The 288,358-nt window shown below is 41.0% G+C and overlaps 1 protein-coding gene across 5 annotated transcripts; it reads left to right on the top strand.

The window, feature by feature from the left end:
• The first annotated feature begins 144,818 nt into the window (after positions 1-144,818).
• On the top strand, positions 144,819-279,981 carry LOC148019374 (FMN binding protein). Of its 5 annotated transcripts, none has more exons than XM_087661017.1 (13): positions 144,821-145,086; positions 200,704-200,757; positions 215,575-215,661; positions 216,368-216,466; positions 229,625-229,720; positions 266,204-266,269; positions 266,391-266,481; positions 274,494-274,561; positions 274,674-274,739; positions 275,197-275,247; positions 278,920-278,984; positions 279,248-279,369; positions 279,573-279,977. In XM_087661017.1, exons 1-12 carry the CDS (start codon positions 144,901-144,903, stop codon positions 279,318-279,320), a joined length of 1,002 nt encoding a protein of 333 aa, XP_087517143.1. In that variant the 5' UTR covers positions 144,821-144,900; the 3' UTR covers positions 279,321-279,369; positions 279,573-279,977. The 5 variants fall into 5 exon arrangements, with proteins under 5 accessions (XP_087517145.1, XP_087517146.1, XP_087517143.1 ...); XM_087661018.1 differs by having other exon boundaries at positions 279,635-279,976; XM_087661016.1 differs by having other exon boundaries at positions 279,248-279,977.
• The last annotated feature ends 8,377 nt before the right edge of the window (positions 279,982-288,358 follow it).

Here is a 288,358-nt window from a genome sequence, read left to right as displayed (position 1 = left end):
GGGGCACACACATACACATATGATTGGAACGAAGATAGTACAAATCGCAACATGACAAGTCATTAACTACAACTTTAGTAGCCCAACAATGCCATGGCACTTGCCAAGGATCTAAAACCTATCAAGTAACTTCAAAAGGTCGTAATGCCCAATAAAAAGCTACAATATTCACTTTTGTGCCCATCAAAAGTCTATTAACTCCTACTCAATATGCTCTTATTTACTTTTGTGTCCACCAAAAATCTATTAGCTCTTACTAAAGATGCTTCATAAATTCTAGTTTTTATCACCCATCCTACCATGGAAGTTCATGGTAGAAGAGACTTGATGACATCTTTTAGGCTTGACACCTTTGAGGACAAGGACTATTAACACTTGCTAAACCTCTCAGCCAAACTGCCTCTTTGCAAGGCATAAAATCTCTCTCTCTCTCTCTCTCTCTCTCTCTCTCTCTCTCTCTCTCTCTCTCTCTCTCTCTCTCTTCAACACTCGATGATTGAAGTGAATGCATTATTGCATTTCAAAAAGCATATTGTCTATTATAGTATATAAGTGTATACGACTAATTACATGCATCTATTAATGATCTCAACAAACAATCTATTCACATTCGTGAGATTTTACACATTTGGTGTGAAGTGCCGCATTCATTGCCTATGAAGCATGCTGTTTTTAATTCTTTTTTTAGCAAAGGGCATGACCTCTTCCCTTTTCTCATAAAAGCACAAAGCAAACAAGTCAAAGCCTCGGGAGCTTTGCAAGTCCTCCAATTGTGCAATGTTAGTGAGTCTATCCAACACTAGCTAGTAACAATTATAGGGCATCATGCTTACGATTGTGCCATACAAATATGCTATACAAGTACTAGGTATTCCATAATTACTTAGAAAGCCTCAATAGTACCCAACTTCAAAAGAAGTGAAGGAAAAAAGAAATGAGATCAAAGGGATGTCTTTGCTCAAAGTTTCACTCTCCTTTATGATAAAGAATGCACCTTCATATTAGGGATGACTTTAACATCCTCTCACATGTTGAACTTATTAATTTTGTGGCAAATTTTTACAAACTTGAGACATAACCTAGAGAAGATATATACCCTAAAGGATATGCATACAGCTTGACCATGGGACTATAGAATATTCATGGAATCTATGGCAAATAGTGTTGGCAAATCTTCTTTTTAGATTTTTCTATCAAGCTTAGTCAATTTTCAAATACTAATTCTTGCTTTTGGAGAACAATTTCCCATGGGCAAGTATTAGCCACTCAAATTATCCTCACTTCACATTCATAAAAAGATTGATGCCATTTCTCTAATGAGATTGCTCACACACTAGGCTAAATTCCTAGTAGTGATTCTTCATGATATATAACATAGATAACAAAGATTGTAGCACCAAAATCTATACAATACATTTGATTGTGACATATTTTTACAAAAACTTAAGAGACCTTAAATATATCAAAACAATTGCATATAGTATGGACTTACCATGTGAAAGATCTATACATTGGCACTTCTCATGGAGGTTAGTCAAGTTAAATGCCCAAACAACAAAGATTGAATAGTAATGACAATTATTGTCTAGAAGTGGAATAGAATCAATAAATTTCTTATGCATTTACATGGAAATAGAATAGGGAATTACATAAAACCTCTTCATATGTTGCAATAGTTCTCATAAATTTAGGCCCATGTAATGCTCATCAAGAGGATGAGTAGGAAAGTATGATGTATCTTAATCATATGTGTGTGTGGAACAAACCTCGACCAATTTTCAATTTTTGACTTCGAAACACCATCCAAACACGTGTTATCCACCGACTTGGTGTTAGGTGGATGGAAACATGTCAACAAAGACTTTGTAGGTTTGAGATGGAAATTTTCAAAATTGCAAATCTAAAGGACGAGGCCAATAACGGATGTGGTCCAACATGTATTACAAGGGGCCATTCGTGTGACTTGAAAACATAGCAAATGGGGTCAATACTTAAACTCATATCAATATGGAGGATAAGGGAGGTGTTGTGTTGTCAATTTCAATGATGGTGACACAATATGACACGATTATCTCATCCAAGTTATGCTAACACTCTTCAAGTATAATCCTATTGCCCTTGTACGTACCCAAAAGGACACTTGTTCTTTACACCTTTTGAAGTAAGAACACTTAAGGGTATACTAAGAAAGCAACTCAAAGGATTAGCTCAAAAAAAGTTCCTAGGACTAGAATAACTTGGTCTCCTCCTCTGAGCTTTTGCCTATAACCACATGGGACCATGTCACACATGATAAAGGCACCAATTTTACAATATGTGCAAGTGTCACAATGTTGGAAACAAAAGGTTTGGTTATAGAAGTGAATAGAGATGTAAATTTTCACTTGAAGTTTCTCGTTTTATGAACGATGTGAGGCAAGGTTCTAGGGTATTGGTCAAAAGGGGGGATAAAGCTCTTGGCAACCATGTAGTCTACTTCATTGGGGAAGAAGAGCAAGGGTCATGCCATACGCGAGTTGTAACTAGACTCTTCTAAACTCTGCAAGTAAAGTAATCCCGTTAGGAGGGTTAAGAAAAGGTGCCACATGCAACTTACACTAGTAGTGTTACTTCCAACCGTGGCTACATTCAACGAAGTTTAATAATTAAATATATAAGCAGCAAAACGGAATTAGGGGGGTCCTTCGAAGTTCCAATTATATGGTGATATTAATGGAGAGGTCAATCAACGTCATTGGCAGGCAGATTTGATGTTAGTACGTTAATGTGATGAAAGCTGGATGTGGGCTCTCCCTCTCTCTCTCTCTCTCTCTCTCTCTCTCTCTCTCTCCCCCAAACGCAGCAGCCAAGCGAGGGGTCAAAAAAGGCGATTGTGCAGCTGGCGAGTCATTTCTTTTATCTTCTCGTTTGGTCTTTTATGCAAAGCTGCGCTTTGTCTTCTTGTAGCCTACATGGCTACCTATATGAATATCATCATCTATAATATATCATATATGTATATGTGTATAGTCCTTTTTGATTTAATCCTTGATGTGGAATCCATTATACACTAATAAAGTTAGGAACCTCAAAAGTGGTAAGTGGTGGCCCCCTACCCCTAGACTTTTTCAGCACTTGGGAACAACTCCTACCTCGAGGTAGCCATGGCCCACACTTGTCAAATATACTGCACTCTCAAGGTCCTATCAAGCGTGCATATCCAATGTTCCCATGCCCGCCCTCCCCCCCGCGCCCCCCTCCCAAAAAAAAAAGGAAAAAAAAAACAACCATTTAAGCACTTTGCTTGGCATATGCACCCCACCCTCCAAAAACATTCCATTGATATTAGCACTTTGCACTAACCCACATTACTACATCCAAAGGAGTTTTGATTATGTTGATATTTCTCTACGATTTTTTTGTTTGTTTGGTGTAGATGGCCCAAGACTGAAATGCATACAAAGAGATTTACAAAACATATCTGTGTGACCACTTTGCTACGTCCAATTCTCTCTACGTGTTCTATGCTCTCTTAATTTCTTCCTATTCCATCTTTTTACTCTAACCCCTCTTTTTATACTCTACAAATTCTCACTTCCCATCTTTATATCTCACTCTATATTTGTATACCCTATGTGAATGCTCTCTTCTTTAGGGGTAAAGGGGATATCTTATGGAGCTCAAAGAAAAAACATTTGGGCAATTCGATATTTTTATTAAGTACCCCTAGTTATCAATGAAGAGTTCATCAAAGAGTGACAGTGAGGGGCCAATAGAGTGACACTCAAGGGATGCATTGCTTTAAGGCTTTACAAAATCCAAAATATAAAATTTTTTACATGGCTCAATTGTTTGACTCACACTAAACTTATTTGTAATTGAAACGAATTTATATCATAATGTTAAGTAGTTAAAAAATCTGTATTTTTTGCAAATTTATAACTCAGTTGGGGTGGGGTGCATTTTCATTTTGACCCTAGTAACTCTCTTATCATGTGAAGATGTAGTGAAGTGGCATAGCATTCCACACTAGTCTTTATGTCTCATTTTGTACCTCTACATCCTTTGTGGACACTCTCTTCTTTAGTAACTTTCCTATAAGAATATCAAATCAAAATTAAAATTAAGTAGTGGACATTGTTACATGCCATCAAGTAAAACAACTTCGAAAGTATGTTTGCATGTAGAAAAGACTAAAGATCCCAAAGCTCATGTTGTGTTGATGCCCAACTTGTGGCACACAAGACAACCAAATAGAGGCAAATGCATTTGTATATATTTAATCATACCCCTTGGCACCCTTGCACATTGAGAAAGATGACAAGTCTTCTCATCCATTCAATATACTAGTTTACCTTGACTAGTGATGCTAGGTCTAAAAGGCTCATTATTGTATAACTCCCTAAAAGAACCTCTTCTTGCATATTCTTTCCTATAATTGTAATGGCATCATCTATCTCATTAACTTTTTGTCCCTTTTAGTTTGGCACGTTACCTTAAAACTTATATGTACGAAAGTCTACAAATATATGAACCTCATCTCTTAAGGTGAGGTGTGGAGACTACATGAGGATGTGTTCACTCATATGTCTCATATGTGTTGGTGTGATTGTGTTGGTTTTTCTTTCTTTGTATGCATGCATGCATGTGTGTGTGTGTGTGTGTGTGTGTGTGTGTGTGTGTGTGTGTGTGTGTGTGTGTGTGTGTGTGTGTTAATGGAGAGCATTTAAAAAATAACTGAAGGTTTTAAAAAAAAAATTGTGCAATAACAAATTTCAGAAGTTCATTACATTTTTTATTATGTAATTGAAGGCATCAAAGTACAATTTACACGAGGAACATATCCATAACATTGGAATCTAAACAAAAGTAATTTGTAAGAGAAGGAATTGCGTGTGTGTGTGTGTGTGTGTGTATGTGTGGTTTGGTATGGGTGTGGTTTTGTATTTGTGTTTATTTGATTTAAAATGTACATGGGGTTTGTTTTGATACGAGAGTGTTTTTGTATTTGCGCACGTGCATGTGCTTCTATGAGTTGAATGTTTACATATTTGAATGTGCACTAGTGTATGGGTGTGTGTATTGCAAGACTTTTCAATAGGGCACACTTGGCTCTTCCTACGCACTAATATAAAATAAACAAATATAGTCCAAGATTGGTTATGGAATGAGCAATATTTTTTATTTACTCTTGTGCTCCACTAAAATGTGATATCCATGACACTGATATGTAGCTCAGATTGGTTGCACCCATGCAAAATGCAACCTCCCAACCCACCATATGTTGCCCATCTACAATAGCTATTTGTTGGTGCAGTGATAACCATAAACTTCATTATCCCATCTACTTTAGTTTAGTACTTTGCAGTAGTGGCGATATAAGTACAAACTTCATTATCTTATCTATTTCCACTTGTGGATACATGATCTACATCACAATACCTTATGAAAGTAAATGTGTAGTATAATCTTGATGCCTAGGAATGAAGAGTGAGCTAAAATGTGATGAAAACCCAATGGATGGGAAAATATTATATGAAAATTAGCCATGCAAATACCCAAAGCTATAGTAGAAACTAAATCTTACTACTATATTATTTTAGCTATTTTAAAATATTTAATTAAAGAAAAGTTTAATCTAATTGAGAGAGAGAGAGAGAGAGAGAGAAACTTTTTATTTAAAAAGAAATTTTATTTAATTAAAGGAGAGAGAGAGAGAGAGAGAGAGAGAGAGAGAGAAAGAGAGAGAACCTAGGCCCCAAACATGAGAGAGAGGGGGGGAGGGGGGAAGAATTTAATTAAAAAGGGGATAGGGCAAAGAAAGAGAGATTATAAGTGAGAGAGAGGGGAGGGGGTTTTAATTTAAAAAGGAGGGGGGGGGGAGGGGGGGGAAGAAGGCTTTAATGAAAAAAAGCAAGGGGGAAGAGAAAATGAGATATTGCACGTGAGAAAGAGAGGAGGGGAGGGGGTTTTGATTTCGAAAAAGGAAGGTTTGGAAAAGGAGGTAGGTTCGGGAAGCCCTCTAGAGGTTCGAGGCTTTCCATTTTTAATTTAAATTTTTTCGAACATAGTTTTTCACATACTTTGAGAAGGAGATAGAATAAAAGAGAAAGAGAGAGAGAGAGAAGAAGAAGAACAAGAATGATAAAAAGAAGAAGATGAAGAGAGATTGGGGAGAAAGAGGAAATAGAATAGTTTTTTTAATTAAACATTTTTCTTCTCCCCTCCCCCCTCTCTCTCATGCGTAGGGCCTAGGTTCTGTGTGTGTGTGTGTGTGTGTGTGTGTTAGATTAAACTTTTTAATGTAAATGTTTTGTTTAATTAAAATAAGGAGAGAGAGAGAGAGAGAGAGAGAGAGAGAAAGAGAGAGCAAAAAAAAGAAGAAGAGAGGGAGGGAGGGAGGGAGAGGGGGAATCGAGAGAAAGAGAATTATAGAGAGAGGAAATATAAAATTTAAGAGAGAGAGAGAGAGAGGAAAAGAAAAAAGGAAAATAGAGGAGAAAGGGGGAGAGAGACAGAGAGAAAAAAATGAGAAAGAAAATAAGAAGAAGAAGAGAAAGAATTTGAACACAGTAAGAGAATTATAAAGAGAGGAAAGATAAAATTTAAAAGAAAGAAAAAAAATTATAGAGAGAGGAAATATAAAATTTAAGAGAGGGAAAGAAGAAAAGAAAAAAGGAAAAGAGAGGAGAGAGGGAGGGAAAGAGACAAAGAGAAGAAAATGAGAGAGAGAAATGATGACTGGCAAATCAGTGCAAATAAAGGCATCAAAATGTGCTAAACATGGAAACATCCTTTGCAAACTAACACTTTGCTTTTGTACCCCTTTGTAAAATTTCAAATATGAAGCAATGTAAAATGTATAGTCCAAAAGGCTCACATTAAAAAAAATGTTGAAAGAAAAAGGAAAGGTCAACACCTTTTGTCACATTCCAAAAATTGAAAGGTCCTTAGACCTTAGTCAATGTATGCAAATTTGAATTTTATAATTCAAGAAAGGAAAAGGAGGTGGTTGCAGCCATGGGATTTGGGGAGGTGGGAGGTTGAGGTGGCTACACCCTCTCTCTTCCTTTATCTTCTCCTCTCACTGTTCATTTCTCCCTCTCTCATTTTGGCACAACACTTGCCTTCTTGTTCTTGCTTTCCTCTTTTGTGCTTTATGCTCATTTTTATGGAGAGTGAGGAAGAGGAAGAGGGTGAGGATGGAAGAATTGTCCAATTTCTTGTGTGCCTTCCTCTTGTGTGTTTTGAGGATATGGATTCTTGGTGAGAATAAGAGTTTTCTTGCAGGTTTTCATGGCTTGCAATGTATTTGCAGCCTCTACCTAGCCGGTTCGTGGTTCATATTGTGCCGTGGCAGGGTACTCTTCAGAAAATAAGAAGAAAAATTATAGAGAGAATTACAGAGAAAGAATTTGAACATAGAGAGAGAATTATAGAGAAAGGAAAGATAAAATTTAAAAGAAAGAGAAAAGAAAAAGAAAAGAAAAAAAGAGAAACTTTCTTTTTAATTAAAATGAGAGAGAGAGAGAGAGAGAGAGAGAGAGAGAGATGCAAAGAGCAAAAAAGAAAGAAGAGGAGAGGGAGGGAGAGAGAGGGGGAACATAGAGAAACAGAAATTATAGAGAGAGGAAGTATAAAATTTAAGAGAGAGAGAGAGGAAAAGAAAGGAGAGAGGGGGGATAGAGACAGAGAGAAGAACATGAGAGAGAAAATAAGAAGAAGTGAGAGAATTTGAACACAGAGAGATGAAAGATAAAATTTAAAAGCAGGAGAAAACAATTAAAGAGAGAAGAAAAAAGGAAAAAAGAGGAGAGGAAGGAAAGGAGAAAGAGAGAGAGAGAGAGAGAGAGAGAGAGATGAAGAAGAATAAGAAGAAGAAAGAGGAAAAGAGGAAGAGAGATGGGAAAAAAGAGAAAAGAGAAACTTTCTTTTTAATTAAAATAAGGAGATATATATATATATATATATATATATATATATATATATATATATATATATATATATATATATATACAAAGAGAAAAAAAGAAAGAAGAGGAGAGGGAGGGAGAGAGAGGGGAACATAGAGAAAGAGAATTATAGAGAGAGAAAATATAAAATTTAAGAGAGAGAGAGAAAGAAAAAGGAAAAGAGAGGAGAAAGGGGGGACAGAGACAGAGAGTAGAAAATGAGAAAGAGAAAATAAGAAGAAGAGAGAGAATTTGAACACAGAGAATTATAGAGAGAGGAAAGATAAAATTTAAAAGAAAGAGAAAAAAATTAAAGAGAGAAGAAAAAAAGTAAAAAAGAGGAGAGAGAAGGAAAGGAGAGGAGAGAGGGAGAGAGAGAGAGAGAAGAAAAATAAGAAGAAAGAGGAAAAGAGGAAGAGAGATGGGAAAAAAGAGAAAAGAGAAAAAAAAATTTAAAATTTAAATATTTTTTGAGAGAGAGAAAGGGAGAGAGAAGGAGAGAGAGAGAGAGAGAGAGAGAGAGAAGATAAAATTTAAAAGAGAGAGAAGGAGAGAAGAAAAAGATAAAATTTATAAGAGAGAGAGTGAGAGAAGAAAAAAAGGAAAACTAGGAGAAAGGGGAGAAGAAGAAAAGGGGGCAAAGAGAGAGAACATGTAGAGAGAATTATAGAGAGAGAAAAGATAAAATTTAAAAAGAGAGAAAATAAAAAATAGAGGAGGAAGAGAGAAGGAAAAGAGAGGATAGAGAGAGAGAGAGAGAGAGAGAGAGAGAGAGAGAGAGAGAAGTGCAAATAGAAGAAAAGGAGAGAGACAGAGAGACAGAGAGAGAAAAGAAAAATTTAAAAAGATAATGGAGAGAGAGAGAGAGAGAGAGAGAAAGAAGAAAAAAAGGAAAAAAGAGGAGAGGGAGAGATAAGGAAAAGAGAGGAGAGAGGGGGGAGAATAAAAGGAGAGAGAGAGAGAGAGAAAAGAAAAGCAGGGGGAGAGAGAGAGAGAGAGAGAGAGAGAACCAGGAGAGAAGAAAAAATAAACTAAAATAGAAGGCAAAGAAAGAGAGAGAAAATTAGACATAAGGAATTTGGAGGAGAGAGAGAGAGAAAAAAGAGGAGAGAGAAAGATGAGAAATGGATTGTTGAGCGAAGTTGCCGTGCAATAGCTTCGAGGCAGCAAAGTGGCCTAGCATTCTGTGCACGTTAAGCGCGCGCGGAACGCTAGTGGAAGATTATGAGACCAAGATAGCCATGGAACACATGGTGGTAACGTATTGAGAAATCAAAATAAGGCCTCAAGTAGGATGACCCTTTACTTTAAGGTCGTTTTAAGGAGCAATAATATAGTAGAGTGTGCATCATTTGCACTCAAGGGCATAGACATCCATGGAAAGGACTTGCATTGTAGCCACACGTGTCCTCTTTGTTCATCTCTAAGAACATCAAAGTATTATCTACCGATCCTCACTTCGATAACACCCTATATTGGACTCAAGAATCCTTTATACACCCATATACATACTTATGGATTATCAATTTAATTCACATATTGGATACACCAATAGTGCACTATCCAAACCTAATTACATAAATTCATTTATCAATCTCAAAACACATGGGGTGTGTGGGTGTGTGTGTGTGTGTGTGTGTGTGTGTGTGTGTGTGTGTGTTGGATTTGGAGTGTATAGTTCAAAAGAAGGAGGCAATGATGGTTTTTGCAAGGCTAATGAGGTAGTACAAGTTGAGGAAAACTTAAGTATTTGTCTTATAAAAGGGGGTGAGTTGGATAATATGTGCATCGTATGCTATCACTATCAAGGAATTGCCCATACTTCTATCAAAAAGATAGTGGATTGAGTGATGCATCTATCTTAGGGTAGCCACTACTAAGAAACTACCCATATCACATAGGATTAAGCCATTATATACAACCCTTGTACCTTTTCTCACCATGCACAACCAATGTGTATATGTATGTTAGACCCATTGAATTTCTTCCTTACAATGTGATATGCTATAATAATGATGATGCTTCATGTGTTTGTGAGATCTACAGCTTGCAATGCTTAGCATTTGAAGATAAAGTTATCCTAGAGATGACTTTTGATAGGATCAAATTGTTGAAAAAAACTTTTCTTCTTTGAATGCCAATTGTTATAGGAATGAAGATTGAGGGTCAAATCTAATGAGTATACTACCTTTGTATTATCTTTTGGGATTCCATTTGTTTTTAAATATGTGGTAGATATTTTAGATTATTATTGGGAAATCCCAATCTCATTCACCCAATGGGCAAAGAATATCCCAAAAGATAAGATTTTGTATAGCACCCTCATTGTGGGTGCCATTGACCTCAATTAACTCACATAATCTCCCAACCAAATACCCTACTAGTTATTGCAATAATTTCAATCTTGTACAAAGTGCTTTCAGTACTTTTTTTGGTTTTGAAGAGCATGGAAATTTGATTAGTAAATATGTACTAGAGTGATTGCCATACTTTCTTGGTGTGCTACCTATAAGCATTCATAATAAGAAGAGGGAAGTCAATCTTGGAGTAGGAAATAGGCACATGTTGCAAAAAGCTAATATTTGCAATCTATTATGCCAAGTATAAAGATTATATGAGATAATAACACATTGAAGCATGCATGAAGTTGCTTCCTTACTCTTTTTGTCACTAATAGCAAGGTTCTTTTTGTGGTACTTTTATAGTCTTGTATAAATCTCTCTTGTGCAGAGATTGCTCCATTCCCGTAAGAAGAAACATGAATATGATTCATGATGGCACTCAATTTTAATGTGATGCACCTACAAGCAATGATGCTTATGAGTGCAATAGACAAGATTGATCCCCAACATGTTTTTTCTCCCATCTTTAACATTCTCAAGATTCAAGAGAGTAAATTTTGGATCATTTTACATGTCACCAATGTTCAAAAAATGACTAGTTCTTAATAGGTAGAAACAACTTTAAATTGGAATATTGGAAGATTTTGAATTAAAATACATATAATTGTGTTTTGATAGCTTCAAGTTCTGAAGTGAAGGAATTTATTGAGATTATAAAGCTCATTTAACACCAAACCTTGGTTTCCATGAACATATGCTACTATATTGTGGTGGTGGCAGTGGTATATTAAAATGTTGAAACTTTCAATAGACATGTGATGCATGCTACAACATATTGAAATATTAATGCTTTTCCAATAAAGAAAATTTAGGACAACTCATAAAAATTCACAAATTCATGGTGGATATATGCATGATAAAGTAGCACATTAGCTACCAAAAACTTTGAATGGGAGTAGCTTCACTTACTAATGCATTTCCAAGAAATGGGGGGCAATTTTTTGCATGTGAAAACATCATTTAATGCTTTTCTATTGGGATATTTCTTCCCTTATCACATGACATGGGAAGCTATGCCCTAGCACTAGCAACATCATGGAGACTCAAAAGAGGAGAAGCCTCTCAAATAGTGCAAGTGAGTCTTCTAAGGCACAACAACATAGGCAAGAGAGGTCAATAGGGAAGCAATGCAAATGCAAAGACATCCTAGAAAATATAGAAACAAGGCTACAATCTCCAATCTCACTACAAGGGTATGGCAGCATAGCAATGGACTTTAGTGACATTTTCTTTCAATGTCACTATAAATGTCAGTATGTGTGTCAATATACATGTCATTATATAGTAATGCATATATGGACACTTATAGCAACTCATATACTAGCATATATTGTGATGCTTTTAGCGATGCATTACTATGAAAAAAAGGTGTGGAAACTAGTTTGTGGCACGACATTTTGCAACAAGCTGTGTGTGTGTGTGTGTGTGTGCGCGCGCGCGCGCGTGCGTGCATGCGTGCGTGTGTGTGTGTGTGATATTGGGAAAGGAGGGTGAAGGAGGAGAAAGACTCTGAAGGAGAAAAAGAGGAAGAAGACATGCTTCTTTGGCCATTGAGATAAGCCCTTTCTATTCTACTTTCTTCATTTTTCTTTATGTAGTATGCTTAGGAGAGAGAGAGGGGAAAGGAGATGAAGATAGAGAGAGAAATAGGGTTATGGAAGTGATGAAAGAGGGAGATAGAGAGGTAAGCCATTTCTTTTCTTCTTTCCGTACTTTTCTATGTGCATTGTGCGAGAGAGAGAGAGAGAGAGAGAGAGAGAGAGAGAGAGAGAGAGAGAGAGAGAGAGAGAGAGAGAGAGAGAGAGAGAGAGAGAGAGAGAGAGAGAGAGAGAGAGAGAGAGAGAGAGAGAGAGAGAAGGAAGGGGAGAGGGTGAGAGAAGAGAGGGAGAAAGGAGGAGAATGAAAGGTGGAAGGGATAGACATAGATGGAGAGAGATATTAATTTAATATGAAAAGAGAGGGAGATGTGGAGAGGTTTAGGAAAAAAATTTAAAATATTGAAAACAAGAGAGAGGGAGAGTAGAGATGAAGAGGGGAAAGAGATAGAGATTAAATATGGAAAAAGAGAGAGACGGCCAAGAGATTTAGAAGAAAATGAAATGGAGAAAGAGAGTAGAGATTAAAGATGGGAAAAGAGAGAGAGGGGACGAGAGGTTTAGAAAAATTTAAAAAATAATAGATAGAAGAGGGAGGGAGAGTAGAGATGAAGAGGGGAAATAGAAGGATAAAGAGGGATATAAAAATCATAGGGAAAGAGAGAGAGAGGGGTAGAGAGGCTTAGAAAAAAATGAAAGAATATTGGAAACAAGAGAGGGCGAGAGTAGACATAAGGAGGGGAAAGAGAGTACAGATAAAGATAGGGAAAGAGGGAGAGGGAGAGAGGAATAGAAAAGAATCAAGAATATTGGAAAATAAAGAGGGAGAGGGGAGTTAGATAGGGGAAGAGAGAGAAAAAGAAAGATTCAAGGAATATAGGACAATTGCTTAATATGTTTTACTCCCCTAATTCTAAAAACAATCAATAGTTGTGGCTAATAATTGTATCTAAACATAGACACACTACATTTGATAGCAAACTTAATATGAGTATCATGTAAAACCAATCTATAACACTATCACTATAAATATGTATAATGGTCTGCATTGGATTTATAAGGGTGTTGAGTGTCTAGATGGATAGTATCAGTAACGATTTGCTAGATGCAATATCCTAGATACATTATTGCACTCTTTTTCTATTAGAGTATAAAGCGAATCTCTATGGGTTTAAATGAGAGTACAATGTGATAATGTGTTGTTGTTGGGGTAAAAGGCCCTTGGGCCTGCCCGTGTACAGTGACCGCCCATATTCTTTATTCATATATATATGAAAGTGCAATAAGGTTGTCATAACATTGTTGACAACACCTACATTGTGTGTGCTCTTCTCTCCTGCGTCTCCTGCATCCCTTTCAACTAGTATCAGAGCCACTCCTTCGTGAGCTCTACCCGGCATCTACACGAGGTATGAGAGCTTGCTTCTCACTTAGTTCTCAGCCATTCTTTGACATGAACAACAGGGTTTCATGAAGAGGCAGCCATAGCTTCCATCATTGAAGCTTGTTCTCTTCACCTCTTGCTTGGACTTGTCCTAGGCTTGTGTAGGCCTATTGTAGGCCTTCATTGGGCTCTTGATTATCCCCTACCCACCCTGATTTGGCCCCTCAAGTATAGTAGCATGCTCACGTTTTATTTGCGCCTGTTTGCAAAAATGGCTCAAAAAACACTCTTTTTATCATATCTCGAGCATTCGGAACCTGATTCAGGCAAGATAAGAGTCTAAGTTAGGATTTTGGCATGCTCTGGACGCGATGGTGATGTCGAATTTGCCAAATTCTGATGACAAAATATTCTGCAATAGATTTCAGGTCTGAGACAGCGTGTATTTGTATGCCTATGGCTTATGTGATACTTCTACTGATGTCTATTGATACTGGATCACTTGTGGATGTTATGCCTCTTATGTGAGATGCATTTGGAGCTGATTTAGCTCAACCATTGACTATTTTGAACAGTCCCAGATTTGTCCAAAAGAGGGCAGCCACCTATTACTTCAATTTTATGCTTACAGGTATTGGCATTTGATGCCCGATTATGCCCGGTTGGTGCCTACATGTCTGGGAATGTATGCCTATGAGTTCGCACTTGATTTGAGCTTGGTTTGAGAATTATTTTACTTATTTTTGGACTGTTATTTGCTGTTGGGAACTTCAGGGCTGAAGCTATTTATGCTACAGTTGGGTTATGTCTATTGGTCATGGAGTGCTCCCGGCTACTCGGTATGATGTCATGATGTATTTGTTGAGAGATCGAGCTCCACTCGTGATATGCCAGGGTGACCGTTGTGCATTTATGTCACCGACTTGTCAGTTGTAGATGTGGTTGGTACACTGCCCATGAATAATAGCTACATGACAGCTATCCTTATCTACTCTAGTTCGTGGCTCAGTTAGTATGCCACCTTAGTTAGTTGAGTTTGGTTTGAGACCCATATATAGGGTTCTTCTATTTCTTTGTATGAGAGTTCTTTTGGCTTACACAACTAAGAAGAGAAAAGCTGTTTTCAGCCTCCACCCTTGTGTGTATTCCCCCATTGTGTAAGCAAGAAAGCTACAAGTGAGACTCCTTCCTTCTCTCCCACAATCTTGACATGGTATCAGAGCCTTGTTCGTGGTAAGGAGCTCAAGAAAGCAAGCCAAGCTCGCGGTGTCCTGGTAAGAGGAGCAGTGTTGCTTTCATTTTCTGTTTTGGGAGCAAATCTCTGCAGGTAGCACAGCCGGAAATTGCAAGAGTGCATTGTCTCAGGTTGAGACGCCCTTCGTGGTGAAGCAAGAGGGCAGTATATGCCGCGGGATAGGGCTTTAGCCCTAGGCGACCCTATTTTTTTTATTTGAGGCCATTTCGGGGTCTGTTTTGGAGGCGGAAGTTTTCTGCACGCACTCAAGAAAAGGCCCAGTTTTATGCTGTGCGACCACTGTTCTACAGGTCGGTGAAAAGTTACTGTAGAAATTGTATCGTATGCCTATGCGCAAAGACATTGGGAGTTACAGAATCATCCTTGTTGCTTGTTGATGCAAAATCGTCACTAGGAAGTGACTGTGTGGTTAAATACCACTTTCGTCAGTTTTGCAGATTTGCCCTTGTGAGGCTGAAGCTGTGTTCTTTGCAGTGACAGAATTTTTTACAGTGTTCTGTAATGGCATCTGATTCTCTTTCACAGATGTCACTGAAAAGCTTGACAAGAACAACTTCCAAGCATGGAAGTTTAGAATGACGAATTTCCTTATGGGAAAAGGATATTGGGAATTTGTTGCAGGAAATGAAGAAGAACCAGTTCTTCCTTATGTTCCCAATCAACAGCAAATGCAGGCATTTAAAGCATGGCATGAGAGAGCCAGGAAAGTTATGTATTGGCTGTCTATCAGCATTTCAGACTCTATGATTGTGCATATTCAGGATGCAAGTACGCCAAAGGAGGCATGGGATACTTTGTCAAAAATGTATAGCACAAATACGCAAGCCAGGAAAATGCAGCTCAAGCAAGAGTTGCATAATGTGCAAAGAGAAAGTATGAGCATCAATGACTACCACATGAAGGTGAAGAAGATTGCAGATGCACTTGCTTCCATTGGGTCGCCAGTGGAAGATGATGATTTAGTTTCTGTGACCTTGAATGGTCTAGAAAAGGATTATGCACAGTTTCGGACATCCATTTCAGTTCGTGAAAGATTTCCTGATTTTGAGGAGTTGATTGCTCTTCTAATTTCTGAGGAGCAAAGAAATGGTGGTGCATCTTCTTCAGGAGGAACTTCAAAAGAAGCTGTCTTCTACTCAAATGCTCGAAGAGGTAGAGACAGAGGTAGAGGAGGCCGATTTGGAGGCCGTGGTAGAAATCAGAATATGCAGCAGACTCAAGAAAACCAGTCCTATGGAGGAGGACGTGGTAACTCTAGAGGCAGGGGGAGCCAAAGAGGTCGTGGTGGATGGCAAAGAGGCCAAAATGCAAACAGTAATGTTGAATGCTACTACTGTGGTAAAATGGGTCATATGGCTAAAGACTGCTATAAAAAGCAGAATGACATCATGAATGGAAAACTGTAACAAGAAAATTATGCATCTTCTAGTAGACAGGGTGATGATAGAAATGAGCATTTGTTTATGGTGCAGCACATGAACAATTCTGTGACAAGTGCAGAAGAAAGCAACGATGTGTGGTATGTTGACTCAGGTGCATCTAATCACATGACAGGTCATGCAGAATGGATGGAGGATGCAAGGAAAATGGAAAAACCAGGATTTGTGGAGACTGGTGATGATGCTGCACATCCTATTGTGCAGATTGGAAAAATTCCTTTGTCTATGCAGGATGGGAAAAAGAAATACTTGTCCGATGTATTTCATGTCCCAAATATCACCAAGAATCTGGTTTCTGTTGGTCAAATGGTTGAGCAGGGCTTGCAGGTCAGATTTAATCCTCATGGATGCTTTGTTGAGGATATGAAAAATAAAGGTCGCTTGATAGCAAAAGGAAAGAAGAAGGGCAGAATGCTTACATTGGATGCAGACATGCCTGAATTGAGTGCAGCAATGTTTGCACATGGGACCGGTGTAGTTGCAGATATTGATATCTGGCATAAACGCATTGGTCATGTTAATGTACAGCGACTTAAATCAATGCAGGCCCAAAATATTGTTGCAGGATTGCCTAAATTCAAGGTTGCAGAAATGCATAAGGTATGTGAAGCCTGTCAGTTTGGAAAACAGGCAAGGAAACCATTTCCTAGACATGTTCAAGAGAGTAAGAAGCCATTGGAATCAATCCACTCTGATGTGTGGACTACTAAAGCTGCATCTCTTGGAGGCTGTCATTATTTTGTCACGTTTATTGATGACTATAGCAAAAAAGTTTGGGTGTATTTTATGAAAAAGAAAAGTAAAGTTTTTGGGCATTTCAAAACTCTTAAAGCTATGGTTGAAAAAGAAACAGGCCTCCAAATAAAATGCCTAAGGTCAGATGGAGGGGGAGAGTACCTCTCAAATGAGTTTGCAAGGTTCCTGCAGGAGCATGGCATAAAGCAGCAATATTCATGCAGTCATACCCCACAACAAAATGGAATTGCAGAAAGAAAAAACAGGCATATTGGAGAGGTATCTCGTGCCATGCTCAACGAAAAAGACTTGCCAGATTTTTACTGGGCTGAAGCAGTTGCTACAGCAGTCTATATAATGAACAGGACTCCCACTGCAGCAATACATGGGATGACTCCAGAGGAGAGGTATACTGATAGGAAACCAGATATTTCTCATTTGAAGATTTTTTGTTGCATTGCCTATGTACATGTGCCAGATGAGTTGAGATCCAAGTTGGATCCAAAAGCTGAGAAGTGCATCTTTATTGGTTACTCTCTGCAGCAAAAAGGGTATAGATGCTATAACCCTTCTACTCGTAAGTTTACAGTGAGCAGAGATGTTATTTTTGATGAGATGAGTAGCTGGTATAAACCAGTAAATGTGATTGATGATGTAGATGCACAAAATGGTAATGCTGCACAGAATTCACAGCAGCAGTCACAAAATATTAGTGGACCTGGAGTGTCCTCTAGCAGTGGTTCATATTCTTCGCTATGGACAGGCAGATTGAGATCAGGAGAATCTCCTCAAAACAATGCAGATAGTGGTATGCAGGTATCACGAAAAGGAAAAGAGAAGGTAGATCAGCCCATGTTTGATGTGAATGCAGGTCACTCTTATGTGGATGGTGAATCCAGTGGCTCAGAACAAAGCATTGATGATGAGTTGGGTATTCCTTCTATTGTTACACCTGGAGTAAGGAAGACCAAGGATGTTTTGAGAGCACCTGGGAGTGAACCTACTTTGCGCAAGTCTACCAGAGCTAGATATCCTGTGGATAGGCTGAAATATGATGGATTTACAGCCATTCACTATGCATATATGGTCAAAGTGATACAGGAACCAGAACCCACTTCTTTTGAGCAAGCCATGGGAAAAGAAAAATGGGAGAAAGCCATGGATGAAGAAATGGATGCCTTGGAAGCAAATGCTACATGGGAATTGGTACCTTTGCCTAAAGGTAAGAATGCAATTGGCTGTAAGTGGGCTTATAAGGTGAAGCACAATGCAGATGGTTCTGTGAACAGATACAAGGCAAGATTAGTAGTCAAGGGGTATGCACAAACATATGGCATTGACTATGAAGAAACATTCAGTCCGGTTGCAAGGATGGCAACTGTAAGAGCAGTCATTGCTATGGCTGCATCAAAGGAATGGTGTTTACATCAGATGGATGTAAAGAATGCCTTCTTGCATGGTGATTTGCAAGAAGAGGTCTATATGGAGCAGCCACCAGGCTATGTGCATGCTGTTCATCCTGAGTTTGTTTGCATGTTGAAGAAAGCCTTGTATGGCTTGAAGCAAGCACCTAGAGCATGGTCTGACAAGATAGGACAATATCTTGTCACTATTGGCTTTCAGATTTCCAAGGCAGATTTCTCACTTTATGTGAGAAAAACAGAGAAATGTATTATGCTACTTGTCATTTATGTTGATGATTTGATTATGACAGGTGACAGTGATGAAGATATCCTTCATGTGAAAATGCTATTGAAGCAGAAGTTTGAGATGAAGGATTTAGGAGAGCTGCGTTATTTCTTGGGCATTGAGGTGATTAGATCACCAAGTGGGATACAGCTCTTGCAGAGGCAGTATGGATTGGACATGCTGTCCAAATATGGGATGACAGGCTGTAAGCCTATTTCAGTTCCTTTGGAGCAGAATGTGAAGCTGAGCGCAGATGCAGGTGAGCTTCTAGAAGACCCTACTATGTATAGACGCATAGTAGGAAGCTTGATTTATATGACTATTACCAGGCCAGATTTGAGCTATGCTGTTGGATTGGTAAGTCAGTTTATGCAGGCTCCAAGGAAACCGCATTTGGATGCGGCTAGACGCATACTCAGGTATGTGAAGTCCACATTACAGTATGGACTATTTTGTGAGATTGGGGTTCAGATACAGTTGCATGGATACACTGATGCTGATTGGGCTGGTAGTATTTCTGATAGAAGATCTACCAGTGGATATGTGTTCTCTTTTGGGAGTGCTGCAGTCACTTGGAGCAGCAAGAAACAGCCTACAGTTGCCTTATCCAGCACAGAGGCTGAGTACAGGGGCGCAGCAATGGCTGCATGTGAGGTAGCTTGGTTGCATAAGCTACTTTATGATATGCATCAGCCTACAGATGGGCCAGTTGTCATTTATTGTGACAACATGAGTAGTATACACTTGGCAAATAACCCAGTCTATCATGCTAGAACAAAGCACATTGAGGTGCATTATCACTATGTGCGGGAGAGGGTTTTACTAGGTCTTATTGATCTAGTTTATGTCAGCACAGAGGATCAGGTAGCTGACATATTCACGAAGGCATTGGGCGCAGAGAAGTTGCGCAAGTTCAGAGACCTGCTTGGTGTGCAGGAATTGGGATTGAGCTCAAGGGGGAGTGTTGAGATATCGAGCTCTACTCGTGATATGCCAGGGTGACCGTTGTGCATTTATGTCACCGACTTGTCAGTTGTAGATGCGGTTAGTACACCGCCCATGAATAATAGCTACATGACAGCTATCCTTATCTACTCTAGTTCGTGGCTCAGTTAGTATGCCACCTTAGTTAGTTGAGTTTGGTTTGAGACCCATATATAGGGTTCTTCTATTTCTTTGTATGAGAGTTCTTTTGGCTTACACAACTAAGAAGAGGAAAACTATTTTCAGCCTCCACCCTTGTGTGTATTCCCCCATTGTGCAAGCAAGAAAGCTACAAGTGAGACTCCTTCCTTCTCTCCCACAATCTTGACAGTATTTGGACTATGCCACATGTCTTGTTTATGCTCTGGAATGCTTTTGAGCTGAGATTAGAGCTCGATTTGGGTTTGACTGTCACTTCTTTGCAGCTAGCATTTCATCTATGACATGGTTTATGCCTAGGCTACCCAGTACAGGTTATGATGTCTTGGTGAATGCTTTATGCTTTGGTTGTGGATGGTGGTTGCTTGAGCTCGTCTCGACATTCATTTGAGTATTCCCTTGAGCAGTTGGACATTGACTTGGATTTTTCCATTATGACTTGGCTTTTTCCATTATGACTTTGGATGCTATATGGGATTTGATGCTCTGATTATGGATCTTGGCTATTACTTGGGATGCGTTTATAGGTATTGAGCAGTGAACTGGTCCCTTGTTTTGGCAGTTGCCTATTGAGTTGTGATTGCTCATTTGCATTTGATATGCGGGATACTTACTGATCAGTGGACTTGGATAGTGCTTGGGATTTATAGTTATGGCCATCCTGCTTCTCTATCGTATGGCATCTATGCTATTTGGGCTGCTATTGCCCGTGTATGTTAGGGAGCAGTTGATCTTTATGGCCACCCGTGTATGCACATGGTCTGCTGCTATGTATTTTACAGAGCCTCTTACCTGGATGCTTTTACATAGATATTTGCGCTTTTATTGGATCTTGATTCTTACAGGTTTATTTGCCACCTGTTGTTCTTGGCTGGACATGTATGTTAGTAGATGGTATGAGACATTGCAAAGTTATGTATACTACTATGTTTCGGGGATGCTTATGCATTTATGGCTCCGAGACATGCTTATGCTTTTATGGCTGTGAGCTACAGTGGTTGGATATGTCATGCTTTTGTCTGCTAGGCTTGTCCGTGTGGGAGCTTTTGCATCCGTGGTTGATACCTTTGTGTTCTCCCCTTCTGGTTTGGATGAGTCCCCTTTGCAGTATGCTATGACGACTTCCAGCTCTTCTAGTCATGCAGACAGTCCTCTTGATGAGCCTGATAAGAGTTCCCCTGATTCTTTGAGCTCCTTGGATGTATTGGACAGCCCTACTCATGCTATTACAGAGCAGTTGTCCTCTTCTACAGGTCTTACAGGTTTTGTTTGCTTTCATTGTGGAAAGACAAGGCATGTGAAGCATAAATGCTTCAAGTGGATTAGAGAGCAGAAAAGATTGTGCCACACTAGACATGAAAGCAGAGTCAGTGATACAGTAGGTGAGACCATTGTTGATAGTGGTATGGTGCATGTAGTTACCCATGATAATGCAACTGAGCCTAGACTCCTGGCATCGTGTTACCCTGCAGATTACTTGCTTAGTGATATGGCCTATAACTTTGATTGGCTTTTAGGTAGTATGGCATCTTGTCATGTTACTCCGCATAGAGCTTGGTTCTCTTCTTACAGGGAGGTTGGTGGATGTATGTCTTTGGGCCTTCAGCAGGATTGTCATGTTATTGGTACAGGGGATATACACTTGGCTTTGCCAAATGGGTCTTCTGTTATGCTCGGTGATGTCTTGCATATACCTATGCTCAGTAAGAGCCTGATCTCTGTCAACAGTCAGTTGCATGGTGCAAGATATTATGTCTCTCTTGGGGATACTTCATGGAAAATCTATCGTGGTTGCTTGGTATTACCCAGAGGTGCTAGATATGGTAGTGATTTGGCTCTCTTATCCTAAGGTACATGCATAGACATACACTAGTGATGTAGTAAAAGAGGCTATAAGAGAGTACGACACACTGAGATGGATGCTTTATGTGATATGGGCTTATTTCCTACTCTTCCCCATGTTGCAGTATATGGACCTATGCCTTTCCAGTCACTTGGTGGAGCATCGTATTTTGTGACCTTCATGGATTATGCTACCCACCGTGTTTGGGCTTACCCTTTGGTACGGATTGAGGATGCTGTTACTATGCTTGACAGGTTTATGGATTCTGCTGTTGATAGCAGGCCTAGATGCTTGTAGATGGATTATGAGAGTCATGCTATCTCTCCCAGCTTACAGATCTCTTGTCAGTAATATGGCATTGATTTCTTATGTCCACGGTATTATGGGATTGCTCATGGCATGTGCCTGACCTTACAAGCGAAGGTTGCTGCTATGCTTACCACAGCTGGAGTGTCTTATGGCTTTTGGGCTGAGACCTTATGATGACAGTCTACTTGGTTAACAAGATGCCAGCTTGACTTTGGACGGTATTACACCGCATGAGGCATGGAGTGGTATGAGACCCTCCTATGATCACTTGAGGATATTTGGCTGGGAGGCCACTGTCAGTATGCCACATGAGCCTATGTCATGCAAATGTCTTCTCCTTGGTTATGGAGATGGTGACTTTACGGCTTATAGGTTTTGGGATTTGGATGCCCAGAAGGTTCTACACAGTCGTCATGCTGTCTTTTATGAGACACAGACACCTCTTAGGCCTCTTGATGCGCGTTCAGTGTACTTTATGGCCGATTCTATAGCCGTATGTCAATCTTCCGCTTCGTTGAGGCTGCATACTGTCTTGAGACCCTGTCTAACTTGTGTCTGAGATGCTGGCCCTCTTTCAATGATTGACTCTGGAGAGTTTGGATGCTCTCTGCTATCTTGTATGCGCCACGCTGATGCTATGCGCTACTCTGATGATGATGATGTACAGCCTTGCACTCATGAGTTGTGCTGGATTGCTCCGTTGTATGGAGCTATGGGATCACTTGCCTCCTGGATGACTTGGACTCGGAGATTCCCGACACTTATTGCACAGCTCGCTTTCTGATTGGGCGTTGGGTGAGATGTCATGATTCCTCACCTTGTCTCTTTTCTTTTCTTTTGTTTTTCCCTGGCCCATTGGCCTTTTAGTGGGAGGTTGTTGGGGTAAAAGGCCCTTGGGGCTGCCTGTATACAGTGACCGCCCATATTCTTTATTCATATATATATGAAAGTGCAATAAGGCTGTCACAACATTGTTGATAGCACCTACATTGTGTGTGCTCTTCTCTCCCGCATCCCTTTCAATTGCCTGTACTATAGTAAAAATGACCAATAATGACAACCACTAAGCTAAAGATCAAGAGGCATATCTCAATCAGCATGTCCCATATCCTTGCACTCAGTGCAAGTTTGCAATTTGTTGAAAATGTCATTTATCCATAGACCATGTGCAATGTTATGTTGAGTTTTAGATAGAAATCATTGATCAAGCGATCTTGGAGTACAAGTTAACAATGAGCAAAGTGTGCACTAATTGTGCTATATAGCCAAGCTGTAATTGAAATATTCCTCAATGATATTGTTCATCTATGACAATCTTCATAGGGGGATGCCAATACATTAGAACCAATGGATGTTTTGTGTCCAACAAGAAGAGTTCGTAGACAGACCATGTACGAAGCACCTAAACATATAAATATTCTAGAATGTGCTTCGTCTAGTGCACACCATTGCAAAAAAGATTGGAGACCAATTAGACCTCCCTTAGATATTAGAACCTGAGATGGAAGCAATGATTAAGGCACTACTACCCATGGATATTGAGTCATCTAATCCATTGAAAGAGGGGGTTGCCCACACCATTATATGATGGGTGCTATGTATCTCTCTTAAAGATGCTTCTTGCACTCTTGAATATACAAGCAAAGTACAGATGGAGGGAGCAATACTAGTGTGACCAAGTTGTTCAGATACATATTACACCCATTTTTACATTGTATGAAAATGTGTTCTAATTTCTTCAATATTTTGCATTAGTTAATGATATGAAGCACAACTTCAAGGAATCTTGTTTACAACACTTTGGGGATGGAAGGGTGAGCAAAATCAATGGCATTAAAAGCCCATGTATGTAGTGTTGATGTGGAAGGTCCACAAATTAGCCCACTAATTTGTCTACATGATTGCTACATTCCATATCTTAAAAGTGTACAAAATTGGGCCTTATAAACATCCAATATTTTGTTCATGGTGGGCTCATACTACCAATGCTAATGCTAGGAAATTAAAGCGAAGCCTTAAACTTTAGCTTAGACTGTAGCATGATGCTTTTGCTAAAAGATGAGCCTTACCTCACTGATAATGTCAACTAGAAATTCTAGAATCTTTATCAAGTTTCTTTTCACAAAATTAATGGCAACCATAGGGAGATCGTGATGAGGATGCCCATTTATTAGTAGCATTTTGATATTAAAGCTAGTGGCTTAAAGCCTTTAGGAAAAGCTAGGAATCAAACTTTTTAATAAAAACTAGGGGGGTCAGGATACCTCTCTTTGATCATCAGATGTGGAGTGAAGTGGTGAGAAGGGGAGGATTATAACTAAGGAATAGGTGTGAAGAGTCAAAGAGGAGGAGTGACAACATTGAAGTGCAATGTGAAGGAGGAGAGGCATTGACAAATGGAGCCTAAGAGATAAAGAAAATTTGAAGAAGAAGCTAAGAATAAGGAGGTGAGAGTAGAAGTTATAGCCAGAGTAATTAACATGTGCTCTTGGTTGTTGGAGTGGGTTAAGGAAAGGTCATATAAGTCAAAGACTTAGGAGGGAGGGAGATTTGTTCAACAAGACCTTAGTCCTTGAAGTTATATTTTGTCTATTTTGATATTGATGCTTGTTATTTGTGAATCTTAGGTTGATTAAATGGATGTCTTTGGTCTTTGATTATGTGTGAGTATTGTGCTAGGTGAAAATCCAACAACACTTTCTCTTCGTTGTCATAAAGTTTTAATCTTGCCTAAACTTTATCCAAAAGGGGTGATTAATATGAGTTTCTAGAAAAATTCCCATTGTACATGAGAGCTGCATGCCCTTTTATATTATGGTTTAGGATCTCTTTTGTGTTGCTAGCAACACTTTAGTTCAATATTTTAATTCAACTATGCTAAAGATAGGACTATTTTCAAGTTGTAAGAATTGTTGCTTCAAAATATTATCAAGCAAACAATGAAGATACAATCGTCAAGTCTGGTAATGCATGTATAAACTACTTTTAAGCCCAAATTGGACATTTTTGAGTGTGTTGAAGGCAAAACATGTTAGGAGATACTAGTTGGAATATTCCACAACTTGTAGATAATGTCGTAAGTTAGAGGATTTTTTTTTAGCAAATACATTCACCTCATTTATGCACTTAGAGATTTCCCCATAAGTAAGATGAGGAGTTGTTAAAATAAAAAGGGCCAGGTTGTTGGATAATGCCTTTGAATATTGAGGGCTCTTCACTTTCCCTCACTTCTAATAGAAGTGACATGATATGGCTCCACCCTACAACTTTAGCATCCAATGTACATATTTTTGTAGTCTACCTTCCTTACTTATCAAAGATACTAACTATCTCTTATAATTATTTGTAGACTAAATATCATGCAGTATTCAACTTCAAAATTGGCTAGCCTTCTTCTTACAAATGAACTGCTTTGATACAATGGTTGTTTCTACATTTATCTTTACAATACTTGGCAAGCTTCGATGTGCCTTTCATGGACATTGTCCTCTTCAAACATATAAATAAGTCATGTTGTTTTTTTATCCAATGACCCAACATCAATTCGTAACCACATATTCAAGAATTTGGGAATTTTCATAAATTTTGGGAATTCCTAATGTGATCAATATTTAGACACGTGCTCAAATATTATCCCCTTACTTGAGGGTGAAATTTTCCCTAGATAATATATAAGCAATCCCCCCAAGTGCCACTCTTAAATATGGGGTTACGATTTAGCCACTTGGTTAAATATTACTCCTTATTTGAAAGTGGAACTTGGGAGGTTCCCCAATTCTCTAATATGGTATTCAGTGGTAGTATTTCAAAAATACCAATTTTACTATCATATTCTGCTTCTGTCAAAGGCAAATTCCCACAAGCGATTTATATACAATGGCATTGATTGGTTCAACGATAGTCATATTTGCCATCATTCATGCAATCCGAATGTCTCTCCAAAATTCTTGAAGTATTCTTTTTCTTATACCTCAATAGCACAAAGACCAAACTGTTCCAACTAAGGTCATCAAGGTACCCCATGACTTCACTAATAAACATATGACCTTCCTTTAAACCTAGAGCCTTCAAAAACATTTTGTTTTGTTCAAACATACATACTTTGTCACAATGCAATGTGTCCTAGCAAGAATATGATGTTGAAGAATAAACTCTGTGCCCCAACCATACATATGATTTGAAGAAGACATGCAAAGTCAAATCCATGCTATGCAATCATACAAGCAATGTTCCACATGTAAAAATGGATGCATTGGAAAAATAGTGCCTAGCATATCTACACGTATACGTGCATCATTGAAAATGAAAATACAATTCCTTGATTATATTAAATCCTTTATCTCACCTCTCATCACTCAACAAGTATTGTACTCCTATCCACCCTCCCAAAATCTCACAACCACTCAAGAACATATTGGTCCTTCATGATGTTGACCAAGAAAACAACCCATCTTACAACTGGCAATGTCCTTCATGACCCTCAAAACTCACCCAACCACCTTTCCCACTCAACCATAGGTTCCTAATTGAGTGATGAATATCCCAACTCTTGTGTGTGCAAGAAACTATGTGTGCACAATGAAAGGTGCTCTCTCAGGTGCACGTGCAACTAAGATTTACTGCATATAGCTGCAGTAGGCATCATGCCATGCTAGTGCTCAATGATGATGCAAATCATGCATCAACCCAACCCAATGCATGGAAGTAATTGATAAAATTAGGAGATGACCCTCGAGCGCAGTGCATATTAGACAAGTGCAACGTGAAGTGCTCATGAGCCCATATTCCTTTTGTGATGTGCAAGACTATCAACAAGAAAATATACTAGTTTCAATATGTTCAGTAGCTTCCAACAAACTCCAACTCCAATTTTTACAAGAAAAATCTAATCTTAACCAAGGCTATCAAGTTTCCACACTCAAAAGCCCAAACTAAATAACTAAAACAATTCCTAAGCTAGGCAAACACAAAAAATTCAACTACAAAATAATAAATCAAACAATCAAACAAACAACTAAGCTGTAAAAATCCTACCCAACTAATGTTTTTCTAGGGGTTTTTCAGTTTACATGAAAACACTTGACATGTTTAGCCCTCCCCCTAGTCTACAAGCATTCATGCATAGCAATTGCTTTCATAAAGTGATGCTACATCTATCATTCATTCCGTTTTCTCATTCTTTTTTTCTAACTATTTCTGTTCTGACCACTCATCTATTTGAATTCTCATGAACCTTTGAGACATACTTCTTTAATCTATATCCACCATTAATTCTTTGTTCATGTGCCTTTCCATCCATATCTTCTAATGCATAAGTCCCATTTTTATAAGTTTTTGTGACTCTAAATGCTCCTTCTCATTTTGTTTGAAATTTCTTTTGAAAAGTATGATCCAATTTGTTGTTATATTTCAGAACTAGATCCCATTATATATATATATATATATATTTGTTGAATATTTCTTTCTAGGCTTCTTTAATAATGATCACACACCTCTTGCCTGTTCAATTATGCTTATTATAATTGTAACAATCTCTATGTGAAATAATTTTTTTCCTCACCCTCACTCAATCTTTTAAACATCATCAAAGCCGGTATTCCCACTTCTATAGGTAACAAGGCTTCCATTTCATAAACCATTTTAAAGGGAGAAAAACATGTGCTCTCTTTCCTATCTAAACGATAAGCCCACAAAGCACTTGGCAACTCAATGTCCCATGTCTAAGGACAATCTTTTGTCATTTTTGACAACATTCTTATCAACTCACCATTGAATCACTCATTTAGACCATTACACTAGGAATAATATGGTGAACCAAATCTCTTTGTTATCTTCATTTTCTCAATAAGATAATCAATTAGTTCTCCTTTAAAACCTGGTCCCCTATCAAATAGAATCTCTAAAGGTGTCCCAAATTTACACCATATGTCCTCATAAATGAATTTTTCCACATCTATGGCTTTGATATTTTTAACTTTAGCTTCCACCCAACGAGAAAGATAATCAACTTCAATCAAAATATATATATTTCCTCTTGAAGTATGTGGTAATCGACCAATTGTATCTATTTCCCATTTTTCAAAAATATCATAAGCAAGAATTTTTTTTCTGGTTTCTAGTCTAAATATTTTCTTACTCATTCTCTAACATTCATGACAAGATTTACACCAATGATTGACATCCTTATGAACACTTGGCCACATATATCTTTCAGTTAAAATTTTCTAAAGAGTTATTTTGTAGGAATAATGTCCTCTACAAGTTCCCTCATGATTTGTTTCAAGAATATGATATATTTCCTCCTTTCAAGGTACTCTTCTCAAGATTAAATCCACTCCTTTGGCATAAAAAACATCTTTCACTAACTTCTATCTTCCAACTCTTCTCAAAAACCCATATTTCTTGTCTTTCGAGATAGTGAACTATACTTTCCCAATTTAGAGAAATTATTCTTCCAATTTAAGAGTTTCTCTTCCGCTATGCAAAGTAAAATTTTCTTTCATAACAAAAACTTAACGAATTGCTTCTTGAGCTACATCATGGGCTTCCTGATTCTCTTTCTTAGATATATGTTTCAGAATCCAAACCTCAAACTGATTTAAATCTCTTTGATTTCTATTATACATTCTCTTTAGTTTGGGATTCTTGATCTCCCAAACTCCAAAGATTTGCTTTACTAATAGTATTGCATCACCTCTAATCCTCAATCTTCGAATTCCCATTCTTTGACAAAGTAAGATAGCTACTTGTAAGGTTGCATATTCAGCTTCATTATTACTAGTTGCCTTAAGTTTAACAGTTTCTTTCCTTATCAATTTCCCATGTGGATCATAAACTACAATCCCTCTTAATGATGCTTGATGTGCTTTTCAATATGATCCATAAAAATGCATCAAAAATGAGTTTTCAATTTCTAGTTTTACTTCTTCTTTATCTCCAAATTTTCCTCTTAGCAAGAATGAACTTCCTTAATAAGTCAAAAGATCTACTGTTGTGGCTCGAGTTGAATCCTCAACCTGAAACTTATATTGATATTCTTCAAGTTCAAAAATCCATTTCATAACTCTCCTCAAAAGATTTGAGTTATTCACTAACTATGGCAATAGTGTATAGCTTATCAAAATTGTAAAGGGTTTTGGTAGTAAATACCTCCTAAACTGTCTGCAAGCAAATATTACACTAATCATTACCAATTCAATTTTAGTATATGTCATTTCCATCTGCAACTTCACTCGACTTGCAAAATAGATAGGTCTCATGTATCGAGAAATCTTTTCTTGTTGCATAAGGATTCCTCCAATAGCATCTTCTCCTACTAATGGATTCACAAAAAATTCCCTTTCCCAATCATGTGCCTGGACCAATGATGCATGACCTACAGTTTCTTTAACTTGTTGAAACACTTCCTCAGCCTCTCTTGTCCACTCTAAAGGATCTTTCTTGGCTTCTATCTGCAACGGACTGAGATGCCAAAGGTATGAATCTTGATAGATATCTTACCTTATGATTTTTTTTAGGATCATGCTCAATTCCATTTTTTGAAACCACATGACACCAAGAAGTTTCACTTTTAGTTTAGTTATCTTGCATTTTTTTGGATTTAATTGACAATCATAATTGTCCAATCGTTCAAACAATTTGTTAAGTTTTTCACAATGTTCAAGTCTTGTACTATGTACACAAACATCATCAATGAAATCTCTCAAAAACTTCCCTAGGAAAGGAACTAACACTTTGTTTACCCTACCAAGCTAGTCCATTACTAAGTCCAAAAGGTAAAACTCTATAACAAAAACAACCCCACGGTGTTATAAAAGTCATTTTCCTCTTATCTTCAAGAGCAATGAGTAATTGAAAGTACCCTGAATAACCATCACAAACACTATAACTTTCATGTCTTTCAAAACTAAATCCAAATTTTCATCTATGAAAGGAAGTGGATAATGGTCTCTCTTAGTGACTGCATTTAGAGGTTTATAGTTTACACAAATCCTCCAACCTCATGTTTTCTTTGGTGCTATAACTATTGTACTTACCCATTCTGAATGTTCAACAAAAAAAAAACCTACTTGCAACAACTTATCAACCTCTTCTAAATAGACATTTGTTCTAAAGTTAAGGGTTTTAGTTTTTGAAAAATTAGCTTGGCAACTTCCTTAAGTTCAATTTTTAGCCCTTCCTCTTTCATACCTCTGATTTCTGTGTAAGAAGTTACAAAGAGATTTGGATATTTATTTATAACTATTTGATATTGTTTTCTCTCTACTTCTATTGGGTCTTAACTCAACATTTTCTCAAGAAACTCTCTTTGTTTTTATGAAACTTGAGGTCATTCCATCAATCTTTCTAATTCATCTAGTTTCCCTTCTTCATCTTCTCCAATCATTTCACTCTCCTGATTTTCTTCTATTTTAATATTCACAATTTGAACCTTATTTATATCTTCCTTTAAAGTTTCTTCTTCAAATGATAATTCTTCATCCTTAAGCAAAAACAAATGTTCTTTTTCTTTAGATGAAGGATGAAAGCTATGTTTTTTAAAATTATTGGATACTCTTGAAACTATTGAATGTATGACATGTGTTCTTGATTTCTCCTTGATGTCTAAGGATGTTTTCTTTTTTTCCTTCTTTTTCTCTATTATTATTAATGAAAACTTTGGATCTGAGTTACTTTTTAAACTTTCATCCTCACTTTCTTCTTCCTCAGAACTATCACTCTCCTCCTCCTTCTCTTCTTCTTCACTATCATCCTTATTCACTAGTTCCTTTCTTGAGGCCATATCAAACTTCTTTGCTATTCCTCTACGGTCATAAATTGTTATGATTCCTCTTCCCCAATCATGTATTGCTCCTGCCTTTCTAAGCCAAGGTCTACCTAGGATAAGTGGAAAAGCATGCAAACCTACTAGCATAACATGATAAGTTATTTTCACAACTACTCTATACACCTTGACTTCTAGATTTTGAATTATTCCTATGTATTTCACTTTAGCATGATTTGCAAGCCTGATCCAAACCCACATCCTACAATTATTCGAAGTCTGAATTGTTCAACACATGCTTGTGTAATCACATTGACTTTTGCTCCTCCATCAATGTGTGTCTCTCTTATATTCTGATTTATTATGATTTTTATACCAGGATTCAACTACAAGACAAATATCAAGTAACTCCTTTGCACTCAAAAATCTTACATTTCCTTTTTTTTTTGTCTCTTTCTTTTGGATTTACTAATTTCTTTTTTTCTCACATTTTTTCTCCCTAAGACACAACTCCATTAGCCGAGTGAATGTTATATCTTCTTTCTACCCATCAAATCCTTTCTCAATTCATAAACACTTTCCCCTTCCCCTAAAGGAATATCTGAAGTATGATAATATTTTTTATGTTTTCTTTTTTTCTCACATTTTTCCTTTTCTCCTTTTTTTTATCTTTCTCTCTCTTTCCTCTCCAACCATACTAGTCTCAAGTTCATCTCTTTCTACATTTCTTCTCCTTTTCATTGCTCGCATTACATCTATAGTTTTCTTTTCCTCACCCTTTTTTCAATAAGAATACAATTTATAGTGGTCTTATCGTTCTCTTCTTCCATAGGTTTTGATGTTTGAGAAGACGTTTGATATCTTATTACTATTCCATAATTGTTTTGTCTATTGGGAAGATTTTGATGTAAATGATACATGTCCCCTCCTAGTCTTGGTAAATATGGACAATTTTTGCTTATGTGACCTATCTTCCCACATGAATAACACATCACCATTGGTCTTCGAAAATATCCTCTCCCATTTCCTCCTCTTCCTCCTCTCATATTTTCTTGATTAGTTTCTCCCATCAGTCCCCCATTACCTCTACCCAAAGGCCTATCTCTCAAAACTCCTAGACTCATGTTTTGCATTTGTCTTGAGAGTTGATCCTCAACCTCTAGAGCTAATTAAGTATTTTGTCTCACTAAAATCTAATAATTTTTTTCCATCACCTTGCCAGTTTTTCCTTCAGTTTCATTATTAGTTATTTTATATGGCTCTCTTCTTTTTATTTTCTCAGTTTCTTTTTCTTTTTCTATGGCAATCATTACAGCTTCCTTAAAGGTGCTCAATTTTTTTATTTCTAATTTTGTTCTCACCTCTCCCTGTAATTTTTCCACAAAATGTTTTATTTTCAACATTTCAGTTGCTTTCTCTCCTAGGCCTAAGGATGTGTTCCAAGGATCCCAAAGTCGGGTATATTCTAAGGCAAAAAATTCTATGGTCTCATCTTCTTTTTTGCCAAGTTTCTATTTTTCATCAAAGATCCAAAAGTTTTGTTTTCTTTAAATCAGTCAAGAAACACCTGATTTATAGCTTCATATTCCATAGGAACATGAAGATTTCTCAATCTGAGAGTTTTTTCATAATTCTCAAACCAATTTTGACCTTCATTCAACAATTGAAATTTTAGAATTTGGAGTTTCAAGGTTGAGTCACTTATTTGTTGGATGATGCATCCAAGCTCCAATTTTTTCAGGAATTGCTGAGGATCCTCTCATTTTGTGCTCTGAAATTTCAAAAAATAATTGGTCATCAAAAAATAGTCTCAAAATTCAACAAATCTTCACAAAATCAATTTTTTTCGGCACTCCTCATTAGCGGGGGCACCAAAAAAGAAAATGTTTAGCAAGTGACAATCAATGACAAACATCTTACACAACCCCTAAACGTATGACAAAGAGTGTTGGTTATGGAATTGACCTTGTCAAAGTACAACTCACAATGGAAATGTTCGACTCTTTATAACCACAACACAAACAACACACCATCACAAATGAACAAGCTATGCCTCTTGTAGGTTTTAAAACATTGAAATTACGTACCAGGTAGAGTATTTGACACAAACTTTGAGAGAAAACAATTGCCAAAAGTCCTCATACCTGGTTGAAAATTTTTTTTATAACTCTTCGAAGCCTCAACATCCAAGTTTTTTCAAACACTTTGACCAACATGATAAGACTTCACTCTTTTGTGTGCACCCCTTGTCTCACCTCACATAGAGAATAAATTTTACATCAAGGGAAAGGGACCCCTTAGCCTTCACTCTCACCCCTTATATAGATTTCTCCTCTCCTCAAGCACATTGAATTGTGCTTTTCATGGCCTTAAAGCTTTCAACTTTCCAAAAGGAATGAGTTTTAAAAGCCTAAGGCATTTTAAAAACACGTTTTATCTTGTGAGAAACATTTCTTCATTTCCTCATTATTCAAAAAGCCTAAAAGCTTTTCATCACTGCTAGCTTTCAAAGTGATTGTGTGTCATGTTCATAGGAGAGCTTCTTGGTCACTGATTGCTTGGTGGCATTTAGCAACTCGACTTGTCGCCTCATTTCTGAGTCTAAACTCCACCAACCATTTTAAAGGTGGAAATGCAATGCTGTAGGTGTTTGCTTGTGTCGAAAGTAAATAAAAAACTTAAGAGCGTTTGAATCAAAGAATGCAGAGGCAGCCTACCTCCATTAGGTCAAATCATGCCAACAGGATGATCTCAGAGAATTTCCCTAGTTGTAGTCCCATTTTCCTCTTGCCCCTAGGGATTGAGTAAGCTCCACAACTTTTTCATTGGTCATAACTACTTTCTAGACATTTGGATCAAGGGTTAAAGACTTGACATTTTTTCAACAGATACAAACATACTGCTAATGATATCAATTACATTACCCAACAGCTGCACCAATTGACACAATCACATATCTCGGAAGTGATTTTAGGCAATAAATTATCCTCATTTATGCCCTTAGATATTTCCCCATAAGTAAGGTGAGGAGTTGTTAATATAAAAGGGCCAGGCTACTCAATGATGCCTTTGAATATTGAGGGCCCTTCACATTCCCTCACTTCCAACAGAACTAACATGATCTGGCTCCACCCTACAGCTTAAGCATCCAATGTACATCTTTTTTGTAGCCTACCTTCCTTACTTATTAGAGATACTGACCATCTCTTATAATTATTTGTAGACTAAATCTTATGCAGTATCTAGCTTTAGAATTGGCTGGCCTTTTTCTTAGAAATGAGCTACTTTGAAACCATGGTTGTTTCTACATTTGCCAATTTTACTATCATGGTCTTCTTCTATCAATGGACTACCCACAAGTGATTCATATGCAATGAAATTGATTGGTTCAATGATAGTCATATTTGCCATCATTCATGCAATCTGAATGTCTCTCCAATTTTCTTGAAGTGTTATTTTTCTTGTACCTCAATAGCATAGAGGCCAAAATGTTCCAACTAAGGTAATCAAGGTAACCCATGACTTCACTAAGAAACATATGAACTTCCTTTAATCCTTGAGCCTTCAAGAACATTTTGTTTTCTTCAGACATATATACTTTGTCACAATGCAATGTGACCTAGAGCAAGAATATGCTATTGAACAATAAACTCCGTGCCCAACCATACATATGATTTGAATAAGACATGCAAAGTCAAATCCATGCTATGCAATCATACAAGCAATGTTCCACATGTAAAAAATGGATTCACTAGAAAAATAGTGCCTAGCTTATCTACACGTACACATGCATAATTGAAAATGCAAACACAATTCCTTGATTAGATCAAATCCTTTATCTTACCTCTCATCACTGAACAAGGAAATATTGTACTCCGCTCCATCCTCCGAAAATCTCACAATCACTCAAGAACATAATGGTCCTCATGATGTTGACCAAGAAAACAACCCATCTCACAAGTGATGATGTCCTTCAGACCCTCAAAACTCACCCAACCACCTTTTCTACTCAACCATAGGTTCCTAATTGAGTTATGAGTATCCCAACTCTTGTGTGTGCAAGAAACTATGCATATACAATGAAAGGTGCTCTCTCAAGTGTGTGTGTGTGTGTGTGTGTGTGTGTGTGTGTGTGTGTGTGTGTGTGTGTGTGTGTGTGTGTGTGTGTGTGTGTGTGTGTGTGTGTGTGTGTGTGTGTGTGTGTGTGTGTGTGTGTGTGTGTGTGTGTGTGTGTGTGTGTGTGTGTGTGTGTGTGTGTGTGTGTGCAACTAATATTTATTGCATATAGATGCAATGGCATCATTCCGCCATGCTAGTGCTCAATGATGGTGCAAATCGTGCATCAACCCAATCCAATGCATGGAAGTAATTGATAAAATTAGGAGATGACCCCCGAGCGTAGTGCATTGGACAAGTGCAATGTGAAGTGCTCGTGAACCCATAATCCTTATGATGTGCAAGACTATCAACAAGAAAATATAATTGTTTCAAGATGTTCAGCAACTTCCAACAAACTCCAACTCCAATTTGTCCAAGAAAAATCCAATCTCGACCAAGGCAATCAAGTTTCCACACTCAAAAATCCAAATTAAATGACTAAAACAATTCCTAAGCTAGACAAACACAAAAAATTCAACTAGAAAACAACAAATTAGACAATCACACAAACAACCAAGCTGCAAAAATCCTATCCAACTAATGTTTTTCTAGGGGTTCTTTAGCTTACATGAAAATGCTTGACAACATGTGAGATTGTATGGTTGAGAAGAATACTCGAAAATATTGTTATACCAATTGAAGGACCAACTAAATTCTTCTGTAATAATTTCTTAAGTATTCATCTTGCAAATAGTCCTAACTTGTAGCACATGAACAATACCTATTTAGATACCTTTGGGCAGAATAAGTACTTCTAGATAGAACATATAGAAAAGAATCACAATTTACAAATGTGTAAATAAAATCATCGAAGGATGACATGGTATAAAGATATTCCATCTTGGATTTAGCATGTTAAATTTGTATGGTCAAGAGCTCCAATATTCTAGGCCTAACTTTTTTCAACAACTTGACTATCTAGTTTTCCTACATTTTAGGCTACAAGATACACGTAACTTCCAAGGTAGATCTGGAATAATCGAGGCACTTGATTAAGTTGATCTCTTTTGAGAAGTTTTTTTCCTATACTCATGATCTACATCCTTACCATTTGGGTTCACCAGATTTTTCTCCACCTAATATAGAATCTACATTTACTAATCTACAAGTTTCTAACAATAAAGCAATCAATGGCATCCACTCCTATATAATGAGTTAGTCTCAACAATCATAGTGAGTGGGACTAAAGAAGGATTATGGGAGCACTATATGACAATGAGGGAGTATGAATAGACTAGATTGTGCTCATTGTAGTACATGTCTTATTTTCCAATGCATTTTTTACCATATCCTTGCAAAGGACTTTAGCAATAGTGTCATTCTCTGGATGAGGAAACATATTTCTTATTGTAGCAAATTGAGCATATATCTAGCTAGATATTGTCCACTTCCTTTGGCTAGTTGGTGAATTGATTTAATTAATTGGATGCACTGGCGTGCTTATTTGGTTTTTAAAGTGGGCCAAATCTCCAAAATTTTATGAGCTTCCTCTTTAAGTTTCTATTCTCCTTCTCCAACTCCATAATTTTAGAGTGTAGCTCAATATTCTATACACGTTAGCATACATAATATCTTCAATGACAGACATTGCTTGTTGTAGGCTCTGATTCTCCCTATTCTTCTCAGTCATCAATCTATATTTTTCCATCAAAGATTGCACACACCCTTGTAATATTGTCTACGTATTTGTTAAGGCTTGATGAACCCCTATTGATGCTTCTGTCACAAGTCTACATGTGTATACATACAATCCTTCATTGCCTTCACAAAACAAACTTTACAAGTGATATAAGCCCATTAAATCAATATTATCTTCTTTAGTGTGTCTAATGATTTATATTGTAGATTCTTTGCTTCCACTATAGTCTACTTGATTGTGAGCTCATTCTAATCAATTTTTTGGGTTATCTTCTTACCTTCAACTTTCAAATGAGTTAATGAAGTGTTCAGAACCTCATTATCAAAATCTTATGATGAACCCCTTGATGTAATGATGTGGAATTCGAGTTGGTTAATGGGCAATGTTGGGCAATTTTCTCATCTTTTGTTTTTTAAACTAATGGGCACATCTTCGACATGCAAGACATTGACTAGGTCTTATTGTCTATTTTCCATTCTTCCAATCAAGGTGCACTAGAGTTGATGTTTTGAATATGAGGATAAAAACTTTAATTGCTTTTTAGGCTAGCCAAGGTAAATTTCGACCTTTGAGGAACCTCATAATACATTCTAGATAATGGTATACACCTCCCAGATGGGGGTGGAATGTGATCTATGTGGCCATGAAATTGTGGAGGTATGCGGATGTGCTAGAGGTGACTTATAAGTAATATGTATTAAATAACTTGTATGAAAAAGCCCGGTGAGGTGATTTTTCAGTCAAAATGATTCCAATCAAGGTGATGATTATCTTGAGTGATTTGAGTTAGTCAAAGTAAACAAAAGTTATGGTTCATGATCACTCTTAGTGAATATAGCTCATTCAAGATTATGGAGTGTATTAGAGGTGAAGAGTTTCAATAAGGCTAAAGATCATCTTGAGTGGGCTTTGAGTTAGTGAAGGTGATGATCATCTTGATCAACATGATGGTCAACCAATGTGATGGTCACTCAAGGTGAAGACCATCCTAAACAAAAGTGATGGATGGTATGAAGGATCACCTTGAATGCATATTGGTTTCATTCAAGTTGATGGATCACCTTGATCAAGGTGGATTTCAACTTCAATGGTTTTCTTTTTAATGTGGATTTTTGTGTCAATCAAGTTGAAGAATCATCTTGGGTGGATGTACTACAATTAGCTAAGGTGATAGGACTTGAATCCTATTGTAAAGCCATATCCAAATCCATACATATCTAGCACTTGCAAATAAAATCCCAATTGCTTTTATCATGCACTTTATCTAGATCCATGGTAACTAAAAGTAAGTCTCCATCAAAAGGCTAAATCATAGACAATAGCAAAAGGCATGCATATTTCTCAAATGTATAAAACCATATTGTTGTCATTCAAGACCTTGAGAAAAATGAACTTGATTTGCAAAGCAAGATCCTTCAACCTTATCTTGTGAGGAACATTTAGCACTACTAAAGGTCTTGAGTGGCTCCACATCTTCTCCTCTTCACAACCTTAGGGACCAACTTCATTATTCCTCGATTAAAAGAAGTAGCCATAGCTACACTTCTAACAAAATTCAACATTCTACAAATATCATTCAAAAAACACTCTAAATAGAAAAAATATATCAACCCAAAATCCATTAAGGCCTAAAGATATATATATCCATCATTTTAATCATATATTCTAGCTCCTCCCAAGAAGTGGCTCTCCCCTATAAGAGGACCACATGAACATCAATGCATTTCTCAATAGGTTCTAGGAACATATCCCCTTTCCCAATGCTCCTTTCCAAGCATACATTCAATGCCCACAATTGAGGACAACTATAATTATATAATAGAAGCAATGACATAATCACAAAACCATCATTATTCTCACCCAACACTTGAGGACCTATTAACCCTCAAACGAACAAAGGTGAAAAATCCGAAAAAGCTGGAAAGTCTGGAAAAGCTGAAGCAGAAGACAAGGCCAAGGCAAAAGTGAAATAGAAGACGAAGGTGCGCCAAGAAAAATCTAGAAACACAAGAAGCACAGAAAAGTCCTAAATAACTGGCTCTCACCTGTGCAATTTGTAAATGTAGACGGGCGGTGGAAAGGAAGCTAGGAAGATAGAAGGAAAATGGGGAAAAGGGCCTAGGCCATGTAAAAAATGGGATAAGGGGATGACCGCCCAAAAGGGATTTAGGGTTTTGTATATAAAGTTGAAAAGTGAATGAGAAGCTCATTCTTGTGTGTGGCCAAAAGTGGCTCTCCTCTTCTTCTTCTTCTTCTTGTTCTTGCTTGCTTGAGCTTGTGCTTGAGAGGAGAAGCTCTCCATCTTCTCCTTTCTTCTTCTCTTCTCTTCTCTTCTCTTTTCTTCTGTTCTCTTCTCTTGCTCGCAGTGATGGAGCTTGGAGCGTGGAGCTTGAGGATTGAGCTTGCTTGAAGCTTGCACTTGAATCGTGGAGCCACCGGAGTGCGGGGGAGAGGAGGCAACTCGATCGGCATGGAGGTAAGCTCACTACACCCGTAGATATGGATGGCGCGTCAGGCTATGTGAGAGGTAGCCATTAGTGCTCGGCTTGGAACACTTGAACAATAAGCGGTCCGTGGGTCTTGGCGATTGAGCGAAAGCTCCCATATTTTGGTTCCGTTGTATCGAGACCAACGGATTCAAGCCTTGAGCGATTGTGCGCTTCAAATCGAGCATTGAAGTAGGGTTTTCCCCGAACCGGTGCTTGAGGTAGATAGGTAGGAAGCGAGGGAGTCTGAAGAGGTATTCGATCTCCTTAGCAAGTAGGTTTTTGTTGTTTTGGACTTGGGAAAGCATGATGGAGTAGTGTAGGTATTTTTCTTATAATTTTTTCTTGCATTTAGGAAGGATAGGAGCAAAATAATGGAGCAAACAGTAAGGTTTTCTGTTGCTGTATAACAGGCTGAAACAGGGAAATAGGGGCACAGATTCAAATTTCTGGCTGGAAGAGTATGAGGGACTAACTTCTGAGGTCACAGCAGGCTGGGATGGGGCAATAAGAGGCCCAAGGAACCAGGAAAGACCCCATTTGACATCCTGCCTTCTGAGAAGAGAGTGAGCTTGAGAGCCAGGGAGAGAGTGAGAGAGAGAGAGCTACAGGGAGATCGTTGAAGTGCTGATCGATTCGAACGCCACATTGATTCCAGGTATGCCTAGCAGTTCCTTCTATTGGTTTGCACCTATTTGGAAGGCACGGGACGAGATTCCGTGGAGTAGGTGTTGACCTTGAGGCATCGTGCGCAACACGCGGGCCGTCGTCCATGCCGTCGGACCAGTCCATCCGATTCCCAGAATCGGACCATTCAATTTCGGGAGTCGAACCGTCCCACTACTAGAATCGGGCCACCCTATCCGATCCGATTCCCAGAATCGGACCACTGCCAGAATCGGATCCTGTCTCAAAATCGGACACTCGGACCCTAAAAATCGGACACTCGGACCCTGGAAATTGGACACAAGGAATCGGATGGCTCAAAATCGAATGCCTGTCAAAATCGGACGTCCGATTCCAGAAATCGGACGTGACCGAAATCGGACCACTGAGCCGATCAGACCAACCCAAAATTGGACGTCCAATTCTGATAATCGGACTCCTAAAAATCGGACATCTGAGAATCAGACAGAAAACTATCAAAATCGGATAGGTATCTAGAACACAAATTTTGACACATCTAAACACTGAAATTGACCCCAAAGGCTATGTAGAGCTAAAGGCACATCACAGATCCATCACTGGGCTAAAACTTAGAGTAAGTAGTTCAAAATTTGGCTATAAACGGTCCTCCAAATTGTGCATGGCATTTACCGTAACGGCCCTGCGGGCCAGGGGGACTGCCCCTTCGAACCCCCACAAAGGGGGCTCTACCCCCTCCGCACCTCCCCCAATTATGTTGGAGAGAAAATGCGCATTGTGATAGGTCCTCTAAATTAGACCCTAGTGTAGTAATGGCTCTACATGAGCATGGATTCTCACCTGCAAAAGCGCAACCAAAGGCCCATACCCGAACAGAGATAAACAGAGACCTTAGAACCTCAAGGGGCCAATCTAGCCAACAAGGGCAAAAAGGCCACACTACAAAAACACATACACGTTGCATTCAGACTGCATCTAGTCAAAGAGGAAGCAACAACATCAAGCTACAACAGTGATAATGACTAGATATGATAGTCCTGACGATAGATGCTCCTTGAATAGCACTGCACTGATGATCCAAGTCATCAGTGGAGAATTCACATCTAGTCATGCAGTTGGGGACTCAAGGGCATTTGTCAGAAGGCTTAAATTTACAAGCCAAGACCTGGAAGACGAAGACATAGTACCACCTGCTTATCTTAGGGTCAAATTCACCGCAAAAAGAGAGCACACTATCGATGCTTTGATTGATGAAGGATCAGATTTTAATATCTTGACCTATGAAGCATGGACCCTACTAGGACAACCAAAGCTTACACCGATTAATGCAACTCTTAGCCCTTACGGGGGACACCCACAAGCGCTCATAGGGAAGTGCAAAATCCTTGCGACAATTGAAACTGAAAGCTTGCCTATCCTATTTCATGTTCCTCCAAATAGTGCTAATTACGAGAAGGAAACCCTCCTAGAAACACCCTTCAAAAGGGCAACCAAGTGTGAGGCTGACTATGTAGCACAGAGAATACACCTGACACTACTAGGTGTGAGGATAGTCACAACCTTTAGCAAGGGTGACCTCATCAAACATCGAGGGAAAGGCAAAGAGGGTGCTGACATAACAGTCAAGCCTGCTAACGAGAGCAAGGACTTGTTGGAAGAGTTGATACAAGCACATGTCGAACAACGAGAACCAGTGTAGTGGCTGAAACAAGAAGGTCAAGAGATAATGCCAAGGATGGGCTTTGGACTTACAAATATCGTAGAAGACCCCAGAAGAAGCCCAAGCCTTATAGACGAAGGCATCGGTGGAGGGTCAGCACAATGCCACGATGGATATCCAAAGCATTGCTACATGCTCAAGGGTATTACATAGGTAACAGATGGATTTGGGTACCAAAACCCCTTGCTAAACCTCCCTTGTCGACTGAAGGCCAGATCGTATCAAGAGCAAAGAAGCGTAGGAGGAGATCTAAACGAAAAACCAAGTATCGAGTCAACAACAGTGGAGTGACCGAGCCCCTCATGGTCGAAATCAAGAAACCAAACGGGACCAATCGGAGGGTAGATCCTCAGCCTAGCGTGCTTGACAAGCAGATATCAAATGTAATCATTGAGGATATGCAAAAGCCACTAGTGCCCAAGGAGCCTTTGATTCCCCAAGAGGATAGCAGGCATCATAGGCTCAACATTGCTCATGGCAAGGTTAAATGCTCAACAAAGCAAATAGCAAAATCATCTAACAGCCACGAGAAAAATCATCTAATAGCAAAATCATCTAACAGCCACTTAGGAGTCCCAAGTCTCCTACACCCTCTTCCCCTAAACGGACACAGGAAGCACAACAGTCGTCAAGTGTGGCTACTCAATCCCAATCTCTACCTACATCAGAGCTTCCAAATGTCCAAGAGTCAGGACATGACACCACCCTTAACCCTCAACCTAAGGATATGCCTGTGCAATCCACCGTGGCTAGCTCAACTGATACTCGATCTACGCAAGTGAATTCTCTAAGGGCAGCAAAAGACAAGACCACTTCCAATTGACCTAAGGACTTGACACCGCAGTCCACCAATAGTAGCAAGTCCACTGAACTAGCTGCTACTACCTCCAATCAGGGATCATAGCAGTCATAGCCCTTGGCCGTGACAATGCCCCTTATGGAACGTGTCCTTAGTAGTTCACCTATGGAGGAGGTGTCGCAACCAACTTCATTGACAACTCCAGCACTTCCAAAGCGCCTAAAGTCTAGGCTAGAGGAGTTAAACAGAAGGGAAGAGCTAGACTCTCCAAAAAGGGAGGCAGTTGTACCCTCACAACCTAGCGATGCTATTCAACAGGCCACGGTTATGTCCCATAAGGATGCACTAGAGAAAGAGAATACTGAGGCCCAACCAAGCACATCAACGGTTGACCTAGTCTAGGGTCCTCAGTCATTGAGAGATGCACCTTCACTGACCAAGAAAAAGAGGAGAAAACAGCAAAAACAACAGCAGTTACAGGTGGTTGTAGACCCCAAGAACATTGACACCAAGAGCGCTGGAGAGCTGAGGAATAAAGCATCGAGTCCATCCACCAATGACCCCATTGATGCCTCTCCTAATAGCGGTGAAACCTCAGACACATCTGTGTGCTTTGAAAAATCAAAGCAGTCGTTACCATGAACGGTTGCTTGCAACACTCAATCCACCGACAACAGAACTTGCATTGACCAATCAAGAGTGGATACAACGTTGTCACAACAGGGTGACAAATTTATACCAATCACATCCAACGAGAACCATGACCCAATAACAAAGCCTCAGGAGAAAGATGGAAACCCCAAGAGCATAAGAAATCCTAGCATTGACCAATCTTGCTCGTCTAGGCCTGAGCCCCCAGCTATGTTAAAGCCTAGGCAAACTCCTAGAACCTTGCATGAGATAGAAACCGAGAAAGCCCTCGTTGAACATAGAAGTCTTGCAGAATGCTTAATCGAGTTGGATGCTAAGCTCAAAGTGTTTGCACGTGTCTATGTCGTCCTAGCAGACATGGGCACATTCCCTAAAGAGCAGCTTGAAGAATACTTGCCATTTTCCTTATCCTAGGAAGAGCAAGAACATCTTGACGAGCACTATATCAGGCTCCTATATGAACGCATGCGACTCATCTCTGACAAGGAAGCCGATGAACTACGCTTAATTATAACATTCAATGATGTGCTCTGCCAATCAAACCTCTTAGAGATAGAGCAACTAAAGTGACAATCAGAGGGTCGAAGTCAATTCGAACAACGTTGGTGTGAAAACCACATTGCAATGGCCGAGCTAGGAGCCCAGATCATGATAGTCTCAGAGGAGCGATTGGCCAAATGGTGGTCTCAAAGAGACCCAACCTATGTGGCACCAACTTTCTTTCGAGTGTTGACTGCCATTCGGGGTACGGACTTAGCTGAAACTAGCCAAGAGAACTCTCTGTCTGATAAGGTTCTCACTGAGGAGGAGTTACACGTTGCCAGTAGACTCGGACAAGGTTCCATGCTACTCGATGTTGCAAAATATCTATCGGTATTGAGTAAGCTACCACGAGTACTAGATGTGTGTGCCACACTCCAGTACAATCCGGAGTTCTATAATTGGCTTTTATCCTCGAGAAGTGACATGGATTCATAAATATGTACAAAAATTACCAATGAATTTTGTGACCCTGTATAGACAATGTCAACACACACAAGCAATGATAGTCAAGCACAGGGAGAAGAGTTGGGTTCAACAGGCTAAGCTCCTCAGGTCCTCCTCTAACGACACATTTCAAAGTTGTGTGACCATTCTCGCCTCCAGGTGGAGGGCATGCAACCCTCATCACCACCATAGGAAGTTCTGACCAACATCTCTGAGGGTGTAGGCAGGGTACCATCCCTTTCTATACACCTTTTCCCCTTTCCGGTCTATCCTTCCAAGGATGAGCCCTACCCCACTCCATGACAACCAGTCCATGCAACTTAGCATGAGCCAAGATCTGCTAATGGCTGGAGGCCAAATGAACATCATCATGGGGGCCATCCCTCTACAACAAACACTGCATGCCTCACCTCTCCCCTTCTTGTCATGTGCACTTGATAACCCACTGTATAATCCCTTCCATGTGAACAGTTTTATCCTACCTCAAGGCCTAATCCTCGGTTCGCATATTGCAGGTCCCCCTACGATAGCCGATATGGAGCACCCAATGCAGCTGGCTTGCAAGGATGCTATTCACTGTCGAAGGGAGCATGCAGCACAAGCGCCCCCACCAAAATGCTACATGCCTACTCTTAAGAGGTACGCGCCGAAAAGAGGCCCTAAACGACACCGCCCATGACGCAGGCCAAAACCCCCCAAGCCAAGAGGACGAGGGCTCAAGGGAGCACACGAGGTGTGGCAAGACCAGCTGTACAAGCTCCCACCAGATGCTCAGGCACCAGGTGCTCGAAGAGGAGAGGGCAGCTCGGGACAAGCAGGAATTTGACGCATTGTTTAAAAGCATCTTGGAAACAGTTGCGGCCAGGGACTATACCATCCGGGTCCCAATCGACATTTTCCCTGCCGAGCCTCATAGGAGCCCCTCACCAGCACAGCCTCAGTCGCGCGACCACCCAGACTCGCCCCGACTCGTACAAATAGAGTAGCCCCATGTTGTATAAAGGGCTTATCAAAGGCTACCTGGCCATGACTTTTTGTCTTTAAATGGTTAAGTGCTGACATGTTCCCCGATTGTATAAACTTTTCATATTTGCGTTTAATATATTTCACATCTTTAGCAAAAGAAAAAAAGCTAATCAAGCGCAGGTTATAAGTATCTAAGCCAACACTATGGAATTCAGATAAGTGATGTCTCCTTGCGTTGCACTGGTTTATTTTAGTTGCCGCATATGCCGTGCATGTACTCTCATGAAGTGACAAGTGGATGCAAGATGACACAAGTCTTTGTGCGAAAGTGTTCAATGCCCAAGTCATCGCAAGACCACTGACCCCACAAAGAGCCGCAACAAAACCACGCTGCCGAAAGGAAAAAATCACCTGTGCGAGTGCCCACATCGCATGGGCCAAAGCATGATCTTAACCACTTCCTCTTTCTAGGTTACACTCTACATCGGGCACTCATAGCAGCTGTTACCCCAATTGTACCAACGCCACACGTTCCAAAGAGGGTTGCAATATCTCAAGTGTATCTCCCCATCTCAACGACTACTTCTCTAACAACGAGGCTAGGGCACAATCATCACTGTAATATCCATTTCCCGAGCCTTCGAAGCTTGACATTTCCCAACCCATTGAAAGGCTGGTAGCCTCAACATATTGCAATAGTTGTACTTAGGCAAGTCCCAAAAAAAAAAGAGAAAAAAGAAAGAAAGAAAGAAAGAGAAAAGCACAAGAAAAAGAAAACAGAAAAGGAAAAAAAAAAGAGAAAAGAAAAGAAGGAAAATATACGAAGCACCCACGATCACAGCACAGCACCTAGGGGTCCTCAAATTAGGTACGACCAATGACCTTGGTCGGTTAGCTCTGTCCCTAGTCCCCTAGCCCTTTAGCATCACCCACAATTGTTCAGGGCACATCAAGGGCAAGACATACATAGGGAGCTTGTCTCGCCTATGGTTAGACCTGTCACCCTGACCCATTCACACAATTCCCTCTTTCACTCTGCCTTAATACCATTGCAATCAATTGTGGTAAGCACCGCACGAATGGCCATGAAAAGTACACCGTCCTCATCAAGCAAGTCCAATAGCTCCCAACTATTGAAAGAGCAGTGTCCTTGTGTTCAATTAGGCTACGCCGTGCAGATACAATGCAAAGGATGTCTCATACACCTTCACGTGTACTTCTTCTCAACATGGAAAACTTTGCTTCATCCACACATTGTTATGAGAAACCATCCCATAGTCTTCTAACTACGTAATATCTAAGTATGCACAAGCACTCACATACTATCTGCACCGAAGTATATACATAGTTTGGGTCCTCAAGTGCATAACAATACTCTCAGCTTGCTTAGAGTTCGACCTATCTCCCAAACTAATTGAACTATGTCTTGTGCACGATAGAGAAGACTAGCACTACCCCTAGGGAGAGACCACCTATGAGAGGTTTTCAGTTGTAGGTATTGAAGACTCCAATAAAAGTGTCGTTCGCTCTTCATCGACACCCAACTCTGAACTCTTATCCTTTATCATCCTGCCAGTCCACCAAGAATCGTCATGTGCAGAATCCCCAACAAATCAACACTTGTGCTGGCCATCAGTGCAATCCCCAACAAAGAACAGCCCTACCACCAACTCCAACAACCCTATCACTAGCCACCTAGGCTACCAACATGCCCCCAACGACCTTCCTCCACACCACCACCAACACTTCTCCATGGCAACCATCGATATCCCTTTCACCCATGTCTTCAGTGCATGCCAAAGCCTGCTACCTATGACAGTGAGTGCCATGGGACTGGAAATCATCTAGAAGGGGGGTAATGTTAACCCTCAAATGAACAAAGGTGGAAATTTTGAAAAAGTTGAAGCAGAAGACAAGGCCAAGGTAAAAGTGAAATGGAAGACAAAGGCACGCCAAGAAAAATCTAGAAACACAAGAAGCACAGAAAAGTCCTAAATAAGGGAAAAATGCGTACAAGGAAAAGCGCAAGTCAATACTTTTGTAAAAGAGCGCAAGCGCATCATGATTTAATTTAAGGAGCGCCGAGCTCTCACCCGTGCAATTTGTAAATGTAGACGGGCGGTGGAAAGGAAGCTAGGAAGATAGAAGGACAATGGGGAAAAGGGCCTAGGCCATGGCCCTAGGCCACGGCCCTAGGCCACGGCCCTAGGCCACGGCCCTAGGCCACGGCCCTAGGCCACGGCCCTAGGCCACGGCCCTAGGCCACGGCCCTAGGCCACGGCCCTAGGCCACGGCCCTAGGCCACGGCCCTAGGCCACGGCCCTAGGCCACGGCCGGCCATGTAAAAAAAGGGGATAAGGGGATGACTGCCCAAAAGGGATTTAGGGTTTTGTATATAAAGTTGAAAAGTGAATGAGAAGCTCATTCTTGTGTGTGGCCAAAAGTGGCTCTCTTCTTCTTCTTCTTCTTCTTCTTCTTCTTCTTCTTCTTCTTGCTTGCTTGAGCTTGTGCTTGAGAGAGGGAGTGTGAGAGTGTGAGGGAGTGAGTGTGTGAGGGTGAGGGACCGGGGAGGAGAAGCTCTCCATCTTCTTCTCTTCTCTTCTCTTCTCTTCTCTTCTCTTCTCTTGCTCGCGGTGATGGAGCTTGGAGCGTGGAGCTTGAGGATTGAGCTTGCTTGAAGCTTGCACTTGAATCATGGAGCCACCGGAGTGCACAGGAGAGGAGGTAACGCGATCGGACCTGTATATGGATGGCGCGTCGGCTATGTGAGAGGTAGCCATTAGTGCTCGGCTTGGAACGCTTGAACAATAAGCAGTCAGTGGGTCTTAGCGGTTGAGCAAAAGCTCCCACAGGACCTCTCTTCTATTTAACTTTCAACATATTAAGAAAGACTTGATTTCGAGCTTGAGCATGGGTGAGAGACCTTGCCCTCTATTCCTCCCCACCTTTAATGAAGCCTTGAAGGTTTCTCATGAGATGAAGTAGAAACACACCACCATGAAAGAAAAGAAGAGCATTACGAATTTCTAAATTTGAAAGCACTATAAAAAGGTTTTCTACCAAAATATTGTGTGTGATCCAAATTTTTGCAAGGCGTTAGAGCTTAGATCCATGGTGTGGGAGCCTTCACAATGCAAAGAGAACCTTCTTCTTGAAAGAACCAAGGTGTAGGGTATCTATTTGTGTTTTGTGGTTGAACTTGTAAGTGTCACTAGAAACATGAGTTCTTGAATGTTTTGTGGTTTACATGTGGCAACATCCCCAATCATAAATGTGCTAGCCAACTACATATATGTAACAAAATTTACTTCAAACTTTGTTAATGGAAGCCATAGTCATTTAAATCTTACTGTACTAGTAGATTAGACTATCTCCCATGTGTGTTATACCCTATCACAATCCTATAATCATAGTTGTGGCAATCATCCATTGGAAGTCCAAACCTTGGCAATATATCTATTACATCTACACTATCCATGGCAATATTAACATTCCTTTAGCCATATGCAAAAGTCTAGTGCAAACATGGCAATAGTTGCAATCATAAAGCTACTAGCCCCCTTGTAGCTCTACTTCCTCATTGTGGTTTACACATATTCTATTGCTACTTCTGTGGGATTCTCATATCATGATAATGAACAATGGATACATAGGTCATACTAAAAAATATGAAATATGAATGAGTGTTTATGTTTGTTACAAACATCCTAAGTACTTTAAGTTGAGGATGTCAACTCTAGGAGATTAACTTCATATCTAATAGTTCAACTATTCATTAGAACCTTTTCCTTTGTTATGATAAATGGTGAATTTCTATCCCATTCTTATTTCTCTTTCTTCACAAAAATTTTCAAAGTTTCTCAAATTATATAAATTCACACAAGTACTATATCCATGATTAAAACCTTGAGCTTTTAAGATCAAGAAATTCTCTAAATAAATTTATCACTCCTAAAGCCAAGGATTTAACATCATACACAATTGTTTGTGCATTTACTAAGTGTAGAGACTCTAGAATCTCTCAGTCCTCAAGGCGAATGATTTAATATTAAACACAATTGTTTGTGCATCTATAAAGTGTAGAGACTCTAGAACCTCTAGTGAAGATAAGTATAAATAAATGATGGTGTACAACCATTACACATCTCACAAGACATGAAACTTAGACGAATAATATTATTATTGGCTATGTTGAAGAAGCCATTGGCCCCATGATATTGAGAGCTAGCTTTGAGATCTTCAAACCTTACCCACACTTGCTTAACATTTTCCTAAAAATTAGAGATTGATCAACCTATAGACCATACTAGTTATCTAAGCACATTGCGTCATATTTTCTTTTGTCCCTTCTACCCATATTACTAGCATAGTGAGACATCATTGAATGCCCTTCATAATCAACTCTTTACTTTATTTGTCTCTCAAATAATTGACTACTAACATTCCACGTATGCTCTCTCTCTCTCTATTAGATTAAAATTTTTAATTTAAAATGTCCTTTTAATTAGATATTTTTAAAAGTTTTTTGGACAGTATTTCACACACTTTGAGAGAGAGAGAGAGAGAACCTAGACCCTATAATGAGAGAGAGAAGAGGGAGGAGGGCTTTAATTAAAAAGAGGAGGGGGAAGAGAAAAGAAGAGACTACCACAGAGAGAGAGAGAGAGAGAGAGAGAGAGAGAGAGAGAGAGAGAGAGAGAGAGAGAGAGAGAGAGAGAGAGAGAGAGAGAAGAGGGGAGGGGGTTTTACTTTTAAAAGGAAAGGTTTGCAAAGGGGGGTAGGTTTGGGAAGCCCTCTTGAGGTTTGGAGCTTCTTGAACCTACAACCAAAATAATATAGTAGTAAGATAAGGTACTTAAATAGTTCTAACAATAACACTCTAGCAAATGAGATTGTCCTTTAAAAGAGTGTGAGCACTCAGAATGTCAAATACATGCAGTCCAAACTTGTGTGAGCACTTCATTACTACTTTCAATTAGTAGATGGAAAAACAATATATTTTTCACTATCCAAGGAAAATTTCACACCTCATCGTATATTATCTAAGGAATGATTATTAGGGTAATCCAACAATGTCTTATTATGTGTAACCTGCCCACCCAAGTTTCTTCCTTGGTGGTACATTCTTAGTAGCCCATCAAGAGATATCTGAGAAAACATCATTCGGGATTTTGATGAAAACCCTAGGAGCTTGCTCACTAGGCTCCCTTGAGTCTACCCCGCAGTGGAAGTTTCAGTTGTTCCCACGAGGATCGACCTCATTCGAGTTTCCATCCCTTATAAAAATTGCTCACTAAAATGGGCTTACATTATGCTAGGTTCAAAGAGAAAGGGAGACAAAGGGGAGTATGGCACTTTGATCATTTCTGCCCATGGTTCTAAAGTGATGTAAGTTAGGCCTTCTAATCTCTAGCGGTCTATCAAAAATGCAATTTTTATTCCTTCTTAGGAAAGCTCTCGGCTTACCGAGACTACCCAACCATAGGTCTAGATCCATTGGGGGTCGATCCTCCCGCTTCCCTCGAGAGAATATTTGTAATTATCTAATTACCTACAACTTTAGCTTCAACATATAAAAATATCTTCTTTGAATTACCTCATGATACAAATTCATCACACATCTTTAATTCACGACATAAAAATAGAGTAAAGAAATCCCTTCTCAATAGTTTCTTTAAGAAAAATAACTTTTTACAATGTTTTTTATTCTAACTAGAATGATGTCAACCTGAAGGTATTATTCTTTCCAAGTTCAATTCCTCAACTGATACTGAAACTTCCAAGGTACTGTCTGGAATTCAAAGGGTAGTTGGCAGTTTGTAAGAGCCTAAGGATTTTATGACCAGAGCCCCTTGGTATCCGCACCTCCTCCTGTGTCAACTAGAGTTTCTTATTACAAGACCTTTCGCGTCATGATTGGTCTATACTCACTAACACGAAGCAAAAAAGAAAACACCTTGGAGTAGGTTTTATTCATGCTAGCCTTGGGGAGGTCTAGCACCATCAAGAACACTGCCTCAATCCGCATTCTGTGCTCATCAGAATACTACCTCAATCGATGATCTGTACCCAATCATCCATCTTTTAGCCTGATGATTTTTAGGAAAGATTAGTACCTAACTTACAATCACGAACATCTTATTTTGAATACATAAACTTTTAACAAATTTATTTCCAAGACGAATCTTTTCTTTCCAAAACTAATAATATCAAGGTAAAGACTTAGCGTACGTAGAAATACCTTCCAATAGTCTTCTCAGATTTTCCCTTCCTTTGGACCTAGTTTGGACTAAATCTAAACAAGAATTCTATTTTTGAGAATAACTCCTTTGGTGGACTTTTACCAATGGAATTTCGTGGATCCTTGCCCATGATAAAAACAGATCTTGATTAGTTTTATTATGAAAAGTATTATTTTGACAATTCCATCTCAAGGTCTTTTGTGTACCGAGAATTAGCTTTCATTTTTATCTATCACAGGTTTCGTTAGATCAAAATATTAAGTCTTTAGGGACACAGTGAAAGGTGAGAAGGATTGAAGCTTGCACGCAAGAGCTATGGCGAGAGAGCAAGAGCAAGAAAGAGAGAGACAAGAAATGGGAACTCCAACAACTAGACGCGGGAGAGAAGAGCACACACAATGTAGGTGCTGTCAACAATGTTATGACAGCCTTATTGCACTTTCATATAAATATGAATAAAGAATATGGGCGATCACTGTACACGGGCGGCCTGGCCCAAGGGCCTTTTCCCCCAACAACCTCCCACTAAAAGGCCAATGGGCCAGGGAGTGAAAAAACAAAACAAAAGAAAAGAGGCAGGGTGAGGAATCATGACATCTCACCCAACGCCCAATCGAAAAGCGAGCTATGCAATAAGTGTCGGGAATCTTCGAGTCCAAGACATCCAAGAGTCAAGTGATCCCGCAACTCCATGCAATGGAGCAATCCAACACAACTCATCAATGCAAGGTTGTACATCATCATCACCAGAGTAGCACATAGCATCAGCGTGGCATATACAAAACAGCAGAGAGCATCGAAACTCTCCAGAGTCAATCACTGAAAGAGGGCCAGCATCCCGGACACAAGTCAGATAGGGTCTTAAGAGAGTATGCAGCCTCAGCAGAGTGGAAGACTGACATATGGCTGTAGAATTAGCCATAAAGCACACTGAATGCACATCAAGAGAGTCTTAAGAGAGTATGTAGCCTCGGCAAAGCGGAAGACTGACATATGGCTGTAGAATCAGCCATAAAGCACACTGAACGCACATCAAGAGGCCTGAGAGGTGTCTGCATCTCATCAAAGACAACATGACAGCTGCGTAGAACCTGCTGGGCATCAAAATCCCAAAACCTATAAGCCGTAAAGTCACCATCTCCATAACCAAGGAGAAGACATCTGCTTGACATAGGCTCATGTAGCATACTGGCAGTGGCCTGGCAGCCAAATATCCTCAAGTGATCATAGGAGGGTCTCATACCACTCCATGCCTCATGCGGTGTAATACTGTCCAAAGTCAAGCATGACTTCTTGTTAACCAAGTAGACTGTTGTCATAAGGGCCTCAGCCCAAAAGCCATAAGAGAATCCAGCTGTGGTAAGCATAGCACCAACCTTTGCCTGTAAGGTCAGGCACATAACATGAGCAATCTCATAATACCAAGGGCATAATAAATCAATGCCATACTGCTAACAAGAGATCTGTAAGCTGGGAGAGATAGCATAGCTCTCATAATCCATCTGCAAGCACCTAGGCTTGCAACCAACAGAATCCATAAACCTGTCAAGAATAGCAACAACATCCTCAATCCATACCAAAGGGTAAGCCCAAACACAGTGGGTAGCATGATCCATGAAGGTCACAAAATACGACGCTCCACCAAGTGACTGGGAACGCATAGATCCATATACTGCAACATGGACAAGATCTAGAGGAGCATGCCTCACATGATCGCCATAAGCCAGAGAGGCTCTACAAGGACCAAGAGTACAAGAAGGGCAAGCATCAAGATCTATAAGTGACATAGGAGGTAGCAATGAGTCTGAATGAGACAAGATCTCCATCTCTCTATGGTGCATATGGCCTAGGCGATAATGCCATAACAATGCATGTGGTATTCGGATAACTGCAACCATAGAATCTCCCACATGAGAGACATGCACTGGGTAATAAGAACCAACTCTAGAACCTCTGGCCAAAACCAAGCAACCACGACAGATCTTTCATGACCTATCCTGAAGAGAAATAGTATATCCTGCAATATGTAGCTGACTGACAAAAATCAAGCTCTTATACTGAGCATGGGAACATATCAAACATCCCTAAGCATAAGAGAAGTCCCATTAGGCAAAGCTAGGTGTATGTCCCCTATACCAAGAATAGCATAAGTCTTCTCAAGGCCCAAAGAAATATGTCCATAAAACTCCTTGTAAGTAGATAACCATGCTCTATGTGGAGTAACATGACAAGATGCCATAGAATCCAATAGCCAATCTGAGGCATAGGCCATATCACTGAGCAAGAAAGTTGTAGGAAAACTAGATGACTGGAGTACATGCTCAACTGCATCATCATGGGTAACATGTACCTCACCACTAGTAAGAGTGGTAACACCTGCTACATCTGTTGTATCTCTGACGCTCTGCTCATGTCGAGTCCGTCTCTATCTCTGCTGCTCTCTAATCCGTCTAAAGCATTTTCTTTAAACATGCCCAAGCTTCCCACAATGGAAGCAAATAACATTTGAAGTAGAAGAACCTGGAGAAGACGACAAGGAATCCAAGTCATCATGAATAGAGCTATCCATAGCATCCATGGAGCTCAAGCAGTCGAGGGTTGTCCCAACATAGGGAACTTGCTCATAAAGACAATCATATGCTAGTACATCAATGGTAGAAGCATGCTGCAAATGCTCATGAAACCTCAATGGATGGGAGGACATAAAGGCATCAATCAAGGATGCAAAAGCTCCCACATGAAGAAGAGTCGTAGCGAACTACATGACATAACCAACCACAGTACGGTAAAGCATAAGACATCTATCATAAGAGCATATGATATTCAGCTATGAAATCAGCCCATAACCATATGCATACGCATAGCTCTGCAGTACATCATGCCACCAAGGAACATGCAAGTCAAGTAAAGACCGACAAGTGGCAAAGCATCCTGCAAGAGTCAAGCTCTAGGTGAAGCCCAAACATCTATACAACAACATCCAAATAAGTGGCTCTGTAAGATATACAACAATAGACCATGTGCATAGACGAGTAAGCATACATAGCGTCTGCTCTCTGACATGGATGGGCAATAGTAGCCCAACTAGCATAGAAGCTAGACAACAAAGGAGTAGGAAAGCCATAACTGTTTGCTAATCCCAAGCACTGTAAAGTCCACTGATCAACCAAGTATCCTGCATATCAAATGCAAACGAGCAATCACAACTCAATAGGCAACTACCAAAACAAGGGAGTAGCTCACTGCTCAATACATGTAAGTGCATCCAAGTAATAGCCAAGATCCATAATCAGAGCATCAAATCCCATATAGCATCCAACGTTGTAACGAAAAAATCCAAGTCAATGTCTAACTGCTCAAGGGAATACTCAAATGAATGTCAAGACGAGCTCAAACAACTACCATCCACAGTCAAAGCATAAAGCATTTACCAAGACATCATAACCCGTACTGGGTAGCCTAGGCATAAACCATGTCATAGATGAAATGTTAGCTACAAAGAAGTGACAATCAAATCCAAATCGAGCTCTAATCTCAGCTCAAAAGCATTCCAAATCATAAACAAGACATGTGGCATACTCCAAATATATCATGACATCATACCGAGTAGCCAGGAGCACCCCGTGACCAATAGACATAACCCAACTATAGCATAAATAGCTTCAGTCCTGAAGTTTCCAGCAGCAAATAACAGTCCAAAACTGAGTAAAATAATGCTCAAATCAAGCTCAAATCAAGTGTGAACTCATAGGCATACATTCCCAGACATGTAGACACCAATCGAGCATAATCGGGCATCAAATGCCAAGACATGTAAGCATAAAATTGAAGTAATAGGTGGCTGCCTTGTTTTGGACAGATCTGGGACTATTCAAAATAGTCAATTTCTGAGCTAAATTAGCTCCAAATACGTCTCACATAAGAGGCATAACATCCACAAGTGATCCGGTATCAATAGACATCAGTAGAAGCATCACATAAGCCATAGGCATACAAATACACGCTGTCTCAGACCTGAAATTTATTGCAGAATATTTTGTCATCAGAATTCGGCAAATCCGACATCACCATCGCATCTAGAGCATGCCAAAACCCCAAGTTAGACTCTTACCTTGCCTGAATCGGGTTCTGAATGCCCGAGATATGACAAAAAGAGTGATTTTTGAGCCATTTTTGCAAATATGCGCAAATGAAACGTGAGCATACTGCTGTACTTGAGGGGCCAAATCAGGGTGGGTAGGGGATAAGCAAGAGCCCAATGAAGACCTACAATAGGCCTACACAAGCCTAGGACAAGTCCAAGCAAGAGATGAAGAGAACAAGCTTCAATTATGGAAGCTATGGCTGCCTCTTCATGAAACTCTGCTATTCATGTCAAAGAATGGCTTAGAACTGAGTGAGAAGCAAGCTCTCATAACTCGTGTAGATGCCGGGGAAAGCCGGGAAGCACTCGCGAAAGAACCTACTCTGATACCAGTTAAAAGAGATGCAGGGGAGACGCAGGAGAGAAGAGCACACACAATGTAGGTGCTATCAACAATGTTATGACAGCCGTATTACACTTTCATATATATATGAATGAAGAATATGGGTGATTATTGTACATGGATAGGCCCAAGGGCATTCTACCCCAACACACATTGCCTTCCTTGTACTCTCTTTTGTACATCTTGTACAAAGCCAAATTATCCCTTGGAATTTTCCATTAAGAATTTGTTTAGAAGATTATATGCAAAAAATAAATAAATTTCTATTTTATGAATGTAGCTTTTTTGTTGCCAATTCATGGGATGATGGCCCGTGTGCTACTTTTATTATCAAAATATAGTACCTAGGGATCCATGATGAGTACTTGGTTGATGGTATTCGCAGCTCCATTTGTAATCACAGTACGCGTCATTCTGTTTGTAGTGATTATGTTTGCAACGTTATTGGTAGCTCCTGCCTCCGCAACCTTCATAACTTTCTTCTTCAGGGCCATGGTCTTTAATTGTGAGATTGTAGAGGGGATTTTTTGCAAGAGAGCTTGGGGTCATCGCAATTGGATTGATGGGAATTTGATTGATAAGGGATGGTGATAACTAAGAATTCAGAAAAATCAAGAAGAGTCTTGATTCCATGGGAAAGTGGGGCAGAAGGGATGGAGGATTCGATTCCAAGAGCTCGCAGAGTATCCTCCCTCTCTTCATGACATGAATTTCCATCCTTGTGCTTCACTTGTCCCACTCCCTCTTGCTCTATACTCTTGAGAAGAGCCTCTTCTCTCTTGTTCAGGCTTCCCTCCAATGGCTCCTCATGCCTTGTATGTATAATTAGATTGAAGAAGAAGGGTTGTGGCCAAGAAGATGAGCTCTTTAAGGAGAGTATCTTGGCAAATCAACAATCTGGAAGCTTTCAAGATGCAATCTGATGCTGGCAATTTGATCTTTGAGGTCTAAAGAGGCTGTCAGAGATGCCATGACTAATTGATGTGGCTCTTGGATGATATTGCTTCAATCTAAGCCTCTCGTCGAGCTGAGAAGAGGGGGAGATTGCAGGAGTTATCTGTTGTGATGCAGAAGGAGAATTCTGGTTTTTCCTCGTACAATCAAGATCTCCAAATTTAGGAGAATTGGTGCACCATTTTTTTTAACCAAAAAAAGGAGGGGGGAGGGGGGCATGTTCTCTCGTCATCATCTTCTTCTTCTTCTTCTTTTCTTAAGCTCTTAAGCTTGAAAGCTTAAAGCTTTTAAACTTGCCTTGCTTTGCTAAGTTTTAAATGGGTTTGGTCAATTATGACTTATGGCCCATGACTTGCACTCGTGTGGTGACTTCTGCGAAGCATGGCTACAGTCCTATGGCTATAATCCTTATCAACCTGGGAAAGTGTTAGGTTACGAACTTCAGACTATTTTTGTTCGAGACTTCCTCTATTTAATGGTCTAGAATTCTTCAAATCTAATGGCGAAAAGTTGAGAAGATTGAAAATAAAGTTAGAATATCACATCCTCTTCCCCTTAGAGAAATCAAGATGTCCTCATTTTGAATGAAACTGGGGATATTGGTTACATAGTGATTTTTTGTCAACCCAAGTGGCATCCTCTTTAGGGTAGTCTTTCCACAAGACGATATACTCTCTATGAGTTTTGCTTCTTAGAGTCTTCTCTTGCATGTTAAGTATTCTTTATGGTTGACGTTTGAGGACTCCTTGACTTGGCATCACAATTTGTTGGTCATAAGTACATGGTCTAGGTTAGGAACATACGCTTTCAATAGATTGGCGTGAAATACATTATATACTTTCAAGTTATTAGGGAATTGCAGCTTGTAGGCATTTGGTCCTAGACACTCTAGCACCTTATATGGCCCAAAATACCTAGGACTTAGCTTCTTGAATTCCCCCAAGGATAAGGAACTTTTCTTTGGACTATATGAAAACCATATCACCTTCTTCGAAAATGTGTTCTTGCCTTCGTTGATTGACATATGCATTTTGTCAATCCTCAACGACTTGAATATCTTGCCTTATATTCTTCACTTGCTGATCCATTTCTTCTAGCATTTGCCTAGATACTTTTACTCGTAGGGTAGGATCGGAAAAATTTAATGGTGTAAGGCAATCTTGCTTATATAGTGCCTGAAAAGGATGCATTGTAGGCAAATTCAACTAAGGGTAGGTATGGGATTCAGCATTTGGGCTCCCTATCACAATAAGCTTTTAGTATGTCTTCAATAACTTGGTTGACCTACTCTATTTGACCATCGATTTGGAGATGGTAAGCAATACTATAAAGCTTCGAACAAACTCTTCCAAAAGTTTGATGTGAAGAGAGAACCACGGTCGCTAATGATTCTCTGTGGCAATCCATGTAACCTGAAAATTTCCTTAATGAAAAGCCTGGTGATATATCAAAAGCCTTGTAATTGGTTTTTACAAGAATAAGGTGTGTAACTTTTGTTAGCATATCAATGGCTACCATTATGGAGTTATATCCTCCTTGTACCGGGGGTAATCCAACTATGAAGTCTGTATATTGGTATACTCCCACTTCATTTGAGGGATGTCAAGTGGCTGGAGCTTTCCTAGCACTTGACACGTTCGGCCTTAATTCATTGGCAGATTAGAGACTTCGAATTCTTTACTTAGGCTAGGTAGCCTTAAGATAGGGGCAATTACCAAACTCTATTTAAGCTTCTCAAAGCTAGATTGTTTGGTGGATGTCATATACATATAATGGAGACCTGCTTTTTTAGAAGGTCTGTGAGAGGTGCAACGATTGAGGCATAGTCTTTATTAATGAAGACTCTATGCCAACCCTTTAGCCCTAGAAACCTTCACACTTTCTTGGCCATTGTTGGGGGTGGCCAATCTTGTACATCATGGACCTTGGCACGATCCACTCAAATGCTGTCTTCTGATACTATGAATCCTAAATATTCAATCTACTTCTTGAAGAAGGTACATTTCTTTTTTTTAGCTGAAATGGGTGGAAAAAATAATTATTTACATCAATAGGAAGATAATATATTATTCGAGTAATTCGGGCGCTCATATTATTCTTGGAAAAAGTTTTTCTACCACAATCTGGGAATGGCACTGCGATACATCCATTGCATAGTAATTAGGATTCTGAAAATGGATATCCAAAATCTATATTTTAGGGGAAGATCAGGTAATCCATCTTTCTTGTAGTTGTGGCACAACGTGAGTGTCCTACAACCATGACTCGATCAACTTGTATAACCTTTATAACCTCCTCATAGATGTACCGATTTAATTTGACTTGTCGTCCTCTAGTGAACATGTTTGCTGGCCTCATAGAAGAGATAAATATTGGCAACCTTAAGGGTTTCCATCCACCTTAGCCTCTTTAAATTATTCTAGAGGTAAGCAAGATGGTTTGCGTCAATGTAATAATACCCTTCACTTAACGTCCATCATCTTTCGTAATACAAGGGTGAAGGATTATATATCTGATCTAATATTTGCATCATCTGGTTTCTCCAGCTAAAACTAGAGGAGTGCATTGATGATATAAACATAACTTGAAAGATCAAGAATCATTCCGAAGGTTTGTCTATTTGCCAGAAATCAAATACAAATATTAACGAGAGAAGATTCTCACCACTTAAGGGAAATATTTTCATGATGTAATTATAACTAGTTTTATTTGCTTGCGTTGAGTCCTATATTAACATGTGCTCTAATACCAAGTGTAACATGCCCACTTGAGCTACTTCCTTGGCGGCATGTTCTTAGTAGCCCATGAAGAGATGCCCTAGAAAATGTTGTCCGAGATTTTGATAAAAACCCTTGGAGTTTGCTAACTAGGCTCGCTTGAGTCTACCCCACAATGGAAGCTCCAGCTGTTCCCATGAGGATCGACTTCAGTCTTTTTTGTTAAATCAACTATTAATGGTTGATTAGTGTCAGTGGTTTAAGTTTCCATCCGTTATAAAAATTGCTCACCGAAATGGTCTTACGTTATGCTAGGTTCAAAGAGAAGGGGAGACAAAGGGGAGTGTGGCACTTTGATCTCTTCTGCCCATGGTTCTAAAGTGATGCAAGTCAGGCCTTCTAATCTCTAGTGGTCCATCAAAAATGTGATTTTTATTCCTTCTTAGGAAAGCTCTTAACTTATCGCACCCAACCATAGGTCATCCTCCCATTTTCCTCGAGACCACCCAACCATAAGTCATCCTCCCATTTCCCTCGAGAGAATATTTTTAATTATCTAATTACCTACCTCCTTAGGTTCAACATATAAAAACATTTTCTTTGAATTTTCTCCTGATACAAATTCGTTACACACCTTTAATTCACGACACAAAAACAAAGTAAAGCAATCCCTTCTCAATAGTTTCTTTAAGAAAAATAACTTTTTACAATGTTTTCTATTCTAACTAGAATGATGTCAACCCAAAGGTATTATTCTTTACAAGTTCAGTTCCTCAACTGGTATTGGAACTTCCGAGGTATTGTCTGGAATTCAAAGGGTAGTTGGCAGTTCGTAAGAGCCTTAGGATTTTATGCCCAAAGTCCCCCTGGTATCCTCACCTCCTCCTGCCAACTAGAGTTTCCTATGACAAGACCTTTCACATCATGACTGGTCCATACTCACTAACGTGAAGCAAAAAAGAAAACCCCTTGGAGTAGGTTTTATTCATGCTGGCCTTGGGGAGGTCTAGCACCATCAAGAACACTGCCTCAGTCCGCATTGTGTGCTCATCGGAATACTACCTCAGTCGACGATATGTACTTGATCATCCATCTTTTAGCCTGATGACTTTTAGGAAAGATTAGTACCTAACTTACAATCACGAACATCTTATTTTGAATGCATTATACATAAACTTTTAATAAATTTATTTCCATGACAAATCTTTTCTTTCCAAAAATAATAATATCAAGGTAAAGACTTAGCATAAGTGGCACCTTTCAATAGTCTTCTCGGATTTTCCCTTCCTTTTCGGACCTAGTTTTTGGACTAAATCTAAACAAGAACTCTATTTTTGAGAATAACTCCCTTGGTGGACTTTTCTTAATGGAGTTTCATGGGTCCATGCCCATGATAAAAAAAATATCTTTGTTAGTTTTATTACCAAAAGTATTCTTTTGACAATTCCATCTCAAGGTCTTTTGTGTACCGAGAATTAGCTTTCGTGTTTATCCATCACAGGTTTCGTTAGATCAAAATATTAAGTCTTTAGGGATACAGTACCTTCCTTGTACTCTCCTTGTACATCTTGTACAAAGCCAAATTATCCCTTGGAATTTATGGTTAAGAATTCGTTTAGAAGATTATATGTAGGAAATAAATAAAATCCTATTTTACGAATGTAGTTTTTTTGTTGCCAATTCATGGGATGATGCCCTGCGTGCTGCTTTTATTATCAAAATATAGTACCTAGGGATCCATGATGAGTGCTTGGTTGATGGTATTCGCAGCTTCATTTGTAATCACAGTACGCGTCATACCATTTGTAGTAATTATGTTTGCAGCGTTATATGGTAGCTCCTGCCTCCGCGACCTTCATAACTTTCTTCTTCAAGGCCATGGTCTTTAATTGTGAGATCGTAGAGGGGATTTTTGGCAAGAGAGCTTGGGATCATCGCAATTGGATTGATGGGAATTTGATTGATAGGGGATGGTGATCACTAGGAATTTAGAAAAAACAAGAAGACTCTTGATTCCATGGAGAAGTGGAGCAGAAGGGATGGAGGAATCAATTCCAAGAGCCCACAGAGTATCCTCCTTGTCTTTGTGACAAGAATTCCTATCCTTGCACTTCACTTGTCCCAGTCCCTCTTGCTCTATACTCTTGAGAAGAACCTCTTCTCTCTTGTTCAGGCTTCCCTCCAACGGCTCCTCATGCCTTGTATGTATAATTAAATTGAAGAATAAGGGTTGTGGCCAAGAAGAGGAGCTCTTTAAGGAGAGTATCTTGGCAAATCAGCAATCTAGAAGCTTTCAAGATGCAATCTGATGATGGCAATTTGATCTTTGAGGTCTAAAGAGGTTGCCAGAGATGCCATGACTGATTCGCCTGGCTCTCGGATGATCTTGCTTCAATCTAAGCCTCTCCTCGAACTAAGGAGAGGGTGAGATTGCTAGAGTTATATGTTGTGATGCAGGAGGAGAATTCTGGTTTTTTCTCGTGCAATCAAGATCCCTAAATTTAGGAGAATTGGTGCACCGTTTTTTTACCAAAAAAAGGAGGGGGGCCTATTCGTTGTCGTCATCATCATCATCTTCTTCTTTTCTTAAGCTCTTAAGATTTAAAGCTTAAAGCTTTTAAACTTGCCTTGCTTTGCTAAGTTTAAATAGGTTTGGTCAATTATGACTTATGGCTCATGGCTTGCATTCGTGTGGTGACTTCTGTTGTCGTGCAGAATTCACGCGGGGGTTTTGTGAAGTCGCTTGCCACAAGAACACTTAACAAGATGGGAGTCAAGATAAGTACTTGTAAAAAAAAAAGTGGTTAAGTTTAATGAATCGAATCACAAGAGATCTACAAAGTTTGGTCACAAAAGACCATGATATGTCATGGATTTACATGAAAGAGAAGCGAATTGAAAGTAAAGTGTCAATAATGATAAGGTTCAAGATTGAGAATGACATATTTCTAATGACCTCTTTCTAAAGACATATTGATTACATTTCTTAGCATTCCCATCAACATTTCTTTAGAACATCTTCCTCAGAGACAAGATGATGTTGTCACCACCATGCATTGGCACATGTAGAGCTAATCTTCTTTAATCCAATTACATACAAGTCAAGGACTATTGTTTCACGTCTAGCCCTTTTTCCTTGATTTCCCCACAGCCACAGAATTATTAGTCATTGCCATGCTGAAGGGGTGGTAGTGATTAATGGTAATTCGGGGTGGCTTTCAAGTTTTCACAGTCAGACGAGTTTGTCGTCATGGGAAGGGTCATCTAGATGGTGAAGAGGATGAGTAAGGGTGAGGGTCTGTTTCCCCGTCAGGTCAAGGAATGATGAGGCTGTTTTGAATGAGGCGTTAGCACAGGGGTGGTCATTTCTTCTCCTACAGCTTCTTCTTCTGCAGCTTTGTCGTCACTTTCTTCTTCTTCCGTAGGTTCTCTGCACCACAGTGATCATAAAATTTACTTTCTCCACCATAGCCACCATGGAAGCTGCACGACAGCTGTCATGACAAGTTGTAGGCTTCACGTTCGTCACCTTTGGATTTCATCATCACCCATCTACCATCGGCTTCTCTTTTATCACTTTGCAAAGTTTCTAATGTAGCTCGAATAAGCTCCGGATGTTGTGAGATCGAGAGAAAAAACAAGCATAGATCATGGATAAGTTGGAATTCACTGTTCAAAGACTCTTTTAGCTCTTTACTCTTTGTGTGTGTTAACTCTCCACGTGAAAAATCAAACAGCTCCTCACTCAAAAGCTTTAGAATAACCATGCAGAATTTGCCCTTGCTTCCAGCTTTCTTTGATGCTATGTCATGTCGTTGACTTCGTCGTTGACTTCGTTGACTTTGACTCTCTTTTTCAATCCTCGCCATTCCTCCGTTTGAACTACGTCTTCTCAGCTCACCTGGTTGTTGTCATCGTTGTAGTGTTCTGTAGGCTTCGTTGACTTGCCTTTTTCGTCCCTTTTACTGGCCATGCATGTTCGTTGATGCCCTCGACTCATTTTTCTCACCCCCATTTGCAAAGCTTGCCGATGTCTTTTATAATTGTCCACCACCTTTAAAAAGCTTCAGAAAACCAATTGATGGAAGCGCCATTGTTAATATTGGCACCAAGCTTTGAAAAAAGCTCTCTTAATATTGTCTCTAGTTAACATTAGCACTTACATTGTTGAGCTTTTTCTCCTCTTTACATGTTCCTAGTTGCATCTTTTATGCGCTGAATATCTTTCTCATGTATGGTCTCTGGTCAGAATAAAAGTGCTATGCCCATGCCTCCACTTTATGAAAAAGGATTTTGGGCATCCCATGTTCACATCAATAGCGGCCACATCATGACACACAATTTGAGAAGTAAATAAAGCTCTTGTTGCATCTGCTATTCCAATCTGATAGACAACTCGATGCTTCTCCACTTCCAAAGTTCTGAAAACACCTTTTTTTTAATGTCTTTTTCACAAAATCAATAGTTCCAAGCACACCATTTTCTTGACGGATATATTTGATCAATTTATGGTCCACGATCTCTTCACCATATGTTATATCAACACCAAAATCAGTTGTTTGCCAACAATCAAAATGGAAGGGTTGAGTAGCAATGAATCCACTTGGCTACACAATGGCACCAAAAGAGCTGACAAGAACTCTGTTTGCTTATTCTCTGGCAGATCCTCCATTCCAAGGAGTAAACCAATTGCCTCAAATGCATGACTTCCATCTTCAAAGCTTGTTGTTTGTGTTCTTCTAGAAAGTATTTCCCCATTGGTGAAGCCAGTCAAAATATCTTGCAAGCTCTTTGAGCACCAAGAGTTTAGCCTCTCCAAAGCATTGTTGCATGAACAAAGTCCAAAACCAATATGGTATTTTCCTTGGATCCTTGAGCCTTCAAAAGAGTTACTTGTTTTTCCATGCAATGTGCCCTATCAAGAATATGTTTTGAAAAGAAATTCGTGCCCAATTACTCATCCAGTTTTCAAATTAGAATCCATGCTATACAATCAATCAAGTGATGCTTACAAAAAAAAATTATGAATGCATTGAAGAAATCGTGCCTAGCCTAACTACAAGTACTTTGTGCATCATGCAAATGCAAACACAAAAGATACACACAATGGAAAATAAATCCCTAATGACGGTGACTAATGTTTTCAAATTCTTGGCAAAAAACTCTGCCCTGAGATTTGTAGTGGTGGACATGCAACATCATGACATCTGCCCCCCTCCAAACCTCCAGATCCTCTGGATGGGCCACAACTACCCATCATCGTCACAGCCAAGCTCAACGATCATTGCAATCTCTTCCTCTTCTGTAAAAGCATCTACAATGTCCACATCTTCATCTTCATCATCTCTTGGCTCCATCACATCATCCAACTCCTCAACTACATAGGCTGCATCATCTCTTCTCTTGAATAGTTTGATTCTCTTCCCTGCAATCAAAATCTGCAAGGCCATACCATCAAGCTCTACTAAGGAATATGTAGCATTGTCATGGACATGCTACATTAAATAGGGCCCAAACCATCATCTGGAAACCTTGCGGATAGCACTATACTGGTTGTCTAGACTGATGTCATAGACCAACACCCAATCTCCCTCTTTAATTTCCTTTGGCCTTATTCTATGTATGCTATCAAAGTGGTCTTTATTGCAAATCCTGGCCTCTCTGATCTTTTAAATTGCTCTTTCAATATCTTCAGGTCTTCTTTTCAACTGATAAATACGAAGAGCCAAAAGATCTTCTCTAGTCATCTCTTCTTGCTGCCACAATAAAGCACTCCAAGTAAGTGTGCAAGTCTCTGTAGACATGATTGGCTATTGTCCATACATCAACTCAGTTGGCATATAACTTGTAGTCACATTGTGAGTAGTGCGATCAGCCCATAAGGCATAACGCAACAACCTAGGCCACTCCCGAACCCATCCACCACATGCTTTGTCCGAGGCTTTCATAATCGGCAGATGGCCTCTTTCACTCTTCCCGTTGCCTTCTGGATTATATGTCGAAGTCAAAGCAAGTTTAATGCCAAGGTGAGAGAAAAACTCCCTAGCCTCATCAACATCCAACTCACTCTATCTGCAGTAACTTTTCCAATACATCCATACCTACAAATAACATCCTCCAAAACAGAAACTTACAAACCATTGAAGTAGATTTTGTTTGTAATGCTCTTCCTTCCACTTGATTTGTGAGATCTTCTCATGCCAAAACAATGTAGCGCATCTACCATAAGCCAACATGCATAGTAATCAAATCAAGAACCCACTTGTAATGAATACATAGCGGGTAGGTAGGATAAAGCTCATCTCTATGCCTCACTGAAGAGAACAACTGATAATCAGGGCATGTTTCAACAAACTGTGAGATATCTTTGTACATGCCTCTCCACCAATAGCGCTCTTTGATCTTCTCATAGATCTCCCAAACAGCTCGATGCCCCACCCAAAGACTTTCATGGAATTCTTTCATGATCTGCACCTATGAAGCTCTATCACAAACAACTCTCAATGGCTGTCCTCCTCGCTTTCATGGATGCTTCCAAAGTAGCCCACTTTGCAAGAAGAAACCATAAGCTTTCCTTCTAATCTTCTTGAAGTCTGCATCAATCCATCCATCCTATCTAGACACAATGCTCAAATAACGTCCAATTTGTAAATACTCTCTTGTATACAAAGTTTCATCAAAGCTTTCCAAAGTAGACACATGACAAATATGATCAGCGTGCATAGCTAAAAGATCAGCCCCATCATCAACATCATCAATACAAGAAATATCCATATCATCATATCTTGCTCGTCAAAGCATATCGGCTACTGGATTGTCTTTACCTACTATGTGCCAAAACTTAGGATTCATGGATTTGATGTATCCAATCCACCTAAGCATGACAATATCTGGAGTATAACAACTCGTGACCATACTTAGAAGAGGCAAACAATCAATCTCGACCACCACAACAGCTCTAATGAAGTATTCTCTGTCATTCTTGGAGCCATGACAACTCCCAAGAGCTCTCTCTTAACCTGTGAATACCTTTGTTGTCACTCGTTTAGGACTTTCGCCCCAAACCCAATAGCATAACTATTTCCATATACATCATCTTGGCCAATAGCCCATCCAGTGCCGATGGGACTAGTATCAACAATAAGAACAATAGGTCTCCCACACTTATAATCTGCCTTTCGAAGAGTCGGAGTAGCTCTTAATAATTTCTTCAGTTTCTGCATGGCTTTAGTATGTTTTATCTCCCAAGAAAAGCGTTGCCCTTTCCTCAAGTGCTGGTAGAGATAATCTACAATATGAGCAAAATGAGGAATCCAAATAAGATAAATCACACAAGCTCCAAGAAACCTGCGAACCTCCGAAGTAGAAGAACAAGTCTCTGAAATCTTCTCTATGGCATCAACCTTCGCAGGAGAAGGCTTCCTACAATAATATCCACACATATGTCCAACAATCAAAACTTCTCTTGCTCCAAAAATAGACTTCAACCCTGACAAGGTCAAATTCACTTCCTCCAGTCTGCAAAGAATCCTCTCAACATCTCTAATATGTGAAGCCACAAAGGATCTGCATCCATGGTCATCTCAAGAATCATCTTTTCCTTCTTCCAAGCAACCCTTGATAGGTAAATCATCAATGAAAGGCATAGTAACCTTAGGAATAAAATATCGTAGAACCTTGTTCATCCCATTCATCATATGGGCAACTAAATTAGTAGCTCCTTGCGCAAGCGTACACATTCAGACAAGGCCTAAGGGTGTCTTCATTGTAGTCAAATCTCTGCTCTCAAGGGCAAGCTGAAATTGATCATATCTGGAATAAAGATCACCAAGTGAATAGATAGCTCGTCCAGCCAAAGTTTTAGCAAACTCATCCATAATAGGTCTTGCACTTGCTTTGCCGTAGTATGGATAATAAATATTCAATTACGAAACTAAAGTATTTTTTGGCTTTGCTTTTTCCTTTAGACGGAACATTATAATATGCTTTTACTTAATTACGTAGCCTCTATTTTCTAATACCTATCAATATTTTGTGCGGTAAGAAAAACACTTTTGTAGGAATGAACCGTTTTGTTATGAGATGGTTGTTTTCCATAAACCATAAAGATATAGGATTTCTAATAGTAACCTTGTTTACTGGTTGTAGGTCCTATATGAATCTAAGTGTCCCATTCTTCTTAGGAACTGTGAACCATTTGTTGGATATATGGAGTTGAAGATGGCTCTACAATCCCCAGCCTAATCCGCTCATTCAAAAGCTCTACCAATTTGGGCAAGTGAGCCCTCGACATAGGAATAGGCCATAGATTCCAAGGGACATGCGGAATGGTAAAAATAGAATGGTAAAAATAACCATAGGCATCACAACCCTAGGATCAATGCATCCAATCTCATGTGGAAAGAAAGCAAAAGCTTTTTCATGTCTACATAACATCTCTTCAAAACATCTTACCTCTTTAGGAAGCAGAAAATCTTCAGTCCCAATCTTCATCTCTTTTAATGTCTCAACTGAAAACTTATGTCCGATACGTGCAGGATCTCGTAAAGGAGGTTGCATAGCAACTCTCCTAATCATCTCATCACTGTCCAAAGGTAACAGTCGTGCAATTGATCTAACCTTCCTGTCAACTATCTTATATTTTGTCTGAACTCTGGCTTCATTGCTACAACCTGCAAATTTCAACCCTCGATGAAAATACCCTGGCAAACACAATTTTTTATGTGTATAAACAGCAACACCCAAATCTTTTTGCTAAAATATGCTAGCAAGGAATACTTTTTGCTGAGAATCCTCAGCATCCAAATTCTTTTGAAGCATGAAATCAACAATTTCACAATACATCGCCAAAGAATGGACCTGTAAGACATATGACAACTCTTGATTTTTAGCATTTAGCAATAACGAAAGTTCTTCCATGGTATCTGAGCATGAAAGGCCATCATAGAGACCATCTATCCAGTCTTCTTCTTGTAAAACACTTGCAATCATCAATTCTTTTTCTTTTCTTTTTACATACTGCCTGGCAGCTCTAGGCATATCAAAAATATGCTGAAAACACAAAGTACTTTTAGTGAGTACACCATAAACACATCACAAAAAACTACCACTTGCAGGAGGCGAGAGCTTTCCCTAACTCATACCACCATCGTCTTGCAAGACAGTGGTACTTGTGACAAAAATCTAACTCTCCTGCTGGAAGAGGGGAATCCCTCAAGGAATCCTTATTTCGTTGATGGTTGATACATACAGTCATGAACTAGATAGCTCTCTTTCCATCCTTGCTTCGGATCCAGACCCATCATCCAGAACCTTAGTCTCCATCCGAGACTTAGCAATAAATGGCTGCTCCAAAATAATAGGATAAGAACAAGATTTTTGTACAAAGAAATGATAAGACTCACCCACATCTCCAATAGAAATCTTCAAGTTTGGACAAGCAGCATACAAATCTCCTGTAGTGTTGTTGGCCGCACGCATGCGCCAACCATGATCCATATCAATTGGTCATCTACCAGTATCATATAAACCTCGCACTACGACATTAATCTCGAAGCCATAATCTAAAAGAGCAACACAAGGAGTCTCAATCTCACCAAGCTTGACGACAGTTTCTATAGTTGCACGAGCCCAACGACTTCGAGAAAAATGGCTACAAAGCACTAATCTAGGCACATCTTCACTCTCATCATACTGTACTGGCTAAAGCAAAGGATGAAGAGACTTTTTGGATTGCATACATAGAGCTCCATCTATAGACTCCTCAATAATCTCCTCATTAGAATCAATCTCCTCAATCTGCAACCCATAGAGAATAGCCTCGGCAACAGCTAAAGCCTCTTGATAGATCATATCTTGCATTGGCTCTTCAATAATTTGTCATTTTCTTTTTATGATGTCAATAATAACATCATGAAATTCTCTTTTAGCAATCCCCAAGACTTCAAGTGTAAATTCAATTTTGTAATTAAGAATTTGATCCTCAAGTACCTTTTTCAAGTCCATGGTCATTTCGATGTCAGATACCAGCTTGAATCCAGGTTGCTTTTTCGGCTTTGGATCCTTTGTCTTTGGGGCTTTCTCATCTTCTTGTACTTTTGGTTTCTCTACATCAGCAATACTCTACTCCGGTCCTAAAGAAGAAGGCTGAAGAACTAGTTCACTCCTCCTAGTCTCCTTCTTCGATCCTTCAGGTTGATCATTATCTCTTTTCCGCTTTTCTTCAACAAGTGCTTCAAATCCTTGAGATTTTGCAATGTAAGCATAGATATAAAAGACATCTACACGATCATTACATCCATTCCCTTTTCTAATTGCATCTCCTATGGTTGAAAGTTTGGATGAGGAAGCTTTACCTTTCTTTTCTACATGCAGTGCATAAGACCATAAAGGAGACTTATCCTTTGGCAACTGCTCCAATAATTGAAGACCATAGGCAACAACTTCTCTTTTTGCCTCTTGCTTCACATAAGAAGAACGTAAAAGAGATTCCTCCAATAATTTCTTCATGCCTCCTTTGCCGAAATTTGTTTTAAGCGGTTGCTCTATATCTCCAAAACATATCATTGTGTCCTTCCAGACCACCAACTTCAGTCTTTTTGCCTCCTCAAAGTCTTGACAGACCTTCCGCTCATGGTCTGGACTATCGCACCATATGCAACGGTGAACATGATCATTTCTAGAAGAATTCATAGGAGTAGAATAGATTGGGGTAGAAGTTGGATTTGTGTTAAGTGGTTGTTGTTCTCTTCTAGTCATCTTAATTTGAATATCTTTCAAGTTCTTTGAAATTTTCTCCACCATGTCTTCAACAATCAATTTGGCAGATGGTTTGACAACCGTAGTAGGAATAGGCGTAGGCATAGGCATAGAAGTAGGCATAGACACAAGATGAGAAGTAAAAGAAGAAGTGGAAGGAGCAATAGGAGAAGTAGGAGAAGTCAAGGTAGGAGAAGACATCACTAAAGGTGTTTGCATGTCGTTCTGCAAGTGAGCCTTCCATCTCCGCCTCTTTATCAATGTGGAAACGCATCAACAATATATTGCCAATCTGTTTTCAATCCCATAGGCTACATACGGTCTTCAAGAAGCTCTCCCAACTCATCCTGAAGTGCAGGATCAGCCGCATGCAAGAATAACTCCATTCTCAAGTGCATGCAACTGGTTGTAATGTTCTTCAAACTCCCACAACAACTCAGAAAATAAGTCCTTTGTTGGGCTGATAGACCCACTCTCGGAATGTCTTTTGCGTAGCAATACCATAATCCTCCAAAAAATATTCATCTTTAAGTGCCTTCTTGAAAACATTCCAGTTTTAATCTTGCACAAATAAATCAATCACTCTAACCTGCAAAGCAAGCATGACAAGCCATAGAAAATAGTTGCTCCAATTGGACGGAACTCCAAAGAAGCACATCTAGCTTTCAAAAGTTTTAAGATAAGCTGAGATATTCCAGCCATCAAATAATTTGCACTCACTTACCATGGCCTCAATCACCTTGGTTGCTCCATGCGTATGCTCTTGTTCTTGATGCAGCATTCATTGTTGATCCAATTGTTGCTGATGTAACTACTGCTCCTACTGCAGGGATAACTGCATCTGCTGATTTTGCATCATAATGGCTGAAGAAAGAGTTTGCAATAAATTCTTCATCTCATCAATCAAAAAGGAAGAAGCACTTAATGATGAAGTGGGTGGAGTATTCGAAGGGTCTCCCATCTCGACAATCAGAAGAGCCACTTTCACATCAGGTTCACTAGGTGTTGCATGGAATTCGCGCGAGGGTTTCGTGAAGTCGCTTACCGCAGGGAAACTTAACAAGATGGGAGTCAAGATAAGTATTTGTGAAAAAAAAAAGAATGGTTAAGTTTAATGAATCAAATCAAGAGATCTACAAAGTTTGGTCACAAGAGGCCATCATATGTCATGGATTTACATGAAAGAGAAGTGAATTGAAAGTAAAGTGTCAATGATGATAAGGTTCAAGGTTGAGAATGACCTCTTTCTAAAGACATATTGATCACATTTCTTAGCATTCCCATCAACATTTCTTTAGAACATCTTCCTCAGAGACAAGCTGATGTTGTCACCACCATGCATTGGCGCATGTAGAGCTAATCTTCCTTAATCCAATTACATACAAGTCAAGGACTATTGTTTCACATCTAGCCCTTTTTCCTTGATTTTCCCACAATCGCGGACTTATTAGTCGTTGCCATGCTAAAGGGGTGGTAGTGAGTAATGGTAATTCAGGGTGGCTTTTAGGTTCGCACAATCAGAGGAGTTTGTCGTCGTGGGAAGGGTCGTCTAGATGGTGAAGAGGATGATTAAGCGTGAGGATTTGTTTCCCCATCAAGTCGGGAATGATGAGGCCATTTCGAATGAGGCGCTAGCACAGGGGGGTGGTCATTTCTTCTCCTACAGTTTCTTCTTCTGCAGCTTTGTCGTCACTTTCTTCTTCTTCTGTAGGTCCTCTGCACCACAGTGATCATAAAATTTACTTTATTTGCCCAATATGTAGACCACAACCGCGAAGCCGCATGACTACTGTCATGACAAGTTGCAGGCTTCACATTCGTTACCTTTGGATTTCATCATCACTCATCTACTGTTGGCTTCTCTTTCGTCACTTTGCAGAGTTCCTAATGTGGCTCACTCCGGACGTTGTGAGATCGAGAGAAAAAACAAGCACAGATCATGGATAAGTTGGAATTCACTGTTCAAAGACTCTTTTACCTCTTTACTCTTTGTGTGTGTTAACTCTCCACGTGAAAAATCAAACAACTCCTCACTCAAAAGCTTTAGAATAACCATGTAGAGTTTTCCCTTGCTTCGATGCTTCATCCTCTCTTCTGCTCCGTCATCGACTTCGTCTTCAACACCTTCGTCAACTTTAGCTCTCTTTTTCAATCCTCGTCATTCCTCCGTTTAAACTACGTCTTCTCAGCTCACCTGGTTGTTGTCATCGTTGCAGTCTTCTGTAGGCTTCGTTGACTTGCCTTCTTCATCCCTTTTACTGGCCATGCATGTTCGTTGATGCCCTCAACTCGTTTTTCTCACCCCCATCTAAAAATCTTGCCGATGTCTTTTATAATTGTCCACCACCTTGAAAAAGCTTTAGAAAACCAATCGATGGAAGCGTTGTTGTTAATATTGGCACCAAGCTTTGAAAAAAGCTCTCTTAAAATTGTCTATGGTTTACATTAGCACTTACATTGCTGAGCTTTTCCTCCTCTTTACAGGTTCCTAGTTGCATCTTTGAGGTGCTGAAAATATTTCTCATGTATGGTCTCTGGTCAGAATAAAAGTGCTATTCCCATGCCTCCACTTTATGAAAAAGGATTTTGGGCATCCCATGTTCACATCAATAGTGGCCACATCATGACACACAATTTGAGAAGTAAATAAAGCTCTTGTTGCATCTACTATTCCAATCTGATAGAAAACTCGATGCTTCTCCACTTCCGAAGTTCTGAAAACAACCTTTTTTTTAATGTCTTTTTCACAAAATCAATAGTTCCAAGCACACCGTTTTCTTGACGGTTACATTTGATCAATTAATGGTCCACAATCTCTTCACCATATGTTATATCAGCACCAAAATCAGTTGTTTGCCAACAATCAAAATGGAAGGGTTGAGTAGCAATGAATCCACTTGGCTACACAATGGCACCAAAAGAGCTGACAAGAACTCTGTTTGCTTATTCTCTGGCAGATCCTCCATTCCAAGGAGTAAACCAATTGCCTCAAATGCATGACTTCCATCTTCAAAGCTTGTTGTTTGTGTTCTTCTAAAAAGTATTTCCCCATTGGTGAAGCCAGTCAAAATATCTTGCAAGCTCTTTGAGCACCATGAGTTCAGTCTCTCCAAAGCATTGTTGCATGAGCAAAGTCCAAAACCAAGATGGTCTTTTCCTTGGATCCTTGAGCCTTCAAAAGAGTTACTTGTTTTTCCATGCAATGTGCCCTATCAAGAATATGTTTTGAAAAGAAATTTGTGTCCAATCACTCATGAAGTTTTCAAATTAGAAACCATGCTATGCAATCAATCGAGCGATGCTTACAAAAAAAAATCATGAATGCATTGAAGAAATCGTGCCTAGCCTAACTACAAGTACTTTGTGCATCATGGAAATGCAAACACAAAAGATACACACAACATAAAATAAATCCCTAATGACGCTAACTAATGTTTTCAAATTCTTGGCAAAAAACTCTGCCCTTAGATTTGCAGTGGTGGATGCGCAACGTCATGACATTGTGAAGGATGGCTATAGTCCCTATCAACCTCTGAAAGTGTTGGGTTACGAAATTCAGACTATTTTTGTTCGATACTTCCTCTATTTAATGGTCTAGAATTCTTCAAATCTAATTGCAAGAAGTCGGGAAGATTGAAAATAAAGTTAAAATATCACATTATGCTAGTAGTAGACCCATATCTCAATAGCAAAAGTAGATTGAGAGGCTTGAGTCATGATGACTCAAAGTCCTTGAGCCTTCATGATTTTTTTGAGAGATTGAGATTGTATCTCTTGATTGGACTTAACCTACATCTAGTAGTACTCATGGAAGCAAGTGAAGAAGGATTTGATATAAGATATTTGCAACCACCAACACAAATATGTGCAACAAATCAAAATTCCAAATGGAACTCCATGGATCATCACACTTTGGATCTAGAGAATGGGCATCATGGGGATGCAAATCTCTTATGTCACATGCTTCTTTGATTCCTTCCATGTGCAATATATTGAACAATAAAGACTCACAAATTTTTAGTCATCATGAGTCAACTCAAGTCTCTATATGTAATTATTTCTAAATAGTATATGCTATTTTATAGAATGTGTACTATTTTTCTCTTAGAAAATATATGTGATATTTTGCATTAATCTTCATGTATACTTACAATTGGTTGTTCTTTTAAAAATTCTTGAATCATAATTATGAAAAATAGTATTTTCAGTCTTTCTAAACACTTTAAGCTTCACAAGTTTTCTAGCTAACTACCCTATCTCGAAATCCTTCCATAGATCCTCAACCTTGTCTATCAAGGACCTTGAATAAGGCAAAGCCTGTTGGTGCCTCAAACAAGACCAATATCTCTATAGTTTCATCTCCCAACATGTGCTTATGTTGCTAAAGTCAAGGCTAGAGGAGTTATTAGTAAAGGGGTATGAACCCCCTATGCGATGTTCTAAACCTCTCCCTCTCTATGCAATATCATGAGAAAACGGTAACATTAACAGTGGTGACAATAGCAATTGATTTAGAACATCGCATAGGATATCAACCCTATGCTATGTTCTAAAACTCTCCCTCTTTGCAGCAGCATGCAACAATGGCAACGTTGATGGTGATGATAGCAATGAGACTAGTAGAAGTGGCAATGTTACACGAGCGATGATCAAGCACAAGTCTCACTCACAACCCAATAACAAGACATTAAGGAGTGCCAGTTAGAATAATTGACTTTGTTGCATGAGAAACACAACACGAAAAAATTTTAAAATTTTCACAAACACCACACAAGCCACACTTGAAACCACACAACGCCTCTCATAGCTCAAACAACAAAAAACTCAAATCCAAGTAGAGCATCACACACACCTTACAATGTTCAAAAATACACCTGCATTTCGAAACAATTGTCATCAAATCGTCACCATTACTGCCTTTTGGAAATAGCCTCCATCTCTACCCAAATGAACATTGCCATCCCAAAATATATGAACTCATGACAAACTGTCACCTGAAATATGCTCTTAAGTTGGCGACCCTTAGAACTTGACAATTGTATCTAATTTGCAATCATGGATGACTCTTCCATATCATATGTTGGCAATATCCATGAGCAATGTTGCCAACAATTGGACATTCACATTTCCAAGACACATCATAAGAATCTTCTACATAACACATAACAAAGTGCCTCAAGGAACCAACTCGCCAACCAGGAGAAGCTACTGTCAAAACCCCTAAAGCAAGACGTAACTTAGTGCCTCAATAAACTTGCACAACTCTTCTTTAAGACTCCCGCTATGTCAGCCTTCCTCTCAACTGCTATTTCCAACAAGTGCCTTCTATGATATGGGCACATCATTTGATCCTCTTGACATGAGAATAGTCAATGTCCATATTGGGATCACCTCCATTAGCTTGTCATTGATACTTCCTTCAACTTTTCTCCTTCATAGCACATGTTAATGCTCTTTTGATAATAATCTCCATTTATCCTCCTGCTATGCAATGTGACCTAGTAGAAATATGTTATTGAAGATATACATCGGCTCAATCATTCATGTTTCGAAAAAAAATGCAATGTCGAATCTATGTTGTGCAACCAATCAAGTGATATTCCACATGAAGGAAATAGATGGACTAGAAAAATTGTGCCTAGCCTATCTACATGTGCTCGTGTGTCATACAAAATGCAAACATAGTTCTTTAATTAGAATTTATCTCCAAACTCACCTCTCAATACTCAGCAAGAAGAAATATCGTACTCCGCTCCACCCACCCAAATCTCACTATTGCTCAAAACAATGATGGTCCTCAAGATGTCGACCTAATAAATATAACCCATCTCACAAATTGATAGCATTCTCTTCATGACCCTCAAACTCATCCAACCACCTTTCCCACTCAACCAAAGGTTTCTAACTCGGTGGTGAATATCCCAAATATGTGTGTGCAAGAAACACTGTGTGCTCAATGAAGGTGCTCTCTCATGTGCACATGCATCTAAAATTGACAGCATATGGCTATAGCGGGCCTCATGCCGTGCTAGTGCTCAACGATGGTGCAAAATGTGCTTCAATCCAACCCATTGCATGGAAGTACGTGATAAGAACTGGAGACAACCCCCGAGTGCAGTGTATTCGACAAGTGTAAGGTGAAGTGCTCATGAACCCATTATCCCTGTGATGTGCAAGAGTCTCGGCAAGAAAACATACTTGTTCCACAATGTTCGATAGCTAACTAGCAAACTTTAGCTCCAACCTATCCAAAAAAATGCCAAAATTTTGACCAAGGCCATCAAGTTTCCATACTCAAAATTTTAAACAAAATGACAAAAACAAATCCTAAACAAGACAAACACAAAAAATCCAACTACGAAATAACAGAATAAACATTCATGTAAACAATTAAGCTAACAAAAACCAAACCTGGCGACAGTTTTTCTAGGGGTATTTAGTTTTTGAAAAAATGCTTGATAGCAAAACGATGGTGGCACAAACATAGATCCACACACACACACAGAATCTAGATAAAGAAAAAGAGAGAGAATTAAACTTTATATATATATATATGTAGAGAGAGAGAGAGAGAGAGAGAGAAGGGGGCAATTTAGAGAGAGGGAAAGGGGGGAGAGAGAGAGAGGAGATCTAGAGAGAGATAGGAGAGAGAATGAGTAAAGTAAAGAAAAATCTACAGAGAGAAAATAAAAATTGAGAGATAGGAAATGGAGAGAGAGAGAGAGAGAGAGAGAGAGAGAGAGAGCAAGTGAGGGGAATGGAGAGATAGAGAGAGAGATTTGGGAAGACAAGAGGAAAAATTGAAAGAGATAGAAAGAGAGAAATTTAGAGAGAGAACAAAATTACATATAGAGGGGGGAAGAGAAAAGAAATCGTTTAGAGAGAGAATGGAGAGAAAGAGAGAGAAGAAATTTAGTGAGAGAATGGAGAGAGACAGAGAGAGAAAGAAAGAGAAGAAATAATTTAGAGAGAGAGAGAGAGAGGAAAATTTTAGAATGGAAAGAGAGAGAAAAGAGAGAATAAAAATAAGAAATCATTTAGAGAGAGAATGAAGAGAGAGAAAAAGAAGAAAATTTTAGAGAGAGAAGAAAATAATATCTAGAGAGAGAGAGAGGAAGAGATGAAAATTTGAGATAAAAAGAGGAAACAAATTGAGAGGCAAAGAGTGAAGTTGGGGGGAAAGAGTGAGAGGTGTGTGTGTGTGTGTGTGTGTGTGTGTGTGTGTGTGTGTGTGTGTGTGTGTGTGTGTGTGTGTGTGTGTGTGTGTGTGTGTGTGTGTGCGCGCGCGCGCGTGCGCGCGTGTGTGCGTGTGTGTGATAGAGAAGTTGAGAGAAATACAAGAGGAAGATGAGAAAGCAAGATGTAATGTGTGGGTAAGAGGTGAGGGGTAGTTTAGCTTATTTGAAATTCCCAACTTTAAGATGTTTAAAGGTGTATAACTTTTCACTTTTTACCATTATTTTAAATTGAAATTGTTTGCTAGGAGGCAAGCTAAAGGTACGCTGACCCTAAATTGTTATCCTCTATGTTTTTCACTTTTTGGAAGTTATTTTAAATTAGAATTGTTGCTCGGAGCTATTAGCTAAGGTATGATGACATTAAATTGTTATCCTCTATGCATTGAGGCACATTCTCAAGGGCATGATGGCCTTAGATACTTCTCTGTTGAGTGAAAAGTTGACAAAGTCATTTGTCCTTTTCGAGCATGACACTTGATCTATTACACTTAGATAATTCTATTAGCAAAGTGATTCTATAATATCTACATTATCCTCTATTAGTGTTTATGTGTTTAAAGAGTTCTTGGTAGTTGGGTACCCTTAGAGACACCCTTGACTATGTATTTTTGTGACAACTATTGTTAAACAATTTATGTTTGCATTGTTGATAGAAAACGATTTATTATTATTGATTCTCACACTAATTCTATTTGTGTTAGACTTAGTGAATGCAAAGAGACAGGCAGTAGATACATTCGTGGTCTTGGGCAAAGTATTGAACCTACATTGGATTGTCTTATATTTTGGATTATCCCATTTATTGACGCTATTGGTATTAGATGATAGGCATAATCACCTATCATTGATTAGATGCCTTAGTATTGGGCTATTATTTTTATTATTGTCTAGCCTTAGAACACAAGTATTCATTTGATATATGAAGGATATTAAACATTGGTCAAATGGATAAGGAGAATTAGCAACACCTTGTTCTATTTTAGTAAAGGACTAATTTTGGAAAAAGCTATTGTAATGCATCTAATACATGCATTGAGGAGAGCCCTCTCAAAGCATTCGGGAGATTGTACCCAATCATTGTCACTCTCTCTTTCTTTATTTTCGTTTTGTTGACTCGTATTAATTACCTAATTAAAGAGTTAAGCTATGGTGAGAGTGGTCAGCAAGAATGCACATCCACACATGCACATGCATATATAGAACCCCATTGTATGTGAAAAATGATTGCCATGGAATGACCATGGAGGTCATTACTCGTGCTTGCCACTCACTTGTAATCAATTAAATAAGATGACAAACATTGACTATCTCTTGCACTTTAATAATGGCGTATGTAAACTTCTATAGTTGCAATCATAGTGGTGTGTAAATGGGCCCATAAAAGGTGTTGGCCTTTAAAGATCTAGAAAATTTTTATGGTTGCTTCTCAAGAAAGTCTAAGTTTGATCCAAATATTTTTGGGTGGATAATTGTTAAGAAAGGACATGATTGGATGTAAGTATTTGTCCAATCCAATGAGAATAGTAAGTAGGCTTTCAAAATATATTTGTCATGTATAAGTCTAGAAAAGTTGGACAATTGCTTCTAAAGAGAGTTGTGAAAGCAAGCATTCTCACATATGTTTACCAATTTTTCCAAAAAAATGTGAGTGTAATATTATATTCAAAAAGAGGTAAATATTTACATCACGATTCACCACTAAGAGATCCAAGCCCACACTATTGTAAATGTATTTACTCAATCTGTACTTTTTTTCCCCATTTAGAAAAGTGTGGTTTGGATTCAATTTGAAGGAAAAAAGTAAGTACAAACTACTTGAATACACTTAGAAACATGTGGTTTGGATCTCTTCACATGGCATAAAAACCATATGGAATAATAACTTAGATACATCATCATCACTAGTGTATAATTTCCTCTACCACATGAAGGGATCAAATGGTTTTAGATCAAAGATATCTATCCTTACATAATGACAATACACATTTAAACTTGAAAGGGCTATCCATTGATGTTCTCCTATCATTAAACACCATTTGGCTTTTTATTTTTAGGTGAATGGTCACATTTCTAAAGACATGATCCTCTCCTTTTGGGTAGATGGTCTTATTCTAAAGGTCCCATCTATAATGGCTGAAGAAATAATTCATTCTAGATGCCTCAAGTTTGTTGGAAACTATATGATTAGATCATCATTTTTATTGGGATCATCATTTTTGAAATGTTATGAACGTTGATCTCCTAAGTTTCTTTTTCAAGTATGTCCAATTTCTAGAGTAGGCAAATTGCCTTTATTGACGCGATGCTATAACTAACTAATGACCAACATTTCCTAACTGTATGAGTGTGACTCAAGAAAAGGAAAGGAAATCATTGTTGCTAAGCATGAAGAATTTGGCATTGTCAAACCATATGAAACCCAAGAATAGCATGAAATTTTCTTGTTTCTAAGCATCAAGGGGATTTTGAGAATTACTTAAAATTTTATGAGGCCCTCAAGGCCTTAGCACAATATGTCCAACCATACACGCTTTTGATAGTGCACTTTACAAAGTTTTAGTAACAACCAATTACATTTCAAGTGCAAAACATTTCAATTAACATTATCAATTTTATTTTTGAAGATCATTCTTTTCATTAATGTATGAGACATAGTTGCATATTAACCACTTTTTTTTTTTAAGTTGGAGCATAACATCAAGTATTAGTGCTATGAATAGAAGCAATTACTAATAATGTCAATTATCGTCTATTAGAAAGAATATCTTAATGCGTTTGGATTTAGTTGTAACTACTCTCTTTATGATTGTTTTGTTGTTAAGTACCATCATAGTTTCTAATTGTGCACATGCAATGGGATATGGGTGACAAAATGTGGTCTCTATATTTAAAAATAGTATGTTGAGTTGGACACTTCAATACAAAAAGGATTATATATATTCTATTTGAAAATATTAACTATTTTGAATTAAGAAATGTTCCTAAAGTACTTACATGCTCATATTCAAACATAATAGGTTGAATCTATAAGTTTGTCTCGTATAAATGAGTTTTAAAAAATATATACATTGTATAGTTTCATATAGGCAAGAAAAAGATGAGTTTTCAACTTATCATTTCTATACATATACTTGATGCGAAGAATATATATACATTAGGACAAAAATGGATGTATTTAGCTTATATTTTCAAGAGGTTAAAAATAAGTGGAGAAAAGCATGGATGTACTCCACTTATAGAGATAATAGAAATGTGCATCCATCTCTTTTTTACAAAAACCTTGTAGAAACAAGCACACAATCTTAATAGGTTGAAGGGCTATCTTGTTACATTATGAGCTACCCTCCTATTTCAATGCAAAAGTGTGATATATTATCTAGTAAATGATTCACATCTTCCCATATGTAGTACATGGAAAGAAGCTAAAACTTCAACCCCAAAAAAAGAGCTTTACAAATGGTTTAAGGCCATCATTAGACTTAGCCATCTTCTTAAGCATGTGGACAGCATCAAAAAGGATGCTATTACAAAGGCTTACTGGGACTACATAAGAAAACTCGTGACAACCAAAGGCAATGCTATTTTTGAGTCTCCATATATTCAACATGGCAATACCTTGAGAACATGCCACACCCTCTCAAGGACCTCATTCAAATTCCCACAATCCCCTAGTAGCATATGCTTCCACCCCACAACATGATGTAAATTCATCTTTTTCATTGTTACCTTGAGTTTTCTCCACAACATCTAGGTCTCCTAACAATCCCAGAAGAGATGCTTGAATGATTCATGCTTTCTTCTACAAAGGGGACACAAAGGAGATATCTACCTAAATTTGGCAACCCTATCCTTGGTAGCCAATTGATTGGCAGCTATTCTCCACAAGAGCACATTGATTTTGAAAGGATGGGTAGCTTTCCATATCTTCTTGAGACATTTCTTCCATTTCCTAAAGTTCCCATGTGGGTCGTCTTTTCACCAACCTTCCAATGTTTTGAGCTACCCATGATCATTAGGTTCCGTGAAATTAGCCCACACTTTTGCTACGAAAAGAGGCTTATCATGAAGATTTCTTAAGCACTTAAGTAGTGTGCTACTATTTATGATGTACAAGGTAGGCCAATCATCTTTAGTTCTCTAAATTACCTCCTAGATTACCTCATGCATCCATTCTACTTCCCACTTATTTAGGGTCTACAATGTTTCTAGAGGGAGAAGGGAGAAGGGAGCTATCATAAGCTTTCTCCATATCCATGTTAAGCAACAAAAAGTCATTGTTAAGAGATAAAGCATAATCAATACCAAAAATAATGTTGAGAATGGCATCTTGCATATGCCTGCAATGAATGAAGCCATATATATCCTGCTTGCTAGGGCTTTAGCCATCACTTTATAGGGAACATTGAGCATCGTGAGAGGCCTCTAATGACTCTGCTTCATCCTCTCTACATATTTTGGTATGAGCTTGATAATCCCTTCATTGGTAGTCCTAAACAAGAAGCTAGAGTATCTAAATTGACTCAATGTTTTACATAGATCATTTGCACAAATATCCCAGATACCAAGATAAAATTCTACAGGAAAGCCATCTGGGTCAAGGGCACGCGGCCCTTTTTCATAGATGTAATCTTCTTTAGTGAAAGGCCTAGATATGGATAAAGCAACATCAGACTCAACATATCTCTCCATGTCTTGGAGGAAGTTCTCCATCCTCCTTCCCCAATCAAGAGATGGCTTGAAAGGGTAACCAACCATGGATAACATATATCTCCTAAAGACCTCAAAAATCAATGCTTCTTCATAATGCTTATTATTATTTTCATCCTCTATCATTGTGATGGTTTCTCTCCTTGGTTTGTGTTTCAATGCATTAAGATAAACTAAGGTAAGAGCCTCCTGTAATAGCAAGGCATTTGTCCTCGGTTGAATCCTTAGGCTAGCCACTTTGTGTGCCTCACTATTTAGTATGAAACCTTCAACTTCATGGAGCAATCCATCATCTCTGATCATTTGGATGCTTCATTAAAATTTGCAGTATAGCTCCTCTAAACCCTTTAGCTAAAGCAAGCTGATTTCTCCTCCTACCATTGTCATGTCATTATGTAGACAACATAGTGTGAAAAACTCTAGAATGCATTGTCATTCGGCTTTCTTATTGATCTAGAGAGCCAATGCCATATTATTCATTAATGTCAATGGCCATAGTGTGGATGGTCCAAAAATACTAGATTTTTGGACAAGTTTAGTCAATGTTTGATATTTTAGATAATATATCTTGTAAAAATCCAAAAACTATAGATAACTTCTAGAATAAGATGACATGTAAAAGAAAGCATGTAGGTTTCAGTCATTTTGTGGAGGATTTTATGTAAAAAGAAGGATTAGTGAAATCATGTGATGCGTGATCATACTTTTCAGGCAATGAACAACACTCCGATCTAGGAGATGAAGAAGGACTGATCTGGCAGAATTATGGCTAGGTGTCCTGGTATTTTACCTCCCTTTCAGAGCTAATGGAAGCATCAAATTGGCTATCTGAGTAGCATAGAGGAAGGTATTGTTTTATGCACGTTTTTGTCTACAATAGATTTATCTTTTCATAATATAGAAATAAATTGACAAGCTTCTCTTTTGTGAATTTTCTTCTACATCTTCTATTTCTTTAAGCCCCTTCTCTGCCATCTACTCCTCTCCATGAATCTCCCTTTACCCTTTTGTCTTTTACCCCCGTGGTAGATTTTCAACCCCAAACGCTCCGACACTGTCTTGCTACATGATGCCATATCCTTTGCAATATCTTGTGATGCTAGTGATCCCAATCTTCAGCTGGGGAAAGAGTAGAGGTATCTTCCTTAGTCTAGATCCTCTTCACATTTTGTATGGACTTGTTTGAGAGAAAGTTGACATTAAATCGAAAGGGGGGAGGACCTTCATTTAGGGTGCTAATGCATATCATCTTGAGAGCAAGAATGATGGGGGCATGATCTGAATCCAGTTGCTTTGCTAGGACTTGGTATCTCAAATCTGGCAAGGCCCACTCGGCATATGAGATAGATAGAAGTGATCTAACCAAGCTCCTCTACATGTTTTGTCCATGTGTCTATTATGTCAAGTCACACATATACATTGCTTTCCCAATGCCAAATAAGCAATATCCATTATGCTAGCAGAGGTTATTAGGTCACTCCATGTAGTATTTTCTTCTTCAATCATATTACTATGCCCATGTGAATTATCTTCAGACCTAGCAATCATATTCTAGTCTCTGAAAAGGATGGAGCACCCACCTTGCAACTGCAATTCAATCCACTTCCAAGTGCTAGCTCTCAATCTAGAGACATTGGAGGCATACACCAATATGTAGTCTAGCTCCTCCCTCAAGACTAAAATGGAGATCCCCAAAACATTACCGTGAGCATCATCAAAAAATAATCTAGCCTGCAAAGATTGCTTGATGAACATTAATAAACCTCCCTTCCCTCTCTCACAACCATTAGGGAAACAAATATCACCTAGAATGTTGGTCAAAGGGGCATCTTGTGCATCAAGTTTCACCTCTTGAATCCCAGCAACATTTGATTTTCAGAGATAGAGCAACGCTCCAAGCACCTTTTGCCTTTCCATGGAGAGCATAACCCATGAGCACTTATGTCAACTAGGTGTGCATACACAATTCATGAATTTCTGCCTTCCCCTAGCAACTTGCTTGATTGAGACTCTTGAGCCTTTGTGCTAAAATTTAGTAAACTTGTTTGGATTTTGATTCTACTTACCTCCATTCTTTTTATACTCGTTTGACCTCTCCCTATTGGAGTCGAGGGGTTGGAGAACCCTATTTGCCATGCATTCCATCCCTATTTTGGCTTGAGCAGCCTCATCAAGAGTGGGCTAACCCTTGCTTTCCTTACCAATGGAACCAACAGAAGTAGGCTTCATGACCTCAACTTTCTTGCCCATCTCCTTGATAGCTTACTGTGAATGGTTATCCATGTCTCATTTTTCCACAATCTTTTGCCAAGCCTCTTGCATTAGGAAAGTGGGAGAAGCACACTTCACAAATGACATCTAGGCCCCTCTTGTCATGTATTTCCAAAAATTCAAAGGGTTCCAACCTACGATCCCATAAGATGCAAGCTCTTCATTCTGCTTTGGGATTTGCAAGGAGAGGGGGCATGTACTGCACTTTGTCAAGAGCAAAACCAATAGCTCTAACATTGCTCTCAAAAATAGCATGAATATTGGGGAATGACACCCACACCAGACACTCAGAAAGAAGTACATCATCAAGGGCAAATGTTGCTAACCAAGGAAGGCAATGGACGATATTGCCTCAATATCCTACACATCAAGCAAGCACCTAGTTTCTCTCAGCGTGAGAACCCAGCTGCTCCTAGAAGAAGCCCTTCCCAATAAACTTAAAATATACTATATTACAATGAGCTTTATAGGTGCCAACAAACCACTTGGAGAACTCACACCATTTGTGGGGTCCCTTTTCATGAAATACAAGAACAAACCAGTAGAAGAGAAGTTGTAATACCTCTGATATAGATTCTCCAAAGGAAGCTCCATATCCACCTTGAATATCCTCTTTGTGCCACGAGTGAGTGTCTATTTCCCAATGGTGTTGACCTTCACCATGTCATTAGTGAAGGCTTGAGTGACAACTTGTATGTCATGTCCTTTGCCCCTATTGTAAGCTGCTTAGGACTCTATCTCCATACCATCCTTTCTCATTTTCAGGACCTTCACAAATTTATTTGCATGATCAGGCTCCGCAACACACTTAGCTTGCATGCAAGCCCCCTTAGTACAATGCCAATTCGATAGATACGACAACCCACACATAGTTCTCTCTCTTGAATGCTCTCTTGCTCCCAGTTCAAACTCACCCTAGTCTTACTTCTTCTTCAACAAGGAATTTGGAAGCATGAGCTACCCTCTTATTTGAATAAACTTAGAAAGGGATGTTAGAGTGATCTTAATAGACTATGTCTTTGGTTAAGCATTTATGTATCTATGTCTATGTGTTTGCATGGGAGTGTGAATGTGTGTGTGTGCACACACACACATGCATGCATGCATGTGTGTATCATGTGTCTATGTGTGAGTGTGAATGTGTGTGTGCACACACACACACACACATGCATGCATGCATGTGTGTATCATGTGTGTGTGCATGTGCACACGCACACACATGCATGCTTACATGTACATGTACACATGTGAATGCATTCCTATGTGAGTCACATGTGCACATGCCTATGTCCATGCACATACTATGTGCACTAAAGCTAAACCATAAATAAGAATAGTCAAGATATATACATCCCTATACAAAAATATACATAGATTCATACATATGTTTATACATACAATAAAAATCTACATATACATATGTAGGTATATATATACTACAAAAGAATCAAACTAGAGATGCCATTTCTAAACAAATTTTATCAGTTCATTTTGAAGACTCGTCCATAAGCACATGGTGCATAAACAGATTTAAATAATGTTCACATAAATGCATAAATATACACTATAGAATTGGTTGTTCTTCCAAGCATGTAATGACTCTTTTATACACACTAATGTTTAAAGCACAGCCATGCTATTTTTTTCTTTGTATTGGTAATTTAAAAAACTTAAGATAAATAAATAAACAAAAGCATGAAAAAATACACATGCATACATAGAGCTAGATGTGAAAGCCCTTAAAGTTATTGTATTATATAGAGCACTCAGAGAAGAAGAAGAAGCCACTTGTTTACACCTCAAAGGTATGGAGTTTCTTTACTTTGCTGTTGTAATGTACTTGCCCTTAGCTCTCAAGCTGCCAAGGGAGAGAACATTTTGTAGTCACTCAAATGCCTTTCTTGAGGAGTAGAGTCCATACCATTTTAGGATTCATGGACTTAGCGAGTGAGTGAGTTTTAAGTTTATCTTGTAATAGAATGCTCAGTAGGATTGACTTAGGGACCTATGGCCTATTAGTCTCTATAATCATTCTAGTGCCTAGCCAAGAAAAATCACTTTGCAATTTAATCAAAGATAAGTAGTGTCTAGCCCCAAGAAGAATTTCTTTGCAACCAATCAAGACCGAGAGCAGAGTATCATCACACTTGGTTCAAAGAGAGTGAGGATTGAAGGGGAGCTAAGATCAACCCCTCTATCCATAAGAGTGGACTAACACCTTCATGCCTACATGTAAATTCCTTACCATTACAAGATTCATGTCTTTAGACAATCAACACCCCTATGCAAGGATGAGGTAGATTTCAAAAAAGCATTACATTTTTCCCATCTCAACTACCTCTAGTGATAGCATTCCATGACATTTATCTTCGAAATAGTAAATCTATGCTCTCATAAGATTCCATTGCATGATTCCTACCTTAATCAATATTACAACCATGCAAACATAGAATATCAGTGCATAATGCCTATCTTCAATAACATTTCATCCCTTTAAGCACAACATAAAATCCTAGAATATTATCACATTTATAGCTATCCCAACAATGCTACCATAGCATGATCCCTATCTTTAATAACATATACATGCACACTCCAAGGTGACACATTCAAAGAATCAAGAGACTAGAAAGATATCCAATTGTTAAAGGGAGTTAAGCTTTCTTATTAGAATATAAAAAGGAAGTGTACAAAGACATGTTGTTACCAAAAAAGAGGAGAGAGCAAAGGCTATAAAGCACTAAAACATTATATAAAAATGGTAGTATTAAAATTTTGAAAAGTTTTGTAGTGAAGAAGATGTCTCTTCAATGTTCATAAGGTGCAATGATCTATTTCATATCCCAAATTGTATTAAAAAATCTTAGTTGTCAAGTATATAACAAAATCTTAGTTGTCAAGTTCATAAGGCCAAGAAATCCTTGCACCTTTCCATTTGGATTCTGCATTCTTTGTGGAGTTTGAATTTCCTCAAGGAGACACATTCCTCTTCCTCTTGTTCCTTGCTCATCCATGTTGTCAAATCCTGAGCTATCTCTTCTTAAGGCACTCTTGTAAAGATGGATTTCGTCATGTTAGTCAAAATTTTGGCCACCTCCTTGATTTTAAGCTCCAAGATGGCTAAAGTCAAAAAAATTCATCTCTCTTTGTAATATATTATCTTCCTTGATAATTAGTTAAAAATATTTAAATATTGAAGAATATGGATACATGAAGGACAATAAAAGTTAATATTAAATCTTTTGTACATGAATATGAATTACATTAACGAATACGTAAAGCACACATTACCTTTTACTTGATAAAAGTAGTTATATGGATATATAATATAAATGGACTTATAGCCTACATCACATGTGGGTTTTAAACTCTCTTGAAGGAAAAAGGAAGAAAATTTGGATTTATTTGTCTTGCTACTTTTCTTATCCCTCAAGTCGTGTTGGAAGACTCTAATTGCCTAAGTTTACACTTTAGAGATTACACTTGATTAAAATATCAAGAGAACAAGCCTAATTGCAATATAATCAATGATTTAGAATGTTGTATATATAAATGAAGTGGGAATCTAGAGATGTCGATAATGATGAAGATTTGGAAGCTCTCTATCTATGAAAATATGTGTAAATGAATTGTATTATCTAAATTGGAGACTAACTTGTTAAAGCTTACAATTGTACAAATTGGAAAAAACAAATCAATAAAGAAACACTCATAGACTAATACTCTTATCTATATGAGATCCTAGAATTAGGAATTTAAAGCTCAATCAAGCTATCACACTATAAGATATAGGCCATATACTGACTTTTAAAGTGATGCAAATATTTTTCCAAAAATTGCTCCCATCATTGCTAAAAGCATCAATATAGGCATATTTACAAATTTCACTAATAGCATCACTATCTGCGTTAATATTTGTGTCGATATCTACGTCGCTATTAATGTCATTTTTGGGATGCAAATAGCAACACTTTGTGGCACACATACCAATTAAGATAGCAATGCTTTTAGTAAATCAATGATGCAAATAGCAATGGTTACAAAGAAAAAATTTGATGGAAGGACAACAAGTTGTCCTACCACCCACATCACCATGTGCTAAATAATATTCTGTAAAGGAATTACATATTGAATATGTAATCATCATAAAGACAAGCACAAAAACTACTTAAAACCACAAGACTGATAACTCATAAAATAAGTACAATATTGGTGATGACAACTCTAAAAATACATGGAACCATGGAGAGGAGAGTACAAAACAAACATGGAAATCTATCTGCAAATATTGAAAAGTGTGATTTTATACAAAGGATAATAAATATATCTAAGAAATGCTACATGAAAGAGGCCTACATGGATCATAGGATCAAAAAAGAAAATGATGTGTGCTCCATGAGTCTAAGCACATGCTACAAATCCTTGCCATCTGAAAGCTCGTCCCGATGCAAAGGAGCATCGAATGGACTTTGCAAAATAAACAACCAAACATTAGTCCACCATACATAATGCATCACAAAAAAACTAATGATTACAGACAAGAAAAAGGATTGAGTTACTAGGCCGCTACATGCATATAGTCTATCGATAAGTGCAGTGAGACCGTGTCTCTTTGCATATCAAGTCTCCAAACTTGTGGGATCATAGTTTGTGATGGAGTGCTGCAAAGAAAACACAATAGCATTGTGAGAGTGGAAAACCTCTCTAATGTCGTAGGTATCAAAAACTCCTCATACAAAGATGCCAATTCATGATCATAGTATGTATATTGTCATCTATGAGGTATCCGTACCCTACCGGGGTATGTCTAAGGTGTCGCCTCTCCCACTTGCAACCATGCACTTGGACATAATCAAGAGACCCCTATACATCTGGTGTACTTGTGGGGGTAGTATCTCTCGAAGTAGCAACCATAGGGGTGCCACTTGAAAATGGCTGAGCAAAACCTGGAGTCACAAGAGTAGGTGTCCCTATAGGTGTGACAAATCCTAGAGGTGACAAGTGTCCAGCACACCGACAAGACAAAGACATTGCATCGATGCCTCTACAACATCCACCTGAGCCATCCTCTCTGGAACCAATATAAGAGCGAGAGGTAGCAACCCTCTTTAGAATTGAATGTGGGCACACAACAGTTACATCTCTGCAACGTGCCCCAGAACCACTTCCTCCATCCAGGGCCAATCTAGAGCATCGATCTCGCCTATTGGAGATTGAAGCATCAGAGCATGTTGAAGTAGACCTCACAGAATGGCCTAGCAATGTCCGTGACAACTCTTGGTCCACCATATCTCTAAAGTGGGCCATTTGATCTGGAGACATATGTGTGAATCTCTTACAACTCCTCATCGGTCATCCCTCGGCTCATCCTGCTCTCTGGGTATCGTGAAAGATAACCTACACAAATAGAAAACGATGTTAGTCGTAATCAATATAAGGATTTAGGTAAAGCACGAAAACATAACTCTGTAAAAAATGATACTAATTAGAACGCATATACTAAAGTAACCTTAAAAGTGAACTATCAATGAATTGAGCAAGCTCTTGGCATAGCTCAGCATACACTGGAAGGTTTATACATAGGTCACCATAGAAAGACAAGTCCACTTCATTTTTGAAAAAATCATGGCCTCTTGTCTCTTCATCTATGTTACCAATGCATATCTCTTCTATATGCTCCAAGCCCTCTTTTCCCTTCACCCTCTGCAACATTGAGATGACGGCACAACATACCATCATCGAGGTTGTTGAGGTTCTCTCTCCCTCTCTACTCTCTATTTGTTTTTCTGTCTATTTCTCTTTTGCTTTCTCTTTCTATCTCTTTTTCTCCCCCTCTCTCTTCCTCTCTCTCTTTTTTCTTTTCACTCTCCTTCCTCTCTTTATCTCACCCTTCTTTTCTACCTCCTCCTTCTCTCTCCCTCTCTCTTTCTCTTCCCCTCTCTTTTTTTCTCTCTTTATATTTCTTTGTTTCTTCTCTCTTTTTTCTCTCTCCCCCATCTTCCCTCCCCACTCACTTCTTCTCCCTCTTCATTTCCCTCCCTTCTTCTCTCTATTTTTCTCTCTCCTTCCCTCCCCACTCTCACTCAACGCATCTCATCACAATCAAAATAAAAGATACTAAATAAAAAACTTAAAAACAAGGATATTGAGAGACCCTCACTCCCCACTGCTCTTTGTCTTTCTCTTCCCCCTCCCCCTTTATTTTTCTATCTTTCCATTCTCTCATTATTTTCCTATTTCTCTCTCCCTCTCTCTTACTCTCTACTTGTTTTTCTCTCTATCTTTCTTTTCTCTCTCTTTCCGTCTCTTTTTCTTCCTCTCTCTCTCCCTCTCCCTCTCTCTCTTCTTTTTAGTCTCCTTCCTCTCTTTACCTCGCCTTTCTTTTTACCTCATTTTCTCTCCCTCTCTCTTTCTCTCCCCCCTCTCTTTCTTCCTCTCTTTCTCTTTCTTTGTTTTCTTTCTCTTTGTTTCTCTTCCCCCCTCTCTCCCTCATTGTTTCTCTCACTCATTCTCCTCTCTCCCTTCCTTCATATCTCCTTTCTCTCTTCCTCTTTCTCTTTGTTACCTTTCCCCCCTTTCTCTATCTCTTTCTCTCTTCCTCTCCCTTCCTTTTTCTCCCTCCCTCCCTTCCTTCCTTCTCCCTCTCTTTCAATGCATTTCATTACAAAGAAAAACAAAAAAGAAAAGAAAAAAACACAAAAACAAAGCAATAAGAGGCAATGTACCTACCTCAAAGGCCTGAAGGTGGATTCTTTTGTGGCTCCTCTTCGCAGCTTCCCTTCTTTCTCCCTTGCACACTTCTCCCTCTTCTTCACATACAAGAGTAGCAGTAGCAGTGGTGGCGGCAGCAGCGGTGAGGAGCTCTCCTTCTCTCTCTCTCCCTCTTCCTCTCCCTCTTCCTCTCCCTCTCCCTCTCAAAGCAATGATCTCTATTGCTCTCTCTTTCACTCTCTCTTGGAAATTTTTGCAACCGCACGGGTTTTCAATGCTTTTTTTTCTCAAACTGGCATTGTTATTTGCGTCACAATTAGCATCATTAAGCATCACTATAAATCACTATTGTCGTCATTATATATGCATCGCTATTGAAATTTGCAATGCTAATAGCGACGCGAATACCAAGGCCGCTATTTCGTATTGCAAATGGCTATTGCTATCACCCCATTTCCTTGTAGTCTCAACTTTTTTAAAAAAAAACCAAAATCTACTATATTTCATAGAGTTTATGATAAATTATATTCCCAAACTTGGCCTTAGCATATGTAGAGCAACAAACTAGAAGTACACCAACTAACGAACTCATGGCTATGAATATGCTACAAATAGTTGTTAATGCCAATCTCTTAAAATAAAAGTTTCATTTCAAGTAAAAACATAGATCATCAATCCTTATTGCATGTGACACTTAAAAATAAGTGCAAACATTGCCATAGTACCTACTTTGTATGAGAGCATATTAAATAATACATACCTTGGATGCCAACCACATATCAAAACCTTCCTTACAAATTACTAATGATAATGCCTTAAACTATATTGTAATGCCAAGATCATAAACCAATGCATCAATGCCAAAAACTATCCTCATTCCAAGTTATTTCAACCAATTCAAAAATTAAATAATATAGGTTTCTTACTCATCTTTACTAAGATTCAATATTTAATAAAATAATATATCCTTCCAAAAAAATAACACACCAAACATTATTATGCTTGATGCTCAAAGGCCTTGTTCCAGATTATTGGATCATTAAATTATATCAAAAACATGTTGGCTACCTATTGCAAACCATGATTATACTTATCCAAAGTGAAAATGCCTTTTAATGTCTATCAGCCTTAGAAGTTCAACCAACATTCATAAACTAATGGGAGTATCATGTGATTGGTTCATCCTCCTTCACCAAGATATTCAAAACCACACAAACCCTATTAAAAGGCACTATATAATAAAAACTCTTCCTCTTGCTTTGATGGTCTCTAAGATGTTATAAAAATGGAACACATCCTTCCTTGATAGTAAACAACCTCATTAGGTATACAAAAGGAAGTAGAATATACCTCTGGCTAAAGTTGGGGGAGACCCTCGACCAAGTAATGATGATGAGAAGAGGAGGAGAAGATGAGTATCCATTCAAAACTTCCCACTAATCGTATTCTCAAATGTCAAAGTGGGATGACTTTGCTACTATAGCACATATATATTTAGCTCTATGGTTTTCAAATTTGTAAGTACATTTTTTTCATTTTATTTTTAAAAAAACTCCTTGGTTGCCTTGATGATAATTGAGTTATGCCTTTAGACGTTGCAACAAGTATAGTGCCTACAAATGTGTTCCAAAAACTTTGTTTTAATGAGTATGTATAAAATATATATATGAAAATTCACCTTGTCTAAACTCTTTTTGGACAGGACTTGTATCTCAATTAAAATGTTAATATAAAGTTTACTTTCAAGGAACCTGTCAGAACTATTTTCGTGTCAGTGCTATAAGTTATGCAAAATGAATCATGTTCCCTAAAAGGTTTAATTAAGGAATCCAATTTTAAATGTCACACATAAATGTGATAGGAACTAATTAAATAACTAAAGAACGCCTATTGAGGGAAGCACGTGGGCGGAAACCCTTATGGGTCTGTCCTATGGCAGGGTGGTCCCAGAAAATTGGGAGGCTTCTCACTAGGTTTTACGGATGTTTGACCCTGAGAAATTATTAGGATAGAACCCTGATTCATGCCTTTTAGGGGACCAGAATGGGACTATGCCCTACGGGCAGAGAGGTTGAGCAACGCATCCCTCTCGTTTCCCATTCTCTTTGAACCAAGTGCGGCATGGGTCAGTTCGACTTGGGAATCTCTATATAAAGTAGGATGTCTAGGACCCGATGCTAGAATGCTGTTAGGAGACCTTGGTCATTAGGAACCCAAATTCAGGTCTATCCCAGTGGGTTTTCGGCCGCGAACATTCTGTTGCGAGGCGGACTCAAGAAACCCTAGGCGACAAACCCTATAACATTCCATGGGAGTGCCGGGCGATGTCGCTTAGATTCGGACCACTAAAAACGTGCCTGGACAGTCATGTTATAGTTGGTATCAGAGCAAATCAATGAATAAAATAATCAAGATAGGAATAAACCAGGAAGAGTGAAGTGATTTTTCACTAGAAAACCTTCTTTCTTTTACTCAATTTCATGATTGTTGCTGCTTCCAGATGTACGAGGCATCGAACAAGTTCCTCATATTTCATATCATGTTCATGCTGGCTATGAACTCTTCAAGTTATCGCAAAAGATCCAACATGATGGGGATCTTGGATTGGCTCTACAACCCTTCACCATTGTATGCAAAAATGTATCAGACTTGGAGCGCAGGTTATTGTTACATAGATGCCAACCGGCTTGCCTATCTTCAAAACAATCTGAAGAGGCTAAATTGGTTGGAAGACTTGAACATTATCAAGTTATTCATCTTCCACGAGGTGCGTCTGAACTCGGTCCTACACATCGGATGTCGGTAAGTAGAACAAACTTGCTACATCTATGAGAAGGTGGTCAAAGTCTTGCCACCACAGTAGATAGAATTAAAGTAATGGGGCAAAACAAGCATCATGGCTATCAACGGGGATTTCATGAACTTCCTATGACTTACCACTTCTCAAGAATCCATTCCCCAAACATATATTAATATTCCATTCCTGTAGCTAAATCCAATAGGGAATTATTAACATGGCAATGATGTATCTCTTGAAAAAATAATCATCCCAGTCAATCTCTATCTATCCTCAAATAATTGTACTTGAGGCTTATGCTTCTTTATGGATAAATAAGAATTCTATGATTATTTGATTTCTTGCACCATAGTGATAAAAAACAATTTGTGCATTGATATAGGTTGTGTAGAGATGTGTAAATGCAATCCTAATGTGGAAGTTTAAATTGAAAACCATATACAACCCCAAACGCTGAACCAAAATCTTGTCCCCGCACTAAGCCCAGCGGAGACACAAGAGAAGAAGTTTCTTGTCAAACGAATTAAACCACTAGAATTTGATAGAAAAGGGAAGACTGTTGAAGTCGATACCGAAGTATGGATTGAATCCATGGAGGATTACTTCAACGCAGTAGGAATAGCACCTGTAAACTAGGCTATGATTGCCTCAAGCTCAAGCTCACTGGTGAGGCTAGGCTCTGGTGGAAGCAATGGTGTAAAGACTAAGCAATCACAGAAAGCACAGTAACTTGGGATAAGCTAAAGGAAGTAGTGTAGGGAAGGTACATGCCACCTGCATACAGAACTCAAAAGATGAATGAGTTCTTTAAGTTGAAATAGTTGGGCCTATCTCTTGAGGCATACTACTCAAAATTTGTCTCCTTGTTAAAATATGCCCCGACAATGAGTATTCCCCAACAAGTCTCGAAATTCTATGATGGGCTGAACCCACCAATGAACACTCGATTGGAATCAATGCATCCTTCGGATTTAGGTAAGATTCATTGATAAGAGCGGGACCTATTTCCCAAGAAGTCTAGCCGAAGTCTAGGAATAATAGACCCTAGTCTCACAAAGACCAGAATCCAAGGATGTTGAAAGCTCAATTTAAAAGGTCACAAGGATAGAGTCAATAGGAAGAAACCAAGGGCAAATGCAATTAGTGACTTTGTCCCCACTCAATGAAATGACCAAAGTATGCAATGTTTTCACTGCAAGAGGAACCTAGGCACTTCAAAAGAGAATGTCCCAAACTTGGCAAAAATCATTGTCAAGGAAAATTCAATGGCCAAGCTAGGACTACCCGTGGTCACGGACGTGTAGCAATAGGAAGGGTGAAAATTTCTAATATCACCACTAAGGCAATCAATGGAGGAGAAGGCCCGTCCATGGAAGCTGAGATTGAGAGGGCATCCGTTCATACCACTCTCCATAAAAAGGACCCAAATCGCCAATTTTCGGTGATCCAAACTCCATCAGATTACCAAGGTAAGAAATTCAGAACATTGATTGACTGTGTGGCAATACTCATTATTTCATTTCACGAGCTTGTGCGAGAAGGTTAGGGATAGCCACTATAGTTGCACCTACCTTGCTTGTCGAACTAGCAAATGGGCGAGAAATTACTTGCACAAGACAAACTGCTAAGGTGGAATTTCTACTCAGAAACGAGCCCACATTTGTTAAGTTCAAGGTAATAAATCTAGGAATCCATGAGTGCCTACTCGGATGGATTGGCTAGTCCCCAATGATGCTCACATCCATTGTGGAAAGGGGCAAGTCTCCTTTTGGGATCCTAAAGGTGAGTTAGTTGCAACTCAAGGAGAAGCAAGTAAACAAAAGATCCAGCTATCCAAGACAGTGCGAATAGCTCAAGGAATAAGGAAAGGATTACCTTTCTATCTGATCAAGCTAAAAAGCCAGAATAGGTAGAGGACACCAATGAAGAACCATCATGGTTAAAAGAGTACGTGGATGTGTTCCTAGAAGAATTGACAGAATTACCACCACCTAGGGAAGTGGATCATGAGATTAAGCTAATACTAGGTGTTGCACCAGTTGCAAAAAGGCCCTATAAGATGTCCATTCCTAAAGCTATTGAGTTAAAAGAACAACTCAAACAGCTATTGGACCAAGGGTACATACGCCCCAACAGTTCTCCTTGGGGGGCTCCAATCTTGAAGATGGATGGGACACTTCCCCTTTGCATCGATAATAGAGTCTTGAACCAAGTAACCATCAAGAATAAACATCCTATTCCAAGGATAGACGAGTTACTTGATCGATTACAGGGAGCAAAAATATTCTCCAAGATTGATTTTAGTCTGGATACTACGAGATCCGTGTCAAGAATGAGGATATTCTTAAGATGGCATTCAATACCATATATGGTCATTTCAAATTCACAGTAATGTCTTTTGCATTGACTAATGCCCTTGCCACATTTAATAGGCTAATGTAGGATATTTTTAGACCATATCTCAATGATTTTGTACTTGTCTTCTTTGATGACACCTTGGTTTATTCCAAGGAAGAGAAGGATCATGAACCCCAAGTTCGCATCATTCTTGAGACCATGAGGACTCATAAGCTCTATGCTAAGAAGAAAAAGTGTGCCTTCCTCAAGAGGCAAATCGAATATCTTGGATGTATTGTGTCAGAAGAAGGAGTCTCTGTAGACCCTACAAAGGTTAAGGATGTCCAAGAGTGACCTCCACCAACCACTATCAAAAGAAGTGTGTAGCTTTCTTGGATTAACTGGTTGGTACATGATCTTCATTAAGTACTATGCCTTAATTGCACCACCCCTCACAAATCTATCAAAAAAGCAAGTTGTCACGAGAATGTAAAGGTTCACAATGTATTTCATGTTAGCCTACTAATGAAATATGTATCCAATCCTAGCCATGTACTCAATTATTAACAAGTTGTAATGCCAAGCCAAGGAGTCCTTAAGCTCTAGCCAGATAGAATCCTAGACATTCGGGAAAAGAGATTGAGGAGTAGAACCCTCAAAGAGTATCTCATCCAGTGGAAGGACAATCCAAAAGAAGATGCCTCATGGATTGACAAGAGTACTCTCAACCAACAATACCCCCAATTCCTTTCGAGATGAGGACATCTCGATTCCTTAAGGGGGGAAGTATGTAATATCTCACGATTAAAATCAAATAAAAATGAATTTTTTTATGACCCCCTCCCTAGCAACGCCGCCAGCTGGAGGAGGGAGGGGGGAGATGAACACGTAGTTGTGGTAGGCGAAGAGGATGATGAAGATGCCAGAGCTGCAATGGGTGTCGACACCAAGAGATGGTGAGTGGATGTGATGACGAATCCGATGGGGTGGAGGGGCACACATGTGCCACCTCTGACCCCCCCACTACCCCTTCTTTTACCCTTAATTAGGGCCACATGGGACAAGTATACATGCCGTGGGGTGGAACTAAGTGCCCCTTGTCACAACACCTTCCAGCCTATTTATTACCCATCTTTCCTTTATAAATCCCCCCTTAAAAAAAGGGGTACGATAATCTCTCATTTTTCCCCCCTTTATTGCCAATTTGTGAAGGAGAGAAAGAGAGGGAGAGAGTGAGTGAAGGAGAGAGAGAGAGAGAGAGAGAGAGAGAGAGAGAAGAGGCTCAATGACAATTCCTTACTTGGACAAAGCCCCGAGCACCCTCTCTCCCCATCACTATTTCCTGAGATCTCTCCACCCACTGCCTCTAGTTGACAAAAATATCGCGAAAGTCAAGGCAAGGCATAGGGAACTTCAACACAAACGAGTACTCCGAGAGAAGTGAGGGCCGCATTCCAAGCTCCAAAATTGCCCCGAAGTGCAAACTCTCCCAAGTAACCGAAAAAGCCGCAACCACGGAAGGAGGATCGAGCAAGGATGTCACCACTAACACGAATGGGATTTCGAGTTTAAACGCTAATTCGACACTCCAAAACCAGGTACCATTACGACGTCTAATGAATAGAACATTAAAGCATAATGATCCCAAAAATAAATCTTACTTTTGTATCACGTAAATTGCTTAATTGGAAAGGTAGTTGTAAAGGCTTAATAGCCATGAATTGCCACGAATCAATTAAGCATCTACGAGTTATTGCAGTACTAAACCGAGTATTAGGTTCGAATTTTTGCAGGTGCATCTTGGATTGCCAATGTATATAAATATTCTATGTAGGTTGATTGCATCCTATAGACCACTAGAGTGAATTAACTCACATTTACGTTAGGCATGATGAACTCATGTACACTCGCACTTAAATACTTAGGTCACGCTTTATGATTTTCATAAATGCACTAGAAGGAATTTTCATGAATGGGAATCCCACATTGTATCACCGGTCTCAGGAAAGACTTGCATCTAGATTTGTGTGGCATCATGGACAATTTCAGTTGCACTACATAATAGGAATTCATCTTAAAAGATAGATTTAAGATGTGCATGTGAATTACTAAACTTAATTGCAAGAGGCATTTTGGTAAATGAAATCCTATATGATAAGTAAGGCTAGGGTTTAATTCGACTCAATTAGGATTTAATTGTAAATAGGTCAAATTATTGTTATGACTATGTGTTGACTTAGAGTCAAGTAAACATGCTCTTTGGTCTCTATCCTAAGAACTAGCCGCGATGAGTCCAAAACACCCTTGGAGATATCATTCTTAAAATATGATACATCTCGAAGCCAATATAAGAAAACTCGAATGTCCTATCCACAAGAAAGAACGACCATCCATCACGTGACATTCAATGCTCGCAACTATTTAAGCATTGCAAAAGGGCTTGGTTTACTCTTGACTTGCGAGAGGAAATAAAACAAAAGTCCTTGTTATCTTAAGGGAAGGAAACCCTAGGGAAAACTTAGAAACCCCGTTAAAGCTCCAAGGTAGGAAAATGATTACCAATTGACCAATTGAAATCCTAGTTTAAGTCATCTAACACCTGTGACCCTAAGATAAGAACCACGGACTAAAGGTTAGCAAATTAGGAGAACTACCATCCGAAAACTATCGGATATAGATCTAATAGCATAATTGCTCACTCATATCACATAGGATTGAGGTCGGAATGAGGGTATTCTCTATCCCCCAAAAGGTTATGGAAGTTGATATCAAGGCAAGAAAAATCCAAAAAAAGGGTGAATGCTAAGCGTTTAAAAATAGAAACTCCGCCTTAGCAGATGTCTTGGGCATTGCCTTCATTATTGTTTGTGCTTGTAAATTTAGGAACACCATCTGTGAAAGAATTGTATGACCCCAAACTCACAAAAGAATTTGGAACAATGAATCAAGTTAAATTCATGGAGGGCGTGCTAAACCACCCCCAGCTGGCCGTTAACCCTATCCAAGGGGGTTCTAAATAACCGTGATGAGAATTGGGACCAAACCCACCACAAGAGGTTTCTCCATGGGTTAGTTTGAACGTAGGAGGATGTTTGGATGCCAGGGGGGATCTGTTGAGATGGCAAGCTCAACACGTGCGAACATTGATAATGGACCACCTGGCTAGATGAGTCTGCATGTCTACACTTAGCACGTTGGTGGTCATTATGATACTCACATGGCCACTGACTTATCACTTATTATATTTAGCTTGTTACACCTACCTACAGCTGGCAAAGATATAACGCTCGTCGATTAGTGTAGTCGGTTATGCACTGTTTGACTTAGAAGGCCACTTTTCTTTATGTTGTATCTTATCTATACTTTGTGTACATTGTATAGTGTGTGGAAGAAGAAGAAAAATCAGGAAGAAAACGTTTTGGCTTCCATCTCTCTTCTTGTGTTCTTGAGTGAGCTTCCTCTTGTCTATACAGTGTGTGTTTGGCACAGCAGCTCAAGCGACGGCGCATCCCCCGTGCACCCCACCTCGAAAAACCCTGCTCGACCCACGGCACGTCACCTCACCCCCCCACGACATGGCACACCCTTTCCCCCATCATGCAATTCTTGACAGGATCTGGCTATAAATTCCCTGCCTCTGGGTCCTACTCAAATAATCTACGTGACTCGAGATAGATTCTCGAGGCCTTGTTACTACTGCAAGGACGAAAACTTGGAAGAAATAAGGCGCATCCTCATGGATTGTGAAAATCATCCTTTTTAGACAAGACTTGTATCTCAGCTAAAATGCTAATATAAAGTTTACTTCCAAGGAACATTTCTGAACTATTTTAGTGTCAATGCCATAAGTTACACGAACGAACCCTATTCCCTAAAAGGCTTAAATAAGGAAGTTGATTTTAAATGTCACACATAAATGTGATAGGACCTAATTAGATAACTAGAGAATGCCTATTGAGGGAAGTGAGTGGACGGAACCCCTGACAGATCCATCCTATGGAAGGGTTGTCCCAAAGGACTGGGAGACTTCTCACAAGGTTGTATAGTCATATGATGTTTAGGTATTGTTAGGTTGGAACTCCATTCATGCCGTTTTAGGGGACCAGAATGGGACTATGCCACCCTACGGGCAAAGAGGTTGAGTGACGCATCCCTCTCATTTCCCATTCTCTTTGAACCAAGTGCGGCATGGGTCTGCTTCAGCTTGGGTATCTCTATGTAAAGTAGGATGTCCAGGACTTGACGCTAGAATGCTATCAGGAGATCTTGTAGGAACCCAAATTTCAGGTCGATCCTAGTGGGTTCCGACTACAAATATTCTGTTGCGAGGCAGACTCGAGAAACCCTAGGCAACAAACCCAATAACATTCCATGGGAGTGCCGGGCGGCGTTGCTTAGATTCGTCTCTCGATGGTGGAATGGTAAAAACCTACTTGGACAGCTAGCGGGCACGTTACATTTCTTATAACTGTGAACTAGAATCTTTTGATATAAGTGAAGTGTCAAAAAGTAGGTCTTCATTGTACTCAACCTATAGTACTTTGGTATTTAGAACAAGGTCTATGGTTTAATATCCTAATTGTCCAAGGTGCAAAACTTCCAACCATTCAAGCCAATACATGTCTACTTTTATTTTGATGAGTTCTGTCATTGGAGGATTTAGGATTAGTGAGATTTTCTCTATCATTTGGTGATATGTATCATAGTTAGTGGACTCATTTATGGAGTCCTTTGCCCTCTCGTGTTTGGTTTATGCATTCTTAGCATCCCTTTCATCTTTACTCTCTATCTTCTCATCCTCAATGAGTCATGCATTTTGCATCCAAGGACTTCTAAGCAATAAGGCAAAGTTAACCCCATAAAGTTTGAAAAACTTTATCCCTACAATTGTGACTATCCAATCCTTAAGTAGTTCCAAGGGATGAACTTTGTAACCATTGACTATTGTGAAGTTGAAGTGGAATTGTTCTATTTTGGAGGATTTCCCCAAGCCTTAATGACATATTGAGTGCTAAAATGACAATATATTTAGCTAGTTTTTGTTAGATTTTTGGGTTTTTTTGTTTGATTTGTGGTCTATTGATTGATTTTGGAATATCTGTAAGTGTTTTAGAGTTTTTGGGATTGTTTTATTATGATTAAGAAGCTCATGATGGTTTTTAGTTGACTTATAATGTGCTAATTGGTTTTGTATTGTGTTTGTTTGGTTCTAATAGGTTTGTTTTGCTTATGTTCTAGTCTATTTTCTTTCTCATTAAGATGTTATGATTGTAGATGAATGGTTTGAGGAATGATTAAGAGGGTTTTGGATGGTTTTTTATTGTTTGAATTAGTTTCGGTTTAAGCTATATGGTTTTTATGCCTTGTATTGACCTTCTCTGAAGTATTTTGTAAATCTTCTACTTTGTTTTGTTTGCTTCTATGAGTATTCTATTTGATGAATTTTTAGTTTAGGAATATTTTGCAATATTAGAAAAATATAAATGAAAGATCTTAATAGCTAAAAGAAGCAAAAGAAATAGCTGATAAAGACTTAAAGTGAAGACTAAAGTGACACTGACAATGGTGAGCCCTTAAAAGTCACTATAGTGTCTCTAGTGACCCTTCATATCAAACATATCTCTTGGAAGGGGTATCCATGACACAAGAGATGATTTTTTATTGTTATTTTTTTAATTCCAATGTACTATTGAGAGAAAGAATGTGTGAGAGAGATAGTGCCTAAGAGATAGTAAATTTCTATGAAGAAACATTGTATCTACATGAGAGAGATTGTGAGAAAAACTATGAAGACTATGAAGATGATGAAATATGAATGCTATGTGATGAATTCCATTCAAAGTTAATCATTAAATTGTGTTCTTTTGGTTCTTTGATGGTTTCTATGAATAATGTAAAGAATATGTTGAAGATTTGTTGTGATAAATCCATGAGGAATTCATATATGTTGAAGATTTGTTGTATGTTTTTTGAATGATTAGGATTCCCTTAAATAATATTCCTAAGGGCACTAATAACAACCATGGAGGCAAAAGCTACAATGACATTAGTTTCAATATCTTGATATTTGAATTGCTTGGGTCTCACAATGTGTTGTGATTGTAGGGGCTCTTCCCAAGGTTCATCCTAAGATAGTTTTTTAGTAGCAAGTCTCCCAAAGTTATGATGGCCAAAGGGGTAGATAGAGATTTTGTGCTTGAGATCCCTAGAGCACACATGCCCTCTATTACTTTTCTTGTTGGTTTCTTCCTACACCCCCTCAACCCATTACTTGTCCTTATTCTCCCACTTTGTTTGTTGGAGCCTTCTTTTTGTGGGGTATAGTATTGGTGCTCTCTATACTTGAAGTGGCTACTTGTTCTTGGAGTGTAGACAAAGCTTCACTATACAATTTGATGTCAACACCCTTAGCTCTTTTCTTTGCACTCTTCTTACCAAACCATCAAACCATCTTGTGTTGATGTCCCCCTTCCTTCCTTATCGCCTTGTGAAGGCATTAAAGGGATGGAAACAACATCTTAGTCTTTGATGATTTTGGTAGTGAAGAGACTAAGTGGTACTAATGGGATGATTGTCTTGCTCATGTTGACTTTTTGCTTTGGGCAACCTTAGTAGGTACATATGTGTAATTCCACACTCAATGCATTTTTGGTCAACTTCATTTTCCTTCAAAGGTTCATGTTTCTAAAGACATTGTGTAGATATGTGACCTGGTTGGCCACAATTCCTACAAGCAACTTGGGATTGCAACATTCGTCATCCCAACATCATGATTTGGCATTGGTCAAGTCAATGAGAATGGAATTGCCTTTTTCATCATAAGTGACATATGGGTTTGTATTCACCTCCTCTTCTACCAAGTTCTTCAACATAATGCATTGGATCATCACTTGGTGAGTAGTAACAATCAGACTCTTGAAGACCAAGGGATGCCTAAAAGGTTTATGTTAGCTCTAGGAGCTTGTAAAAGTTTAATTTGGTAGAGTAGGCAATGTGAGTTCTTGTTGCCTTGGATGTGGGAAGTCCTCAATTTGGTTATTAGTGTTGGTAGTTGATGTTCGCATACAAGGCAAGTCATGGAAGTCTTCTAGAAGCTCTACAGTAGTTTGCTTCTTACCCAAAGCATCCACAATTGGTGCATGGTTGACTCTATCTTGAATATTTTATGATAGATTATCTTGGCCATAGTATTTGGACTGCATATTCAACCTACAAGGATTTATTGCTTTCAATTATCAAACATTTTCAAGAGCTCTTGTTGCTGCTTCATAACATCAATCATGAGATTTTGGATGGTGTTTAGGTCTACCTTTCCTCTATTAGGCTAGTGTTGGGATCTTGAGTTTTTCTTATCTCTACTTCTCTTTCTATGGAAACTATCAACTTGAATGGATTCATCCAATACACTACTTACATCGAACTAATTTCTAGAACTAAGTTTCATGCCATCATTTTTTAGATCTTTTTATCGTAGATACCCTTGATGAACCCTTTATTGACTGTGCTAGCAACATGTTTTTCAATAGTTTGAACTCTTTTATAAAGTCCTCATACTTTGGAGACATAGTCACATGATTTTCTCTTCCCACTACTCAATATTCATTATTCAAAAAATGAGGTTGTCCCCATATCAAACATCAACAAAATGCTTGATGGATAGATTCTTAAGTGTGGCAAAGGAGGATGTATATGTAGCATCTTGGCATGTGAACCATGTTTTGTTGCCCTTCTCATTCATGTAAAGCCCAAAGGCTTGTGCTTGCTTTGCATTCCCCATGTAGTTGTTTGCCTCATGTACCTACTTGAATTATTCAATAAAGCTATAAGCATTGTCCCCTATCCTATGTTTCTCAAGTTTTTTGGATACTAGGGAAACTTTAGCTTGGTCCCTTTGTGCAACTTTGTATCCCATTCCAATCAACAAAGTCTAGGCTATATAAGTCTATCCTATGTTTCTCAAGTTTTTTGGATACTAGGGAAACTTTAGCTTGGTCCCTTTGTGCAACTTTGTATCCCATTCCAATCAACAAAGTCTAGGCTATATAAGTTCCAACTCAAAAAGTCTACATTGAACTAGGTCCACAAAGTCTAGGCTATATAAGTTCCAACTCAAAAAGTCTACATTGAACTAGGTCCATAATGGAGTCACAAGATGTCCTTACTATCCCTGTTTTCAAAAGCATATGACAAATGCTATCCATCTCAATCAGCTCTATTGCTACATGTGCACATGTGATGTAAAAGCTTGCTAAAGGTACTAGTACCTTGATCCACTACCTCATTTGTGAGTTTTGTGATATCAAAGAGAGTAACCTTCTGGTAGTTGTCCAAGGACTCTCAATACATCCCTTGGAATACCTAGATATTTTGAGTCATCCACTAAGTTTTGTTGTCTCTTGCTTAGTCATTGCACTAACCTGGTCAACCAAGCCATTAACTACAATATGCTGAAGGGTTGAGTATCATAACTTTCCCAATCTTTGAATGCCAGACATGATGAAATGCTTTTTTATTCAAGTGCTTCAAATGACATGACTATGGCTACCTATGACATAACCATTGCACACTCTCACAAATGACATAGCAAACTCACTAATTTACCTCTTCATTATAGTCTATCTACAAAGGCATTTCCATTGGCTCAATGACTCGATTGCTACACCTCAAGAGAGCTCCACCCAAGAAGAACAAGAATAAGAAAAAGTAGCAGCAACAGCAATAGTAATAGCAGCAACAATAGTAGCAGTAGTAGCAGTAGAAGCAACAACAAAGAGCTTCACACACACTCTCTCTCTCTCTCTCTCTCTCTCTCTCTCTCTCTCTCTCTCTCTCTCTCTCTCTCTCTCTCTCTCTCTCTCTCTCTCTCTCTCTCTCTCTCTCTCTCTCTCTCTCTCTCTCTCTCTCTCTCTCTCTCTCTCTCTCTCTCTCTCTCTCTCTCTCTCTCTCTCTCTCAAGCAAGCTCATTAAGCAAGAAGCAAGAGAAGAGCTCCACAAGATTGCACATGACAAGAATAAGCTTATCCATTCATTATTGGGTTTTATACATGGGATTGATTTTTGGGCACCTTACCATTTCTTTGGCCTCTAGGCTTATCATAGTTTATGTATATCTTTCAATTTTAACTAGCCTTCCTGGCCTAGTGAGCTAAAGCTTGTGTTGTTAACACCTCACTCTAACAAATAAATTTACAATTTACATGAAAACCCTCAAACATAATTTACAATACAAAGTTCTTCAAAAAAGTATGTATATCCAAAAAATTCTTTTGTGTCAAATTCACCTTTTTGTTTGCATCTAGATCCTACACTTTTATTCCTTTAGCCTTTTTTAGACCTTTAAGTTTTTTTGCTCCTCACCATTTCTACAAAGAGGTTAATATTATCCTCTCTTAGTTAGGTGATAGTCTCATAACACTTTGTGACATGGTGGATAGCATTGTGTGGGCCAGTGATGGTGGATCATGAAGGGGATGGTAATGGGAATTAATGGAAGGAGATGATGTTGTGCTTGATTTTCCATCATGATAGAAGGGAAGAGGGCTTGTTCTCCTAGTGTATGTTGTAGCTGAGGAGAGGTATGAGGCAATGTTGTAAGGGCCACCAATGTCATTGTTGTCTTGCATTATCGGCATATTGTGAATGTGCAATCAAGAGTTATGCACTCCATAGGGGATGCGCCTACATTATTATGTTGTGAGGGTTTCTTCTCATGAAAGTGCAATCTTGAGTGTTGTCCTAGACTTTAGGATCCAGTTGGTAAAAAGTAAGATGGGGTTCGTTAGGATCTAAAGGGTCTCACATCATTTGGATTCCTAAGTTTAACATGGCCTTGTTATGTTGGAGGCTTAACTTGGAGATGGAGGCTCAATTTCAAAATTGAGCCTCGTAATGAGATAGGAGGTTGTTGAAAGCCTCAAAATGATGGAGGGTCAATTTCAAAATTGAGCCTCCTAATGAGCAAAGAGTTGGAGGGTGTCAACATCATTGATGATGAATATGAATATTGAGTCAAAGAGAAAATGGATTCTAAAGTTTAAGGAGACCTCATCATCAAGGCTTAATTTTGAAATTGAGCCTCCTAACGGAGAAGAAGTCTTTTTTGGATGAAGAATGTAAGGAGTAGCCAATTAGTAAATAAACACTAGATTCAGTAATCTAAAAAGTCTTATAAAAGTCATTTGAAAGAGGGTACCAAGTCTCTTTCTCTGAACTTGAGTATGTCTTCTTTCCTTTGGTATTCATGTTGAAGTTAAGAGAAAACTTCCTAACATTGACCACATTCCTTCTCCAATTCAGTTGGGATTCATAGCCTCACGCTATTTTAGGCACCTCAAACCCTTTATTATACCATTAATCTGATGGCTCTTGTTGTCATAATATAGGATCTTGTGCCTTATGATCCAACCATCTTTTCCCTAGTTGTGCTCCCACTAAATTGATTTCCTACATCACCCCAATAGGAAGTATTTATTGGAGTCTCTTTAGGAGACAGAAAGTAAACCATATAGGTGTTTCCTAGGACCCCTATTGTTTTACTGTATAAACCTTACTACCTCTATTGTTCTAGCATATAAATCCTGCTATTTCAATTGATAGGAATGGGCTCTTGCCTTTGTGGAAATTATATATTCAGCACTTGTTAGAGTTATATAACAAATTTCCTTTTGATTTTCTCCATTCTTTCCTTTCTTCTTTGCTTGGCTTCTATCATCACTTCCAAGAAGATGGGTCCTTCCATGTGTTTAGGCTCTTGGAGTATTGGACCTGTAGCCTAAGTTGGGTCCCATTGTTTTACCTTAAAAAATTGGAGGAAAAAGTGATTGTTCTTTTGTGGATTGGGATTGGTTCATCAGCTACTAGGATGCCAATCATTGTTAGGTCCTTTATGGAGAGTCCCACTTCCCTTAACCATAGCACATAATCCTCCTTTATCATCCTATACTCTGGTTAGGCCAAGGTTGTTGTCACACTCAGCTTGAGTACTCACCTAGTAAGTTACATCTTCCTTTCTAGGTTCTCATTTGTGTCCCCTTCACACTTTTACATTAGACTAGGTAGGATATTGACAAATCTTTCCAATTATACTTGCATCATTTCTTCCATCACCCTTTCTCTTTCTTTTGCCCAATTCTCTCATACTTCAATTGGGGTAGCTTTATGTCCAGGTCTAGCATAGGGACCACATTATTTACTACCCCCATTGGTCCATTTTCTCCTTAGATTGCTCTAGTCATCTACTCTACTAGGTTGTTAGGATTTCTAATGTGGAGCATTGCTCCTTCCAAACCTAAATCAACTCCATTCTTTGCTTTAGTTCATAACCTAATTGGGTTTAGAGTTGCTCGTAATTGTGTGCACCCTTGTAACCTCGTCGAAAACCTCCATTACCTTTTCATTTTTTTGTTTTCTTTCATCCTTTGCTTTCTTTGCTTCCTCCAATTTCATGTTTTATTACTCTTGTAGTTGTGTCATTGTATTTAGCTCTAGTTCTAGTTAGATCTTCTTTTTGTTGGCAATTTCAAGTTTGCTCTCTAACTACACTCGATTCTCTCTCTCTACTTCACATTGTTCTTGAAGTTCTTCATACATTTTTCCTCCACTGTCCCTAGCTTTGTGCTACAAATTATTGTCATGATATTAGAATAGAGAAATTGTGCCACATTGGCTGATGTGTTTTCGTTCAAGGCTTTGGCCTCTACCCACTTAATACAATAGTCAACACAAATTAATAAGTACTTATTCTTGCTTTGATGAGCCACTAGTTTGATGGGGCCCACAAAATCTACACCCCATTTTTGGAATGGCTCTAGGGGTAGAATCAGATGATCTTCCATCTTATACCTAGACTGTGATTAACCTTCCTACATATAGAAAATATGTTCTTTTGCATATTGATGGTCATCTTTAAGCATTGTAGGCCTCCATACATGATCTTTTTGCCCATAGTCTCATTCAAGAAGGTGCTTTCAAACCAAACTCCACATCTACAACTACCATTTTTTTAGTACTAGTGGCTATGGCTTCTTCTAATCTTGCCTATGAGAGCATGGCAACTTGTGTAGCATGCTCATAAATGATTACTTTCTAGCCTTCTTCTAGCCAGGTCTTCTATTGTGGGGACTAGGATGAGCAATGTAGTGGCTACTAGGGAAGAGAAGTACATACTCTATGCCATATATAAGTGAATATAACAAAGAGTAAGGGTACCATTCATTTTGCATCCACATAACTCTTTTGTGTTCTTCTCTTTCTTAACCCTTTTAACTCCATAACTTCTAGCTCACATTCCACCTTGCTTCCCTCTCAAGGTCCACAATATTGCACACCATAAAAATGAGCTTATCTATTCATTTTTTGTATTTTATACATGGGTTTGATTTTTAGGCACCCTATCATTTCTTTGGCCCAAAGCTAGACTTCTCTTAAATTTTACATGGCTTCCAATTATAACCGATCTTTTTGACTTTAGTAAGCCACAGCCTATCTCATGGACACCTCACTCTGACATAAATTTACAATTTGCACAAGAGTGAGCCCAGCTCTCAAAAATAATTTACAATGCAAAATTCTTCAAAAACTTATGTGTGTCTAAAAATTGCTTCTATGTCATGTTCACCTTTGTGCATTTATCTTTCTGTCTGCATCCATGTCATGTAGTTTTATTCGTTTGGTCTTTTTCAGACTTTTGAATTGTTATCCTTGCTATTTCTAAGAAGAGGTTGGCATTGAGCCTGCAATTGGTTATCCAAGACTAGGAAAAAGGGGACAAGATCTCTTGATTGCTTCACAAGTCCATGCACTTGTAATTTTCCTAGGCTCTAATTTGCTCATATAAATCATGATAGGGTCTGAACATTTGGGGTTTCATGTCAAGTTTTAGCACATTTCTTATTTCTTTGTTTGGACTTGTGTGTGACTTGTTGTTCCTTTGGGGTTTTCAATCTTCTAATGTGAGTGGATTTTTCATCAATGTAGCTTTAACAAGAAATTCTTCTTTTCATCAACAATTCCTCCTCAATGTGCAAAAGTGAATCTTGTGCACAAATATGTTTGCCTCTTTACAAGCAAGGTGTGCTAGGTGCTCAAGCTGTTCCTTTCCATGTGTGCAAGAAAATCAATTTAGGATCTTGACCTCATAGTCTTGTGTTTCATTCTTTAGCTTGATAAAGAAAGGGTGCAAATGATGTGGAGGGTTCAAGGGCCTTGAATGCAACCTATATGCCCACACCCTAGATGCCTAAAAGCAATGGTCTAAAGCCTTAGGATTCCTATGCAAAGAAGATGCACTTGTATCCAAGTGTTGAGGATACAATCCTAAGTATGCCCTAAAAGTAGGAACCTACCCTATCAAGAAAGCTTTTTGTGTGTGCCCAATGTTAAACCTAAAGGGCCCTTAAGAAGGAAGAGCTTTGCAAATCACCAAGACAACTAAGGTGCATGGATTTGTGAGTGTTCTAAAGCTCCAAATTAGGTGGTTGCTCAAAGTGGTCTAGGGTGATGGTGTGGAAACCTGGAGGTTTTATAAATGTGTGGAGTCTAAAGGTTTGTGAATGCCTAAGGAACTATACCTAACGGTCCAAGTTGGGTGGTTGCTCAAAGTGGTCTAGAATGATGGTTTGGAAACCTTAAGGTCTTATAAGTGCATGGAGTGTAAAGGTTTCTAAATGCCTAAGGAGCTATACCTAGTTGTGACACTAAGAAGTGTTACCTTGACTAACTAAGAGTATGGCTATCGTTCTTATTACTTAGGGCTCATGTCACAACTATTCCTATGTGATTTAAATGTGCACCTAAACTCTAATGTACATGTAAGTGGCTAATCTCTCTAATGTGGTATAAGTGCATATGTAGCAGAAAGTTTTAAGCATAAATGCCTATGTCTATGCAACTATTATGAGGGGTTTGCATGAACCTAGGCTTGTCTAGGGGTAGTGCCTATCTATCCTAGTGCAATGCCCTAAGGAAGTGAGAGTGCCCCTATAGAGGTGTATTTCTATGCCTAGAGCTTATTATGCAAGTGAGCATGCATGAGTTGGTGATCCTAGGTAGGGTTTTGGTAAGTGACATGGAATGTGCTAATATGTGGTCTATGTGGGTGGTGGTGGGTGCCTTATGGACTATGGTTATGAGTGTGATGGTTAGGTTGAGACCAAAATGCATGTGTTATCAATAAGATTATCACTAAAGTAACTAGATTGCTAACTTCTAGACAAAATGATAAACAAGAATTGTTGAAACAATTTTGGCCACATTTTTTTACTTGCAAATATCTCAAAGAATATAATTTGATATGAAGTATAGATCAGGATGGATGAACCATCCTCAATTAGAGGCATATGTATGAAATGTTATGGCTAGATGAAGATGGCTTTATAAAAATTTTGTAGTGAAATAGATGTATTTCTTCAAAACGGAAATATTGAATACATGGTGAATATGTGATCCTAGTACCTCCAAACCAACCATTAACAATAATTAGCAAGGAATAAAGGGTATCAATAGTTTGCAAGTGTTGAGGGATCACCTCAATTTCCATCCCCTTCACACCATGTAGCTAGTAAGCCAAAGAAGCCATAATCTTTTCATGACTTCCAGTACCCACCTTTTTCCTCTCATAGTGTAGTGAGGAATTTGATCAAATTGCTAGAGGATTTGTGAGAATTTAGGTAGAGAAGACAATTTTGTGGAAAAGTTGAGTATTTGATTTGTTGGTAAATAATTCATTAAAAAATATAAATTTGTGGAAAAACTAGGTTTCTGGCTTGTAGATATGACATTATGGTCACCTTGCTTTTGAGAATGCCAATTGCAAGAAGGATTAGAAGATGCACTTATCTTATGAGTGTGAATTGAAAAATTTGGAGGACTATAATTGGCAAACCATGCTAGTTATTTAGAACCATGATTGCTTGAGGATGCAGGTACATGAAGGAAGTTTCAATTATAGTGGTTTGCAAAGGTAAGATCATGATGGTAATTTATAAGAGAGATGTAGGAGAAATTCAAGATTCCGGCCTCCCTTGTATAAGGATGATGATCGAAAGCCTATGGTGTATGTAGGAGCACCAGTGCATGTGGTGTATGTAGGACCACCATCAAAGCACCACTCCATATGAGTAGAGGTTGTTATGCCTACATGAGTGGGTTGAGTCCGTACCATGGTAGGTCTCCAAGGTGCATGACGTAGAAGAGAGAAAAAGATTGCATGAGACATGAGGCCATGGAGAAGGCTACACAACATAGTCCTTTCTATAATAGAAAGTGTTTTAGGGATAATTTTTAATAAAAACAAATAATATGTATCTTCATTGCTAATGACTTTTCAACCAATCATCGTGTAATTCCACTCACCAATTCGGATGGATCATTGTTATGAGGTTTTTAGTTAATCCATAGAATTTTTTGGTAATACATTTTTTAAATTGCTAACATTGTATTTTGTGAAGGCTAAAGTCAAATAAATCTGGCACTTTAGCTTTCACTTTGCTTTGGCCTTCTTTGACTTTAGCCTTCATAAAATATAGGTTAGACAATCAACATGATTTCTACAAATTCTAGGATGTGAAATTCTTTATGCAGGCCTCTTGTTGAGATATGTACATTTTGGTGTATAAAACAAGGAATCAATTTTACCAAAGACATACAATTCTATCTATCAAGTGGTCAAGTAGGACACTCAAATGACCAATCATTGAAACTCTCATGGCATGGAGATCACTCTAGCAACCACCAAGACGTAGTAACCAATGACATAGTATTATAAGAAAGCTATAACTTGTTTCCTTAGAGGAAATCTAAACTTCTCAAATAGTAGTGCTTTCACCATCCATAGTTCTTTAGAGGATTCTATAAACATTACAATATCAAGACTTGGACTATAACATAGTCTTATGGTATGGAGTTGGCCTACAAGTGAGTGTGCCCTATAGTTGGACACAAGTGCATTTGCAAATGTGATGAGTTCAAGTAGGCTAAGTGGTGAGTTAGGGTGATGGTTGCAAGTGGTATTGTGCACGAGTTTGTACTTGCCAACAAGCTTGGAAGATACCGAGTGAGCATGTGAAATGATTGTGAGTGGATGATCTATTAGACATGAGTGAGCAATGGATGAAAGTGTTACTATGATTGTGAGTGTTCCCAACCCCATGCACGTGAGGATGATGGTGTGATGACGAGTTGAACCAACTCAGTAGATGGCAAGTGAGCTGACCCGATGATCCTAACTGAGTTTATCAGTATGATGAATCGTGTTGATGAAAAAACAACGAAGGCTTATTCCATAGCAATCTCACAATACAACAAAACAAGCATGCCGAGTGTCTAACTCAAGCAAGCCTACAACCCTAGATGAAATGAACATGCCAATTGATGCAAGCAAGCCAATTCATACCAAAACTATGATGATCATTGCACCCTACCTTGATAACGCTTTCCCTCACTCATTCTCCACATTAGAGTCAACTTGTGACAATGCTTCACTTCACGTGTATCTTTCCTGCCTAATGTATTGATCCAAGGTAACATCCTTGGCAAAAGGCCCTTGATCCTCTTGCTAGCTAGCAAACTAAGCAATATTAAGTGGCAGGAATTGAAAATACTCAATAAATTTGTTTTCCCAAGTCTCAGTCAATGAGACATAGATAAACAATGTAATTACCTTGTGGGCCTCATGAGTGTGCTATTCGCATGGTTTTTCAAGTCTAAGTAGACTTGGCCTCATGAATTCTACTAGGGGCCATCTTGAGTGATGTGGCAAGCTCCCTTATGATATTCACTATAGCACAAGTAGCCTCAAATTCATGGCAATATTAGCATGATTTATACTACTCAGACTTGAGCAAAGCATCAATAACATGCTCTAGCTTCTCAAGTAAGCTGCATAAATTGACTCTCCAAACCAACTGTGTAGTTTAGGTATGGTAGCCTAGTGATTGTCAAATAGATAAGGTTGTCCTTAATCTTCTGATACATAGTAGCATCCTCAATCAAGTCACCCTCATGTGCACTAAGCTTAGCATTAACATCCAAAGGCATAGGTATGTAATTAGCTATACCATGCTTCTTCAACATATCCAATGCATATTATCTCTATGAAAACCATATACCCTCTAGAGTCATGATTATCTCAATGCCAACAAGAAGATAGCATAGCTCTTCTAAATCCTTCATCTCAAATTTAGTCTTGAGAAGACCCTTCACATTGTCAATCTCTGTCTCACTTATCACCTGCAATGATCAAATCATCCACATATGTAGTAATGACCACAATACTTTCATCACTCTCACATACATAGGGTGAGTGATTGGCCTATGCATTGCGAAATCCAATGTTGACAATGTATTCTACAATTCTATGGTGCCATGCCCTAGGTGCTTGCTTCAGCCCATACAAGGCCTTATAAAGCCTGCATACATATCGTAACCAGGTGGTTGCTCCACATAAACTTCCTCTTGCAACTCCTTGTGCAAGAAGGCATTTTTTACATCCATTTAATGCATGATCCAACCCTTTGATGTAGCCACTAGTATGACAACCCTTACATTTTCCATTTTAGCCACTAGAGCAAAAGTCTCCTTATAATCAATACTATGAGTCTACACATATCCTTTGGAAACCAGTCATGCCTTATAGCGCTTAATAGATCTATCTGAGTTATGCTTAACCTTGCAATCCCATTTTTAGCCAATAGCTTTTTTGCCTTTAAGTAAGGGCACCAACTCCCATGTGTCATTATCCATAAGTGCAGCCATTTCTTCATTCATAGCATGATCCCAATACTCATTACCCATTGCATCCTCAAAATAAGTGGGTTCCACATCTTGCACAACCTTTGCCATGTGTGCATAGTGATGAGCTACATAGCTATCATATGTCAACCGTTGTTGGCTTTCTTACTCTATTTGACATGCATGGACCCAGATCACTACCAAGGGCTTTAGCACCCTCTTGTGCCTTCTACACACTAGGTGTTAGACAAAATCCCAAATTCCTCATCCAAGCTCTATGTAGAGCCATTTGAATCAACATCAATATAAGAGAAACCTGATGATACATCTGTCACAATAGGTGAGCCCCCAACTTTCACTTTACCTTTTCTTGATATCTGTGATGTACTTGGTGGAGTAAGTTGTGGTCTCAATTTACCACTCTAAGGTCTATCAACAAAACCATGACTAGGAGACTCTTGTGGTCCATTCATTGTTTGTAATTGCTGATGTGTTTTCTGCATAGCCACACTCTCATGCTCATCAATCCCAATTGTATTTTGTACATTACTATAGCAGCTACTCATTTCATAAAAAATAATATTCCGGCTAACAAGGTTATAACATCTATATCCCTTCTACTCAAGAGAATATTCAACAAATACACATATTTTTGCTTTGGGATCCAATTTATTACGCAAATTATCAGGAATATGCACATAAGCAATACATCCAAATACTTTCATATGGAAAAGATTTGGCTTTCTACCTGCAAACTTCTCTTCAGGTGTCATACCATGTTCAATAGCAATGGACGTCATGTTCATAATATATACAACAATAGCAACTGCTCCAGCCCAATAATAATAAGGCAAGTTTCTTTCTGACATCAATACATGAACCACCTCTACAATATGCATGTTTCTTGCCCAACAACCCCATTTTATTACCGAGCATATCTACATGTATATTGCCTTTGTATACCATTTTTCTTCAAAGAAATCAGAGAACTCATTGTAGAGATATTCTCCCCCTCCATCCGACCTTAGGTATTTAATATGCAACCCTGTGTCCTTCTCAACCAATGCCTCAAAGCTTTTAAAGTGAGTGAACACCTCACTTTTCTCATGCATAAAGTAAACCCATACTTTGTGAGTATGATCATCAATGAAGGAAATATAATGCATGCAACCACTCAAAGTTGCAATCTTTGTTGGACCCCACACATCAAAATGTATCAATTCAAGTGGCTTCTTGCATACATGCTTTTCATGTGGAAACACATGCCTTGCTTACTTTTCAAATTGGCATGCTTCACATACTTTATGCATCCCATCAACCCTAAACTTGGGCAAGCCATTCACAATCTATTTTGATTGCACGTCTTTCAACCGATGCACATCATGATGACTAATTCTCTTATGCCAAATTTCAATATCGGCCACAACAGCTGAACCTTGTGCAAAAATGATTGCACTCATTTCATGCAGACCTACATCAAGAGTAAACAATGTGCTAACATGTTTCCCTTTTGCAATCAACTTGAAATCATTTTTTTGATCTTCTATATAATAATCATCAGATGTGAATCAAATCTACAATCCCTATTCTACCATCTGACCAATAGAAACCAAGTTTTTTATAATATTTGGTACATGCAGCACATCGACCTAGTACTTAGATTTGCCATCTTACATACTCAAAGGAACATTTCCAATATGAGTATGTAATAGTTTCGTGTTTTCTCCCCATAGGAACACCCCCCCTTTTTAATTTCAAAAAAAACTATTTTTATCAACAGTGCAAATTTTTTTAACCCCCCTCTCTCTTTCCGCCGACAGCATGTTGGGGAGAGAGAGAGAGGGAGTGGTGGTGATGGGGGGCATGCAGCCCCCCAGGTGGGAGGGGTGGCCATGCCACCCACCTCCTCCCCCGCTATATAAGGGGAGGCCCCTCCCCTCCCTCGACTACACAAGAGACTACGCCCCCTTCCATACGTCGCCACCCCCATCAGTTGCTACGCGGGCCCCTGGGCCTCCGACTGAAGGTCATTCCCCCCTCTGTCCGTAGTAACACCAGCCCCCCTAGGGCTTTCGACCATAGTCACCCCCCTGATCGCTAGTTGTTGCTGTGGGTCCCCCCTGGGAGCTCTCCACCATAGTCACCCCCTGTTTGCCAGTTGCTGCGGGTCCCTCCCTAGGCCCTCCGAACAAAGCCACCTCCCCCCTGATTGCCATCCAGCTGTGGGCCATGAGGAAAGAAGGATAAGGAGAGACACGAAGAAGTGGGAGAGAGAAGAGAAGAAGAGGAAGAGAAGGGGAAGGAGAGAAGGAGAAGGAGAGAAGAAGAAGGAGAGGGAGAGGGAGAGAGAAGAGAAGAAGAGGGAGAAAAGGAGAAAGAGAGAAAAGGAGTGGGAGAGAGAAGAGAGGGGGAGGGAGAGAAGGGAAAGGAGAGAAGGAGAAGGAGAGGGAGAGAGAAGAGAAGAAGAGGGAGAGAGGGGGAAGGAGAGAAGGAGAGAAGGAGAAGGAGAGAAGGAGTGGGAGAGAAGGGGAAGGAGAGAAGGAAAAGGAGAGAAGAAGGAGTGGGAGAGAGAAGAGAAGAAGAGGGAGAGAAGGAGGAGGGAAGAGAAGGAGAGAGAGAAGTAGAAGGGGAAAAAAAAGGGTTAGAAGAGAGGAGAGAAGAAGGAGAAGGAGAAGGAGAGAGGTAGAAGAAGAAGAAGAAGAGGTAGAAGGAGAGAAGAAGAGAAGAAAAAGGGAAAGAGAGGGAAGGAGAAGAAGGAGAAAAGAAGTGGGAGAGGGAGAAGGTGAAGAAGGAGAGAGAGAGAGAGAGAGAGAGAAAGAAGGAGAAAAGGAGGAAAAGAAGAAGAAGAGAGAGAGAGAGAGAGAAAGAAGGAGAGGGAGAGTGAGAGTTGGTGAGTAACTTCAAGGAGCCACACTCAAACCACCCCCTCGGTGAAGGACCCCATCCAGCGATCTTTCCTACCCGAACCTGTCGTCCCAAAAACCGTTAAGGTCCGGACTGTCCAATCTCTACGAGGCGAATGGCTCCGAAGAAGAAAGTCCCGGGAAGCGTAGATGCCCAAGCTACGGGTAATGCTGGAGAGGCGAGCGGAGCGACCAACGCAACAAACACGAATCAAACCCATGTTCTAAGCTTTAAAATTACTAAAGGTATTATTTCTCGTGGAAGAGATGAAAGGGTTGGTGACGTGCATGGAACAAGAATGAGTCTTAGGGTTTTTGTTTACTCTAAGCACTAAGTTGCATGCGTGAAACGATAGAGTATGGAATTCGCATAAGATTATATGCGTGAAATGATAGCTTTTACACACATAAAATGATAAGGTTGTCGCCTTACTTCACATAAAATAATAGCTTTTTAACCAGTTCAGTGCATGAATAGTCATTTAGAATTCACGCTTTACAATCATGGTTAACAGAAACTAACAAACACATGAAATGTTAGTTTCTGTTCATCAGATACATTTGCACCGTTGGACAAAACCCTAGACTTTCATATACGCAAGTCACATGTGATCCGGTGTATTAGGAATAAGTACTCGTTGCTAGGAATGATGTGAGATAAAGGTTGTTTAGGACATTCAACTTTACTAAGAGTACCATGTGCATGATGGATAAGGTTGATTGGAAAAATTCTGCATGGAACCGCACTAAGAGAAATGGAGGAAACACATGCATCTAGACTATAACTTGAAGGCCCAAATGAAGAGTCTTCTGTTGCCAAGTGTAATAATGGAACTTGGTTAGAACTAGAAGAATAAAAGACCTTTGGTTGGGTTGCGAATGAAGGCATGATTGTTGCCTTGATTGTCCAGTTAATGCTTAGGTTAGGTTAAGATACCATAAGGAAGAACCCAAGGGAAGAGCAACTCAAAATAAGTTAGCGTACATTTGCTTGCATAATCTTGTTTGAGATTATTGGGATCTCACCAAGTCGCGAACGATCCAGGATAGGATGCTAGGAGCATCCGGGAAAAAGACCCAAGATCGAATGCTGGAAGCATCCGGAAAAAAGGAGTCACACCTAAGCAGTCGCTCGTACAAACAACCTCCCAAATATTCGTACTTGTACTTAGGTACATTATTTGATCTCTTTCGCTCAAGGAACTAATTCAAGGAAAACACTTAATGCTTTAGGTTGAAAGCCTGGAGGGAGAGGTAGGAACAGTTACCTCCGACTGTCTGCCTGGCCCTATCCAAGGGGGTTGTTAGCCGCGCCGGGTATATGGACCTAACCCGCCGCGAGAGGTCTCTCCGTCGGTGTTGCTTGGAGCGAAAGGACGCTTGGGTGCCAGGGAAGGCTCTGGCTGTAAATCCCTTACCTCCGGATCCCGCACAAAAGGCTGATATGACTCGAGATGGGATCTCAAGGCCCGTGTACTAGTCAACGGGCGGAACTTGGAGCAGCATTCTTGTAGATTGTTGAGATAGCCTTCGGGCACGATATTGGATGTACTCTAGGATTATGATAGATAAAGAGCAGATATTGGGGAAAAAAAGGAACTTGCTTGACATTGTTTTTGTGTCAATGCCTAAGTTGCGTGAAGGAACCCGTGGTTAATTTGATTAATTAAGGAAGCTGCTTTTGCATGTCAAAACATAATGTGGTAGGTAACTAGATAACTAAAGCAAACTGAGGAAAGTGCGGTGGACGTGACTTAGGTTCGTCCTACGAAAGGGTCTTCCCGGTTAGCTGGGAACTTTTCTCAAAGTGATGAGATAATAAGACTATGAAGACCTAGTGTCAGTAGATGTAGAATCCCGATTTATTCTATTTTAGGGGAAAGGAATGGGACTATGCCATACGGCAGAGAGATTGAGCTTTGCATCCCTCTCGTTTCCCATTCTCCATGAACCAAGTGCAGCATAAACCCACTTCGACTCTATTGTTTCTACGCAAAGTGGTACATCTAAAGCTCGACGCTAGCTTCTTCCTGGAGACTTTGTTGATAGAAAAGGAACCTTGACCTCAGGTCGATCCCAAGTGGGAACGGCCAGACGCTTCTGCTAGGGGCAGACTTGGGAAGACCTAGATCGCAAACCCTATGTCATTCCTTGCGAGTGCCAGGCGGAGCCTTCTAGACCCTCCTCCCAATGGGCTGCTAAGATGTGTCCTACAATGGATAAGCGGACACGTTACAGTTGGTATTAGAGCGAACCAACGGGATCTAAGATTTAAAAGGGAACTTAATGAAGGAAAATAAAGGGAATAAGGGGACAGCCAGGGGAAGGCGAGTGGAATAGAGCAGTGTTTTCTATCGAAAACATTTCCTTTACTCACTTATGGATGCTTGGTTGCAGAGTCACGAAGCATGGAGCAAATTCTTGGTGTTTCAGGTTATGTTCATGACTGCAATGCGTGCTTCGGATTATCATCAGAGGCTATGCATGATGAATATTCTAGACCGCATCTATAATCCTTCACCCCTGTATGCGGAACGGAGATGGACGGGAGAATCAGGAATATACTACATAGCAGCCCACCGACTCGCGTACCTTCAGACCAACTTGAAGAGAATCAAGTGGATGGAGGATTTGAAGATCGTGAAGTTGTTCATCTTTGTTGAAGCTCATGCAAATGCAACCCTGCATGTTGGCAGTCGGCAAGTCAAGCAAAACAAGTATATGTATGAAGAAGTGACCTGGGTGATCCCTGCCGACAGGATCAAAGTGCTAGGCCGCTATGAGAAGAACGTGTATCAAAGGAAGGGATACCCCAAGCTTCCTATGACTTATCATTTCCTGAAAATCCACGACCCAACTCCATATTATTACTCAGTCCCTGTAGCCGATTGTAACACAATCTTATTTTCCCCAAACTGATGTATCAATCAGCTTGTTCTTCTTTCCCAAAATAAATGTACTCAAAGGGCTATGCCCTCATGAATGAACAAGACTTTTACTATCGTCTATCTTGATTGTAAATGTTAGCTAAGGTGTTAAGTAATTAAATCACTTGGCTAAAAGCTGTGTTAGTCATATTAACGTAATATGGGAAACGTTTGATGAGTTTTTAACATAAAGAATCTTATTGTCCAGACGCAACCCCAAGCGCAGGTTCCAAGTCCGACTCCTGCACTAAGTTCAGCTATGATTCAAGAGAAGAAGTTCCTTCTCAAACAAATTAAGCCACCCGAGTTTGATGGCAAGGGAAGGACTGTTCAAGCTGATGCCGAGATCTGGATTGAGTCCATGGAGGACTACTTTGAGGCAGTAGGAACTGCACCTGCTAACCAAGCCATGCTCGCCAAACTTAAGCTTACAGGCAAAGCAAGACTTTGGTGGAAACAGTGGTGCAGAGACCAAGCGATCTCGGAAGGGACAGTCACTTGGGAGAAGCTTAAGGAACCTGTGCGAGGGAGGTATTCGCCACGTGCCTACCGCACACACAAGATGAATGAATTCTATGAATTGAAGCAGCTTGGACTATCCCTTGATGCATATTATTTAAAGTTTGTTTCTATCCTAAAGTGCGCACCTCCAATGAATATGACACAACAGGTGTCAAAGTTTTGTGTTGGGTTGAATCCACCCATAAACACCCGATTGGAATCCATGCGCCCAACGGACCTACAGGATGCACTCATTCGGGCTGCTCCAATAATACAGGAGGTGCAGACCAAACCAAGGAACAACAGGACTTGGCCTTACATAGATCAGAACAAGGATATTTCTAGGGCTCAGACCAAGAGAGCACAGGGTCAAAATTAGGGCCAATGCTATCAACAACTTTGTTCCTACCCAAGGTAATGACCGCAATCTACGCTGCTTCCATTGCAACGAGCCTGGACACTTCAAGAGGCAGTGTCCCAAGCTTAGTAGAGGACATTGCCAAGGGAAATTCCAAGGAGCCACCCATGGCCAAGGAACCACCGTCATGGCTAGAGGGAGAACCTCCAGTGTTTCCAATAAGGAGCTGGGTGATGAAGAAGATCTAACCATGGATGCTGACATTGAGAGGGCAGCGGTCCACGCCGCTCTTCACAAGAAGGGTTCGAATCACCAATTCTCAGTGATTCAAACTCCATCAGATTATGAAGGTAAAAGCTTCAAAACCCTAATTGACTGTGGCAGTACACATTCCTTCATTTCACCAATCTGTGCGAAAAGATTAGGGATAGCCACAATAGTCGCACCTACTTTACTTGTGGAATTGGCAAATGGTCGTGAGGTTTCTTGTACTAGGCAAACTGCTAAGGTGAAATTCCTACTAGGTGGGAAGCCAACTTCGGTGAGATTCAGGGTAATGAACCTAGGTGTCCACAAATGTCTACTCGGAATGGATTGGCTAATACCCAATGATGCCCACATCCACTATGGGAAGGGCCAAGTCTCCTTCTGAAATTCTAAAGGGAAACTAGTCACGACTCAAGGAGAGGCTGGTAGGCCAAAAATACAGCTGGCGAAAGCAACCCGGATAATAAAAGGTGTTAGAAAGGGCCTACCTGTCTATTTGATTCTGGGGAAGAACCTTCATGGTTAAGGGAATACGCAGACGTGTTTCCTGAAGAGCTGACAGAACTTCCTCCTCAAAGGAAAGTCGACCACGAAATCAAGTTGGCGCCAGGAGCTGCACCAGTCGCAAAGAGATTGTATAGGATGTCCATCCCGGACGCTATCGAACTGAAAGAGCTGTTGAGATATCGAGCTCCACTCGTGATATGCCAGGGTGACCGTTGTGCGTTTATGTCACCAACTTGTCAGTTGTTGCAGATGCGGTTGGTACACCGCCCATGAATAATAGCTAGATGACAACTATCCTTATCTATTCTAGTTCGTGGCTCAGTTAGTATGCCACCTTAGTTAGTTGAGTTTGGTTTGAGACCCATATATAGGGTTCTTCTATTTCTATGTACTAGAGTTCTTTTTTGCTTACACAACTAAGAAGACGAAAACTGTTTTCAGCCTCCACCTTTGTGTGTATTCCCCCATTATGCAAGCAAGAAAGCTACAAGTGAGACTCCTTCCTTCTCTCCCACAATCTTGATATGGTATCAAAGCCTTGTTCGTGGTAAGGAGCTCAAGAAAGCAAGCCAAGCTCGCGGTGTTCTGGTAAGAGGAGCAGTGTTGCTTTCATTTTCTGTTTTGGGAGCAGATCTCTGTAGGTAGCACAGCTAGAAATTGCAAGAGTGCATTGTCTCAGGTTGAGACGCCCTTCGCGGTGAAGCAAGAGGGCAGTATATGCTGCGGGACAGGGCTTTACCCCTTGGTGACCCTGTTTTTTTTATTTGAGGCCATTTCGGGGCTTGTTTTGGAGGTGGAAGTTTTCTACACGAACTCAGGAAAAAGCCCTGTTTTATGCTGTGCGACCATTGTTCTACAGGTCGGTGAAAAGTTACCACAGAAATTGCATCGTATGCTTGTGTGCAGAGACATTGGGAGTTACAGAATCATCCTTGGTTCCTGTATATGCAAAATCGTCACTAGGAAGTGACTGTATGGTCAAATACCACTTTCGCCAGTTTTGCAGATTTGCCCTTGTGAGGGTGAAGCTGTGTTTTTTGCAGTGATAGAATTTTTTGCAGTGTTCTGTAATGGCGTCTGATTCTCTTTCACAGATTGTAACTGAAAAGCTTGACAAGAACCACTTCCAAGCATGGAAGTTTAGAATGACGAATTTCCTTATGGGAAAAGGATATTGGGAATTTGTTGCAGGAAATGAAGAAGAACCAGTTCTTCCTGATGTTCCCAATCAACAGCAAATGCAGGCATTTAAAACGTGGCATGAGAGAGCCAGGAAAGTTATGTATTGGCTGTCTATCAGCATTTCAGACTCTATGATTGTGCATATTCAGGATGCAAGTACGCCAAAGGAGGCATGGGATACTTTGTCAAAAATGTATAGCACAAATACGCAAGCCAGGAAAATGCAGCTCAAGCAAGAGTTGCATAATGTGCAAAGAGAAAATATAAGCATCAATGACTACCACATGAAGGTGAAGAAGATTGCAGATGCACTTGCTTCCATTGGTTCACCAGTGGAAGATGATGATTTAGTTTCTGTGACCTTGAATGATCTAGGAAAGGATTATGCACAGTTTCGGACATCCATTTCAGTTCGTGAAAGATTTCTTGATTTTGAGGAGTTGATTGCTCTTCTAATTTCTGAGGAGCAGAGAAATGGTGGTGCATCTTCTTCAAGAGGAACTTCAAAGGAATATGTCTTCTACTCAAATGCTAGAAGAGGTAGAGGCAGAGGTAGAGGAGGCCGATCTGGAGGCCGTGGTAGAAATCAGAATATGCAGCAAACTCAAGAAAACCAGTCCTATGGAGGAGGACGTGGTAACTCTAGAGGCAGGGGGAGCCAAAGAGGTCGTGGTAGATGGCAAAGATGCCAAAATGCAAACAGTAATGTTGAATGCTACTACTGTGGTAAAATGGGTCATATGGCTAAAGACTGCTCTATAAAAAGCAGAATGACATCATGAATGGAAAATTGCAACAAGAAAATATGCATCTTCTAGTAGACAGGGTGATGACAGAAATGAGCATTTGTTTATGGTGCAGCACATGAACAATTCTGTGACAAGTGCAGAAGAAAGCAATGATGTATGGTATGTTGACTCAGGTGCATCAAACCACATGACAGGTCATGCAGAATGGATGGAGGATGCAAGGAAAATGGAAAAACTAGGATTTACGGAGACTGGTGATGATACTACACATCCTATTGTGCAGATTGGAAAAATTCCTTTGTCTATGCAGGATGGGAAAAAGAAATACATGTCCGATGTATTTCATGTCCCGAATATCACCAAGAATCTGGTTTCTGTTGGTCAAATGGTTGAGCAGGGCTTGCAGGTCAGATTTAATCCTCATGGATGCTTTGTTGAGGATATGAAAAATAAAGGTAGCTTGATAGCAAAAGGAAAGAAGAAGGGCAGAATGTTTACGTTGGATGCAAACATGCCTGAATTGAGTGCAGCAATGTTTGCACATGGGACCGGTGTAGTTGCAGATATTGATATCTGGCATAAACGCATTGGTCATGTTACTGTACAGCGACTTAAATCAATGCAGGCCCAAAATATTGTTGCAGGATTGCCTAAATTCAAGGTTGCAGAAATGCATAAGGTATGTGAAGCCTGTCAATTTGGAAAACAGGCAAGGAAACCATTTCCTAGACATGTTCAAGAGAGTAAGAAGCCATTGGAATTAATCCACTCTGATGTGTGGACTACTAAAGTTGCATCTCTTGGAGGCTATCATTATTTTGTCACTTTTATTGATGACTCTAGCAGAAAAGTTTGGGTGTATTTTATGAAAAATAAAAGTGAAGTTTTTGGGCATTTCAAAACTCTTAAAGCTATGGTTGAAAAAGAAACAGGCCTGCAAATAAAATGCCTAAGGTTAGATGGAGGGGGAGAGTACCTCTCAAATGAGTTTGCAAGGTTCCTGCAGGAGCATGGCATAAAGCGGCAATATTCATGCAGTCATACCCCACAACAAAATGGAATTGCAGAAAGAAAAAACAGGCATATTGGAGAGGTATCTCGTGCCATGCTCAATGAAAAAGACTTGCCAGATTTTTACTGGGCTGAAGCAGTTGCTACAGCAGTCTACATAATGAACAAGACTCCCACTACAGCAATACATGGGATGACTCCAGAGGAGAGGTATACTGGTAGGAAACCAAATATTTCTCATTTGAAGATTTTTGGTTGCATTGCCTATATTCATGTGCCAGATGAGTTGAGATCCAAGTTGGATCCAAAAGCTGAGAAGTGCATCTTTATTGGTTACTCTCTGCAGCAGCAGAAAGGGTATAGATGCTATAACCCCTCTACTCGTAAGTTTACAGTGAGCAAAGATGTTGTTTTTTATGAGATGAGTAGCTGGTATAAACCAGTAAATGTGATTGATAATGTAGATGCACAAAATGGTAATGCTGCACAGAATTTACAGCAACAGTCACAAGATATTAGTGGACCTGGAGCGTCCTCTAGCAGTGGTTCACATTCTTCGCCATAGACAGGCAAATTGAGATCAGGAGAATCTTCTCAAAACAATGCAGACAGTGGTATTCAGGTATCACGAAAAGGAAAAGAGAAGGTAGATCAGCCCATGTTTGATGTGAATGCAGGTCACTCTTATGTGGATGGTGAATCCAGTGGCTCAGAACAGAGCATTGATGATGAGTTGGGTATTCCTTCTATTGTTACACCTGGAGTAAGGAAGACCAGGGATGTTTTGAGAGCACCTAGGAGTGAACCTACTTTGCGCAGGTCTACCAGAGCTAGGTATCCTGTGGATAGGCTGAAATATGATGGATTTATAGCCATTCACTATGCATATATGGTCAAAGTGATACAGGAACCAGAACCCACTTCTTTTGAGCAAGCCATGGGAAAAGAAAAATGGGAGAAAGCCATGGATGAAGAAATGGATGCCTTGGAGGCAAATGCTACATGGGAATTGGTACCTTTGCCTAAAGGTAAGAATGCAATTGGCTGTAAGTGGGTTTATAAGGTGAAGCACAATGCAGATGGTTCTGTGAACAGATACAAGGCAAGATTGTTAGTCAAGGGGTATGCACAAACATATGGCATTGATTATGAAGAAACATTCAATCTGGTTGCAAGGATGGCAACCGTAAGAGTAGTCATTGCTATGGCTGCATCAAAGGAATGGTCTTTACATCAGATGGATGTAAAGAATGCCTTCTTGCATGGTGATTTGCAAGAAGAGGTCTATATGGAGCAGCCACCAGGTTATGTGCATGCTGTTCATCCTGAGTTTGTTTGCAGGTTGAAGAAAGCCTTGTATGGCTTGAAGCAAGCACCTAGAGCATGGTCTGACAAGATATGACAGTATCTTGTCACTATTGGCTTTCAGATTTCCAAGGCAGATTTCTCACTTTATGTGAGAAAAACAGAGAAAGGTATTATGCTACTTGTCATTTATGTTGATTTGATTATGACAGGTGACAGTGATGAAGATATCCTTCATGTGAAAATGCTATTGAAGCAGAAGTTTGAGATGAAGGATTTGGGAGAGCTGCGTTATTTCTTGGGCATTGAGGTGATTAGATCACCAAGTGGGATACGGCTCTTGCAGCGGTAGTATGGATTGGACATGCTGTCCAAATATGGGATGACAGGCTATAAGCCTATTTCAATTCCTTTGGAGCAGAATGTGAAGCTGAGCGCAGATGCAGGTGAGCTTCTGGAAGACCCTACTATGTACAGATGCATAGTAGGAAGTTTGATTTATATGACTATTACCATGCCAGATTTGAGCTATGTTATTGGATTGGTAAGTCAGTTTATGCAGGATCCAAGGAAACTGCATTTGGATGCGGCTAGACGCATACTTAGGTATGTGAAGTCCACATTGCAATATGGACTACTTTATGAGACTGGGGTTCAGATACAGTTGCATGGATACACTGATGCTGATTGGGCTGGTAGTATTTCTGATAGACGATCTACCAGTGGATATGTGTTCTCTTTTGGGAGTGCTGCAGTCACTTGGAGCAGCAAGAAACAGGCTACAGTTGCCTTGTTGAGCACAGAGGCTGAGTACAGGGGTGCAGCAATGGCTGCATGTGAGGTAGCTTGGTTGCATAAGCTACTTTATGATATGCATCAGTCTACAGATGGGCCAGTTGTCATTTATTGTGACAACATGAGCAGTATACACTTGGCAAATAACCCAGTCTATCATGCTAGAACAAAGCACATTGAGGTGCATTATCACTATGTGCAGGAGAGGGTTTTACTAGGTCTTATTGATCTAGTTTATATCAGCATAGAGGATCAGGTAGCTGACATATTTACGAAGGCATTGGGCGCAGAGAAGCTGCGCAAGTTCAGAGACCTGCTTGGTGTGCAGGAATTGGGATTGAGCTCGAGGGGGAGTGTTGAGATATCGAGCTCCACTCGTGATATGCCAGGGTGACCGTTGTGCATTTATGTCACCGACTTGTCAGTTGCAGATGCGGTTGGTACACCGCCCATGAATAATAGCTAGATGACAGCTATCCTTATCTATTCTAGTTTGTGGCTCAGTTAGTATGCCACCTTAGTTAGTTGAGTTTGGTTTAAGACCCATATATAGGGTTCTTCTATTTCTATGTACTAGAGTTCTTTTTTGCTTACACAACTAAGAAGAGGAAAACTGTTTTCAGCCTCCACCTTTGTGTGTATTCCCCCATTGTGCAAGCAAGAAAGCTACAAGTGAGACTCCTTCCTTCTCTCCCACAATCTTGGCAAGAGCAACTCAAGCAACTGTTAGACCAAGGCTACATCCGTCCTAGCAGTTCACCCTAGGAAGCTCCAGTGCTGTTCCAAAAGAAGAAGGATGGAACGCTTCGTCTATGCATTGACTACAAAGGGTTGAATCAATCAACCATCAAAAATAAATACCCCATTCCAAGAATAGATGAATTACTTGACCATCTTCAAGGTGCAAATATATTCTCTAAGATAAATCTCAGGTCTGGATATTATTAGACAAGGATCAAGGAAGAAGATATCCCGAAGACTACATTCAGCACAAGGTATGGACACTTTGAATTCCTAGTGATGTCATTTGGGCTAACGAATGCTCCTGCTACCTTCAACAGGTTAATGCAGGATATCTTTAGGCCCTATCTTGATGAGTTCGTACTCGTCTTCTTTGACGATACCCTAGTCTACTCTAAACAAGAAAAACATCATGAACCCTAGCTTCACATTGTTCTTGAAACAATGAGAGCACACAACCTTTATGACAAGCAGAAGAAGTGTGCATTTTTCAAGCGACAAATTGAATATCTGGGATTCATTGTATCAGCGGAAGGAATTTCAGTAGATCCAGCTAAGGTCAAAGATGTTCTGGAATGTCCAACACCAACTTCTGTCAAAGAAATACGTAGCTTTCTTGGATTGACAGGATGGTACAGGATTTTCATCAAAGATTATGCTTTGATTTGCAGCACCTCTGACTGACCTACTAAAGAAGCAAGTAGCAATTGTATGGTCATCTCTGCTGAACAGACTAGCTTTGACAAACTAAAGCAAAGCTTAGTGTCAGCACCCATCTTGAAACTTCCTAATCTTAGTAAGGAGTTTGAAGTGGTAACTGATGCTAGCGCACTTGCTTTAGGATGTGTGCTTATGCAAGAACGTCATTCGATAGCATATTCTTCAAGGAAATTGAAGAGCCATGAAAGAAATTATGCTACCCATGATCTAGAGCTGTTGGCTATCATCTATGCTCTCAAACTCTGGAGACATTACTTGCTAGGTAACAAATTTTCCCTAGTGACGGACCACAAGAGTCTTAAATGGATCTTCACCCAGAATGAGCTCAATATGAGGCAACATCAATGGATCGAAGTGCTGGAAGAATATGATTTTGAAATCAAATACAGGCCTGGAAAGGAGAATGTAGTTGATGATGCACTCAGTTGCAAGGCATTTCTAAATTCTCTTATTTTGCAAGATCCATCAACAGCAAGATCTCTAGCCACAAAGGTGTCAATGCCAAACAACCCAATTCTTAAGCTACCTAAAGAAGAGGCATGTCATGACCTCGTCTACCAGAAATTGTTGAGGGAGATCCCCATCAAGGATCAAGACCCGAAGCTAAAGACGAAGTATCAAGAATTCTCTGTTAGTGGTGGAGTTGTCTACTTTAGGACAAGATTATGTATCCCTGCAAGCCAAACTCTCAAGCAAAAGATACTTTGGGAAGCCCATGACTCCCCTTTCTCAGGGCATCTTGGCTATGCTAAAACCCTTAATGCGGTCAGAAAGAGCTATTATTGGGATAGGCTCAAGGGTGACGTTCTCAAATATGTCAGGGAATGTTTGTCTTGTCAATGCATTACGACAGAACATGTCAAAATGCCGGGGAAATTGCAACCACTTGACATTTCCCAAATGAAATGGGAGACGTTCTCAAATATGTCAGGGAATGTTTGTCTTGTCAATGCATTACGACAGAACATGTCAAAATGCCGGGGAAATTGCAACCACTTGACATTTCCCAAATGAAATGGGAGTTCATTAGTATGGACTTCATTGTTGGCCTACCCCAAGTTTAGGGAGGATACAACTCTATTATGGTTGTAATAGATATGCTCACCAAGGTTGCACATCTCATCCCTATCAAGACAAACTATAAAGCCTCAGACATCGCAAGATTATTCATCAAGGAAATATTCAAACTGCATGGGATACCCAGAAGAATCATTAGTGATCGTGACTCTCTCTTCACATCACACTTCTGGAGGGCTATCTTTGAGGCTATTGGGACTCAACTCTGTTTCAGTACAGCTTACCATCCCCAAACTGACGGTCAAACAGAACAAGTCAATCAAGTCATTGAAGATATGCTTAGGGCATACTGCTGTCGCGAACCCAAAAGGTGGATTCAATATTTGCCACTGGTTGAGTTTGCCTACAATACTTCTTACCAACAGAGTATTTAGATGACCCATTTTCAAGCATTGTATGGGCACGATTGTCGTACCCCTTTGAGCTTCTCGGATCCAACTTTGAGGGTAGAAGCTTCAAGGCAGATGCTGGAAGACATGGATGATCAAATCAAGTCAATAAGACAGGACATCCAAGCTACCAAGGATAGACAGAAGGTTTACGCGGACTTGACATGGCAAGACAGATCCTTCGTTGAAGGTGATATGGTCTTCATCCGCGTACGCCCTAAAAAGAGTTCACTGTCCTTGGGAGAGTACAATAAGCTAAATCCAAGGTATTGTGGACCTTATAAGATCACTAACTGCCCAGGACCTAATGCTTACATACTACAGTTGCCCGCAACCCTCAAGATTCATAATGTATTCCACGTTAGCCTATTGAAAAAGTACCTACCTAATCCAAATCATGTACTTGATGATCAGCAAATCGTAATGCCTAGCCAAGGAGTCCTTGAGCTACATAGAGTCCTAGATGTCAGGGAGAGGCATTTGAGGTCAAGGACCTTGAGAGAATACCTCATCCAGTGGAAAGATTATCCCGAAGAGGATGCCACCTAGATGGATGAAGATACTCTCAACCAACAATACCCCCAGGTCCTCTCGAGATGAGGACATCTCGATTCCTCTAAGGGGGAGAGGATGTAATAGTTTCCTGTTTTCTCCCCATAGGAACACCCCCCTCTTTAATTTCAAAAAAATTATTTTTATCAACAGTGCAAATTTTTTTAACCCCCCTCTCACTCCTCGCCGACAGCACGTCGGGGAGAGAGAGAGAGGGAGTGGTGGTGATTTGGGGCATGCAGCCCCCCAGGTGGGAGGGGTGGCCATGCCACCCACCTCCTCCCCCCTATATAAGAGGAGGCCCCTCCCCTCCCTCGGCTACACACGAGACTATGCCCCCTTCCATACGTCGCCACCCCCATCAGCTACTTTTGCGCGGGCCCCTGGGCCTCCGACTGAAGGTCATTCCCCCCTCTGTCCGTAGTAACAGCAGCCCCACCTGGGGCTTTTGACCATAGCCACCCCCTGATCGCCAGTTGCTGCGGGTCCCCCCCTGGGGGCTCTCCACCCTAGTCACCCCCTGTTTGCCAGTCACTGCGGGTTCCTCCCTGGGCCCTCCGAACAAAACCACCTCCCCCCCTGATTGCCATCCAGCTACGGGCCGTGAGGAGAGAAGGAGAAGGAGAGACAAGAAGAAGTGGGAGAGAGAAGAGAAGAAGGGGGAGAGAAGGGGAAGGAGAGAAGGAGAAGGAGAGAAGAAGAAGGAGAGGGAGAGGGAGAGAGAAGAGAAGAAGAGGGAGAGAAGGAGAAGGAGAGAAAGGAAGGAGTGGGAGAGAGAAGAGAAGAAGAGGGAGAGAAGGAGAAGGAGGGAAGAGAAGGAGAGAGAGAAGTAGAAAAAGGAGAAAAGAAAAAGGGTTAGAAGAGAGGAGAGGAGAAGGAGATGGAGAGAGGTAGAAGAAGAAGAAGAAGAAGAGGTAGAAGGAGAGAGGAGAGAAGTAGAAGAAGAAGAAGAAGAAGAAGAAGAGGTAGAAGGAGAGAAGAAGAGAAGAAGAAGGGAAAGAGAGGGAAGGAGAAGAAGGAGAAAAGAAGTGGGAGAGGGAGAAGGTGAAGAAGAAGAGAGAGAGAGAGAGAGAAAGAAGGAGAAAAGGAGGAAAAGAAGAAGAAGAGAGAGAGAGAGAGAAAGGAGAGGGAGAGTGAGAGTTGGTGAGTAACTTCAAGGAGCCACACTCAAACCACCCCCTCAGCGAAGGACCCCATCCAGTGATCTTTCCTACCCGAACCTGTCGTCCCGAAAACCGTTAAGGTCCGGACTATCCAATCTCTGCAAGGCGAATGGCTCCCAAGAAGAAAGTCGCGGGAAGCGCAGGTGCCCAAGATACCAGTAATGCTGGAGAGGCGAGCGGAGCGACCAACGCAACAAACACGAATCAAACCCAGGTTCTAAGCTTTAAAATTAATAAAGGTATTATTTCTCGTGGAAGAGATGAAAGGATTGGTGACGTGCATGGAACAAGAACGAGTCTTCGGGTTTTTGTTTACTCTAAGCACTAAGTTGCATGCGTTAAACGGTAGAGTATGGAATTCGCATAAGATTATATGCATGAAATGATAGCTTTTACACACATAAAATGATAAGGTTGTCGCCTTATTTCACATAAAATAATAGCTTTTTAACCAGTTCAGTGCATGAATAGTCATGTTTAAAAGAAACGCATGAAATGTTAGTTTCTGTTCATCAGATACATTTGCACCGTTGGACAAAACCCTAGACTTTCATATACGCAAGTCACATGTGATCCGGTGGATTAGGAATAAGTACTCATTGCCAGGAATGATGTGAGATAAAGGTTGTTTAGGACGTTCAACTTTACTAAGCGCACCATGTGCATGATGGATAAGGTTGATTGGAAAATTTCTACAGGAACGGCACTAAGAGAAATGGAGGAAACGCATGCATCTAGACTATATCTTGAAGGCCCAAATGAAGAGTCCTGTGTTGCCAAGTGTAATAACGGAACTTGGTTAGAACTAGAAGAATAAAAGACCTTTGGTTGGGTTGCGAATGAAGGCATGACCATTGCCTTGATTGTCCAGTTAATGCAACCACAAAAGAGTTTTTTCGAAGACAAAGCTCTTTCTATACTCAATAACACCAATACAAGGCTAACTTGGTCATAACTCAAAATTATTTTGTAGCACAAGGGGACTTGGGAAGATTTCATCACCCAGCATATGCAGCAAGGCCTCAAAAATGTAAGTTTTTTTACAAATTTAAGCTAGCTTTGTATCAGTATAATGAATCTTTCTAAACGTTCCCAGAAAGAGCTTGACGTATGAAACACATCCAAATCCCTAAGATATCACACATGTTAAATTGATCAAAATACAATAACAATGCCTTACAAAAAAACGAGTTGACTATTTGTTTAGGTTAAGATACCATAAGAAAGAACCCAAGGGAAGAGCAACTCAAAATAAGTTAACGTACATTTGCTTGTGTAATCTTGTTCGTCCGGGAAAAAGACCCAGGATCGGATGTTGGAAGCATCCGGAAAAAAGGAGTCACACCTGAGCAGTCGGTCGTACAAACGACCTCCGAAATGTTCGTGCTTGTACTTAGGTACATTATTTGATCTCTTTCGCTCAAGGAACTAATTCAAGGAAAACACTTAATGCTTCAGGTTGAAAGCCTGGAGGGATAGACAGGAACAGTTACCTCCGACTGTCTGCTTGGCTCTATCCAAGGGGGTTTTTAGCTGCGCCGAGTATATGGACCTAAGCCGCCGTGAGAGGTCTCTCCGTGGGTGCTGCTTGGAGCGGGAGGATGCTTGGGTGCTAGAGGAGGCTCTGGTTGTAAATCCCTTGCCTCCGAATCGTGCACAAGAGGCCGATGTGACTCGAGATGGGATCTCAAGGCCCGTGTACTAGTCAACGGGCGGAACTTGGAGCAGCATTCTTGTAGATTATTGAGATAGCCTTCGGGCACGATATTGGATGTACTCTAGGATTATGATAGATAAAGAGCAGATATTGGGAAAAAAAAGGAACTTGCTTGACATTGTTTTTGTGTCAGTGCCTAAGTTGCGTGAAGGAACCCGTGGTTAATTTGATTAATTAAGGAAGCTGCTTTTGCATGTCAAAACATAATGTGGTAGGTAACTAGATAACTAAAGCAAACTGAGGAAAGTGCGGTGGACGTGACTTAGGTTCGTCCTACGGAAGGGTCTTCCCGGTTAGCTGGGAACTTTTCTCAAAGTGATGAGATAATAAGACTATGAAGACCTAGTGTCAGTAGATGTAGAATCCCGATTTATTCTGTTTTAGGGGAAAGGAATGGGACTATGCCATACGGCAGAGAGATTGAGCTTTGCATCCCTCTCGTTTCCCATTCTCCATGAACCAAGTGCAGCATAAACCCACTTCGACTCTATTGTTCCTACGCAAAGTGGTACATCCAAAGCTCGACGCTAGCTTCTTCCTGGAGACTTTGCTGATAGGAAAGGAACCCTGACCTCAGGTCACCCCAAGTGGGAACGGCCGGATACTTTTGCTCGGGGCAGACTCGGGAAGACCTGGATCGCAAACCCTATGTCATTCCTTGCGAGTGCCAAGCGGAGCCTTCTAGACCCTCCTCCCGATGGGCTGCTAAGACATGTCCCACAAGTGGACAAGCGAACACGTTACACAGTAATAAGGTGAGTTATATCATCCCCTATCCCAAATAGCCCGGAGACTCCGGATTACGCATCTCTCTAAACCACTCTCCATGAGAAGTCATGTGGTTAGAGGCACCAAATCTACATGCCATACATCATTCTTTGATGAACCATCAATAGTCATAGCATTCAGAAAGTATTGCATAGCAAACAATGGTTCACTTGTGTCATCATTGTTTCTACTATAGCATGCATAATCACCTTGCTTCTTTTTTTTGTTTTTAATTTCAACCTTCTTTTTGAAGCAATTTTTAGAAATGTGGCCTTTTTTATCACAATGCCAACACTCTTTGCTATCACCAAAATTATATTGCATATTAGAATCTACAACTTGGCCTCTTTGACTCCCCCTTCCTTGGGATTATCCTCCTTTAGTTTGCTATACATCATAACCTTGACCACGACCACCACCTTAGCCTCTACAATGACCTCTATCTATGCCAATAGAGTAAAACACATGTTCAGACTTGTTTTTTCTTTGAGAATAAGAGGAATCCAAGCCAAGTTTCTTCTTCTCAATTATCAGCATAGAAATCAAATCTGCAAAATCAAGGATACTATCCCTTGTATTCATAGATGACCTAAAGCTCTTGTATTCATCTTCAAGTCCATTTAAGCCTCCATGCATAGCATAACCATCATCAACTACCACATTGATAGATCCAAGAGCTTCCACAATACTCTTGATCTCCAAGGCATAATCATTAATGGACATGTTCTCTTTTTTCACTTAGTTCGAGCTGGAGATTTTTGGCATTTGTATTTTCTTTGAACAGTCTTGCCAAATTCTTCCATGCAATAGAAAGGGTTTCAAATTCCTACAAATAGCCCGTCATGTTATCTGTGACACTGATAGATAGCCAATACATGACTTTACTCTATGTCTGCTCCCAATATTTCTTAGCCTTTATCTATTCTATAGTAGCATTTCATGCAGGAACTTCAAGTGCTACTACCATGTCTCCTTTAATGTAATTCCAAACATCTTTTTTCTTCAAGAAATTTGTCGTTCTAAACTTTGATGAAAGATAATTGTTCTTATCAATCTTCTCACTAAAAATTTGGTTAAAGTTATCAGACATTTTGAAATTTTTAAAAACCTTGAAAAATTTACAATCTGCAAAGCAAGCTAATACCAGATGCATCGCAACTAAACATGCAACCTCTTAAACTAATTGCACAATAATAACCACAACCTACAATTTATATGCATATAGCTTTTGTGTCTGCAATCTAACAAACACCTAAAATCTTATAGATTCAAGATCTATAACTTGTGCACCTATAAACGATCAAAACAACCAAAATTATTGTACATCCAAAAAGTGTTGTTGGGACTATTGTAGGTCTTGAACGGAGGCTAGAATGACCTCAGATGCCAAAAATCACAATGGGAAAGCCCTAGCGGGCCTATCTATAGTATATACATTATTCTTCCTACTCATTAAGTTTCACTGCGATCTGAGATTGTAGCCCTACTAACCTTAGGACCCTCCTGCGGATATAACCTAAGGCAAATCGAGCAAGGTGGAAGAGCTTCTTACCCATTACTTCTTTACTTACTTTCATGCTCAAACACCTTCATCTTAGCCTTGAATTGAGCTTCTTGTAGTCGTGGGAACGACTCTGATACCATGAAAATAGACAAGAGGGAAGAGAGTGAAGAGAGTGAAGAGACCAAAAGCACACACACAAAAGCAATGGAGACTTGAGAACATAGAGAGATAGGGCTGAAATCTTATTCTTCTTCTTTCTTCTTCTTCCACACAAAAGAACTAAGTCTACAACATGATAAAAGACTAACATGAAAGTACCACAATGTATGTACATGTGGTCACTAAGTGTGAACTCGTTAGTAAAGAAGAGGTGGCACAATGAATGTGCCATTACCAAGGATGGACTACCTAAGTGTAGTCTATTAGCTATAGAATCACTAGCGTATCCTTGTGTCGATCACCTAACATGCTAGTGAATAATATTGTGCCACATCACCAAGGCACGTAGTGGATGCCAGCTCATGTAGAGCTTGACACCTCAACAATTCCCCTCCTCTTCTAGTGACTCATTATACTTCGATAGCTTAGAATCAAGCACATTCCTGAAGAAGTCACCTAGTGTTCTTCACCTATAGATTTGAAACTACACATAAAGGAACATTGGTGTGAACTAGTAGCTTTGAAAATGTACACAAAAACATGAATTGGTACAAGCTAGGATAAAATAACCATTGATCTTTAAGCTTGCCAAACTCCATGGAGCTATGAGTGTCATTCAATGTCTTTGTTGCTAGTAGTTGTATTAACTCAATCAAGGATCGGTTATTCAAGAGGGTCTAATGATGGGTAATGAAAAAGTTCAAGAGTACCATGTGGCTTCATACATATACATGCTATATAATTATAAAAGTTAAATTTAAATTTAAATTGGCTTTGTGAAGATTTTCTAATTGTCATTGTCTTGCCCATAACAACATGCAAAACTTCTTGTGTCTCGCTTATACCTTCCAAGGGTTGATTCTCAATCAAATTTGATTGAAAAACATCTATTATGAAAGAATACATGGTAAGTGATTGAAGTCATAAATGTTAAAACACGTAAGAAAATTAATCTTATGGTAGAGACTTACAATTCAAAGGAAATACACATCACATGTCATGGGGATCAAGTTTTAAGTCATTTGTAGTGTATACATATTTAACTACTAAAACAAGACCATAGCCTCACTTTTTGGATGCCCAATAAGCCCCCTAACACAGGGGACATGCTATAAGAGGTAAAACTAGGTTGGAGAAACAAAGAGGATGTAGGGGACAAGCCTACTTATAGTTAGTCTAAGGGGGGGGGGAAAGAAGTGGATAAAATGTGCACATCACCTCCTTTCCCATTGGTCCATCTCAAATCTCTCATAATTAAGAAAGCCATTGACTCTTAATCAAAAGGACCCTTTGGAGTGCATATTCTCCCTAATTGAGAGAGCACAAGAGAGAGAGAGTGTGTGTGTGTGTGTCTATGTAAGTATATGTAATGATGTTTAATCTATTTCTATGAAAATAAGATGTTCTTTATAGCATTATCCATTAGAGCATATGCTATTTACAATGGTACATTGGTGATATGGTGCATCTCTAAAAAAATTACCCCTAGCTAACTTAACTAGCTCACTTTTTAGACATGTTGAGTTATAATTGATTGAGTTCTAATTGTGTTCGCTTTTTTACCTAACTTTTCTCTTCTTCTTTTTTAAGCTTTTAATTTTGGAAAGAGGAAAGATGGGCAAAAGATAGAGAACCTAAAGCATGTGCTTCATATCCATCATAAGTATACAACAATAGGCTTCTTTTATTTATTCTCTTAAATGATAAGGATCCAAAGCCTAAGCCTAGGACACTAACCATATTTGCTATAGCCAAATGTTATTGTCATCCTCCTTAGCCAATGTTTTGGTCAAAGGTGCTTGTGCCTACACTGCCATGTATTTACTTCACACATCGTGAGTGCACACTTATACACTGTAGGTGGTAGGCACCCATCACTATCACTTTATTCTTTATTCTTCCAGTGACTATTGAATAAGGGAAAGCTAGGCACACATTGTGACTATTGGAGTTTCCACATACGGTGTCTCTCTCTCTTGCTCTCTTGCTCCATCCACCATAACTCTTGCTTATGCTTATGTGCTTGCACTCGGGCTCTACCTTTCAATAGTGATAATGACCAACATAGTAGAGACTTAAAGAGGTCTCAACCTCGTAAATAGTCTCACAATAAGTCTTGTGGACATAAGGCCGCTCTTACATGTCATTACTATGGAAAGCAGGGTCATATTAGGCCACAGTGCCATAAGATGCGTAATGATAAGCACAAGGAGAGAGACAAGGGCAAAGTGCATGATAAGTATGATATTGCAGCATTGTTCCTAGTAAGTCCAACATAAAAATTCAGGAGATAAGGGCCTTGGAGCCTGAGTTTGGTGATGATTACATCTTGGCAACTTCTTCTCTTGATGTTAGTCAGTTAATTGATGCCTCGTCCACTTTTTCTCAATGTTGGTTGCTTGATTCGAGAACTTCTTTCCATGTTACCCCACATAGGGCTTGGTTTCATTCCTATCATAGTATGACAAGTTCTGTGAGACTAGGAAATGACTTGGCATTGGATATTATTGGTATTGGCAATGTTAGACTACAATATGCTTCAGGGAGCACTTTTGTTTTGCATGATGTATGCCATGTTCCAACTTTGACCAAAAGCCTACTCTCTACTAGATAGTTGGATTATGCATGATTTCGTGTATCTTTTGGTGATTCTGCATGGAAGATTAGCCATGGAAATCTTGTCTTTGCTTGAGGTGCCAAGGTTGGCAACCTCTATCCCTTGCCAATGTCTAGGTTTATTGATCATGTTTTAGCTATGGCCGACATGTCACAGTGATCTTTACGGCATTGTCACCTTAGGCACATGTCCTTAAAAGGAATGAAAATGCTTTCTCATTTGCAATATCTTCCATTCCTTGACTATAAATGTTTTGATTCATGTAATCATTCTCTTTATGGCAGGCAAACATGCAGTTCTCATAAGAATTTTGGCACTACATGCATGAGTGAGTCTCTAGCTCTTGTTCATTTTAATGTATGTGATCCCATGCCCTATCAATCACTAGGTGGCATCAAGTATTTTGTGACTTTCATTGGTGATTATTCACATAAGGTCTCGGTATATCCCATAAAGTAAGAATTAGATGTATTGGCTACCTTTATATGTTGGCTTGCTCTTGTTTAGAACTAGTTTGGGTATAGGCTATTATCTCTTGGATGTTCAGGGTGCAAAAATGCACAACCTTATCTCCTACTAAGGCAAAGTTGCATCCACTAAGGCTTTCCTAGGAAGATAATGGGTGTAGGATGAGATGATGTCTATTCCTCATCTTACTGTACTTTATGTACATTTATACTTTGTCACTTTTTCTTGTTCTCTCTTTACTAGAAGCATAATCGCCTTTAAGTGGGAAGTTGTTGGGGTTAAAGGTGCCTGTGCCTACATCGCCTTGTATTTATTTCACACCAACTGCACGGTGGTACACTATAAGTGCCGGACACCTATCACTATCACTTTATTCTTTATTATTTTAGTGACTTTGAATAAGGGAAGGCGAGTCACACATTGTGAGTGTTGGAGTTTCCACATACTATGTCTCTCTCTCTCTTGCTCTCTTGTTGCATCTGCCATCTTGCTTTCACTTGTGTACCTCCACTCAGGGTCTATCTTTCAAATGTGCCATCCACCCATGTACTACCTACATTTTTGTATAGGATTAATGTTTGTCACTCAAATTGACTGGACATCATGAGAACTCATGTCTCATCCATGCATGTGATACTTCCTATCTCAATCCACAAAATTAACTATCATTTTTATTGGTCTAATTGATGTGTCATAACACCAAGGCAACACTGATAGCATAGCCATGCCAAAAGACAAGGCAAAAATTGCTAGATTCATGTAGAGATATAGATTCTACATCATATCATCAAAGTCGCTACAACTATTTTTATGTAGCTACTATGGTTGAATAGGAAATTAGTGAACTAGAGCTAAGTATTCTAAAATATAGTACGTGAAGAGGTGAATTGTGTTTGGTGAAATTTGTGAATATGTATTTTCTATTGTCAAATTTGATCCTATCATCTTCCTTTTCTCTGTATCTGTGTACTTTTAATCTAACATTTCAAGTATATAATAACTCTTGTGAAATCAAGTACCAATGCTCCATTTCTATTAATGTATCTTTTATGATACAAATATTAGGTGATTCTCTTGTTTAGAAGGAGGAAAATCCTATAGAAAATTTGAACTTTGTCTTGCTATTTTCCTCAGAAGATAAGTTTATGCCTAATACCAAATTATTTTCTGCTAGTCAAACAAAAAAAAACTCCACAAGGTAAAAATACTCTTGCATGTGATAGTGCACCCTTGTTTTATTATGTGGATTTTCATTGCAATTTTCTAATATTTTATAGAAATAAATAAAATATTATCTATTTTTTATAGGATTTCATTAATATTTTCTATTTATCAAATATAATATGTTGATGTGTATCGATGTAAACTCAATTAATTTTATATTTTCCAATAGAGCACCTTTTGTATGTGGGATTATTATTGGATTTATTTGTGCACATATCTATGGATTATTTATTATTAATGTAACCTTTTTTTACTATGGTCATAGGGTAAGAGAGTTTTTTTTGTAAGGTTAGATCTATGATATAGGCCTTTGCCAAAAGTAGGCAGGCCTTAGGAATTATTATACAAAACCAAGTTATTGAAGCAAGGAAAGCAAAAAGCTCAAAGTGATGCTTTTCATGAGTTTTGATCACAAAAAGAAAATAAATAACTTATTAAATGCATGCACGAGAGAGATTCTCACTTATGAATAGGGAAGATTATACTAATTCTTTTGTTGTACACTCTTGTTTCTATTTCTCTCTTGCTCTCTTCGGATTTCTCAAATTTTTGGTAATTAAGTGTTTAAAAGGTGGATAGCACATGAGAGAGAGAGAGAGAGAGAGAGAGAGAGAGAGAGAGAGAGAGAGAGAGAGAGAGAGAGAGAGAGAGAGAGAGAGAGAGAGAGAGAGAGAGAGAGAGAGAGAGAGAGAGAGAGAGAGAGAGAGAGTGTGTGTGTGTGTGTGTGTGTGTGTGTGTGTGTGTGTGTGTGTGTGTGTTTGTGTGCGCGTGAATGTGTGTGCATGCAACAGGTCTACACCATCAACTTAGTACTCTATTAGTTATGAAGTATATGTAGCAATTGAAGCAGTTCAAAATGTTTAGAATTTGTGTGATAGTTGCCTAAGTATCTTCAAAATAAGGCATTTTTTATGGGCCCATTGTAGCCACCATCACCAATGGATAAATTTGGGAAAAATGGTTTTGAGTATATTTGACAATTTAGCTTAGTATAAACCTTGAAGAGGTGGTTGTTTTGTGAGATGTGATAGATATGGTACTATAAGAAATGCCTATAGAGAGATTGTTGACTCAATGGATATTGCATTAAAAGACATGTCTAGAGACGGGCCATGTTGTTGTAGCATCTCTTAGGATGTTTTCATTTGTAAATCTAGTCTAGCTAGTTCAGTGCCACCAAGGTGTGGTGGATACTAATATTACTCTAGTTTGGTAAGAAAAATGAAAATTTACATTGCAAACCCTTGGAGGTAGATTGCAACTTGTTGTGGATGAATATTGCCATCTCTTCATTGACACTCTAGACTATTTACTGAGTGAACCTCCCAATTTGTAATTTCCATATGATAAATTTCTTCAATACCTCTCACTTGTTGGCTATGACTTGTAATGCACCCTAGTTGAGTACTTGTTGATATCAAGAGAGCTTCCTCGTTAGGCTACCACCAAAAGAAATATCAAAAGCCAATACATGCAAAGTTGCCAATATGGTTTATGTCCCAAATCATCTTCCTCCTATTCCTTGATAGTAAATCAAGGAAGTGGTAGCCACTCACATAGAAGCTTCATTCCTTGATTTAAATCAAGGAAGTGGAAGCCACTCACAATCTTTATTTCTATATCTATCATTATGCTGACCTATATGTGTTTAGCTATATATGCTCAAAATGATGTTTCACTATAGATTGGTGTCACATGGAATTTAGCTTGAACAAGCTCCTACAACATGAAATTGAAAGTTTCCCATCTCGTGTGATCTAATGGGTTTCTCTCAAATTTTAAGTTCACGAGAAAAAAACTCACTCAATATTTGTGAGGACTCAAAGCTAGAATAGAAAGAGGTAAAGAGAGGTAGGATGAGAGGTGGATAGAGAAAGCAAGAAAGAGGAGAGCTTAAATTGATTTGTGCTTGTGTTAGATAAGTAATTGATTTCTTTTATTAAAATTGAAAGAGATGTATTTGGCTATGATTGTTTCTTGGCTATGGGAAACTTATAAAGATGAGACCCAAATGCTAAGATTAGAACCCAATCAATAGGGTTGTGCCTTAGTTGTCACAAAAAAACATTGACAACCTTAGATTAGGGGTAGAGTTGGTTTGCCTTGAATATGCCTACAACCACCAAGTGGTTTGGCTTGTGCTAAGGGTTAGAGTGACCTAGAATTGATACACATCCCTTACAGAACTGATACACATCCCTTACAAGGTAAAATTAGAGTTTGCCTAGTCAACCAAGTCCATACTGATTTACATTATGGATGGTTGTCAACTAGGAATCCAAGCTTTGATTACCTACCAAGGGTTGCCTCTTTTGGACCATCAAGGGGGCAACTTGCAAGAGGAGGGAAATAAATTTGAATCCAAAATATGTTTTTTTGGGGAGATACTTTGCCATTTTTAATGTCCTAAATGTATCAGTAAAAAAAGGAGTTACTTAAAATAGTTATAGATCCTAGCTTTTCCCAAACATGGAAAGCATTAGATGCAATGAGGTCTCACTTTGAGATTGCCCAATTTTCTCAAAGAGTTTATAGCCACGCCATTGTCGTTCAACCATGAGCCAAGGCCAAGGGGCATTCACTAATAACAACAATCCTTAGTACCAACAACTCAAGTCCTCCACTGTCTCTACTTGCCTATAGGTTGAATTTATTATAGGCATAATGAATTGGCATTGTCTTATTAATGGAATGAGAATATTGAATAATTTCCTTTTGACAAGTGAATGCCATGCAATCGAAATGAAAATCTTAAGGCTTTTCAACTTGACATGCAAAGGCCATGTTAATAGAATGAAAGCCTTATGGTTTTTCAACATGATATGCAAAGGCCATGTTAATAGAATGAATATTTTATGGTTTTTCAACATGACATGCAAAATCCATGTTGTTGAGTTCCAAGCATTCATTGTCAAATCGAGCTTTGTTTAGAACCCAATGAGCATTGCCATTTCCAAAAGCCTCAAGTCCAAGGGCATGGTCCTAAATACCTAAAGATTTTCATTGTCTATTTCAAAAAGCATCAATTCCAAGGGGATGATCCTAGATACTTGGAAATTTCCCCTTTTTGTGTTGTCCTCCTAGTCCAACATAGTGGCAATAAGTTGTTTTTTGTAGCATTGAGTATAGTATGAGCTTAAACCAACTTAGAGATTACCTAGTAGCATCATTTTATAGTTAAAGTGTTTGGATTGCTTTTTAATGACCATGTCTACTAGCATTCAACATCATTAACAAATCATAAACCAACCCTTAGCCAAGGAGTTGTTTCCCATTGTAATTGAGATCTTTTAGAGATCCCATATGTAGAACTAGAGGTTGTGTCCCAATGACAAATAGTAATGGGCTTATAGGGCAAGCATGCACCATTGATAGGCTAATAAGGAAGGAACCTTGTGATGCACCATTTAAGAACACTCAGGAAATGGGTCCTCTAACTAGGAAAAACATAATAATGACTAGTTTCTTATGAAATGCCATGTAATAATATAATTGCAACTAAATTGATCAAATGATTTTATTAAGAAATTTGATTGTAGAAATATGAACTCCTACTTAGACCACTGAGCACGTTCTTGGCACATGCTATTACCATCAAAATAACAAGTATATTAATATTTAATAAGTCCATATAGTTACAAACTCATATATTCTTGAAGAATTAGAGTTGTGCTATTAGTAGCAAGGGATTTTGCTAGGTTTTTTGTTCAATGTTTGAATATTGAGAATGATTAATGTTAGAATATTTGCAATTGTTTGGGGATTGCCTTATTAATTGCCTTTTAATGAGGGATGAGAATGATTTGATTCCCAAGCTCTATTAATTGACAAGCAATGGAGTTGTTTTAGTTGTGACTAAAATTTCAACAAGAATTAACATGGGACGCCAACATATCTAGGAGTTTTAAGCTTGACAAGTTGACTAAATACTACTTCAAGCTCTTCTTTAGAGAAGTGGCCAAATAGAACAATGTTCTAGTCATCGAGACCACTACGCCAATAAAGCAATAAGTTTTTATGCCCTTTCAAATTGAAAATAACCTAAAAGTCCATAAACATGACAAAATAATTTGCAAGTAGTGTCCATGTGATCATGGTCCATGCCATACTTTTTATCATTAAGAAAATGTACCAACATTGAGTCTCTAAGTCATTTGTTTCTTAAGCTTCTAGAAAAGGTTCAAGAGATGCTACTATATGTAGACTTATGGTTCTCTTTGCTCCTTTTTATAAGCTATAAAATCTTTCAATTTGTGCCTTTCCATTACATGTTGCCAAGTTGCTAACTCTTCTCATTGAAATATTGAAGTGGGAGATGTGGCATTAGCTTAAAATTTGGTCACTTTAAACTCCCCTCTAAGCAAGATTCATTCATGATTACTTTGTCCAATTGATTAGTATTATGGCCATAAGTGTCACAAAATTGGAACTTTTCTTCCCCCATTATAAGGCAACATCAATTAATGATGTGATCTAGACTTGAGTGTGTTAGGAAGGGATTTCTTGTTGATTTTACAATATTCATGCAACTAGAGTGGGATTTTTGAGAATCTCTAATGAAGCAATTGAACTCCCTATAGCTTGATGTGTGGCCACTAATGTGCTCCCATACGAATGACATAAAACTTTTAGATAATATGACATTTCAAAACATCAATATTTTGTGTCCTACTCTCAAGCCCTTGATATTGATTGAGTTGTAAATAATAAGCTCTTACCATGATGCATAAGAGGAGCCATGTCACCAAATGCGAATTTGTCAAAATCTTCGTTTCCGTTTTCATGTGTTTCAAATATTTGAATTAATGGCTATTGATTGCCTATGACATAGTTGTTGCCTCCCACATTCTATGCCATCCACCATCCAAAACTAGTGCTATGTTTGGAACTATTCACTACATTTTTGCATCCATGAAAAGAAATGCAAATTCCAATGCTCAAACAACTCAAGCTTTGTTAAGTGGTGCAATGTCATTGATTTTGTTTCTACTCCCTTTTGTATGTACATCTTTTTGCAAAAGTTGCATGCCAAAGGCCCCAATGTCTTGAAAGAATATGGAAGTTCTATTTTAATTTTGGAGGTTTTCAACTTTAGACCTTTCAATAGCTTACTATCCATTCTCTACTTGGGATCCTATATTTGCTATTTGATCTTCTTTTTTGGCATTGGATTTTGATTGAGACTCCGAACCCCTTCATTTGGAGGCACTTTGGGGCAGTTTGTAGTAATTCCCTCCCATGTGCTTCAATTTTGAAACAGGTGGTTGTGAATTGGCTCCAATTAAGTTCAAACATGAGGCCATCGACATTGGGAACTTCTCTCATTTGTTGTCTTTAGTTGGCCACGAAACACAAATATGATTATGGCTTCAGCTTGTCTTATTTAGACCTTTACATACTACATATTACTCCCATGTACTACTCCTATATTCTAAAAGAATTAGAGTTACCAATGGGGTTGTAATCTAGTAGGCTCAATTACTGGGGGTGTGAGAGTGGGATGCGCTTCTTGAGGGCCGCCCAATCTATTCGCATCCGAAAGAGTTACAGAGCTATTGTTCTCATGGCATCCTTACACCCTCTTAATATAGCAGATTCATAGCCAATCATAGCTCTTGTTTCACATGCTAATATAGCATAATCATGGCCAATTCTAGCTCTTGTTCTATGTTTTGGTAGGAAAACTTGGAAACTCCGGGAAAATACAACCATGGCCGTGTGCATGTCCATGGTAGGATAATCATAGCCAACGCTAGCTCTTGTTCTACGTTTTGGTAGGAAAAACTTCGAAACTCCGGTAAAATACAACCATGGCTGCGTGCATGTCCTCGGTGGCACCTGCTGCCATGTCCATTTGCCGAAGAAGAGAGCTCCTATCTCTCGGCGCCAATAGGTTTTACTCCTCTACACGACTAGTCCAACCGTTCATCGGTCTGTCCTCTCGGTCCAGGTCTTTCGTTAAGGCATCCATTGCTGCTGATACCAGTTCCGCTCAGGTAGCAGCAACCCTATCACCGAGCTGTTGATTTCTGCAGCATCTGTAGCATTTTCCATTGCACAGTGCATTTAACATCTGCAGGATCCTCTATTAAGGAAAGTGGATAGCGGATTCAAGATGGCTTAATGAAAGGTCTTCCACTCCCCGGCAGGAGCTCTGCAGCACAGTTCTTTGAAGATGACAACACTACCAATGCCAAGGCGGATTGATAATCAGTGAATAATCTGCTTCAGACCTATAGAGAATTTTCTGAACTCTCTGCCTCTGTCATCAGTCAGGAGAAATCTGATATAGTATTGCTAAGCTGGAATGACCCCCAACAGTGGCTCGTCCAGTTGGGATTTAAGTCCATTAAGGAGGGTGAAATCTTTCGGTGCTTAGGCTGTCCTATGGGTGTAGCTGTATCCATGAAGCAAAGATTCCAATGGTTTTGCATTCATAAGAAAGGTAAAATTGAAAAATGGCACTTTAGTCCTACTATGCTTGCAGGAAGGTCGATCATTATCTGCAGTATTCTTTCAGCAGCCACAATGTTTGTTGGCTTTGTCCTTTAGTTTAGCAAGAGTTTGTGGGATCAAATAGAGACGCTTTTTTGGGAATACTGGTGGAGCTCTAATGGCAAGCATGGATCCCACTATTTTGTGGGAGATGGTGATTATTGATAGGAAATATGGTGGCTAGGGTTTGATGGGAAGAAAAAACATTGAGCCTAAATTTCAAAAGATGTGTCTTAGATGCTAACTTATATGTCCACAAGGATGGTAAAAAGTTTGTAGTGATTGTTCTATATGTGGATGACTTTCTTATTATGGGTGACCATGAAGATACTATTCATTGTCAAGATTGTGGGAGAGAAGGAAGGAGTCTCGATTGTAGCTTTCTTGCTTGCACAATGGGGGAATACACACAAAGGTGGAGGCTGAAAATAGTTTTCCTCTTCTTAGTTGTGTAAGCCAAAAGAACTCTAGTACATAGAAATAGAAGAACCCTATATATGGGTCTCAAAACCAAACTCAACTAACTAAGGTGGCATACTAACTGAGCCACGAACTAGAGTAGATAAGGATAGCTGTCATCTAGCTATTATTCATGGGCGGTGTATCAACCGCATCTGCAAACAACTGATAAGTCGGTGACATAAATGCACAACGGTCACCTTGGTATATCACGAGTGAAGCTCGATATCTCAACATTCATCAGGCTGAAAAGGTTTTGAGCTCTGAGTTTGAAATGACATATTTGGACTTGTTGCACTATTGTTTGGGGATTGAAGTTTGACAAGATCCTAGTAAAATCTTCATCACTCACTAGAAAAAGTATGCGTGGGAGATCTTTAAAGCCTTTGGCATGAATGAGTGTAAGGAAATAGCTATACTTATGGAGGTCAATTCAACACTAGTAGACATTGGTAGGTATAGGAGGTTTGTCGACAGTCTTATCTACTTGTGCAACACTAAGCCAAATATTAGTTTTATTGTTGGTGTTTCGAGCAGGTTCTCAAATAAACCATGAGAAAGTCATTGGAAAGCTATGATGTGGGTGCTTAGATACTTGAAGGGATCTCTTGATTATAGTATCACATACAGTTCTGGAAGTTCTCTTGTGGGAAATTGTGATTCAGATTGGGCAGGTGACAATGATTCTAGGAAATCAGTTTTTGGATATTGTTTCTCTTTGGGTTTAGGAATCTTCTCTTTGATCATTAAGAATCAACTGACAGTAGTATATCTTCTACCGAAGCAGAGTACAAGGCTGCTTGTTTTGTTATATGTGAAGCAATATGGTTAAGGGGTATTCAATGGCATATGGGAGCGTAGAATGAAGATCCGATAGTCTAGTTCACCTACAGGTAGATATTGAGGGGGGGTTAGATATGCTCAATGCTCTATTCTCGTAAAGTATTATTAATGATCCATGGTGCTCTTAGTTGTAAGGCCCCCATTATGAGGAGAAGCCACGTGTGAGCTTGAACATTGGTTGGGTCTTGACTTGTATGTGAGACGAGATCAATGTGACCAAATGGCAAAAATGTGATCTTTGTGGATCTAGCCTTGAGATTAGGGTAGAGTTGTTATGTTAGTAGCAACTCGAGACACAATGCATCGAGTTACAATGTCACTACTAAGGAAAGCTGCAAAGGACATGTGTTTCCATTGTGAAGCTTAGATGGTGATCTAGATAGATGATAGATGAAGAGCTTAAGGCTAGTTGGAAGAACTTTGACTAGGTGAAAGCTAGATTTATGATGGCTTGGGAGAAGTCTTTCTTTTATAGCTTGGAAAGGTAGTGTAGTTGGCCTATCTGACCATATTATGAACCTTCCCTAATCGGCTAGAGAATATTCCTTAGTAGTGACATTGTAAAGCTTTTGCAAAGCTTATTCGATTGTTATTCAAACAAAAAAATATTGAAATTACTTAGAGTATGGTTATGAAAGTGCATGCATTGGTAGTCTCTTTTTCTACATGTCCTTATGAAGTTTAACTATATATAAGACGTTGACAAAATGAAAAGAGATGTGACTGTTGCTAAACAGAACACACATTAGAAGGAAGGTGTAGTGCACTTATTGACTGATGACATGATGAGCTGATGTCATTTGATGACCCAATGAGATGACATCATTTGACGATCCAATGAGTTGATGCTACTTAACAACTTGACATGTGACATGCATGATCTCTTGTACGCATGCCTATTGTGGTCTTATGCGTGGCCTCTCATTCCATGGCTTGGCTTGGTTTGGGGCATGCCTCGCTTGTTGCTAGCCTTTAGCCTAGGTAGTGCAGTGTTAAGCTGGTGCATTAAACATTAACTTGACTTAGTTCATTTTAAACATCCCCAAAACTCAACACGCAACAAAGTTTTTGTGTCCCATAAGCAAACCCTAAACTTTAGTTGGTTTCTCATCTATAAATAGAAGGGCTGCACAGCCATTCAACTATTTTTTGTTTTGTAGATTAGACTCTCCTACTGCTAGTGCTTGATTTTTGTGTTGTTTGCACCCCTTCTCCAGTGGATATCTCAGTTTGTGGTGCTGTTCAACCTGGCTCCAGCCCTCAGTGACTTGATTAGCCCTGCTTCAGCCTCTGCTTGCTTATCATGATGGGAGCATCCAGCAGTCGTTGCCTATGCTTAAGGGCTGTGTTTACTGCCTGATAGGGTCTGCTATCAGGTGACATCAGCATCCTGGCTATAGCCCAGCCTGTTTGGGGCAGCAAACTGTGGTGTTTTCATCTTGCATTTGCTGCTTTGCCTTATTCTGCTGCTGCTGCCCAGACTGGAGGTGCTGTGTTTCAGTGTAGCCATTGACTGAGATGTCACACTTTGCGTTTCAGTGCAGCCCTGCTACCTACTGCCAGATTCAGCCTGTCTGGACTTCATTGTCTATGTTTACAGCAGCTGATTGCTTCCTAAGGCTGCCTGTTGTGTTTCGGGATCTGTTTAGAGTTTTACACACTCTTCTGCTCATCTTTGCCCCAGTCCAGCCTAGATATTAAGGTTCAACGTGACAAGATTCACATTAGCATAGTTTGTTTGATTATTCATTTACGTTCTCTTTAAGTTACTCTTTGCCTTTGAGTTCTACTATTTTTCATTGTAAAAGTGCCATACACTTCGAGTTTATCTTCTTTGTTTGAGCATTTCTTTACATGATATCAAAGCTAGGTACACTTTGAAGATACCTAAGTCTTGACTTGAAAGCTTGACATCGAAGAAAAGTAAGAACAAAAAAGAGAAGATGTCTTCAAACAATTCATCACCAATCTGGTTTCCATCACAATCCATGTTAAGAGCCAAATAGAAGTAGTATTCACAACTGCCTTCTAAAGAGCCTTTTATAGAAGGAGATTTGACGAATTACTATAGTTAATACAAGATGTATCAAATCACTTGGGCCAAAGATGATTTGATTCTTATGTATTAGACCCAACAAGTTCTTGAAGGTAAATATAACAAACTCCCTTTGGATTTTATGCACAAATTGGAGGATCTTGTAGGACCATTCCAGCCACACATTGGGCTAGATTTGCAAAGAAACGCTTGACTATAGAATACAAACATAATCGTACAACAAACATAGACAGATAAAGAAACACAGTTAGGGTTAGGGTAATACGGAGACAATAAATACAAAAGATGAAAGAATGTGAATAATGAATAAATACAATGCTCAATGCAACAAATACACTATGCAAGGTGAATACTAAACCTCAAACTCATGTTTCTCAAGGATCGAGACAGAGAGTATGAGTTGAAGAGTGTGTTGCACTCTAATGGATCTTGAAATGCAGCGGGTGGTCTTTGAAGGTATTTGGCAGCAACAAACACAGCTTTGTGAAGGCTGGATTAATGTTAGATGGGTAGACAAAGGGTAGGATCAGCAAACTGTTGATTCTGTTGATGACAACATTATCGACGGTGATGGTGATGGAAATGGAGAGTATGCAACGTGTTGTCCATGACGGAGACAAAAAAGGATGCAACCATATGATGGAGCACTTGCAAGATAGAAAGCAGATATCTGCCCTAGCCAAATTGATCAGCTAAAAATAGCTGAAGTGTTAAAGCGAAGAGTACGCAAAATGGGCGTACGAGTCAGAAGTGGAGTAGCCGTGTTGAGAGTGAGAGAGGGTGAATGCCAAGATGAGTGTACTGGATTGTATCTGTACACAAAGGATAAATAATGTTATTATATGTTAGGGTACAGATAAGGGTGCATATAACTTTACACGGAGACGAAGGGACTTTACACCCAACCACCTCCTACTTAAAGTTCCAAAGTGGTATCTTTAAGCTAACCAACTCGTACTAATCTGATGCTATGCTCATGATGAGCCTTTGCAAGACTCTTAGTGAGAATATTTGCAAGGTTATCTTGGGTTTTGATCTTAGTTAGTGTAGTAAGACCATCATTCAAGACCTACCAAATAAAGTGGTACCGAACATCTATGTGTTTGGTATGTGCATGGAACATGGCATTTTTAGCCAAACATACTACACTCTGGCTATCATAACCAAGCATTGGAGTACGTGAAGAAAGACCAAAATCCTTGACTAGACAGCCAAGCAAAATAGCTTTCTCAGAAGCTTCTGTGGCTGAAATATATTGAGCCTCTGTAGTAGTCAGTGCCACAAATTTTTGCAACCTTGAACACCAAGAGATAGCCCCACCAACTAAAGTAAAGACATACCCACTGGTAGATTTCCTAGTGTCAAGATCTCCTGCTATGTCCAAATCACAAAATCCTTGCAACTCTAGTGTATCCTTTCCATAGCATATACATTTCTCTCGTGTACTTTTGAGTGTTTGAAGATACATTTCATTGCTTCCCAATGTGGCTTGCCAGGGTTAGACATGAACCTACTAACAATTTCCACTGCATGAGCAATGTCTGGGTGAGTTGCAACCATAGCATATATCAAAGTCCACAAGTTGATGCATAAGGTATGCCTTTCATAGCACTAACAGTTGCATCATCCTTTGGGCAATCGGCTTTGCTAAGCTTTGTATGTGGTGATAAATGCACACCAAGAAGCTTTGCATCACCCATCTTAAACATGTCAAGTACTTTATTAATGTACTCGTCTTGTTGTCCTCTATCTCTTCTAATGCGCATACCCAAAATGTGTTCAACTGCCCCCAAATCTTTCATAGAGAAGGTTGAACTTAGTTTCCTTTTAAGAGCATTTAAAGTTCTCTTATGCTTTTTTGCAATTAGCATGTCATCCACATATAAGGCTAGCACAATAAGACTTCCACGATCAGTCTTTTTAGTGTACAAGCAGTGATTTGCATGATTGCATTTAAATTCATTGTTGAGCATAGAGATATCAGACTTTTTGTACCATTGTCTAGGGGCTTGTTTTAGCCCATATAAGCTGTGTTTCAGCTTACAAATCAAATGGTCTTTCCTTGGAATGGCAAAACCTTCTAGCTGTTTCATGTACAACTCTTCATCCAAGTCATCATGAAGAAAAGTAGTCTTCACATCCATTTGATTGAACTCTAAATCCAAGGATGCAGTGAGAGCAAACAAAATACGGAGCGCAGTCATCTTCACCACTGGTGAGAAGACCTCTTGGAAGTCTATGCCTTCCTTTTGTGTACAGCCCTTAGCAACCAATTGTGCCTTGTACTTGGGCTTCCCATCAATACATTTTAGTTTGTAAACCCATTTATTAGGGATAGCTTTCCTATCCTTGGGCAAAGGTACAAGCTCCCAAGGGTTATTTGCATATAGAGACTTCATCTCTTCCTGCATAGTAAGCTTCCAGTTTCTCTTGTTTTCACATGATTGTGCCTCTCTAAATGTCAGCGGCTCACTCTCATCAATTAACAAAATGCAATCCAAAGATGGCTGAAAAATCTGTGGCTGCCTTTTGACACGTGTAGATCTTCTTTCCCAATGATCTGTATTGTCGAGCAATGGGCCTACATTCTTGGGAACATGCACATCATCATCAGGTTGTTGATATTCAGCATTTTCGTGCTGTTGTAACCTGTTTTCAGCACGTTCTTCTTGCTGTCCTATTCCATTTTGTGCATTTATTTGCTATGTATTATCTTTTGGCTGTAGCACAATGGGTTGCTACTCATTTTCAGCATCAAAAGGGACAAAATCTGCAGCTAAAGGTTGTTGCATGGCTGCTTGTTCATGCTGAAATTTGACCTTCTTTTTGTCAAGGTCACCTTGTGTAGCATGTTTCAGTAACTTTGCCTCATTAAATACTACGTCTCAGCTGCGTACTATCTTCTTGCCATGAGGAAGCCAAACTCTATAACCCATCTCTCCATCTCCATTATCTTTTGGCTGTAGCACAATGGGTTGCCACTCATTTTCAGCATCAAAAGGGATAAAATCTTCAGCTAAGGGTTGTTGCATGGCTGCTTGTTCATGTTGAAATTTGACCTTCTTTTTGTCAAGGTCACCTTATGTAGCATGTTTCAGCAACTTTGTCTCATTAAATACTACGTCTCGACTGTGTACTATCTTCTTGACTTGAGGAAGCCAAACTCTATAACCCCTCTCTCCCTCATCTCCATATCCTATGAAGATGCCCTTGATGGATTTCATGTCTAGTTTGGTCCTCCGATCTACAGGTACATGCACAAAGGCATCACAACCAAAGATACGCAAATGGTCATATGAAGGAAGTTTACTAGACCAAAACCTCTTTAGGAATGCCATTTTCCAATGCACGATTTGGAGAGCGATTGCATACATAAGTGTAGTTTTAAGAGTCTCTCCCCAAAACTGCTAGGAGAGATTAGTTGTGGACAACATGCATCTGCCTCTCTCACAAAGTGTGTGATTATATCTTTTAGCCATGCCATTCGATGCAGGATTATAAGGGACTGTCAACTCCCTCTTAATGCCACGCATCTCACAAAACTTTTTGAACTCATTAGAAATATACTCACCTCCATTATCCATTCTTATAGCTTTTAACTTAAGTCCTTTCTGTGTGGTAACAAAAGCATGAAACCTTTTAAAAGTATCCAACACTTTCTTTCTGCTCTTTAACACATACACTCGTGACTTTCTACTGAAATCATCAATGAAAGTGACAAAGTACCTTGCATCCCCATATGAAATAACAAGCATAGTACACACATCAGAGTGTAGTAAATCAAGAGCATTGGACTTCTTAACGATACTAGAGTAATAAGGAGAGTTTCCATATTTTCCATATATGCAATCATTACAAAACTCGATAAAATCTCCCTAAAGAGGAGAGAATTTGAAGGTCCTTTTGGCTCATATGGCCAAGTCTTTTGTGCCAAAGTTCCATCTGTGAATGAACTTCAGCCACAGCAAAGAACTTGCCAGGTAATGCTTTACAATGCAAATAATACAAAGTCCCCTTTTTGTTGCCTTTAACAATCAGCATAGAGCCCTTGTGGACCTTCCAAGATCCACCACCAAAGGTAGTAAAATACCCTCTTTCATCGAGCTGCCCAACTGACAATAGACTTTTCTTTATGCCAGGTACATATTTGATATCTTGTAAAATCAGCTCTTGGCTGTTTTCAAGAACCAAATGAATGGTATCTACACCCTCTATCTCACATGCATAGTTATTGCCCAAGTAAACCTTGCCTAGGCAACCTGCAGTGTATTCAGTAAATGACTCCAAGGAGGGAGTAACATGAAAAGAGGCACCACTATCCAGTATCCATGATTGGGACAGCCTATCATGAGCTGAAAGCAAGGCATCTATTGTTTTCTTTTTGGTGATGTGCATATTACTTGCTGCTGCCATAATGTCTACATTGCATGAGGCTGCAACAAGTATCTCTCCAGTGTCAAAGAGATCTTCAATGACCACACTAGGTGCAACATTTGCCTTTGCAACTTCTTTTGAGGGAGGGCTGTCATCATCTTTCTTGTCATCCTTCTTTTTCTTTTCTTGTTGTTTCTTTTTTTCTTGCTCTTTCTTGTAATACTAGCACTCGGGCTTTTTATATCCTTTTTGTCCACATTGATAGCAAGTAACATCCTGCTGTTTGCCTTTGCTTTTACTTTTACTTTTGCTTATATTTGCTGCAGTACCCCTCTTCTTGTCAGAAGTGAAGTAGCAATGGAAGTGTAAATATATGCTGTAATAAATTGCTGAAACACAAGACAAAAGAGAAAGGGAAAGAAAGAACATTGAAGAACACAATACATATGAGAACTTAGATGTATGCTTGGGAAATGGAATCCATATATCGAACATGAGACAGTTGCATACAATAGTGAGTCACTGGCTGTGCGGGCATTGGCACTGGCTCCTCTTCCTAGCAGAAGATTCACAACTGATGATGAGTGACTGACTGACTGAGGAGGAAGAGTCTGAATAAATATGACAAAAATATGTCCTTAATATGATCAGGTTGGCTAGCAATAAATGCTTAATATGACCATAAAATGACATAAATAAAAATGCCTAAATATCCTGAATAATGTCCACAGCCTCTGCATGCACAGACTCACACATGAGCTGACATATTTGAACACCCTCTCTCAGATCATGGGTGATCTGATACAATACAATGGTACAATGATAATGAATCATAAACCATATAACATAGAATCATCAAGTGGAACCATGGATATCCAAGCAATTTTTGATCAAGCCACCACCAAGGTACCTTGGAGAGAACTTAGTGTCGATGTCAATTGTACCAGCTCTTGAAAATAGAGAAGATCATAGCATATCTCTATGCCTGTCCCAATGTCTCTCAGTAGCATACATGACCATTCTATCAAAAATGCCTCTGGAACATATGTGGCCATGGACTCCCCGCCTTTGGCCAAACCACTAAAGTGTCCCCTCATGTGAGCGCAAGACTAGGAGCCAAGCCCGCTCTCTATCAAATAAATAGCCTATCATGAATCTGGATGTCAATCCTAGCTCTAGGATTTGAATCAACCAGACTTTAATCAATGTGTTAGGGAAGTCCCTCTCTGGATCCTATACATCTCTATAGAGGTATAAAGGAGGTGCGGCTACCCCATCACACCACCCTCTCATACTCTCGCTTTGGCACTGGAGAGTCCTGAGGGATGCCATCATCACTACCACTTGAAAGCAGCTGAGAAAGGGGCAATCAAGCCCTTCTCGTGATCCAAAGAAATTGATCCTTTCCGTGCCTTGGACTTCTCCTTGGCCGGAGGATCAGAGTTTGAGTTTGAGGGAGATGATGACTCATCGGAGGAGTCCATATCCCGCTTTGGCTTCTTCTCCTTCTTTTACCTGGAAGTCACTAACTCTTTGTAGTCCTTCTGTAAATGACCTTTCTTCCCACAGTGGTAACATTGGGTCTTTGACTTCTTCTTCTTCGAACCTCTCTCTGAAGCTGCAAGAGCCTCACTAGAACCTGATGAAAGCTTCCCTTGTAACCGCAATGATGTCTCATGCTCAAGTAGCATGGAGCTCATATGTGTAAAATTGATAGGAGTTGATGATGTTTGCACCATCAAAGCATTCGCCACTCCATCGAACACTAGAGGGAGTTTGGAGAGTACGAGTCCAATAAGATCAACCTCTGGAGGGGCAGATTGCATGTGCCAAAGCTGGTCTTGGATTTGGGTCACATGAAGTAGAAAATATTGGATAGTATCTTTGGCCTCGAATGAAATTTGTTGGAGCTGTCCATAAAGAGTGACTGTTCTCATGGCGGAAGGTGCCGCGTACAGTAGCTGCAACTTCATCCATACTTCAGAAGATGTCTTGTAGGAGGTAACCGCCGGTAGGACTTCTTTGGAAATACACCGAAGTAAGGCCGAGTAAGCACGTGCATCGTCCGAATCCCATGTAAGCACTGCTTTCTCATGGTTGTCTTTATCAAAATTAGTTGGAACAAGAGAACGCCATTGAGGTTATTTAATAGTTCCATAAACCACGTACCATAATCGCTTCTACATAAACCAAGCCTTCATCATAGCACTCCATGTAAGATAATTAGTGTCAGAAGTGGAGCAGCGGTGGAAGCATAAACATGTGCTGAAATAAACTGCTGAAACACAAGACAAAAAGAGAAAAGAAAATAACACGATACAGATGAGAACTCAGATGATGTATGCACGGGAAATGGAATCCATATATCTGAACACGAGACAGTCGCATACAACAGTGAGTCACTGGCTGCATGGGCACTGGCACTGGCTTCTCTCTCCACAGAGTCTGTAGATGGTGAAGATGATGTAGTGACTGACCGAGGAGGAGCCACTGAGTATAAATAGGCTGAAAAAGTGGGGAGCAATAATGCTGGTCGGACAGCATTAAAGCTGGCCGACTGGTGTATAAAATGCCCCAATAGCATAAAATGCCACACCAGAAAAAAGCCTAAAATACCTAATAAAAATGCCCAGCCCAGATCAAGCTCAGACTCACACATGAGCTGACAAATACTCTGCTAACACCCTCTCTCAGATCATGGGTGATCTGATACAATACAATAGGATAATGAAAAGGGATCAGAAACTATACAACATAGAACCACCAAGTAGAACCATGGATACCCAAGCAGTGGGTGATCAAGCCACCACCAGGGTGCCTCGGAGAGAACGTGATGTCGATGTCGATCGGACCAAACACTTGAAAATAGAGAAGATCATAGCATGTCTCTGTGTCCATCACCAATGTCTCGCAGTAGCATACAAGACCAGCCTGTCAAAAATGCCTCTGAACATAGGTGACCATGGATTCCCCGCCTTTGGCCAGACCGCCAAAGTGTCCCCTCATGTGAGCTCTAGACGAAAGCCTCCCGCTCTCTGTCAGATAACCAGCTCAGCATGAACCTGGATGTCAATCCCAGCTCCAGGATTTGATTCCGCCAGACTGAAGTCGATGCGTCAGGGACGTCCCTCTCTAGAACCTGTGCACCTGTATAAAAATATAGATGAGGCGCGGCTGCCCCATCTGAACACCCGCTCACACTCCCTCTCTGGCACAAGAGAGTCGTGAGGGATGACCTCATCACCACCACTAGAAAGCAGCCGAGGAAGGGGCCACCAAGCCCTTCCCGCGATCCAAAGAAGAGGATCCCTTCCGCGCCTTGGACTTCACCTTGGTCGGAGGATCGGAGTCGGAGTCTGATGAAGGAGAGGACTCATCGGTAGAGTCAGCATCCCGCTTCGTCTTCTGCTCCTTCTTCCTGGAAGCCGCTAACTTCTTGCAGTCCTTCCGCAAATGTCCCTTCTTGCCACAGTGGTAACACTGGGCCTTCGACTTCTTCTTCCTGTCACCCCTCTCTGAAGCTACATAAGCCGCACCTCCATAATGTGCTGGAAGCCGCCCCTGTAATCTCAAGGATGTCTCATGCAACTTAGCATCAGGGGAAGTGCACGGAGGAGCCATATGGAGAGGATAAGAAGAGAAGTAGAGAAGAGATGGAATTTAGAGAGGAAACACAGCCAAAACACAAGCACAGACTACAGAAAAAGAGAGTTCACATGCAATATAACCCAAAATCTGATCAATAGAAGACAAAATCTGCTGCAGAAAGTCAAAAAATCAGTCAAAAACTGCCAAAAATAGAGAAAACGGCCTGAAGGAACAGCCACCCAGTCACGAGAGATGCTGAATCAGCAAAACGCAGGCTTTAAACTGGAGAAAAACAGGTAGAAAACTGTCGCCAGCAGCTGCAAATGAAAAACGCAGGTAGCAGAGGATGCGTAGGCAGCAGAGGGTGCGGAGGCAGCAGGATGGCAAAACTGCAAAAAACGCAGGCTGAAAACAGCCCCAAAACAGGTCGCCTGGCTGCGACAGCAGTCGTCTGATCAGCAGGGGTACAAAACAGTCCTGAAATTAGCAAGAAAACACAGCAGAAACACAAATCCTGAAAACTGATACCATGTCAGAAGTGGAGCAGCGGTGGAAGCATAAACATGTGCTGAAATAAACTGCTGAAACACAAGACAAAAAGAGAAAAGAAAAGAACATGATATAGATGAGAACTCAGATGTATGCACGGGAAATGGAATCCATATATCTGAACACGAGACAGTCGCATACAACAGTGAGTCACTGGCTGCATGGGCACTGGCACTGGCTCCTCTCTCTACAGAGTCTGCAGATGGTGAAGATGATGTAGTGACTGACTGAGGAGGAGCCACTGAGTATAAATAGGCTGAAAAAGTGGGGAGCAATAATGTTGGTCGGACAACATTAAAGCTGGCCGACTGGTGTATAAAATGCCCCAATAGCATAAAATGCCACACCAGAAAAAAGCCTAAAATACCTAATAAAAATGCCCAGCCCAGATCAAGCTCAGACTCACACATGAGCTGACAAATACTCTGCTAACAATTAGATCCATGTAACTTATCATCGGTGGATGTGCATGGAGGAGCCATTTGGAGAGGATGTAGAAGAGTAGAGAAAAGAAGGTATTTGGAGAGGGAACATAGCCAAACCACAAGCATAGACTAGAGAAAATGAGAGCTCATGTTGAGAAACCCTTCACCCTTCACCCGCAGTTTGTGTTTTTGCGTTTTTGCGTTTTGCGTTTAGGGTTTGCAGCCCCAAAAAGGGGCGCCATCCTAGACTGACTATGCCTATTTATAGGTCACTCTATCATTCATTCCTCACGGCTGATTCATTCAGTCCGTCACCTCTTCTCTCTAGCCTCTCCACTACCCTCACACCCCTTCAGGAGAACATTGCGGTTCATGGTTCCTGGCTGTCTTTATCATCTTCCTTGTGCTACGGCACCCTTGTTCCCTTGTATCACATTCACTCCATGACTCAGATCTTCATCATTTCATTCATCAAAATTCCTTCTCTCTTCTCTTTTTTTTTCCATGTTTGCCGAGTTCACTCCGTGTTTCTCCCCGCAAACCCTACTGTCTCGCTAGTACGCTATCTTCTGACATGGTATCAGAGCTGGATCTGCTCACCTAGCAGCGAAGATCTTCCATTCCAGTGAAGGCAAAGACCGGTGGCGGGTTTGACATCCCCTTCTCTTCTTCTTCCCCTGCATCAACATTTTTTTGGCGGCTGTTCTAAACTGCGTTTGCAACCTGCAGCTCAGCCAAACCAGCCCAAGGATCAGCCCGGCTTGCGTTTGCAGCTGACTGACCTCTGCCTTCTCTGCCCAGCTCCTAGCGACTGTTTTTCTGCCTCTGGCCGGCTCCGCCCAGCTCTTGGCGGCTGTCTTCTGCTGCTGGTTTACTCCGCCCTGCATCCTGGCAGCTGTTTCCTGTTTGCCCCAGCGGCTCGGCTCCTGCTGCCGGCGGCTACACCCAATCTGCCTGCGTTTTTCAGGCGGCTGCTGCTGGCAGCGCTGGCTGCAGACTGACAGTTCCACCCAACCAACTAGCGGCCTGGCTGCGGATTGGCGGTTCTGCCCAGCTAGCTAGCGGTTCCTCCCTATCTCCTTGCGTTTGCACAGGCTGCTGCTGGTGGCTCAACTAGTCAACTGGCGGCACAACCAACACTGTTGTTTCTTAGTTGGTGGGCTTTTTTTTCCCACAACTGGCCGTTGCACCTTAACTGTTGGTGGTTCTTCCTGACCACTAGTGGTTCAGCCCATTTCCAGCCCTTCCCCTGCCCTCCCACCCCTTGAGTGGTGGACATTGTGGCTTGTGGTTTGTGGCTGACCTCTTCCTTCTTCAGTTTGCCACACTGGTACCATGGCGTCTCCACGGACAGCTTGCCAGTCTACTGGATGTTCCTACTGCGGCACGAGTGGTCATCCCACCAAAGACTGTCGACATTGACCTTTGCTCCCCACCCCTTCGGAGTACATGCGTCTTCCACCATGCACTCCTTGTGCCGCCTCTCCTTTCTAGGCCACAGAGATCGTTCTACATCGGCTATCAGAGTACTATGCTCAAGGCAATAAGATGCATCCAATGCGCACTAAGTCCTTTTGAGCACATGGAGGATCGATTGGCACTACGACCTCCTGGAGATTGTCACAATGCCATGGCAGTCTTCTCCCACTTATTTTCAGGTATAGTGGCTTCCATGACCTACGGATCTGCAGTCCGCTCCATCGAGAGACAGTGATTGTTTGATGCCGTCTCCTCGTCTGTCTGCTCCTTCGAGAGACAGTGGCTGTTTGACTCCTTCCTCTTCTTCGGCTACCTAGTCTGCTCCACTAAGAGATAGCGACTGTTGCCCATCTCTTGCTCATTCTGAGCTCCATCCTTCCCCACCCTCGACTACCCTGGTTCGAGAGGCTACCTCTGGGAGGTCTTCAGCACCCCAGATACCTTCTTCGGCACCATCGGCGGTACTTCCTTCGTCATCAGACATTTCGGAGTCCGTGATCCATGAGTTTTTGGATTCCCTATCTACTTCAAAGGGGGATATTATTTCTTTGCCCTCAGAGGGGGCATCTACTTCTTTGACTTCAATGGGGGCCCCTCCACCTTCCACTCAGAGGGGGAACCTACTCCACATGAAGTTCTTTACCCATTCTCTACTTTCTTGGGGTGGCTGTCTTCGACCAGTCATCTCTTCTACTGATACCCAAGATCTTCAGGTACCACCTAAATCGGGACCTCGGAGGTTGAGCCGTGACTTGGTGACGAGGCCTTCATATTCCTTCCAGCATGGATGCACGGAGCTCGTGGCTTCTCTCCCGAGGTTGTGTTTCGGGTTCTCCAGTTCACTCTATCTACTGGTCTTTACTGCAGGTTCCCTTTCCGGTGGAAATCTTGGATCTTAGGGATCCTCTACATCTTCTTCCTCCTCTCCTCTTTGTTCCTTGGTCAGCATGGAGCCACCTTCGAGATCGAGTACGGGCATATCCTTATGGTTCTCCATATCACACAAAGTTCGACATTCCTCCTATGCATTGCATGCTTTCATCATCTTTGTACTAGGGCGCTTGGGCAAGTGGCCAATTTTCCCACGTGGGACACTGTCGAAGTGGCACCTGCTGCATGAGCATTCTTCAGCATGTAGCATTACATCTCCACCTCACTCTTCTCTTGTTCCCCTTTTGGGGCCTGAGAGGGGGTGTTGAGAAACCCTTCACCCTTCACCCGCGTTTTTGCGTTTTTGCGTTTTGCGTTTAGGGTTTGCGTTTAGGGTTTGCAGTCCCAAAAAGGGGTGCCATCCTAGAATGACTATGTCTATTTATAGGCCACTCTCTCATTCATTTCTCACGGCTGATTCATTCGGTCCGTCACCTCTTCTCTCCAACCTCTCCACTACCCTCACACCCCTTCAGGAGGACATTGGGGTTCGTGGTTCGTTGTTGTCTTCATCATCTTCCTTGTGCTATGGCACCCTTGTTCCCTTGTATCACATTCACTTCATGACTCAGATCTTTATCATTCCATTCATCAAAGTTCCTTCTCTCTTCTCTTCTCTTCTCCATGTTTACCGAGTTCACTCCGTGTTCCTCCCCGCAAACCCTACTGTCTCGCTGGTACGTCATCTTTTGACATCTCACATGTAATATTCACTAGAATTTGACAAAAACAAGAAAAAGCTGCTACGAAAAGTCAAAAAATCAGCTAGAAATTGCCTGAGATAGCAAATACGGCCCGATAATGCAGTCACCCAGCTAGGAGGAGATGCAGAGACACCAAAACGCAAGCTGGAACTGACACGTGGGCAGGAGAGGGGCTGACACAGGGAGTACAGATGCTGACGTCAGCAAAAACGCAAGCAAAACAGGTTGCCTGGTTGGAGCAGCAGTCACCTTATTATCAATGGTTAGAATAGTCTTGAAATGGTTAGAATAGTCTTGAAATCAGCAAAGAAACTATAGCAGGAGCATAGTACGTGAAATCTGATACCATGTCAAAAGTGGAGCAATAATGGAAGCGTAAATATATGCTGCAAAATAAACTATTGAAACACAAGACAAAAGAGAAAGGGAAAGAAAGAACACTAAAGAACACAATACAGATGAGAACTCAGATGTATGCTTGGGAAATGGAATTCATATATCCAACATGAGATAGTCGCATATAACAATGAGTCATTGGCTGTGTGGGCAACGGCATTGGCTCCTCTCCCTAGTAGAAGATCCACAAGTGATGATGAGTGGTTGACTGATTGAGGAGGAAGAACCTGAATAAATAGGACAAAAATATGTCCTCAAAATGATCAGGTCGGCCAGCATTTAATGCTGGTCAGCCAGCAATAAATGCTCAATATGACCATAAAATGACACAAATAAAAATGCCTAAATATCCTAAATAATGTCCCTAGCCTCTGCATGCACACACACATGAGCTAACATATCTGCTAACACTTCTCTGACCTACCTCTATGATGATAGGCTGAACCATTGCTTTTTCCACCGGACTTTCTTTTGATCTCCTCATTGAGGATAGAGCCCCTAACACCATCAAAGGTTAAAGCAATGTTGTTGCTAAGTGAAACAACCAAAGCCTCCCAACTATCAGGTAAAGTCATCAGCAAGAAAATAGCTTTCAATTTATCATTGAAGGGCTGTAAACCAACTGACCCAAAATCCTTGTGAAAGCACTCAAATGCTCCGATGTTGGCTTAGACTCATCCAACTCTATGCTCACAAGCTTGTGCATGAGATGCACTTGATTTATTGGAGTTGTATTTTCATAAGTGTCCATTAACTTTTTCCATACAGCATAAATTGTATCAAGACGCTTAATGTTTGTAAGGGCATCATCAAATACAACCATTTTAATGTATGCAATGGCCGCCTTGTTGAGTCTAGCCCAATCCTTATCTACAATAGTTGCAGGCCTAGTTTCCAAGAGAGCATCATCACAATCTTTGAGAAACAAAATGCCTTGCATCCTGTCCTTCCATAGATCAAAGCTAGTGCCATCAAACCTCTTGATTTCAAGGAGGGATTTATTGTCACTGCCACTAAAAGCATTAGTAGCCACTTGTCAGCAAAATACCAAGTACCAATGCTGTAATTTATGACAGCAAACAATAGGCTGAACATTCAGCTAATTTCAGCCCAAAATTTCAAGAAATAAGAGCAAGATTTAGTGTCAATGTATTATAGACATTGCACAAATACAAGTACAGCAGCAGAGGGAATGACTTTCAGCAATATATTTGAAATTTTAGCTTACATTAGATGCACACATCACTGCCAGGTAACTCCCACTTCAGCAATTTCACCAAAAATTACATCTGCAACAATCCTAGATCCGCAAATGATCTCTAAGACTGCTGCACCATAAATATTCAGCAATACATCAACTCAATAGGAGCTGCCTGACATGTATACTGCATACATATGTGTCCAAATCAACTTTTGGTACACAAAAACACCCAAAAACTCTCTGCATTTTCTTCAAAATCTCACAAGTGGGAGATAAAAGACTCAAATTACACTAGTTACATCACCAAGGTTGCTTCAGCAATGTCCCCAAAATGCATTTCACACATCAAATTTGCCAAAATCCACAAATTTCAGCAAAAGCCCTAAAATTTCACTAACTAATCTTCCCCAATTGCATCAATATATTTTCCCAAGAGCATATAATGAGCAAATTTAGCAAAATTTCACTAAATTTTGCAAAAGCTCCAATCTCAGGTCCAAATGTGCACCAATGTCAATAAATTCAGCTCGGCTAAACAAAATTTCACTATTACATGAAAAGCCCCAAAATTTTCAGAGCTAATGTGTACTACTAATGCAATTTTCGGATCAAATGTCATTGTTATGCATGAACTGCATTAAATCTGGGAAAAGCCCGAAATTTTAGGCATGAATCTGTACAAATCTCTAAACTGTGCTTATATGCATGGACCCTTGTGAGTGAGTAGGGGGCTTGCTTGCTTTAAAAAAAAAGAGAAACGTGGTATGAGTAGTCGTTGACTTATTGCCTAATTTGCCTGCACCAATTCTGTCTCCATGTGACTTGTCGTGAGCTGTTACCTGTGTCCCGTTGGTCAAAATTGATTGCTACCTAATCACGTGAGTTGTCGCGCCTGGTCACACTGATTTGGGAACTGTCACCTGTGACTTGGAAACCGTTGCCTGCACTCACTTGGCCTGGCCTGAACTGACGTTTCTTCGCGTGGACTAGTTGAAGTTGACATGCATAGACTTCGGGAAGTGCACACACCTTAGCCGCAACTCTGATATCAGCTTGAAGAAAAGAGCGCACAATGGAAGTGAGAGTCAGAAGTGGAGCAATAGTATTGAGAGTGAGAGAGTGAATGCCATGATGAGCGTACTAGATTGTATCGGTACACAAAGGATAAAGAATGTATTTATCTGTTAGGGTACAAATAAGGGTGTGTTCACACCCGTATAACTTTACACGGAGATAAAGGGACTTTACTTTACACCTAACAAAGTGCAACCAAATTGATTGAGCAACTGCCAGCATGACCCAAAAATTTGCAAACTGCATTTAATGTAGTCAGTAGTAACAATAAAATAATGCAAAAATGATGACGTGGCCACTGTGGGAAAATCGAAGCATGCTGGGTAAAATCGCTAATTGGTAGACATTAGCAAAGTACACAAAAATTGGAAGAAAACATAGTTAGAGCTTCAAACCATGTGAGAGTGTGCAACGGAAGAGAATCACAAACATGGAGAGAAAAGAAGAGAATAAGAGAAAGCAAAAAGAGAAGAATGATTTGCAACGAACAAAGGAACAGGTTGAAAAGAATGAGGACTAATTAATCCTTACACACAACCCAAGGCATTAGTGAGGTTATTGGATCAGGGTGTATGATGATGACAACATATGGTGATGGAGACAATGACGGTGATGGTGGCGAAGATGGAGAGTGTGTAGCTTGCTGTCTACGAGGGAGACTGTGAAGACTGCATCTACTTGATTAAAGCCATTGAACTGATGGTAAGACATCTTCAACAGCTACTAACATCCACAGAAATCTGTGTTTGGCTATAGACGGTCTCAAACAATGGAAAACAACTACACCTCCTGTCATGAGGATATGTATTTTTGAAACCTCACTTTAACATGTGGATTAGTTTTTAATCACATGACTAAGTAAATGTTGCACATGTGAGGTGTAACTAGGGTTAGAGTAGATTTATGAGCCTAGGACTTGAGAAAATCACGGGATGTCAAAGGCAAAAGTTGCTCTAAGTTATGTTGCACAAGTACTTGGAGGTATCCGGTGTCAATTGTTGGCCTAGGTCATTCATTCGGCCATAAGTGTCAATTGGTGACACTAGAGATGTGGCGTTTAATAGTACCTAATACCAAATCTAATAGTCAAAGATGGCACTGAGAGACTTGGGAGTGGAAAATGCCTAGCCAATTTAATTATTGGCCAGTTAAATTATTTTTTTGGGCATCGAAATAAATTTTAGATCAATTTTCAGTAATTAAAGGCTGAAAGTTAATATTTAATGATGGATAATGTTGGAAAAACCGTTTGCCATTTGGGAAGGCTACCACTTGGCAAACTTGCCTATATAGGCTGATAAAAGGCTGAAGAAGAGGAAAAACGAAATCATTCTTGTTGTAGCAAATGTGGGAGAGCTGTGAGCAACCATGGCTAGCCTATTTTCAGCCATTGCAGCCAACCGCAAGTGAGTTTTGAGGAGATGCTTGTAGATTCGGACCCTCCATAACTGGACGATTGCATCCAGGTACAAGGTGACAGCTGATTTGGATGTCTCAACTGTAGGCGACAACATTTAATGCTGTTGTGGCAAGGGAACAGTTACATTTGATTGATTTTTGGTCATTCTTCGCGACAAAACTCTAATTTTTCTCTCTCATCTTCCAGCCATTTCACAGCCTTGCTTCGAAGATCTTAGCATTTGGACCCTTGGAGGTTGAGAAATTGCAAATTTCTCTATTATAGATCCTAATTTATAGAAGAAATTAGGGTTTAACAGCAGCCTCGGGTAGTGTGCTAGAAATTGGAAGCTCCAAGACTTGGATTTTTCAGGGCTGAAGGTGAATTTCAGCTAAATTCAGGTGGAGGACTAGCCAGCCATGGAATTTGGGGCATTTCCATCGTCTATAAAGTGTGTGAAGGCCAATTAAGTGCCCAAATCAAGGGGTAAATCAGATTAAAGACTTGCTAGTCATTTTGGACAGCAAGGGGAGTTTGGATTGCGAAGGGGATCAGGAGAATCCCATTGTAAATCAACTTCTTCTTCAATAAGGCTAAAGAAATACCGAAAGAGGCGCCAATTTGGAGCCAATCGGGTGTGCATTGCCCAAGATTAGTAGGTAAATTTGTATTTTCAGATTTGCATTTATTGTTTGCTGCTGTAATTAAGTTGTAATAAGGGATTTACCGCCCATCCATGGAAGGAAGGCTGGTTTCACCTCCATGAAGGAAAGATTGTAGATGTCTCACATGAGTCGTATGGAACAATGGCTAGTAGAAAATCTGCATTTTCAGCAAGAAACAGAGTGTTGAAAATTTGTGTTTTCAGCTTGGGGGCTCTAGAGGGGGTACCTCTGTATATTCACTTTGGCGATAATACCATGTGAGAGTGCACAAAAGAAAAGAATCATGAACATGGAGAGAAAAGAAGAAGAAGAGAAAGTAGAAAGAGAAGAATGATTTGCACTGAACAAAGAAGGCTGAAAACAATGAGGATTGATCAGTCCCTACACGCAGCCCACGGCGTTAGCTAGGGCACTAGATCAGGCTAAATAATGATGATAGCATCGTCGATGGTGATAGAGATGGAGATAGAGAGGGTGCAGTTTGTTGTCCACGATGGAGATGGAGAAGACTGCAGCCACCTAACAGAGCACTTGCAAGACAAAAAGTGGATATCTACCCTTACCAAACTGATTAGGTATAAATTGCTGAAGTGCAGCCAAACTGGCTGACTAGCTGTTAAAATAGCCCAAAAATCTTGTAGTTGGCAGTAATTAAATAATGCGACAATGATGACGTGGCCACTTTGGGAAAATTATTGACAGACACTAGCAAAGCACACTAAACCGGAAGAAAACATAGTTAGAGCTTCAAATATCCTTGTCAAACTCTAACTAGGGCTCATAACCAGGAGATGCCAGATTGACAAAATAAGGCAGGTTAACACAAGCATGAAACATAGTGTTCTTGGCTATAGCGAAGGTACTCTAGTTATCTATGCACAACTGTGTGGGTCCTCTTTGTGGAAAGCCAATCTGTGCTAGCAAGTGATGGAGCCAAATTGCCTTCTAAGCTGTAGAACAAAGCGCATGATACTCAACTTCCATAAAAGATAAGGCCATGGTAGGTTGCTTCTTATAGCTTCATGAGGCAGCTTCCAAATTAACAAGAGAAAGCAAAAACTTATAGTGGAGCGTCTCGACTCCACATCACTTGCCCAATCTCAGTCACTCCGATAGTTTATCAAAATAGAATGCCAATGTATGGAGAAATATAAATCATCATGCTCATGCATAATGCTATGCAATGGTGCTACTTGGATAGTGACCTCACAAGGGAATTGTTTACTTGTTGAAGTGTCCTTTTACAGTCATGGTCATCCTAATGATGTGGATGATGATACAATAATACAAAAAATATTAATGTCAATGAAGCATTTGTGATCAAAATCTTTATCACAACTATGAGAAGTAGATTATACTCTCTAAAAGTGAAAGGAAAAGCCATAGGGAATCTTCTTTTTCCATTAATTTGAAGTAGAAGGGGAGAAAATACCCATGCTAATTCATGGCAGTGAAGAATCGATCAGTTGACCGGTTAGTCAAGATGTTTGCAAAATTGTTCAATGAAGGTACAATGTCTTGAGGACATGAAATTTTATTGCTTTGCATAGCATTTGATTAAAATTTAATCAAATGTGCTAATGTGAGTTTCATATGTGAGATGTAAGGATTAGCAAGTTGGCACTTGGCAAAACTTACTTATGTAAGCGGGAAAAATATTTTTGGGGGTTGGTGGACGTCTATTCGAGCCATTGTGAGAGAGGAAAGAGACGACGTCGTGATTTGGAGCCACCAAGGAGCAGTCCTATAGTAGGTGACAATAGTTTGGAGCCCTCCAGGTGCAGGTGACAGTAGTCCAAGATTCTTTTGGTGCTGGTGAAAACATACAGGATGGGGCAGTAACCTTTTTGGTGGTCCTAAGGTGTAGGTGACAACTTTCATGGTTGTTTGAGTAGGGCAACAATAGTTTTTTAGTCCTTCTCGCAATGAAATCTTGATTCTCTTCATATCATTCTCTCTCATCCTATAACCATCTCTTAAGTTATCTCAGTAAAATTCTAGCCGTTTAAGTCATTAGAGGTAGAAATATTGGAAAATCTCTATTCTAAACTCTAATTTATAGTAGAAATTAGGGTTTGATAGCCACCTTGCAATGCGTGTTTAGAATTGAGGGCCTAGGACTTGAATTCCAATAGTTGAAATTGAAGAATTTCAGTGAGATTCAAGAAGCTAGCCAGTCCATATCAAATGTGGGGCTTAATTTGTCTTTCAAGGAGTAGGTTAAGGCAAATCCCCAAGCAAATTGAAACTAGCCTTCCTTCTTGGAGAGGGTGTTAATTCCTTGATTAAGCACTTAATTACAACAATGAACAAATAAACATAAATTGCAATGCACAATTTATCTTTATAATCTTGGACATTGAACACCTTGTAGGCTTGTTGGCCCTAAAACTGACGCCCCTTTTGGTATTTCTTGAACTTTGATTGCTAATGAAATGAGTACAAGCTAAGATTTCACAATCTCCTTTGCTGTTCCAAAAGCCCGTTGCTATAACAATGAGCAAGCAATTCAGGCCATTTGCCCTAGACTTTTCAACCAGGACTTGCATAATTGGAACCACAAAGTGGCCTTGCCTCAATTTACAATGAATGGATTGGCATCTAAATTCCTTAACAATTACACAAATTTCAGGTCTTGAATTCAGTGTATGATACCTTCTCCTATTGGCACGGGTCTTGAGGTGGTAGCCAAACCCTAATTTTTGCAAGAAATTGGAGTTTACAGCAAAAATCCTATTGCTGTCCACCAAATATGGCTGTGATCTACTCCAAATGGCTGAGAAATGCTGAGAATGAGTAAGCAAAGGTTGGAGAAGGTGAGAGAATGCCAGAGAGAGAAAATTCAAGAATTCTTTGCAAAGAAACCCTTTAGATTGGCCGCTACGTATCAAAAACTGCTGCAAGAGATGTCGCCATTGCTAAAGATGCCAGAATTTGCTGTTGCCATGCATCAATTGCTATTGCCAACTCCTGTAGACTTCAAAATTGCTGTTGCTTGCATGAGATGGGTTGATTGCTACTATTCTAGTCTCCAGAAGATCAGTCATTGCAGGAAAATTAGACTAGTAGCCTGGTCTCTCTTTCTCCCTCAGCTTGAATGAAATGAATTCCTCTCTCCAGCCTCCAAAAACGTTTTTAGTCTTGCATGGGCATTTTTGCTAAGTGGCAGCCTTCTAAACTCAATTCTAGTATTATCCAACCATTTAATTAATTTTCAAAATTAAATAATTTTGAAAGTTTATCTCAGCCCTTCTAATCCTGTCCAAAATTAAATGTATTAATCCGTAATTAAATTGGCTAGGCCGTTTGCAACTTGGAGTGGTCCCCAACCTCTATTGATGAAACCAACCTTCCTTCTTAGAGAGGGTGGCAATTCCCTGATAAGCACTTAACTACAACAAGCATAAAATTCATGTAAACTGAAAATGCACACTTTACGACTTTAATCTCGGACATTGGACATCTTGTTGGTCTCAAAGTTGGTGCCCCTTGCGGTATTTCTTTATTTTATATTGCAAATGGAAGGGATATAACTGAGATCCTCTGATCTCCTCCGCTAATCTAAGTGCCTCTTGTTGTTAAAATTGACTAGCAAGTCTCCAAACCCATTTGCTCTTTGGTTTGCTTGGAGATTGGCCTTCACCGTGCTCCTTGAAAGACAAATTCAGCCCTAAACCTAATATTGGCTAGCTGGCCTTTTGAATATTCCTGAAAGTCTTTAATTTCAACTGTTGGAATTCAAGTCTTAGGCTCTCAATTCTAAGCATGCATCTTGATGTGGTTGTCAAAACCCTAATTTTTGCTGTAAATTAGGGTTTACAGCAAAGATTGACTGAAATCTTTTCCTTTGATGGCTCAAATTGTTGAAAAATGTTGAGATAACTTGAGATTGATCGAAATCTCTTCCTTTGATGGCTCAAATTGTTGAAAAATATTGAGATAACTTGAGACATGGCTGTAGGATGACATAGAATGCTTAGAGAGAGAAATTTCAGAGTTACATCTTGAGAAATGTTGAAAAACTGTTATTGCTTTGTTCAAACGGCCATGGAAGTTCTCACCTATAGCTTAGGACCACCAAAAAGATTGGTGCCCTCTCCTATATGCTGTCACCTGTACCAGAAGGACCTTGGGCTGTTGTCATTTGCTCATGGAGGGCTCCAAATTGCTATGACTTACTGTAGGATTCATCCATGGTTGCTGCAAATCACATTAGTAGTATCTCTTTACTCTCTAATAGCCTCCTTCTCTCTCACAATGACTGGAATAAACTTCCATCAGCCCCTAGAAACGTTTTTTCCACTTGTATGGGCAAGTTTGGCCAAGTGGTAGCCTTCTAATCCCATATTTCAAGATTATCCAACTTAAAAATTAATTTAATAATTATTCTAGTACTCAAAAAATCAATTTCACCAACCAATAATTAAATTGGCCAAGTCAATTTATCTTCCAAGTATGCGAGAGCAATTATTAACCCCTAGACCAATATTAATTAATTAATTAATATCTAGTCTCTAATGTCACCAATGACATTAGTGGCTAATAAATTGGTCTAGGCCCAAATCTGACACTGGGTACCACCTAGTATTTGTAAGACATAACTTATTATAACTTTTGCCTTTGGCACCCATTGCATTCTTGGGGTCCTTGGCTTGTTACCATGAAATAATTGACATATGCATCACATGTGCTAAATAACCTTGCACATTGGATTAATAACTTAATCAAATGTTATCAGCAAGATTAAATCATCTTAAAATTTCAGGTTCCCATGATAGACCTCCCTCTTGAAATCCCTGCAATTGTCCTCGATTGCATTGCATTGTGCAAAAAGAAAAGCATACTGTACTAGAATTTCCTCAAGGTTTCATAGACACAACATTAGCTACTGTTGTCCAATCATCCCACATGTCCTAAACCTTGCTGAAAATTTCTAGCTAGCATAAACATTAGATAATATTGAGAATTAGCAAAAAACTGTTGCTATAAACCCATTGAATGTATCCATAACTCATGTTTCTCGCTTGTTCGGACTCCACAACTATAGTAGAGCACACTAATATGTTTCTGTCCATGGAACCAACTATAAACCATTGAAAACTGAGCATAACATGATCATTTGCTGATCTGAGAATTGATCATAAATTGCTATAAATGTGACCCTAAAGTGATCACAAATTGATTGTAAAAATTGATTAGCAATTGATGCAAAATTGATCCCAAAAGTGACCATAAATAATTCTCAAACAAATCAACAATTGTGCTGAAACGGATCAAAACTTGATCTTAAAACTGAGGCAAAAATTCATGTGCAATCGATCATGAACTGATCCAAACTGATATAAAAGTATAGTCTTAGAGCCATGGTAACAACCATACTGATCTGCATATATCTCACAATGACTAGTACATTGAGTAGTGACTCCATGGTAGACATATTGTTAGCACAATACCTTGGATATATGCTGAATACATCCGAGATTTACTACATACGAGAGTTATCCATAATTGGAGGAGTGGAAGTGCTATCTCCCCCTTTGAGCATTAGGTAATACTTCGGCCTTGAGCATCAAGTAATACTCCAAATTCCTGCTTTGCTGAACCTGATTGAGCTTGAACTAAAGTCGACTCTATCTGAAATGCATGTTGATAAAGTTGCAACAACTGAGGATGGGTCTGCCAAGTTATCCTCTTGCATCTACTTTGTATCTATTGGTGAAACAATGTTAAAGTTTCACCAAGAAGCATATGAAAACTTTACCTCTAACTTTACTTGCCTTGAAACCTCAACTAGGTTGTGGGCCTTTATTTTTCTTAAGCATTCGAATACTTTATACTTTCACATTGTTGCAATTCCAACTTTACTAATATGTAACATTGTATCCAATTAACTAGCTCCTCATGTCCACTTGACATGCTAGGAGCACCAGATACATTAGAAAACATTCTTGTTTGCATACTTTGGACCATTGCAATGTGATGTGCATAGAAATTTGCATACTACTTGTCATATTAAGACACATTTTCCTATACATTGCGTGCATTACTAGTAGCATTTTTCCTCATGACTAACATTATACAGAGCATTTGTATGGCCAGTATTTTAATGCAACGTGTCCTTGTCATGGAGATGTGAAATTTTGAGATACTTTAATTTTGCTGATAACATTTGATTAAGGTATTAATCAAATATGCAAGGTTATTTAGCATATGTAATATACATGGTAGTTATTTCATAGTAACAGGTGAAGGATCCCTAAGATACAAAAGCTATGATAAGTTATGCTAGTTGGGGGCTATGGGGGTTAGTTGGTATCAATTTTGACCCTAGGATAGTTATTTGGCGAAAAAGTGCTGGTAGTGACACTAGAGACTAACATTAATTAATTAATTAATGCTAGTCTAAAGATCAATAGAGGTTGGGGACCACTCCAAGTTGTAAATGACCTAGCCAATTTAATTACGGATGGGCACATTTAATTTTTGGCAGGGTTAGAAGGACTGAAATTAGTTTTCAGGATTATTTGTTAGTAGATATGTCAGTTCATGTGTGAGTCTATACATGTAGAGGCTAGGCACATTATTTTAGGATATTTTGGACATTTTTGATGGTATTCATTTTGATCATATTTAGCATTTATTTATTGGCTGACCAACATTAAATGTTGGCCAACCTAACCATATTGAGGATATGTTTTTGTTCTATATATTCATGCTTCTCCTCCTTGTTGAGATAGCAAGCTCAACACATGGACATTGATGATGGACCGCTTGGCTAGATGGATTCGCATATCGATACTTAGCACGTCGGTGGTCATTATGATCCTCACATGGACGCTGACTTATTACTTATTATATTTAGTTTGTTGCATCTATCTATAGTTGGTATAGTTTTAGCGCCAGTTAATGAGTATAGTCAGTTATGCATTGTTTGACTTAGTAGACTACTTTCCTTTATGTTGTATTTTATCCATACTTTGTGTACATTTTAGTGTGTGTAGAAGAAGAATAAAAAACTAACAAAAAAACGTTTCGGTCTCCATCTCTCTTCTTGTGTTCTTGAGTGAGCTTCCTCTTATGTATATGGTGTGTGTTTGGCGCAGCGGCTTAAGCCAGCCCTCCCACCACGTAATTCTTAATATGCTATCAAAGCAATACCATTGAGAGAGGTTGGTTTTGAAGGTTGAAGTGAAGGAGAAGAAGTAAGGATTCAAGCAAGCAAGCAATCTGTAAGAAGCTCTTTTATTTTTCTACTCTTCCTCTTGGATAGTGCTTATGGAGGGACTAGAAGTAGGGCAGAGTGAAAATCTTAGATTGTTGTGAGATCTGCTATGCGAGCAGAGTACTGTATATTCGGCAAATAAGCCCTTCAGGGCTTGCCTATTGTTTTCCTGGGTATTTGAGGCCGTCTCGGGTTTCGTTTTAGAGCTGTAAGGTTGCAAACAATAGTTTCAGAGTATATTGCGATTTCAGTTGTATCGATCGAAAGTGGATGCACAAGTTGCAAATTTCAAATTTTTAATTTTTGAGGTGTTTTTCAGGAAGCAAACATAAATTTTATGTGCAAACAGGTTGTAGACTACATGTACTGTTGAGCAATCAGGGAGAAAGATTGCTTAGTGTATTGCTATACACTTGTTGTGAAAGGTTGCAGAAGACTTGTTGTTCTGTATCACTTTTGTGATAATGGCAAAGAACAATGGAAATTCAATCATTGAGAAGTTGGACAAGAACAACTACCCTTCATGGAAGTTCCGTGTGATGAACTTTCTCATTGGAAAGGGCCTTTATGAGTTCGTTTCGGGTGAAACTGCAAATGAATTAAAGGCATGGAAAGAGTGGAATGTAAAAGACAAAAATGTGATGTACTGGCTATCTGCAGTCATTAATAATATTATGTTGGGATATATCAGGAATGCAGAAACTTCACATGTATCTTGGATAATTTTTGAGAACATGTTTTCAGTAAATACAAAGGCACGAAAGATTCAACTCAAGCGAGAGTTGAATACCTTGAAGAAAGGGATAATATCTGTTAATGAGTATGTTTTGAAGATGAGGAGCATTGTAGATGCTTTAGCAATGATTGATGTAATGCTTGAATAATAATGATTTGGTTTCATCTACTTTGGGTCGCCTTAACAATGAGAAGACTTGGAAATCATTTGTTACTTTTGTATATGTACGGAAGCCATTTTCAGATTTTGATGAGTTAGTCTTTCTCATGATTATGGAAGAGATCAATATGGAGGGTGACTCATCTGAAAGAAATAGTAAACAAGTCCAAGCATTCTACTCAAGTTCATAAAGGGAACGTGACAAATCCTCTTCGAGTGGTCGTGGTATGGGACGTATTGGTGATAACTAGCAAAACAGATTAAATCAGCAATTTGGCGAAATGGAGGCTTCAGGAGGCCGTGGAAACTTTAGAGACAGGGGGAGCTCTAGAGAAAGAGGTGGATGTCAGAGTAGATGTTTTGGAAATTTTGCTATTGTTTGCCATTACTGTGGCAAAATAAGTCATATTGCAGCCCATTGTTATGCTAATAAGGATGATATCCGTAGTGGTAAATTACAGTAAGGAAACTATGCATCGTTTTCATGATAAAATGAAGATAAAAATAAGCATTTATTTGTTATATAGTATATGATAAATGTTATTTTAGGATAGGGGATACATGATGATGTATAGTATGTCGATTTAGGCGTATCTAATCATACAATCAGTCATGTTAAATGGTTCAGAGAGATACATGATTTACAAAATATAAGTTATGTGCTACTTGAGCATGAGGCGCCTTTGCGGTTACAGGGGTAGCTTTTGTTAGGTTCTAGTGAGGCTCTTGCAGCTTTAGAGAGGGGTTCAAAGAAGAAGAAGTTGAAGACCCAGTGTTACCATTGCAAGAAGAAAGGTCATTTACGGAAGGATTGCAAAGAGTTAGTAGCTTCCAGGAAGAAGAAGGAGAGTTAGACGACATGGGATGTGGACTTCTCCGACGCGTCATTATCTATGTCCGACTTAGACTTTGATCCTCTGGCCAGGGACAAGTCCAAGGCATGGAAATGATCAACTTCTTTGGATCACAGGAAGGGATTGATGGCCCCTTTCTCAGTTGCTTTCTAGTAGTGGTGATGACGGCATCCCTCAGGACTTTCTAGTGCTAGAGAAAGTGTGAAAGGGTGGTGCGATGGGGCAATCACGCCTCATTTGTACATCTATATAGATGCATAAGATTCAGAGAGGGACTTACTTGACACATTGTTTGAAGTCTGGCAGGCTCAAATCTTGAAGCTAGGATTGACATCTAGGTTCATGATGGATTGTTTATTTGATAGAGAGCGGGCTTGGCTCCTAGTCTTGAGCTCACGTGCGAGGACACTTTGGCGGTTTGGCCAAAGGTGTGGAATCCATGGTCACGTATATTCCAGAGGCATTTTTGATAGGATGGTTATGTATGCTACTAAGAGACATTGGGACAGACATATAGATATTCTATGATCTTCTCTATTTTCAGGAGATGGCACAATCGACATCAACACCAAGTTCTCTTCGAGGCACCTTGGTGGTGGCTTGATCACCCATTGCTTGGGTGTCCATGGTTCTACGTGGTGGTTCTCTGTTATATGGTTTATGATTCATTCTTATTGTACCATTGTATTGTACTAAATCACCCATGATTTGAGAGAGGGTGTTAGCAGATATGTCAGTTCATGTGCGAGTCTGTGCATGCAGAGGTTGGGCACATTATTTAGGATATTTTAGGCATTTTTAATGGTCTTCATTTTGGTCATATTTAGCATTTATTGCTGGCCGACGCGATCATATTGAGAACATACTTTTGTCATATATATTCAAGCTTCTCCTTCTCACTGAGTCACTCATGTGCCATCACACATGTGGAGACTTCGTGGAGAGAGAAGCTAGTGACAGTGTCCATGCAGCCAGTGACTTATTGTTGTATGTGACTGTCTTGTGTTGGATATATGGATTTCATTTCTCGAGCATACATTTGAGTTCTCATCTATATTATATTCTTCAGTGTTTTTTCTTTCCCTTTCTCTTTTGTCTTGTGTTTCAGTAGTCTATTATAACATATATTTATACTTTCATCATTATTCAACTTCTAACATTATTTAAAAATTAATTAAATGGTTGGATAATGCTGAAAAATGGATTTAGAAGGTTGCCACTTGGCAAAAATGCCCATGCAAATTGAGAAAACGTTTTTTGGGCCTGGGTCTCAACCATTTAGTTAGTTTGCACTTTGGGGGGGAGAGAGAGTTGCTGGTCCATTTTCTGATTAGAGAACAACAATTCGTTGCAGAAGATAGCTATCTAGGGGCCTCAATAGACAGGGGATAGCAGGGAGTTACCTTCCAGGGGTTGACAACAGCATTGCTGATCAAGTGATAGCATTTTGGAGGTGTTTGACAGTAGGTGGTTGCATTAAATGCAGGCTGGAGCAGGCGGCATGTAGAATTTGGGGTTTTCTCATGAAGAAAATCAGATTTCTCTCTTATTTTGACTTTCTCTTACCTTCTCCAATCCATTCTCAGAAGATCTTAGTATTTCTCAGCCATTTTGAGCAAATCTTAGCCAAATTTGGTGGATTGTAGAGAGATCTTTGTTGTAAATCCCAAGTTTTTGCAAAAATTAGGATTTGACAACCACCTTGGGACCTGTGCCATTTGGTGAAGGCATTGTATACTAAATTTAACACGTGAAATTTGTGTAATTATCATGGAATTTAGATGCTAGTCCATTCATTGTAATTTGGGGCAGCATTTAGCTAGTTGGAGGTTCCATTCATGTAGGTCTTGGGTGAAAAATCAAGGGGCATTTGACTCAAATTGATTGTTGATTGTTGCTAGAGCAAAGAGGCTTTTGGAATAGCAAAAGAGATTGTAAATCTCAGCTTGTACTCATTCCATTAGCAATGAAGTTAAAGAAATATTGAAAGGGGTGTCAGTTTTGGAGCCAACAAGGTGTCCAATGTTCGAGCTTATTAACGTAATTCATACATTTTAATTTTTGTTCATTTGTTGATTGGTGTAGCTAAGATTTTAATTTTTGTTCATTTGTTGATTGGTGTAGCTAAGTGCTTAATTAGAGAATTACCACCCTTTCCAAGAAGAAATGCATGTTGCAGTCCCAAACATAGTGACCTGCATTTATGCATTGCCAAACTTGCCATTTTGTGCCCCAGCATTATGCCAACATTGTCATATATGGGGTTATGCATATTACCAACCATACCAAGATACATTGGGCCTTTCATACCACGCATTGGTTGTTGCATATGATAAGGAGTTGTGTTATGCATCCTCATATATGGTCCCCGACCCAACATAGCATGGAAACTAGTGCCACCAGCAAAGTACCCTATTATCCCTATTAGCAGATATGTCAGTTCATGGTGGAGTTTGTGCATGCCAGAGAGGGTTGGACACATTCTACATATTTTAGGTATTTTTTAATTTGTGATTTTTTTTTTGGTGTTTATGGCATTTATTACTAGCCGTGGACCAACATTTAATGCTAGCCGACCTAACATCATTTATGGCATTATTTTTGCTTATTTATTCAGGTACTCCTCCACAGTTTATTATCATGCATCATCTATCATTCATTATCTGATAGGTTCTTGTGGAGGGAGAGGAGCAGGTGCTAGTGCCTTCATAGCTAGTGACTCACGTTGGTTTTGTATTGTCTCATATCTTGGATATGGATTCCATTTCTCGAGTATCTCTTTGCTTTTGAGTTCTTTGCGCAATGTTTTTTTCTTTTGCAGTGTTTCTCTTTCCTTTGTCTGATGTTCAACAACCTACTATAGAAGTTTCCATTCTTCCATCACTACATTTACTTTTGATTGCATGCATGCCCTGCTATTCAAAAAGCATTGGTTGGCACTTTCAAGTTGGCCTTGCATATGTATCAAATGCACCACTGGCACCATTTGCTTATGCTCATTACCCACATTTAGAACATCATGCTAATGTATGGGCTCTTCCTTCCATGCATCTTGCTGTCAAGAAGCTCTTGAAGACGATTTTCTCTTCTTGCCTTTGCTACCCTTCTTTAATGGGTTAAAAAAATGCATGAATGGAGGATCATTTGCCAGTTGCATAAACATTTCAGCTACTGTCCTTAGTTGATATTTAAATTGGTCATCAAATTCCTCTTCCTCTTGCTGATCATCAACTTTTAAAGGCCTAGGACCCACATTTTGGTCTAAACCAACATTATCAGCTTGCTGTCCATGCTGTGTCCCTTGTCCAAGATTAGTAGGCATTTCATTTTTCCCAACATTCGTGAATTTTTAGATTGAGAGGCATAATCCCTGCTTGATCCCATCTCACTATCTGAAGACATTTTTGCTGTAATGCTCAGCTGAATACAATTTCAGCATTAGAGCAAAGCTTTTGACCTTCAATTAGGTACTTCTGGTCCACCAATTCGAGGGAATTGATAGTATCTTGGCAATGGAACCTTGAAACCAGCCTTCCTTCTTGCAGAGGGTGGTAATTTCTTGATTAAGCACTTAATTACAGCAAGCATAAAATTCATGTAAACTGAAAATGCACACTTTATCACTTTAATCTTGGACATTGGGCACCTTGTTGGCCCCAAAATTGGCGTGCCTTGTGGTATTTATTTATCTTATATTGCAAATGGAGGGGATACAATTGAGATCCTTTGATCTCCTCCACTGATCTAAGTGCCTCGTTGTCAAAACTGACCAGCAAGCCTGCAAACTCATTTGCTCCTTAGTTTGCTTGGAGATTGGCTGTCACCATGCTGCTTGAAAGACAAATTCAGCCCCAAATCTAATATTGGATGGTTGGCCTCTTGAATCTCTCTGAAAGTCTTTTATTTCAACCGCTGGAATTCAAGTCCTAGGCTCTCAAATCTGAGCATGCATCCTGATGCGGTTGTCAAAACCCCAATTTTTGTTGTAAATTAGGCTTATAGCAAAGATTTACTGAAATCTCTTCCTTTGATGGCTCAAATTGTTGGAAAATGCTGAGATAACTTGAGAGATGGCTAGAGGATGAGAGAGAATTTTGTAGAGAGAGAAATTTCAGAGTTTCATCTCGAGAAATGTTGAAAAACTATTGCTGCTTTGCTTAAACAACCATGGAAGTTGTTACCTACAGCTTTGGACCACCAGAAAGAATGCTGCCCTTTCCTGTTATGCTGCCACCTACACAAGGACACTGGGCTACTGTCATTTGCTCCTGGAGGGCTCCATATTGCTGTGACTTGCTATAGGGTTCGTCCATGGTGGTTGCAAATCACATCAATAGCATCTCCTTGCTCTCTAGTAGTCTCCTTTTCTCTGACCATGGATGAAATAGACTTCCACTAAACCTTAAAGATGTTTTTTTGACTTGTATGGGCAAGTTTTGTCAAGTGGTAACCTTCTAATTTCATTTTTCAACATTATTCGGCTTATTATATTAATTTTCAGAATATTAATTCAAAAGTAGTTATTGACCCTTAGATCAACATTAATTAATTAATTAATGTCTAGTCTCTAATGTCACCACTAACATTAGTGGCTAATAAATTGGTCCAAGCCCAAAATTGATACTGGGTACTACCTAGTTTCTGTCACACATAGCTTATTACAAATTTTGCCTTTGGCACCTACTGCATCCTTAGGGTCCTTGGCCCATTGCCATGAAATAACTGCCATGTGCATCACATGTGCTAAATAACCTTGTACATTTGATTAATAACTTAATCAAATGTTATCGGCAATATTAAAGTATCTTAAAATTTCACATCCTCATGACAGTTAACCCTTAGATTGACATTGATTAATTAATTCATGCTAGTCCCTAGTGTCACCACTAATACTTATTGGCCAAACAATTGTCCTAGGGTTAAAACTGACACCAATAGCCCTCCCAAAGTCCGGCTAGCATAATTTATCACAACTTTTGCATTTGATATCCACTGGGTCCTCAGGGTCCTTGGCCAGTTATCATGAATAACTACCATGTGCATCACATGTGCTAAATAACCTTGTACATTTTAGTAATAACTTAATCAAATATTATCGGCAAGATTAAAGCATCTCAAAAATTCATGTCCCCCTGATATAAACCAAGGGGCAAATGGGTTTGAAGGCTTGTTGGTCAGTTTTGATAGCAAGGGATACTTGGATAAGTGGAGGAGATTAGTGAATCTTAGTTGTACTCCATCCATTTGCAATAAAAGTTAAAGAGATACTGCAAGAGATACCAGCTTTGGGGCCAACAGGTTGCCCATTGTCCAAGATTTAAGTAGCAAAGTGTGCATTTTTAGTTTATGTGAATTCTATGCTTGCTGTAATTATTGTTAAATCAGGTTATTACCACCCTGTCGGAGGAGAAATGTTGGTTTCACACAAGGTCTGAGGTCCTCCCCTTAAGAAACCTTGGCAGATCACTGTGAACTGCCTCCACTCTTGTTGGATAGTCCAGTGGAGCAACGCCTCCTATTGTTGTCCCATTTGCTTCTCTTGCCCCTGTGGGCGTTATTACATGTGGCACGTAGACAGTCTTGGCAGGCTATATCTTTTAGTACTCTTAAAGGATTACTTGATTGGTCTGCTAGCTTCTCACCCATTACACTCTTTGTACTCATTCCTAGGTCATCCTCTACATCGTCATCTTCGACCACTTCTCTATCTCATTATGTGTTTCATTGACAGCAACGTGATGGTGGCTACATCCTGTGTCTTTTCTTCTTTAGTCTTCCGTTGCTTTCACTCATATATATACACTCGTTGCATTGATTTTTCATTTAGCTTTTCTGTTTTGTTTTGATTTAGAGCATCTCATTGCTGACCTTCTTTTGCAGGGTTTTGCATTTTAGTGTAGGGCTAACATGTAGGTTTGCACTGGTCCTTCATGGGCTAGAGACATGGGTTGCGCCTTGTTTCTTTCATGGTTTTATCTTCTTAGGAGATTTGCTCTTCTACCAACATGGAGGGTTCTTCTCTTAAGGCGGATCATGTAGCATCACTCTTGATGCTATCATGGTGGTGACTTCTACCTTGCTCTTCTAGTCAGGGTGCTTCATCCTCATCTTCATCTATCATTATGGTTCTTGGCACTACAGAAACACTGATATCTGGCTCCTCTTTCTCCTTTGGTCTCAATACCCAAGGTTGAGAGTGTTAGAATAATAGATATACTGTGATACCATGTGAAAATATATGACAAACAAGGGAGACAATAGGGTTTGCGGGGAGAAAGAAGAGAAGAATGTGGAAGAGTGAATGTGTGGGATATTGGTGTGTAAATAAGGGGAGAGGTGGCCTATATATAGGCCCTGATTGTCTAGGGTGGTGCACCACTATGTGGGTGTGCCCAGAATGAGGAGGAATAGCCCTTTTTGGGGCTCTCAGTGAGAAACCCTAATTGAAGTGCATAGCTGAAGAAATGGCTTCTCAACATCCCCTCTCAAGCCCAAAAGGGGATGAAGAAAGAGGAGTGAAGAGAGGTAAGGAAAAGATGTAGAGGAAATTGAGAAATCACTTCTTTAGTTTACTCACTGATAGCCCCAAAAAGGGCTAGTGTCCACACTTTGGTCATTTTTGTCAATGGGCTCCTAGTCAGTGGTGTGCCACCCTAGATAGATTATGCCTATAAATAGACAATCACTTTATCCATTCTTATCCACTTCAGTCATTCTTCACCCCCTTCTCTTTTGTCACTTAGACACCCTTTCCTTCTCTCTTCAATCTTTCCGCTATCACTCACACCCCTTTTGGAGGACATTGCAGTTTGAGGTTTGCAGCCGGCTCACACCACCTTTCACCTTTTGCTTCAAGCACCTTATTCCTCATCATCAAGTTTGCGTTTAGAGGTCTTTTGCAGCTGGCGATCTTCCTCCATTACCAATGACATCTCTCCCATCATTTGGTATCAATCTTTTGCATCTAGCAAGAGTCTCCACCCATCAGGCGTTATTTGTATATTATGTTTGGCAGCCTGGAGGGGTTTACTATATATGGCGGCACTTCTGTAACTTGCGTTTGCTGATCAGGGGCATTAGGTGTCAGCTTTCCTCATCCGGTGTTAGTCTCCATTGGTTGATGTCATCATTCACCATTATGTTTGGTAGTTAGGAGACATGTGGCATTTGCATTTTGCATCCTGGTCTACTTCCCAGTGTTTGAGGATTGTACTTTACTTCCTCGATAGCTGGTAATCATCTTTCTCATCTCCGATAGCGTCAGGGGATTGTGCGTCACTCCCTTGATAGTTGTCCTTTACGTTCCAGTGATTATTTCAATAGCCCATTGCCGGAGAATTGTGTTTCGCTCCCTTCATTGTGTAGATTCCCCACACAGGTGCTGCCACCTGAGTTAGACAAGATAGTGCAGTCATTTTTTAAGCTTTGACTTCATTGTATCAACTTTTCTTCTCATAGCATAATATAGTGTATTATTACCACATTCTTCTGTTTTTGAGTTTCTTTTCTCTCTTGGTGTTGTCGTACATAGACTCTATGTTTCTCTCGGCAAACCCTATTGTCTCTCTAATCTCTTAGTCTTTTTTTTTTGGACATGGTATTAGAGCCTTCATCTATTAGTTGTTTTTTTGACATGGTATCAGAGTCAGGGGCACTTAGTGAGCCATGATGATCCTTTGCATGAGAGAAGGCAAAGACAGGTTGCATGTTCGGCATCATCTATTGATTTCCCCCCTTCTACTGCATCACTAGGAAACAGAGATATCCTTCTCTTTCTCTCCCACCCATCCTTTCTTTTACTGGTTGACACTCCAGTGCTATGACTTCTCGATAAACATAGATAGATGGACAATCCACTAGATGCTTCTCTTTTGGCATCACAAGGGCTCCTACCGATGCTTGTTACCATGGACCTTTGCTTCCTACACCGCCGGAGTATATGCGTCTACCTCTCTCTTTTGAGCCATCGAGTTTATTTTACACCAACTTTCAAATTTTTAAGTTCAAGCCTATAAGATGCATTCGATGTGCACTAAGTGCTCTTAAGCACAAGGAAGATTGATAGGTACTACGGCCTCCTCGTGACTATTGCAGTGTGCTACGAAGGTTGCTTCTACTTCTTCTAGGGTTTTAGGAATGACACCTTGACAACTTGCGGTTCTGCAGTCCAGTGCACCAAGAGACAGTGATTGTTGGATATCGTCCCCTCAACAGTTTGCTCCTTCATGAGGTAGTGGCTGTTCGATACCTTTCATTACTGCGGCTCTGCAATCTGCTCCCTTAAGAGACATCGACTATGGTCCATCCCAGAGGTGGCCTCTTGAACCTGAGTAGTTGAGGGTGGGGAAAGGTGAGGCTCATGTTGAGTGAGGGGTGGGTGACAATCGATGTCTCTTAATAAAGCAGATTGCGGAGCTGAAGTAATGGAAGGCGTCGAATAGCCATTGTCTCACGAAGGAGCAGATTGACGAGCAAGCGATATCCAACAATCACACTCTCAGTGGAGCAGACTGTAGAATTGTGGGGGCAACCACTGTCCTCAAAAATCAATAGAAGAAACCTTCGTAGCGCAGTATGGTGGTCTTAAGGATATTGAGGTACTAGATGATCCTCCTTTGGCTTAAAAGGACTTAGTGTGAATTAGATATGTCTTATTGCCTTGAGCATAAAAATTTGAAAGCCAATGCAAAATTAGATCTATTGCCTAAAAGAGAGGTGGCACAAGTGTTGAGAAATGACAAATGATGTATGCTCCAAGAAGAGATGTCCTGAATCCCATATGCACAGTGGAGAAAAAGGAAACCATCATGAGCCTATGAAGTGATGTATCTTCTTATCATTCAATGATGGAATACAACTCTACTTTGTCCTTTCAGTCCTAGTCAGAGTCATACTCAAGATTGCATTTATGAGTCCAAGCTTCCATCGTGGAACGTAATTCACTTGAGTAACAGTTGGTCTATCTAATCTATGTCATCATGAACATTGTCTGTGTTCCATTTGCCATAGCCATGCTCTAGATCCATGCATTTCAACATGGTATCAGAGCCATGGCGAGCATGGCTTAGCTTTACTTAGCTCTCTTCTCTGCTCTGCCAGCTCCTCTTGATCATTGCTCAGCTCAAGTCCAGTTGAAGGTCTCATCTTTCACCTCTATCTTCACTTGACCTTCTATGGCAGCCATAGCTAGCAGTACCCTGCTTGCTTGGAGGCCTTGGATCTAGTCAAAGAAGAGGAGATAACTCATGCCTTGAACTGGGAAAATCTTTTCCTACTTAGGGTGCCTCAGTCTAGCACATCAAACCACGACATTGGTCTCTTCCCTGCTTAGCATTATCAAAATTTGTGGTCGTTGCTTGCTTGAAACTTGTCGTCTAGTCGTATGGCCATTCTCCCTGTGCACAACGCAACGTCCACTCTAACCATAGGGCTTTGAAAGTCCACTAAAGCTTCCTTCGCATGGAGTCTTGCGTTAAATGATCATCTCCATGAGCTGCAGGGAGGAAAAAACCAGTCGACTTGTTAAAACCCTAAAGGAAGCCATAGCTCATTTTCACTAGAGCTCATAAAACTCCTCATTTTCTCACTTCTCTCAGCTCATTTAAGTGCTTGCCACTTTGATCTAAGTCTGAAATCAGTTTCCAGCAAAGACATTAGCAAGGGAAGCAAGAAATCAAACTCAAGATCAACATTAAGTGCTTCAACTACATAGTATCTCTTGATACTACCTAGTGTTGGTTAACACTAATCTACTTGTTCTTGGGCAACTCACTTTCTGATATTATCTCAGCTATTTGAAGTTGATCAACATGGCAGAACTCGAGTAAATAGCCAAGTTCAATGGAGAAGGCTTTTATACTTGGAAGGAGAAGACCATGTACCACCTTATGCGGAAGGACTTGTGGGACCTGTTCGAGGATGATGCAGATAACAAGAAGGAAGATGATGAAGAAGGGTTCGTTGAAGAAGATCTGCTCAAGACAAAGGAGTGGAAAAAGATGAACAATAAGGCTCTAGGTATCATTACATGGGGACTATTTGATGATGTATTGCACCATATCTGTGGCATCAAAGATGCTAAGAAGGCTTGGGATGAGCTTGATAGGATCTTTGGAAGTCAAGCCAGAAACTCTAAGGTCAAGTTGTTAATGCAATTCTATAAGCTTGACATAAAAAACAATACTTTAATGACTATGTGTATTAACAAATTCAAAAGTCTAAAAACTCAACTTGCCACTTTGAAAAAAACAATAGATGAAGATGAAGCCATTGCTGTACTCTTTGCTAGTGTAAACCAGGATCCTTATGAAAATCTTGTCTCTACTCTCAACAATGTACCTAATCTGTCATAGAAAAATATTGTGCACTCTCTTCTTGATGAAGAGAATAAATAGAAGAACAAGAATGCAAAAGATGGTATCCCATCATCTAGAAAAAATCTCTTATACACCAAAGGAGTTGTTGGAGCAAAAGGCCGAGGTCGAGGTTTCAACTCCGATAACAAAGATCAGATGACATGTCATTATTGTGGTAAGACTGGCCATATAGCCAGTGAATGTTTCCACCGTAAAAGAGCACAACAGGTGCATAATGGTAACCACCAAAATTAGTTTATGAATGAAAGAGAAGAAGAAGAAGATGCTTCCGCCATCAACAACAACTCTGACAGATTGTTTTGAAGAAATTAACTTTCCCATAGTGGATTTTATGTTTTCCCATAGTGGATTTTGTTTCCCTTAGTGGATTTGCTTTGTAAAATAAAATCCTTACTAAAGATGTAAAGTTTCAAGCTTTAACTTGACTAGGTTGCCTATAAGCTAGTCTCCCGGCCCATGTCATCATGTAGGGGGGGCAAAAGCCAGCAAGTGTAGAAACTCATCATTTGAGAGGGAGTGTTGAGAAATGACAAATGATGTATGCTCCAAGAAGAGATGTCTTGAATCCCATATGCGCAATGGAGAAAAAGGAAACCATCATGAGCCTATAAGGTGATGTACCTTCTTATCATTCAATGATGGAATACAACTCTACTTTGTCCTTTCAGTCATAGTCAGTGTCGTACTCAAGATTGCGTTTATGAGTCCAAGCTTCCATCGTGGAACCTAATTCACTGGAGTAACAATTGGTCTATCTAATCTATGTTATCGTGAACATTGTCTTTGTGTTTCATCCGCCATAGCAATGCTCTAGATCCATGCATTTCAACTAGTGCATGGGGGTAGACGTAGACACTTTGGCGGTGTAGGGAGCAAAGGTCGATGTCGTCAAGCATTGGTGGTGTGTTCGATGATGTTGCAGTAGGAGCTCCCAGTGGTTTGTCCATTTGCTTATGGAGAAGCTATAGCACCAGAGTGTCAACTTGTAAAAGGGAGTATGGGAGGGAAAAGAAGAGAAGGGTATCTCTTGGCGATGCAATGGAAATTGGGGAGGGGGGGGGGGGGGGGAATTAGTTGATGTTCCCGAATCCACAATCTGTCTTTGCCTCCTATGATGCAAAGGATCTTTGCGGCTCTTTGAGTGCCTCTGGCCCTAATACCATGTTAGAATAATAGATATGCTGTGATACCATGCGAAAGTATGTGATGAACTAGAGAGACACTAGGGTTTGCAAGGAGAAAGAAGAGAAAAATGTGGAAGAGAGTGAATGTGTGGGATGGTGGTGTGTAAATGAGGGGAGAGGTGGCCTATATATAGGCCCTAGTTGTCTAGGGTGGCTCACCACTATGTGGGCATCCACTCATAAAGTGCCCAGAATGAGGGGACCAATCCTTTTTGGGACTGTCAATGTGAAGCCCTAATTGAAGAAGTGGTTTCTCAACAAAAAGCGGATTCTTACCCTTTCTTGGTATTCTATATAATTCGGCACTTGACTTCGACATTGGCCTCCCTTCCCTATTGTACCTCCCCTTTGCATTGCATGATCATCCTCATCTTTGTATAAGGGCACTTGGGTAAGTGAACAATTTTCCCAAGAGGGTTACTATTCAAGTGGCACTTGTTGCATGCACATTCTCATCATGTGGCACACTACTCTATGCATCTCATTGTACAGAACACACTTGGGCGGATCCCGAGTTGTCTCCACCAGCTGTTCTTCACCACCTTACCACGACCTCACCATACTTCATCACCCTTTCCCTCATCATCGACACCCATGAGTGGTTGGGTTAGCTTGTTTGTTTTGTGATGTGTTGGATTTGACAATCCCTTTTTATTCTCCCCACGGGACACAATTACTTGAAAGGTCGCAAACCATATCTATTATTCAAAAAAAAAAAGTTCAATATCATTTCATTTGCCTTTGCAAGTCTTGGTAGACCACTAGACAGCCGATGAGTATCCTTTGCTCGATGCCTTGGCCTCTTTGGGGTGATCACTTTGGTTCCCTATTTAAGATGACCATCGCCTTTGTAGTCTTGGTAGGCCACTGGGCAATTGACATACACCCTTTGCTTGATGCTTTGGTTACTTTGGGGTGGGTCACCTTGGCGTAAAAATGAGATCTTGAGCTTTCCTTATAGTCCCTTTTTGATTTCAATTTTGGGCCCAAGAGAGATATTGAGCTAAAGATTCATAACATGCTGATTAGCGCTTTAAAACAGCCCCAAAACATGTAAATTACCAAAGGCTTCATCAAACGGGTAGTGGTTCTACAGAGTTTCTGTGTCCCACATGCAAAGCCCTAATTTGGGAGGATCCTTTTGCATCTATAAATAGACATGCTGCCCACCATTTAGTCTATCCTTGTCTTACAAGTTTTGGCCATCAGTCCTCTTCCACTAGTTGTCCAACCCTTAGTGACTATTGCTATGTGATCTGCAACTGTCGCATAGTCTCCTATTGCTGTTGGTGATCAGTTGCCATAATCTTTAGGTGGTTACATTGTTGCATTTATTAGTTCTAAGTCCAAAAATTGCTGTGTTTTGGTTTTCAACATGTTGCTCTTTCATTTGGGGCATTGGTTTGATTTGTATTTGCATTTAGAGCAAGCCTTTTTTTTTGTTTTCAGTACTATTCTGCATCAGCCTTTGCTTTGAGTGGTGGTTACTACACTAAAGATCCGTCTACAATGGAGGACACACATCGACGCCTCCCTCAAACCACTTCCACGAGAGCCACCGGTTGTTGGATATCTCAGTCCTTGAGCATTTTGTACATTCTCTCATTCATTTACATCATTGATTCCTTCACTTTCAAGTTTTCTTTCTTCTTTGTTTGTGTTTATGTTTTTGCATTTTGAGTTTTGAGTTTTGTGTTTTACGTTTTGCATTCATAGCAGCTAAGAAACACATTTCTTTTAGTTCGAAACTTACGAAACGTTTCTTAAAGTAAGAAACGTTTTTGAGAGTAAAAAACGTGGGGTTTTTTTTTGTGGAGTTGGAACCCAAAATATGTTTTTTTTGACAAAAACAGTTGGGCAATGTTAAATATGGTGATGATGATGTGTAATGACTTACGAGGGCTCAAGACTTTGGATGAGAGATTGATCTTTTTGTGATTTTGTTTAGTTATTGAACTTTGTCAATCTAGTATCTATTATTGTCTTGAGAGTTGATTATTATACGACTAGTCTAAAATATGAGTTATTTATGATATGTTATGATTCATTCTTGATTTTGACATTTTGTCAGTTTGTTTTGAAATGAGAATTATAATGTTGCAACTTTACTCAGTCCATATTGTAGATTGACTATTTACACGTTTATTTTAATTTTCTTTGTATGATATATATAAATTATAATATTTGAGTTCTAAATCATAGTATAGCTTGTCCAAAGACTAACTTTGACATAAGTGACAAGTCAATAATGGATCATGGATATGTAACGTATTATTCTCAATTGACTCTATTATCGCTCAAGCTCCACTGGCCATTGTTTGTCTAAGAGAGAGTTCCATAGAGGTTTAGAACCTCTTTCCTTATTCAAAACTATTACAAATCCCTATTGTTAACCCTCAAACGAACGAAGGTGGAAAATCCGGAAAAGCTAAAGCAGAAGACAAAGAAAAAGGCCAAGGCAAAGAGAAACGGAAGACAAAGACGCACAAGGAGAAGAGTCCTAAATAAGGGAGAAAGGTGCACAAGGAAAAGCGCAAGTCAAAACTTTTGTAAAAGAGCGCAAGTGCATCATGGTTTAATTCAAGGAGCGCCGGGCTCTCACCCGTGCAATTTGTAAATGTAGATGGACGGTGGAAAAGAAGCTAGGAAGATAGAAGGACAATGGGAAAAAAGGCCTAGGCTATGGCCGGCTATGTAAAAAAGGGGAAAAGGGGATGACCGCCTAAAAGGGATTTAGGGTTTTGTATATAAAGTTGAAAAGTGAATGAGAAGCTCATTCTTGTGTGTGGCTAAAAGTGGCTCTCCTCTTTTTCTTCTTCTCCTTCTTCTTGCTTGCTTGAGCTTGTGCTTGAGAGAGGGAGTGTGAGAGTGTGAGGGAGTGAGTGTGTGAGGGTGAGGGACCGAGGAGGAGAAGCTCTCCATCTTCTCCTCTCTTCTTCTCTTCTCTTCTCTTCTCTTGTCTTGCTCGCGGCGATGGAGCTTGGGGCGTGGAGCTTGAGGATGGAGCTTGCTTGAAGCTTGCACTTGGATCGTGGAGCCACCGGAGTGCGCGGGAGAGGAGGTAACTCGAACGGCACGGAGGTAAGCTCACTACACCCGTAGATATGGATGGCGCGTCGGCTATGTGAGAGGTAGCCATTAGTGCTCGGCTTGGAACGCTTGAAACAATAAGCGGTCCGAGGGTCTTGGCGGTTGAGTGAAAGCTCTCACATTTTGGTTTCGTTGCCGGGACCAACGGATTCAAGCCTTGAGAGCTTGCGCGCTTTGAATCGAGCATTAAAGTAAGGGGTTTCCCCCGAACCGGTGCTTGAGATAGGTAGGAAGTGAGGGGGTTGAAGATGGTATTCGATCTCCTTGGCAAGTAGGTTTTTTGATTTTTTGAGATTTATGTTATGAATGAAGTAGTGCAGGTATTTACTTTGTGTTTTGGATGCATTTAGGATAGGAAAAAACAAAGAAAAAGAAACAAACAGTAGGATTCTCTGTTGCTGTATAACAGGCTAAAACAGGGAAATAGGGGCACAGATCCTTGGAGTGCCATTCGATTCGAGCACCACAGTGGTTCCAAGCACGTCTGGCATTCCCTTGTAGTGTCTCGCACCTATCTGGAAGGCGCTGGACGATTCGGTGTAGTAGACGTCAGTCTAGATGCATCGCGTGCAACTCGCGGGCCGTCGGCCGCGTAGTCGGACCAGGTCGTCCGAGTCCCAGAATCGGACCAGTCCATACTCGGACACTCGGACTCGGACCACTCGGACCAGTCCATAATCGGACGCTCGGACCATCTTGTCCGATCGGACCACTCGGACCAGCCTGTCCGATTTTGGAACTCGAATCACTCGGACCAATCCGTCCGATTTTGAAAATAGGACGCTCGGACCACTCGGACCAGCCATAATCGGACCAGAGTCCAGAATCGGACCGTCCGACTACTAGAATCGGACCACCCTGTCCGATCCGATTCCCAGAATCGGACCACTTTTTCGATCCGAGTCCTAGAATCGGACGTAACCAAAATCGGACCACTGGGCCGATCGGACCAACCCAAAATCGGACGTCTGATTCTGATAATCGGACTCCTGAAAATTGGACATCTGAGAATCGGACAAAAAAGTGTCAAAATCAGACAGGTATCCAGAACACAAATTTTGACACATCTAAACCTCGAGATTGACCCCAAAGGCTACCTAGAGCTAAAGGCACATGATAGATCCATCACTGGGCTAAAATTTAGAGGACTTAGTTCAAAATTTGGCTATAAACGGTCCTCCAAATTGTGCATGGCTTTTACCGTAACGGCCCTGCGGGCCGGGGGGGATTGCCCCCCCCCGGACCCCCGCAGAGGGGGCTTGCCCCCTCCGCACCTCCCCCAAGTAGGTTGGAGGGAAAACGCGCGCCGCGATAGGTCCTCCAAATTGGACCCTAGAGTAGTAATGGCTCTACAGGAGCATGGATTCTCATTTGCAAAAGAGCAACCAAAAGCCCGTATCCGAATAGAGACAAACAGAGACCCTATAACATCAATGGGCCAATCTAGCCATCAAGGGCAAAAAGGCCATGCCACGAGAACACAAAGACATTGTGTTCATACCATGTCTAGTCAGAGTGAAATGCAACATTAGCAAGCTGCAAATGCCAAGATGACTAGACCTGACACTCTTGATGAGAGATGTACCTTGAATAGCACTGCATTGACGATCCAAGACAGCAGTGGAGAATCCACACCTGGTCGCGCAGTCGAGAACTCAAGTGCATCTGTCAGAAGGCTTAAATTTACAAGCCAGGACCCTGAAGTTGAAGACATGGCACCACGTGCTTATCTTAGGGTCAAACTCACTGCGAAAAGAGAGCATACTATCGATGCTCTGATTGATGAAGGAGCAGATTTCAATATCTTGACCTATGAATCATGGACCCTACTGAGCCAACCAGAGCTCACACCGACTAGTGCAACTCTTAGCCCTTATGGGGGACACCCACAAGCACTCGTAGGGAAGTGCAAAATCCTTGCGACAATTGAAACGGAAAGCTTGCCTATCCTATTTCATGTTCCTCCAAAAAGTGCTAGCTGAAGGAAAGAAACCCTCCTAGGAAGACCCTTCAAAAGGGCGACCAAATGTGAGGCTGACTATGTAGCACAGAGGATACACCTGACACTACCGGGTGTGAGGATAGTCACGACCTTTAGCAAGGGTGACCTCAGCGAACCTCGAGGGAAAGGCAAGAAAGGTGCTGATGTAACAGTCAAGGCCATTAACGAGAGCAAGGACTTGTTGGAAGAGTTGATACAAGCGCAGGTCAAACAACGAGAATCAGTGAGTGAGGCTATGCTTGAAACAAAAAGGTCAGGAGGCAAGGCCAAGGATAGAGTTGGGACTTACTGATATCGTAGAAGACCACGAAAGAAGTCCAAGCTTTATAGATGCAGGCATCGCTGCGGGGTTAGCACAACGCCGCAATGGATATCCAAAGCGTTGCTACGTGCTCAAGGATACTATGCAGGCAACCGATGGATTTGGGTGCCAAAACCCCTTGCTAAACCTCCGTGGTCGACTGAAGGCCGGATCGTATCAAGAGCAAAAAAGCGTAGGAGGAGATCTAAGCGAAAAACCAGGTCTCAAGTCAACAACAGTGGAGTGACCGAGCCCCTCATGGTCAAAATCAAGAAGCCAAACGGGACCAATCGGAGGGTAGATCCTTGGCCTAGCGTGCTTGACAAGCAGATACCAGATGTAATCATTGAAGATACGCAGAAGCCGCTAGTGCCCAAGGAGCTTTTGATTCCCCAAGAGGATAGCAAGCATCATAGGCACAACATTGCTCAGGGCAAGGTTAAATGCTCAACAAAGCAAATAGCACAATCGGCTAATAGCCACGAGCAAATCTCCAAGCCAGTGTCCAAGCCACTTAGGAGTCCGAAGTCTCCTACACCCACTTCCCCTACACGGACACAGGAAGCACAACACTCGTTAGGTGCGGCTATTCAATCCCAACCTCAACCTACATCAAAGCTTCCAAATGTCCAAGAGGCAGGACATGACACCGTCCGTGGCTCTCGGCCCAAGGGTATGCCTATGCAACCTAAGGTGGCTAGCTCAACTGATACTCGGTCTACACAAGGGAATGCTCTAAGAGAAACGACTACTTCTAATGGCCCTAAGGACTTGACACCGCAACCCAGCAAGGGTAGCCAGCCTGCTAAACCAGCTACCCCTACTTCCAATCAGGGATCACACCAGTCACAGCCCTTGGCCGTGACAATGCCCCTTGTGGAACATGTCCTTAGAAGTTCACCTATGGAAGAAGTGTTGCAACCAACTTCCTCGAAAACTCCAGCACTTTCAGAGAGTCTAAAGCCTAGGCTGGAGGAGTTAAACTCAAGGGAGTTGGTTGAAGAGCTAGACTCCCCGAAAAGGGAGGCAGTTGTATCCTCACAACTGGGCATTGCTATTCAGCAAGCTACAGCTGTGTCCCATGAGGACACACTAGAGAAGGGAAATGCTGAGGCCCAACCAAGCACATCACCGGGTGGCTTAGTCCAGAATCCTGAATCGACGAGAGATGCACCTTCACGAACCAGGAAACAAAGGACAAAACAGCGAAAACAACAGCAATTGCAGGTGGTTGTGGACCCCAAGAACATTGAGACGAAGAGCACCGGAGAGCCGATGAATAAAGCATCGAGTCCACCCACACCAATGAACCCATTAATGCCTCTCCGAATAGCGGTGAACCCTCAGACACATCCGTGTGCTCTGAAAAACCAAAGCAACCGTTGCCATCAACAGTTGCTTACAACACTCTATCCACTGACAATAGAACTTGCATTGACCAATCAGGAGTGGATACAACGTCATCACAACAGGGTGACAAATCTATACCAGTCACATCCAAGAACCATGATAAAATTGCAGCAAAACCTTAGGAGAAACGTGAGAACCCCAAGAGCATAAGAAATCCTAGCGTTGACCAATCTTGCTCATCTAGGCCTGAGCCCCCAGCCATGCTAAAGCCTAAGGAAACTCTTAGAACTTTGCATGAGAAAGCAACCGAGCAAGCCCTCGTTGAACATAGAAGTGTCGCAGAATGCTTAACTGAGTTGGAGGCTAAGCTCAAAGTGGTCGCGCGTGTCTACGTCCTTGCGGACATGGGCACGATCCCCAAGGAGCAGCTTGGAGATTACTTGACCTTTCCTCTATCATGGGAAGAACAAGAACATCTTAACGGGCACTACGACAGGCTCCTGCATGAACATATGCGACTCATCCCTGACGAGGAGGCTGACGAACTGCGCTTAACCATCACGTTCAATGAAGTGCTCTGCTGACCGAATCTCGTAGACATAGAACTACTAAAGCGATTGTCAGCAGGCCAGAGTCAATTTGAGCAGCGTTGGTGCGAAAGCCGCGTTGTAATGGCTGAACTAGGGGCTCAGATCATGACGGTCTCAGAAGAGCGATTGGCCAAATGGCGGTCTCAAAGAGACCCAACCTACGTGGCACCAACTTCCTTTCGAGTGCTCACTGACATTCGGGGTACGGACTTAGCTGGGACTAGGCTACAGGGCCCTTTGATTGATAAGGTTCTCACTGAGGAGGAGTTACATATTGCCAGTAGACTCGGTCAAGGTTCCATGCTACTCGACGTGGCAAAATATCTATCAGTATTAAGTCAGCTGCCACGAATACTAGATGCGTGTGCCACGCTCCGGTACAACCCCGAGTTCTACACTTGGTTCTTATCCTCGTGAAGTGACATTATGCATATAAATAAACACTGATTTTTGTGTCACCTTGTATAAACAATATCAACACACACAAGTAATGATAGTCAAGCGCAGGGAGAAGAGTTGGTTCTAACAGGCTAACCTCCTCAAGTCCTCTTCTCATCACACATTTAAAAGCCGTGTGACCATTCCCACCTCCAAGTGAAGGGCATGCAACCCACGTTACCGCCATAGGAAGCCTTGACCAACAACACTGATGGTGTAGACAGGGTGCAGCCCCTTTCTATACATCTTCTTTCCTTTTTGGTCTATCCTTCCGAGGATGTGGCCTATCCCACTCCATGACAACCAGTCCATACAACTTAGCATAAGCCAATATTGGCTAATGGATGGAGGCAAAACGAACATCATCATGGGGGCCATCCCGTTACGACAAAACACTGCATGCCTCACCCCTCCCCTTCTTGTCACATGCGCTTGATAAACCACACTAAAATCCCTTCCATGCGAACAGTTGTATCCTGTATCAAGGTCTAACCCTTGGATTGTATCTCGCAGGCTTCCAGACGGAACACATGGAGAACCATGGACATCTGGCATGCAAAAACGCTCTTCACAGATGACGGGAGCATGTGGCACGCGCCCCTCCACCGGAGCGCTATGTGCCCACCATCAAGAGGTATGCCAAGAAGCGAGGCCCTAAGCGCCACTGTCCAGGGCGAAGGCCGAAGAATCCACGGGCCAGGGGAGCGGGCGCTCAGGGAGGCACACAAAATGTGGAAATGCCAGTTGCATAGACCCCCAACGCACGCTCGGGCACCAGGTGCTCACAAAGTGACAAAGCGGCCAGGGAGAGGGCGGAATTTGATGAATTGTTTAAAGACATACTGGAAATGGTAGCGGCCCGGGACTACACTATTCATGTCCCGGCCGACATGTTCCCTGCTCAACTCCATGGGAGCCCCACACCAGCAGAGCCCCACACCAGCAGAGCCCCGCCTTGTACAAATCGAATAGCCCATGATGCATAAAGGGCTTATCAAATGATAACTGGCCATAACTTTTTGTTTTTAAATGGTTAAGTGTTCCCGACTTGTTAAGTGTTGACATGTTCCCGACTTGTATGAACTTTTCATATCTGCGTTTAATATAGTTCACGCCTTTAGCAAAAGAAAAAGCTAATCAAGCGCAGGTGATAACTGTCTAAGTCAACACCATAGGATTTAGATCAGTGATGTCTCCTTGCATTGTACCGGTTTATTATAGTTGCGGCATATGCCATGCATGTACTCTCATGATGCGACAAGTGGATACAGGATGAGACAGATCTTTGGGCAAAAGTGTTCAATGCCCGATCACCGCAAGACCATCGATCCTCCAAGGAGCCGCGGTAAAGCCACGCTGCCGAAATCACGAATCACCCTTGCCAACCACCCACATTGCATGGCCCAAAACACATTCCTGGGTCACGCTCCCTTTCTGGGTCAAGCTCTATAGTTGGCTCACGGCAGTCGTTACCTCAACTGTACCAACATCGCATGTGCCGCAAGGAGGTTTGCAATATCTCAAGTGTATCTCCCCCTTTCGCCAACTGCTTCTCTAACAACGAGGCTAGGGCACAATCATCATTGTACTATCCATTTTCTGAGCCTTCGAAGCTTAACATTTTCCAACCCATTGAAAGGCCGATAGCCTCAACATATTGTAATGGTTGTACTCAGGCAAGTCAAAAAAAAAGAAGAAGAAGAAGAAGAAAGAAAAGAAATGAACAAAAAGAAGCACCCACAAATCACATCACAGCACCTAGGGGTCCTCAAATTAGGTACGTCCAGTGACCTTGATTGATTGGCTCCGTCCCTAGTCCCCTAGCCCTTTAGCATCACCCACACTTGTTCAGGGCACATCAAGGGCAGGACATACCTAGGGAGCTTGTCTCGCCTATGGTTAGACCTGTCACCCTGACCCACTTGCACAATTCTCTCTTGCACTCTGCCATAATACCATTGCAATCAATTGTGGTAAGCACCGCACGATTGGCCATGAAATGTACACCGTCTTCATCAGGCAAGTCCAATAGCTTGTATGCTCCGTCGTGCAGTCACAATGCAAAAGATGTCTCATATACCTTCACGTGTACTTATTCTCAATATGGACAACTTTGCTTCATCCACACATTGTTACGAGAAACTAGCCCATGGTCTTCTAACTACGTAATATCTGAGTATGCACGAGCACTCACCTAATAACTGCACCAAAGTATATACACAGTTTGGGTCCTCAAGTGCAGGACAATACTCTCAGCTTGCTTAGAGTTCGACCTGTCTCCCAAACTAATCAAATATGTCTTGTGCACGATAAGAAGACTAGCACTATCCCTTAGGGAGAGACCACACGAGAGGTTTTCAAATTGCAGGTGTTGAAGACTCCAACAAAAGTGTCGTTCGATCTTCATCAACACCCAACTCTGAATGCTTATCCCTTACCATCCGACAAGCCCACAAAGGATCATAGAATCCCCAACAAACCAACACTTGTGCGGGCCATCAATGCAATCCCCAATACAAAATAGCCCTACCGCCAACTCCAACAACCTTCCACCAGCCACCTTGGCCACCAACAGGTCCCCCAAAACCTTCTGCCACACTACCACCAACACTCCTCCACGGAAACCATAGGCGTCCTTGTCACCCACGTCTTCGGTGCATGCTAAACGCTTGCTACCTACGACGGTAAGTGCCATGGAGCTGGCACTCGTCTAGGAGGGGGGTAATGTTAACCCTCAAACGAACGAAGGTGGAAAATCCGGAAAAGCTAAAGCAGAAGACAAAGAAAAAGGCCAAGGCAAAGAGAAACGGAAGACAAAGACGCACAAGGAGAAGAGTCCTAAATAAGGGAAAAAGGCGCACAAGGAAAAGCGCAAGTCAAAACTTTTGTAAAAGAGCGCAAGCGCATCATGGTTTAATTCAAGGAGCGCCGGGCTCTCGCCCGTGCAATTTGTAAATGTAGATAGGCGGTGGAAAAGAAGCTAGGAAGATAGAAGGACAATGGGAAAAAGGGCCTAGGCTATGGCCGGCCATGTAAAAAAGGGGATGACCGCCCAAAAGGGATTTAGGGTTTTGTATATAAAGTTGAAAAGTGAATGAGAAGCTCATTCTTGTGTGTGGCCAAAAGTGTCTCTCCTCTTCTTCTTCTTCTCCTTCTTCTTGCTTGCTTGAGCTTGTGCTTGAGAGAGGGAGCGTGAGAGTGTGAGGGAGTGAGTGTGTGAGGGTGAGGGACCGAGGAGGAGAAGCTCTCCATCTTCTCCTCTCTTCTTCTCTTCTCTTCTCTTCTCTTGTCTTGCTCGCGGCGATGGAGCTTGGGGCGTGGAGCTTGAGGATGGAGCTTGCTTGAAGCTTGCACTTGGATCGTGGAGCCACCGGAGTGCGCGGGAGAGGAGGTAACTCGAACGGCACGGAGGTAAGCTCACTACACCCGTAGATATGGATGGCGCGTCGGCTATGTGAGAGGTAGCCATTAGTGCTCGGCTTGGAACGCTTGAAACAATAAGCGGTCCGAGGGTCTTGGCGGTTGAGTGAAAGCTCCCACACCTATATATAAAATCTTGCATTTCTTATTTTACCTTCTCTTGAAAGAAACTTACGAAACACTTTTCTAACGTGTGTTTCTAAACATTTTTTATGTTTCTGGCTGCTATGTTTACATTTAGGGTTCGCATCTATTGTGCCACTGTCTGAGTTAACGTGTTCGTATATTCTATGTTTTCTCCCTTACCATATCTTTACATTTTGGGGCTGTAACTAAGATCTAATTGACTTTAGACTGTATTTTTAGCTCAATAGGATCCCCCAATTGAATATGTACCATTTTTTTGATCCAATTCCATCTTCATTGTTGAAAGGTGAAAAAAGTTTCAATTTCTGGTCCTACCTCCATTGCTTTTTTTGTATTGTAGGATATTGGGGTAAGTCATTAAGAAGATCCCTATCAGTATGCAAACCTCAAAAGAGGTGATTATGACAAAAGGTCAAGTATATGTTCTTTGAATTTTCCTTGTTCTAGTTAGTTTGCTTTTGTTTTTACATCATCTCATTCTCAAAATCCATCTATACAATCTCAATCTTAATTAATTCCATCTAATGCACAAAACTTTCCATTGTATAGACTGTATTTCCATCCACACCTCACACCCACCCATCCCACTCTTTCCTTTTGTTTCACCTTCATTAATGCATATACCTGTTCCACCACACACCACACTTGGGGGACCATCATCTCTAGACACACCTTATCTTTCTTGACCTTTTGCTTGTGCGCAACTGGATGGTGGAGGTGCACCAGTGATAGGGGGATTTATCCCCTAAATCAAGCACCTTGCGTGATTTATTTTGCAAGGGTTATCTACCCAAGCATACCTTCCTTCTAGTGTTGATTAATTTTGGTACCACATTTTGTGAATATGTTCTTACCTAGTGGGCCATCTAGTTATGTTCTAGTGTCTCAGCCTGTATGCAGTTGGAAAAGTGCCTCAGGTCCTAATGTTTTCTCCTTTGGCACCTTATGGTATACTAGGCTCTATTATTCTCTTTTCCCGATACCCCTCTTATCTGACACCTCAAAGTTCACATTCCACATCAACCTTTGCCAAGAATGCCAAGGAGGCATGTTGCATGTCCTAGATTGTCAGAACTTATGGAACCTTGTTTAGGGACTGGAATCCCAACTAGACCCTTGCAGGGCTCCTCTATAGGTTATGTGCTCTTAAAAAGCGAGAAATGCTTCCACCATCATTGAGTTGATGCAAGGTCTTTTACCACAATTGCAACACCAGTGTTTGCTCACTGAGTTTGCCACTATGAGACTTCCTAAGTTTTCTAGTGATGAGATCACATTGTTCCTTAACCAGCTTTTGCATAAATGCTTCAACCTTGTACAAGTGATTTCAAAGCTCACTATGTCCACTTTCTATGAGTTTGAATGCTAGCTACTGTGATACACACAACTATTTGACCAGTTTCACAAGAAAGCTCCTTCCACACCTTTAGAGGAGGCCCTTGTTTCCAATTCCTAGAAGGTGAAGAAAAGGAAGGGCAAGAAGGATAAAGCCCAAAATCAAGATGAGAAGTTTAGTGAGTCACAAGGAAACACCTAGTTACAACTCAAATTTGGATGGCAAAATGTACTCAAGAAAAATAGGTATTGCCAACATTTTCAAAAGGCTAGCCATTTTGATGATGAGTGTCGCTCAAAGGCAAAAGACATACAACTCCAAGAAACGCCCACTAAGACCCTTGCCCCATAGTCTCAAGGTAAAACCCCATAGTGGAGGTTGAGTGGTGGCAACCAAAATAATTAGGGGTAGTGGAGATCTCATAGTCATTCAGCTATCGGTCAGCCATCACTTGGATTGTGGACAGTGGTGCCACACATCACATGACCCTGCTTGATAATATCTTCTAGTCCCATAGTCTTGCAGTTGGGAATATTTGATGTGGTAACTCCTTTGTCAAGATTCAGGGCACTGGTCATGTCATGTTTGATATTGACGAAAGTCCAAACCTCGCTTCATTGGATGATTTGTACGATGTCCCCCAACTTGGGGTGAATCTTTTATCTGTCCATCAACTTTGCTGCTTGGGGAGAGCAGTTTTTTTCACAGTGACTATAGTCGGGGTACTTGATGCCAAGACTGGTTTAGTAATTGGTCATTGTAAGGTACAACCTAATGGCCTCTATTTGATGTCATAGTTCCTACCTTAGCTGATAGCTGAGGGCTTCAAATTCCAGACTTCATGCCACGTGGCCTGGCTGCTATTAGGAATCCTATGAATGAGGAGCATCTTTTGTGCTTTCGCTTAGGATGCCTTGTATGACTCATGGAGTCCTATGAATGAGAAGTGTCTCTGGCTCACAGAATGCTTCACTTGCTCAACAAGAATATGCTCAGCAGCTCACATGGGTGTTGCTTAAATAATAGTACCAGCATCTTATCATAGTTCATGACTTGGAACAAGAATTACTAATCCACATTTATGGAGACCAAACAGACTGAGCAAGCAATACAGCATTCATTCCTTTACGACTGAGCTTGATATGGTGGATTAGACCATTTCCCAGGAACGGGGGATGAGAGAACCATATTACTAATGATCATTTTCCATGAAAAGAAAACGAAACACTGTATTAATCATTGGACAATTATTGGCCCTGATGTGAAAGGATAATAGATCCACATTTTAAAGCCATATTTTAGTGTTTCTAGGTTTGCTTTTCAGAGAACTACTTTCCCCTACATGATGATCTATGTTAACTTTAAAAAAAAATACAAACATGGAGTTTACTAAAATTTTGATGTTTTGGTCTCTCTCTTGTTTGATCCTTTTTCCATATTACAGTCTTGGTGATTTCTTCATGCATTTTACGCTAATTGGAAATCTTTTTTTCCTTTCCAAAAACAACATATGAATTTGACTTTTGACTTTTATGGTAATATGCTGTGGTGAATCAAGGATTCTTTTAGAAAAGAGTATAAGTGTTATATAAAGACTGAAGCAATTTCTAATATTGAAAACATTATAAGAACTGCTGTTGCTTTATGATGCCTGATTTTGCAAACTATTGGTACCTTCTTCATGTTTTATTCTAGGGACAGATTGCAGATGGTCTATTGAGTATTTCTACTTAGTGGTAGAATCATAAAGCTTTGTAAACTTCTTTTGCAGAATGCTAGTGACAAGGAAGAAAATGAATTCTGGGAAAAAGTTATACCCCATCAAGTAAGAAGTTGATCCTATGGCTCGATGAGTCATGCAAATTTGTGAAAGGCACTTTGTACTTGTTCATATAAGACCATTGGAGTAAGTCAATGTTGTTGATGTTACCACAAATATGTTTCGTAATTAAGCAAATATGAAGCCAGAAGTTTTGCCTTAGTTCCTGGGCAACCCTTAGGAGGCCAATTTCTTGGGTGTACACTTTAGTTCTAAGGGTATCAATCCAATTTATGCCTTGCTCTAGGTAAGGGCCTATAGCTTGTATTTCTAGACACCAAATATATGAATATCAGTATGCATTATCTCGCAAGCAAACTGAAATGAAAGCGTAGGATCTAGAAGTGTATCCTTGCCATATGCATTGAATTAGGTTGTGCCGTGCATTTCTTGAATTTTCTTTTGCAATTCCCATGACTACAATCTCACTTTGTATGCTCCAAATTAGTTGCATGAGGCTGTATTTTCAATGATTTCATGTGATACAACTGATCCACAAGTGCTAAATGACATTGTCACCTTTGGTGTTGGTCTCCAACAAACTTTAAAGTGTTCAAAAATGCACACTAACATTTTAGTTTGCTAAACCCTAAAAATAACGTGTATTTAGCCCAATTTCACGGAGCATGTGCTTTGGCAGCTGTCTTGTATAGTCTCCATGCAATTCCATGTTGTTCCTCTCACAAGTTGAGGGATTTCTTGCAATGGAACCACGAGAAAATCCCTTTCTTTGCAACCAAGTTGTCCAATAAGTGCACATGGCCTGAGATTGTGGAGAAGAGAGCAACAACACCACTTGATTTAAATGGAGTTATAGAGTTGCAATGGATTTTCTATGTCAAGAAGATGAGATTGGCTGCTATTGTGACTCCATACACGCTGTCAACTATTGTTCCATGACTAAAACCTTAAATATCTGTAGCACAAAAAAGAAGAATGGTTGTCTCCAAACTTCTGTTGCTCAAATGAGAGAAAGAGACCCAAATAAGCATGATCAACTTTCTAAATGAGTAACCAGGTGCTCTCGGTCAATATTCAAAATTGATTAAAGGCTAACTAATCAATGGCTGATTAATCATAAGTAACCTGCTCACTAGATCAAACTTAAGTATGTGAATTGCTTACAACTTAAGTGAGTTACTTGTTGGGTGAGTATTTGAAATGATCATTAAACCTTGAAAAAATTGTACATTTTCTAGGTTCCTTTGGAAATTGCACATTCCCCAAAATACCTTTGCTTTGTTTTTGTACCATAAAGCCCATACACTTGTCCACTGCGTTGTCGTGACGTTGCGCGTCCACCACTGCAAATCTGAGGGTGGATTATTCCAATACTCCACCAAGAATTTGAACACATTAGTCAGCGACGTTAGGACTTTATCTCTCATTGTATTTTTTGTGTTTGCATTTGCATGGCACACGAGCACTTGTAGTTAGGCTAGGCACTTTTGCTTCAGTGCATTCATAATTTTTGTGCGGAGCATCATTTGATCGGTTGCATAGCACGAATCTGTCATTACATAATTCTCAAATCATCAATGATTGGGCACAATGTTCTATTACATAGCATATTCTTGCTAGGATTCTTCCATGCATTAAAAGCCAAGATACACTCAGAATTTTTGGATTTGAAGTGAAAAATTCACTGCAACCATTATAGGTTGACATAACTAAATGAGTATTAAATGGTTGGGAGGGAAAATTCAACATTTTGCTTAGGGGATGATTGGGACAAAGAAAATTGAGATGTAAAAGAAGAATATGATGGACATCATCATTTTGTGAATATTGATATCAATTGATATTGTTTACTACTCAAAGAATACAAACTACTAGCATTGCTGGAAAAAGATTTGGGAATGGATCATAAAGAAGGAATATGGCAGCCAAGATGACTACAAAATAGGCAATGGACACATACCTTCTTCACGCACACCATGAGAGCACCGCTAAAAAAAGCTGGAAGCACATAATTAACACGGAATCCTCACTTTCAAAATCGAAAAGCTCATCGAAAGCTTTTTTTTAGCTTTTTGGAGGCTCGTGATCAGCGTGAATAGCAACGTGATTGATTTTTTTAATGAGGATGATAACAATGGCACAATGACGTAATCATTGATGTTAAGGTATAGCTTTTGTTGGGGAAAAAGTTGCAGCTTGGGAGTCGTAGAAGTTAATAAAGAAAGAAAAGCTATAAAAAGGCAGATCTAGGATCACCATAGGGTGGCGAAGATGACGTAGCAGATTGGCGGGAAGTGGCGATGAATGATGAAGAAGCGTGAATACATTGAACTGGGAGGGGCGAACTCTGAAGTCAAGTTGAAGGGATCAGTGATCATGATGGAGAAAAAAGCCGACGGAAGAAAGGATCGTAAAAGAGCTATAGCGCATCTAGCGCTGAAGGGGAAAGAAGCAGCGACGAGCAAGGTGATAAGAAGACGACGAAGGAGGACGTCAGAAGCAAAGATGTTCGTGTAAGGTCAACTTGCAATCGAAAAGGCCACTATGATGACTGAGGAGAAGACGGAGACGATGTTGCTGGAACGAGCTAAAGTTGGAAGTGATGTAGGTCGAAATGTGAAAACGTCGCAAGACGATGGATGCCTTCGTTTCTCAACTCGAGTTCCTTATCTGTGCGACATCACCGACTGATCTTCTCCGTGTTTAAATCACTGAAGTTTGAACACAAAAGCAACCTATCCAAACTCCTTACCGTTGCTCTCGAAACATCGCTTCATCTCGGCTTCAAATTTCCTAATTCCCTTACGAATCTGGTGTAGGGCATTCTTATGTCACAAAATGCCATAGCAGAAAGACATTTAAAGTTAGAGACTTTCGCCAGCCAAACAACTTCTTGTACTCTGTGTTCCGATAGAAATACTCCATCAATCCCAAACCCTATGATATCTTTTACAAGCACATGATGAAGCGACCGATCGGCTTAAGGTTCTCTAGCAGTGACAGGAATCGACAGACTTTAATGACTAGTCTGTGTAAGGAGGTTGAAGAGTAAAGGCATTAGACCACTCCACAAGATGAGCAAATTCTTGATATTTTTTATGATTTCATGGGTTCTTCTTTGCAACTGATGACGACTGGCTACAAGTTAGTCATGAGATGAAGCAGAAATATATTAACATAAAGAAACATATTTTAAGCTTTGTAAGAATTAAAAATTTTAAGAACTTATCAAATAATAGCATAATGAACAAGTGGCAAGCAAAATGTGCACCAAATTTCAATGTCCAAAATTAAAATGGCAAATATAGTTGTTGCCCAAAAGATCAAATAATAGAGATAATGAAGAATGTATTACACAAAAGTGAACATGCGCATGAAGACTCAAAGAGTTTGAAACTAAAGATAAAAAGTAAACTATAGTTTGCAAGAAAGTCATGATGATAGGCTCTAGGCTGTAGACCACCACAATATGATACAAAAAATGAGAACAAACATATCAATTATGATCAGTAGGTAGCTGCAATTAAGGCCTCAAGGCTCAAGGCTTTCAAGCATGATCATTAGTACGAGAATAAATTGTAGTAGTTGCATTAGCATTTGCATGAGCATCCACAACTGTAGTTCTCAAAGTGCTAGTCTCATAATCATAAGCGTAAGGAGTCATCATTTATCAACAATTGAATGGTATATGGATTGCTCTTGGTTTCAACCACACATTGAGAGCACGCTTTATGTCAATAAAGATTGGGATGATTTGTTGACTCTTATTTGTTATGTGGACATATGCTATTGAATGGGCCCCATGAGTCGCACATCCGACCTTTGAAAGCTGAAATATAGCAGTTGATGTTATTGATCTGGGCCATTTGTAATACGATTTTAGTATACAACTTATTGTAGTTGAGAGGGAAATTGTCTTGAGACATTCCAAGTACATTGGATAGATTGAATAGCGTTTTTAAATGCAAGATTAAAACTCTATCTTGATACAAGTTGAGATATGCCATAGATCTATACTTGAGAATGCAGGAGATCCATTTGACACCTCTCTTTATCAATAGGCTGTTGGTTGCCTATTGTACTTGTGCAATATACGGCCAAATATTCAGTTTGGGGTTTCTTAGCTACTCACTAGAGTATATAATGGAAGTAATACGAACATACAAAAACATAGTATAGACGAGCGATGCAGGGTAAAGCCAGTATGCAGTGATGGAGATAAAGAGTCAAGGCGAAAACTGAGAAGACTTGGTTTTGCTTGAAACTTGCTCTCTGGATATGTATTCCTTGTTGTGTTATGTTACAATGAGTTACAATGAGAGCCCTATATAGGCAAACTGAGAGAGGCAGAAACCTTTTCCTGCGTAAGAGTGGAGCGAAGAGAATCTAATAAAATTACATTGATGCCTTTAAGCGGGAACAAAGCAATAGGCTTTTCAAAAAGAAAAGGAATATTGTACATCATGTGTGAGTGGCCTTGTCAAGGTGGTTTTTGGGAAAGTAAATCTACCACAGTATTTTGGATTCCCGGCACATGCTCGAATGTGACATCCACAGCATCAAAGAATAATGACCACCGAAGTAACCTTTTGTTTCCTATTTCATTTAGTACCTTTTTGGTTAAGTAGCCTGGTACATGTTTTAAATAAGTTCTGATGGTGAAAGGAACAAATTCTATAAAGAACCTAAAAGCTTTAATGGCTTTAATCCTTGCAAGGATTTCTCGTTGGTAAGAAGGATAGTTTTTCTGAGTGGGTGAGAAAATCTCGGAAGCATATTTGCATGGGTACAGTGTTGTAGGTTCTTGTTATTCTTCACAGAGAAAAGCTCCCCATCCTGAGTCGGATGCATCTGTATATAGCATGAGCGGATAACTAGAGGGCAATCTTAAAGCGGAAAGATTGCTAATTAGACTTTTAATATGTTGTACATCCAAAGTATGGATGTGTATCCACTGAAACTTATCTTTCTTTAATAGGGGATATAGGTCCTTTGTATATGTGGCAATATTGGGTGCGGATGACTTTACCTAATTTAGACAAGCGAGAAATTGCTGCAATTGTTTTACTGAGGTTAGGATATCTGACATATCCCCAAGTTTTTTCAAGATATGGTCTTGAAGTTTGATGTGTCATTGAGTTATTTCAATGCCAAGAAAATCAATTGAAGTTTGGAACATAAGGGACTTAGTAGGTGATAGAACCATTCCAGCGGCTTCTACTGCAGTGGCAACCTGAGATAGATGATGTAGGTGATCTTGGATCGTTTCTGAAAATACCAGAATATCATCTATGTATGTTAAACAAAAAGGAAAATTGCCAAAAATCGCATTTGTCCACTCTTGAAACTTAATTATTGCAACCTTGATGCCAAAGAAAAGAACTGTCCATTGGTAGTGTCCGTGGGGGACATAGAAAGCTGTTTTATACCTGTCTTCCTCTTTTAATGGCAGTTGCCAAAACCCGGAATTAAGGTCAAACTTGCTAAAAACATTTGTTTTTTTAATTCTCTTGAGCAGTAGATTCTTCAGAGGGATAGGGTGACCATGGTCTATGAGATATTTGTTTAGAGGTTTGTAATTGATGACCATTCTCTTTTTGCCTCATTTTTGCTCCGAATGCTTGTTGACATAAAATGCCTGACAAGCACAAGGGGAAGTTGTAGGTTCAATCAGCCCTTTTTCTAGTAAGGATTGCATTTTCTCTTTACAGAGCATGAGATCTTCTTCTTTCATGCCTTGGTGAACAAATTTTGTTGGTATAGCATTTGGATGGATGGGTAAAGAAATAACATATTTTTATCTTTTTTCTTTATATATCATGGGGTCCTCATGCATGAACTGCTGAAGTCTGTCCTTCATGTGTTTGATTTGATTTTCATGTTTCTTCATCTCTTGCTTTATCCAAAAATCTCTTGCAACTCTTTTGTCCTGTCCAGTGGTCTCACTGATTGAGTAGATTGTTCTATCAATTCGAAGGACTAGAGGTAGCTCTGCCTTTTTGTCCTTATAGGTGATACCAAATTTATTTGACGAGAAAGTGTAAGGAACAAGATGTTGTAGGATATCCGTGCCAATCAAAAGGTCATACCTCATTTGCTTCATGAGCTGAATTTCAATGGACACCTTGATTTTACCAAAATGAAGATATGCCTGTGTAATATGGATAAGAGTAATCTTCTTATTATTTGAGAGCTCCACTATAATGGGTGTAGTGGCTTTTATACATTTTTTGGGGAAAAGCTCGAAAGGGGCAATGGTGAGACTTGATCGTGTATCAAGTAAAGAATCTACATTCAAAGAGAACTGTGGCATGTTCTTGAGCTGAACACATACCATGGGAATGGGCCCGCCAGTATCTAGAGCATTTACTTTGAATGTTTGTTCCTTGTGTAATCTGATTTGGTTCACTGGAGTTGTAGGAGTAGGCCTTCCTTTAGAAGTAGAAGATAGGTTTTGTAATTCCCTCAAGCTGTCAGTTGTACCTTCCGCTAGTTCATTCTGACTAGAAAGGATTCTCCTGTATACCTTGCATAATGACTGGACTTCTTGTTGCATTTGAGTAAATGCTTTGAGCATTTCTTCACCGGTATGCTGAGTAACAGTGGTTGTCGGTGTCAAGGATTGTAATAACTAGCATGCAGTTCTTGGTTGATGCATGCTTTCCAGCTTGTGTAGGATGAACATGTTTGCTTGATTTTTAGTTTCTGGAGCCACAATATTTGGTTTAGGCAAATCATAGGGTTTAGAAAATAACCCTTTTCTTATTTTATCCTTATTCTTTTTGGTTTTAGAAGAGGATGTGTCAGTGTCGGAAGTGTCTGATGATTCAAAGAAATCATACTTCTTTTGTTTTCCTTTTAAGTCTTTTGGAAAACCATTTTTGGGGTAGGAACTGAAGGCTGAAGCTATGAATTTCTGTTTCTTATCTCCTGGAAATAAGATTTGTGAGCATTTACTGGATGAAATCTAGATGGCATGATTGTATCATCATCCGAAACTTTTGTTGCATCACAAACAGTGTCTTCTGATGTATCTTCTTCTTCGGGCTCTTCTTCCTCAACTATATGCCAAGAATAGGAAGAACTTGCTGTAGCAGAAGCTTCTGATTCAGAGGATTCTATCTTAGTAATAGAATCACTGCCATACTCACTGTCATAAGAGTATTCAGTGTTCGAATAACTGTCATGTGAATAACAGCGATCATTATCAATGTGATGTTGCATCATATTGACCTTAGCGGCATTTGCTTGCTCTTTTTTCTTTAGGCATTTGTTAGCCAGGTGAGAAGCAATTCCACAAATGAAACATTTCAGTTCCTTTTTCTTTGACTCATTCATATGCTCTTGTTTATACTGTGCCTTTCCTTTTGAGTATTTGTATGACTTTCTTGAATGCCCCGAGTATCTATGGCTTGTATCATCTTGTTTATTAAAAAATGACATAGCATGAGCATAAGTTCTGTGATACCTGGAAGGATGGCGATGTCTGTGATACCGATGTTTGTACCTTGATACATTGTCACAATTGCATTTGTCACAACCAAAATCCATATCAAACTTATATGCCTGCTTGTAGATGGATTGGGAAAACCTTTGATTCAACTAAGCCATTTTCTGGTGGTGACAAACTTCTTTTACTGTTTGTTCTATGGTTTGAATGATCTATTCTACACTATCTGTAAAGTCTCTATTTTCTGTTTGCAATAAAATGGAATGGGCTCTGGGAAGGAGCAAACAAGATGTTCCTTCATGGTATTGTCATGAGCTCCTAAGCCTTCGTACAAAAGATCTTGCATATAGATCAACTATTTTTTGTACATGCGGCGGTTGCAAAGCTTTGACTTAAAAAATGCTTCACGAGCTTCTAAGACATCATCAAGTTTATTGCCAACTATTTCTCCTAGTAATAATTCAAAAAATATATGTACAGGGTCTGGATTCTGTGCAATGATGACTTTTACATGTGGATGAATGGATGTCCACCAATGCTTGATTCCACCCAATCCACCTTTGGGAGTCCCTCCGCGATCTCCACCTAGAACCTGTTACGTGCTCTAACATTCGTAGGGGCATAGACATTGAGGACTTCAAGGCACGAGTCCCCAATATCCAATCTGATCCATAGAACCCTCCCTACCACTATCGTCCCGTGGTCTTGAACACAGGCGGTGAGAATTGGGCCAATACAGGTGCACACGCCTCCACTCCTACCATGGGCACCTATGGTGTCCTCCCAATAGGTGTGCGAGCTTCCCGGGAGCACCTTCCCTACCCGCTAGGTTTGGGTGGGAGTGAGCTTGTGCTTTTGTAGGAGTAAGATGTCGATCTGTCCGGCAAGGGCAGGCTGCAGCTCCTGCCGAACAATCAACTTCCTGGAACCATGTGCCCCGCTATAGTGGAGACTATTCACATTCCAGGATGTGAGGTGTAGCCTCATGGGAAAACCTGCGACGACTGACCGAACAGGCATCTGTTTGGTGTGGAAGTTGCTAATGAGGAGGAAGAAATATGGGACATGCGAGTACGCTTTGCCGAAGGTTTGTAGGGCGAACTCCAGTCCCCCATGGTGGCCCTCAGCCAAACCATAGGGGTGATAGATGCTCGAGGTGGTACTATCACTGTATCTATCAGCCATGCTGAGAGGCGTGACTCTGTACATTGGTAGAAGCGGGCCGCTTGTGCCAGGGGCCACTTGATCACATCCCTCAGAGCTCTTCACTGTTGGTGCGAGGAGGATGTGGGCGTGTGTGGCTCATCACTTCCTGCGGGAGGAGTGGGGGTAGGTCTGGGGGGGATCCCCTGAAACGGGTGCGGATTAGGGGGGGTGCTCAGCAAGGGGGGTGGTGGGGGGGGAGACTGGAGAGGATCGAGGGATGGTGGGATGGTCGGAGGTATGTGGCAAGTGTGGGGGGGGGGGCTGGTGGCCCTGGAAGGGGAGGGATGTGGGCCAGGGTCAGTGGAGGGAATCTGGGAGGTGGGGGTGCGGGCTGTGGGATCTCAAGTGGGGTAGTCTGTGGCGCAGGTTGTGGCTGTGGGGGATTGCGGTCCTGCCGGGTGGAGTGGGCAGGGGGGGGGGGCTGTGGAGTGCTTTGTCGAGAGGGTGTCGCTTGCCCTCTTGCTCCCTGCTGTCGAGGCTGCATTTGAGGAGCTGGCTGCGTCTCCCTCTCTGTTGTCTCTGGACCCGTGTGAAGCCGTCAGCATCCACTTGTGGGCCGGTTTGCGGAGCCGCCTTGGCTCCAAAATGCGTGCAATCTGCTGCATGATGCCCAAAGTCATGGCAGCGTAGGCATTGCCCTGGTTGCCCAGTCACAATGACCTGCTGCCTAAAGGAGTGACCTCATGCCTCAAATTGTCTTTCACGGGCACTCGTACCTTTGGGACACCTACAGTTGTTATTGCATCCGTGAAGGAGGCAGGAAGAACTGTGCCGAAGAGTCGTTCAAAGTCCTCCACTAATTGGCGGTACTCTACCGCCAGTCCGGGGAAAAGTAAAGTGACTGGATGTCTGAGAAATTTGTTGTGGAGCGCAAATTACTCCACAGTGAAGCCGCTATACCAGGGAACCTTGTAAATGACCCCCTTCATGGAGGCATAGGGCGAGCTCTCCACTAACTCACGAGTTGCATCCGCAGAGGTGAGTCGAACCATGAAGATCCCTCGGCCTATGAGGGCTGTCTCCACAATCTGTGCTGTGCCAATGCGCACCGTGGAGTGGAGCCAATCCCGCAGCTAGGACCTCGATGGGGAATGTCCAATAACTTGACCAAAGATCGCTGTTTCTTTCAACTCTTATCTCTGTTGCACAGACGGCTAAGAGCTGTTCCTCAGAGAGGATGATGCGCAAGGTGTTTGACTGGGGGGGCACTCGCAGAATGCGCCGGCGTCTAACTAGAGGTTTCCATTGCGTGTTCCTGTTGGGAATCTATCTATCATGCTGTTGTGCTACTGCGGGGGAGAATTGCTGTAGAGGGGAGGGAGCAACTGGAGCTTGGGGGAGGGGGGGAGTTGATGGCGAGGAGGGGGATGGGGGAGGGGGAATTCTGTTTTCAAACGCTGATGTGACCTCATGACGGAGGTGGGGGAGCGCGTGCGCAGGGGGGGGGGGGGGGAACGGAGGGGGGGCGAGAAAGGGCGGAGCGTGGGCGGGCGGGTAGGAGGGGTGCAGGGAGGGCGGTGGCCGTAGGGCCGGGGGGGGGAGGAGAGGCTTGTCAAGCGGGAGGGGGGAGGACTAGCGAAAGGGCGCAGAGCGGGGGAAGGAGGTCTGGCGCAAGACGGGGGGGTTTTGGCGCAGGCGGGGGGAAGGGAGGACTGGCACGGATCGACTGTTCAGTCGAGACGGGGGGGCAGTGTCATGTCGTGATGGCGGGAGCTAACTATGGAGAAGTGACTACCTATGATGAAATAACTTTGTTGTTATTGGATAGAATAATGAATAACACCAATTTGTGTTTTCTATGTCACATGAGTCATACAATATATGTATATGAAACTTTCATATATTTTAATATCTTGAATGAAATCCATTTTCAACATTTTACGAAATTTGTATGAAACCTATGAAATCCGTTTCATATCTCCCATTTCAAAAACCCTTGGTAACTATGGTTGGATGTGAAGACTACTTTTTTGAATGATGATCCTTATGAGGACATTTATACAATCTCTTGGATTTGTTTAGAACGGCTTAGAGAGAGTAAAGTGTGCCGGTTGCATAAGGCCCTCTATGGTTTGAAATAGGCACCTAGGGCATGGTATGAAAAGGTACATGCATATTTGATTGCACTTGGCTTCAGTAATTGGCACATTCAAAGCATGCTTTATGCCCACAAAGATGGGGACAATCTCTAGACTCTCATTCTTTATGTGGATGATATGCTTTTGACTAGACCTCATGAGACACAAATTGCAGCCTTAAAGGCTGAATCACAGCATGTTTTAGATGTCAGAGATCTTGGCTACTTGCACTACTATCTTGGCATATAGTTTACTATAGTTGAGGAGGGCATTGTTTTGCAATAGTCTAAGTACATTGGGCAGGTCCATGAACATTTTCAAACACGAGTTTACTATAGTTGAGGAGGGCATTGTTTTGCAATAGTCTAAGTACATTGGGCAGGTCCATGAACATTTTCAAACACGAGTGCAAGCCTATCTCTACTTTAGTTAAAACAAGTCACATGTTTACACTTGAGGATGCAGGAGATTCATTTGATATTTGTCTCTATCAAGTTGTTGGAATTCTATTGTATTTGTGTAATAGAGAATTGGATACTCGGTTTCGGGTCTCTCGGTTGGCACGCTTAAAGCTTAGCCCGAGTACTACGCATTGACAAGAAGTCAAACATGTCTTTCGCTATCTTAAAGGCACACATACATTGGGCCTTTTCTATCTTAAAGGCACTTCTCTTTGCTTGCATGCATTCACAGACAGTGGACTGGGTTGGATGTTTTGATACACGGGTGTCTACTAGTGGTAATTGTTTCATGTGTGGTGATTTATGTATCTCTTGGTTGAGCAATAAGTAGTCTACAATGACCACATCTAGCTATGATGCTGAATACAAGGCAACATTTACAACTACATTGGTATGTGTATGGCTCAGGCCCCCTTTGGTCGATATCTTAGTGTGGGACAGTAGTCACCCACACCTATCTATACTGATAGTCAAAGTGCGGTGCAGTTGTGCAGAAGCTAGTATTTCATGATCTCACTAAGCACATTGAAGTGCATTATCATTATGTGAGAGAAAGGCTCCATGCAGGAGAGATTGACTTGGTTTACGTCCTTGCATAGGACAACTTGGCAGATGTGTTTACAAAAGCTCTATTTAGAGAGAACTTTGAAGCCTTTCGCAAGTATTAGATTTAATACCATTTGGGGATTGATTTGCTGATTCCATATATACATTCACATCATTCACTTGAGGGGAGTTTGTTACACTTATCAAGCTCTTCTGTAGTTTTGGTATGAATGCTCCCTTATCCATAGGTACTTTTTACCTTCTAGTTGGAGAAGGGTATTTTTCCCATGTGAACACCTATCAGTGGGTGTGGCACTTCACTACCTTTGGAGCATCAGACCTGAGGTGGCTGATAAACCCTAATTTCTGCTGTAAATTAGGGTTTACAGCAGTCAATGCTCATGTTGTACACTTTTAATGGCTGATATCTGGCTGAAGTGGCAAAGAACCACTGAGGGAATGATTATATGAGAGAGAGATGAAGAGAGAAAATGTAGTGATCTATCACTGAGGATGGATGAAATTCACTGCTGTCCTACTGAGATTGGCTGCTAACCTACAACCCTATCCATACAAGAGCCCCACATGTAGTTGGTAGCCTTGGGGAACCCGTGATCAGCTGTTGCCTGATTTCTTGGGCCTTGAATTTGTTGTTCCTTCAGCTGAAATCTGCCCAAACAGTAGGTGGCTGCAGCAAAACTCCTCTCTTCCCAGCTTGGCACAATTGAAATTAGTCTGTCTCTCTTCTCCAACCCCCAATCAAGCTTTACACTCTTGCATTGGAAAGTTTTGCCAAGTGGCAGCCTTCCCTATCCAAATTTCAGCTAAATATTTTTTTCCCAGAATTGATAATTCTGAAAATTAATTTCAGCTTTAGTCCCTAATGAGAAAATTAATAGCATCTGCCCACAATTGAATTGGCTAGGTTGTTTCTCCTCCCAAGTGTGCACATTTAATCAATGTCCAAGCCAAATGCTAAGCAAAGCATAAAAAATACACGTCCATGTGATGGGGGCTTATAGGAGGCAGAGTTGGTAGGTGCGATTGAAACCAGCCTTCCTCCTTGGATAGGGTGGTAAATAACCTGATTAAGCACTAGTTATAGCAATTATGGACATTGGACACCTTGTTGGCCCCAAAACTGGTGCTCCTTTCAGTATTTATTTAATTTAATTGAAAAAGAAGTTGATTTACAATGGGATTCTTCCAATCTCTTTTGGTATTCCAACTTCACTTGCTGTCCAAAATGACCAGAAAGTCTTCAATTTGATTTGCCTCTTGATTTGAATAGTCAATTGGTCTTCAACCGCTTTGATGGAGATGAAAAATGTTCCAAATTCATTGATTTGTTGGTTCCTCCACTTGAATTTGACTAAAAGTAACCTCAGCCCTGCTGAATCCAAGTCTTGGAGCTTTCAATTTTTGGCATGCTTTCCAAGGTTGTTGCTAAACCCTAATTTCTGTTGCAGATTAGGGTTTACATCAGTGAAATCTGAAATTTCTTAGCCTTTGGTGATCTCAATGCTTTAATCTTTGGAGCAAGGTTGGGAGGTGAGAGAGAATGCTAAGGAGAGAGAAAATTGAGACTTGCTTCGTGAAGAATTGAATAAAATCTGTCATTTACTGCTGTTGCACTATCTCAATAACTTATAGATGCAAAGAACTGAAGAAAATCAGTCGTTTATTGTTGCTGTCCTATCTCAACAACCTGTAGATGTTGTCATTTGTTCTTAATTGGTCTTCTTCTACCCCTAGCTGCCTCAGAAGGTCTTCCAATGGCTACAAATCAAACGAGCAACATCTCCTCCCTCTCTCTTGCAGGTTGAATCTACTCAAATGTCTCTCTCCAGCCTCCAAAGACGTTTTTCAGTCTTGCATGGGCATTTTTGACACATGGCAGCCTTTCTAAATTGTTTTTCCAGCAGTATCCATAATTAAATATTAATTCTTAGTCTTTAAATACTAAAAATTAATCTAATAATAATTTTAGTACCATGAAAAATAATTTTGTTGGCTAATAATTAATTTGGCTAGGCAACTTCCATTCCCAAGTGTGTCTGTGCCATCTTTGACCATCAAATTGGCATTAGGTACTATTGAATGCCATTTCTCTAGTGTCACCAACTGACACTTATGGCTAAATGAATGGCCTAGGCCAACAACTAGTACTAGATACCACCAAGTACGTGTGCGGTATAGCTCACAACAACTTTTGCCTTTGAGATCCCGTGATTTCCTCGGGTCTCAGGCTCGTAGATTTACTTTAACCCTAGTTACACTTCACATGTGCAACATTTACTTAACCATGCGATTAAAAATTAATCCACATGTTAAGTGGGGTTTTAAAAATACATGTCCTCATGATAGCGATGAAGAGCAAAGAATGGGAGGTGGAAATGGCAAGAGGGGAAAGGCTGAGAGCAAGCGGTGTCAACACAAATGGTGCAGGGTAGGAGTAGGTCCATCTGGCGTAGTAGCAATAGGGTTAGTCACCAGTTTGCTGGGTAGTTTAGCTGAGAGTATAGAAATGAACTTAACAGTTTTTTCCCATCATTACACGACTTTGGTGTAGTCCTACTCAAAGAATGAGAAAAGTGAAGGTGATAGAGGGTTAGAGATTTGTTGGGAGAACATCTGTCTGAGTTTTGTCATACCTCAAAAGAGATTTGGTTTATGCATTTACACAGTTGGAATATCTACACATATCTTACCTCACTTGCATCAAATCATTGTAAGCATACATGCACTCCAAGATATAGTGGAAGGTCTAAGAGTGCAGAACACTATTTGGATGGGCTCAGCAATAATAAAAGAAAAACTGGATCCTTTACATTCATTATTACCTTTGGGCAAACATTTGGAGCAACCAATACCTTTAAAATATAGCCAAATGAAGGTGGCCAATTTGGGGTAAAAGAGAACAAACAAATATCAACTGTCAACCAACTGCTGCTCTTTATAAACTATAAAATGCGGACACATGATTATATGCTTCTGTCAAGTCTGGAAAGTAGTGAACTGTGTGTTGCTGTTAATCAAAAACCTTAGCTGACAACTTTTTCATTTGCGTGCATTGGCATTGAGTTTTAACTTCTGACTCGCCTAATGTTGTGAAATACAGAAAACTGCTGCCAGGCTTTCGATTATTGAAGAAGCACGGACTGTCTTGGATAAAAGCTTAAATGCTGTTATGTCTACAGTATCTCAGGTGATTTCAGATTTTTATACAGATGTTTGCATTATATGGTATGATTTTCAGGATCTCACACAGCTGAATAGAAATGATATAAAGATTTTGCTCCTGAATGCTACTGTTACTTATTGTTTTGAAAAGCATTTTGGGGCTCATGTAGGCCGTGTTGGGATCCTATCATGGGCCTGGTTGTAAACCTCCATAAATGAATGGTTATTTCATCTCTCTCTCTCTCACACACACACATATTGGCTGTGGCATTTATAATAGAGATTGACATGTTGAAAACAAGGGCCATACATCTTTTGATAGTTGCTGTGACATGTTTTCACTTGACCATAATTCGACCTACAACCTGTTGAGATTCAAAGTCCTATCTTGTCTGATAGAATCGCTACAAATTATTGCTACTATCTAGTAGTATTGTTGTGTGTCCTTAGGCATACGTCATCTTTGTCTGAGAATGTTTTCTGATAAATATTTTACCAAAGTATTGAACCTTAGTTTGAGAAATCTAGGCCTTTTGAGCAAGACTGTGGTGGGTGGCACGTGTTAACAGCCGTGAACATTTCAATCTTGCTCTTCAAGTGCACTTTAAACCAATGTTTTGGCTTATATAGAGGTCATGATAACTTAGTGTAGTTTGGTATCAATGTTCTCTAACGTAGAGATTAAATTTTGATTTTATTCTTCTCTTAAGCTGCTTGTTCGTGATGCACAGAAGTTTGAGGGCTTTCCATATGGATCATTTCTTGACATTGTGGCTGATGAAGATGGAAGCATACTTATTGCAGTTAGCACTTTGGCACCACACACAAAGGTATATTGTCATCATTTAAAAAAAAACTTTTCTATAGTAGTTATTTGGGATAGTCTATGCTTCTTTTTGCATGTTGCAGCCTTAGTTATTGCATGAAGTCGATTTCTATTTCATTTTTTTTGGCTAGGATTTTTGGATGAAGAAAGGCTATGAATAAATCCGCTCACGAATTTGGAGTAGGATGAGCTCAGTAGGCCATAGGTAATCATCTTGGGGAGTGTTGATACCCCTACCACTATATGTGGATGGTATTGTGCTCAGCTCAAATACCCTAGAAGGGTTGTAGCACCACCTAGATGCACTACATCCTCCTTATCAAGAGAGAAAGATCTTATAGTGAACATATCTAGGGACAAAGATGGTTTTCTACCGAAAGCACCTTCTACATGTGTCTTTCTGATGGTTTGTGATGTGGCTAAGATACATGGACACACACTTGTCCCATGGACTACAATGTGCCATTGGTTAACTTTGCACATCATTGTACCAGTTATGGATAGAGACCTGTTGCTATGGGACAGATTCCTTTCCCCATAGGGCTGGATTTACTGGCTTTGCCAGCTTGAGCTGAAGTCTGAGTGCCCAATGTACTATAGGATTAGAGGGGACTTCTACTATTTGTTCTATGAGGGATTTGGACTAGTATCTAGGGTGATGGACTTCCTAGACTAGCATTGCTTTGAACTCGTCCCTTTGGAGTTGTACTGACATAGAGATAATATCTTATAGTCTCGAGGGAGGTATCTTGAGGATTCACAACACCCTTACTAACTTTTTTAAAGCTACGGGTTTACCTGAGACTTCAAAGCATACCTTAGACAGAATCATGGCTCCATCACAAGGAGTCACCTTAGGTAGAGTCACCAAGAGATGTAGAGCATCCCACCTGTGGCTCGTTGGTCCATCTTTGTGCTCAAGGTACCACTGGAGGATACAAATGATACTGGCATGCCATTGAGGAGCTCTATCTTGGTGTTTAAGTCCATGTTGGATAGAACCATGATAGATACCTTGGGATAATACTGATCCCTAGATTAGTTTCATATTGTATTAGAACCTTAGTGTGTTTTTAGTATTTTTAGTTATTTGTTGTTTCCTAGCTAGATGTTTCCTTTTAGACTATAGTTTCTTTATCCTTCTTGGGAAACACAACAATTCCTTGAACTTTAGATGTATCTATTTTTGTCTCATAGGCTTGACATGAGGGACCTGCACACAGAGCTAGACATTTTCGATCTTTCACAGCTTAGTGCGGTGCAGGAGAAGGGCATTTCTATCCAGATTGGAGCACAAGTTTTACTAGATATTCTTGGGATAGGATAGCAAGGAGGCATGGAAGGTGTTCCAGGAGCCTTGAGCCCATACACTCATCACCTCCCTAGATACGTGGCATGCATATGCTACCTCATTATACCAGGTACATGGGTAGCTCTCATTGCTATTGGAAAATGGCAGCCAGCTATGGAGAGAGAGAGGAGAGACAATGACAGCAAGAGTGTGAGCTGAAGCAAAAAGAGAAGAGTGTACTTGCTAGAATATGAAAGATAGAGTGAAAGTACACTTATGTTTAGGTCAAGGGTTGACCTAACCAGCCTTCCACCAACTAACTAGAGTTAGGTTTATTTTACTTTAAGTTTCTAAGACACTGGGTGTACACACCTTACATTGACACTTTAATAAGTGTCCACACCACACAAATTACATTGGGCACTGCCCATAGAATCGGAAAATTCTAACACCCCCCTGCAGTGCCAATGTGATGAAGTACAATGATGATCAATCGCCAAAGGGTAACAAGTTTAAGAACTTTCGAAAAGCCTCAAACTTCTCACGTGGTATTGCCTTGGTGAAAATGTCTGCAACATTTTTCTGTGTGGGTACATACGTCAAGCTGATCTCTCCTGCATAGCATCTCTCTCTGATATAATGGTAATGCACCTCTATGTGTTTCGTGCGAGCATGAAACACAGAATTTCGTGCTACTGCAATAGCACTTTGACTATTAGAAAGAAATGGATGAAGGATCCTCCAATGGTAAATGTAGATTAGCTAACAATCTGCGCAATCATACACATTCCATTGTTGCTATGAAGGTTGCCTTGTACTCATCCTCACAAGATGAGGTAGCCACTGTAGGCTGTTTCTTGCTTAGCCATGAAATGCATGAACGGCCTAGAAAGAAATAGTGTCCACTAGTAGATTGCCTAGTGTTTGCATCACCAGCCCAATCTGAATCACTGTAAGCCTATAAGTACAAGTCTCCCCCCTAGGAAATAATAATACATGTGATTGAGTACCTTGCAAATATCTGAAGATTCGCTTAACAGCTTGCCAATGTATGGTCCGTGGGCTATGCATATACCTGCTCACATGAGATACTGCATATTGAATGTCAGGGCGTGTGTTGCAAAGATAAATAAGACAGCCAACAACGTGGCTGTAAATTGCAACATTAGACATCTCTTCACCATCATGCATAGACAGCTTCCTGGCTCCATAGGAGTGCACATAGGTTTGCAATCTTGTATACTAAACCTATGTAACAGCTTATCCACATATTGTGACTATGACATGATGATACCATGTTGATTTTGGGTGAATTGAATCCCCAAATAATAGTGTAGGCAGCCCGTATCTGACATAGCAAATGCATGTTTCAATTCAGCCTTAAAATTTGCAGTTTTTTCTTATGTAGGTCCAGTGAACAGCATGCTATCTACATAAAGAATGATAATCAGCAAGTCCCCCCCCTCATTCTTAATGTATAGAGTGGGAGTAGTTGGACTATTTTTGAACCCTTTGCTAGCCAAATAAGCATCAATTTTGGAGTACCATGCATGAGGAGCCTGTTTGAGACCATAAAGAGCTTTATATAGCACTTGCATACCATGTGCTCTTTCCCCTTAACCACAAACCATGGAGGTTGTGACACATAAACATCCTTATATAAATCCCCATTCAATAATGCTGTCTTAATGTCCAACTGATGTGCTTTCCAGCCATAATTTGCAGCCATAGCAATCACACATCTCACCATACCTATACGGGATGTAGGAGCAAAAGTTTCTTCATAATCTGTGCCCTTCTTCTGTGCATAGCCTTTTGCTACCAACCGTGCTTTGTACTTGTCAATTGTACCATTAGCCTTGTGTTTGAGTTTAAAAACCCATTTTGTGCCAATGGCCTTCTTGCTAGGTGGTAAATCCGCAAGATCCCATGTAGAGTTAGTGGCAATAGAGTCTAACTCATCCTGCATGGCTTGCATCCAATATACATCTTGCTGAGCTTCGTCCGAGGAAGTAGGCTCATAATCATCCAATAGTGAGCTCATAAACTTCCGTAAAATCAATCAAATGTGCCCCCCCTGCATCATTTGCTGCATTTTTGGTAGCCCCTCTAGTGCGTTGAGGTATAGGAGCATCCATTTTTCTCTCCTGGAGAGTCTGTAACAGCCATCTTGGGACTATTTTGGCTGCATTTACAGCAGCCCTTTCATGCTGTACTGCTTCTTCCACTGCATGTGGCAAACCATCATTGATACCTTGCTGTTCGGCAGCATATGGTGCAGCAACAGCTTGCTGTATGTATTAAGTCTGTCTTGCCATTTACAGCAGGCATAGACTCCAAAGTAAGTGGCAAAAGACCCTCAAAGACATCATCAATGTCATGGGTGGCTGGCATTTGAAACTGATCATGTGAAAATGCATCATTTTCAGCAAATAGGACATCCCTATTGACAAAGACTTTCTTTGTGCGTGGGTTATATAAGTGATAGCCCTTGCTCTTCGAATTGTAGCCAATAAATATGCATTTTACAGCCTTGTCATCAAGCTCCCCACGAAGCTCTTTCGGAACATGTGCATAGGCTATGCAAGCAAATACCCAAAATAGTCTACTTTGGGTTTCTTGCTGTGCCAAGCTTCGAACGGTGTGATTGTCTTCAGTGCCTTAGTGGGTGCACGATTCAACACATGATTTGCACACTGAAGGCCTTCTAGCCAAAATTTATGAGGTAGCCCCTTGCTTTTTAGCATACAACGAGTCATCTCCATAAGAGTTCGATTCTTTCTTTCAGCAACACCACTTTGCTGAGGAGTCATTCTAACAGTGGCTTGATGCATAATGCCATGATCAAGCAAATATGTCTCAAAAGCATGAGACATGTACTCCCCCCTCTATTTGTGCGAAGTGTGTGCACTTTAAGTTAGTTTAGCTTCAAGTTTTGCAACAAGATGTTTGAAATGCATGAATACATTGGATTTTACCTTCAGCCCATACACCCATGTATACCAAGAGTAGTCATCAATAAATGTAACAAAGTACTGATGACCTCCAAGTGTACGTATCCTCATGGGACCACAAACATCATAGTGAATAAGCTGCATTTTTCGGACAGCACTCACTGCACCATCCTTTTTGAAGGCAAACCTATGCATCTGGCCCAAAATACATCCCTCACATGCATGAGGAGGTGGAGTCTCCACTGGAGGCAATGCATCTACCATATGACATCTCTGAAGGGTCATCAAACTCCCAAAGCTCATGTGTCCGTAGCAGGCATGCAATAGCTCCACATTTTGGATAGTGGACGAAAGAGTAGTGATTGCTAAAGCATCATGAGACTATCTGTCATATGTATCCAACAAAAATAGACCCTTATACAGGGTGTTGGACAACCTAAGTGCATAATCCATCTCTCTGTCTCTAACAATGCATTTGTCATCCTCAAAGATGACTTGAAAGCCATGCTTATTAAAAGCAAAGATAGACAACAAGTTCATTGTAATGTTAGGTACAAACAAGACATCTAAAAGCATGAAATCACAACCATCTGCAATAGTAATAGTGATTGTCCCAATGCCACATACATCATAATTGCTGCCGTTCGCACATGTAACATGCTTCCCAGCAGGGGCTGAATGCAAAGAGGTAAACAAACACTTCTTGGAAGTGATGTGCTTTGACGCCCCACTGTCAAAATACCATGTTTGCTACGTTTCAGCAGCATTAAATGCTGAATCAGCCATTCAAGAATCATAACTGCATGTGAGAAATGCATAGTCCTGCTCTACAAAGTTGGTTGAAGTATCATCATCAATAGATTTGTTGGCTAATGTTTCTTGGACAGCCAAACCGTAGTTCTTTTTCTTCTCTTTGGCCAATCTCTTTTTGCATTCATCGATATAGTGACCGGGCTTCTTGTAATAATGGCATTTTTTCTTTTTTTTAGTCTTTTCTATGTCTTGGACAACCTTATTTGATGGCTGTCCAGCATCACCCTTTTGTTCATTTTTTACATTTTGCTTGACTTTTCCTTTGTCTTTGAACTTGGAAAGCATAGCCACATCACCTAAACGCAATGCCACATTCTTCTGAGTCTGTTTCTCTTGCAGCAAGAGGCCTTTCAACTCCACAAATGTAAGGGGCTGTTGCCCCCCCTCAAAGAAAATATCAAAGAGGTGCGGAAATCAAGATATGACTTTGGAAGAGAGTTTAGTGTGATATTTACCAATTCAACATCTGGAATGATCCCATCAACATTGAGTAGTTGCTCATGCAAATTATGTATGTGAGTAAAGTGCTCTGTCATGCTATCACCTTCATCCATGGTCACATTAGCCAACTCTCTGTGGAGATAGGATATCCTGGTCTTATTGTGTGTTGCAAACATATGTCAAGTACATCCCATGCTGATTTTGAGGTCTTACAAGATCGAATGTGCAGAATAATTGCCCTTTTCACTGCCAAGGCAATTAAAGAAAGTGCTTGTGCATCTTTTGAGTCCCATTTCCTCTGATCTTCGGTAGGAGGGAGAGGAGGGGCAATAGCAGTAGCAGCACCAATACCACCACCAACAGCACCAACAACCTGTCCTCGAGCGTTACACTGAGGTGTCTGAGGTATAAGATCTCCTAGTCGCTGCAAATCACCTATAACATAGTCCCACAAGTCCTTTGCCACAAGAAGGTTACGGACCATAAAACTCCACAGTGGGTAGTTTGAGCTATCAAGTTTGTCCTCCTGAGTGAGGACACCAAGGATGTTGCTCTGATCATTATTCCCCTGACGTGCCATGTTGTCAATGATAGACAAAAATCTGCAGCCAAATACTTCAATGCTGAAGTATAGAGTATACTCCTGAGAGTACCAAAATCCCCCACCACAGATTAAGAAACAAGTACCAAATAGTCACTCAAATGCCAAAGTGTGCACAATAAATCAGCACTCAGCCAGTAAATTACAGCACTATACTGCTGTACCATACCCACCTCAACATGTGTGACCACAAAAGTACAAAATACAGCAACTTAATGCTGATTCTTACTTAAATTTATTGATTTTTTCCAAAATTCTTTGCCCAATCTGACTGTAATAGCAATTAAATGCTGTTGTATTGCTTGTTGCTTGCCTTGGAGTGCGTGTTGAGCAAAAGCCCCAAATTTCTTTCTAAAATTTCAAAGAAATTGAAGAAATTTGTACCTTACAGCTGGAATTTCTGTAGAACTGTCGCCTCGGGATGTGTGTCAGCAGTGAACAACAGCTGAAATCTGCCTTGTGATGCGTGCCGGATCAAAAAAACTGAAAAGCCCTAAATTTTCTTGAGCCAATGTGGAAGAATTTGCATGATGTCTATGAGTTTGGTAACAATTTGCGTAAAGGGCTTCCAATTGGGCAAAAGCCCCGAATTTTTGGTGGGAATGTCCAAGAAATTGAGAAATTTCTTCGAATTGGTTGTCAATTCGAACTCTAGGAGCAAAAATTAGCAAAATCCCCAAATTTTTGGGCAGCATGAGCTGAGATTCGAGAAGAGATGGCTGAAATAGATTGGAAATTCCAGAAATTTTGAGAAAACCCCAAATCTGAAAATTAGGGTTTCTGCACTTTTTAGGGTTTGCAGAAAATGGCGGGCAAGACTGAGAAAATGACGGGCAGAGCTGAAAACAGCAGCAGCTCTTCCAAAACAGCAGCTCCTTGGGCTGTGTGCAGGACTGCGCAGAGGCTGAAAATAGCAAATCTGGAGCAAATGACTGAGCTGGACAGATGTGGAGCAAATGGACAGATTTGGAGCTGATGGCTGAACTGGACAGATTTGGAGCAGATGGATAGATCTAGAGTAGACAAGAGACGGCTTAGCTACAGCTCCTCCTCCACTTCAGCAGCACCTCACAGCAGCTGAAAACTCTTCCTCAAGCTGAGAACCAAATTGGCAGCAGTAGGACCTTGGGCGGGATGGCACTGACTGATGTGACTGAATGGAATCCGTGCATACGAGCTGCTCTGATACCAAAGGTTGGAAATTGGCAGCCAGCTATGGAGAGAGAGAGGAGAGACAATGACAGCAAGAGAGTGAGCTGAAGCAAAAAGAGAAGAGTGAACTTGCTAGAATATGAAAGATAGAGTGAAAGTACAACTTATGTTTAGGTCAAGCTAATCAGCCTTCCACCAACTAACTAGAGTTAGGTTTATTTTACTCTAGAGCCTAGTGTCACTACTTTAAGTTTCTAAGACACTAGGTGTACACACCTTACATTGACACTTTAATAAGTGTCCACACCACACAAATTACATTGGGTGCTGCCCATAGAATCAGCAAATTCTAACAGTTGCCTCGACCATTAGAGGACAAACCCATGTCATCCACCTTCTTCAACACAGCGAGGGTTCGCGATGCCATTGATAGACTTTAGAACAGTTGGGCCCAAGATCATGATGGACTAGTAGTAGAGCACCTATCATATGCCAGTATCTTGGCACCTGCTTTAGTCTACCTATTCAATAGGGCTCTATGTGAAGGCTTCCCTACTAGTTGGTTAGCTAATGCTATAGTATCAATCGTGAAAGTTGTAGACACCATGGTTCCTACGAATTATAGGACGGTCATGGTTGGCCACGTGGGGAGCACCACCCATAGTGGCACAGGCCCTCTTCTAGTCGGTAACTTTCTTGCATAGGCTTTGAACCTTGTCAAGAGAGATACTTTCGGTTCGCACTAGAGATATCTAGACAGCTAGCATTATAGGGGGATATTGCGGGCTGGTATACTCGGGCAAATGCATGGTTACAGTTACATGGATTACACATGGATCACCTTCCGCCACAATAGTATAGCTTGGATTGCCCTCACTTGGAGCTTAGCTAAGAGGAGCTGAATCGCATCATTAGGATGGACATTATTCAAGTACACACAACTAGGGTATTGGTGACACCTACAGGGATCTGGGGATGAAGATGGCTTTCTATTGGAAGTATCTTCTACACATCACCCGATGTCTTTGTTTTTTGCTCGAGATACATGGATGCACACTTGTCTCATGGTATATGATGTGTCATTGGATAGCTTCATACATCCTCACACCAACTCCGGATTGAGACACGTAGATATGGCCACCAAAGGACAAGATTTACTAGCTTTATCAGCTTGAGCCAAAGACGGAGGAGCACTACTTATGTAGATGCCTAGTATACTACCAGATCCAAGGGCACTTCCATTGCTTGTTTAGAGAGAGAATCAGGCCACTATCCAAGTTATTGATTTCTTGGATTAGAGCTGTCTTCGGCTCTTCTTCTTGGAGCAATGCCACCACAGAGGGCACCTTTTACGGACAGAGCAGTAGAGACACAGAGCCACACACGAGCGTGCACTCACCGAGTTTTATAGAGTGTCGACTACTTCCTCCACTATAAAGCCCTCATTGGTTCGATCGACGGTCCCACTAGAGGGCACCACCCTATTACACTGCCACCAAGGGACCCTACCTCGCCGCTTTGGCCTCTCCATGCTAGATAGACCCATGAGAGATATCCTAGGATGAGAGTGCCTCTTAAGCAATTGAGATATCTTGGGATGAGAGTGTCCTTTGAGTAGTTCCACATTGTATATCATTTTGTACTCATGAGCTATGTATTTTTCAGTGTTTATTTTCCATTTAGTTAGTCATAGCATTAGATGACAGCTTTTTTGGGACATGGGAAATTCCTAGTACTTCTTAGATGTAATATTTTGGTCTCACAGGTGGATATGGCCTTTTGTAGACATCAATATAACTTTCTTTTCTTACTCTCTCTCTCTCTCTCTCTCTCTCTCTCTCTCTCTCTCTCTCTCACTACCCCCCCAAAAAGAAAATAAAAGTAAAAATTAAAAAAATTCAAGCCTCTCACTCTCCCTCTCTCCCCCAAGCTTCTCCCTCTCTTTGAAGCCTCACACTCCCCCTCTCTCGAGTTTCCCCCCACACCACCAAACCACACCCCCTTGAGGCCGCAAAGTGTCCATTAGCATCATGACAAGTGAGAAGCATGAGGCCTAAACTTTGTGCGCCATCCATATGGAGGACACAAAGGAATCTAACTCCCACCATTGGATGTGCAAGCATTGTGGGAAACACTATATAAGTGGTGTGGCTTGACTTCTTCAATATCTTTCAAAGATGGGGGGGCAAGTTGCTCAAGTTGCTCCATGCAAGGAGATCCCTTAAAATGTCACAGACGAGATTCTTAGCAAGATGAGAGGGGGATCTACTAGAGGAGGTGTATGTTGGCACCAACACCCTCTCACAATGAAGCCTCGAACGTAGGCTTGTGTTCAACTAAGCCTCCAGCGTTGGTGGTGATGGCTCCATATCTGCATTTGGCTCTAACTAAGCCTCCAGCGTTGGTGGTGATGGTTCCATATCTGCATTTGGCTCTAACATAAGACAAAGAATGGAGGCTCATGCAGCACCAGAGAGGCAATCCACTCTCTCCCAAGTCCCCCGATAATATGTGTAGGTCTGTTTTCTTTCTTAAAGAAAGGCAATGACTTGGGGACATTGAGATTGTATGCATTGTCATTGAGTAGTATATTGCATTTAATGTCCTGAAGCAAGAGCAATGGAAGATGGTAAAAGCTATTGCCCTTGTGGGTCCATACGAAGGATGGACTGGTGTCACCTATAATGATATGTGGACGAAGAAAATTGATGTAGAGAAGAAAAGGATCGATAGAGCCCTTGATCCTATTCAAGATGCATGGACAAGTATGGTTGCTCCATTCTCACTGATGGATTGAATGATTGAAAGAAAGTTGAAACATGGCATCATCAACATACTAGTGTCATGTTCACTTAGCATGTACTTTTTGTAGGCCATAGACACTAACAAGAGGGGGAGGAAAATGATAGGCATGTTCATCTACTGCCACATTCAACAAGTCATCATTGAGGTATGCATTGTCTTTTGAAAGTTTTTATTTTTTTAAAGAGCTTGCAAGTTTCTTTTTTTTAAATGATCATGAAGCCTCTCTCTCTCTCTCTCTCTCTCTCCAAGCATCTATGTGCGTGTGTGCATAGTACAGTCACGGTGCGGAGTCACATTAGATAGGGCGATATCACACTCTGGAGAGCATGATGACCCTGACCACCTAGTTGATGATTAAGAGGCTCATACTAGAGTCATATCAGAGCCATCACTGCGAGACACATGAAACTCACCTTTGGATATGTTAGTAGAGTGGCCTTGAACCATTTTAGGATCGAGATGCTATGTTGATCTTGAGACCACCCCTCTTTTGGTGGTAGAATATTGGCTACACAATGGAGATTCTTTAGCCCTTGGCCATGGATTTCCTACCTAGGATTACACTTTGGGTGCATGTGAGAAGTTGGAGTGCCTATTCTCTCATACATATGAAGATTCACAATTGACTTAGCACACTACGCTTAGAGGCTAGTCTATTTCCGCACTAGCTTGTACATGATGCGGGCCATGCTTGGCATGGGGGTAGTCCCAAGTAGATAAATACTAAACCATAAGTCTTGAGAATATATAGTTAAATTCAGCTTGTTCTTTTCAACTCTGTACTTTACGATTTACAAATTTCACCTTGATATGTAGGTAAATGTTGATATCTTCAAGTTTACAGGTAAAAATCTTGCAAGTATGCATCACAAGTTGATGGGGAGGAGGAGTTGATCTTTGCAGAGCTCTATAGAGAGCTAATGGCAGTTGACACTAGTGATAGTTGTAGTTAGTGTGCTTGTGGGCAAGGAGTTTGGGTAGGTGGTAGTAGGAGCTTGGTCATTTGGTACCCTTTTGACATCAACATGGAGTGCTCCAATGGTTTGTAGTCCTATGTGAGGTGGGGCTCTAGGAGGTCTTGTCCCATGCCTCATGATGATATCCCATTGCCTAGAGAAACATTGCCTAGGGAGCCATCATTTGATAATGATGGTCACCTTAGCAGCGAGGATGACCACGAGAGTGTCTCACCATCTGTCTCTGAGGAGTCATCTTTAGATTGTTGATGAGCACTCTCATGTAAATGGTGGTGGGGCTGGTATGACGATAGTGATACCTCACTCTAGGCCTTCTTTTTGTATCCATTTGCATTTGTCATTCTATGTAAGTTGTAACTTGTAGTGCATGTTGCGCATGCGGCCACTAGCGTATGCCACAGAGATTTTGGGCTTGTGGCCTCATATATTCATCTCATATACTCTATTGGCATTGCTATTTTGACTTTAAACACATTCTATTATTTATAGTTTTAAAAAATCAAGTTATTTTTTTCCCATTCTAATATTGTATTGTCCCTTATAAAAGTGTAAGGTACCATTTAGTACTATATTTTACCATACCATATTGTATCTTTTGTACTTGACAACCATGGACTTGACTCTTGAGGCATGCATGATGGATAGTTGGAGGTATTGAGCGTATAGGAGGCAGCCTCTTTTGTGACTGTGGTTGGGCCTTGAGGAGCAGGATATCAACTTTTTTGGATACAACACTAGATGGAGAGGAGGATCCAAGTGAGTAGGACTAGAGTCAGCCAGTGAGTGACTCAACATTGAACTGAACAGGGTATCTTATCACATTCCCTTACTGACTTCTAGAGGAGATTAGAGGACAACTTTAGACCTTGAAAGCTATCATGGTTTTTGTGGTTACTTGCTCATTAGGAATTTTGCAGTTGGTACTTGGCTTTGTTACGATAGAGACCCTATTCCTTGTGTTAGATGTGGGGAGCCAGAACAGACACTGAGACATTGCATGGGGTGACCCTAGGGCTCAGCGGTATGGATAAGATCCCTTAGGATGGTGTTTCAGGGCGTGGTAGAGTCTATGATTGCTACATAGGGTACAATTGCTTGCCTCATGGATAGAGGCCCAGCCTGCGGAGATGAGAATGGAGAGGGGAGTGGTGCTTATCTTGACTTGGGGCAACTTTTGAGCAGGATTGCCATGTCAGATTTTCCAGACTCTATACTCAGGGGCACTGTCACAGATGGGAGCTCATAGTTAGCACTATTTCCTGGTATGACTGCTAGAAACAGCCATGCTATAGATTTATTGGATATAACATTGCACAGATTCTCTTCAGGAAAAAGAAGGGTTGTCTTCTGATGGTTAGGATTAGGGTTTACTATGTTCAGGTATGGTGCTGGTTGCAGGTCTTCCAGGTTCTTGGGATCAATGTAAATCTTGACACTATTCCTTTGGCAGACATAACTGTGAATATCTAAACACTTGCATATCATTCCCCTCTCCAAACTTGGCAGCTGCAAAGCTATACACATTGCATATCATTCCTGTTTGTAGACATCTCAAATAGACAGGGTGTAGACAGCTCTGAGAATAACAGAGGGCACAGAGAATTCTATATCAAATATTCTCGAAATAAAGAAATTTTCTAGTGAATGAGAGTTACAACTGCCATTCTTATTTCATACTGGAAAAAACTTTGGCTGCTGCTGTAGTGTCCCCTTTCAGAAGGGGATTGATAAAGGCCTGCTTTGGGGTGTGGAGCTATGTGCAGGTTGTTAATAGGGCTGCTAGATTGGCTGGCTGCAGAAGTCTACTTTCTTTATTAACTTCTGGTGCTTTTTTGTGCTCTACAGACTGTCTGAACTGTTACAGCCTTAACAGTTTTCTAAACCCTGGTAATGTGTAGTTATAGGCATGCTCTCATGCTCTATAAGAACCGATCATTTTACATCCTTACTGCAGTTGTTTCGAATGATACTTCACTGCGTATATAAACAATGGTTTTGTGAAATAGAAAGTGTCTCTATGTGTGAACCTCCATTGTTAACATAGTTCTTAGATAAATAGAAGGTGGATAATACAATTTTGAGGAAAGAGGAGTTTTTCTTTACAAGATCTACTGTTATGATATTGCAGGACCTACAAGAGAACCCGAAGTGTTCGTTAGTAATAATGAAGGACAAGCTTGATAGAAGTGATGCTATTGTCACATATCTTGGTGAAGCATCGATGGTACAGATGCATCATCCTCTTTCTTCCATATATCCTATCTATTTAATGTTTATTGATGATGCTGGACAACAAATATCTAATCTGTCTTCTTAGAATTTCATTTGGCAACAGTTCCATGAAGCAGTTGAAATTTTCCTTCTGGTTGGAATTGTCTTCATGGTTGGTAGTGGCTGAAATAATCATATTATACAAAAAGTGGGGCTTTTTTTGTTTCACTATGTTATCATGTGACTCCTCAAAAGTGCAGGTTTGTTTTCTTGTCTGTACTACACTTCTACTGAACATTTGTACTTTGTGTAATCACATGGATTCTGGCTTCTTTCACTTGTATGAAACTTCATTCCAACTGCTCATATCCCTCCACATACATGAAGCAAAGCTTCCTTATAAGTTACATCATCCAAGAAGTAAATGCCATATTTCACTGCTCTCCTCTGTGATATGCATGTGATTAAGTATGCAGGTTAGGAGGCACCGCTTCGATTTGTTTTGGAATGCACTAAATTGAGTCCTTTTAAAAGTCTTTCACAGCTCTGAATACCTCAGATGTGGATCTGCTTAGTATTGAAAGAACCTGTCCAATTGCAAGCTTTTGGATCTTGTGCAATCTGATATGTAAGTGCTCTTTCACTTTTTAAGCTTTTGGAGGGGTTGGCACATATGGACTACAGTTATATAGTCCACTTGAGAGGCCTTCTTCATTGGCTGCTTGAAATGATTGAGCTGGCAGATATTCTCCCTTGACAGGACTTGCTTTCTTGGCAGACAGCAGTTTCTTCAGCCCCCTATCAATCATATAGACCCTTTGTGCTTTTGGTCATACTGTATGCTTATACTCTTGGTCATGCTGTCCTGTTGAGACTATGTTTTGGTAATTACTACGATTACCCTCTATGAAAAAGAAAGAATGGTCATAATAAAAATTGGTGATATATAAAAATATGACGGAGAATAGAGAGAGTAAGAGATAACTAGGGTACTCATGGTCAACCAACCTGAATAATCAAAAGGTTCAATAGTTCATATCATAGAAAGGATATGAATAATTGACACACGTGAACCCCTCTCTAGCATTGAAGTAAATTGGATTAACCAGCCTTTAAAATGAAAGGGTGAGAAGTCAAAAGATGCATAGGCGACTGCCTAATTATGTCAAAAACAGCGGATGACATCATCATTCCAGTCAGAAACACAATGTCAACGGCTGTTTAGCCAGGTAAGTGACTTCATAGGAGGCTCAAAGGAAGCAGTTGCTGTGCATATGATGCATGATATGTTGAAAAGCTAGAGTTTTAGCCAGGAAAGGGCAAAAACCAGATTGGCTATCAAGGGTAAGGTGAACCTAACTTAAATGAGGTCTTTCTATATCGAAATGCAGGGTGTACAAGCTCATACAGCAAGGAGAAGGTTCAGCCAGCTGAAAATGGAGCAATCACAACAGGTTTTCCAGTTCAAACGGTGACATCAGCAGTGCAAGTACAATGATTAGCAGTCCCTGGAGCAGAAGACCAGCCTGAAGCAGATCTATCACAGTGAATAACAACAGCACAAAGCACCAGAATGAGCAGCATTGGTTGTATGATACCATGTGAGAATGAGCAACGGAAGCAGAAGAATGCATTTGCTGAACACTGAGAAGAACGAAGGGTGAAAGAACACAAGAAATCAAAGAATCGATGAACGGGTAATGAAATGCATAGCACAAGACATGAGATGTACCACAAAAACCATATGGATGGTGGCATGTGCGATTTCCAGGACTTCCAATCTCTGTCTCTCTAAATTGATGTGATCCAATACAATAGAAGCAAAGGAGTGGAGAATATATAGACTACAGGATGAGACCTGATACAATCGAGCTAGCCTTAAATGAGGCACCCAACTGCCACATGGGTGCCCTAGTGCAGCCTAGTGAATGTGCTCAACACCCATGAAATGTACACAACTAACAGATACTCATCCTAACATATCATGCATTCGAATGAAAGGAGTTAAAAAATTTTGACTTCATGTGACGCTCTCGTTGACACGTGCCATTGGTTGATTCTTTAATGGCTTTTTAAGTTGTCTTAGGTATTATTTATCAGAAACCATTTAGACCATGCAGCAAACCACCTTCATAAGTTAGGTTTGCTTTACTTTCAAGAAGTCAATGCAATATTTTACTAGTCCATGGCGTCTATGTTTGATGGAGTACATAGATGAAGAAGCACCCATTCTTTTGGATGCACTAAATATTATTTCCTATCAGCAATCTTTCACAGCTTTGAACACCTTGCATGTATATCTGATTTGCTATGAAAGAATCCTTCCTCCTTTGTGTTAAGCTAAAAAAGATGCATTACACATTAAATCTTCATTAGCTGATTAAAACAGCCCCAAAACTTAAAGATCACCAAAGTTTCAGTGTCCCATGAGCAAACATGCAAACTTTGGGAGGATCCACATCTATAAATAGGAGGTTGCTCACACTACTCAGTTCATCCCACTTCTGCTTTTTGTAGGTGGAGCAATCAGCCCTCTTTCACCACATCAGGTGCCCATTCTCCAGCTGGCAATCAGTCCTTAGGAGGTTTCCATCAGGCCTGTTCACTGCTGCTCACCTGACATCAACATTCAGCCTATCCTACTGACCTGTCCAGCCTACATTTTTGCTGTTTGCATCCAGGCGGCAGCTTGCCGCTCATCTCCTCCACGTTGGACAGCTCCCTCAACTACCACAACACCTGTCTATCTGTTCCTAGTTGCCACCTTGCCCATTTAACCTTGGCAAGCAGCTGTGTTTGCAGCCTAATCAGTTGTTTTGGCTGCTGTATAGTTCTTGGTGGTTGCCTTCATCTCTGACATACTCCTACTGGCTGCATAATACGTTTTGCGGCCAGCACCCTTTGCTCAGCTCCAACTAGTGATTATAGCCCTTTGGGTTTGTCTTTGGTGGACGTCACTCTTTGGCTACTGCCATGGCTCTATCTTTGAGCATCTGCATAATACGTTTTGCGGCCAGCACCCTTTGCTCAGCTCCAACTAGTGGTTATAGCCCTCTGGGTTTGTCTTTGGTGGATGTCACTCTTTGGCTACTGCCATTGCTCTATCTTTGGTGGACGTCACTCTTTGGCTACTGCCATTTCTCTATCTTTGAGCATTTGCACACTCTTTCATTCATTTGCAACATTCATTCATTCACTTCAAAGTTCTCTTTCTTCTTTATTTGTGTTTTGTGCTTTTGTGTTTATTGCATTCTTTGAATTCTTGTGTTTGTACATTTTGTGTTTTCTCAGTGCAAACTAGCATCACTTCACATGGTATCAGAGCTGGTGCTCTTTTAAAGAGTATTGTGTAGTTGTCATGGAGAGCTTGGTTTGTGTGAGATACAATAATGACATATAACCAATTCACAATGACTAAAGACTCCTTTCTCTTAGGATCCCATAGTGCCTCTTTAGACTTCTCCATCATTGGAGGACTTCAAGAGACATTATGGCCTTATCAGTGCATCATCCCTTATTCTTGGCTAGATGTAGGGCTCATGACAAAAGAGAAGTTAGAGTGAATACTTGTGCATCAAATATTCTTGCCATTACATGGGTCACTTCCATGCAAGGATTTCCACCCTCTGCCTCCCTCCTTGGCCTACTCATGTGTTTACCAAGCGGATGCCTAGTCAATCTCCGCCCACTTATTAATCCATTGTGCATACATCACACATGCATGGTGGGCACATTGGAGTTCATTTGCAAGTGTACTCCACTCTCTTCCCATCTCCCCCACCCCCCCTGCCCCACACACCTATCGACCATCCATACTATTCCTCCCTCAGCGCTACCACTCTGGTTGCTACGGCCAAGAATGCTTTTATGGATAAGACTCATTTTAACAGGTTGAATTGCACTACTGCCAACTTGATGCAACAAGTGTTTGAGTCTTAGGGTATTTGGGACATAGTAGTTGGCTTAGAGCCTATGCTAGACACTCGACTAGCTTACCCTGACCATATATGTCAATGGAAAGCTCGCAATGCTATAACAAATATCGAGTTAATATAGGGGTTACTTCTAGAGTTTCACTCTTAGTTATAGCACTTTCCCCTAGTTTTGGGTTCTTCGAGTCATCTCCTTGAAGAACGTTGTGTGGTAACAGGTCGAATCTCAATTATGAATTGCAGGAGTTTTCTATTAAGGAAGGGGATGATCCAAAAGTCAAGTTGGCCATATATATTCACCACTATTGGCTACTCAAAGTTAGATGGTGACCATGTTATATTTTTCTTAAAAAAGTTACTTTCTAAATATTTCCATTGTATGCAACACATCATTTTGTTGCCCCGATTGCCTACTTTTTATGAGTTTGAATGCCAATTCTCGCGTTATGCGAGGTTGCATGACCAAGTTTACAAGAAGTTCTCTTCCTTGTTTTCATATTCAAAGGGGGGTTTGGTAGTCACTTCTACGAAGGGAAACATTGGAGTTGGCAAGAACCCTTAAGTTTGGAAGGCAGTTCAAATGATGTCGGATATCCCTTTCTTAGATAAAATCAAAGATACCAAAGAATCAAAACACATCTAGTGGCAACTCCCTAAAAAGGATAGGTTTTGTATACACTAGTGCGTTTGGGCCATGTAGATGAAGGGTGCTACCTTAAGGCCCAAGATCTTCCAACCAAGAAACCATAGGAGGCTACAACTGCATCAACGGGTGGTAGTTTCTTTGGACAGTTCAGCAGAGCTATGTCTCCTATTGTTGTACCAGTTGCTCCTACTATCCATGTTGTTGGCCATGTAGCATATGGATAGCCTCCTCGGCCCCTACCTTATAGGTCTTTTGAAGGCTTGGATGAGTGGTTTACTAACCCTACTCTATTAGATTTCACAATAGTAGCACTTTTTGTATCCATTCCGGGTTCTCCTCTTACACTCTCACCTAAAATTCCTTCCCTAGCTCACCATGAGTTTCATTGGGATAGACCTATTGATGGCCGTGCGCATTGGTGGCCACACACGTAGGCTAGTGCCCTATGGCTAGTCTCACATTACTTAGCATTCTTAGTTGCTTAGACTAATGAGTTAGACCCATAGACTACTTTTTCTTCGACTACTCTAACTGCAGGATTTTTTAAATTTGTCTTTTGCACATTTCCACATTTCCAAATTTTCATATTCATCACTCTATTACTCTTTCATTTTAGCTTTACTCTTTTAAAAAAAAATAAAATTGAAGCACCTCAGTGTAACACTCTATTTTTGTAGATTTTAATATCTTTTGTAGCGTTTTGTATTTCAGTGTAGGACTAACACGTAGGTTTGTCAGAGACATGGGTTGCTCACTGTTTCTTTATGGTACAATTGAAGACTTACTCTTCTACTAGTATGGATGCTTCACCTTCCAAGTTGGATCTTGCAACATGTTGCTGCTTTTATCAAAGCCTCATAGGCAATGTGGGAGTTGATGAATGCTCATTGTTTTAAGCGGTTGGATGGCTGCAGCCAGAGTCACTTCTCACCTTACCATTACATGCTCTTCCTTGCTGATCTATCCTTCATCTCTTAATTGCGAAAAGTGAAAGCTTGAATGACAATTGCTAGGAATAAAGGGTCACCGTGCCTTTTACTGTGTTTGGGTGTGCACACACCCTTACACATGTACTACATATGCATTATCAAAAACCAAAAATGGTACACTTCGAGATTGTACCCACATTGAGTCTTTTGCTCTCTTCCTCAGTCTCTACTCTATACTCACTCTCTCTCTCACTCTCGTGTGTCTTGATCCTCATGCACTCTGCTAACAAACTAGTATCAAAGCAAACAAAGGAGTGTATGCTTCCTAAGGCAGGCAATAGTTGGTAGGTCAGTCTTGACCAGATGGATCAGGCGTGAGCCGAGACAATCAAGTGTGAGCTGGAATTGACCGGAGGTAGATGACGAGATCTAGTTAGAGTCAACAGGCGTCGTCAACCCTGAGCAAGTGACAGTCTCTTGGACAAGCGATGGGTTGGGCGAGCAAGCGATGAGTTGGGCGAGCAAGCGATGGCTTGGAGAGGAGGGAACGGGTTGGGCGAGTCAGCCTGACTAAGGGGGCAAGTCAATGCTGTCATGGCATCACGATTCGACCGCCATTTTTCATTATTATTATTATTATTTTTTGCAGTCTGCTCCTCTTCCCATTGACGGGCATTCACATGCATAAGCATAGTGAGAAATTTTGAATTGAAAAATTGGGGCTTTTTCCAAACTTGGGGATTTTGATGTAGAACATGACAATTTGAGTCAAAAATTGCAAATTTGGTGCACATTTGCTTGGAAAATTTGGGGCTTTTCATAGTTTAGTGAAATTTTGTCAATTTCATTGAAATTTGTGCGCACCAGACCCGAGAAAATTGGGGCTTTTGCAAAATTTCATCAAATTGTGCAAGAATTGCCTGGTATATGCACTTGAGTACATGTATTGATGCAATTTGGGTGGATTTGCCTTTGAAAATTTGGGGCTTTTGACCACAACCGTCAAATTTGTGCGTGAGAATGCATTTGGAGCAGAATTTTGGGGATTTCACATGCAATCGTGCATTGGCCTATAAATCTGGCTGTAATTGAATGTGGAGTGCAGTAATAGACATTCTCTAATTCTGGAAATCAATTTGCAGATCTGAAATTTCTGCAATTTCTTGTTTTTTCACTATTGGTTGGTACTTGCGGCATACCTGGTCATTTGTGTGACATTTGGGCTTGCATTTACTGACATTTGAGTCAACTTAGTGCTGCAAATCATGGCTGGAAACAGTGACAGCAACAACCTTTTGCACATCAAGAACCTTGAAGGTGCACACAATTTTGCAATATGGCAAAAAACAGTGCTACAATGTCTTGGTGCAGAAGAAACAGGTGAAGCCCATCAAAGCGAAGGGAATAAGACCAGCAGATATGGAACAAGAAGATTGGGATGAGCTTGCACGCTCTACCATAGAGCTCTCAATGTTAGAAAACTTGCTCTTTAACATTGAGAAGTTGAATTTTGCATATGAAATGTGGCAAAGACTTGAGGAATTGTATGCTCAGAAAAGTGCAGCCATCAAGGTTTATTGGCTGAAAAAGTTGACGGACCTTTGCATGAAGGAAGATATAGCCATGTCTGTATATTTGAATGAGTTTAACTTAATTTCAGTCAGTTGATTGCTTTGAATTTTCACATTGATGATGAGTTCAAGGCTACTTTCTTGCTATGCACTTCGCCTAAAAGTTGGGATATTTTTAGGACAGCTTTGAGTAACTCAAATGCTCAGCTGTTATATTCTGATGTGGCGAGTTCTTTGCTGATGAAAGAACTCAATAGGCAAAATAATTCAACAAACAAGTCTTCTAATGCATTGCACACTAGGGGCAGATTTCAGCAAAAGGGCAGTTCTAAAAATAAAGCACACAGCAAGTCTCGTGGCAAAATTGTGGAGTGTTATCATTGTGGCAGGAAAGGGCACTACAAACGAGACTGTTTTCAATTGAAGAAAGAGAAAGGCAAAAGCAAAACCACTAAAGATAACAAGATTGAGACAAAAGGACAGCCAACCTGCAAAGAAAAGTAGTGTGAAGATAGAGGAGGTAAATGTAGTTACTCATGAGAATGATAGTGCCACGAGGATGTGAAAATTTGATGCTTTGCTTATGTTTAATTGACAAATGTGCAATTAAAAGATGCACATGTGAGGTTAAAGCTACTTTTTTACAATTGAAGGCCCAAGGATCTTGTGAAAACGATGGGTGTCAAAGGCAAAAGTTGTAACAAGTTATACTTGTTAGGTTCTTAGGTGAACTATGGTGTCAGTTTGCCCCTAGGACCATTATTGGCCATTAAGTGTCAGTGGTGACACTAGGGCCTAGGCATTAATTAATGGATTAATGCATGTCCAAGGGTCAATTAATGCATGGGACCACTTTGGGTTGCAAATGGCCTAGCCAATTAATTTTTGGATAGGCAAGGTCAATTTTCCTGGGCATGGATTAAGGACTAAATTAATTTTCAGAATTAATTAATTTTGAAAATTAATTAAATGGCTGAAAATTGCTGAAAATGGATTAAGAAAGCTGCCACTTGGCAAAACTTTCCCATGCAAGTGGGGGAAAGGCTAAATAGGGTTGAAGGGAGAGGGAAATCTCGTTTTTTCATTTTGGAGCTATTGGGAAGAGGTGTTGGACTGTTGTTGCCAGGTTTTGGGGCCATTTCCCAGCCATTGGAGACCATTTTGGTGATGGAGATTGTATATTCTTGACTTGGGAAGCTGGAAATTGCTGCTGATGCACTTTCCCTTGAAGATCATAGTCTCTGATGCTCCTACTGTTGTTGGTGCATCCATTTGGGGCTGGTACAGCAGGGCAGCAGCTGATTTTGATCAGTTCTTCGCGACAAATCTCAGAATTTTCTCTCTCTATAGCATTCTCTCATCTCCTTCAGCCTATGCTTAGCCATTCTCAGCAATTCTTAGCCATTCGGAGGAGATCTCAGCCATTTTTGGTGGGCTGATCTGTAATTTCTGCGGTAAACCCTAATTTACCCTAATTTACAGCAGAAATTAGGGTTTAGCAACCAACTATGCATGTAACATTGTAGGTATTGGCTGTGTGAAATTGAAATTTCAGCATGGCTCCGTGTTTGTTTTGCATAATGCGGACCATGTATCTCAACTCAAGAAGAGCTTGATAAGCATAGGATAGCTAGATGACAAAGGTAATCACACCATCTTTGGGGATAGCAAATGGCAAATTTCTAAGGGTTCTCGCATTGTTGCCAAGGGCTCCAAAGTGATACTTTGTATCCTTTGCATGTATCTAGCGTGTGTGACCATGTAATCGCCATAACCGAGTAGCCAAGTGTTTCTTTGTGGCATAGCTAGTTGGGACACATGAGTCAAACTAGAATGAAAATACTTTCTCGTTTGGGTTATTTGCTGTCTTTGAGATATGCTGATTTTGAACAATGTGATCATTGTATTTATGGTAAGCATGCTCAAATGTCACATAAAAAGTCTCTTTCTCTAAAGTTTTCACCCTTAGAGTTGATACATTTTAATGTATGTCAGATGCCGGGGTTATCTCTAGGAGAAAAAAAGTATTTCATTACTTTGTTGATGCTGCCACATGCAAAGTATGGGTTTATCCAATCAGTCGTTAAGATGAGGCATTGGATAAATTTAAAAAATTGTTGGCGCTTGTTGAAAATCAAACTAGTAAGATATTATAGTGGCTTTGCTTTGACAATGGTGGGAAATATGTGTCCAAAGCCTTTTGGGACTTTTGTGACAGCAAAGGGATTAAAAGGGAGCTTACCGCTCCACACAATCCATCCCAAAATGGTGTTGTAGAGCGTATGAGCAAGACCATTCAAGATAGGGTCCATATAATGCTGTCACATGTTGCTTTATCTCATGGATTTTGGCGGAGGCTGTTACAACAGTTGTCCACTTGATTAATTGGTCACTAAATAGGTCTTTGGGGGGGGGGGGGGGAGGGGGGGGAGGGAGAGTCCCTCAAGAAGCGTGGTTGGGAAAGCCACCTTTGTATGATCACTTGAGAGTGTTTGGCTGCAAGGCATTTATGCACATTCGCAAGGAAGAACAGAACAAACTTGAGTCAAAGTCTTGTAAATGTATTTTCCTAGGATATGATGATGAGGGTGAAATAGGGTATAGGTTATGGGATCCTAAAAAAAGGAAAATTGTATGCAACAATGATGCTATCTTCTGGGAAGATTGCATGCACAAACAACCTAAAAAGACTGAGGAAATCAGAAGGGTTATATTTTGGGAAGATGTACCGATAGGACAACAAAGAATACCCACTAGACAGCAGCAAATACCTACTGTAAATGGCCCTGAAAATACAGCCTGCAGGGAATGATGCTGAAAATGATTAGCAAGATATTACCCATGATGTACCACAATTTCAGCAAGAACAGATGCCTTTGGAATGACCAAAACCAGTTTTATAGCATGCTGAACCTGTAAAACAACAAGCTGTTAATGCAGATTTGCAGGCTGAATAGCCAACAAATCTTGATCATTGAGTTTGTAGGTCGACCTGAATGCAAAGATAGCCAGATAGGTTTGTTTGTGGTATTAATTATGCGGCTGATTATGTCATGTTGATAGATTGTGATGAACCGTTATGCTTCAAGGAAGCAATGGATAGAAAAGATAGCAAGAAATGGCATAAGGCTATGCTGTTAGAGATGGAATCTCTCATGAAAAATGACACTTGGGATTTGGTGCATTTGCCTAAAGGGCAGAAAGTACTACCATGCAAATGGGTTTACAAAATGAAAGTCACTTTTGGTTCTTTGCCAAGGTACAAAGCACGAGTCATTGCTAATGTATACAAGCAAGAACATGGAATTGATTTTGATGAAATTTTTTCTCCTATAGTCAACATGACTACTTTGCGAACCACTTTGGGCTTGGTTGCATCTGAAGGTATGGAACTCATATAGATGGATGTAAAAACAACTTTCTTACATGGTGATGTGCATGAGGAGATCTATATGCAGTAGCCTGAGGGTTTTGTTGCAAAGGGGAAAGAGCATATGGTATGTAAACTTAGCAAGAGTTTGTATGGGCTAAAATAGACACCATGAGAATGACATCATAAATTTGATACATTTATGTAATCTTAGGGATTCCATAGATCTCAAGTTGATCACTACTTATATACCAAGTAGGCAGTAGATGGTAGCCTTATTCTCTTTGTTTTGTATGTGGATGACATGCTGATTGGCAGGCAGGGATATTTATGCTTTGGACTCCTTGAAACAAAGCCTACACATTGGTGTACTGTTGCCTCCATATGTAAAACTTAGTGTAGATGACAGCCCTATATCTGATGATGGAAAGGCTAAGATGCCCAAGTTTCCTTATGCTTCAGTTGTTGGTAGCTTGATGTATGCTATGGTTGCTACACGTCCTAATATTGCATTTGCGGTAGGAGTGGTTAGCAGGTACACGACAAATCTTGGCAAAAAGCATTGGAAATCAGTGAAGGGTATCATGAGATACCTAAAGGGCACAAAGGATTTGTGCATCTGCTTTTGGAAGCATAAGTCATCTGTTGTTGGCTTCACAGATGTAGAGTATGTTGGTCATCTTGATTGCAGGAAGTCTACTTCAGGATATTTGTTCACATTCACAGGTTGGAACACATGAGTCAAACAGGAATGAAAGTGCTTTCTCGTTTGGGTTACTTGCCTTGTCTTCGTTATGCTGATTTTGAGCATTGTGATCATTGTATTTATGGTAAACATGCACAGACTTCTCACAAAAAGTCTCTTTCTTTGAAATCTTCTCCTCTAGAGTTAGTACACTCAGATATATGTCAAATGCCAGGATTATCTTTAGGGGAAAAGAAATATTTTGTCACCTTTGTCGATGATGCTACACGGAAAGTATGGGTTTACTCTATTCGTAGCAAGGATGAAGTGCTTGACAAGTTTAAAAAATTCTTGGCTTTGGCAGAAAATCAGAAAGATAAGACACTCAAGTGTCTTCGCTCTGACAATGGTGGGGAATATGTGTCCAAAGCGTTTCAGGCATTTTGTGACAGCAAAGGGATAAAGAGGGAGCTAACTGCCCCTCATAATCCACCCCAAAATGGAGTTGCAGAGCGTATGAATTGGACAATCCAGGATAAGGTCCGTACGATGCTGTCTCATGCTGCATTACCCCATGGTTTTTGGGCAGAGGCTGTTATGACAGCCGTTCACTTGATTAATCGGTCACCAAACAGGTCTTTGGGGAGGGGAGGGGGGGGGATTTCCCCAAGAAGCGTGGTCGGGCAAGCCACCGTCATATGCTCATTTGAAAGTGTTTGGCTGTGAGGCTTTTGTGCACATTCGTAAAGAAAAACGCAGCAAACTTGAGCCAAAGTCCTGTAAATGCATTTTCCTAGGATATGGTGATGAGGGTGAATATAAATTGTGGGATCCCGAGAAAAGGACAATAGTACGCAGCAATGATGTTATCTTCCAGGAAGATCGCATGCACAAACAACCTGAAAAGACTGAGGAGGTCCGTAGGGTTGTATTCCGGGAAGAAATACCTTTTGGACAGCAAAGTGTGCCCGCTGTACAGCAGCAAATACCTGCTGTAAATGAACCTGTAAATGTAGGAAATGATGCTGGAAATGATCAGCCAGCTATTGCCCATGAAAATGAGCCATTACATGTGCAGGAATAGCCAATACAACAAGCTGTAAATGCTGATTTGCAGGCTGAAATGCCAGGACAGCATGCTGAAAATGGATTTGCAGGAACAGTCAGCAAACAATGACCATTGGGTTAGGAGATCGTCTAGGGCTACTAGACAACCTGACGGATTTGTCCCTGGTGCAATTAATGTGGCTGAGTATGTCATGTTGACAGACTGTGGTGAACCGTCTTGCTTCAAGGAAGCAATGGACAGACATGACAGCAATAAATGGTATAAAGCCATGCTGTCAGAGATGGAATCTCTTGAAAAAAATGGCACTTGGGACTTGGTGCAGTTGCCTAAAGGGCAGAAAACCCTTCCATATAAATGGGTTTACAAAATGAAAGTCACTTCTGGTTCCTCACCAAAGTACAAAGCAAGATTGGTTGCAAAGGGATACAAGCAGGAGCATGGAATTGACTTTGATGAGATTTTCTCTCCTGTAGTCAAGATGACTACATTGAGAACCATTTTGGACTTGGTTGCAGTTGAGGATATGGAAAAAAATATGACTGGTCGGTCAGCGTTAAATGCTGGCCGATTGGCTGCAAATAATGCCAAATCCCCAGAAATAGTGACAAATAAAATGCCTAAATAATCTCTAAGCCCAGCCTGCTGTACCACAAGTACAGACTCAACCATGAACTGACTAATCTGATACAATACAATACAATATACAATGATAATGTCGCATCATAGTATATACAACAATGTCCATCATAGTAGAACCATGGATACCCAAGTAGTGGGTGCGCAAGCCACCACCAAGGTGTCTCGGAGAGAACCTGATGTCGATGTTGATCGTACCAGCTCCTGAAAATAGAGAAGAATCATAGCAGCTCTCAATGAACGAAGTAGCATATGTGACCAGCCTGTCACCAATGCCGCAGTGCATAAATGACCATGAATGCCCTTTTACATGGTGATCTGCATGAAGACATATATATGCAGCAACCTGAAGGATTTGTTGAACAAGAGAGAGAAAAAATGGTATGTAAACTCAAAAGGAGTTTGTATGGGCTGAAACAAGCACCAAGAGAATGGTATCATAAGTTTGATACATTCATGCAATCCCAAGGCTTTCATAGAAGTCAAGTGGATCACTGCTTGTACACCAAGAAGGCAGCAGATGGCAGCCTGATTATCTTGGTTTTGTATGTTGATGACATGCTGATTGCTGGCAGGGATACTCATGTCTTCATGGCAGCTTTGACATGAAGGATCTGGGTGATGCAAATCACATTCTTGGCATGCGAATACTCAAAGATAGATCTAAAGGTTTACTCTATCTTTCTCAGCAGGAGTATATCTCCAAAGTTTTGAAGCGTTTCAATATGGAGGGGGGGAAAACAATTGGGGTTCCATTGCCTCCATATGTGAAACTCAGTGCAGAGGACAACCCTACATCTGATGATGAGAAGGCTGAAATGGCCAAGATACCATATGCTTCAGCTATTGGCAGTTTGATGTATGCTATGGTTGCTACACGTCCTGACATTGCTTTTGCAGTGGGAGTGGTTAGAAGATACATGGCAACCCCTGGCAAGAAGCATTGGGATGCAGTGAAAGGTATTATGAGATACCTCAAAGGCACAAAGGAGTTATGCATCTGCTTTGGAAAGCAGAAAGCATCTGTTGTTCCTTACAAAAGTTCCGCCTACATGTCGTGCTGCTGTCCCCCCGCCCGATACGCGCCATCCGGCTGTCCGACTGTCCCCCCGTCCAATACGTGCCATCCGACTGTACGATTGTCCTGCACACTATCCGACTGGCTTGCACGCTGTCCGACTGTCCTGCACGTTGCCCGACTGGTCGTCGCAGTCTTAGCACTGCTCGCGCCTCTCTGTTCGGCTCGCGCACCCTCGCCCAAGGTGTGTAACGGCCGCCTGTTTCTCCTCTTGCCTGGCTGTCCCCCGGGTTGACTGCTTCCGTTCCCTCCCCCCCCCCTTTTCTTCTTTCCTTCCCCTCCAGTTGCTCCCTCCCACCTTGGGATCCGTGCCAAAGATTGAAGGCTCAAGGGACTGAAATCAGCAACTGATAATTGAAGATTATCAAGGGATTTCAGGAGCGATCCCATCCCGAATTGATTTGGGGCAGCATTTGGCTAGCCAAGGGTCAAATTGGAGAAGAAGTCTTGGGTGAATCAAGGGCAAATGACCCAAAAGGCTTGCTGGTCATTTATGACAGCAAGAGCAATTGGTTAGCAGGAGGAGATTGAAGAATCTCAAGTTGTACTCCTTTCAATTGAATGAAAGCTAAAGAAATACTACAAGGGGGGCCAGTTTTGGGGCCAACAGGGTGTCTACTGTCCAAGAATGTTATAGTAAAGTGTGTATTTCATTTTATGTGCATTTATTTATTGCTGTAATTTACTCTTAAATCAGGTTATCACCACCCATTCCAAGAAGGAAGGCTGGTTTCAAATAGTGACAGTGATCTACTCCTTGCTTCTTCTTTGAGTGCACATGCATTGATTGCAGATTTTGATGATGACATGCACACTTGGATACTTGATTTAGGTGCGTCTTTTCATGTTACACCACATCGTGAGTGGTTTTTTAACCACAATGGTGGTGCACGTGGTGTTGTCCACTTGGGGGATAGCAACTCCCCATTCAGCGACACAGCAGCGCGATAGGTAGGTTCTCCCAATAGGGACGGGCAATGGAAACCTTTGGTCAGACGCCGGCGTACTCACCGAGTGCCCCCCCAGTCGAACACCTTGCGCGTAATCCTCTCTGAGGAGCAGCTCTTAGCCATCCGAGCTAAGAAGCTGGAACTAATGGAAACAACAATCTATGGTCAGGTAGTAGGACATTCCCCAGCTAGGGCCCAGCTTCGGGACTGGCTCCACTCCACGCTGAGCATCGGCTCGGCGCAAATCATGAAGGCGGTCCTGTTGGGCCAAGGGATCTTCATGTTCCGCCTCAGTTCGGCAGACACAGCTCGCGAGCTACTCGCCAGTTCACCTTATGCATCCACGAAGGGGGTCATATACATGGTCCCTTGGTACATGGAGGCGTTTGCACTCCACAACAGGTTTCTTCGGCACCCGGTCACCCTCCTCTTCCCCGGCCTGGCGCTTGAGTACCGCCAGTTAGTGGAAGACTTCGGGAGGCTCTTCGGCACTGTCCTTTCTGCGTCCTTCGCGGATGCAGTGACAACGGCAGGGGTCCCAAAGGTACGGGTGGCAGTGAAGGAGGTCAAGAATATCCCACAGTTCCTAGAGATTGAGGCAGGCGGGCATTCCTTCAGGCAGCAGGTCATTGTGACGGGGCAACTAAGATAGTGCTTGCGCTGCCACGACTTTGGGCATCATGCAGCAGTTTGCACACGGTTTAGAGCCAAGGCGGCTCCACCTACAGGTCCGCAGGTGGATGCTGATGGTTTCACAAGGGTCTAGAGGCGACAGAGAGGGAGACGGCAAGGGGGGGCGCAGTCAACCCCTCAAGCCCAGCCTCGTAGCAGGGTGATGACGGACGAGCGTCCCCCTCTCGGCAGAGCACTCCACAGCCCCCCCTGCCCGTCCCACCCGATAGGACCAATCCTCCCCATTTTATCCACATGAGCTACAGACTGCCTCGCCGAAGCCCCCACAGGTCCCTCACACCCCCCCCTCCCCTCCCCGCCCCCCCCCCCCCCCCCCCCCCCCCCCCAACCGTCCACACAACCACCAGCTCATCTGCCCCTGTCACCCGCCTTACTTTCCCGAGACAAGCACAGCTACTGCCACAAGAGTTTTTTCGCAGTGGTCCATGGTCTTACTTGCGAGTTGCGGAGCGCGGAGAGTTTCCACTACCTCTAGAGGTGGGGATCTTCGTGGTTCGTAAGTCAAGGAGGGGCAAGGTCCACCTACTAGCACCACCGGATGGACCAAACTACGCTTTCTTTTTCCAGTCATCCTTCTCAGAGGAGTGGACGACTACACAGGTTGAGGAGGAATTGAAGAGTCAGGTGGCAGATCACATCTCCCAGTGGATGGGAGATGAAGGTAGCACTATTCGCACAACAGTGGCCATGTTGCATGATGGACATTAACTGGTGGGCTGGCGCCGACGTCCCGCATTTGAGCATTATCTTTCGAGCCCCCCCATAGTGGGGAGCACCAAGGGATGTGATTGCGTGGCCCCCGGCACAGGCGGCCCGCTTCTACCAGTGTACAGAGTAGCGGTTTTCAGCATGGCTAATAGATGCATTGATAGTACCACCTGGAGCATCTATCACCCCTATGGTCTGGCTGAGGGCCACCATGGGGGACTGGAGCTCACCATCCAGGCCAGCGGCAAAACGTACCTGCACGCCTCGCAGTCTCTCTTCCTCATCTGCAGCTTCCACGCCGAATAGATACCTGTTTGGTCAGTCACAAGTTTCCCCATGAGCCGAATAGATGCGTGGCTCGAGGAAGTTGATTGTCCGACAAGAGCTACAGCCTGCCCTCGCCGGACGGATAGACATCTTGCTACTGCAGGAGCACAAGCTCACCCTCGCCCAGGCTCTACGGGTTGGGAAGGTACTGCCAAGCAGCTCGTATACTTATTGGGAGCAAGCCATAGGTGCCCACGGTAGGAGCAGAGGCGTATGCACATCTATTGGTCCGAGTCTCACCACCTGTGTACGAGACCATGGGACGATAGTGGCAGGAAGGGCTCTATGGATCAGACTGGATATTGGGGACTTGTGTGTTGGAGTCCTCAATGTCTATGCCCCTACGGAGGTTAGGGCACGCAGCAAGTTTTGGGGAGAAATTGTAAATGGACTCCCTAAGGTGGACTCCTGGATTGTGGGAGGAGATTTCAACAACTTGGAGGCTTTGGAGGACCAGCAGGGCAGGGGAAGAAACTACCAAGGCATGGCTGGGGAGGAGCAGGAGGCATGGGAGGTCTTTTTGCTTGCAGTCGGAGCACGGGATGCCTGGAAAGACCCTGCCTTCCACAAGAGGGAGAGGTCGTTGGACATTTCTTGGGGATACAGGTGACTAGGCGGAGCCTTGCTGGAGCTGTTGGACAGGTTTTATGTGGGAGAGTGGGGAGGTTCTCGCGGAGGCCAGATTGAGCAGTTGGCAGGTACCACACTATCCGATCACTGCCCGGTTCTCCTGGCACTTGACCCCCCAGCATCCGCCCTAGATACACAATCCTGTCGGATCTCTGACTCGATCTATAGGAGGGAGGAGGTGTCGAGACAGATAGAGCAGATCTGGACTAGAGAGTGGGTGAGGAGGGACAGGATAGCAGAGGAGGTCGCAGAGGTCCTAGCCGAGTCAAGTAGAATTTGCCAAGAGGCAGCCCTACAGGCCAGGCAGCAGTGCTGGGAGGAGGAGAAAGCACTCCAGCGGGACTTGGCAGCTACGCAGAGATTGTTGTAGGAGGCACCAGGGGACCCCATCCTCCATGCATAGGAGGTGCGCACGCGTGCAACCATTGCTGGCCTAGAGGACATGCGCTTGGAGTTCTCTTTCCGCAATTCAATAGCCTTTTGGGTGCGGAAGGGAGACACGATGTGCAAGGAGTTCTTCCAGGTGCACCAGCCCCGCACCGCGGGAGAGCAGATACGCAGCCTTAGGGATCAGTATGGGAGGACCCGTTCTAGCCCTGATGAGGTGATGGAGATTGCCACCGACTATTACACACGACTCTTCCAGCAGGAGACAGCTTCAATTAGAGGAAAGAGATGCAGACAACAGGTATGGGATCACATCCCGTCCCTCGTCACAGAGGAGATAGGACATGCCCTTCTAGTCTCCTTTACAGAGAAGGAACTAGAGGAGGCGTTCCATACACAGGATGGGCAAAGATGCCCGGGGGAGGATGGCCTCTCTATGGCCTTCTTCACTACATACTGGGAGGTGGTGAAGGATCCCCTACTGAGGACTTTCTAGGAGATATTCTCCTCAGGACAGATGCCAGGGAGGCTATCGGCAGGCCTTATCAGTGTCCTCCCCAAAGGGGGAGACCGGTTGGAGCTATCCCAGTGGAGACCAATCACCTTATTGTCAGTGGCCTATAAGGCTTTGGCAAAGATGATTGGTAGACGATTACGCCATGTGCTTCCAAACATCATTCATGTCACACAGACAGGCTTTGTCCAGGATAGGAGCATCCTAGACAATGTATTTACATTCTTTGAGGCGACAGAGTGGGCTCAGCACAGTGGGCAAAGACTAGCAGTACTACTATTGGACTTCGAGAAAGCCTACCACAGGGTGGACTGGGATTTCCTAGAGGGTACCATGGTGAAGTTAGGATTTCCCCATACTTGGATTCGCGGGGTCTCTGGCCTGTACAGATCAGCTACCAGCAGGGTTCTCATAGGCGGAAGGCGAGGGGAGGAGGTCTGAATGGAGAGATTGGTCCGACAAGGCTGCCCCCTGGCCCCATACCTATTCCTATTTGTCGCAGAGGAGATGTCCCACTTCCTCAGGTCACGTGTGAGTGGACTACGTGGCCTCCGACTTCCAGTGAGAGAGGAGACTGAGTTGTTAGACTCAGAGTACGTAGATGACACAGGACTCTACATAGAGGACGATGAGGTGATGCTGGAAAGAATGAGGTTGGCTCTTGAGGTGTTCTATGTTGCAGCGGGTGCGAAAATCAACTGGCGAAAGTCGGTTGGCTTCCTCACAGACCCGGAATCCAACACGGAGTGGGGAGTCCACTTGGGATTTAGATGGGTGAGTTGAGGGTAGACCGTTCGATACCTAGGTGCAGTTTCTTCTGGTTCTAGAGTCTATTAGGAGGAAACTGACCTATTGGAGCACGGCTCGCCTCTCACTAGCCGGTCGAGCCCTGTTGGTTAACCAGGTCCTCCTAGCGACGGCCTGGTACATCACCTCGTGTTGGTGTTTCTCCTCATCGTGCGCAGGGCAGCTTCGCCGCTTGGTGCGGAACTTCCTTTGGTCAGGGTCTGATGGCTCCAGAGACTCCAGGGCCAAGGTGGCGTGGGCGACCATCATACGACATCGATCAGAGGGAGGGCTTGGGATCATAGACCCAGAATATCAGAGTAGGGCCCTCTTGGGCAAGTTAGTTGTCCGTGGTCTCACACCAGGTGGGCAAACCTGGAAGGTCTTACTGCAGAAGGGCCTTCAGGATTGTAAACTGAGGCTTGGCGGGAAATGGAGGCCATCCCTGAGATGGATCTTCACTTCAGCCCAGATTACCCCGCCCAGATTACCTTTCCTGCGGAGCCTACTCCGCGTGTGGCAGGGCCTCCGTAAGGCCCTAATCCAGAGCCCCCCGGGCTGCCAGGAGGAAATAGACCGTCAGCCGGTGATCTGGAACCTCCAGGTCAAAGACAGGGAAGGGGCACAGTTAGGTGAGCGCCCCCACATCTAGTGGGCTGGGTGGGAGGCCGGCCCGGTTCGCTCCATCAGGACATGGTGGGAGGTATACAGGATGGCAGACAAGGAGGTGCTACAACGAGTATCAGGGTGCTTGAGAGGAGTGGAGTTGAGGAGAAGAGAGATAGACGTAGCAATACCTCCGGAGTGGCTTGTCCCCCCGATACGAGAACCGATAGAGGCCGGGGAGGTATGGGGAGCCAGGTTCTCTCCAGCAGGCATCCCTCTTCAGGTGGCAGGTAGAGTGGGCGGCGCCCCCCAGGGGACCTTTACCATTCAGGAGGGGGGACGTCTGGCCCTTGACAGAGGGCAACAGGATGAGGGGATTGCCACCCTTTCATGGAGGAGGATTCGGGTGGTGGGTCTTCAGGGGAAGACCTGGCGACTAGACCCCTATGTCTTCTGGATGGAGCTCAAGGAGTGGCGCCTTTGGATCTGGGAGGGTAGACCACTTGATGAGCTGGAGTGGGACCCAGGAGAGTGGCTATGGTCGACCTCTGCGGTTGCAAAAAAGCCACCCGGGCTCCTAGAATACACTGCCAGGATTGGCAGACATGTACTGATGCAGGAGGATATGGATTGGGCGCCGTCACGCAGTAGACATTGGGCGGAGCACAGCATCACGGAGCCCTTTCAACGGACCTTCTGGCGCCGCCTGTGGGATAGCTGGAGGCCGAGGAGGGTGTCGTATTTTTTATGGCTGGTGGCACATGGAGGTTTGGTGGTGGGAAGCTAGGTTGCCCAGATGCAGAAGGAAGGAGGGTGTAAGCGCTGCACACAGCAGCCTCTAGAAACCCCAAAGCATTGCCTTTGGTCTTGTGAGGAGGCGCAGCTTGTATGGAGAGGAGCATGCCGTATCCTTGGACGTATAGCCCCCAGCCTTGGGTGTATTTCATGGGGAGCTTTCTGTTGGCAGTCAGTTAGCCAGGGCCGTCACCTTTTGTATGAGGCCGGGATGCAGGACACGATTTTCATGATCGAGGCAGGGTCATGTGCAGTGGTTGGTCTGGAGGCTTTACTCATCCGCCAGGTACTAGAGCCCATAGCAGACCGCTCAGAGATATGGGAGATCATAGGGAGTCTTACTGGATGGCATATTTGGAAGGCGCGATGCCAGGTGGCTTTCGGCGGAGAGAGGCTTTCAGCACTTGGGACCTTGACAAAGCTATGGATCTCCATCATTCACTCCCTCCGCGGCCGATGGGAGCAGGTGTAGGGTGAGTCCAGGGCTTGTCAAGAGCTCCGTGGTCACTTCATGCGTACCTGGGGCGGCCAGGGCCTATTCTTTGTGCTGCAGGCAGGCAGTCCCGTTTGGCGATATACCCCTCCCCCATGGCTCCTTCCCCCCATCCCCCCTAGACCGCCCTGAGAGGCTTGTATACATGATGTAGTGGTGACTTTGCATCAGCTCCAATTTATTTTGTTGAGCTTGAGCACTTCGTTGTAATCAGCTTTTTGAGTAATATAATCAGCCACATTTTCTTGGAAGAAAAAAAAAAGAAAGCATCTGTTGTTGGCTTTACAGATGTAGACTATGCTGGTCATGCGGACTGCAGGAAGTCCACTTCTGGGTATGTGATTACTTTCACAGGAGGAGCAGTCTCTTGGATCTCCAGGCTACAAAAGTTTGTTGCATTGTCTACTACAGAGGCAGAGCATGTAGTTGCCATTGAGGCATGCAAGGAGGCTTTATGGCTTTCACGTCTGGTGGAAGAGCTTGAAATCAAGGACTTACCTCTTCTCCATTGTGATAGTCAGAGTGCTATCATGCTAGCACGGAATCCTGTCTTTCATGCAAAGACAAAGCACATACACACTTCATTAAAGATGTACTTGACAGCAAGAGTATTGAGCTTGTCAAAGTGCATACAGATGATAATCTTGCAGACCTTCTCACAAAGGGTCTTCTAGCAGAACGGTTTGCTCATTGCTGACAGAAGATGGGAGTTGGATAGATATATTTATTTCAGCTTTGTACATACTTAGACTTAGCTGATTTTTTTTTTCTCCTCCTAAGGCACATTGCCTTTAGGTGGGAGGTTGTTGGGAATAAAGGGCCATCGTGCCTTTTATATGTGCACAGGTGTGAACACACCCTTAGGCACATTGTACTTTCATACATATATCTATCTAAAACCTAAAGTGGTACACTTGTCATTGTACCCAAAAACTTGTTCACTCTATACTCTGCTCTCTCGCATTCTCGTTGTCTCTCTCACTGCGCGTAATGACTGTCTGTCTCAATCTCCGTGCCTAGTCGATTCCTTCAGATATGCCATCCAGTAAGACTCCCTATGATCTCCCATACCTCCAAGCAGTCTGCTGTGGGCTCCAGTACCTGGCGGATGGGTCGAGCCTCCAAACCGACCACTACGCACGACCCTACCTCAATAATGAATATAGTGTCCTGCATCCCAGCCTCATACAGAAGGTAACGGCCCTGGCTGACTGCCTGCCAACAAAAAGCTCCATGTGAGATACATCCAAGGCTGGGTGCTATACAATGAAGGATGTGGCATGCTCCTCTCCACACAAGCTGCGCCTCCTCACATGACCAAAGGCAGTGCTTTGGGGTTTCCAGAGGCTACTGTGTGCAACGCTTACAACCTCCCTCCTGCATCTGAGCAAGCCAACTTCCCATTGCCAAGCCTCCATGTGCCACTAGCCATAAGAAATACGACATCCTCCTCGGTCTCCAGCTATCCCATAGGCGGCGCCACAAGGTCTGTCGGAAAGGCTCCGTGATGTTGTGCTCCACCCAGTGCTTGTTACATGATAGTGCCTAATCCATATCCTCCTGCATCACTACGTGTTTGTCAATCCTGGCAGTATACTTTAGGAACATGGGTGGCTTCTTGGCAACCGCAGTGGCCGGCCATAGCCCCTCTCCTGGATCCCACTCCAGCTCATCAAGTGGTCTGCCCTCCCAAATCCAAAGGTGCCACTCCCTAAGCTCCTTCCAGAAAACATAGGAGTCCAGTCACCATGTCTTCCCCTGAAGGCCCACCACCCGAATCCTTATCCACAAAAGGCGGTTGTCCCCTCATCCTGCTGCCCACTATCAAAGGCTAGACGTCCCCCCTCCTAAACGGCGAAGAAAGTCCCCTCATCCTGCTGCCCACTGTCAAAGGCCAGATGTCCCCCCTCCTAAACGGCGAAGAAAGTCCCTTGCGGGGCGATGCCCACTCTACCTGCCACCTGTAGGGGGATGCCTGCTGGTGAAAACCTAGCTGCCCATACCTCCCCGAGCTCTATCAACTCTCGTATCGGGGGAGCAAGCCACTCCATAGGTATTGTTGCATCTATCTCCCTTCTCCTCAACTCCACTTCTCTCTGACAGCCTGAACCTCGCTGCAACACCTCCTCTTCCGCCATCTTGTACACCTCCCACCATGTCTTGATGGTACAAGCCGGGCCGGCCTCCCAATCAGCCCACTGGATGTGCCCCTTCTTGATCTTTGACCTAGGGGTTCCAGATCACTGGCTGATGGTCTATCTCCTCCTGGCAGCCTGGGGGGCTTTGGATTAGGGCCTTACGGAGGCCCTGCCATATGCGGAGTAAGCTGCGTAGGAAAGGTGATCTTGGGGGGGTGATTTGGGCTAATGTGAAGATCCATCTCAGGGACGGCCTCCACTCACCGCCAAGTCTCAGTCTACAGTCTTGAAGGCCCTTCTGCAATAAAACCTTCCAAGTCTGCCTGTCGAGTGTGAGGCGGCGGACAACTAGCTTCCCCAAGAGAACCATACTCTAATACTTTAGGTCTATGCCGTATGGTCGCCCATGCCACCTTGGCTCTGGAATCCTTGGACCCATCTGACCTTGACCAAAGAAAGTTCCGGACTAGGTGGCAAAGCTGGACTATGCATGATGAGGAGAAGCACCAACACGAGGCGATGTACCAGGCCATTGCTAGGAGGACCTGGCTAACCACCAAGGCTCGATCAGCTAGTGAGAGGCGAGCCGTGCTCCAATAGGTGAATTTCCTCCGAATAGAATCAAGGGCATGAAGGAATTGCTAGGCAGGAGTGATGTTGAGTCCCACCTGGAACCCTAGGTACCGGACGGTCTGCCCTCTGCTCACCCATCTAAATCCCAGGTGGACGCCCCACTCCGTGCTAGAGTCCGGGTCTGTGAGGAAATCAACTGACTTTCGCGAGTTGATTCTCGCTCTCGCTACAGAACAGAACACGTCAAGAGCTAGCCTCACTCTCTCCAGCATGAACTCATCGTCCTCTATGTAGAGTGTTGTGTCATGTGTATACTCTGAGTCTAACAACTCAGTCTCCTCTCTCACTGGAAGTCGGAGGCCGCGTAATCTGCTCACACGTGACCTGAGGAAGTGAGACATCGCCTCTGCAAATAGTAGAAACAGGTAAGGGGCTAGGGGGCAGCCCTGTCGAACTGATCTCTCTAGCCGAAACTCCTCCCCTCGCCTTCCGTCTATGAGAACCCTGTTGGTGGCCGATTTGTAAAGGGCGGAGACTCTGCGGATCCAAACCTCATCATGGTGCCCTTTAGGAAATCCCAGCCCACCCTGTCATAAGCTTTCTCGAAATCCAAGAGTAGTACGGCCAGTCTCTGCCCATTGTGCTAAGCCCACTCTGTCGCCTCAAAGAAGGTAAATACATTGTCCAGGATGCTCCTATCCTGGACAAAGCCTGTCTGTGTGTCATGGATGATGTCTGGAAGCACGGGGTGTAATCGCCTACCAATCATCTTTGCCAGTGCCTTATAGGCCACTGACAATAAGTTGATCGGTCTCCACTGGGAAAGCTCCAACCAATCTCCCCCTTTGGGGAGAAGATTGATAAGGCCTGTTAAAAGACTCCTTTTCATCTGTCCTGAAGTGAAAATCTCCTCGAAGGCCATCAGTAGGGGGACCTTCACCAACTCCCAGTAGGTAGTGAAGAAGGCCTTAGAGAGGCCATTCTCTCCCAAGCATTTCTGCCCATCCTGTGTATGGAAAGCCGCCTCTAGTTCCTTCTCTGTGAAGGGGGCAAGGAGGGAGCGTCCCATCTCCTTTGTGACGAGGGACGAGATGTGATCCCAGACTTGTTGTCTACATCTTTGTCCTCTAGCTGAAGCTGTCTCCTGTTGGAAAAGGCGCGTGTAATAGTCGGTAGCAATCTCCTTCACCTCGTCTGGGATAGAACGAGTCCTCCCATACTGATCTCGAAGGCTGTGTATCTACTCTTCTGCGGTGCGAGGTTGGTGTACTTGGAAGAACTCCTCGCACATCGTATCTGTGAGAACAGAGGATCGAGGTACAGCTGGGATTCAGTAGACAGTGTGAGAGTGAGAGACAGAGTTGAAGCACGACACCCAAGAGAATAGATTGAATGAGTGTAACCTGAAAGTATAAAGTACAACCCTTAAACCTTAGGGTTGTAAGGGGTGTTCACACCCGACACACACTAAGTGCCCAAATGTGTGTAACATAAGCACATAAGTACATACGACAATAAGACCATAAGTCTGGGGGAAAAAACCTCTCCTACCGAGAGTAAAAAGTGCCCCAGTGTCCTACTAATCACCGACACTCCCATATGAGCGTAGCCGTAAGTAAGGCGTGAGTCAAATACCCAACAAACCCCCTTGGAGTGAAGAGTGATCAAGAGTACAAGGATCATCCGCCACCAAAGGATATCAAATTTAAAGCATCTCGAAATGCTTCAAATTTGTCACGAGGAAGAGCTTTGGTAAAGATGTCTGCCACATTACTGGTGGTAGGACAATAGACAAGGCTGATATCACCTGCATGTAGCCTCTCTGTGACAAAGTGATAGTGAATCTCAATGTGTTTCGTGCGAGCATGAAACACTGGGTTCCATGCCACTGCAATGGCACTCTGACTGTCAGTGAACAATGGAGTAGGCTCAGTAACAGATACATCCAAATCAGCTAGCAAGCGTCTAAGCCATACGCATTCAACTGTGGTAGTGAAAGCTGCCTTGTATTCAGCTTCACATGACGATGTGGCAACAGTGGATTGTTTCTTGCTAAGCCAAGAAATGCAAGAAGAGCCAAGAAAGAAACAATTACCACTAGTGGAGTGACGTGTATCATAATCACCAGCCCAATCAGAATCACTGTAAGCATGTAACTGTAGTGGTCTCCCCTTGGCATAAAGCAACCCAAGAGAACGAGTACCTTGCAAGTAGCGAAAAACACGCTTGACAGCTTGCCAATGTGACATACGTGTCTGATGCATATACCTGCTCAAAGCTGAAACTGCAAACTGTATGTCCAGCCTAGTATTGCATAGATAGATAAGACATCCAACTGCAGGAGCATATGTATGTATATCAAACAAATCACTGTCATCATGTAATGACAGTTTCAGTCCAGGTTCCATGGGAGTATAAACTGGCTTGCAATCCTGTAAGCCAAACTTCTCAAGAAACTGCCCAATATACCTTGACTGTGATAACCCAATACCTCGAGCATTATGTATGAACTGGATGCCCAAGTAGTAATGCAAAACTCCCAAGTCAGACATGTCAAAAGTTTGCTGCAAATTTTGTTTGAATGCTGAAATCTGATCAGCATGTGTTCCAGTGAGCAAAAGGTCATCAACATAAAGACATAAAATCAGCATAGATCCCCCTTCTTTACATACGTAAAGGGTAGACTCAGATGAGCTGTTTAGAAACCCCTGACCAAGCAAGAAAGCATCTATTTTTTCATGCCAAGCTCTAGGAGCTTGTTTCAAACCATGTAGTGCCTTTTTAAGCTTGCATACCAAATGTTCTGAGCCTTCAACTGCAAAACCAATGGGCTGCTGTACATAAACTTCCTCCTGAAGTTCCCCATGTAAAAATGCAGTCTTGATATCCAGCTGATGTACTGTCCAACCATAATGTGCAGCCAAAGCAATCATAGACCTGATGGTTGTCATACGGGAAGTAGGAGCAAATGTCTCCTCATAATCAATGCTCTTTTTCTGTGCGTAGCCTTTAGCTACCAGCCGTGCCTTGTATTTATCAATGGATCCATCTACTTTTCTTTTCAATTTGTAGATCCATTTCGTTCCAATGGCTTTCTTCCCAAATGGCAAGGACACCAAATCCCAAGTTTGATTGTTAGTAATAGAATCTAATTCAGCTTGCATAGCTGCCATCCAATGCACACTGTGTTGTGCATCCTCATAACATTCAGGCTCTTCATTATCAAAAGTACTTGCTGCCATAATAAACTCCATGGTATGTGCTGAATCATGCAAACGAGTTTGCCTTCTAGTACGACCAGCCATGGGTGCATCCAAAGGACTATCTTGCATAGTCTGCAAATACCATCTAGGTAGCTGTCTAGCATCCTGGCTGTGTGCAAGCTCTTGCTGAATTTCAGTTTCAGCATGATGCTGAATATTCCGATCAGCCAATGGCTGAATTTCTGCACTTTCCATAGGAATAGCTGGCTGAACATTAGGTTCATTTTCTGAACCTCCAGCTGAATCACCAAAAGTAATGGGCAGCAGCCCTTCAAAAACATCACGGGCAGCCTGATATGTGTCCAAACCAGCCAAGGATAATTCTGATTTTTCATCAAAAACAATATCCTTGCTGACAAAAACCTTCTTTGTAACGGGATCATAGAGTCTGTAGCCTTTGCTCTCATTGCTATATCCCATAAAAATGCACTTAACAGCCTTGTTGTCCAATTTTCTTCTAAGTACCTGTGGAATATGGGCATAGGCAAGACACCCAAAGGTACGAAAGTGACCAACAGAAGGTTTATGGCTGTTCCAAGCCTCAAATGGTGTGATGGTCTTCAAGGCTTTGGTAGGGCATCTGTTCAAAATATGGCAAGCACACATGACTGCTTCCATCCAAAAACTATGAGGCAAGCTCTTTGCCTTCAGCATACATCTAGCCATCTCCATGAGTGACCGATTTTTCCTTTGTGCTACCCCATTCTGCTGTGGAGTATAAGCTGTAGTATACTGATGGACTATGCCCTTCTGCTGCAAAAAAGAATTCAGCATAGAGGACATGTATTCCCCCCCTCGGTCCGAACGGAGAGTCTTAATTTTGCAGCCAGACTGATTTTCAACAAGTGCACTGAAAGCCAAAAATGCATCATACACTTCTGACTTCTTTTTCAAACAGTAGACCCAGCAAAAACGTGTAAAGTCATCAATGAATGTCACAAAATAATAACCACCACCCAATGACATGGTCTGCATAGGCCCACAAACATCTGAATGCACCAATTGCAATCTGGTTGTTGCTCTGAAAGCAACATCACGAGGAAATGAGAACCGATGCATTTTCCCCAAAATGCATCCCTCGCATAAGTGCTCAGGAGGTCTCTTCAAGAGAGGTAAGCCATCCAGCATCTGAGTACGCTGCAAGAGCATCAAGCTGCCAAAGTTTACATGCCCCAAACGAGCATGCCATAACTCCGCTTGTACCATAGCAGGAGTAAGAGTGGATGTCAAGTATGCTGACTGATCTACTGAAAGAGCATCCAACTCATATAAACCATGACACAAAGATCCTGTCAAGACCAAAGTCATGCATTCTTTTTCTCTAACCATGCAACGGTCATCATCAAAGGTGACCTGCATACCACAACGTGCCAAAGAAGAAATAGAAAGCAAATTCTTCTTGATTCCAGGCACAAACAAAGCATCCGGCAGGCGGAGAATAGAGCCATCAATGGCTGTGAGCTGAATCTCCCCTATACCATGAACAGGGTATGATGCATTATTGACACACTGTACCGATTTCCCAACGGGAGGTACACTAACTGAAGCAAACAAATCTCTGCGAGATGTAATATGTCTAGAAGCACCACTGTCAAAGAACCAAGTGTCAGCATCCTCTGTAGAGCTAAGTGCTCTATCGGCCCAAGAGATGTCATAACTGCAAGTGTAAAAACAATAGTCCCTGTCCACAACAAAGGACGCGGACTCACTAGCAGTGGAAGGAGTAGTAGAAACAGACATTCCTGACTCCTTCTTCTCTTTGGCAATGCGTTTCCTGCACTCAGTGATATAGTGGCCGGGCTTCTTACAATAATGACATTTTCCTTTCTTTGCTTGCGTCCCCCCTTGTGACTGATTCTGCGATGTGCCCGAAGTGCCAGAACTCTGTGGAGCATTTTTCACCTTGCTGTTCTTGCCTTTCTGTCTTGCCACAAAAGCCTGCTCAGAGACTATAGCATCCACACCACTATTTTTCCGTGTTTGCTCCTCCTCTAGAAGCAAACTAAGCAGCTGAATAAAAGTGAGTGGGTGCTCAGCAATCCTCATGGTGAGGTTCAATGCAGTATGAAAAGACAAGTACGAAGGAGGTAAGGAATTCAAGGTGGTGGATATCAACCGTGCATCCGAAAAATACTCATCTACATTCATGAGCTGCTCCCTCAAGTCCTGAATCTTATTTAAGTGATCCTGCATAGAATCACCTTCATGCATCTTTAGAGTTTCCAACTCTTTCTTCAAGAAAGATATCTGAGTCTCATTCTTTCCTGCAAACATATGCTCCAAAGTCAACCATGCATCTCATGAAGAAGATGCTGAACGGATATGAGGTATGATGGACCGCTGAACTGCCAGAGCAATCAGCAACAAGGCCTGTGCATCACGGGTATCCCAAGCTTTTTGAGCTGCAGTTCTTGGAGGAAGTGGCTGAGGTGGAGCGGACTGAGGTCCCCGTTGTCCACGTGCGCCATGGGGAGGAGGAGTAACGGGAGCTACAACTCCCGGTCGAGCTTCCTCTCCATTGACATAATCCCATAAATTCTTGGCCACTAATACATTCTTCATCATGAATGACCAAAGGGAATAGTTGTTTCCGTCCAGTCTGTCTTCCTTGGATACATACGTAAAGACATCACCTCCCTGATTTGCCATGATGACAAATTTCCCAAGACAAAATGAGCAATGTCAAAGCAGTATGAACTGGAAACCTGCAAATTTTCAAAAATTGCAGCAAACACGTTTCTGCAATTAATGTGCAAGGGCTTACTCTGTCAGAAAACTGTCTTTTAATGCACGCTTCCCAAGGTGCATATAGTGCACTGCAACACTGTTATCTCAAAATCCCCAAAATTTTTGCCAAAATTTCTGTCAAAACAGTCTTTCTGTGACTGTACCAGCAGTTCGAATGCAACTGTCCATAAAATAAACAAAAGCCCCAAAATTTTTGATGATCCAGTCCAGAAATTTGCATGAAATTTATCCCCCACTTGTTCTGTGCTTGCCGCGTGTGAACCTCCTCTTCCAGAACTGTGTTCTGGGCTGAAATTTAAAAAAAAATTGTTTAAAATTTTACCTGACGTGGAGCAGGCTGGCGAGCAGACGCAGGTTGCTGGTCAAATCGTGCAAACGAAATGCAGGTTGCTGACGTGGACACGTGAGAACTGTCGCGAGCTGCAGGTGGGTGTCAAACGGCGGGCAAGGGGGGTTTGTTCCGTGGCAGGACGTCTGGTGGGCGGATTGCGCGTGTTGTGTGGCAGGTTGTTGGGCGAGCGGGCTGCGCAGTGGCAGGTCGTCAGGCGAGCAGGCTGCCTGATGTGGAGCTGACCAACATCTGACGGGCGGACGACAGAGGCGGACAGTCGAACGAAGGCAGCGCTGAGGAACAGCGCGCCTGTCTGCTGACGAGACAGACTGATGAGATTGACGACGGGCAGACTGACTGCTGATGTGGAGCTGGAGCTGGCGTCGCCCTTCAGACTGGTGGCGATTGGCGAACGTGCTGGAGGCAAACGTGCTGGAGCGCCCAGACAAGCTGGCGACCGCCCAGGCAGTTTAGGGAGAACCTGACGGGGACTGGCGTGGACTGCAGACTGCAGGCAGAAGCTGAGTTCAGAGCTGTGCTCTGATACCAAATGTGAGAACAGAGGATCGAGGTACAGCTGGGATTCAGTAGACAGTGTGAGAGTGAGAGACAGAGTTGAAGCACGACACCCAAGAGAATAGATTGAATGAGTGTAACCTGAAAGTACAAAGTACAACCCTTAAACCTTAGGGTTGTAGGGGGTGTTCACACCCGACACACACTAAGTGCCCAAATGTGTGTAACATAAGCACATAAGTACATACGACAATAAGACCATAAGTCTGGGGGAAAAAACCTCTCCTATCGAGAGTAAAAAGTGCCCCAGTGTCCTACTGATCACCGACACTCCCATATGAGCGTAGGCGTAAGTAAGGCGTGAGTCAAATACCCAACAGTATCCCCCTTCCGTGCCCAAAAGGCTGCTGAGGTTCGGAAAGAGAACTCCGAACGCCTATCCTCAAGGCCAGCAATGGCTGCTCACGCGTTCACCTCCTATGCGTGGAGGGTGGGATCCCTTGGTGCCTCCTATAATAATCTCTGCGTGGCTGCAAGGTCTGCCTGGCCTGTATGGCTGCCTATCGGTAGATTCTGCTCGACTCGGCTAGGACCTCTGCAACCTCCTCTACTATATGGTTCCTCTGTCCCACTGTTTAGTTCAAATCTGCTCTATCTATCTCGTCACCTCCTTGCTCCTATAGATTGAGTCAGGGATCCAACAGGATCGTGTGTCTAGGGTGGAAGCTGGGGGATCAAGTGACATGAGAACCCAACATGGTGCCTACCAACTGCTCAATCTAGCCTCCACGAGAGCCTCCCCACTCTCCCACGTTAAACCTGTCCAACCGCTCCAGTAGGACTCCACCTAGCCGCGTGTCTCCCCAAGAGAAGTCCAACGACCTCTCCCTCCTGTGGAAGGCAGGGTCTCTCAAGGCATCGCGTGCTCCTACTGCCAGAAGAAAGACCTCCCATGCCTCCTCCTACTCCCTAGCCATGCCCTGGTAGTTACTGCGTCTGCCCTGCTGGTCCTCTAAAGCCTGCAAGTTGTTGAAGTCTCCTCCAACAATCCAGGAGTCCATCTCTGTGAGTCCATCCGCGATCTCCACCCAGAACCTGCTGCGTGCCTTAACCTCCGCAGGGGCATAGACATTGAGGACTCTAATGCACGAGTCCCCAATATCCAATCTGATCCATAGAATGCTCCCTGCCACTATCGTCCCGTGGTCTTGTACATAGGCGGTGAGACTCGGGCCAATAGAGGTGCATACACCTCCACTCCTGCCGTGGGCACGTATGGCGTCATAGCAGCCAGAAACATCAGAAATGTTTAGAAGTGAAACGTTAGTTCTAAACCTCTATGGAACCCTCTCTTAAACAAAGAATGGCTAATTCATCTTGAGTGACAAGAGTCAATTAAGAATAATACATTATACGTTACATATTCATGATCCATTATTGACTTGTCACTTATGTCAAAGTTAGTCTTTGGATAAGCTATACTACGGTTTAGAACTCAAACATTATGATTCATACATACTATACAAAGAAAACTAAAATTAACATGTAAATAGTCTATCTATAATATGGATTGAGTGAAGTTGTAACATCATGATTCTCATTTTAAAACAATTGATAAAATGTCAAAATCGAGAATGAATTGTAATATATAATAAATAACTCATAAATGAGACTAAAGTCGTATAATATTCAAATCTCAAGACAAGAATAGATACTAGATTGACAAAGTCCAATAACTAAACAAAATTACAAAAAAATCAGTCTCTCATCCAAAATCTTGAACCCTCACGAGTCATTACACATCATCATCATCATGTTTAACATTGCCCAATAGTTTTTGTAAAAAAAAACCATGTTTTGGGTTTCAACTCACCTAAAATTTTATTTTTAAAAAAACACCCACGTTTTTTACTCTTAGAAACATTTCATACTTTAAGAAACATTTCACAAGTTTCGAATTCAAAGGAACGTGTTTCTTAGCTGCTTTGTATGGCGTGCTCCCAGTAAGTGTGCAAGCTACCCGGAAGTATCTTCACTACCCGCTGGGCCTAGGTGGGGGTGAGCTTGTGCTCATGTAACAGTAAGATGTCAATTCGTCCGGCAAGGGCAGATTGCAGCTCTTGCTGTACAATCAACTTCCTGGAACCACGTGCCCCACTATAGTTGAGACTATTCACATTCCAAGATGCAAGGTGTAAGCTCATGGGGAAACCTGTGACTGACCGAACAGGCATCTGTTCAGTGTGGAGGCTGCTGAAGAGGAGGAGAAGCTATGAGGCATGTAAGTACGCTTTGCCGCTAGTCTAGATGGCGAACTCCAGTCCCCTATGGTGGGCCTCGACTGGACCATAGGGGTGATAGATACTCCAGGTGGTACAATCGATGTATCTATCAGCCATGCTGAGAGAGACTCTGTACACTGGTAGAAACGGACTGCCTGTGCCAATGGCCACTCGATCACATCCCTCAGAGCTCTCCACTGTGGGAGGGGGGGCTCGAAAGATGATACTCAAGTATGGAACCTCGGCACTCGCCCCCTAGTTAATGTCCATCATGCAACTAGGCCACTGCTGTGCAAACAGTGCTAGTCTTTCTTTTCCCATCCACTAGGAGATGTGGTCCGCTACCTGACTCTTCAACTCCTCCCCTATCTGTGTAGTCGTCTACTCCCTTGAGTGAGAGGACTGAAGAAAAAAGGCATAGTTTGGTCCATCCGGTGGAGCTAGTAGATGGACCTTGCCCCTCCTTGACTTACGAACCACAAAGATCCCCACGTCTAGAGGTAGTGAAAACTCTCCGCACTCTGCAACTCTTAGTTAGGACCAGGGGCCACTGCAGAAGAACTCCTGTGGCAACAGTTGTGCCTGTCTCGGGAAAGTGTGATGGACGGCAGGGACAGATGAGTTGGTGATTGTATGGGAGGGGGAAGACTACTGGTGCGAGGAGGATGTAGGCATGTGTGGCTCATCACCTCCTATGGGAGGAGGGGGGGTGGGTCACCTGAACCGGGTGTAGATCAGGAGGGGTGCTCAGTAGGGGAGGTAGTGTAGGGGAAGAGGATCAAGGGATGGTGGGATGGGCGGAGGTGCATGGCGGGTGTGGGGGGGGGGGGGGGGGCTGGTGGCCCTGGAAAGGGGGGGGATGTGGGCCAGGGTCAGTGGGGGGGTGAGGGGGGGCATGGGATGTGGGAGGGGGATGGGTGTGGGGGCTGTGGGATCTCGAGTGAGGTAGTCCGTGGTGCGGGTGGTGGATGTGGAGGGCTGCGGTCTTGCCGGGTAGGGAGGGTTGTGGAGTGCTCTGTCGAGGGGGTGTCGCTCGCCCACCAGCTCCTTGCTGACGAGACTGGGTCGAAGTAGCTGGCTGTGCGCCCCCCCCCCCCCCCCCCCTCCCCTGTCGTCTCCCTCTCTGTCGTCTTTGGACACGTGTAAAGCCGTTAGCGTCCACCTGCGGACTTGTCGGCATAACCGCCTTGGCACTGAAATGCGTGCAGACTGCTGTCTGATGCCCAAAGTCGTAGCAGCGCAGGCACTGCCCTGGTTGCCCAGTCACAATGACCTGCTGCCTAAAGGAGTGCCTGCCTCAATCTCTAGGAGTTGTGGGATATTCTTGACCTCTTTCACTGCCACCCGTACCTTTGGGACTCTTGCAGCTATCACTGCATCCGCAAAAGACGCGTGGTGCCGAAGAAACCTGTTGTGGAGTGCAAATGCCTCCACAGTAAAGCCACTGTACCAAGGGACCATATATATGACCCCCTTTGTGGACGCATATGGTGAATTGGCAAGTAACTCGCGAGTTGCGTCTACCGAACTGAGTCGAACCATGAAGATCCCTTGGCCCATTAGGACCGCCTCCACGATCTGTGCTGTGCCGATGCGCATCATGGAGTGAAGCCAGCCCCCAAGCTGGGCCCTGGCTGGGGAATGTCCTACTATCTAACCATAAATCGCTATTTCTTTTAGATCCAGCTCCTTAGCTCGGACGGCTGAGAGATGCTCCTCAGAGAGGATGACGCGCAAGGTGTTTGACTAGGGGGCACTTGTTGAGTGCGCTGCCGTTTGACCATGAAGTTTCCATTGCACGTTTCCATTGCACGTCCCTTCTGAGAGAACTACCAATCACATCATGGTACTATCTACCGGGGGGGGACTGCTGTTTTTGGCAGTGGGAAGGGGGGGGGTGCTTTACACCACTGACGGAGCCGGAACTGAGGCAGCGCGTCGGGGGCGGGGGGGAGGGGGGGGGAGGGGGGAGACGACTCCATTGGAGCAGGGGAGGAAGGACGAATCCTTGGCCGAAAACGTTGGAGCGGGCCGAATCCATTTGGGGGGGGGCGGCCGAGAGCGAGACAGGGTGAAATGTTGGGATAGGGGGTGAAAGACGGCCAACGGGACACAAGCGCGAGCCGTAGGGGCGGGGGACTCAACGTGGGGGGGGGGGGGGGGAGGGGGCGAGTTGTCAGGTTGGGTGCTGGCGATGGCGCGGTCGAGTTGTGGCAGGCGCGATCAGACGGAGCATGGGGTAGCTTGCGACATGACGGGTTGAGCTGAGCTTGCTTATTCACGTCATAAGAGTATACTGTGTTTTGGCTTCATATTCTCGCAAGTTGCACAACTTCTACTTTCGGTTGCATTTGTCCATTTATTCACTCCTACAATGCTTCCAAGAGGGCAGTGCTTTCTTTCAGCAACTGTCTGAGTGGCAGCAAGATTGGAGTCAAGGTTAGAGTTGCCCAATAGGTTTGTGTCCGTCCATCTTTTCATTGAATAACCCCTTGGGAATGACTTGTGCTGTCACAGGATAAGGTTTGTGGAAAGTTTCAACACTTTCAAGTTCAAAGTGGCTAAAACTTGGGCAGGCCAATTAAATCTCAAATTATTGAAATATTAATGGCTGGAAATTTAGTCTAGAGGCTGAATTTTGGATGGGCAGGCTTGCCACTTGGCATGCAGCAATGTTCAGAGCCATGCAAGGGAGGGGGATGCCACTCTTCCATGGGTTGGTTATCTAAGGGCATTACAGGCTTAAACTTTACTGGATCTAGAGAGGATTGTTTGTTTGTCTAGGACAGAGACTGTCCATGACCTCTAATGGTGCATGTTGTTTATCTCGATAATCCTTCAAAGTAGTTTTTGATTATCCCATGTGAAGTAGGACAATATTTCCTCCTATTTCTCCAAAAGAAGACAATGATTTGGTCCTTCAAAGTAGTTTCTACTCCTCCCGGGTAAAGGATGACAATGATTATTTCCTATTGCTCATAATCTTTCTGGATGCTGCAATCTGTCGAGATGAATCCAAGTCATATTTTGGAGTAGCAAGAGGAAGAACTTGGAGAGAGGCCCAAGCCAATCTCTAAAGAGGTAGTGGTATGTCTCTTATATATTGTTGCAGTTTATGAAGTTTGTCCTCCCCTTGTATGCCCTTTCCCAGTCAGTCTCAATCTTTAATGGAGGTGAGCTGCCCAATATGATCCTCATGGTTTAAATTAGATTGTATTTTGCATCTCTGAAAGTGGTCCGTTTGCTGTGTGTGTGTTTAGGAACACAAGGGCTATCTTGCCATTAATTGCTTGATGCATGAAAACAACAGCACTTCTAAAAAATAGATCTATCTTGCCACTGATCTCTTGATGTGTGAGGGACAATATTATTATGCCGAATTGTATTGAAACTTGGATTCTTTTTCCATCCTCTTGATTTCCCTTGGGTGGCCAACTGCTTGAATGAATGAACTTAGGATTGATATAGATTATCTTAGAAATATTGTGGCATTGTTGCTTTATAGAATTGTGGAGGGATAATTTGGCTTAGTGAGAGGTAGCTTGGCCTCAATCTACAAGTCTTCTTATAGGATGTTAAGATAGTAATGCTTTATGTTGGAGTTTCTAGGTCTTGAAATGAAAGGATTTGTACATAAGGGATTTCTCTGTATATCTGGCATGTTTTCCCTATTAAACATCCACTTGGTTGGCATCTCAAGTTTCAAGAAAGGAGTATATCTATGTGTGCACAGAAAAAGTTAAGCTGTGCTCCTTCAAGAAGGCCATGCTGTTTGTGTTGATAATAGTTATCTTGGATTTTAACTTGGTTTTGCATGCGATACTGCCTTTTATGACCAAGGTGCCAGAGGTTGAGGCAAAGAAGGTGCGAGATTTGTATCTTTCCAAGCACCCTGAAGCATTTTGGGTAGGCTCTCAAGTTTCAAAGCTGCTGTTTTTTCTTGAAAGGGGTACATCTTTTTGCTGCAGTTTGATGTGAAGAATTTATTGCCTTTCATTGCTCATATTCACATGTCTCTGTTCTGAAGGTGGACTTTGGTGATTTCAAGTTCTTTCGGATCAAGCCAAAACACGTCCGTTTCTTAACAGGAAGTGCCACTCCTTTTGTTTCTACTGGAGGTCAAAATTTATCCTGACTTTATGCTACCAGTCAAGGGCCAATCATTACAAACATCATATAGTGGAGTGTATTTGATTTTGTCCATTTTCTTGTTGGTCAATCGACTGGAATGCCATTGGTTCTTCTAGAGGCTTTGAGTAGCTTTTAGGAGAGAATAACACAATTTTTATGGTATAGTACCTTGAAAAATCTGAAGGTGCCATTTAGAAGCGCATTTTATCATAGTACACCATATCTTACTTTTCATATGTGACAACCATGCTCCCAAGCTACACATTGAATATCCTTGCTCTCATCAAGCTGCAGGCCATTCTTATTCTTGATTTGCTTGTTCCAAATGACTTTCTATTTATCAATCTTCTTTGGTCATCTTGAGGGCCTCCACTTTGCACCATGTGCAAGGGTTATCAAACATAGAGAAGGCTTCACATAAAGGCTGGGTAAGACTAATATGTGTTTTGGCGAAGATCTATCACAGAGAGGGCCACCATTCTCCACCCATGCATGGTTCACCTCCCTAAAGACCCTTTTGGATAATAAGCTTCTAGATGTGTTGGCATGCATGAGGCCTCAAATCACTAGGTTATCTTTTTTCTGCCCAAGGGAACCTTAGAGAAATTCCCCTTGAGGTGAAAAGCAAAGTACAAATAAGGGCCTGTAGGCTGTAAATGCAATGGTTGTGTGAACAACAATTGGGTGGTCTATAGGGCTAAACCATAGAACGGATTAGGTGAAAGAAGGTGGCAGAATCCCAAATCTGCATGAAAGCATATCTCCTCCTCATCCTCTCAGAGCCACATGCAGCCTCTTCCATCTTCCGCAGAGAGTATGGATAAAATATGTCCAAAATTCTTGAAAGAGCCACATCATGATGTGATCCTATCTCTGCTAGCTGTGATGACTGCAATAAGGATGTCTCCTCTAGAGAAGAGGTCTAAGGAGTGGTGGTATTTATTTTCTACCTGGGAAGAGCCCCCCCATCACAGCTGCTACCATAACTCTGCCTTTGAGGCCTTACAGTTTTTACCTTTGGATCTCTTGTGGGAGCTCCTAGAAAACAAACTAGTCTCACACTGAAAAAGCAACCTTAAGGAGCATGAGGAACCTTTCCAAGGAAAGATAAGTCCTTTGTGCAATAAACTGGCCAGACTCTATTCTTAGGTAGTGATTGAAAAGAAGAGACTGCCTCATCTTCTCTTCAAGTGTGATTGGTGATAACTAATGAAAGAGATTGCCTCATCTTCTCTTCAACTGTGATTGGTGGTAACTAAGGAAGGCTAGATGAAACAAATTCCCATGCTTTGATGATGGCAACTGCAAATTTGACCTCAAAGCTCCCTAGGTCTTTGGTCACGATCTCTATACATTTGCCTCTCATATCTTCCAAGGTCTATGATATTCAGGTCACTACCACCTACAACTCAATGGTTGGCTTGGGGTAGGCAACAATTGAGGATAGTCTAGGATTCTCTCTCCTCATGATGGCCATTTTGGGCAATACCTAAATGATTGACATACCAATACATGCATCATCCACTTTGACCAAGGCTCACATGGCTCTCCTTGAAACCAAGATGTCCTACTCCTATGTTGCTTAGGTCCACTAAGCCCCAACCCACATACAAACTCTTGGTTGGGACCTTTATGGCTCACACAATTGCTAGCTACTAATTGTAGCTTTGCCTTGGGAGAAGCTTTTCATAACATTGGGATATGTTCATAGGTGTTGCTCTTGTATCATGAGAGGATCCATTGATTCTCCCACTAGTGCTTTGTGCAGGTTCTGTCTTTCAAGTCTCTGGCCTTGCTTGAATAGTCATCTATTGAAGCCTCGTGCATTTCATGAGAGAATCCTCATGGGATGTATGTGAATCTCTATCATGAAAATGTGAAATTTTAAGGTGCTTTAATCTTGTTGATAACATTTGATTAAGTTATTAATCAAATGTGCAAGGTTGTTAGCACATGTGATGCATATGGCAATTATTTCATGGTAACAGGCCAAGGACTCCGAGGATGCAGCAAGTGGCAAAGGAAAAAGTCATAATAAGTTATGCCTAACAAATACTATGTGGTACCCAATGTCAGATTTGGGCCTTGACGAATTTATTGGTCACTAATGTCAGTGGTGACATTAGAGACTAGGCATTAATTAATTTATTAATGCTGGTCTAAAGGTCAATAATTGCTCAGGGATACTTGGAAGACAAATTGGCCTAGCCAATTTAATTATTGGCTGGTGAAATGAAATTTTTGAGCACTAGAGTAATTATTATATTAATTTTCAAAATTAGTATTTTTAAAATTAATTTAATAAGATGAAATGTTGAAAAATGGGATTAGAAGGCTCCCAGTCGGCAAAACTTGTCTATGCAAGTGGAAAAAACGTTTTTAGAGATTGATGGAAGTCTATTCCAACCAGTGTGAGAAAGAAGACGGTTATTAGAGAGCAAGAAGAGGTTATTGATGTGATTTGCAGCCACCAGGGATCAGTTCTACAGCATGTGTGAGCAATTTGGAGCCCTCTAGGAGTAGGTGATAGCAATCCAAGGTCCTGGTGCAGATGGGGGTAGCAGTCTTTCTAGTGGTCCTAAGCTATAGATGGCAGCTTCCATGGCTGTTTGAGCAGGGCAACAACAAATTTTTAGTGTTTCTTGCTATGAAACTCTAAAATTTCTCTCTTTACAATAGTCTTTCTCATCTCCTAGCCATTTCTTAAGTTATCTTAGTATTTTCTAGCAGTTGTGACGGCCTCCTAGGAAACCCCCCAGATAAGTGGGCAAAATGACTATATGTGAAGTCATTGTATTAATTAAGGTTTTAGAATTGATATTTATGTCTTCTTTATCTTCAAATTACTAGCATAAAAGTCACATTATCATTTCTCTCAGTAGTCTAACCTTCAACTATTTAATAACCTTCTTTAGTTACTTGCAATTCCTTAAACATTACTATTCAATCTCCCAAATTTGAACTACAACCCATAGTATACAAACTCCAATGTTCTCAAAACTTTAATCAGAGAAAATATTCACTTATAAACTCTCTTAACTTCTGTTAATTCTTCAATACAATCGCTAATATTCACTAATTACTATTTCAGTCCTGAATGGTATTTTGCAAAGGAAGTATATGTAAAGGAAATTCATTGTTCATTAAACTTTAGGAGCATATTCTAAATAGAAAATGAACTATAGTCTCTTTTTAATTTTCCTTCTAATTCCTTTATTATTATAAGTTACTAATTTTTTCTTATTATTGCTTAGAAAAATAAAAGTATTTATAATAAATATATCCAATCATAATACATAAAACCTTATTAACCAGACATTCCTCGTGATGAATGTAGTTTGTATACGAGTTTGTATCTATAAATTCTTTTATTTATTCTTAATATTTATTAATTACTTCTTAAAAACACCTAAAAACTGCTATTTTCATCCTTTAAAATTTAATAACTTTAACTACAAAGATCTATTTGAACTAAGATTTGATAGGTGAATCCATCTTAACCTAATTCAACTATGCTTTTAGGTCTTGACCTTAATTTTTCATTAATGTTTTTAATTTTACTAATTACAGTCAAAAGCTGTCATTTTTAATACTAAAACGCATAAATCTTTTAGTAGATTCATCTCGAGGTTATGAAACTTCATTTATAAATTCATTTCCATGTACTTTAACTCTATTTTGATTCATTTCTTATTAATATTATTAAAGACTCTTAATCTCTCTTAATTATGCTTAAAAATGCAGTTTTTAGCTTATTTTCAACCATTTCTTTATCATTTCAATACAACCAATGCAAGAATTCAAAATTTTTATATTTTTTTAACACTCAGAGATTAGAAACTTGATATATTCAATCAGAAATCATTAATTCTATCCATTTTTCATTTAAATTTTTATGAAAACGAACATACCCAATTAAAAAGATAACTGAAGATGTTTCACCGTATTTGGGGGTGTTGATGCTTGCTTCTCCTCTCCCTTCACTTCCAAAAATCTTCAAATTTCTTAATCTTACACTAATATGCACTAATCTTCTCTTAATCTTGCAGAAAATTCCTCTCACTACACTCAAGAACGCGAACCAAGAACAGGATGAGGATGGAGGAGATGGAAGAGAGGATCAAATGTAGCCAAATGATACTGATTTCATAGTCAAAGTCTGCAACAATCTCTCCCAAAGGCCTAAGGATGATGGCATTCACTTTTCTTGTTTTTTTCTCTTTCTTCAACTCCTTTACATGATAGTCTCCCCTCAACTTATTGAATAACCCCTTTTCAAAATTGAAAGTTTTTTCACTTGAATCGGTTTCCCCGATACCTTTCCACATATCTGGACCTATTTTGTCCTCGCTTACGGCTTCTTGACTCGAATTCGATGTATGCATACTAAATTATATCAGTCTCTAAAATGCCTACGTCTTTCACTAAAAATTTTCCCACATCCACTTTTTAGTACTGTTATTTTTACTACTCGCTAAATTCTCCATTAAAAATATCCCGACTCTCGACTTCTAATTCCTCCTCAGCACAGCCCAAATAAGGCCCTTACAATCTTATTTTTTATTAAATTTTATGAAAAATAGTGTATAATACAGAGTAAAACTCATCAGTTTGCCAAAAAATAGTGGAAAAATGGCTCAAAATAAGCAGTTATCAAGTTAGAGTTATCAGAGGAAGAGATTTTAGTCAATCTCTGCTATAAACCCTAATTTATAGCAAAAATTAGAGTTTTGGCAGTCGTTTCGGGATGTGTACTTAGAATTGAGGGCCTAGGACTTGAATTCCAGTAACTGGAATTGAGGAATTTCAAGGAGATTCAAGAGGCCAGCTAGCCAATATAAGATTTGGGATTAAATTTGTTTTTGAAGGAGGGTGAAGGCCGATCCCCAAGTAAACCAAGGGGCAAATTGGTTTAGAGGTTTGTTACTCAGTTTTAATAGCAAGAGGCACTTGGATTATTGGAAGAGATTAGAGGATCTTAGTTGTACTCCTTCCATTTGCAATATAAGATAAAGAAATACTGCAAGGGGTGTCAATTTTGGGGCCAACTGGGTGTCCAATGTTGAAGATTAAAGTAGTAAAGTGTGCATTTACAGTTTATGTGAATTTTATGCTTGCTATAATTAGTGTTAAATTAGGATATTTACCACCCTATCTAAGGAGGAAGGCTGGTTTCATGGTTCCATCACTGGGATATCACTCAATCCCTCGATTTGGTAGGTCTGAGGTACCTAATTGAAGGTCAGAAGCTTTGCTCTAGTGCTGAAATTGTATTTAGCTGAGCATTCCAATAAGAATGTCTTCAAATACTAAGATGGGATCAAGCAGGGATGATTTTTCTCAATCTGAAAATTCACAAAGTGTTGGGAAAAATGCAATGTGTGTTCTTGGACGAGGTGCGCAGCATGGACATCAAGCTAATAAAGTTGGTTTAGACCAAAATTTGGGTCCTTCTAGGCCTTCAAAAGCTGAGACCAACAAGAGTAAGAGGAATTTGATGACTATTTTAAAGATCAGCTCATGACAGCAGCTAAAATGTTATTGCAATTGGCAAATGATCCTTAGTTTATGCGCTTTTTGAACTGTTAAAGGAGGGTAGCAAAGGCAAGAAGAGGAAATCATCTTCAAGAGGTTTAGGACAACAAGATGACCGAAGGAAGAGCCAATACAACAGCATGATGTTCCAAACATGGGTAGTGAGCATAAGCAAATGATGCTAGTGGGGCAATTGATGTATATGCAAGGCCAACTTGGAAGTGCCAATCCAATGTTTTTTGGACAGCAGGGCATGCATGCATGCAATGATGGAGCAGCCATGATACTTTGGTGATGACACTAGTTTTCATGCTATGGTGGGCTTGGGATCACATATGGGGATGTATGACACAACTCCTTATGGTATGCAACAACCAATGCATAGTATGCAAGGCCCAATGTATTCGGGTATGGTTGGTAATTGGCATAACCCCATTTATAGAAATATTGGCATGATGTTGGGGCACAAAGTGGCAAGTTTGGCAATGCATATATGCAACTCACTATGTTTGGGACTCATGGTATTAATGCTAGTCATGCAAATGCTCCGTATACAAACATGAGGACAAATGCAGCTAGGAGATTCAGAGTGATGATAATGAGTTGGATCTTTGCCTTCCATGTCAAGAATCTCACATTGGAGAACTTCTCGATGGTGATGCTATATCTCGACAGGCAGATGGTAGACACTATTGTGTGTTGGTTGATGGCAGCATTGCTTCTTCTTTTTCTTCTTCTATCATCGCTGCTGATAACAGCACTCAAGTCCATTCAGGTCAGCTGAGCTGTATGAGAATATGTGCTGTTTATTACAGTGAGTAAACTTTGTACAGCCAGGAGAGGTAGATTGAGTGAATGGGTCTGCTAGTCATGGCAGCCAGTGGTGATGTCAGCTGGGCTAGTGGAAAGGTGGCCTTTGTTGGACCAGGGAGGCGCTGCCTGCAGATCAGTGCTCAGGCAGAGCATGCATGACTCTTAAGTCTTGCAGGCTAGAGAGAGAGAGAGAGAGAGAGAGCTCTTGCCTGTATGTCAATGTCAATGCAGGTGTCCCTACACTCCTCACCATACCAGCCATTTTGAGCAACAGTAAAGCGTGGGGATTTGGATGTGGGCACGGTGTGTGAGGGAAGTTGATACAACCATCGGCACCATTGGCTAAGCCAACTGAGTACTCCACAGCAAAGCCTTAGCACAGACAAAGCTAAATCTGCAATACTTCTCACTATTGCTTACCTTTTCCACTTGGCCTTTGCTGCTATGACATTCTTATCAAGTAATAAAGGCTGGTCCAATGCACCAAGTTCTGTTGGAGAGTAGCTACCGAGGAGTAACGTCTCATATAGCTAGAGTAACCAACCATGCTTGTTGCGTTTCTACTCTAAAGTAGCCACATGGAGCAGAGCAATAGCACTTGCTCTGCAGCTGCCTAAGCGTAACTGCACCTGTGCTCTGCAGCTAGAGTAAGTGAACTTGGTCAAGTCTGTTGGCTGGAGCTGCTAAAGGCAAAAGGCCCCTTTGCTGTTGATTCCATGGCTTTCCTGCAGCCCCAAAGATTTGTTTCAACTTTCCATAGCTTGCCTGCGACCCTATTGAAGCTGAGTTGCAGCCTTGCAAGAGCTGTGCTGCAGTGACCTCTAACTTTGCTACAAGGCCATAGTTGCATAGAAACACATTTTGAACTTGCAGAATTGTATGCAATGTTTCAATCTTATGGGACTGGTTTTGAATCACGTTTCAAACTTGTAAGAAACATGCAAGATGTTTTGATCTTACGAAACTCGTTTTTAAAGTAGCAAAAACTTTCCTTTTTAAACCTTAATCAACATTAGTCATGTTTCTTAATTTAAGTTTAAACGTATCTAAAGTTTTTTAAGTCTCATCTATGAGTCAAATATTATCTATGTTTTATTTACAGATTCTTAGGCAATGTGTTTCTTAAATATTCTATATGTATTTCAGTTTATAGGGAACTTGTTTCTTGCCATTTAAGAAGGCTTATGAGACTGTCTCCTATGTATGAAACCTCTCGTTTCTCGAACTCCTGGATACACAGTTTGGGGCTGTTTATTGCCCAACAATAGAGGTGGATTTCAGCCTCTAACAGGCTTGAGTTCTGTGATCTGTTGCCTTTTGTTGGCTTTATTACATGTGGCAATAGTGGGACCTTCTCTCCTCTACATTGAACAATCCACTGCTTGGGGTTGTGCTTTCCAAACTATGAGCTCTCGGTTCCAGGTGTAAAGTCTTAACCAAATGATGCAGCTCCCCATTGTTCTGTATGTTTGAGCACACATCTGTTATTTATGAGAACTTGCAGTTTGTTTTATTTGGAAATACAGAGTGACAATGGAAACTCACATTGTTGCTTTGATTTAAAATATGGCTGGCTTGATGGTTGTGATTAGCTTTTTTTTTTTTTTGTCTTCTGTATTAAGTACACTAGTTTCTTGGTATTGTTAACCAGAATTCTCAGGGGAGGAATTTGGGAATGCAAAAGTAGATCCAATCTCACGATTTTCTGTGCCAATTGCTGTAAGATGGCGTACTCCTTTGCAAGTTGTGTTAGTCGTGTGACATGAAGAAAATCTGTGTATCTTGCATGTTAGTCTTCTTGATTGCTCCTTCCCTGTTTGATGTATCACAGAGTCATATGAACAAAGACCATGTTGAAGACACTTGCTCGATTGTGGAGAATGTGATTGGCATCAAGGTGGGAATTTCTGAGCATTTCTAGTATAGACATTCTTTCTCAACTTATATTGGTAATCAGAAACTGTTTTTCTTGAGCATCTCTTCCTTTTCATTTTTTATGAAGTGAAAAAACTATTAATAACACCTCAGAAAGGATGCCTGATGTAAAATACAGAGTATAAAGTAAGCCTTGTTTGATACTGCTAAGTACATCATAGTACAACAGCTTAGTACACAATCGGTCGACTTGAGCAATGTAATTAGATTAGAGACTACTAGTACGTCATAAATTATAATGGTCCGGTCCAGTTGAGCATCCCTTCCTGTTCTACATAAAATTAGATTTTTTGTTCTGGTCAGTAATGGCCACTGAATATGTTTTCTTGGACTGAACGTGTAATACAGTTTCATGGACTGGCCAAAGTGAACAGTTTACAATGACTGAAGAGTGTCTATGTGCAATGACGGTTGTGTAGGTTGATTCTGGAAAAATCATCGATTTAGATAGGCTGGGCCTTAATCTTCAGGTAAGATCAAGCACGTCGTTATGGATAATTATCTCTGGTTAACCTTAATCGGCTTGTTTCACAGATTAAGTGAAATGATTATCTACATCTTGCAGGTGGCTTGGTTAATGACACTTGATTTCTAGGTTTATCATGCAGTTATTTTTATTTTGTTAATGTATGGAATCTCGATGTCGTTTTTGCTCCCTGGCTGTGACATTCTGCTTTACTGCAACTTTTTGGCTTTCCTTCTATGCCTCTGTTTTTGTTTTGACAAGTTTGACATTCTATTAATAACACCTCAGAGAAAATCTCTCCAGTGGAGACATCTTAGAGGTCTACAGCAAGGCTGAAGGTCCAAATGTATGAAAAAAGAATACAAGCAATCAGCTCCCATCTATGACAATGTCCCTAGGACCACTGTGCTTGCGAGCAATTTGGAGTGGGGATCTTGCTCAGAGGTTGACCAATGATGAGAAAGGAGTGGCTCCCTTGAGAATCCTCATATCCACATGCTGGGTCTCTGTATGTGACCCAGGCTATGGCCCCTCAAGTCACAACAATGGTCTTTTCTTGCCATGAAAGACCAACTTGAGGGTTCTCCTCCATACCTCTTGAGCTCTGGGATAGACCCATATGCAATGTCTTGCATCTGGCATTGGGACCCAGCATTCTCAAAGCAATGTGCCAATTTCTAAGCTCTAGTAAGCTAATAGCCACAGGAAGAGGGATATCTTCCTAGACCTAAAATTGTCATCCATCAACTGCTAACCTCCTGTAAGCTAATATCCATAAGAAGAGGGATATCTTTCTAGGCCTAAAGCTGTCATCTAGCCTTCTCCGGAAGTCTGACAAGAAATAATCCGAGAGGCTCTGTATGTGCCAATCAGAAGTGATTGCTGGCTGTGTTCTGATCCTACTCATAAGAATCCTCCTCCCCAGCCCAATAGGGTATCCAAAGAACGCCACATTGCATGGCCTATTGAGGAATGGATCCATCCAAACCCACTCTCCTGGATCACACCATGATCTTGGAAGGGCTGCTGTTGATAAGCCCATCAATTTTGCATCCTTATAAGAAGCCAAGGAAGCCTGTAATCTATGTAGAAACAATCATTAGGTTAAAGGATATCACATCACAAGTCAAAACAGAATCAAATGTTGACTTGATGGTTTTATTGACATTGCTTTTATTTCTCTCATTCTTCCTTTCTTCACCATTTCGATCTGCAGGAGTTAACTTGCTGAATCCAGGTTATGAAGCCTATTGCCTTTCCCCTTGATCTTTGCCTCCCCTAATGTGTGTCAACTTCTGCCTTTTTTGCTCTGGTGTGTGGAGGCCTAGTTGTTTTTTGACCCTTGCATATTCAGATGCATTCTTTTGTTTCTTTCCAAAAAAAAGCCTTGGGAACAAAATATTTGAAGGCAAAGTACAAAATTAGTCATATAAGGCACTTCCAAAACATAAACAAATATATAATGTAGAGGGAAGTCTATTACAAGGCTTTAATGAATAGCCAATCAGGAGGTCTATAGTGCCAAACCATATTGCCTTGTAGCCTCTCCCACCTTGAGGAGCACACACACATTCAGTGGGCTATTTGGGAGGCTAGACCAGCCTGCTTCATCAGGATTTGCATGGATATATAGGGACATAGACTTGGAGATCCTTCAGGAGGTGGTGGTAGCAACAATCCCAAGGAAATGTTTGCCCCTCCTCATTAAGATCCTATGCAACCAAGGGGCAGCCCGTTTTCACCATGAAGAGCTATGCAGGTAGGAGGCAGAGGTAGAGTGAGAGGTGCCCCTTGATACTTTCTTCATTGTGCAGGAGGGTGGCAGTAGCAATGGACAAAGGATAGGAGGGCTTAGCTTTCCTCAATCCTTCTTGGAGGAGGATCCAATTCATAGGACTCCAGTAGAAGTTGTGGCAGCTTGAACCATGCATTTCTTGGTTAGACATCCAAGAGTGGTGATTATGGATTTGAGAGGTCCAAGCTTTGTATGAGCTTGATTAGGTTCCAGGAATGTGGTTGGCATGGATCGTCAGATTCAAAGTAGGCTTTGGGTTTCTTGAAGTAAACAACATGTATCAGCATGCATATTTGATGCAAGATGATGTGGATTGGGCCCCCTGATGTAGCAGACACTGGGCAAAGCATAGCATCACAAACCTCTTCAAATGTACCTTCTGGAGATGCATATGGGATAGTTGTCGACTAAGGAGAGTCTCTTGTACTTCCTATGGCTAGTGGCCCATGGGGGTCTAGCAATCAGCAACTAGTTGCCTCAAATGCAGCAGGATGAGGTTTGCCTGTGTTCCCACAAAAGCGCCTGGAGACCTAGAAGCATAAGCTATAGTCTTTGAGGCTGCTCAGCTGGTTTGGAGAGGAGTGTGCAGGATCCTCTGTGGAATAGGGATGCTTTTTACTGGCAATCAGTTAGCTAGGCAAGTCATCTACTCTACGAGGTAGAGATGCATGACATGAGCTTCATCATTAAGGCTGGTCCATGTGCAGTTGTGAGATGGCACATTTGCATTCAGCTCCAGCTAGACTGTTAGCATGTATACTTTGTCGTATTTTATTCAGTGCTATATCTAGCCTTTTTTAGGAGGGACCCAATGCTTATGTCCGGATATGGCATTCCTTGACCAGAACCTTTTAAAGATTTGCAGCCACCAAGATTCGCTGACCTGACCCCAAATGACAGTTCTGGTGGATGTGTAGGACATGAGACAATGGATGCTCATATACTTAAGGTCGTAGCACCATTATCATAGGCTCTGACCACTAGTAGTGCCTCAACCCATGAAAGGACTATCTGGATTCTCTATATACAGAGCTAGAGAGCTATGCAAAGTTAGGAGGCGCTGACATCAGGCTAGGTGGAATCCACTCAACCTTCTCTCTGTTAACATTCCCAAAGACATTTAATTCATTAGACACTCCCATAGATCCCTCCAGCATAACTCTATGATGGCTCTTGTAGGATGGTAGGAGAGCCAGGAGCTCTTGCATACATAGCGGGAAAACTAAGGGCTCTCCCAGTCCACTTTAGTTTGTTTGGTCAACGGGGGTCTCCTATTTGCTTTTATCCTTTGTCTGCCTCTCTGTGTGTCTCTGCTTGGAGCTGTCTCTTAAGGACATGGGTCCCCTGAATTTGTTAAACCTGCACCTTTGTGTCAGACCGCATGTAAGTGGAAGGAGGAATGAGGAAAGTGAGGATATAAATGTGTAAAGCCATAGAACTGCATGGATTCCAAAACTGTGATCCATGGTGGCAGCCTCAACTGCAGGGAATGTGAAAATGAGCAATCCTCAACAATAGTAGTCCTTTTCAGCATCTCTCTCATAATCAGTCAGTGCATTTTAAGAAAAAAAAGTTAAAAGATCTTGGACACCTTTTTATCTAGTAGGAGGGCTGGAAGTAGACCTTGCAAACAATATTTTGAATCAAAGCTTCTGTTCTTCTTCATTCTAATTATGCATACCATGATCTTCTCATTTGTAAAATCATGAACCAAACCTGTACTATTTGTATGGTATATTGAATGATGCATACCAATAATCTGTCTGTCAGGTTGGTTTGTCAGTTTTGCAGGATTTATCCTTGCTAGAATCTACTTACTGGAGCAATCAAGTGTTTTTAACCAGCTTCACCTTAAAAAAATCCTCTTGCATGATGCTCCAGGTTGGTTTCAAGGGAAGACTAATCAAGCTTCGTGTTCCTTTCCCAAAACCAGCTGAAGATCGAAAGTAAGAACTTACAGCTGCTTCATTATGTTTTGCTCTTCTTTGCTTGTCAATTTTAGAGCTTTCAACCCTAGGTTTTGAGTTGACTACATTTTGGAAACTGTGGTTTAAAAGATTTCACCACATCAAAAAGTATTTTTTTATGCTGGTTGCATACTGTATTGCAAAATGGAGCAGGTAGCAGGGGCTTTCTCACTACATGTTTAATTATCTTTTTCCGTGTTCATTTCCAACATAAATTCCAATGTGGTGGTTTTCTTGTTTAGGGAGGTCAAAAGCTTGATCATTGAAATGTTGAAGGGCCCCACACATTTTAGCGGGCAAGCTGCATCAACATGAAAGATATAAGGACCCTTTTTAATATATTAAGACAGTTCACTTCAATCAGGTGAGTTTCTACCTTGAGAAGGGTGAGTCTCTGGGTTTCCTTACACATGGTAGTACTTAGCCCTATATATAAAGAATATCACATAGCCTTGTAACATAAATGACACAGGAGAATGTAATAACAAAAGTTTTAATCGGGAAGTGATAGTATTGCAAGAAACTTTGCAGGCACCATGATCGTCTTTTCAATCTGTTATTGTGTAGCCTATATGAGAGCACTATTACCAATGCAGCAAACAACACTCTGAATCATGGTCATTTAACAGGCAGTAATTTCTCACTTCTTTCGCCAATAGATACATTAAGAAAAAGTATGGCGTAGTTACTTTCAGCCTCAAATTTCCAATGTTTGTAGTAGAGCTCGTTTCACTATGACGCATGACAATTACAGTATTATCAGGCTCCCTTTCCATTCAAGCTTGTAAGCTCCATAGTTACATATATGGTTAACACATCTTCCTATAATTACTCCCATTTCTTTCAATCAGCTTAAAGAGGCTTTTTTTAATGGCTTTTTTATCATTACGAATATTGGAACTTCAGGTCTTTTAAGTGAAATCAGACTTGTAATGTGCATCATGTTGTTTTTTGGGAAATATCTTAACTGCTCTGTGGGTTAAAGTTTTGACCTTCTTTTCAAGCACCAAGACGACCACTTTGAAGAGGCTTTTACATGTCAAACCATATCAAAAGATGTGCCAGACAGATTATTCTTCATGTTTCTGCATGTGGCCTGATGCTGAGCAGTTAGCAAATACTGGCTTAAGGAGCACAATGACATTGGTAGTTAAGGTGCAAGAAAGAGATTAAGTAGCTCGTAAGAAGTATGGGGTTAAGGCTAGCTACCAAACTGAGCTAATGCAGCAATTTGTAAATCATACAAGGTGTTTTGCCTAGCGAAGAGTTTGGATTATTCATCCCATCTTTTGTATTGGCATTGCATTAGTGGTAACATATGCCTAAAATTGTAGCTAACAGAATGTGAATCCGTGTCCATCCTTTTTCAAAATATTGAGCCAGTCTTAATCCACCAAACATGCAAACAGCCATTTGAAGAACCCCTAACGCTACTTCACCATTCATGGCTGCCACACCTTGGACCAGCCATGGCTTCCAAATTTTCACTCTGTCAGGACAGGCTGAGGAATTGCTGAAGCTGGCTTGTGTATTTGCTAAATTTTGTTCCGATTGGCACTGGCACAATTACAGTGCCCACTGCTTCAGCAGCCTTCACCATTTGGAGTTGAAACGTTTGGGTTACCAAGCAAGTTAACTGCCTGTTATGGGGCATGCTATTAAGGTCGGGAGAAAGGCTGAAGAAGTGCCACTCCTGCAATGTTTCCTTTTCGGCCCTGCCACTACAGGAACAATTAGAGAATGGTTTGCAAAATTCTTGTGTGTATAACAGCCTTGAGTTGCATACACTTAAGATTTTCTCTGCATTCTGGGTCCTATTATTTGAGAACCATGAAGATTCTTTCAACCAGGTCATTGCGCTTAACAACTCCCATTTTGAGAATAAAGCATGCAGTTTCAATGGTAATTGGATGCCATTTTAGTCATTAACTTAGCTACATGTGTCTACACCCTGAACCCTAACTAAATTAGTTACAGTTAAACTTAAATTAGCCAGATGTCATTGTAGTCATTAAATTAGTTTGGGCTTAGGATTTAGCTGCCATCTCAATGCTAAGGCATCCAATCTCACTAGTTGCACGGCATTGGAGATGATTTTCCAAGTTCTCACCATTCTAATGCTTGGCACACCTCATAAGTCTTTTTTTGGATCAAATGACATTCACCTTATGGAATACATAGAAACCTTTGCAGCCATTCAAATTGCTTTATTTTCAGTTTTGAGCCCTCCAAAGATCTCCATCTCAACTTTGAGAGGTGATGCAATAACTCTAGAAAATATCGAAAACTTGGTTTTTCCCTTTTTGGGGTTCTAAACGTTAGATAGTTTTGCATGATTATCATTTCCACATCAAAATAGTAAAAGAATGATACAATTTAACTTGCGTGATTTATAGGGCATCCATGGTCACTTTACATTTTCAAAAACTTCCACACATTTTGAAGATTTTCTTGAAATTTGTGTTCTCTTTTGTCCTTTGCTACCAAAATCTTTGAATTAGAAGTTACGTTGTACCGAATGATGCACCATATGAGGCTTGAGAGGAAGGGAGCCTTTGGAATTGCATTTAAAAAGAAGCTAATTAAGTGTTAAAGGTGGCATTAGCAAGTAGAACCATCAAAAAACATGGGCATGCAATCACGTAAGTAGATGATTGAATCTCATTGTTCACTAAATGTTAAGTTTTTTCCCTCTAGGATAATGTGTGCATTGTTAATTGGTAGTTTCTTGCTTCTTTGATTGATCCAAAGCCATATGTGATTCACAATAATTCTATTGATAGCAAAGATAAGAAAGCAATCCTTAATAAAATGTAGCAAGTCACTTACTAATATCTTTGAGGAATGAAACGCTATAGAATCGATTATAATACTTCCATGTTAATAGAATGCAAGACACGCACATCTTTTTAAACAAACATGTTTTGTCATGGTATATTCATGTCATACTTATAAGCAATTATTGCAATGTAAAAGCACATGCGAATTGTACCAAATGAACATAAAAGATTGCAAGCACTTGATTTAGTATGCTTATAACATGAAAATGTTGTGTGAAATGTGTAAAGAAGGTAGGTTATCCATAATGTGATACTTAAAATTCAATAAGAAATATTGCAACATCCATAGCCAAGCTTGGATTCTCATTGCTAAGATGAGGTGTTACAATTAGAAAAAAGTAGAGAAAGATAGCAATGTGCACACCCCTTTCCTATGGTGCAGTAAGGTATACACCCCTTTTGCTATGGTGAAAGGTTCAAACTAGAAGTCCTTAAGTGAAAATTTGATTAATGTGCAAAAAGATATGTACATGTTACATTATCAACTTTTTATAGTTCATCCAACTCTTGATGAACATTCTCACTTAGGTCAAGGCACTTATTTCCTTTATTCGAGTGTCTTTTAAAGAAGCTTTATTCTTATGGCTTGAAAATTTTAAAGAAATTGTTATGAATATGTTAAGGAAAGCCTGTACCCATGTTGAAGTATAAGTCCAAATTTAAATATAAGCCTTCATGTTGAAGAATATGCCTTCAATGTTAGAGAATTTAATGAATCGTTGTAGACTGTTAAAAGCATGGTTATCATTTAAAATTGCTCATCACTTGGGATAGAGAAGTTTGATTGACATGAATGAATATGTGTCCGTTGGCATTGTCCATTGTTGGGTTGGCTTCATTATATGACAAATTATCTTCATGAGATTCTTGTGCATTCATATATTTAATTAGCAATATGCTAATCTTTGCATTCTTAGCTTTTCAACTTTTGATTTGATGCAAAAATTGTGGAATAAATGGGCACTTTGTTGTGATTACTATTGTAGTTATTTAATCCTTTGTTTTCTTAGCCAAAACCTTCTCTTAAATGGTTGCAATTTTGCATTGACCTTGAAGATTGATTTGATGAAATATTTTTTGCAATTTTGGACTGAAAAGAAGGCTTATCTCTATATTATTTTTGGTTATACAACTCAACAAGCTGAATAGCCTCAAGAATAGCCTTGGGTTACACTATACCAACTTTCGATGACAAATAAGATCGAGTCTCTAAATTTGTTTATTTAGTTTTGCCAAATCTATAATCCCTTTCACATCCATTGATAAATTTTGAAAATATTGGAAAACTCTCTAACAAACATTTCTCTTTATTTGAGATCATACCATCTCCTTTGCAACTTCTCTTTCTCTATAGGAGAGACGAAAACATTGAGCATGCCTCTCTTAAATTTCTTCTAAGTGAGAAACTCTTCTTCAATCTTTTGTATGTATATTAAGTGTTGGAATAGTCTTCGAGATGATGAAGGATTGTATAATAGATCCTTACTTTATCGCTATGGGGGTAAAGTGTAAAATACATGTTTGACTTATTTATAGACTCCTCCCATTCCATTGGTAAATAGTTATTTCCTTTGAAGTATGGAATGTTGATTCTCTCCTAATATTCTCAATCATTGTAAGGTGATGGTGGATTTTTATTAGGTTTTCCATGAGATTCTTGTCTCTATGAAACTTTATTTCATGAGTTGTCTATAGAAATGTTGTTCATTTTGGTTGCTTACTAAACGAGGAGGAGATGGTTGCTCAATTCCATGCTTAGAGGGTTGACCAAATGATTTGTGCTCTCTAGGTACTTGATCATTGTCAGAGAGTGAACTAGAGAGAGAAAGAGGAGAGAGAAGAAGAGTGATGAGGAGAGAGAAATACTAGATTTGGAGAGAGAAAGATAGAAAGAGAGAGAAGCCATGGAAGTTGTGAGCAAGATGGAAGAGAAAAACAGTAATTGTATTAATGTGTCAAAAAGATATAAAAAATTGAATGTCCTCTCCTTTTATACCAATGTCAATGTGACATGGCATAATATCAATATTATTTTACATTAAGTTCTTATTCCCAGCTTCTTACAATCCATCCCTTCCCAAAAGTTTTTATCCTAAAAAACAAACCTGAAAGACTAGAAAAGGATGGATAGAACAGAGTACTATGTTTTTACAGCTTTATAAATGAAAAAATGAATAAAGTATGACCAACCATATGGATTAAAATCGAAGAACAAGAGTAGGTCTCAGCTATATACATGATCTGGAATACTTCAAAAGTATATGGAGCCATAAAATCTTCAATAAATAATCTCAAAATGAAGTAAACAGCTTGCTGTGTAAACAGATCTTGTTGGACCAAATCTGCTATAACTTTTAGTAGAAGTGTTCAAATGAGGCATGTCATATATCAAAACAGAGCTCTTGAAGAGTACTTTAAGTCAATGCAGATAGCTTAATTCTGAAAATTAGGCACGATAAAAACTGTTTTAAAACAGCATGCTGTCCTGATCCTTTCTGTATCATCACTAGCTCCATAATCAATAGGCTTCAGTCACCAATGTATCCCTTAAGAAAGGAAACTCATCCAATATAGAATCAAGCCTCCAAGAAGCTTCCTCAGGTGGTAAACCTCTCCATTTGATTAAATATTCCATGATAGAATAAGATCGAAGCTTCTTCTCGCGCTGACCTATAACAGCCTCTGGGATGTACTGAACAATACCTTCATCAATAGGTGGTAGCTCATCAACGATATCCACTGGATCACCATAAAAAGGCTTGAGCTGATTAACATGGAAAACATTGTGAATCTTTGTGGAAGAGGGAATCTCTAATCTGTATGCCAAGTCTCCAATTCGCTTAAGGATCCGGTAAGGGCCATAAAACCTGTGTGCAAGCTTATTATTAGATCCATCTTTTAATGTAGAGTACCTGGACTTAGGCACCTTCAATAAGACCAACTCTCCTTGGAACTCTAAAGCCCGCCTCTTCTCATCAGCATACATCTTCATTTGGTCTTGAGCTTTTCTAAGATTCATCTTGCATTGCTGAAGAAGGGTCTACATTCTTTCTAACTCTTCCTTCCCATGAGGATTGATCCTTTCATTAAAGATGATTGTGGGTAAGGGCAACTTGTAACCATACAAAGCCTCGAAGGGTGAAACTCCAATACTAGCGTGGGTAAAATTGTTATAAGCAAACTCAGCCAAGTGTAACCAAGAATCCCATGAAGTTTGGACATCATAGTAGAAATGGCGAAGATAAGTCTCCAACCATTTATTGACTCTTTCTGTTTGTCCATCAGTTTGTGGATAATAGGCCGTAGATGGAGCCAATTTAGTGCCCATAGATGTAAATATCGCCTACCAAAAGTTACTCATAAACTTTGAGTCTCTATCATGAACAATCACCTGCGGTAATCCATGTAGCCTAAAAATCTGCTCCATAAACTAACTGGCCACTTGAGAAGCAGTAAACTGAATTTTGGTTGGAATAAAATGGGCTGCCTTAGTGAGTCTATCTACCACCACATATATACTATTCCATCCCTTCTTGGTCGTAGGCAAGCCAGTAATGAAATCTATAGTAATATGAGTCCATTTACCTATAAGAATAGGTAATGGCAGTAACAAACCTCCTGGTTTATGGGTGATGTCCTTATTCTGCTGACAAGGCATACACTTCATGACAAAGTCCTTGACATCTTTCCACAGTCCTTTCCAATAGAAACTTTTGTTGATCTTATCATAGGTCTTGAAAACTCCTAAATGTCCAGCTAATGGCGAAGAATGTAGTTCCTTCATAATTTTCCGTGTAAAAGAAGAGGTAGAAGGAATAACAATCTTGCCTTTCAACCAAATAAGGCCATTTTTGAACTGATAATGTGAGTTTTTTTCCATAAGACCTTGTTGTAATTTATGAAAAATATGGTTGAATTCTTCATCCAAAAGATAAGCCTCCTGTAATTCTTCAATCCAATCAATATGTAATTCAATCATAGCTGAAACTTTGCAACCCACATACGAGAAAGAGAATCAACCACTATATTGTCTTTGCTCCTTGTATGAGTGATGTCAAAATCATAATTCTGTAGTGTAGCTACCCAACGACGCTGCTTAGGAGTAAGATTAAACTGAGTAAGGAAATACTTAAGAACCTTATGATCATTGTGTACTCTGAATCGGCTGCCATACAAGTAATGGTGCCACTTCTTAATTGCATGCAAGATAGCCAACATCTCCTGGTCATAAACATTCATGGCCATTTTTTTATTTATAAGCTTACGGCTCTCAAAGGCAATCGCTCCATGCTCCTGTAACAAAACAGCCCCAATGCCACGGCCACTAGCATCACATTGTATAGTGAATTCTTTGGAGAAGTCCGGGCATAAAGGTAAGGAGTCCCTTTAACTGGTTGAAGCTACTATCTGCAAGAGCATCCCAAAAGAAAGCCTCCTTCAACTTATTAATCAAAGGAGCTGCAATGGCCGCATAATGTTTGATGAATCAGCGATAGAATGAAGATAAACCAAGGAATCCTTTAAGAGAAGTAGTAGTAGTAGATGTTGGTTGGTCAATCATTTATGCATTGCACCTGGATGGTTCTATTCATCCTTTTAGCCAAACCATTCTGGGGTGTGCTATAGGGGGCGGTCAACTAACGCTTAGTACCTCTCTCGTCACATAGCTGCTTAAAGGCGTGTGACACATATTCTCCCCCATTGTCAATCCTAAGGCATTTCAGCCTATGCCTAGTCTGGTTCTCAACCAATGCAAGCCATCTATGAAACACAACCAAGACATTTGACTTAAGCTTAATGGAATAAGCCCAAACTTTACGTTTCCACTTCAGTCTACATGAAAGAACACTTCTTCTCCTTAGCAAAAAGCCTGTGATGTCTCAATACATAAAAAACCCTCCTCATATGTGCCAAGTGATCCTATAAAGTCTTACTGTAGATCAGAATGTCATCAAAGAACACCAAGACAAACTCAAAGAGGAAAGGCTATAAAATCTTATTCATCAAGATCTGGAAGGTAGCTAGAGCATTTGTAAGCCCAAATGGCATCAGTAAGAAATGATAGAGCCCTTGATCAGTCCTGAAAGCAGTCTTGACTTCATCACCCTCTCGCATGCGAATCTGATGATACCCTGACCTCAAATCAATCTTCGTAAAGGATCGAGCCCCCTTGAGCTCATCAAGCAAATCATCAATCTTGAGTATCGGATACCTGTTCTTCACTGTGATCTTACTAAGATCCATGTAGTCAATGCACATTTTGAAAGATCCATCTTTCTTTTTTACTAACAGAACTGGAGATGCATAAGGTGAAGAACTTGGTTCAATGAATCCCATCTCAAGAAGTTCCTTGATTTGCTTGGCTATTTCCTCTCGTTCACACTTTGATAATCTGTAAGGTGGATTATTGATTGTCTTTGAGTTGGGCTCCAAATCAATGGGGTGATCTACTACTCTCTTGGGAGACAATGAAGTAGGTACCTCAAACAAATCCCTATACTCCTCAAGAAGAGTTGTCAAGGCTGGATGGTTTGCTGAATTATTGGGCTGATATTGCATCTCTTTATTCAAATGCAAAACAAATATTTGTGAGTGCCTCTTGTACTCCTTTTTGAGTTGTTGAATGGTAATAAGCTGAAAATTTGATCTACTAGGAATTCCTTGTAAATGGATGAGCTGTCCATTGAAGATAAACTCCATACACAACTGTGAGAAATCCATAGTGATCCTCCCTAATGTCATCAACCAATCACAACCGAGTACAATGTCTATATGCCCCATTTTCAAAGTGATCAAGTTTACTTTTGCTTCAAAATTTTCAGCCAGCTGTAAAGAAACCTGTGGGCATATCTGTGTGCTGATTTCCACTTCATCATTTGCTACTTGAACTCTAATGGGTTGCTGTAAATCTGTGGGAATACAATTCAGCTTGTCCATGATGGACTTATTCACAAAACTATGGGTACTGCCACTATCTATCAGAATGAACACTGGCTTTCCACGAATGTTTCATTTCATACGGAGTGTATTAGGACTCTTAGATCATGTCCAAGCATCCATGGAAATAGAACAATTAGTGGCAACAAGTGGCTCATGACAAGTTCCACCTGAATAAAAAGGAATACTTCCACCTGGATTAAAAGGAAAAGAGTCGGCTGAATCATAGAAATACTCTTGCCCAACTTCTTCCTCAAGATCTTCATTTTCAGCATTAAGTGCAATTGCATTAGCTTCATCCATCTCATCTTCAAAATCCTCAAAGACTAACATACTCTGAAGCTTGGGTTTGATATTTTTGTATACACACTTTGAGGCATGATCAAGTGTATACTTTTCCCCACACTTGAAACATAAGCATTTCTCCTTTCTTTCTTTGTAAAGATTCATAGGAATAGACTTAGGATTCATGTTGGCTGAAATGGATTTAGGCTTGTTGTCCCCTTGTTTGAAGTCAACTCTATGATTGTTTGCTGTCCTAAAATTACTTTGAGGTCTAGAAGCATTGAATGGTGG

Source organism: Lygodium microphyllum, chromosome 20, assembly GCF_053477565.2.
Source record: "Lygodium microphyllum isolate KBCC chromosome 20, Lygodium_microphyllum_v1.1.10, whole genome shotgun sequence".
Taxonomy (NCBI): Eukaryota; Viridiplantae; Streptophyta; class Polypodiopsida; order Schizaeales; family Lygodiaceae; genus Lygodium; species Lygodium microphyllum.
This window is presented reverse-complemented; position numbering and strand designations above follow the sequence as displayed.

Bases quoted from the DNA above. Each gene is read 5' to 3' on its own strand.
- LOC148019374 (XM_087661017.1), top strand. From the start codon at position 144,901: ATGGCTGCGTGCATGTCCTCGGTGGCACCTGCTGCCATGTCCATTTGC. The intron at 145,087-200,703 runs GTAGCAGCAACC...CTTCTTTTGCAG, and splicing joins CTGATACCAGTTCCGCTCAG to AATGCTAGTGACAAGGAAGA. The intron at 278,985-279,247 runs GTAAGAACTTAC...TTTCTTGTTTAG, and splicing joins AAACCAGCTGAAGATCGAAA to GGAGGTCAAAAGCTTGATCA.